The following is a 272,269-nucleotide window of genomic DNA, read 5'->3' on the forward strand; positions in this document are numbered from 1 at the left end:
CTTTGGTTATTGTTACCACAAGATATTTTGCGTTATTTTTGTATATTGTGAAGGATAATATTTCTCTGATTTATTTCTGAGCTTTTTATCATTTGCATATTAGAGGGCTACTTTTTTATTGATCTTGTATCTTGCCACATTATTAAAGATATTTATCAGCTGCAGGAATTCCCTGGTAGAGTTTTTGGGCTCACTTATGTATACTATCATATCATCTTCAAGTAGCGATAGTTTAACTTCTTCCTTTCCAATTTGTATTCCCTTGATCTCCTTTTGTTGTCTTACTGCTCAAGCTAGAACTTCAAGCACTATGTTGAAGAGATATGGAGAGAGTGGACAGCCTTGTCTTGTTCCTGATTTTAGTGGAATCACTTTGAGTTTCTCTCCATTTAATTTGATGTTGGCTGTCAGCTTGCCATATATTGCTTTTATTATGTTTAGATATATTCATTGTATCCCTGATTTCGCCAAGACCTTTATCATGTAGGGGTGTTGGATTTTGTTGAATACTTTCTCAGCATCTAATGAGATGATCATATGGTTTTGTTCTATCAGTTTATTTATATGGTGTATCACATTGATAGATTTTGTGTGTGTGTGTGTGTGTGTGTGTGTGTGTGTGTGTGTGTGTGTGTGTGTGTGTGTGTGTTGAACCATCCCTGCATCTCTAGGATAAAGCCAACTTGATCATGGTGGATAATTTTTTTGATGTGCTCTTGGATTCGGTTTCCCAGTATTTTATTGAGTATTTTTGTTCATGAGTGAGTATCTATGTTCATGAGTAAGATTGTTCTGTAATTCTCTTTCTTGGTTAAGTCTTTGTGTCATTTTGGTATCAGGGTAACTGTAGCACCATAAAAAGAATTTGGCAATGTTTCTTCTGTTTCTATTATGTGGAACAATTTGAGGAGTATAGATATTAGCTCTTCTTAGAAGTTATGGTAGAATTCTGCCCTGAACCATCTGGTGCTGGGCTTTTTTTCATTGGGAGGCTTTTGATGACTGCTTCTAATTCCTTGCAGGTAATAATAGGTCTATTTAAATTGTTCGCCTGGTCTGGATTTAATTTTTTGTATGTCGTACCTATCCAGAAAATTATCCATTTCTTTTACATTTTCCAATTTTGTGGAGTACAGGTAATTTTGTAATATGCCTTAATGGTTCTCTGGATTTCCTCTTTGTCTTTTGTTATGTCCCCTTTTTATTTCTGATTTTGTTAATTTGGACATTCTCTCTCTGCCTTTTGATTAGTTTGAATAAGGGTTTGTTTATCTTGTTGATTTTTCTCAAAGAACCAGCTCTTTGTTTCATTGATTCTTTGTATTGTTTTCTTGGTTCCTATTTTATTAATTTCAGCCCTCAATTTGATTGTTTCCTGTAATCTTCTCCTCCTGGGTGAGTCTGCTTCTTTTTGTTCTAGAGCTTTCAGGTGTGATATTAAGTCACTAGTTTGAGACTTCTTCACTTTTTTTGAATTGTTTTTATTGAGCTATATATTTTTCTGCACTACCCTCCCTTCCTATCCTCTTACCCTCCCGCAAGGTCCCCATGCTCCTAATTTACTCAGGAGATCTTGTCTTTTTCTACTTCCCATGTACTTAGATCAATGTATGTCTCTCTTAAGGTCCTCATTGTTGTCTAGGTTCTCTGGGATTGTGAATTGTAGGCTGGTTTCCTTTGCGTAATGTCTAAAAGCCACTTATGTGAGTGAGTACATATGATACTTATCTTTCTGGGTCTGGGTTACCTCACTCAATATGATGTTTTCTAGATCAATCCGTTTACCCACAAATTTCAAGATGTCATTTTTTTCTGCTGTATAATACTCCATTGTGTAAATGTACCATATTTTCCTTATCCATTCTTCGGTTGAGCGTCATTTAGGTTGTTTTCAGTTTCTGGCTATGACAAACAATGCTGCTATGAACATAGTTGAGCACATGTCCTTGAGGTATGATTGAGCATCCTTTGGGTATATACCCCAAAGTGGTATTGCTGGGTCTTGAGGAAGGTTGTTTCCTAATTTTCTGACAAATCACCACACTGACATCCAAAGGGGTTGTACCAGTTTGCATTCCCACCAGCAATGCAGAAGTGTTCCCTTTTCCCCACAACCTCTCCAGCATAAGTTGTCATCAGTGTTTTTGATCTTGGCCATTCTTACAGGTATAAGATGGAATCTCAGAGTTGTTTTGATTTGCACTTCTTTGATGGCTAAGGATGTTGAACATTTCCTTAAGTGTCTTTCAGCCATTTTAGATTCCTCTGTTGGGAGTTCTCTGTTTAGGTCTGTACCCCATTTTTTATTGGATTATGTGTTCTTTTGATGACCAATTTCTTAAGTTCTTTATATATTTTGGAGATCAGACCTCTGTCTGATGTGGGGTTGGTGAAGATCTTTTCTCATTCTGTAGGCTGTCGCTTTGTTTTGTTGACTGTGTCCTTTGCTTTACATAAGCTTTTTAGTTTCGGGAGGTCCCATTTATTAGTTGTTTCTCTCAATGTCTATGTTTGTATTTAGGAAGTGATTCCTTGTGCCAATGCGTTCAAGTGTACTTCCCACTTTCTCGTCTATGAGGTTCAGTGTGGCTGGCTTTATGTTGAGGTCTTTGATCCATTTGGACTTGAGGTTTGTGCATGGTGATAGATATGGTTCTATTTTCATTCTTCTACTTGTTGATATCCAGTTATGCCAGCACCATTCTCCACTTTCTTTATGCATTTAGTACTATGAGCATTCCTCTTAGCACTGCTTTCATAGAGTCCATAGGTTTGGGTACTCTGTGCCTTCAGTTTCGTTAATTTAAATTTAGAAGTCTTTAATTTTTTTATTTCTTTCCTTTCCTGCCTAAGGCACCTGATAGGTCTAGTAAAAAAGCTGAATGGCCAATACCAATAGAGGAGGAGGTATTGACAGGATTTCTGGGCAGAGAGAGTAAGTAGGAGAAAGAATTTGAGACTCAGGGGACGAAACAGAAAAAAAAGACACCAGGGAGATTCCAAGGTCCAGCCAGCCAGACAAGAATGAAGCAGGAAAGTAGGACATACAGAATGAAAGAAAGGTAAAAAGTCCCAAGACAAAACATAGATGAAGAGAAACAGGTTAAGTTAAAAGAGGTAGTGTGGCAAGCCCTAGCTAAGGCCAACCAAGCTTAATTAATAATAAATTGTGTCTATGTCTTCATTTGGGAGCTGATTGGCAGCCCAAAGAAAATTCCAACTACAGACTTTGTCATGAAATATTTTTTTTCCTCCATCTATGATGATTGACACTTTTGCTGGGTATAGTAGTCTGGGCTGGTATCTGTGGTCTCTTGGAGTCTGCAAGAGATCAGTCCAGGACCTTCTGGCTTTCAGAGTCTCTGTTGAGAAGTCAGGTGCAATTCTAATATGTCTGTCTTTATATGTTACTAAGCCTTCTTTCCTTGCAGCTTTTCATATTCTTTCTTTGTTTTGCATCTTTAGTGTTTTGATTAAGTTACTTGGGAATTTTCTTTTCTGATCCAATGTGACTTCGTCAAGGAACAAAGCCTGAGAACAACATGAACAAGCTCTCTTTATGGCAAGACCCTGGAGTCACCCTGACCCAATTGGCAAAGCCTATGGACAGTTCACTGCATAATTCTGTTAATGACCCCAGGAGCATATTGCTATGTGCTCTCCTTTTGCTATCAAAGTCATATTGCTGGCTCCCTCTAATTTCAGTTTCTCAGAATTATAGATGAAATAACTATTGCAAAAGGAACACTATCCCCTGAAGACTCTCCTCTGGGTGTGCCAGAGGGAAGGCTGTTAAAAATAAAGAGTGGGCCTGATTCAGCCCCTAAAGCCTTTGATGTGTCAGGTGTGACCATGAATTCAGGCTTCTCAAGAACAGGATGTTGCCTTTCCAACATAGCCTGTGACTAACTGGAAGAGTCACAAATGTTCATTGCATGTTTGCATAACTGTTTTGGATAAAAAGATTTTAACCACAAGAGTCTTGGAGAAATGCTAATAAATAGATGATATCAGAAGTTAATGGGAACAGTCTAGAGGCAGGGAATGAAGTAGAATCATAGAAACACACAGTTCTCTCATAGCTGTGCCAGTGCCCCCTAGAACTTAAGAGAGATGAACATGAGAACAAGGGATAAACAGTTGTATCGGCGTAAATAAATGCAATGCAGATACTAAAGAATATTCACACTTTAATGATAAACTTACAGAACCGAAGTTCCTGCGTGGCACAGGAGGTAGGAAGGAAAAAGGGCGAGCCGCCTCCCCGTGCGCCCGTTTATTGGCAGGCATTCGCCCGAGGCAAACCCCACCCCCTAAAGGGGCTGTCTTAACCCTACATCTCCCCCTTTTGTCGAAATAAGACAGAACTAAACCAAATATAACTATAAACAATAATAACAAATGATAAATATAACAAACAGTATTGAGAACAAAAGTTTTGCTAGAGAGTAACTACAATTAAATAATCTTCAACTCCATCAAAGATCTGAGAAGGGAGTAAATATTACTTAACAAATGAGAGATATTCAAAATGTGCAACAAATGACAGAGACAACTGACTACCTGGGCAATCACCCAAAGTCTCGTTTGCAATGTTGAGTCAACCAACTTTGGCTAAGGCCTAACATAACTGACATACCATTATCAAATGCAAGGAACTTTCTTAGAATTATCCTACCCTGTCTTGGCAAGATAAGACAATCCTGTTTCATATCTTAGTCAGTAGTTGAGGTATGGGTTTTTCTTAATCCAAAGGCCAGTTCTGCCAAGAAGACAAGCTCCCAGTAGAGTGTCATTGGTGCTCAACGTTCTCTCGGGAGTAGAGTGGTGTTGCCAGGAGTAATTGTGTCTCCATGGCACAGAATTCTAGGTTAGATTAAAGGCCATTTTCTACAGCACTCCAAACAGGCTGAAGATTATACTATCTATACTAAAAAGAATCTCTATGTATCTAAAAGACCTGATTAACCTAAAAATAAATATGACAAACATATAATTCTCAATACCTATCTAATTTGAAACTAAGAGAATAAACAACTGTGCAATATATGAAGACAATGATCTTCCCCTGTAAACAATGTCATTACTTATCAAATGTAAACAATGTTATTACATAAATAGTACCAGAGGTGGAAATGTACATTGTGATATGATAGATGTATCCATACAATATAAGCATACTCTTATACAAAAATAGAGGTAGGAACACTCACATTCAATATTCAATATATCAATATACAAGAAACAGTACCAATATAATTTTCTAAAAACAGTAAGTCACAAATACCAATCATCCCATCAAACCAGTTAATCCCCCCCTTTTTTTGAATATACCCCTAATTCCATACAATATCTCCCCACCCCTCAACCCTAAACCAACCACTAAAAGATGTCCCTAACCCTGTGGGCAAACTCTGTTGGGAGAGGGGACGTCGTCCTCTTAAATTGCTTCTAGCTGACATGGGGGCGACGTTCTTCTTAGGGGCCCCTGTGAAAGCAAATGATGCTAAAATTCCAAATTAACCTTTGACTTAAGAAAATTATAACTAGTCTCTGAGTGTTTTGAGAAGGTCCGGCCAGAGCATTGTCAAAAATGTGCATCATACGAAATTGTCTCTTGCAGTTGGTACCAAAAAACAGGTCTAAAATTAGCGCTTAAAAAAAAAGAAAAGAAAAATTCATGATGTCATAAAAGCCAGAATGAGTTGATGTTGTGGGGCCCCATATTCATCCTTGAAACTTCAAAGATTACTGTAGGAAAATATGTTGCTTGTTATGGGAAATTTAAACATTAACAACAAGGACATATACTGACATATAAAGAAAGACACAGATATGAGGAAAGGCAAAGAAAGTTTATCAAATATAAAATTATTCTTATTCTGTCCCATTTCATGGCTCCTGACCTGAGACACAAACTCTGAAATATCTCTTATCAACAGGCTTGGAATTGAAGAGGGACTGAGCCATAGTCCAACTCCAAAACCAGCCCTACACATTAATAAAGAAGTGTTCAATAAAACATATAAATATATATAAAAAAATCAATACTTACAATATGTATAGAATTTTATTGTTGATGTTTAGTGGGTCATAACTATTTTCCATCCATCAGTAATTAAATATTCAGGGTCCCTTAAATTCTTCGGAGATGAATATTTTCCTGTGGAGATAAGAAAAGAACCCTGCCCCCATCCTATCTGTAATCCTTACCATCTGAATGCCGGTCATCCTTGTGAATGAATTATTATTTATCTTTTCCAAGTGACTTCTCTTCCTCAAACCGAACCATTATTAATTTTGACGGTATCCATAATATTTCCTCACCTGTGGAGATAAGAGCAAAACCCCTTCCCCAATGCAGCACATCTCCTGGCTTCCATTGTGAGGTCAGCACATCCTTGAAATAAACTGGTTGATTTAGTTCAGCAGACTTTTCCATTATCCAATGTCTTTCTGCAGCCGTCGTTCCCTTCTCATTAGCGTTGAGAAAATTCAAGGTTAACAAAGCATTATGTAACCTATTTCTGGGGGTGTTTTCCACCCCTTTCTGTTTGTTCAACATATCCTTTATAGTTCGATTTGATCTTTCTATGACTGCTTGACCTGTAGGATTGTATGGTATACCTGTAACATGCTTGATATTGTAATAATCAAAAAACCGTTTCATTTTCCTAGAGACATGAACAGGACCATTATCTGTCTTTATTTGTGTAGGTATACCCATGATAGCCATGACTTCTAATAAATGAGTGATTACTGAATCAGCTTTTTCTGAACTTAAAGCAGTTGCCCACTGAAAGCCTGAATAAGTGTCGATGGTGTGATGAACATACTTCAATTTGCCAAATTCTGCAAAGTGGAACACATCCATCTGCCAGATTTCATTTCTATGGGTGCCCTTTGAATTAGCCCCTGCTGGCAGTGGCGTTTGGTTATAGAAAGAGCAGGTAGGGCATTTCTTCACAATCTCCTTAGCTTGTTGCCATGTAATAGAAAACTCTTTCTTCAAACCTTTGCTATTAACATGATGTTTTTTTATGAAATTCAGAAGCTTGTAGCACACTACCAATCAATAATTGATCGATTTCTGCATTACCTTGTGCTAGAGGACCTGGCAGACCCGTATGGGATCGGATGTGTGTTATGTACATAGGGCAAAGCCTGTTCCTGATCAAATCTTGAACCTGGATAAACAATGAGGTTAGTTCTGTATCATCAGGTATAAATTCAGCAGTTTCAATATGTAAAATAACTCTTTCTGCGTATTGTGAATCTGTAACTATATTAATAGGTTCTTTAAAATCTCTTAGTACCATAAGAATGGCATATAATTCTGCCTTCTGGACAGAATCATAAGGACTTTGTTCCACCTTACCCAAGTCTTCTGATTTGTAACCTGCCTTCCCTGATTTATTGGCATCAGTATAGAATGTACGGGCTCCAGTTTTTGGAGCATCATGGACGATTCGAGGAAGGATCCAAGAAGTTCTCTTTATGAAGTTAAGCCTCTTGCTTTTTGGATAGTTGTTATTAATTTCTCCCAAAAAATTAGCACAAGCTCTTTGCCATGGTTCATTATCTTCCCATAATTTCTTTAGTTCATCAGCAGTGAAAGGCACTATAATTTCTGCTGGGTCTATGCCTGCTAGTTGACGAAGTCTCAGCTTGCCTTTTATATTTAACTCAGAGACCTTTTCCACATAAGTTTTCAGTTTCTTACTTGGTTTATGTGATAAAAAGATCCATTCCCAGATAATATCATCTCTCTGCGTTAAAATTCCTGTAGGAGAAATTTTTGATGGTAGTATGACGAGAATACAATCGAGCTCTGGATTCACCCTGTCCACATGTGCCTGTTGTAATTTTTCCTCAATCTTTGTCAGTTCCTTTTCTGCTTCAGCTGTTAATTCTCTGGGACTGTTTAAATCTTTATCACCATCCAAGGTTTTGTTCAAATGAATTATTAGATCAGGTGTTATTCCAATAGCTGGTCGTAGACTGGAAATGTCTCCTAACAGTCTTTGAAAGTCATTAAGAGTCCGTAACCGATCTCTCCTAATTTGTGCTTTTTGTGTCTTATTTTTTTGCAAACCTATTTTATAACCTAAATAATTAACAGAATCTCCCTTCTGAATCTTTTCAGGAGCGATTTGCAATCCCCATTTAGGTAAAAGTATCTTTATTTCTTCAAACAGTCTGTTCAAGGTATCCATGTTTGAATCGGATAACAAGATGTCATCCATGTAATGGTATACTATAGATTTGGGAAATTGCTTGCGTATTATTTGCAATGGTTGGTTCACAAAATATTGGCACAGGGAGGGGCTATTTAACATACCCTGGGGGAGGATGGTCCAGTGGTACCTCCTCGAAGGTTGAGAATTGTTATAAGTAGGCACTGTGAAGGCAAATTTTTCTCTATCTTCTTTTTGCAAAGGTATAGTGAAAAAACAATCCTTTAAATCAATAACTATGAGAGGCCATCCTTTTGGTAATAAAGAGGGCAAAGGAATTCCAGATTGCAGAGGGCCCATATGTTGAATAACCTTGTTGATGGCCCTGAGATCTGTCACCATTCTCCATTTACCTGATTTTTTCTTAACCACAAATACAGGAGAATTCCAAGGGCTGGTAGATTCTTCTATATGTCCAGCATCTAGTTGTTCTTGTACCAGCTGTTCTAAAGCCTGTAACTTTTCCTCAGCTAAAGGTCATTGCTTTGTCCATATTGGTTTCTCAGTCAACCATTTTAGAGGCAAGGCTGTTGGTATCTCTGAAGGGACATCAATTGCTTGTTCTTGCACAGCCCTAATGGCTGGTTTTCTCCGTTTGTAATAACTTTTAATATTATTCTCAGAAATATAGGCTCTAGAAGTAGCAAGAATGTTAATTTCGGTATTCCATTGTTGTAATAGGTCACGACCCCATAAATTCATTGCGATATTGGCTACATATTGCCTTAATTTTCCTATTTGTCCCTCTGGCCCTATACATTCAACCCATCTCGTGCTCTGCCTTACTCGAGATAGGGTTCCAGTTCCCAGGAGCTGAACATTTACATTCTGAAGAGGCCAATATGGATGCCAAGATTCTGGGGTAATGATACTTACATCAGCACCTGTGTCCAGCAGGCCAGTAATAAAAATGCCATTTACACGCACTCTCAGCTTAGGTCTTTGATCATTTATAGAAGTTTGCCAAAACACACCTAACTCATCTTTCTGATTACTAGTGCTTGTAACAGTAGGCATGTGGCTTTCTAATTGTCCTGACGAGGCATGTTCTCTGCAGAAACTGGAAATGACTGAACCATGTTTGCCATGGGGGCCTGTGAGGCCCCCCCTCTCACGTTTCCCGTCTGTATCAGATTGCCTTGTCTATCCCTTGTAGACCTGCATTCATTCGTCCAATGCCTGCCGTTTCCACATCTTCTACATAAACCTGAAGGCTGAGTCCTTCTATTTCTGTTATTTCTAGAAGATGCATTATTATTATTTCTGAAAATCCGTTGTTTACAATTCCTTTTCATATGACCCATTTTGCCACAATTAAAACATTTGGTATTCTGGTGTCTCCTTTTACCATTGGAAATTGCTTCTTCTACCCATGCTTCAGTGCCATAGTCAAATGTGTCAACATTTAGTGTATGCAAGACCCATTCTTCCAAGGATGCTGATCTGAACTTTAAAGGCCCCAAGATCTTTTTGCATTCCACATTTGCATTTTCGTAAGCCAAAGACTCAATTATTATACGTCTTGCTTCTGGGTCAGATATCCCTATTTGTACAGCCTTAGTTAACCTTTGTAAAAAGTCACTAAAGGGTTCTCTCTGACCCTGTTTCACTGTGACAAATGATTCCATTCTCTGTCCTGGGTCTTGTACTCTGTCCCAAGCCCTTAAGGCTGCTGTAGTACACATGGAGAGTATGTTTTCCTCCAAATTAGCTTGTTCCTGAGGGTCGGAAAAGAGCCCTTCACCTAGAATTTTGTCTAGGGAAATGTCAATTCCCTTCACCTTTTCCTGCTGCTCTAAAAGTCTAGCCTCTTGCCTGAATAAGCATTTCCATTTTAATTGTGGTCCACTCTCAAGGACCACGGACCTCAGCTGGAGCCAGTCCGAGGGGGTTGCTCTGCTTTTCGTGGCCCAAGATCTTAGCATCTCTTTAACAAAAGAGGCTTGCATCCCAAAAGTCATGACAGCCTGTTTTATTTCCTTGAGGTCATTCATACGGACAGGCTCCCATGTATCTTCCTTGATGACCCTAGGGTTTCTGGAACCAATCACCCTCTCTGTTGTTATTACTGGAAAGGCAGGTAGAGCTGTAGGTAGAGCTTTGTGGAAATTGTCCCTAAGGGATTTATCCACAGATGTAGTTAAAATTTGCCTTTCTACCCTTTGCTCTTCTTCATCAGAATTTAGAAATTCCTCAATCTTTTCAATTCTATTCACCATTGCTTTTTGTAATGTCTGAATCTCCTGTCCAGAATTATGTTCCAAAGCCTTCATTGAGGATTCTAAAGTATGAAATTTGTCCATTAGAGATAACTTGTCATCTTTGGACATAATTTTTATGGCATAAACCGTGCCTTTTTGTATTGATAATCTTTCCGCCAATCTATCATAAGCTTTAGACAAAATCCGATTGTCACATTCAGCAGTTTTGATTCTCTCAGTTAATGTTTCAGTTCCTACAGAAAGGGACTGCTGGAACTTACGATCTAATTCAGCTGTTCCTTCTTCCATAGTAATGAATTTCTCCTTACCATCAGCCTGTACCTTTTCTAGATTTTGCTCAGTTAACCGAGTCATGTTAAACAAAGATCTGTTTTCTTCCTGGAGAACTTCAAACTGATTCTTGAGAAGATTGTTGTCATTCTCAATAGTTTTTAAACGTTCAACCTCTGCCTTAAGAGATTTGATCATTTTCCTATTATCAAACCAAATAGTGCTAAGGAAAATTAAGAATCCCAGAAATATTCATAGATGTGGGTTGATAGACACCTCTTGTAAGATCTCCCAAATGGTGCACTCAAAAAAGCTGTTGAAATCTGAAATTGTCATGTTCTCAGACATTATTTATAAAAGAAAAAATTCTCTTACCTGTAATGACTGGTTCCTGCCAGTGGTGGCGAAAGAGTCCAGTTGAGTCCACGTGCCCTAAATCTGAAATAAATGACTCAAAAACAAAATTGAAACAGACACCAGACTGATAAGTAGCAATTGGGACAGAAAGGGAATAGAGAAAAGCCAGCAAAGTGAACAAATCAAAGGGATGCCTGCGTTTTTGTGCCGGGGCTCACAGGGCAGCTGTCATGTGACCCGAGTGCCGGCGGAGGTGGGAGGGGAACAGAGAGTGATCCCGCTGTTACAGAGGTGCTGCTGATTTCAAAACGCCAGGAGTGCTAGCTCTCCCGTCCCGCTTGATTCTCTAGCAAGCAGCAGGGAAAATCAAGTCACTCAGAATCTCACCTGCTTCTGCGCGCCCAGGGAGACCACCGCCAGGAGCAGTGGCTCCGATTTGGGCCGGGTCTCGGCAAAGCCCCACGGGGAGGGTGCCAAATGTATCGGCGTAAATAAATGCAATGCAGATACTAAAGAATATTCACACTTTAATGATAAACTTACAGAACCGAAGTTCCCACGTGGCACAGGAGGTAGGAAGGAAAAAGGGCGAGCTGCCTCCCTGTGCGCCCATTTATTGGCAGGCATTCGCCTGAGGCAAACCCCGCCCCCTAAAGGGGCTGTCTTAACCCTACAAACAGTGCCAACTTTTAAGAGTAAATTTCCATGTTGCCTTTGGATAAATGGAAAAACCTGGTATGTCTCCATTAGAGCTATGGATCAAATAGGTAATGGTTACAGGTGGGAAAGTTGGAAGACAGGAGGAGAAAAAAACAGAGATACAAACTGGAAATTATTGTAGCCATTTTTAGAAACTTAAAGGAACAAATCTGAATGCAAAACTGTTCCTGCAAAGCATTGAAATTGTACAAATAAATATAAGCCAAGCTATCCAGGGACACTTGTTTAAAACAGGTAGTCACAGTTTCTTTGTTGTACTGACTTCATCCATCTATCCCAGGTCAATGGACCTGTCTGGATATGGGCCTCCAGCACAATCTATCAGGTGTTCTGTAAACTTTTTGTACCATTCTTTAAGGTTAGGAAAATTTTCTTCTGTGATTTTTTTTTAGTATATTTTCGGCGTTTTTGTGCTGAGATTCTTCTCTTTCTGTTCCTATTATGCTTAGGTTTGGTCTTTTCATGGTATTCCAGATTTTCTGGATGTTTTGTGTTTGGAGCTTTTCGGGTTTTAATATTTTCTTTGATGAATCTGTTTCTTCTATTGTATCTTCAACACCTAAGATTCTCTCTTCCATCCCTTCCTGTTCACTTACCCAGATTTTTCATTTCCTGAATTCCTTCAGTTTGTGTTTTATTTATTTCTTCTTTTTCAATTTTCATGTCATGAATAGTTTCCTTCACCTGTGTGTTTGGTTTGTTCTTGGCTTTTTGGCATTCTTTGATGGCTTTGTTGATATCCTCTAATTTTTTGTCTTTTCCTCGATTTCTTTAAGAGAGTCTTTCATTTCCTCTTTAAGAAAGTCATAAAGTTGGTTTTAAAGTCATTTTCTTGTGTTTCAGCTGCATTGGAATGTTCAGGTTTTGCTGTTGTAGGATAGCTGGACTCTGGTGATGCCATTTTGCCCTGGCTGTTGTTGATTGTATATTATACTGATTTCTGAGTTTGCCTTTGTTGGGTTGGTGTTTTTTTCCTTGGCTTCTGTTTTCTCTTTGGTTTTCTCATCTTTGTGGACTGGATTTCTGGTGTCCAGCCTGATTCTGGTCTAGTTGGGAGTCTCTGTCCAAGTTGTCTGTTGTCCCTCTTGTGCTTAGTTTGTCCTTTGGCACAGGGAGTCTCTGTTCTCCTGATTAGTGTAGCCTACACCTAACAGCTGTGGCCTGATCAAGTTGGTGTGGTTTATACCTGTTCTGACTGGTACAACTTGTACTTGAGTAGCAGATATTCCCTTGGGATTGAGGGCAGAGACCAGCAGGCGGGGGGAGGGGGGCAGCGTTGAGAGGGGATGAAGTAGACTGTGGGAAAGGCCTTGGGATACAGGATCTAGGGAATAGAGTAGTTTTGCCAGGTCACTCACCAGTTCTGTTCTGACTGGTGTGGCCTACCCCTGAGTGGCAGAAGACCACTGGGTTGGGGTAAGGGCCCAGCAGTGGGGCCAGTGACAAACTGGGATGGGATGGGCCTTGGGAAGTAGTCTTGGGGGACAGAATCCAGGGAATGTATGTAGTCTTGCTTGGCCTGAAACTTGCTGTGTAAACAGGGCTAGCTTCGAAGTCATGGAGAGCCATTTGCCTCTGCCTCTGCCTCCCAAATGTTGAATTAAAGGTATGTGTCACCACACCCAGCTTAATCTGTCTATTTTCATGACAATTAGAAATTATAAAAGCATGGGATAAATCCGGACTAGCTGAACATAGCGGACAATGAGGAATACTGAGAACTCAAGAACAATCGCAGTGGGTTTTTGATCCTACTGCACATACTGGCTTTGTGGAAGCCTAGGCAGTTTGGATGCTCATCTTACGAGACCTGGATAGAGGTGGGCGGTCCTTGGGCTTCCCACAGGTCAGGGAACCCTGATTGCTCTTCGAGCAGATGAGGGAGGGGGACTTGATCAGGGGAGGGGGAGGGAAATGGGAAGCGGTTGCAGGGAGGAGGCAGAAATCCTTAATAAATAAATAATAAAAAAAAGAAATTATGAAAACAGTCTATAATCCAATAAAAGTTACTGAACACTTAATAAAGCTAAGACTCCAAGGGCAACACAATGTACAGAGACCCTGATATTCTGATTGGATAAATAACATTAAATACTACTTCACAGTGTAGGAGTCCCAAAGAACATGGAACATCACAGTACCCACATTAGATTTAGATTTTGGAAAAATCCCTTGCCAATCTTATGGAATTTTATGTAGATATTGTTACTTATTCTTTTTTAAAAAAAACTTTAAAGTTTTTTTTAACATTTATTTATTATGTATACAATATTCTGTTTGCATGTATGCCTGTCGTCCAGAAGAGGGCACCAGACCTCATTACAGATGGTTGTGAGCCACCATGTGGTTGCTGGGAATTGAACTCAGGACCTTTGGAAGAGCAGGCAATGCTCTTAACCACTGAGCCATCTCTCCAGCCCCCTTGTTACTTCTTTTTATTACTATGATATAGCATACATAAGTAAAACTTTTGCCATTTTAGCCACTTTGATATGTGCATTGCAGCTGTTGTAGCCATCCAGACCATCTCCCAACTGAAAATGTATACCCCTAAGTTGATAGTTCCCCAATCTCTGGCAGCCACCTTTGTACTTTCTGACTGTGTGCAGATGACCACTGCACACCCCTTCCTCTTGTCTATGGAATCAGATGGTATTTCCCCTCAACACAATGCTTTCAAGGCTCAGCCATATAGCATGCTCAGAATTGCTTTTCTTTTTGTCCCCTTTTACCTCTACAAATTTTGAATTTTAACACATTGATGTTCTTGTTTATTTTTTCTTTATTTTTTTAGACAAGATGGCTGTCCTCTTTCCTGAACCTCCTAAGTGCTAGTATTCCAATAGCATGACATATACATGGAGTGACTTTTCGAATTAGGGAAGGTCTCTCTACTGCTGCTTCTCTGATGATCAGTACTGGAAACCAGGCTGCCATTGCTCAATGTTATGCCTGCTGGCATTCCTGGGGCGAAATGGACAAAACTGAGTTGAAAGGCATACAAAACTTTCTCTCTGTTTGAAGACTCCTTTTTCTTCATTGCTTGATTGCTGCATAACATACACACATTGTTTTCCAGAGATCCCACAGAGTTGCTTTAAACAGTTTTTCTGGTGAACAAAAACTTAGAGGTCTGCTGTTTTGCTGTCACTCCTTCCTGCTCTTTTTTTCAGATTGATTTATTTTCTATGTATGGGTTTTGACCTCTGTGTCTGTATGTGTGCACCATGTACATGCCTCGTGTGGTGGATGTCAGGAGAAGAACGTGGATCCCTTAGAACTGGAATTATATCTATCCTATGAGTACTGGGAACCAAACTCGATCCGCTATAAGAACAACAAATGCTCTTAAATGCTAAACCATTTTTCATCCCCCTCCTCCCCCCAGTGTATGTGTGTTTACATTCCTCTGTAGAGTCAGAGAGAGGATTTGTTTTATATATCTCCTTTGAGGGATGACGGCTTGCATCACATTTCCTCACAAAAGATATGTCACTTAGCTAGTTGGAATGACTCACTTTGTCCCCTCTGTGCTCTAGGTAGGCTTATAGAAAACAACTTATAAAACAATATATAAATCTATACACAGATGCAGCTTTCTTGAGTCATCGCGTATGTTGGAGTGGGCTTTTCAATGATGTAGCAGCCTTTGAGTCATCCCTTCTATGGTTAGTGTGGTGGTTTGAATATAATTGGTCCCCATAAACTCATAGGGAGTGGCACTATTAGGAGGTGTCACCTTGTTGGAGTGGATGTGGCCTTTTGGAGGAAGTGTGTCACTGTGGAAGCAGTCTTTGGGGTCTCCTTTACCTAAGTTGTGCTCAGTGTGACACTCAGTTCATTTCCTGTTTTGCTTTGAAGCAAGATGTAGGACACACAAATTGTATTCTTTTAAACACTGCTTGGCCCATTAGCTCTAGCCTCTTACTGGCTAACTGTCACATCTTGATTAACCCATATTTAGTAATCTGTATAGCACCACAAGGTTGACTTACCAGGAAAGATCTTAACCTGTGTCTGTCTTGGAGAAGAGAATCATGGCGACTGACTGACTTGGCTTCTTTCTCCCAGCATTCTGTTCTGTCTACTCCACCCACCTAAGGACTGGCCTATCAAAGGCCAAGCAGTTTCTTTATTAATTAACCAATGAAAGCAACAGATAGATAGATGACACTCCCACATCATGTCATAGGCTCCCTTTCTGAGGGGAGTAAACCTGTTTGTGTGTCATCTTCCCAAGAAAAGTCTCTCACACAGCATGTAGCATCAAACTTATGTATCATAATTTATTATAGACTAAATAGTCAGATGGATCTCTATGAGTTTGAGGCCAACATGGTCCACATATCCAGTCCCATGACTGTCATAACTGCATAGTGAGACACTTCCTGTCATCCTAATGAAGAGGTAGCATGCAGAATGGGAAAAATGCTTACCAATTATATGTCTGTCAGAAAGTTAGTGTCTAGAATATACGAAGGACTCAAACAACAACCCAATTTCAAAATGGGGCATGAAACTAGAGTTCTCAAAAGATGAAATACAAGTAGGTGTATTTCAAAAATGTCCAATGCCCTTAACCATTAGGGAAATGTACTTAAAACTATTTTGAGATTTCATCTTACTCAAATTAGCATTGTTAATTTTTTATTTACAGTAAATGTTATATGGGTATGAGAAAGGGGAAAATACTTATTCGTTGCTGGTGGGAATGCAAACTTGTACAGTCACTATGGAAATCAGTGTGGAGGCTCTCCCAAAAGATAGAAATAGATCGGCCACATTATCCAGCTGTGCCACTCTTGGTCACATATCCAGAGGACTGTTCTGCCACAGAGACACTTCCTCATTCATGTTCATTGCCGCTCTAGTCACAAGAGTCAGGATATGGAAACAGCCTTGGTAGCTATCAATCGGTGAGCAGATAATGAAAATAGGGTACTTTTACATAATGGACTCTTACTCAACTGTTTAAAGAAATCATGAAATCTGCAGGTGAATGGATGGAGCTGGAAACAATCATTCTTAGTTAGGTATCCCAGCCCCAGAAAGACAAATACTGCATTTTCTCTCCTTTGTAGATGTTAGTATTGAATCTTTTGATATGTGTTCCTCATTTGCAATACCCGTAAAGATTAGAAAATTAGTAATGGGACATAAGTTGGGAGCAGTGGCTTTCAAGGGAGATGAGCTCAATGATGTAAGTGGTTAAGTGGGAATAAACAAACAGGAATGATTAAAGTGGGTTTGGGGAAGGCAGAGTAGAGGAAGAAATATGGGTAGAGATAAATAATGTAAAGAGCCTTGGAAAAGGTCATATGAAAAACCACTGCTGTAGAAGGTATCACATATATATGTGTGTATGTATGCATATACATACATATATGTGTGTATATATGCTTAAAACAGAGTTATCTTGTAACGGGGTGATAACCCCCTTTCTAAACACTACAAGGCTAACAAATAAAAACGCCAGTTACTTCTTTTAGAGTTGCTGTCCAATGAGGTCCCATAGACTCCCAAACATGTCAGAATATTGCCAATTCTCTTGGTTACCTTCCAGGACTGGATGATAAGTCCCTATTGATGAAGATGCCATAGACTTGAGTCAAAGAACATGGAGAAATCAATTTGCTAGTCTTCTCTTGGAAGCTTTAACTATACTGCCTAGCTTTCATAGTGCTGGAAGATGCCATGCTTCCTATTGGAGGAGAAAAATAATCAGCAAACTTCACAAAGCTATGAACCCTGCAAGTTATTGTATAATTCCTTACCTAGCAAGACATCCTTACCAGCTCAAGAGAGGCACAAGTATTGTAGTAATAATCAACCACTTCCTAATTGGATTTGAGGTCTGCTCCACAAGTTGAAGCCCATACCTGGCACCATTATCAAGGCCAAGAACCTGTGACTATACAGGTCTCAGGCCCAGGGGAGAACCTACTAGTGTTATTCCACTAATGAGAAATAGTATTAAACAGATTCCTAATGATTTATTGGAAGGCCCATACATCAGTTCATCTCTCAACCCTCATCCGAGAAATTTACTTGTAGAAGATATACAACTGGTCACAGTGCAGAAAATAAGAGACTGCAGAATGTTCAGCTCTAAATGAAACCTAAGTACCACCAACCTCCTCCCAAGGCGAGGGGATCACTGCAGAAGGGAGAAATACTGTAAAACCAGAGGTGGTGAATAACTACAAGGAAATTGTGATTCATGGACACAGTGAGACAGTTATACACAAGAATTCTGCAAGCGCAATTCAGCCCTGCTGGCTGAGAAGCTATTGGCAATTGATAGCACCTGCGAGAGAAAGAGACAGAGACAGAGACAGTTTTCTTTACTGGTATGGCCTCTGGTAGGTCAACCAGGCTCCAATGGAAGGCCACACATCTAAGAATATATGTACAACATAAATTGGACTTGGTGGCTGTGGTGGTTTGAAAGAAAATAGTCCCTACTATTAGGATGCAGGGCTTTGTTGGAGTAGGTGTGGCCTTAGAGGAGAAAGGGTGTTGCTGTGGGATGGATGGGCTTTGAGGTCTCCTTTGCTCAAGCTACGCCCAGTGTGGTAGACAGTTCATTTCCTGTTGCCTGCAGATCGAGATGTAGACCTCTCAGCACCATGCCTGACTGCATGCCACCATGTTTGCCACCTCATGATGATACTGTAAGCTGGCCTTAATTAAATGTTTTCCTTCATAAAAAGTTGCTGTGGTCATGGTGTCTCTTCACAGCACTAGAAACCCTAACTAAGGCAATGGGTTTTAAAGCAGGAGGACATAAAGTTGGATGGGTAGGGAAATGGAGAGGATCTGGGAGGAGTTAGGGGAGTAGAAGTGGTTATTATCAAAATACGTGGTACAGAATTTTCAAAGAATTTACAAAAAGAATAAAATTTAAAAAGTAAGACTTATTTGTTGTATAGTTTTTATACATTTATTTGTGTGTGTACATGCACACTTATGTGCATGCACATGTATGTTATGATACATGTATGTGGATGCCCAAGGACAACTTTTGGGAGTTGGTTTTCTCTTCAGCTACATGGATACCAGCTATCAAATTCAGGTTTTCAGGCCTGGAGTCAAGTGCATTCAGCCATCTCCCTGGCCCTCGTATTGCTATACAATACTGAAAATGCAGTTTATTTTAACTTTTTTTATTATTTAAAGAAATTACTGAGGGTGTAAATTAAGCTGAGTATAGACTCAAATGCTTTATTTAATTCTGCATGTTGTTGTTTGGGTTTTTTCATTGACACTGATTCAAATTAGTACAATTTTAAAATTTCATGTTTGGGAATGGTGAGGTGGCTGAGTGGATAAAGGCACTTGCTACCAAGTCTGAGGACCTGAATGTGGTCCCTAGGACACGCATGGAGAGTGATTCTTGAAATTTGTCCTACACACACACACACACACACACACACACACACACACACACCAGGTTCCTGCATACATGCATGCACTAAATAAATTTAAATGTAATATTAAAAAGCTTGTCATGTTTGTCCCAAGATACTGTATGGAAAGTTGGTTGTTATTGTCTGTGAGTATGGATGGAGGTGGCTGATGTGGAGTACACTCTAGGGTCTCAGCATCAGAATAGGAATATGGAAATTGGGTCCCCTGAAAAGCAAAGTAGGGATACGTTTGGATTAGTATAGATGCCTGGGTCATTTGGAATTCTGGAGTGGGGAGGAAATTAGGGACACATTGTCAAGCTTTACCCTCACCCAAGCTTTCTTCTTTAAATCACTTTCTACAGGGTGGATATCAGTAATGTTATCTTTATCCTGCCTCTCCTCTGAGTCCTTATAGATTCTGAAACTAGGAGAACTTGGGGAGGGAAAGTACATACAAGAGAGGTGACAGAAGATGTGGAAATTCTGAAATCTAGGTCCCTCCAGGAATGAGACAGGAGAGACAGGTTTTCTTTACAGGTATGGTCTCAGGCCACCCAGGAAAGAAAGAACATTTTCATAGTAGTAATTTATACCAATAAATAGAGGACCTGAGTGCTTCCTATGGCAGCTAAAGATTAGATCCCAGAGACATAGAGCCATGAGAACAACATAGTTGGGGCTTGCTAGCATTGAGGCATATCCTAATAAGTTGAATTTGTTTTGTGTGTTTTGCTGAGACAGAATTTTGCTGTGTATCACGAATAGACCTGAAGTCATAATCCCCCCTTCTTCTTCCCAATTTCTACCTCCAAACATTTCCTGAGATGATAGTTGTGTACCATCATACCAAGATTTTAATTTTGTGTGTGGAGGTGGTGAGGGTGGTGGCAAGGTCTCACTATGTAGTCCAGGCTGTTCTTGAACTTGCATTCCTCATGCTTCCATCTCTCCAGTGCTGGGATTACAGTGATACACCGTTATACCCAGCTAGAAAGTTGGATTTCTATGAAACCCTGTATGGATGTCATAAACACTGCAGAGAGGTCACTTGTGGAAGGGTTGGTGATGGACCTAAAGGATTAGAAGGGTAGGGTGGGTTGTTTTCAAGTGAGATTGCATGCAAGGTTAGAGAAGATGGGGGCAGGGCTCCAGCATGAAGCTTCACTTCAGAGAACAAGGTTGTTTGATACAGCCTCAAATCATAAGATTTTATAATTACCTAAAATGCACAAGAATATATGTAAGTGTGTGTATGTGTGTGTGTGTGTGTGTGTGTGTGTGTGTGTGTTAGAGAAAGTTAAGCTATTTTGCTCTCCACAAGAACCACAGACTAACAAATACCCCAGTGCCAAGCATAAGAAACCTCCTTTCAATTGGTTGACCAGAGTAGTCCAAGGGACTCCCAAAATAATGTAGATTATCAATGTAGCCCTTGGTTGCCTCTCAGGGTTTTAGGGTAGGCTCCTATTGCTGAAGACACGTAGGATACATGACTCAGGTGACTTGAGTTGATTGTGACCTGAAAGCCTCTTTCCTGAGGTCTGGCTTCTACTGTTCCAGAAATTACTATGCAAGCTGCCAAGGGAGGGAAACAATTAAAGACACCCCTCACCCGGCTGCAACACCTAAGAACCAGGGCAGTTACTGGCATGGAAGGAGATGCATGAAGGTGTAATAAGTGCAACCCACACTTCATTGGTAACCAACAACTCTCTCACTGACTTAAGGGTCAGTCAACAGGAGAGAAACCATGCCTGGTACTGGAAACCTAGCCAACCTCCTAGGGCTAGTGAGGACATAGATCTTAAAAGAGAATCTATTACCACCACTTTGCTAGAACAGCATAATTCTTACTACATCTCAAATCTTATCCTGAAGCCACAGTAAGTGTAGCCACCACCCCTCATCAAAGAAGTCTCTCTCTATAGCAAATGGAGACCATCATAGAAAACCAGAACTAGACACAACGTGATGAGCTCAGCCCCAATGGATACATCTCAGTGGGCCAAGCAGTATTTAAAAGAATACAGTTTCCGTGTAATTATTTCAGGTAAAGCTAGGTGTGCGGAGCTGGGCGGGAACGCAGCCCACCGCAGCTCCTACAACACATCTCCATCATAGCTCCTGCATTTATGGATCGGGGAACATTAAGGAAGAGGGGCTAGAAAGATTCCAAGAGCCAGAATACTAGGAAGTCTGCTGTCAACCTCCTCTAGAAATGGCCACAAAACTGGAACAATGGTATTATCAGTGGCCATGTTATCATTCAAGGGGAAATTCGCAGGCTCCCACCCCTAGACAAAGAACTGCAAACAGCTAATGACTGCTTAGTGAAGGAGAATTAGCCTCGTAGGCATGAGCCCTCTTATTTATTAGTTGTCCTAATGCAGCATGATCAGCCTTGGAGACATAAGCAACAACGAAAACAGACTCAGAAGGCTGTGTGTGTGTGTGTGTGTGTGTGTGTGTGTGTGTGTGTGTGTGTGTGTTTGTGTGTAAAACAAATATAATCAACAGAAAAGAGGCTATCAACTTGAGAATAGGAGTATGGAAAGGACTGGAGTGAGGAATGGGAGGGGGAAGGGATGTAATTCTATTTCAATTAAAACATTTTTTAAAAGAAATTAAGTTAAATTTTTTTAATCTTTGTATATTTTAAAGTATCTAAGCATTTCAATTATGTTTGCATAGGACTCTACTAGCTGACGAAATACAAATACCCATTAGTTAGACATTAGAAAGATCAATAATTTGATTATATTTTCTCATTTTAAGAGGATTTCTTGGGGAAGGTTTTGGTACCAGGGTTCATATTTTTGTTGTTTTTAAAGCTAAAAGAAATTATGGTTCCATTCTTAACTCTTTCTCCTCTGGCTGACTCCATGATGTGACCGTTCTAGTAGGTTTTCATCAGACATATGGTGTGTGTGTGTGTGTGTGTGTGTGTGTGTGTGTGTGTGTGTGTGTGTGTGTGTACCCTTCAGAGTTCAATGAAGATGCAGTAGTGGGATTCCCCAAGGCATGGTTTTAAAAAGCCACCACCCGGGGATTCCATGAGTCCTACCTGCCTCTGTCTCTTCTGTGGATCATTCTCGCCAACACTTATTTCAGTAAGATAGAAAGGGAAGATGCAGGAGAGCAAATTCAGGTGGTGGATCATGCTGATGACTAATCATAAGAAAAATATATTCCACCTTGTCTGTTTGGATGCTCACCTTCCTAGACCTGGGGTGGAGTGGGGAGAACCTCGGACTTCCCACGGGGCAGGGAACCCTGACTGCTCTTTGGACTGGAGAGGGAGGGGAAATGGGGGGAGGGGAGGGAAATGGGAGGAGGGGGGAGGTGGAAATTTGTAATAATAATATAAAAATAAAAAAAATAAGAAAAGAAAAGAAAAAGAAAAATATATTTCAGAAATAGAGGTGGAGTGGCGTACAAGGGAAGACATCTGTTTTGCTGAGGATTTTACTAGTTAGGACCAAACTGATGCAGAGATGAAGGCAAAGATACATACAGGTGGACGTCAGCTCACTGGACCTCACCAGCCTTTGCTGATTTTTTTTTTTTTGATGGCGGGGGTTGGGGATGACAATGACAGAGAAATAGACTGCAGTAAGAAGTGGGGGAGGGAGCACAGAAGAGATGACATTTTCTAGCCTGCTTTTTCTAGTCCTGTATTTTTTCTTTTCTCTCTTATGACCAGAAGTCTAGATAGGAAGCAGAGGTCGGTTACCAAGGAAACTGAAGCTCAGTGTGTTTGATTGGTTAACTTTGAGATAACAACAAAATTGCTATTCAGAATGCAAGCTCTTATGGGGGATGGGCATTACGTATGTAGGCATCTATTAATCCTTGCAATTATTTTTCATGCGCGTGCGAGCACACACACACCCCACACACATGCAGTCACACACACAGTCACAAATGCATAAACAATAAGACCAGATTTTCCTCCAGGGTTAGTTGGGACTCTTCAGAAAGACCTTGAATTCTACCCCTGGTGCCTTCTATTCTTCCTGCTGGCCCCACACCATTACCCGCTCATTGTGCTGCACACCTGATCCTGATGAAATCCTACTAGGACTGTCTCATCATGGAGTCAGCTAGAGGGGAAGGAGCTAAGGGCGGGAACATAATTTCTTTTAGCTTTAAAAACAAAGATATGAACCCCAGCACTAAACCCTTCCCCAAGAAATCCTCTTAAAATGAGAAAATGTAACCAAAATATTGATCTTTCAGACGTCTAATTAATAGGTATTGGTATTTGGTCAGCTAGCAGAGTTCTATGCAAATGCTTTGAAATGTTTAAATACTTTACCATTCCTTATACACTGCTACTGGGAAATTAGTTTTCATGTATCAGGGTCAATTACCGTGCAGTACTTTCCCTACCAATCATCTGATATAGGCATTTGTCTTCCTCTGTTTACAAAAGCGGTATCACTTGAAAATAAGAAAGTCTTCCCATTCTGAAGTTTGCTTTGAAACCACACCTTCCCATGTCTGCCTGTCCAGCTCCTTCACATTCCTCTTGTAGTAGAATGTTAGTTTTTCCAAGACAGGGTTTTTCTATATAAAAAGTCCTGGCTGTCCTGGAACTTGCTCTTGTAGACCAGGCTGGCATGGTCACAGAGATCCGCCTGCACCTGCCACCAGAGTGCTGGGATTAAAGGTGTGCACCACTACCACCTGGCATCATATCATAGTCCTATCATATCATCACAGTCCTATCATATCACTATCCTATCATCATAGTCCTATCATCATAGTCCTATCATATCACTATCCTATCAATCATCATAGTCCTATCATCATAGTCCTATCATATCACTAGATGTTGTATTCTTATGGAACTACCATCACATATGTGGTCTGCTGTTGAAAGAGATGTCCTTATGCAGTACATGAAATACAGATGTAAATTAACTGACCTGGGCCCAGCGGTTACATGCTCACTTCTTCATTCAGCTCTTTCATCACTGGTGGGGGACGGGGAGTAGGTACTGAATGCCTAGAGGATTCATAAGTTAATTCAGATGAAAATCTAGGATACTGGTGTAGTGTCTTAGCCCACTGAGGATGCTGTAACAAAATAGCACACAACAGATGTGGGTTAGACTTTTCATCACTGACAAGTAGCAGAGAGCAACAGTTCGAAGCGAGATTTAGTTTGGCTCCCAGTTTGAGTCCGTGGCTTGTTCTGCGCTGTCGTGAGGCTGTGATCATCGAAAGTACTGTAGCGGAGGAGCATGGTAGAGCAGAGCATCTCCTTGCATGGGAAGACATAGCCCTCAGAAACATTCCCCTTAGAGCATGCTTCTGGGTGGATACATCCACAGCTATGCATTGAACTTAAGGCCTCACGTGGTAGGTAAGTATTCAACCCAGAGCTATGTCCTCAGACCATTTTGTTGTCATTTTTGAGACAGTGTCCAGGATGGCCTTGAACTTGTGGTCTTTCTGCCTTAGCCTCCCCATGTTTAGGATGACAGGCCTGAACTATGGGGTCCAGCTACTTCAAAACGTTTGAGGAAACCCCATACTGTTTCCCCTAATGACTATGCTAATTGACGGTCCCAGAATTTCTGTGCAAGACTTCAACTTTTTCGAATCCTCCTCAGCACTTGTTCTATCTTCTGTCTTTTGACCATGGCCTTTCTAACAAATAGGAATCTGTATCTCATGGCTTTAATTTGCTCCCCCTGATGATGCCCAGCACATTTTTATCCACATTAACAATCTATAGGTCTTTGTTTTACTTTTCTCCTCACTGTCAGCAAATCCCTGAGAAGATGTGAGCTGTGGGAAGAAGCATCTCCTTAGCCTCAGTTTATGACTCCTGTTACTGAGGGAAGATGTGAGTGCAGGATTGGTTTTGTGGCTGTCGTGGCAAGGTTGCCAGACTGTGTGCCTACAGCCCAGTGCATCGGGAAGGGAGGGGAGGAGGGGAGAGGGACATGAGAGAGAGGGGAGGCAGGCAGGCAGACAGACAGACAGACAGACAGACAGAGAGGTGCTTAGGACTGGGCTTATAATACTGAAGACCTGATCTCCAGTGAACCACTTCCTCCAGCAAGGCTCTGCCTTCTAAAGGCTCTACACCACAAATATCACCACCAGTTGGGGATTAATTGTGCAGACATGAGTCTGTAAGGTATATTTCAAAATCAAACCCTAACAGTCTTCTCTGGAAAAATAATGATTTAAATCCTTTACCTTCATTTTTTTTTCTGCACTGGGAATTGAACCTAGGCTTCACACATGCTAAGTAAGTGATCTATCACTGAGCAATTAATGTGCCCTCAGGCCCCTTGGCTCACTTTTACTGGGTTCTTTTTATTGTTATTGGATTGTCTAAATCCCTTAGATCTTTAGGATATTGATGCTGTCTATGGTATGGTATATGACAAATGTTCTCTATGAACATTGCTAATGGCAGTGATTGGGTTCTGAATGCTCTAATCTAGTCAATAAATAATTGATCGGGTTCATACTATGATGATATTAAGAGATGGGCATATTTGGAGGAGGTCGGATTCTTCACTGCCCCTGTCCTGCCCTTGCCCTGCCCTGCCAGCCACCCCTACTACTTGGTTGCTGTGAGGTAAGCAACTTTGCTCTGCCATATGCTCCCTGATAGTGTAGCCTGTTTTCACACCGTGTTGATTGTTCATTTTTCAGAAACTCTTTGGTTTGGTGCAATTTCTTTTTTTTTAAATTTATTTATTTATTAAGGATTTCTGCCTCCTCCCCGCCACCGCCTCCCATTTTTCTCCCCCTCCCCCGATCAAGTCCCTCTCCCTCATCAGCTCGAAGAGCAATCAAGGTTCCCTGACCTGTGGGAAGTCCAAGGACCGCCCACCTCCATCCAGGTTTAGTAAGGTGAGCATCCAAACTGCCTAGGCTCCCACAAAGCCAGTATGTGCAGTAGGATCAAAAACCCCTTGCCATTGTTCTTGAGTTCTCAGTAGTCCTCATTGTCTGCTATGTTCAGAAAGTCCGGTTTTATACCATGCTTTTTCAGAACCAGGCCAGCTGGCCTTGGTGAATTCCCGATAGAACATCCCCATTGTCTCAGTGTGTGGGTGTACCCCTCGCAGTCCTGAGTTCCTTGCTCGTGCTCCCTCTCCTTCTGCTCCTGATTTGGACCTTGAGATTTCTGTCCGGTGCTCCAATGTGGGTCTCTCTCTCTGTCTCCTTTCATCGCCTGATGAAGGTTAATATTCAGGAGGATGCCTATATGTTTGTCTTTGGATACACCTTCTTATTTAGCTTCTCTAGGATCATGAATTATAAGCTCAATGTCCTTTATTTATGGCTAGAAACCAAATATGAGTGAGTACATCCCATGTTCCTCTTTTTGGTTCTGGCTTACCTCACTCAGGATAGTGTTTTCTATTTCCATCCATTTGTACGCAAAATTCAAGAAGTCCTTGTTTTTTACTGCTAATACTCTAATATGTATATATTCCATACTTTCTTCATCCATTCTTCCATTGAAGGGCATCTAGGTTGTTTCCAGGTTCTGGCTATTACAAACAATGCTGCTATGAACATAGTTGAGCATATACTTTTGTTGTATGATAGGGCCTCTCTTGGGTATATTCCCAAGAGTGGTATTGCTGGGTCCAGGGGTAGGTTGATCCCGAATTTCCTGAGAAACCGCCACACTGCTTTCCAGAGTGGTTGCACAAGTTTGCATTCCCACCAGCAATGCATGAGTGTACCCCTTTCTCCACAACCTCTCCAGCAAAGGCTATCATTGGTGTTTTTTATTTTAGCCATTCTGACAGGTGTAAGATGGTATCTTAAAGTTGTCTTGATTTGCATTTCCCTGATTGCTAAGGAAGTTGAGCATGCCCTTAAGTGTGTTTTGGCCATTTGAACTTCTTCTGTTGAGAATTCTCTGTTCAGCTCAGTGCCCCATTTTATAATTGGGTTGATTAGCCTATTGCGGTCTAGTTTCTTGAGTTCTTTTTTTTTTTTTGAAAGTGTTAGCATTTAATTGGCCTCCCTGAGTGGCTTCAAGCCACCAGAACACAGGCACCTCCAACACCCTTTATCTTCTCTTCTTTATGTATTTTGGAGATCAGACCTTTGTCAGTTGCGGGGTTGGTGAAGATCTTCTCCCAGTCAGTGGGTTGCCTTTTTGTCTTAGTGACAGTGTCCTTTGCTTTACAGAAGCTTCTCAGTCTTAGGAGGTCCCATTTATTCAATGAGGCCCTTAATGTCTGTGCTGCTGGGGTTATATGTAGGAAGTGATCTCCTGTGCCCACTTGTTGTAGAGTACTTCCCACTTTCTCTTCTATCAGGTTCAGTGTGTTCATACTGATATTGAGGTCTTTAATCCATTTGGACTTGAGTTTTGTGCATGGTGATAGATATGGATCTATTTTCATTCTTCTACAGGTTGACATCCAGTTTTGCCAGCACAATTTGTTGAAGATGCTCTCTTTTTTCCATTGTATACTTTTAGCTCCTTTATCGAAAATCAGGTGTTCATTGGTTTGTGGGTTAAAGTCAGGGTCTTCTATTCGATTCCATTGGTCGACTTCTCTATTTTTATGCCAATACCAAGCTGTTTTCAATACTGTAGCTCTGTAATAGAGTTTGAAGTCAGGGATGGTAATGCCTCCAGACAATCCTTTATTGTATAATATTGTTTTGGCTATCCTGGGTTTTTTGTTTTTCCATATAAAGTTGATTATTGTCTTCTCCAGATCTGTGAAGAATTTTGATGGGATTTTGATGGGGATTGCATTGAATCTATAGATTGCATTTGGGAGAATTGCCATTTTTACTATGTTGATCCTCCCAATCCAAGAGCAAGGGAGATCCTTCCATTTTCTGGTGTCCTCTTCAAATTCTTTCTTCAAAGCCTTAAAGTTCTTTTTTTTTAAGATTTTGGAAATTTAATATTTATTTGTACAAGTTCTTGCACACAGTGAATATTATAGGAATATAATAGACATATAATCCGATGGAAGAAAGTTGGGGTTGTAGCTCAGTTGGCAGAGTGATGCCTAGCGTACACAAAGCCCTGAGTTTGTTTCCTAAAAGTGAATAAATCCAGAGTAGTGATAGGGTATTTAGGATCATGGTCACCCTCAGTATAAAACCTTTCTTGATACTAGTAACAACTTCAATGACAGAAATGCCAAAATGATACTAGTAACAACTTCAATGACAGAAATGCCAAAATGTTTCCGTAGCCCTATTCCAGGCTTTCTCGCTCTTTCAATCATCACAAACAATCATGTGAGAAAGAAACTGCTATCAGAGTTGAAAAGGTTTCAGCATAGCGAATATTGCACACTTAAATGCATGATGGAGATAAAGTTCTTGTCAAATAGATCTTTCACTTCCTTGGTCAGAGTTACCCCAAGATATTTTATGCTATTTGTGGCTATCGTGAAAGCTGATGCTTCTCTGATTTCCCTCTCTGCTTCCTTATCCTTAGTGTATAGGAAGGCAACTGATTTTTTGGAGTTGATCTTATATCCTGCCACATTACTAAAGGTGTTTATCAGCTGTAAAAGTTCTTTGGTGGAGTTTTGGGGGTCGCTTATGTACACTATCATATCGTCTGCAAATAATGAAAGCTTAATTTCTTTTTTTCCAATTCGAATCCCCTTGATCCCCTTATGTTGTCTTATTGCTATTGGTAGAACTTCAAGCACTATATTGAAGAGGTATGGAGAGAGTGGACATCCTTGTCATATTCCTGATTTTAGTGGGATGGCTTTGAGTATATCTCCATTTAATTTGATATTAGCTGTCGGCTTGCTGTAAATAGCTTTTATTATAGTTAGGTATAGTTAGTGTAGCCTGTTTTCACACCGTGTTGATTGTTCATTTTTCAGAAACTCTTTGGTTTGGTGCAATTTCATTTGTATATTTTTTGCTCCTGTTGCCAGTGACTTGGAGAACAAATCAAGACATCTGCCAAACCAATGTCCAGAAGATTTTCTATGTTTTCTTTTATTAGTTCAAGGTTCTAAGTGTGTTTAATTGATTTTGAGTTGATTTTTGTAAATAGGGTGAGAAGGTACTTTAATTTCATTTTTCTTCATGCTTTCCCAATTTATGGTAGAGACTCTCCCTTTCTCATCTGTTCTGAGATGTGCAGATTTATTTCTGTATATGACACATACATATGGGGTATTGGGATTGAACCCAGTACCTTGTGTAACACTCTCCCACTAAATATTCAGCCCACTTTTTACTTTTTTTTTAACATGTACGTGTGTGTGTGTGTGTGTGTGTGTGTGTGTGTGTGTGTGTGTGTGTGTAGATGGTAGCTGCCATTTTGGCTTTGCAAACACAGAATTTTAGGCTGGAACTGGCTTCATCCCATACAGGAGTTGCCATTTTGCCATGGAATAAAGGCAGAAAAGCATCCTAGATTCCCAGGACTCAGGTATGTCCCCATGGGAATTGTTAATAAACAACAAAAAAAAGAAGCTGGATTTTCTTTCAGGCAAGGCTTGCTTGTTAATTCTATATAAATGTAGGTTAAAGTATAACATGGATATCAAAATGAGTCTTAAAATTATACATAATTTTTAAAAATTATGTTTCTCCCATTTACTGTCTGGGTTCTCTGCTTTCCTGTGCCACATTCTCTGACCCTTCATTATGTCTTCGTAATTATTTGTGCAGGAAGAATCACTTGTGTGTACACAACAAAGCCCTTCTAATGAACACATAAGAGTCTCAATGCATGATTGTGGGTAGATGAAAATTGATCTGCCATTCAGTTTGTATTATACTTGACATTTTCTCCCTCATGGCTTTGATAGATTCAGCTTCGGTTTCCCTGACAACAATCATTATCTTTTTATTTCAGCCTCTTAGCACTGAACAACAAAGAGGAAGGTAGGCTGTTACCTGATCCTGGTTGCCAAGCAAAGTGCCCCTGCCTGGCTGAATCACTCACTAGAGATGAGAAGCAGAGCTGTTACTAAGACAACAGAATCATGGATCCATCCCCTCTGTGAGGCACCCTTTCTTTGTCTTCTTCCTCTCATATCAAGTAAGAAAGGGAGAACTCTGGGATAAAAGTACTGGTAGTGAACAATGAAACCATGAAATGATGCTTTTCTACATTTCAGTAATGGAGCAATTACTTTAGAATAACATTTAAATAGCAAAAAGTAATTTTCAAATGAAAAGTTCTTTATAAAACATACGATGACTAATGTATACTTGAATGATAACAAGATATAATATAAAATCAGACTTTGTTAAAAAAAATGGTGACAACAGAAATGGAGAGACTGCTTTGACTTATCAAAATCTCCAATGAAGAGATGACGCCTGAGCCCCATCCTCCGAGATACTAATTAAGTACATATGGGATGTGGCCGTGGAATAAGTGCCAGCTGAAAATTCTGTGTGTAAAAGCCAAAATGACAGCTACTATCCAGAAGAAAAACCAGCCTTTAAGAGTGCTTTGGGGTAGACAGGCATTGGTGGCACATACCTTTAATCCCAGCACTCGGGAGGCAGAGGCAGTTGGATCTCTGAGTGTGAGGCCAGCCTGGTGTACAAGAGCTAGTTACAGGGCATGCACAAAAAAAAAAAATAAAAATGAATAAAATAAAAATAAATTTAAAAACCAACAGCAAAGAATTCTGTGGGGGTATCCACCAGAGAAGACTGCTTAGACATGGGTTTAAGCCAATAGAAAACCTATTAGCTAGCCTGTGATTACACTGAGTGTTTAGGATCCTAGTGTAGCCCTGACCCTGAGAATTTACAAATAAGACGACATCCTGGGTTGACATACTTCAGCTAACAAGAACAGTTAGCCAGAAGCAGAACTACAGAAGCCAAAAAGCAAGTTAGTACATTCAGAGACTTTCCCAGAACTATGGACTTTGATGGATTGGGTCTTTGTTTTAGGTTTGGCAGGTGATTCTGTCTATGTTCTGAGTTTTACAGCCTGAATGGTACTTTCATCATGGAGTCAGTTGTGCTAAGGTCCCTGGGCCTTCTAAGTCTGGGGTCCTGTAACATTCCCCACTGATCTTAGTGAATGAGTCAAATCATGGACTCATCCTGCTTGAAAGTGGTGGAGTTGGTCCTGAGGTCAATTAATTTTATTGAATATATAATTGATCATATAGTTTAAAATGCAGCCCCTGCTGTTAATCCAATAAAAATGAGAATTAAAGGCCCAGCCAGTGCTGAAAGTAGAGTAGTTAGGCAGGGAACTAAGAGAACAGACTGGTACCAATCTGTGGTGGATTGAAGGATGTCCCCCAAAGAGAGTGGCACTACCAGGAGATGTGGCCTTGTTGGAGGAAGTGTGTGGAGGAATATGTGTTGCTGGTCTGTAGTCACACTAGCTAAAACCTTCCCTGTATCTGTTTTCCTGAGTTCCCAAGTTTCCAGTCCAGTCCTGGGGACTGTGAGGGTTGGACCATGACCCTGTATTCATACCCATAGTGCAAAGCACAAGACTCAGGAGAAGGTAGAGGGGCAGGGAGTGGAAGGGCCTGGCCCCCATGAAACCTTAATTCTTCTGCTTTCTTGACCTGGGTGTGGTGGAACCGTGGTGCGATGCCAGCTCCCTTCACTGCAGTGGAGTGGAGGGAGTCACTGTGTAGAGTCCTTTCCAGGATAGTTTCCCTGCCCCTTTGGCTACTCGCTTGGCCCACATGGTATCACTGGACTCCAACAAGGGGAAAGTGGTGGTGCACTCGGAGGTCAGCTGGACTTTTCATACAGTCCAGTGAATAGCTTTCGTGGAGGACTGGAGGTCCTGTAGTGACTTGAGAAAGGAATGGTTAGAGAGTTCTACCAACTGCCGGTCTCTGAGCCTGGGAAGCAGTGGGGAAGTCTTCCAAACATAGTGGGTAAATTCCTCCCTATATAGGGTGCCGAAGACCAAAGCAAAGGAAGGAGGCCTATCCATCCTTTGCTGGACTCTAAGGAGAGTTTTATTAGGGTTTCTTTTAATGCCCTGTTTATTTTTGTTAACCTGCCCAGAACTCTCAAGTTTATATGCACAATGAAGTTTTTAATCGACGTCTAAAGCTTTAGCTATTAATTGGGAGGTTTTGGCTATGAAAGCTACTCCACTGTCAGTCCCCATTGCGAGGGGGGGCCAAATCAAGGACCGGTTCCTGGAAGAGCTTTTTAGCTACTATTTGGGCAGTTTCAGTCTGGGTGAGGAACACTTCTGTCTACCTGGAAAAAGTATAAAAAGATAAATAAAAGATAAAAACTAACAAGTACTTTTATCCTCCTGCAGCTGGCCCGATCTTGGTGAAGTCAGTTTCCCAGAGTTCTCTGGGGTGTTGCTCTCTCAGTTAGACCCTTCCTGGGTAGGGGCTCTCTGTTTTGCATTCACTTGAGCGCAAAGCTGGCATCTGGCTGAGATGTCCCACACTAGGCTGTCCATAATAACACACTAACACACCTTGGTCTGAGCAACTCAGAAAGTTTTGTGGGTCCCGGATGAGTAGCCTGGTGGAGGTCAGTTACCAGAGTCCTGCCAGTTGTTTCTGGGAGAATGTTCTTTCTCTTTGGCTTCCTCCATCAACCTGTGGGTTTGAACTGTCCATTTTTTTTCTTAACCACAGTCTCAGGTAGCACTGAGTCAGGTGTTTGTCATCAGAATATCAATAGTTTGTTAGACAGCTAGGCCTGGCAGTGGAGGACAGCAATTCATAGGGCAAACCAAAGAGCCTGTAGGAAGGCCAAGATTTTCTAGTGTTCTTTTTTTCCAGAAGTGAGAAGCCCTTGTTCTCCAAAGATCATTAAAGCATAGTAACAGTCTGCGTATGTGGTGGTGACCTTTTTTTTTTCCCATCTGAGAGCCTGGGTCAAATCAATCAGTTTTCTCTGTACTGTGATACCTGGCTTGGGCCCAAATCAATTCAATTAAAGTAACTACTGTAGCTCCCACGTTCCTGCTTTCATCCTTCATCTCTTGGCAGTCATGGATGAGCACTTGGATCATCAGGAAGAGGATAACCCCATTCAGACTCGAGGGTGGTTCTGGAGTATGATCTGGTACTGGGTCGCATGGTCATTAGACAGGCAGTGTTCTGGTGCTCCTCAGAGGAGGGCCTCAACCGTGTCATGGGAAACTGCAACAGAGGCACTCTGCGAGGCTGGATAACCCGGACCACTCATTTTCATTGATGTCTGGCCTCCTTGTTCTGAAAACGCATGAACTTTCAAAGGTAGCATACATATCTGCATTAACACAAGTATGTACAGTGTGTTGCACACAGGCAGCCAAAGATGATTTTTTTGTTTTATATTTGAGCAAGTAAAATATATGTCACCTGCCACAAGGGGTTTGGGGGTTATTTCTCTATGGCTGCAGCCAGGATTTTCAGGGGGTTTTCCCCAATCAAATGTGATCTCTGTCAACCTTGAATGAGTCCACAGCTTTTGGTTTTGTGTGGAAACAAACCATAACCTTTTCCCCAACACAACATAGTTTTTACTTCGATTTTGAAGTCAAGACATTTTAAAAACATACAGGTTGGTCTAACTTAGTCGTTTTTCTAATCCAATGTCTCTCAGCAGCTGTTATTCACTCATCAGCATTGAAAAAATTTAAAGTCAATACAATACCGTGCAGGATCCAGACTACCGGTGCATTTCCCATCTCTACATGGCTTTTTTATTATTTATAAATGATTTACATTTTCTATGACTGTCTTTACTCCTCTTCTTTTCGTTCTTAAGCCTATGAACATTTTTAGACCTGTTTAGTGTTTTTTACCTGTCTGGATCTGTCTTCCCTGAGCACTTGGAGTGTCCTAGGATCACATGAGACACACTGTAAACTGCTATATCAACCATCTGTGCAGCTCAACTTGGCGCACAGCACCGGCACGCGGTGCTGATGCCAGGCTCCAGCCCACAGGGAGCAGCTGCTAGATGCACCTCTGTGTCCAGAACTTCTCTTAACTTTCTCAGGTCCTATGTAGATATACATGGCCCGACATTGGGCATCATTCGTAGTCAATCTTTCTTTGTCCCAGCTGCCAGCTCCCAAAGCATGATGTTGAAACTCATTAATTATGAAAGCTCATCCTTAGCTAGGCTTCTTTCTAACTAGCTTTTATAACTTCAATTAGCCCATTTTTATTTATTTGTTTTCTACCTCATGACTTTATTATCTCATCTCTGTAGTGCCCATCCTGTTTGCTCTGCACCTCCCTGGTGTTCCCACCTTCTTCCTAGCCTCCTCTCTTCCCCCGAAAATCTTGTCTAGCTATTGGCTGTTCAGCGTTTTATTAAACCAATCAAAGTGACACATCTTGACAATGTATAAAAAGATTATTCTACAACAGATATTCTTCTGACAGAAGGTAAGACACCAAAATTTTGCTGGCTATCTGTAAGTCTAACTGCACCTCATAATCAGAAGGTGATGGTGACTCTCGATTTGTACAAAAGGCCTCATCCCAATCTGTTGTTAAATATCTTTTGAGCTACCTCAAGTAACTGGGATCTACTTATACCTTTAAAGTTTTCATCTTTTATAACGTTTTTAATATCTGGGATCCAACTGGCTGACAAAGGACATTTTTAGCAGCTGTCTTTAATCCTTCTAAAAAGGACCCTATCTGTATTGGACAGAAGGGTATTCTATCCAGACTGCATTGTCTGGCAGTGATCCCCTTGCCCGGCCTAGGGGTGATTTCTGCCCCCCCCCCTTTTTTTAGAGAATGGTGAGTTTTAAGTTTTTCAATGATCCAGATTACTGGTTCAAATGGAGACATCAAACATGAAAGAGGAAGGAGTGAAACTTTCTTTTGTCCTTTGGGCTCAGCCCAGGGGAACTGTTCCCCTTCCTTGGGACTTCTTAGGAGGGAATGTGTGCCTTGGGGATCTATTTCCCTCTCCTTGTGTACATTCTGCTTAGATGGCAGGGTACCCTCAGAATGACAGGCCTGTTCCTCCTGGGGGTCAGAACCAACCCTGACCCTGAGCAAGAGAGTCAAGTGATGAAACAAGTGAGCACTCCGTAAGCAGAGCACACAGAACACGCAGAGCTTTGTTTTATTTTGTTCTCTCTGGGCAACCTAGCAGAGCCAAAAGGATTTGGCTTCCCAACAGGAGGGAGCACAGGTCTTACACTGGGGAGAAGGAGTGTCTCACAGTAGAGAAAGCCACTGGATACAGGGAAGCAGAATTGACAGAAACACACACACGTGTGTGTGTGTGTATATATATATATATATATATATATTATATATAATATATATATGGAGAGAGAGAGAGAGAGAGAGAGAGAGAGAGAGAGAGAGAGAGAGTAAACACAAGCAGAGGTAGCCACAGTACGTTCATACACCTGAACAGACAGAGGGATACAATGATGTGTTGTGGTATATTCCTTTACACTGTGTGAAGATACATCACTGTGATTGGTTTAATAAAGAGCTGAATGGCCAATAGCTAGACAGGAAGAGGTTAGGTGGGATGTCTGAGGACAGATAGGTCTCAGAGAAGAAAAAAGGAGAGTCAGCAGCTAGATGCAGAGGGAGCAAAACATGCAGGAGGAGAGGAAAAAGCTGCACGTCACGTGGCAACACACAGATGAATAGAGATGGGTTAATTTAAGTTATAAGAGTTAGTGAGACAAACCTGAGGTATAGATTATACATTCATATATAATAATAAGTCTCTGTGTCACTATTTGTTGACAGTCCCAATGAGAAAGTTCATCTACAGTGACATCTCACGTGGAACTCAGACACTGGATCAGTAGCTGTGTTGGACCTCTCTTATGTGTCCCAACAGAAGACACCTTAGCCAGATTCAGCTCCAGAGGTGACAGACCAGGTAACTTTCTAATTTATTTGGGGGGGGGGGGTGTTAGACTCCTCTAAAGTATTAGACAGCAATTGATCAAAGTGAATCTTGGGGATGTGGAACTTAGGTTGTCTAACACCTAGGAGTCCCTAGACCAAAGCACTTTTCCCTGCTCTAAGGGGCTCTGAGATTCCTCCCTCGTGTCTCAAGTTTTCGTCTCTAGAGATCTCAGTTGAATCTCCAGAAAATGTTATAGGGTATCTACATACTGTGGAATAATCCTTTTGTACATTGTGAAGATTTGTCACTGTGATTGGTTTAATAAAGAAGGTGACTGACCAATAGATGAGCAGGATAAAGTTAAGCAGGAGAGCCAGACTAGGAGAATGCTGGGAGGAAGAAGGGTGTAGTCAGAGGAGTTGCCAGCTAGGCACAGAGGGAACAGGAGATGAACATGCCATGCTAATAAAGGTACTGCCACGTGGCAGAGCATAAATAAGGAATATAGGTTAACTAAAAATGTAAGAGCTAATTAGTAGTAAATCTTAGCTATTGGCCAAGCATTTATAATTCATATTCAGCCTCTGAATAATTATTTGGGAACAGGTGGTCAGGACAAGAAAACTCCACCAGAGAAGACTGCTTGGACATGGATTTAAGCTAACAGAAAGTTTTTAGTAGCTGTCCAATGACTACATTGGGTGTTCAGGATCACAGTGTAGCCCCGAGCCTTTCTCAGGGTGAACTTTTAAGCATAAAACCATATTTCAAGTTGACATACTTTAGTGAACAAGAACAGTTAGCTAGAAGCAGAGCTACAGACGCCAAAAAGCAAGGTTAGTACATTTAGCGACTTTCACAGAACTATGAACTTTAATGGATTAGACCTTAGTTTTAATTTTGACAGGTGGTACTGTCTATGTGCTGAGTTTTAAAGCCTCAATGACACTTCCATAATGGAGTCAGTTGTGCTAAGGTCTGGGGCCTACTAAGGTCTGGGGACCAGTTACAGCCCTTAGTATATGTCAGAATCCCAAAGAAGTAGGCTCTAATGCCAGTGGGGAAATAAACTTGCCAGTGAGAGTGAGGGCAAGCTGACAAAGAGGAAATGCTTCTTCTACGTCCTTTATATAGGCTACTACCCGAAGGTGTGGCCCAGATTTAAGATGGGTTTTCATATCCCCAATGATACAATCAAGAAAAATTCCTTACAGGTTTACTTATCAGCTTAGGGTTTTAGTTTATTCTAAATATAGTCAAGAACAGCCATCACAAATTCTCCCCTTGTCAACTTGACACACAATCATATCTTCTTATGCTGTGCTTAATTTCTAAATGAAAATAATAACCAGGTCATAAGTATATCTGGTATGCTGTAACTGTCCCATGTACAACTCTAAACACATTTTATATTTTAGAGTAGTGTCTCAAAGCCTAAATATGTGTATGAACCACTGATACTCTCTTAACTGATGTTACATCAAATGATAAAGAAATCAAGGAAAGAAAACACAAATATCTGTACCACACATCCTTAGCAAAACATGACAGAAATGCTCGTGACAGTTATAATCCTAGTTCCTGGCCCTAGCTGGTATTGATAGCTACCTTTCTTTACTATGCATTCTGTATTTCCTCCACCCTCAGCAAGTACCTCAGAAGCTCTTGGCTCTTTTCCTGGATGACTGACCCATACCTTCATTCCTGACATGTCTGTACCCTTTGTCTCCCTGCCTGGATTAAGCTGTTGTAGTTTCCCATTGAATTTAATCACAGGATGTGGTAGCACCAACAGATACCCTAAAGGATCTCCTGCACTGCAGACATCATCTTCCTTACCTCAATTGTAGAGAAACAATCTAATATCCCCTTGGTAATCTGGATCAATCACCCCTCCTAACATTGTTATTCCTTTTTTAACTGGTTGGCTTAAGGGCATCAGAAGTCTAAAGTGGCCAGGGGGACGTCTGAACATCCACTTCATTGGAATGTTTGTTGTGGCTCCTGACAAGGACACACCCCCTCAACAAAAACTTCTAAGCTAACAGAATTTAAGGTCATGAGAATAGGGAGCAAAAATTTTTCTAGTGGGTTACTAAGGGTAATAATGAGTAGAACCATTCTTTTTTCCATCCCTTGGTTCCTAGATCCTGGCTATGGGAGAAAGTGTATCCTGTATTGGATGCTGATTCAAAGCATATACTGCCTTCTTAAGATGCTGCCTTGGCCCTCCAGGCTGCTGATACTTAACTGGCATGGAAACTGTGACCATTCCATCTTTCTATTAGGCCAGTTGATTCAGGACTATATAGTAAACTCCAGGTTAGCCAGGGCTGCATAGTAAGATCCTATCTCAAATAAATAAATACATGAATATATATCATGTTAGACATTTTCCCCCCAATTATATTGACCTTAATGTCTACTAAGTTCCTAAAACCCAAGGTCTGTAAAATAAAAATTATTAACTTTAGGAAGGAAAGTGACATTTTCCTTTTTTTATGTAGGCTCCTAGTATGTGGGTAGCTGTCAAGGTTTAACACACATTGAATATACAGTTGCATTTGACTTAAAACATAAATTAGCCTATAAGTTAAAGATGAATTATATGGTAAAGATAAATTAGTATTTATGCTAATTATTACTAATTCTCTTCTGTTTTGTTTTGAGATGGATGTCTGGTTTTACAACCCAAGTGGCCCAAGTTCTTTGAGTGACTAAAATTCTAGGTATGTGCCACTATACTGGGATTAATTCTTATTGACATTAAGTTATATTGTGGATTATTGATTAAAGATGTGTTACATTTATTTATACTCTGGAACATGTGTTTAATAATGCAAAAATGTGTTGCATTCTTTTATGTTGCATTTGTTTAACTCTGTGAAGCTGTGTTACCTTACTTGTCTAAAATGCCTGATTGGTTTAATAAATAGCTGAACAGCTAATACCAAGGCAGGAGGAAGGATAGGTGGGGCTGGCAGGCAGAGAGAACAAATAGGATGAGAAATCTGGGAGGATCAAGGAATGAGAAAAGGAGGAAAGGAGGATGCAAGGGGTCAGCTACCCAGCTACACAGTCAGAAGGAAGAAGGAAAGAAAGGCATATAAAATAGAGAAAGATAAAAGTCCAGAGGCAAAAGGTAGATGGAATAACTTAAGAAAAGCTGTCTAGAAACAAGCCAAGCTAAGGCTGGGCATTCATAAGAAAGAAGTCTAGATGTATTTTTTTGGGGGTGGGGGTGGGGGCTGGGTGGCAGCGCCTCAAAGAGCCAAAGATCCAAGAACCAACTGAAAAAAAAACCTTCATTTTAGCATATAAATGTGAAACTCGAATATTCTTAGGGTTTGAGAGAGCTAAAAAAATAAGGAAGAAAAAAGATACGTCTCCTTTAAGAAAGTCTGCCATACAACAGATCCACCATGCAAGGCACTAGCATTCTACAGTTGGGGGGTTGGATGCAGTTCCTTGGTCAAATGCCCCTCTGACTTGCTTCCCTCTCACCTAAAAATGGGCAGAGCCAGCCAGCTGATAGAGCCTTTCATGGGACCCACTGTAGCTTAGTAGTTTAAAATTTGCTCATATGGCCAAAAAGGCTAAAAGATACATAGTAAAAAGAGGTTCAGATGGAAAAAAAACCCTCTAAGCAGGTTCCAGTGTCTTTCACAATGTGTGTAGGCTTAAGAAAGAAAAAAAGGGCATAGACAGCCTCAGAAAGAAAGAAATAGTTTTAAAATAATAAAGTCTATAAAGAAGTAAAGGTAATATAAAAGAAAAAAGCCACGTAACAATGGGAATTATACAGGGAGTCTGGATCCTATATAGTATTGTGTTGATTTTGAATTTTTTGATTGTTGGTAAGCAAACAACAACTGCTAAAAGAAATGTGATTGAAAAGACTGCTGAAATAAACCAGCCTGGATATTTTAAGAATGCTTCAACTGATGGGGAACCTCCTTCAGCCAATAACCTTTAAGATGCTGGACCAGGTTAGGGCGTGAACTTTTGGGTATCCAGAGAAAAACCGCCAGCCCACCCAGGGCTCTCTCTCTCTCCCCCTGGTTCCTTCATTAAACACATGAGGTTGGACTTCTTGTTCCTTTTCCATGAGTTTGCCCCTTATACTAAAGAAATATAATTGGAATCTTTTGGACTTAGCTTGGGATTCTTTGACTCGCGTCCTCATCTCCCATTTCCAGTAACATCTGACACCCAAATCGTGAGTCGTGAAGACCAGTACACCCCCTTTTCAGGACCCCCGCAGCAGAACGGCAGCCACGTGGTGCATTTTGGCACTGACCCTCCCTGCCTGCAGCTGCAGCCGGCAGCTTTTGATTCACAGCCACAGTGTGGCCCTCTATAGGCCACTTCCTCTCCATCCAGGCTACAACTGTGACACCTGCTGGCTATTAACGGTTATTGCACCTACTCCAACTCACTATAATCACCTTACAACAGGTGAGATTTATAAGGTTAAAATGACTGATTATTTAACGATCCAAGAATTCCATAGCTTTTTAAACTTATACTATGGATAGTATCCTGCAAGGCTTCTGTGATTTTCCTCCTACATCCCTTTATTTGATTCTAGGGATTAGCTTTGCTTTTCATATGGTCTCATTAAAAATGGTTTAATAATAGAGACAAGAATGAGGCACTTGCCGGGTGATGGTGGCGCATGCCTTTAATCCCAGTACTCGGGAGGCAGAGGCAGGCGGATCTCTGTGAGTTCGAGGCCAGCCTGGTCTACAATAGCTAGTTCCAGGACAGGAACCAAAAGCTACAGAGAAACCCTGTCTCAAAAATCAAAAAAAAAAAAAAAAAAGAATGAGGTACTTTTAGAAATGATACGGTCTTTACAGACTGATAACAATCAGATAAAAGGGAATATCAGCACTCTGGAGAAGGATACAACCAATTTGATGAACAAAACTCAGTCAATGATGGAGGGTGCTGAGACATTGTCTGAGAGAATTCATGCTGTTGAATATAATAATCAGAATCTGTTGAACAGTTATAATAGATTGGCAGATAGGGTGTCTTTCCAGGAAGGTAATATGTACACCATCAAAATTATGTCCAAGGATGAGACGTTATCTTTACTGGACAAACTTCATACCTTGGAATCCTCAGTGAGAACATTCGAACAGAATACCAGACAGGAGATCCAGACTTTATAGAAGGCAATGATAAAAAGATTTGAAAAATTGAGGAATTTATCAAAATTGATGAGCAGAGACAGAAAGTACCAGGATAGGATTTAGCCTCATCAGTGCATGCCAAACTCCGGGATGACTTATCCAGAATTCTAACTGTCTATCTAGTTAAAACTTGGAAAGATCATCTGGCACAAAGTACCCCAAGATAGTCAAAGAATATACATGGAAACCTATATGTGTGAGTGATCTAAAAGAAATTAAACAAGCAATAGTGGCTTATGTATTGCATTCATCATTTGTTAGGGAAATGGTGAAAATGTGGGCCCCAGGCAATAAAGCTACCTCACACAATTGGCTTCAATTAATCTCAGCAGTCCTAGAAGACAGACATCATCTGTTTTGGAAATGTTATTGGAGAGAAGAGGCAAAAATTATTGGAGAGAAGCAGCAAAAATTTTCAAGCAACAGGGAAAAGCAAAAGGACTTGAGGTTTCCCTAAGATCAAATTCTTGGCAAGGGACATTACTCTGATCCTCAGGACCAGAATCTACGTCGAATGCACCTTGTCCCTATGTAGCACAGCAACTTTAAATGCTTGAGATAGGATTTAGGAATATTTGGGTTAAACAGAGAGAACCCTTCAGTGACTTTTTACAAAGATAAACTAAGACTTAGTAACAGATCCAGAAGCTAGACATGCACATATTGAATCTTTGACTTTTGAAAATGCCAACTTAAAATACAAAAAGATCCTTGGGGGGGGGGGGCTGGAGAGATGGCTCAGTGGTTAAGAGCATTGCCTGCTCTTCCAAAGGTCCTGAGTTCAATTCCCAGCAACCACATGGTGGCTCAAAACCATCTGTAAAGAGGTCTGGCGCCCTCTTCTGGCCTTCAGGCATATACACAGACAGAATATTATATATACATAATAAATAAATAAATAAATATTTAAAAAAAAGATCCTTGGGTCTTTAAAGGTTATATTAGCACCAATAGATGAATTATCTTGCATGCAATGAATGTTGAGACATTTGACTGTAGTGCTGAAACTTAGGTAGGAGAAGTGATTTCCGATGGTATGAGGAGACACCAAAATGCCAAATGTTTTAATTCTGATAAAATAGGACATATGAGAAGGGATTGTAGACAATGGTTTCCTAGGAATAATGTCTCATCAGGAATGGCAAGAATAGGAGGACTCAGGCTTCAGGTGTATGTAGAAGGTGTGGCAAAGACTGACATTGGACCAATGAATATAGGTTGACAAAAGACAGATAAGGCAACCCGATACCATCAGGAAACTCCTTGGTGGGCCTCTAGCAGGCCCACAAGTCAAACATGGTCTAATCATTCTCAGTCACTGTGGAGAACATGTCTCACCAGGAAAATTTAAAAATCCAGTGCCTACTGTAAAAACCATCCGGGTCTCGATAATGGAATAGACATGGAGGATGAATCAAAAACTCCAGTAGGAAATAGGAAACACATATTTGACAGACTTTTATAAATGATCAAAGACCAAAACTAAGGTTACATATAAATGGCATTGTAATTGTGGGATTGATAGATACAGGTGTGGACATGAGTATCATTACTCCAGAATCTTGGCATCCAAATTGGCCTCTTCAAGAGGCAGATGTTCAATTCATAGGAATTGGAACACTATCTCAAGTAAAACAAAGCACAAGATGGGTTTAATGCATAGGGCCAGAAGGATAGAAAGGAAGGCTGAGGTCATATGTAGCAAATATTGCAGCGAATTTATGGGGTCATTGTAACACCTGTGCCTGAGTTACTCTTGGTACAGTTCATGCACCACTATACCATATGCGAGCTGGGCAAGGGCCTGGAGATTGAAAGAACACACAAGAGACCTGGGTCATTCAAAAGGAGATCAGCCAAATGATGTTTATTCAAGATTAGGAAAACCATTATATACCTAGATGCTGCACAAAGAATTCCCCCTAGGCAGGAGGAAAATTGCCACACCCAAGATGTAGTAAACAATGACCTATAGCTAATCACCAGGTGGGGCAGAGGGAGCACAGGAACAAACAGGATGTTTTAGCTGGCTGGCCAGAAACTGTCCTCAAGATGAACCCCAGGAGCAGGGGTAGACCCATGGGCCCTACAGGTCCCCCTTTAATATAAATTATATGACTAGGCCTGTCTTAGGTGGCATTGGAGGTCAGGCAATACCCCTTACCAATCATGGGAAAGCGTCCAGGTCAAAACACATTTTCTGTCTTAGGTTGGGGCAGCCCCCCAAATACCTTATCCGTCATTGGCTCACTAGTCACCACCGAGTTCAGCCAGATTTGTGCTGAAAGGTCCTCCGGGGCAATAGCTAAGAGGACTTGCCAAGTGGCGACATTGACCTGAGCTTGCTTTTGGCTCTGGCACCATGAAAACATGAAGATGATGCTTCAGCACATATAAGCACTGTATTTAGCCTATATGTAGCCTCCATAAGGAGGCTATGCCTGCTCAATCCTTAATGAGTCTGTCTGCAAATTGGAGCCCTTTAAGTAAGGTCTCAGTGCTGGTGGGAGGAGCCCTGGTATAGTTAACTAGAAGAATATTAAGAGCCAGTTTGTAAATTGTTTATTCCAGGGTCCGTGAATAACAGCAGTAAGCCTATAACTGTACAACCTAGCAGTGGTCTTTAACCAAAATCAATTGCATAGTTACCTGCAATATTCATTTATAAATATAGCTCAATTTGAGTGGCCAAGGCATTTGCAACCTTCCCTGATAAGGTATCCATTGTGCTAGCAGAAGCAACCGACTGACTAATGGTAAATCCAGCAGCAATATCCACTCTAGCAGCCACAACAATGACTGCCATTATCATGGGATGGGTTGATAGGTAGAGGAACAATCCTTGGCACTCAGACCACCACAGCCAGCTCCTCAGGATACCAGTAACTCTTCAGTTAACAAGCCAGTGTCTATTGATCTCTTGGCTCTGTCCTGTCTTTAGACTTTTGGACAGGAAAATCCACAGCATGCACCAGGCACTCAGGTATCCATATTGGACTGTCAGCATCCTGTGGGAAAACACAAACAGCCCCTCTTTCCCACACCACTACAGGATCCAGACCACACCAAGTGCCATCTGCTAGATTCTTCCATTTGACATGAGGCATCCCAGAAGAAACTGACTGCCAATGCTGGTCAGCAGCCGTATGAGATTGAACATCAACAGTGCTTATGTAGGCTGGCCCATTGTCAGTGGTTTTTTTATGCAAAGTAATGGTGAAAAAACAATCTTTTAGGTCAATAACTAAAAGATAGCATCCTGCAGGAATACCCACAGGCTGAGGCAACCAAGGTTATGTTGCCCCCATTATTTCCATATAATCATTTACTGCTCTAAGATCTTGCAGCAGCCTCCATTTACCAGAATTTTTTTAATAACAAAGATAGGAGTATTCCAGGGAGAAGTGGATGGCACCATGCATCCTGCCTCTAGCTATTTCTGGAACTTATTTTGTAGATCAGGCTGGCCTTGAACTCACAGAGATTTGCCAGCCTCTGTCTCCTCAAGTGCTGGGATTAAAGGCATGTACCACCACGCCTGGCTTTTTTCCTGGGCTAATTAACCATCCCTTTATCCACATGGCAATTCCTTTTTATGTATCCCTATCTTCCACATTGAAAACAATTCCTTGATCTAGCTCCACCTTGACTCTCCCTAAGGGCAGAAACAATTACTTGACCCATCCTGTGAGTGCCATCAATATCCCTGTATAACCAGATAAAGTTATTTAAGCTCTTATTTCTATGGGGGCATAGAGCCTCTTGACAGTATTTGTTAGCATTTTCATAAGCCAATTGTTTTATCACAGGCATAGCTGAGTCCACATCCCCCAAATTGCAACTTCCCAGCTGTAATAGGCAGTGAACAAATTCAGAATAAGATTCTGGAAGTCCTTGAAGGACCTTAGACAGTTGTTCCCCTGCTCCTTTGTTAGGTAAAGTTTTCCAAGCTTTAACATCCATGGCAGCTATCTGAGCCTAAACAGCAGGGTCATAAGCAATCTGTGCTGCTAAGCTAGCAGACCGTCCTGCACCAGTTAACATGTCAAAGGTATGCTGGGGGAAACCAGCAGTGACGTTACACAGTGTGGTATTTTTGCAATTTTTCTGCATTTCGCCTCTCCATAACAAATAATCTCCCCCAGAAAGACAAGACCTGCAAAGCTGTATCCAGTGACTGGGAATAAGGTTGAATTCTGCAAAGGATTCCATTAAAGCCACAGTAAAGGGAGCATGAGTTTTATAGGCCATAACTGCTTCTTTTAGTTGCTTAATGTCCTTAAAGGCCAGGGGGTTATGCAGCCTGATCCTCTGTCTTTGCTGATCAATAACTTTCACAACAGGATACGTTTGCCTTTCTCTACTTAGATTATTTAGTCCATTTAGGATCTCTCAGATTTCCACCTCTAAGTCTATAGGGGTGGAAGCAGCAGCAAAAGGATCTGAAGTGGCAAGGAATTGATTTTGTGCTGTAGGTCTCATGGAGACATCTTTGTTTGTTCCCTTCCATTCTCCTTTTCCTAACTTCTTTTTTATCAGTGCAATGTTTTCTAAAATTTCTTCTTCCTCTTCTGTATCCCTTTTAGTAATCTTCCTACTCCTCAAAACTTTTAATAGAACTCTCACATTCTACATCCTGAATCTCCTCAAAGGTTTTGGTCAAATACTCTAATTTCTCTTTTACTTTTACTTGTTCCCAATCATAAATATTAAAGCCTCCTGCTTGTAGAAACCAGAGACTAAACTTTCTCAAAAAATTAGGCAATAAACTACCCTACACTGTTGGACCCTAGTGTCCAATCACCGAAGAGGAGGAGTCACCCCAAGAGACCATCTCTCATATCACAGCTGATGTAAAAGCATGAGGATTTTATTAATTCTGTCATGACAGGGTCCTCCAGCAGTCGGGAGGCTACAAGCCCCGATGTCTGGTACAGGATATTTTTAAAGGGAAAAACCACAGAAGGAAGAGGTGTCTGGGGGTTGTTCTTTAACTATTATGATTGGCTTATTCAAAAAGGCTATTAACAATAATTGGCTGGAGAGTGGTTGCCAGATCATATGAGGTAAGGGGAAACTTCTGGGGGGTTGTTCTTTAACTATTATGATTGGCTTATTCAAAAAGGCTATTAACAATAATTGGCTGGAGAGTGGTTGCCAGATCATATGAGGTAAGGGGAAACTTCTGGGGGTCACTTTGCCCCTTCCCAGGGACTAAGTGAAAACATCCGTAACTGAGTCAACACCGAAGGGTTATCTTGTCCCTATTCAGGGGAATGGAAAGTTCCCAACATCTCAGTACGTGCATGCATAGCTTTTATGTCCTTGGTTCCCAGGGGAGGAGGGGAAGTACTGAGAATTGTCAGAAATGGCTTCAGAATTGTCTTAAAGTTCTACAACACAAAAGAAAACTGTCTTAAAGATCTCTTATACTGTCTAGTTTTAATACCGGTCGGTGCCTTCCTTGCCTTGCTTCTCTAAAAGAACTATCAATTGGCCCATCATTGAATGATTAGCACCCATTTTAAATTCACTCTCACCAATTTCTTACCTGTTGGCCAGCATCTGAGGGTGATCTCTCAGGGGTCCCCTACTTCCCAAACTTGCTGAATGGCCTCCAACTGTAACTCCTGATCACGCTGGTGGTTCTCCAACTGTAACACCTGCATTACTTTCTCAGTACAGTTCACATGCCATTGTACCATACATGAGCTGGGTAAGGGCCTGGAGATTGAAAGAATACACAAGAGACCTGGGTCATTCGAAAGGAGATCAGCCAAATGCCGTTTATTCAAGCTTAAGAAAATCCTTGTATATGTAGATGCTGCATAAGGAATTCCCCCCCAGGCATATGAAAAATTGCTACACCCAAGATGGACTAAACAGTGTCCTATAGCTAATCACCAGGTGGGGCAGAGGGAGCACAGGAGCAAACAGGATGTTTTAGCTGGCTAAAACTGTCCTCAAGATGAACCCCAGGATCAGGGGTAGACCTATGGGCTCTACAGGTCATGACTAATTACATCAAGGAATATCCAGGTTAACATTCCTGCAGTCCCAAACACTTATGTTTCTGGGGAAGATATTGTAAGGTATTACAGACAAAGGTCATCAGCCATTCAGGCTGTACAAGAACACAAAGCAACTAGCAAACTTTCAGAGCTACTAATGGCCCTGCCTTTATAATGGTTAACTGAGAAACCAATATGGGTTAAACAATGGCCTTTAACAGAAGAGAAACTGCAGGCTTTAGAACAGCTGGTACAGGAGCAACTAGATGCTCACCATATTGAAGAATCAACCAGCCCTTGGAATTCTCCTGTATTTGTTGTTAAATAGAAATCTGGAAAATGGAGAATGGTGACAGATCTAAGAGCTGTTAACAAGGTAATTCAACCTATGGACCCTCTACAATCGGGAATTCCTCTGCCTTCTCTGTTACCAAATGAATGGTCTCTCATAGATAAAGGATTGTTTCTTCACTATACCTTTACAAGAAAAGGACAGAGAAAAACTTTCCTTCACATAATTCTCAGCCAACTAGGAGATACCAGTGGACCGTCCTCCCACAGGGATTGCTCAATTGCCCCACCCTGTGCCAGTTCTTTGTCAGTCGGCCATTGGAAATAATACATAAGCAATTTCCTAAGTCTATAATTTACCATTACATGGATGACATTTTGTTATCTGATTCAAATGCAGATATTTAGAAAGAATGTTTCAAGAAGTAAAGAAAGTTTCACCTAAATGGGGATTACAAATTGCTCCTGAAAAAATCAAAGAAGAATTTCTGTCAATTACCTAGGTTACAAAATGTGTTTACAGAAAATTAGAACACAAAAGGCACAAATTAGGAAAGACCAATTACGGACACTTAATGACTTTCAAAGATTATTAGGAGACATTCCCAGTCTATGCCCAGCTGTTGTGATAATACCTGATCTAATAATTCATATATATATATATATATGTGTGTGTGTGTGTGTGTGTGTGTGTGTGTGTGTGTGTGTGTGTGATAATAAACAAAACCTTAGGTGGTGAAAAAGACTTAAAGTGTCCCAGAGAATTAACAGTTGATGCAGAAAATAATTGAAGATCATTGTGGAGAAATTACAGGAGGCACATGTGGATAGAATGAATCCAAATCTTGATTGTATTCTAGTCATATTACCTTCCAGAATTTCCCCTACAGGAATTTTAATGCAGAGGAAAGATATTGTTTTAGAATTATATGTGACACACCAATAACAGGAGCCTTGACATTCTATAATGGTGCAAATAAATCAGGAAAGGCAGGGTACAAATCAGAAGAATTAAGTGAGGTGGAACAAAGCCCTTATAATTCTGTCCAGAATTCAGAATTATATGCTATTTTCATGGTACTAAGGGATTTTAAAGAACTTCTCAATATAGTTATTGATTCACAATGTGCAGAAAGAGTTGTTTTGCATATTGAAACCACTGAATTTATACCAGATGATACAGAATTGACTTCATTATTTATTCAGGTTCAAGACATAATCAAGAATAGGCTTTATCCTATATACATAACATACATCCGAACCCTTATGGGTCTTCCAGGTCCTCTAGCACAAGATAATGCAGAAATTGATCTATTATTGATTGGAAGTATGCTGAAGGTCTCAGAATTTCATGAAAAACATCATTTCAATGACAAAGGTTTAAAAGTTTCTTACATAGCAACAAGCTAAGGAAATTATAAAGAGGTGCCATTCTTGCTCTGTCTATAACCAAATACTGTTACTTGCAGGGAGTAACCCAAGGGATATTCAAAGGAATTAGATCTGGCAGATGGATGTGTTCCACTTTACAGAATTTGGAAAATTAAAATATGTGTACAACACCATTGACACGTATTCAGGCTTTCAATGTGCAACTGCATTGAGCTCAGAAAAAGCTGATTCAGTAATCACCCATTTATTAGAAGTTATGGGTATACCTGCACAAAAAAAGGCAGACAATGGTCCAGCATATGTATCTAAGAAAATGAAATGCTTTTTTGCTTATTATAATATAAAGCATATTGCAGGTATACCAAGCAATCCTATAGTTCAGGCAGTTATAGAAAGGTCAAATCGAACTATAAAGAATATGCTGAACAAACAGAAAGGGATGCAAAATACCCCAAGAATTAGATTGCATAATGCTTTATTAACCTTGAATTTTCTTAATACTAATGAGAAAGGAACAATGGCAGCAGAGAGACATTAGATAATAGAAAAAACTTCTGAATTAAATCAGCCCATGTATTTTAAGGATGCGTTGACCTCACAAATGGAAACCAGGAGATATACTACATTGGGAAGGGGTTTAGCTCTTGTTTTCACAGAAGAAAAACTATGAATACCATCAAAATTAATAAAGATTTGCTTTGAAACAGAGAAACATCTTGAGAAAGAGAAATGAGAGCTCATTCACAAAGGTGACAACCATACAGGTTGTAAGGAAACCTCATATAGGGTTGGGACAGGGTTCTGTTCTTGCCTTTACAAGAAAATAGACATCTTCAAAATGTCAAAAGATCCTGGACGTTTGGATGCTCTATATATTTGTAAATATATACAGCTGGCTTTGGAGTTGGACAATGTCTATCCTTCCTTCTCTAAATCCAAGCATGTTGTTTAAAGAAAATTCAAAGTTTCTGTCTCATGTAAGGAACCATCTGGTATGGGATAGAAATAATAAAGAATTTAGGGAAAAAATTTACTTTCTCCGTGCCTATTTTGTCTCTATCATATTTTTCATTGACTATATGTCTATATGAATATGTTAAAGTTTTTTACAATCAACAGTAGATGTTCCTACAGATCTTTTTTCCTGCGTAATCCTTGAAGTTTCCAGGAAGAAGATGGGGTCCCACAACAACCATGTCCACCTGGTTGAGATGACATAATGATGCCAGTTTTTGGTTACCAGCTGCACCTTCTCAAAATGATCTGGCCAAGAACTCCAAATAAGAACTTGAGAATAACCCTATCAACGACTCAGAAATCATTTGCAATTATATTAGACAGTAATCTTGAAACTTAACCATCACTGTGTTTTTACAGGATACCATAGAAAGAACATCGCCCCCATGACAGCTGGAAGCAATTCTAGAAGACGATGTCTCCTCTCCCACAAAGTTTGTCCTCGGGGTTGGGAACACCATTTAGAGGTTGATTATTACTTGTATAAGGTACAGGGTTGGGGGGGGGGATTATGTAGGCCCAGAGATTGCCTTGAAAAAAAGATAGGGAAAATTGAATGGGATAATAGGTTATTTAGTGGGAACTTATTCATACTACTAATAATAATAGTGAGTAATGGAGTGAATACTTCTGAGTTATTATTTATGGACAATTTACATTGGTATAAATTCTTGTATATTGACACAAGTTCAAATTATATTTGTTATTTTTGTTTACAGTATCTGTACAGTTATGCAAAGTAATGTCAGATTGTATGCATGCATGCATGTGTCTAGTTCTGTTTAAGTCATTTTGTACATTGATACAGTTTAGGATATATTTATCAGGTTACATTATATATTGCTACCTCTGGTTAAGATATTTATACATTGTTTATATTTTGAGGTCATTGTCCTTATTTGCTGCACAGTTATTTGCAGAATATTCAATATTCTGATATGAAGTCTTAGTCTTTATATAGATATTAAGTATTATAGGTCAATAGTTATTCATGTTTGTTATACATATAGTCAGATTAATTAGGTTCTTTAGAGACATAGAGATTGTATTCTGCATAGATAGGTAATATTCAACCACTTCAAAGATCTGTAGAACATGGCATTTAAATAATTTAGGGTTCTGCTGATGTGAAACATTATTGCTCCTAACAACACCAATCTATTCCTGAGAGAATAGCACTGAAGACATTCCACTTGGAGTTTGCTTTCTTGGCACAACTGGACTTTGGGCAAGGAAGTGCTCATCCCTCTACCACTGACAAAGTGTATGGTGTCTAGACTGGATAAGCAGGACACAAAGGAAAAGGCTGTCAAACCTTGCAAACAGAGGGTTGGGTGGTTCTGAAAATTTTCCTGCCTCTGAAAATGGTCTGTCAATTACTCTAGGCTTTAGCCACAGTTGGTTGCTTCAACGTTGCAGATGAGATTTTTTTATACATTTTTATTGATATTTATTGAGCTCTACGTTTTTTCTGCTCCCCTCCCTGCCTCTCTCCTCCATCTGAATCCTCCCCCAAGGTCCCCATGCTCCCAATTTACTCAGGAGATCTTGTCTTTTTCTACTTTCTACTTCCCATGTAGATTAGATCTATGTCTGTCTTAGTGTCTGCATTGTTGTCTAAGTTCTCTGGGATTGTGATTTGTAGGCTGGCTTTCTTTGCTTTATGTTTAAAAACCACCTATGAGTGAGCACATGTGATAATTGTCTTTCTGTGTCTGGGTTACCTCACTCAGAATTATGTTTTATATTTCCATCAATTTTCCTGAAAAATTCAAGCTGTTGTTATTTTTTCTGCTGTGTGGTATTCCATTGTGTAAATATACCACATTTTCCTTATCCATTCTTCAATCGAAAGGCATTTAGGTTGTTTCCAGGTTCTGGCTATGACAAACAAAGCTGCTATGAACATAGTTGAGCACATGTCCTTGTGGCACGATTGAGCATCCTTTGGATATATACTCCAAAGTGGTATTACTGGGTCTTGAGGAAAGTGGTTTCCTAATTTTCTGAGAAATCGCCACACTGACATCCAAAGGGTCTGTACCAGCTTGCACTCCCACCAGCAATGCAGGAGTGTTCCCTTTACCCAACAGCCTCTCCAGCATAAGTTTGCGTGGTTTTTGATCTTGGCCATTCTTTCAGGTGTAAGATGAAATCTCAGAGTTGTTTTGATTTGCATTTCTCTGATGACTAAGGATGTTGAACATTTCCTTAAGTGTCTTTCAGCCATTTTAGATTCCTCTGTTGAGAGTTCTCTGTTTAGGTCTATATTCGATTTTCTTTTAATTGGGTTCTGTGTTCTTTTGATGGCCAATTTCTTGAGTTCTTTGTATATTTTGGAGATCTGATATGGGATTGGTGAAGATCTTTTCCCATTCTGTAGGCTGTCATTTTGTCTTGTTGACCATGTCCCTTGCTTTACAGAAGCTTTTCAGTTTCAGGAGGTCCCATTTATTAATTATTTCTCTCAGTGTCTGTGCTGCTGGGGTTATATTTAGGAAGTAGTTCCCTGTGCCAATTCGTTCAAGTGTACTTCTCACTTTCTGTTCTATAAGGTTCAGTGTGGCTGGATTTATGTTGAGCTCTTTGATTCTTTTGGACTTGAGTTTTGTGCATGGTGATAGATATGGGTCTATTTTCATTCTTCTACATGTTGATATCCAGTTATGCCAGCACCACTTGTTAAATATGCTTTTTTTTCCATTTGATATTTTTTGCTTCCTTGTCAAAGATCAGGTGTTCGAAGATGTGTGGATTGATATCCGGATCTTCTATTCGGTTCCATTGGTCCTCCTGTCCTTATACCAATACCAGGCTGTTTTTAGTACTGTAGCTGTGTAGTAGAGTTTGAAGACAGGGGTATTGTGATGCCTCTAGAAGTGGAGATGAGACTTTGGGTGATAGCCCAGGTATCCAGTTGTCTCTGTCATATACTGCACATTTTGAAAGCTGCTTGGTTGCATTTTCTGTTGAGCTCGTTGATTCTTTTGGACTTGAGTTTTGTGCATGATGATAGATATGGATCTATTTTCATTCTTCTACATGCTGATATCCAGTTATGCCAGCACCACTTGTTAAATATGCTTTCTTTTTTTCCTTTTGATATATTTTTCTTCTTTGTCAAAAAATCCGGTGATCAAATATGTGTGGATTAATATCCATGTCTTTGATTTGGTTCCATAGGAAGTCCTATTTGTTAATAGTTTATCTTAGCTCCTACACTAATGGTTTTCTGCCCAGAAAGTCTTTTCCTGTGTGAATAAGTTCAAGGCTATTCCCCACTTTCTCTTCTGTCAGGTTCAGCATATGTGGTTTTATGTTGAGGTCTTTACAAACATTTGGACTTGAGTTTTGTGCAAGGCGGTTAAGTGTGGCTCTATTTGGATTCTTCTACATTCAGTGATACAAGTTCATATGTAGAAGATGCTGGCATTTTTCAAGTATATATTTCTGGTTTCTTATTAAAAATCTAATGTCTGAAGGTATGTGAATTTATGTCTGGCTCTTCAATTCCTTTGACAAATGTGTCTGTTTCTGTGCCAATATCATGCTGTTTTTATTACCACAACTCTGAAATACAACCAGATATTGGGGATGGTGAGACCTCCAGCAGTTCTTTTATTGTTCAAGATTATTTTAGCTATCCTGTGTTTTTGTGTTTCCATTTGAAACTGAAAATTTTCCCTCAAGATCTGTGAATAATTATGTAGTAATTTTGATGGAAATTTTGGTAGGATCACCAATTTTACTTATATCCTACCAATCCATGAACATTGGAGATCTTTATATCTTATGTTACCTTCAATTATTTCAATGACTGGAAGTATTTATCATATAAATATTTTACTTGCTAATATCCCAAGATATTTTGATATTATTTGAAGCTAATATGAAAATTGTTACTCTTCTGTTATCATCCCCAGTGTGTTTGTCATTTGTGTATTTTGGAGGGCTAATCATTTTCTTTATTGATTTTGTATACGGCTACTTTGCTGAAAGTGTTTATCAGCTGTAGGAGTTTTTTGTGAAATTGTTTAGCTCATTTGTGTCATGCCATCTGCAACGAAAGATACTTGACTTCTTGCTTTCCTATTTGTTTCCCTTTTATCTCTGTAAGTTGTCATGTTTCTCTCCTAAGACTTCAACTGCTATATTGTATAGATATGGAGAAGGTGGAAAACCTTGTCTTGTTCCTGATTTCAGTGGGATCACTTTGAGTTTTTCTTCATTTAATTTGATGTTGGCTGTAGGCCTGCTGTAAATAGTCTATTATATTTATGTATCTCTCTTGTATCCTTAATCTCTTTATTCCCATGACTTTTATTATTAAAGTGTGTTGATTTTGTCAAAGGCTTTTCCTGAATCTAATGAGATGACCATGTGGGGTTTTTTTTGTTTTTATTTTAATTAATTTTTTTTAATTAAAAATTTCTGCCTCCTCCCCGCCTCGCTTTTCCCTCCCCCTCCCCCCACTCCCACACCCCACTCCCCTATCCCCCTCTCAAGTCCAGAGAACAGTCAGGGTTCCCTGCCCTGTGGGCAGTCCAAGGTCCTCCCCATCCATCCAGGTCTAGGAAGGTGAGCATCCAAACCGGCTAGGCTCCCACAAAGCCAGTACACGCAGTAGAATCAAAACCCGGTGCCATTGTCCTTGGCTTCTCAGCAGCCCTCATTGTCCACCATATTCAGTGAGTCCGGTATTGTCCCATGCATTTTCAGTCCCAGTCCAGCAGGCCTTGGTGATCTCCTAATAGATCAGCCCCAATGTCTCAGTGGATGGGTGCCCCCCTTGTAGTCTTGACTTCCTTGCTCATGTTCTCCCTCCTTCTGTTCCTCATTTGGACCTTGGGAGCTCAGTCCATTGCTCCACTGTGGGTCTCTGTCTCTATCTCCATCCATCGCCAGATGAAGGTTCTATGGTGATATGCAAGATATTCGTTAGTATGGCTATAGGATCGGGCCATTTCAGGCTCTCTCTCCTCAGCTGCCCAAGGACCTAGTTGGGTACATCTCTCTGAACCCCTGGGAACGCCTCTAGAGTCAAGTGTTTTGCCAACCCTAAAATGGCTCCCTTAATTAAGATATCTACTTCCCTGCTCCCATATCCAACCTTCCACTATCCCAACCATCTCATTCTCCCAAGTTCTCCCTCTCCTCCTCTTCTCACTTTTCTCTCCCCATCTCCCCTTTCCCCCATCCCACCCCACCCCCAAGTTCCCAAATTTTTGCCCAGCAATCTTGACTACTTCCAATATCCAGGGGAAAACTATATGTTTTTCTTTGTGTTCACCTTCTTATTTAGCTTCTCTAGGATGGCGAATTATAGGCTCACTGTCCTATATTTATGGCTAAAAGCCAATTATGAGTGAGTACATCCCATGTTCATCTTTTTGGGTCTGGGTTACCTCACTCAGAATAATGTTTTCTATTTCCATGCATTTGCATGCAAAATTCAAGAAGTCATTGTTTTTTACCGCTGAGTAGTACTCTAATGTGTATATATTCCACACTTTCTTCATCCAATCTTCCGTGGAAGGGCATCTAGGTTGTTTCCAGGTTCTAGCTATTACAAATAATGCTGCTATGAACATAGTTGAACAAATACTTTTATAGTATGATAGTGCATATCTTGGGTATATTCCCAAGAGTGGTATTGCTGGGTCTTGGGGTAGGTTCATCCCAAATTTCCTTAGAAACCACCACACTGCTTTCCATAGTGGTTTCACAAGTTTGCATTCCCACCAGCAATGGATGGTGGGAATGCAAACCTTTCTCCACAACCTCTCGAGCAAAGCCTATCATTGGTGTTTTTTATTTTAGCCATTTTGACAGGTGTAAGATGGTATCTCAAAGTTGTTTTTATTTGTATTTCCCTGATTGCTAAGGAGGTTGAGCATGACCTTAAGTGTGTTTTGGCCATTTGAACTTCTTCTGTTGAGAATTCTCTGTTCAGTTCAGTGCCCCATTTTTTTAATTGGGTTAATTAGCATTTTAACGACTAGTTTCTTTTTTTAAGTTTTATTTATTTATTATATACTCAATATTCAGTCTGTGTGTACGCCTACAGGCCAGAAGAAGACACCCGAATCCATTACAGATGGTTGTGAGCCACCATGTGGTTGCTGGGAATTGAACTCAGGACCTTTGGAAGAGTAGGCAATGCTCTTAACCTCTGAGCCATCTTTCCAACCCCTAATGTCTAGTTTCTTGAGTTCTTATATATTTTGGAGATTAGACCTTTGTCAGTTGCGGGGTTGGTGAAGATCTTCTCCCAGTCAGTGGGTTGCCTTTTTGTCTTAGTGACAGTGTCCTTTGCTTTAGAGAAGCTTCTCCATTTCAGGAGGTTCCATTTATTCAATATTGCCCTTAATGTCTGTGCTGCTGGGGTTATATGTAGGAAGTGGACTCCTGTGCCCATATGTTGTAGAGTAGTTCCCACTTTCTCTTCTATCAGGTTCAGTGTGTTCAGACTGATACTGAGGTCTTTAATCCATTTGGACTTGAGTTTTGTGCATGGTGATAGATATGGATCTATTTTCATTTTTCTACAGGTTGACAACCAGTTCAGCCAGCACCATTTGTTGAAGATGCCCTCTTTCTTCCATTGTATACTTTTAGCTCCTTTATCGAAAATGAGGTGTTCATAGGTTTGTGGGTTAAAATCTGGGTCTTCTACTCGATTGCATTGATGCACTTCTCTGTTTTTATGCCAATACCAAGCTGTTTTCAATACTGAAGCTCTGTAATAGAGTTTGAAATCAGGGATGGTAATGCCTCCAGGTGTTCCTTTATTGTATAAGATTGTTCTGGCTATCCTGGGTTTTTGTTTTTCCATATAAAGTTGATTAATGTCCTCTCAAGGTCTGTGAAGAATTTTGATGGGGATTGCATTGAATCTATAGCTTGCATTTGGGAGAATTGCCATTTTTACTATGTTGATCCTCCCAATCCAAGAGCAAGGGAGATCCTTCCATTTTCTGGTATCCTCTTCAATTTCTTTCTTCAAAGCCTTAAATTTCTTGTCAAATAGATCTTTCATTTCCTTGGTCAGAGTTACCTCAAGATATTTTGTGCTATTTGTGGCTATTGTGAAAGTTGATGCTTCTCTGATTTCCCTCTCTGCATCCTAATCCTTAGTGTATAGGAAGGCAACTGATTTTGTAGCGTTGATCTTGTATCCTGCCACATCACTAAAGGAACTTATCAGCTGTAGGAGTTCTTTGGTAGAGTTTTAGGGGTCGCTTATGTACCCTATCATATCATCTGCAAATAACGAAAGTTTAACTTCTTTTTTTCCAATTCGAATCCCCTTGATCCCCTTATGTTGTCTTATTGCTATTGCTAGAACTTCAAGCACTATATTGAAGAGGTATGGAGAGAGTAGACAGCTTTGTCATGTTCCTGATTTTAGTGTGATGGCTTTGAGTATCTCTCCATTTAATTTGATGTTAGCTGTCGGCTTGCTGTAAATAGCTTTTATTGTATTTAGATATGACCCTTGTATCCCTACTCTCTCCAAGACCTTTATCATAAAAGGATGTTGAATTTTGTCAAATGCCTTTTCAGCATCTAATGAAATGATCATATGTTTTCTTCTTTCAGTTTATTTATATGCTGGATTACATTGATAGATTTTCATATGTTAAACCAGCCCTGCATTTCTGGGATGAAGCCTACTTGATCATAATGGATAATTTTTCTAATGTGTTCTTGGATTCGGTTTGCCAGTATTTTGTTGAAGATTTTTGAATGGATGTTCATGAGTGAGATTAGTCTATAATTTTCTTTCTTGGTTGAGTCTTTGTGCGGTTTTGGTATGAGTGTAACTGTAGCTTCATAAAAGGAATTTGGCAATGCCTCTTCTGTTTCTATATTGTGAAATACATTAAGGAGTATCGGTATTAGGTCTTCTTGGAAGTTCTGGTAGAATTCTGCATTGAAACCATCTGGTCCTGGGCTTTTTTTGGTAGGGAGGTTTTTGATAACCTCTTCTAATTCTTTGCGACTAACAGGTCTATTCAGATTGTTCACATGGTCCTGGTTTAACTTTGGCATATGGTATTTATCTAAAAAAGTGTCCATTTCCTTTACATTTTCCAGTTTTGTGGCATATAGGCTTTTGTAGTAAGATCTAATGATTCTCTGAATTACCTCTGTGTCTGTGGTTATGTCCCCCTTTTCATTTCTGATCTTATTAATTTGCAAATTCTCTCTCTGCCGTTTGATTAGTTTGGATAGGGGTTTATCAATCTTGTTGATTTTCTCCAGGAACCAGCTTTTTGTTTCATTGATTCTTTGTACTGTTTTCTGTGTTTCTATTTTGTTGATTTCAGCCCTCAGTTTGATTATTTCCAGTCTTCTACTCCTCCTTGGTGAGTCTGCTTCTTTTTTTTCTAGAGCTTTCAGGTGGGCTGTTAAGTCTCCAATGTGAGCTTTCTCTGTTTTCTTTAAGTGGGCACTTAGTGCTATGAACTTTCCTGTCAGGACTGCTTTCATAGTGTCCCATAAGTTTAAGTATGTTGTTTCTTTATTTTCATTGAATTCCAGGAAGACTTTAATTTCTTTCTTAATTTCTTCCTTAATCCAGGTATGGTTCAGTAGTTGACTGTTCAGTTTCCATGAATTTGTAGGCTTTCTGAGGGTAGCATTGTTGTTGAATTCTAACTTTAATCCGTGGTGATCTGATAAGACACAGGTGGTTACTAATATTTTTTTGTAACTGTGGATGTTTGCTTTGTTACCGACTATGTGGTCGATTTTTGAGAAGGTTCCATGAGCTGCAGAGAAGAAGGTATATTCTTTCCTATTTGGGTGGAGTGTTCTATAGATGTCTGTTAAGTCCATTTGATTCATTACCTCTATTAATTCTCTTATTTCTCTGTTAGGTTTCTGTCTGATTGACCTGTCCATTGGTGAGAGAGGAGTGTTGAAGTCTCCTACTATTAGTGTGTGCGGTTTGATGGCTGCCTTGAGTTTTAGCAATGTTTCTTTTATGTACGTGGGTGCTTTTATATTAGGGGCATAGATGTTCAGGATTGAGACTTCATCCTGATGAACTGTTCCTGTTATGAGTATAAAATGCCCCGCTCCGTCTCTTCTGATTGATTTAAGTTTGAAGTCTACTTTGTTAGAGATTAGTATGGCCACACCTGCTTGTTTCTTAGGTCCATTTGCTTGATAAGCCTTTTCCCAGCCCTTTACTCTGAGTAGGTGCCTGTCTTTGTGGTTGAGGTGTGTTTCTTGTAAACAGCAGAATGTTGGATCCTGTTTTTGTATCCAATCTCTTAGCCTGTGCCTTTTAATAGGTGAGTTGAGTCCATTGTCATTAAGTGATATTAATGACCAGTGGTTGTTAACTCCGGTCATTTTTTTAGTCGTAGAGTTTGTGTGTTTCCCTTCTTTGATTTGTGTTGGTGAAGGGTCTCTAGATGTCTAAGTTATTGTGGTCATTGTTAGACTCCTTGGTTAGTGATTTTCCTTCTATTACTTTCTGTAAGGCTGGATTTGTGGCTGCGTATTGTTTTAATTTGTTTTTATCCTGGAAAATTTTATTTTCTCCATTTATAGTGAACGAAAGCTTGGCTGGGTATAGTAATCTGGGCTTGCATCCATGATCTCTCAGTTTCTGCATTACATCTATCCAGGACCTTCTCCCTTTCATGGTTTCCATGGAGAAGTCAGGTGTAAGTCTGATAGGTTTACCTTTATAAGTAATTTGGCCTTTTTCCTTTGCAGCTCTTAATATTCTTTCCTTATTCTGTATGCTTTGTGTTTTGATAATTATATGGCGAGGGGATGTTTTTTTTTTATCCAGCCTATTCGGTGTTCTGTATGCTTCTTGAACCTTCATAGGTATATCGTTCTTTAGGTTGGGAAAGTTTTCTTCTATAATTTTATTAAATATATTTTCTGGACCATTAAGCTGCACTTCTTCTCCTTCTTCTACTCCTATTATTCTTCGGTTTGGTCTTTTTATTGTGTCCCAGATTTCCTGAATATTTTGTGATGAGAGTTTCTTGGACTTGCTGTTTTCTTTGATCAGTGTGTTTATTTTCTCTATGGTATCTTCAGAATCTGAGATTCTTTCTTCTAATTCTTGTATTCTGTTGGTTATGCTTGTTTCTGTAGACTCTGTTTGTTTACTTAAATTTTCCATGTCCAACCGGCCCTGTGTTTGTGTTTTCTTCTTTGCCTCCATTTCAGTTTTCAAGTCTTGCACTGTTTCCATTATCTGTTTGATTGTTTTTCCTTGGTTTTCTAGGGTATCATTCACTGATTTATTCAATTCTTCAAACTTTCTGTTATATTTCTCATCCATTTCTATATGGGCATTTTTTACATGCTGTTTAAGGGTGTCAATCACTTTCATGAAGTCAATATTTTCTACTTCTTCTTGATTAAGTTGTTCATGTCCTCCCGTTGTGAGGTCGCTGGTTTCTGGTGGCTTCATGTTGCTTTTCAGCTTGTTGGGCGAATTCTTGCCTTGGCGTCTGCCCATCTCTTCTTCCAAATGATCCCTTATGGATCTTCTTTACCGGATCAGGTCTCCTTGCCTACCCAATGCTGGCTCTCCCCAACATTGTCTCTCCTGGTGCCGAGAGATCAGGTCTCCGTGCTGGTTGGGCAGCTTGCAAACAAAGCGCCTACCCTGCTTGGTGCAGGCAGGCCATAGAAACAAAGGACTCCCGCCCGCTTGGGTGCCCCGAGCATTCGGACCCAGTGCCCAGAAAGGCTGGGCTGGGTGATGTTATGTGCCGAAAGAGGGCAGTGGGGCCGAAGTGGGAAGGGTTCTGGATGGAAGCTGGGTCCCCTGTTTTTTTATTTTAATGTGGGCACTTAGTGCTATGAACTTTCCTCTTAGCACTGCTTTAATCGTGTCCCATAGGTTTGAGTGTGTTGAGTCTTTATTTTCATTAAATTCAAGGAAGACTTTAATTTCTTTCTTAATTTCTTCCTTGACCCAGGTATGGTTCAGTAGTTGACTGTTCAGTTGCCATGAGTTTGTCGGCTTTTCGCGGGTAACTTTGTTGTTGCCTTCTAACTTTAATCCATGGTGATCTGATAAGACACAGGTGGATACTGATATTATTTTGTGTCTGTGGAGGTTTCCTTTGTTTCCGAGTATGTGGTCAATTTTCGAGGTTCCTTGAGCTGCAGAGAAGAAGGTATATTCTTTCCTATTTGGGTGGAGTGTTCTATAGATGTCTGTTAAGTCCATTTGTTTCATTACCTCCAATAATTCCCTTAATTCTCTATTAGGTTTCTGTCTGATTGACCTGTCCATTGGTGAGAGAGGTGTGTTGAAGTCTCCTACTACTAGTGTGTGTGGTTTGATATCTGCCTTGAGTTCTAGTAATATTTCTTTTATATTAGTGGTGCTTTTATGTTAGGGGCATAGATATTCAGGATTGAGACGTCATCTTGATGAATTGTTCCTGTTATGAGTATATAGTGTCCATGTCGATCTCTTCTGATTGATTTTAGTTTAAAGTCAGTTTTGTAAGAAATTAGTATGGCCACACCTGCTTTTTTCTTGGGGCCATTTGCTTGAAACACGTTTTCCCAACCCTTTACTCTGAGTAGATGCCTGTCTTTGTGGTTGAGATGTGTTTCTTGCAAACAGCAGAATGTTGGATCCTGTTTTTGTATCCAATCTCTTAGCCTGTGCCTTTTTATAGGTGAGTTGAGACCATTAATATTAAGTGATATTAGTGACCAGTGGTTGTTTACTCCAGTTATTCTTATTGTTTTTGGTAGCAGAGTTTGTGTGTCTCCCTTCTCTGAGTTGTCTTGTTGAAGGGTCGCTAGATGCCTGAGTTATTGTAGGCAGTGTTGGCAATGTTGGATTCCTTGGGTTGCGATTTTCCTTCTATTACTTTCTGTAGGACTGGGTTTGTGGCTACGTATTGTTTAAATTTGTTCTTATCCTGGAATGTCTTGTTTTCTCCATTGATAGTGAACAATAGCTTTGCTGGGTATAGTAGTCTGGGCTTGCATCCATGGTCTCTTAGTTTCTGCAGTACCTCTATCTAGGACCTGCTAGCTTTCATGATTTCCATAGAGAAGTCAGGTGTAAATCTGATAGGTTTACCTTTATAAGTTACTTGACCTTTTTCCTTTGCAGCTCATAATATTCTTTCTTTAATCTGTATGTTTTGTGTTTTGATTATTATATGGCGAGAGGATGGTTTTTTTTTGATCCAGTCTATTTTGTGTTTTGTATGCTTCTTGAATATTCATAGGAATATCTTTTTTATGTCGGGAAAGTTTTCTTCCATAATTTTTTTAAATAAATTTTCTGGGCCTTTGAGCTGTAATTCTTCTCCTTCTTCTATCCCTATTATTCTTAGGTTTGGTCTTTTTATGGTGTGCCATACTTCCTGAATTTTTTGTGATGGGAATTTGTTGGATTTGCTGTTTTCTTTGATCATTGCGTTTATTTTCTCTATGGTGTCTTCAGAGTCTGACATTCTTTCTTCTATCTCTTGTATTCTATTAGTTATGCTTGTTTCTATAGTTTCTGCCCTAGATTTTTCATATCCAGTCAGCCCTCGGTTTGTGTTTTCTTCTTTGCCTCCATTTCAGTTTTTAATTCTTGAACTGTTTGCATTACCTTTTTGATTGTTTTTTTCTTGGTTTCCCAGGGTATCATTTACATATTTATTCATTTCTTCAAACTTTTTGTTATACTTCTCATCCATTTCTATAAGGGCGTTTTTTACATGCTGTTTGAGGGACTCTATCGCTTTCATAATGTCCATTTTTTTCCCCTTCTTCTGGATTAGGGTGTTCAAGACCTTCTGTTGTCTGATCACTGGATTCTGGTGTTTTCATGTTGTTTTTCAGATTGGTGGAGGAATTCGTGCCTTGGCGCCTGCCCATCTCTTCCTTCAAATGCTATCCTATGGATCTTATGGAACAGGATCAGGTTCCCTTGCTGACCAGGAACCTCGCTAAGATAGGGCCTACCTTGCTGTGGATAGGCTATTGAAGCAAAGCAATTCCCGCTGCCCCCTTTGCCCTCAGCACCCCGTCCCAGCACCCAAACAGGCTGCGCTGGCAGATCCCGTGGCCCCGCAGAAGGGGATCATGTGGTTTTTGTATTTTTGTTTGTTTTTATGATATACAGCCTCTACGGTGATGATGTGTGATCCTTCTTGATGTGTTCTTGGATTCTATTTGCAAGTATTGTTTTTAGTATTATCACATCTATGCTCATAAGTGAAAATGTTTTGCAATTCTCTTTCTATTGGGGGTCTTTATGTGGTTTAGGCATCTGACTAACCATGGCCTCATAAAATTAATTAGGAAATTTCCCTTCTGTTAATATCTTGTGTAATAATCTGATGAGTATTAGCATCAACTCTTCTTTGACATTCTAGTAGCATTCTAATCTAAAACCATCTGGCCCAGGGCTTTTTTTGGTTGGGAGACTTCATGACTGCATCTATTTTATTAGGGGTTATAGGTCTGCTTAAATTGATCATCTGATCTTGATTTAACTTTGGTAATGGCATGTATCAAAAAAATCCATTTCTTTTAGAGTTTCCAATTTTGTGAGTACAGGTTTTGAAAGTATGTCTTTATGATTCTCTTGGTTTCTTCAATATCTCTTGTTCTTTCACTCTTTTTATTTCTAATTGTGTTGAGTTAGATATTTACTCTTCACTTGTTAAGTGGGATAAACGTTCATCAGTGTTATTTATTTTCTCAAAGAGCCAACTCCTTCCTTCACCGATTCTTTATATTGTTTTTGTATGTTTCTGTGCTATTGATTTCAACCCCACGTTTGATTAATTCTTGCCATCTGTTTATTCTGCCTGTGTGCGCTTCTTTTTGTTATACAGCTATGTATGCTGCTAAGTTATTAGTATGAGATCACTCCGGGTTTTTTTTTTTTAATGTACACACATAGTGCTATGAACTTGCCTCTTAGAACTGCCCTCATTGTGTCCCATAAATTTGGGTATGCTCTATATTCATTTTCATTGGATTCTATAAAGTCTTCAGTTTCTTTCTTAATCTGTCTTGATACATTTTTTTTCATTCAGAGAGAGTTGTTCAGTTTGCATGAGTTTGTAAGCTTTTTGTTGTTTCTGCTTTTGATATCCCGCTTTAATTTACTGTAGTCTGTCTTAGTTAGGGTCTCTATTGCTGTGAAGAGGAACCATGTTCGTGGTAACTCTTATAAAGGAAAACATTTAATTGGGGTGGCTTACATTTTCAGAAGTTTAATCCATTATCATCATGGTGGGACATGGCAGTGTGCAGGTAGACATGGTGCTGGAGAAGAAGCTAGAGTCTTACATTTTTTAGGCAACCGGAAGTGGTCTATATATTATACTGAGTGAAGCTTGAGCAAAGGAGACCTCAAAACCTGCCCCACAGTGACACACTTCCTCCACAAGACCACGCCAACTCCAACAAAACCACCCCTCCTACTAGTGCTGTTCCCATTTGTAGTTGAATTTCTTTGTGCCATCAGTTCCCAAATAATGACATAGAGATCTATTATTAATTATGAAAGCTTGTCCTTAGCTTAGGTTTATTCCCAACTAGGTCTCATAATTTAATTTAACCTTTTTCTATTAATCTCTGTTCTGCCGCATGGCTCTTTACCTCTCCTCCATTCTGTACACCGACTCCCTCCATGTCTGGCTGGTGAAATCCATGCACCTCAGATTATCCCCACAAATTCCTGTCTCTGCCTGGAAATCCTGCCTATTCCCTCCTGCATAGGTACTGGCCATTTAGCTCCTTATTAAACCAGTCAGAAGGTGTCTTGGCAGAGGCCCATCTTCACAATATCCAAAAGGATTATTCTACAACACCCTTTAGGGACCATTTTCTTTCAAAATACCACACAGTCTGATGCGATGCAGAGTGTTCTTGAGACTTGCTTTGTGTTGGAATATGTGGTCAATTTGGAGAGAGTTCCATGAGGTCCTAAGAAGAAGGTATGTTCTTTTGTGTTTGGGTAAAATGTTGTGCAAGTATCTGCTAGGTCTATTTGGTGTGTAAGTCTGGTAGCTTTAGTCTTTCTCTGTTTAGTTTTTGTCTGGATGGTGTGTCTATTGGTGAGAGTCTGGTGTTTAAGCCTCCCACTATCCACGTGTGAGGGTCAATGTGTCCTTTAAGCTATAGTTGGGTTTCTTTTACAAGCTTGTTTGCCCATGTGTTTGTGACACAGATGTTAAGAATTACATTGCCTTTTTGGCAAGATTTTTCCTTTGAGGAGTGTGGTATCCTTCCCTATCCTTTCTGATTAATTTTGGTTTGAAGTCTATTTTGTCAGATATTAAAATGACTACACGAGTTTATACTTAAGGTCCACTTCCTTGGCATATTTCTAACCCTTTATCCTGAGGTGATATCTACCCTTAATGTTAAGGTGTGTTTCTTGGATGTAGCAGAAGGATGGATCAGTCCTGTTTTCAATTCCATTTGTTAGTGTCATGTTATTACGGAATGGAGACAATTGTTTCTGACAGATATCAATGGCCAACGATTTCTTAATTTCTGTTATTTTGGTGGTGGTGGTGGTGGTGGTGGTAGTGGTGGTGGGACGTGTGTGTGTGTGTGTGTGTGTGTGTGTGTGTGTGTGTGTTTGTGTGTGTGTGTGCTTGCCTGATTTTGACTTTGCTGATCTGGGTTTATTCATTTCCTGTGTTTTCTTGGATGTAGTTAACTCCTTTAGGCTGGAGTTTTCCTTCTAGCACCTTTGTAGGGCTGGATTTCTAGACAGAAATTCCTTAAATTTGGTTTTATCATGCATGGAACATCTTATTTTCTCTATGTACGGTGGTTGAAAGTTTTTCTGCATATAGTATCTGGGCTGGCATCTATGGTCTCTTAGAGTCTGCCAGTGATCAGTCCAGGACCTTCTGGCTTTCAGAGTCTCTGTTGAGAAGTCAGGTGTAGTTTTAATAGGTCTGCCAAATATGTTATTTGGCATTTTTCTCTTGCAGATTTTAATATTCTTTCTTTTGTTCTGTACGTTTAGTGTTTTGAGTGTTATGTGTTGGGGGGCCTTTCTTTTCTGGTCCAGTGTATTTGGTGTTCTGCAAGCTTCTTGTGCTTTGATAGGCATCTCCTTCTTTAGGTTAGGGAAATTTTCTTCTATGATTTTGTTGAAAATATTTCCGTGAAAGAACAATGATCAACTTCTCATGGAAAAACAAAAAACCCAGGATAGCTAAAAACAATCCTGTACAAGAAAGGAATTTCTAGATGCATAATCATCCACGAATTCAAGCTCTACTATACACCTATAATAATGAAAACAGCTTGGTATTGGCATAAAAAAAGACAGGAGGACCAATGGAATCGAATCTAAGACCCTGATATTAGTCCACACACCTATGAACACCTGGTTTTTGACAAAGCAGCCATAATTATACAATGGAACAAAGAAAGCATCTTCAACAAATGGTGCTGGCATAACTGGATGTCAGCATGTAGAACAATGCAAATAGATCCATATCTTTCCCCATGCACAAAACTCAAGTCCAAATAGATCAAAGACCTCAACCTAAATTCAGCTATACCGAACTTCATACAAGAGGAACTGGGAAGTAACCTTGAGTGTATTGGCACAGGAGACCACTTCCTACATATGACACCATTAGTATAGACCCTAAGAGCAGCATTTAATAAATGGGACCTCCTGAGACTGCTAAGCTTCTATAAGGCAAAGGACACAGTTAACAAGACAAAACAGCATCCTGATAATTGGGAATCAATCTACCTCAAGACCCAACAATACCATTCTTGGGCATATACCCAAAAGATGCTCAATCATAGCACAAGGACATGTGCTCAACTATGTCCATAGCAGCATTATTCATAATAACTGGAATGTGGAAACAACCTAGATGCTCCTCAACCAAAGAATGGATAAAGAAAATGTGGCACATTTGCACAATGGAGTATTACTCAGTGGTAAAAATACAATGACGTCATGAAATTTGTAGGCAAATGAATGGAACTAGGAAAAAAAATATCCTGCGTGAGGTAACCCAGACCCAGAGAGCCAAACATGGTATGTATCACTCACAAGTGGATATTAGATGCAAAGCAAAGGATAACCAGCCTATAGTCCATGACCACAGAGCATATAGGAAACACGGATCCCCACCACCCAAGGGGAATTAGATAAGATCTCCTTAGTAAATTGATAGTGTTGGGGGAGGAGGCAGTGGTATGGGAGTAGAGAGGGGAAAGGGGAGCCAGGAGGAGAACATGAGGAATTGTGAAGAAAGAGTTGGGTAAAGGACAGAGAGGGAGAGCAGGGAAAGAAATACCTTAAAAGAGGGAGCCATTGTGGAGTGAGCAGGAAACCTGCACTAGGGCAAGTCCCAGGAATGAACAAGGATGACCGCAGGTAAGAATCCAAGCAATCGTGGAGAGGATGCCTGAACTGGCCGTCCCTGTAATCAGATTGATGACTACCTTAATTGTCATCATAGAACCTTCATCCAGTAACTGATGGAAGCAGATGCAGAGATCCATAGCTAAGCACTGGACCGAGCTCCTGGAGTCCTGTCATAGAGAAGGAGGAGGGATATTATGAGCAAAGAGCCCAAGACCATGATGGAAAAACCCACAGACACAGTTGACTTAACCTAGTGGGAGCTGACTAACTCTGGACTGACAGCTGTGGAACCAGCATAAGACAGAACTAGGCCCTATGAATATGGGTGACAGTTGTATGGCTTGGGCAGCTTGTAGGGATACTGGCAGTGGGGTCAGGATTTATCCCTAGTGCATAAACTGGCTCTTTGGAATCCTTTCCCTTTGGAAGGATACCTTGGTCAGCCTAGATACAGAGGGGAAGGCCTTGGTCCTGCCTCAAGTGATATGACAGACTCTGTTGACCACCAATGGGAGGCCTCACCCTCTCTGAGGAGTGGATGGGGGTAGGGTGGGGAGAAGGTTGTGTGAGTGGAAGGAAGATGGGAGGGAGAGGGAACTGGATGGGTAGGTAAAATAAGATTGTTTTAAAAACTAAAACCAAAAAGAAAATATTCTCTGTGCTTTTGGCCTGCGTTTCTTCTCTTTTCTCTATTTCAATTATTTTTAGATCTATTCTTTTCATAGTGCCCGATTTCCTGTAGATCTTGTGTCAGGAATCTTCATTTTCTTTGATTGTCTCACCCATTTCTTTTACAGTATCTCCAGAGCCTGAGATTCTCTTCCATCTCTTGCATAGTGTTGGTGAAGCCTACCTGTGTAGTTGCTGTTTGAATTCTTAAATTTTTAGTTTCCACATTTCCTTCAGTTTTAGTTTTCTTTATTGATTCTATTTCCACTTTCGATCTTGAACGGTTTTATTCATTTCCTTCCATCGTTTGTTTTCCTGGATTTCCTTAAGGAATTTATTCATTTCCTCCTTAAGTCTCTCTATCATATACCTAAATACTCTGTTTAGGTCTTTTTTGTGCTTCAGCTATGTTGGAATATTCAGGGCCTGCTGTGGCGGGGTTGCTCAGCTCTGCTGAAGGTGTATTATCCTGGTATTGGTTGTATTTTTTGATTATCTTGGCATCTAGGTTTGGGAAAGTTGTAATTTTAGGTGCTGATATCGGGTCTTTGTTGGCTGGTGTTTTGTTCCTTAGTTTCTGTTTCTCTCTCTGGTTTTTAGGAGAGTGTGGTAGCTGTGTTGCTTGTAGGAACGTTTTCCTGGGGTCCTGATAGGTGTGGCCACTGGGGTTCCAGGTGAAGCATGTTTCTGGGTATTGGTACTCAAGACGTAGGAATGGGCTGAGGTGGTGGAGTGTCTTCTAAATAGAGAGGAAAGCAGGGTGCTCCACTAGGATCTGCTTAGTAAGTCCCCTGGGAATGAGTGTAGAGAGGCCCCAGCAGAGGATCTGCTCTAGAGCTGGGGATGAGACTGGGGATTTGGAGGAATGGAGGGAGAGGTGAAGATCTGCCATCTGTGTACTGCTCCCATGGTCAGTCAGGGTGACCTGTGGGTTCCCAGGGGGTGCCTGCTGGAGTTGGGGGCTGGGATCAAGCAATGAGTGGTGGGAGGGAAGTTATGAGGGGAAGATCTGTGTCACCCAGCGGATATGGGGGGCAGCAGATGTTTTGCTGCAGAACTGGAGGATTACAGAGGAAGATATATGGTGTGTGAGAATTGCCTGTATTCTGTCAATCATGTTTTTTAATAAAACGCTGATTGGCCAGGCAGGAAGTATAGGTGGGTCAACCAGACAGGAAGTAGAGGCGTTGCGATTAGAACAGGAGAATGCTGGAAAGGAGAAAGTCCATTCCTCCCACTCCTGCCCAGACTCTGAAGAAACAAGATGTAAGCTGCCCCACTGAGAAAGGTACTGAGTCATGTGGATAACATAGATAAGAATCATGGGTTAATATACGCTACAAGAGCTAATAAGTAGCCTGAGCTAATGGGCCAATCAGTTTTATAACTTATGGAGATCTCTGTGCGATTTTCTTTGGGACTTGACAACTGTGGGGTACTGGGCAGGACAGAAACCCCACAAGCCGGCTCTCAGTTACAGACAGGAAGCTTTGCAGTCGACCTAACTGACTCGCTTACAAGAGTTAAATTGTTTTAAAATAGCTTGTTGAATTCACCAAGTATACATTTGTACATAATTTAAAAATAAAATATTCCTGCATCTTTGCCTAGCAGGGAAGACACCATCATCAAGAAAGTGGGGAGACTTTCCATCTCCCTCTGCTGACCTTGCAATTTCTCTAAGTTCCGGAAACTCAACTACACATTCACACTCTTCCTCCAGAACCGAATTATGAAAAGATCATTTTCCTCCTCCTCCTGAGTTGTGGGTCGGGGAAGTCCAAGTGACAATTTCCTCCAAATCCTATAAAATATTGCCGCTTTTTTTCTTTTTTTTTTTTTTGGTAGGCTTTCAGGATCTGAAGGTAAGTTCCTATTGCTGAAGAAAATGCAAATTTGAGATTCAGGACTTTGAGGAAAGGAGCTTGATGACCTGAAAATCTCCTCCCTGGAGCTGGCTCCCACAGTACCAGAAAGAGCTGCCATGGGAGAAAAGGAACGAACAGTCCTCCCCAGGTGTAACGCCCACAAAGTACAATAACCAGCGTGGCAAGATATGCCCGAAGATGCAATAATGGTGCTTACATCTTTGGGGTAACCAGATGCCACCGAATTGGATTTAAGGCCGACTCAATAGGAGGGATTTTATGCCCTCTGCTATAGACTTAGCCAACTACCCATGGCTGATGAAGAAGCTGAAGCCAGAGGAGAACTCCCTACCTGCTGCTTTCCTAAACTAGTAAAATATTTAGCTGTATACCCACAGAAAAACGTAGACCTCACTCCTCATCCAAAATGCCTTTTTAAAATAGCGGATGAAAACTATTACAAAGATCTATAGCTAGTCAAAATGCAGATAAGAAATGGCACTGGGGTGCCCAGCCCCAACTGATGCATCTACAACAAAACCCCTACACCTACTCAGGAAACGTCTTGGAAGAGGGGGCAAATAGAGTATAAGAGCCAGAACAGGAAGTCTGCTGGGAAATAGTCCCTTCTATATATGACAGGAAGGCTGCACCCACAAAATCTCAACAATTAGATCACCCAAACAAGACCGCGACGAGGACAGCCCCACTTGGAATGCCAATATGGAGGGGGGGGGGAAGTCTCACAAGGCTACAAATTTAGATGGAGAGCTACAAGCAATTTAATGGCTGCTGAGAGGAAAAACCAGTCTTTCTGACTGATATGAACCCGCACCCCAATTCTCTACACAATACCAAATGGTCATTCTTAAAAACATACATTTGAGCAACACTGAACTCAGCAGGCTGTATTGATATATGTGTATTTATAAGTGTGTGTGTGCGTGGGTGTGCAACAGTAATAAAAAAAAAGGTCATGAATTTAAGGGGGCACAGGCAGGGTTGGAGGGAGAATACAAAATCCTCAACTTAAAAAAAATAAGGTACAAAAAATTAAACTCCTCCGTTCACTGGTATCCTTCACCCTTAAGTTTTATGTGTTTCTTTGCTTCTCCCACTGCCCTCCCCCATCTTCACCCCCTCCTTGCTGATTCGATTTCTCCAAACAGTATTCTTTCTGTTTTCTTGTGTGTGTGTGTGCGTGTTTCATTAACCACTCTTACACCCTCCCCTCACCCCTTTACACCTACCTATTCCTGGTCATTCATAGACCCCCCCCCATACTTCCATGCCATGCACACAAGTGTGTAAGAATGTATATGTAAGTATATTTAAATCTAATTTCCACACAGGACAGAGGTCGGCCCATAGGAAAAATTGCCATTTTGACAATCAGTTATTAAACGATTTTATCACATTAGAAGAAACAAATTGTCCACTCTTTCAAAGTGATAAAGTCCGTGTATTTTCAATGTACCGGTATAAATGTAAAAAAAAAAGGAATTGTAATGAAATCTAATCAGTGGCGACCATGCAGTAATGGCACTGTAGGGATATTCATCCATATGCTTCTGTAGAAATGGGAAGCAGTCAAGTGAAGCCAAGGGTGAAATAACGTGGTAATAGCTGTCCCTGGTGTTATGGTTTTGGTCCCTTTAAGAGACAAGCCACACCCACTCCCCTCCCCATCCGCTGAGGCAGGCTGATCTTCAGCTTCTGGCCTGAGCTCACTCTCTTTTCCATCTTCCTCTCAGGGAGGCAGCTTCGCTTCTGCCTCTCTCCCCACTTCTCTGCCTCCCCCTTCTCTGTCTCTTTCTCCTCTTCTCTCTCTCTCTCTCTCTCTCTCTCTCTCTCTCTCTCTGTCCCCTCCTTCACCCTTCCTCCTCCAAAACCCCCTGAATAAACATTCAACCTCACCCAGCATGTCGTGTCTATCCATGTTTCTGTCTTCTGTCCGCCCGCCATGTGTCTCCCTGCCTGGGACCAGCCATTGCTCAGGGACCAGCAGCCGTCTCTGCCTGGGGCCCACTGCCTGCTGCCACATGGCCCGCCACTGCTCTGGGACCAGCAGCTGTCTCTGCCTGGGACTGGCTGCTCCCAGGGCCCGCTATCTGCCGCTACATGGCCCGCCGCCACCGCTCAGGCCACCACTCTGGGACCGGCAGCCATTTCTGCCTGGGACTGGCTGCTCCCAGGGCCCGCTGCCTGCCACCACATGGCCCGCTGCCACCATTTGGGACCTACAGTATTTCTGCTGCCTACTGCCACCGGGGATCTTGTAGCATTTTTTTTAAAAAGAATAACAAATGGTGCCGCGTGACTCAGATGATTTGTGTGCCCCGGACTTCTACCTGGGGCCAGAGTTCTGCTGGGACTCTGAGCTCCCTCCCGGGGCAGAATCAGGATCTGAGTATCTTCTCTTCATCGACCACGTGTTCCATCTGCCTGGATGCAGCTCCTCCAAACAACAAATCAACTAATCGTGAGTGTCCCCATTTCAGCCAGCTTAACCATCTCTTTTAATCCAAGGGATTGACCGTTGAGCTCCCGGCAACCCTTCATGGTTTTTAGGGATGGGGGGACCTCCAACCGTGGGCTTTCAGGGCCTCGGTTGTTCCCTTCGCTGTCATTCAATCTGGCTTGTCTCCTGTGCTAAGCCTGTGCCTGAGACGGCTGGCCTTAGTCAGCCCCTCAGCCCACCTGTGCCTGGAGGCCCGGGTCCTCCAGTCTTCCTCTTTTTCTTTTTTCATTCTTTTTCTTCCTTCTTTTCATCGTAACTGCTGCTACGGTGCAGCACACCGCTACAGTGCGGCCTGACCTAGGCTGAATCCCTCCTGCCCGCGAGTTGATTCAGCTAGGTCATACAACCCCCCTTGTGAGCTCGGACGCCTGTTCATAGGGCCTGGGTGTTCGTGCCATCTGCATCTCGCCTTAACGGGGAGCTGTTCTCGTTGTAGGCTTGAGGTGCCACAGTTTTTGCGGGTGTTTGAACGGCCTTGACCATGGGAGCCAAGCCATCCAGACCTATCACTCCGGCCTCATGCTTTAATGCCTTACACTTATCCGTCTCTGTCTAAATAAATGGCCCCATTAAAACTATACACAGCCGGTTTTTGGTTCCAGCCTTTTGCCCCTTCCCTGTGCGGCTTTTGTTGTGGCATGGCGGGCTCTCTAACGGAGTAGACTACACGTGGCGGTCGCCATCTTGGCTGAGAGCCAGGTCGCGTGACCACACTCTCCAGGTTTTACTCCCAGTTTTACCCTGCCTCTTCACTCAGTTTTCACTAAACTCCTCACGCTAACGCTGTTAAATGTGTTTTGAGCAATGGTTAAATGCCTTTGACAGGGCCCGTCAGAGGCGTCCACGTTGCCCAATTCTTGTTCACTCTTTCTACGTATAATAATTATTTATTACATGTCATTTCAGACTACAAAACGTGAGGCTTATATTTTAAACTGGTATGTACCTTTAAGTCTCTTAAGCTGTTCTCTACCATTGTCAGTTCTGCCACTAACCTTATATTACAAGCAGTTTTTTTCCCTCTCTCTGCCTTTTTACAAATGTAAATCTCACCTGCTGAGAGCCAGTGTGGTCAAGCTCAGACCCAACTCTCCAAACAAATTCTATACTATAGTTATACCTGATAAACAGCCCTCAACTGCTCAGAGATCTGGGGAATGTGATATTTAAGTATTTAATTATTAAAAACTGTTCACAATAACAAAAAAGAGACAGGTTGGCTCCTAGCAGCAGCTCTCTGCTCCCTCCAAAGAAGACAGAAGACAGAAGCGCGCAGAACAACGTCCTTCTGCATTTCGCTTCAACTGCAGAGCACTGACCATTGGGCAACCTGCCTTTCGTCTAAAGTAAAGACCTCTCTAGACGTGGACGGAATCGCTGGAATCGACAGCCTAGCTGCTCACGTCAAGGTAGGCCTGTCTTCCTACAGATTTCTTAGCCCACAGGATCTTCTGGAGCCAACACCCCACCAAAAATCCGACATTTTCTTCAGTTCTTCCAGTCACAGCCAGAAAAAACGAGAACTCGGAGACCCAGAAGGTATAAAGAGAGAGGCCAAAAATCACACGCTTATCGACTCTGAGCGTGACCAGGGAAACTGCCCTAGGAAAGCCGCCTTGCTTAGTTCTTCCCTCATCTTCTCTTCCCCTTGCTCCCCTCTCAGCAGCCAGAAGCGGGACACAAAGGGCAGGCACAGCTAACATGTCCCTACAGTTCCGCAGTGAGATCGTGGGCATTTTCCTGCCTTTTGCTTGCGCCTTTGTCCTCTCTTACGAGATTTTACAGGTAGACAGGGGGTGGGGAAGGTGACACGCTAACCTACTGGCCGCGCTGCCGCACTTTCGATCCGTTCCCTAAATGTTCTGGAGGCTTCTAATCATTGAGTCCCCTAAGCCAATGCCCTCTTCCCAGTCCCAGCCTCCTGAAGTGTTTCTTCTTTGGTGTCGGGATACCCTAAATAGCATATGACCGTGTCACGGTTCCATACCGTTGGCTGAAAAACAAGCTCTTATTTGCTTTGAGGTGAGAATTGTGTTTTGTTTGGGCACTTTATGGACTTAAAGAGCGCGTGAGAAAATCACTAAAAGACACACCAAATGAATGGTGGGAGTGTGGCGCGATTCCCGTTTTTCTTTCGGAGCTACATACCCTTCACCAGGATCCAAGTGTCTTCCATTCTGCTTAGTTGCTGGGCTTCCTAAAAGCCATCGAGGCAGTTTTGTCAGCCTGTAAACGATTTTCAGTTTCTCTGACCACTAGATGGCAGTAGAGGACAGAGTAACTATGCACACTCCACTTCCCCCGCCCTTTGTGTTTGCAAAAACTGTGTACCTGGTTTCTCTTAGCCAGCCTGAAACTGAGGCTAGAATAAACCAACTGCTGCTCAGTTTGTACAAACTTTTTGATTGTCAAAATGGCAATTTTTCCTATGGGCCGACCTCTGCACCTTAGCTATACATTTTCTGTCCTGTGTGGAAATTAGATTTAAATATACTTACATATACATTCTTACACACTTGTGTGCATGGCATGGAAGTATGGGGGGGGGGGGTCTATGAATGACCAGGAATAGGTAGGTGTAAAGGGGTGAGGGGAGGGTGTAAGAGTGGTTAATGAAACACGCACACACACACACAAGAAAACAGAAAGAATACTGTTTGGAGAAATCGAATCAGCAAGGAGGGGGTGAAGATGGGGGAGGGCAGTGGGAGAAGCAAAGAAACACATAAAACTTAAGGGTGAAGGATACCAGTGAACGGAGTAGTTTAATTTTTTGTACCTTATTTTTTTTAAGTTGAGGATTTTGTATTCTCCCTCCAACCCTGCCTGTGCCCCCTTAAATTCATGACCTTTTTTTTTATTACTGTTGCACACCCACGCACACACACACTTATAAATACACATATATCAATACAGCCTGCTGAGTTCAGTGTTGCTCAAATGTATGTTTTTAAGAATGACCATTTGGTATTGTGTAGAGAATTGGGGTGCGGGTTCATATCAGTCAGAAAGACTGGTTTTTCCTCTCAGCAGCCATTAAATTGCTTGTAGCTCTCCATCTAAATTTGTAGCCTTGTGAGACTTCCCCCCCCCCCTCCATATTGGCATTCCAAGTGGGGCTGTCCTCGTCGCGGTCTTGTTTGGGTGATCTAATTGTTGAGATTTTGTGGGTGCAGCCTTCCTGTCATATATAGAAGGGACTATTTCCCAGCAGACTTCCTGTTCTGGCTCTTATACTCTATTTGCCCCCTCTTCCAAGACGTTTCCTGAGTAGGTGTAGGGGTTTTGTTGTAGATGCATCAGTTGGGGCTGGGCACCCCAGTGCCATTTCTTATCTGCATTTTGACTAGCTATAGATCTTTGTAATAGTTTTCATCCGCTATTTTAAAAAGGCATTTTGGATGAGGAGTGAGGTCTACGTTTTTCTGTGGGTATACAGCTAAATATTTTACTAGTTTAGGAAAGCAGCAGGTAGGGAGTTCTCCTCTGGCTTCAGCTTCTTCATCAGCCATGGGTAGTTGGCTAAGTCTATAGCAGAGGGCATAAAATCCCTCCTATTGAGTCGGCCTTAAATCCAATTCGGTGGCATCTGGTTACCCCAAAGATGTAAGCACCATTATTGCATCTTCGGGCATATCTTGCCACGCTGGTTATTGTACTTTGTGGGCGTTACACCTGGGGAGGACTGTTCGTTCCTTTTCTCCCATGGCAGCTCTTTCTGGTACTGTGGGAGCCAGCTCCAGGGAGGAGATTTTCAGGTCATCAAGCTCCTTTCCTCAAAGTCCTGAATCTCAAATTTGCATTTTCTTCAGCAATAGGAACTTACCTTCAGATCCTGAAAGCCTACCAAAAAAAAAAAAAAGAAAAAAAGCGGCAATATTTTATAGGATTTGGAGGAAATTGTCACTTGGACTTCCCCGACCCACAACTCAGGAGGAGGAGGAAAATGATCTTTTCATAATTCGGTTCTGGAGGAAGAGTGTGAATGTGTAGTTGAGTTTCCGGAACTTAGAGAAATTGCAAGGTCAGCAGAGGGAGATGGAAAGTCTCCCCACTTTCTTGATGATGGTGTCTTCCCTGCTAGGCAAAGATGCAGGAATATTTTATTTTTAAATTATGTACAAATGTATACTTGGTGAATTCAACAAGCTATTTTAAAACAATTTAACTCTTGTAAGCGAGTCAGTTAGGTCGACTGCAAAGCTTCCTGTCTGTAACTGAGAGCCGGCTTGTGGGGTTTCTGTCCTGCCCAGTACCCCACAGTTGTCAAGTCCCAAAGAAAATCGCACAGAGATCTCCATAAGTTATAAAACTGATTGGCCCATTAGCTCAGGCTACTTATTAGCTCTTGTAGCGTATATTAACCCATGATTCTTATCTATGTTATCCACATGACTCAGTACCTTTCTCAGTGGGGCAGCTTACATCTTGTTTCTTCAGAGTCTGGGCAGGAGTGGGAGGAATGGACTTTCTCCTTTCCAGCATTCTCCTGTTCTAATCGCAACGCCTCTACTTCCTGTCTGGTTGACCCACCTATACTTCCTGCCTGGCCAATCAGCGTTTTATTAAAAAACATGATTGACAGAATACAGGCAATTCTCACACACCATATATCTTCCTCTGTAATCCTCCAGTTCTGCAGCAAAACATCTGCTGCCCCCCATATCCGCTGGGTGACACAGATCTTCCCCTCATAACTTCCCTCCCACCACTCATTGCTTGATCCCAGCCCCCAACTCCAGCAGGCACCCCCTGGGAACCCACAGGTCACCCTGACTGACCATGGGAGCAGTACACAGATGGCAGATCTTCACCTCTCCCTCCATTCCTCCAAATCCCCAGTCTCATCCCCAGCTCTAGAGCAGATCCTCTGCTGGGGCCTCTCTACACTCATTCCCAGGGGACTTACTAAGCAGATCCTAGTGGAGCACCCTGCTTTCCTCTCTATTTAGAAGACACTCCACCACCTCAGCCCATTCCTACGTCTTGAGTACCAATACCCAGAAACATGCTTCACCTGGAACCCCAGTGGCCACACCTATCAGGACCCCAGGAAAACGTTCCTACAAGCAACACAGCTACCACACTCTCCTAAAAACCAGAGAGAGAAACAGAAACTAAGGAACAAAACACCAGCCAACAAAGACCCGATATCAGCACCTAAAATTACAACTTTCCCAAACCTAGATGCCAAGATAATCAAAAAATACAACCAATACCAGGATAATACACCTTCAGCAGAGCTGAGCAACCCCGCCACAGCAGGCCCTGAATATTCCAACATAGCTGAAGCACAAAAAAGACCTAAACAGAGTATTTAGGTATATGATAGAGAGACTTAAGGAGGAAATGAATAAATTCCTTAAGGAAATCCAGGAAAACAAACGATGGAAGGAAATGAATAAAACCGTTCAGGATCGAAAGTGGAAATAGAATCAATAAAGAAAACTAAAACTGAAGGAAATGTGGAAACTAAAAATTTAAGAATTCAAACAGCAACTACACAGGTAGGCTTCACCAACACTATGCAAGAGATGGAAGAGAATCTCAGGCTCTGGAGATACTGTAAAAGAAATGGGTGAGACAATCAAAGAAAATGAAGATTCCTGACACAAGATCTACAGGAAATCGGGCACTATGAAAAGAATAGATCTAAAAATAATTGAAATAGAGAAAAGAGAAGAAACGCAGGCCAAAAGCACAGAGAATATTTTCTTTTTGGTTTTAGTTTTTAAAACAATCTTATTTTACCTACCCATCCAGTTCCCTCTCCCTCCCATCTTCCTTCCACTCACACAACCTTCTCCCCACCCTACCCCCATCCACTCCTCAGAGAGGGTGAGGCCTCCCATTGGTGGTCAACAGAGTCTGTCATATCACTTGAGGCAGGACCAAGGCCTTCCCCTCTGTATCTAGGCTGACCAAGGTATCCTTCCAAAGGGAAAGGATTCCAAAGAGCCAGTTTATGCACTAGGGATAAATCCTGACCCCACTGCCAGTATCCCTACAAGCTGCCCAAGCCATACAACTGTCACCCATATTCATAGGGCCTAGTTCTGTCTTATGCTGGTTCCACAGCTGTCAGTCCAGAGTTAGTCAGCTCCCACTAGGTTAAGTCAACTGTGTCTGTGGGTTTTTCCATCATGGTCTTGGGCTCTTTGCTCATAATATCCCTCCTCCTTCTCTATGACAGGACTCCAGGAGCTCGGTCCAGTGCTTAGCTATGGATCTCTGCATCTGCTTCCATCAGTTACTGGATGAAGGTTCTATGATGACAATTAAGGTAGTCATCAATCTGATTACAGGGACGGCCAGTTCAGGCATCCTCTCCACGATTGCTTGGATTCTTACCTGCGGTCATCCTTGTTCATTCCTGGGACTTGCCCTAGTGCAGGTTTCCTGCTCACTCCACAATGGCTCCCTCTTTTAAGGTATTTCTTTCCCTGCTCTCCCTCTCTGTCCTTTACCCAACTCTTTCTTCACAATTCCTCATGTTCTCCTCCTGGCTCCCCTTTCCCCTCTCTACTCCCATACCACTGCCTCCTCCCCCAACACTATCAATTTACTAAGGAGATCTTATCTAATTCCCCTTGGGTGGTGGGGATCCGTGTTTCCTATATGCTCTGTGGTCATGGACTATAGGCTGGTTATCCTTTGCTTTGCATCTAATATCCACTTGTGAGTGATACATACCATGTTTGGCTCTCTGGGTCTGGGTTACCTCACGCAGGATATTTTTTTTCCTAGTTCCATTCATTTGCCTACAAATTTCATGACGTCATTGTATTTTTACCACTGAGTAATACTCCATTGTGCAAATGTGCCACATTTTCTTTATCCATTCTTTGGTTGAGGAGCATCTAGGTTGTTTCCACATTCCAGTTATTATGAATAATGCTGCTATGGACATAGTTGAGCACATGTCCTTGTGCTATGATTGAGCATCTTTTGGGTATATGCCCAAGAATGGTATTGTTGGGTCTTGAGGTAGATTGATTCCCAATTATCAGGATGCTGTTTTGTCTTGTTAACTGTGTCCTTTGCCTTATAGAAGCTTAGCAGTCTCAGGAGGTCCCATTTATTAAATGCTGCTCTTAGGGTCTATACTAATGGTGTCATATGTAGGAAGTGGTCTCCTGTGCCAATACACTCAAGGTTACTTCCCAGTTCCTCTTGTATGAAGTTCGGTATAGCTGAATTTAGGTTGAGGTCTTTGATCTATTTGGACTTGAGTTTTGTGCATGGGGAAAGATATGGATCTATTTGCATTGTTCTACATGCTGACATCCAGTTATGCCAGCACCATTTGTTGAAGATGCTTTCTTTGTTCCATTGTATAATTATGGCTGCTTTGTCAAAAACCAGGTGTTCATAGGTGTGTGGACTAATATCAGGGTCTTAGATTCGATTCCATTGGTCCTCCTGTCTTTTTTTATGCCAATACCAAGCTGTTTTCATTATTATAGGTGTATAGTAGAGCTTGAATTCGTGGATGATTATGCATCTAGAAATTCCTTTCTTGTACAGGATTGTTTTTAGCTATCCTGGGTTTTTTGTTTTTCCATGAGAAGTTGATCATTGTTCTTTCACGGAAATATTTTCAACAAAATCATAGAAGAAAATTTCCCTAACCTAAAGAAGGAGATGCCTATCAAAGCACAAGAAGCTTGCAGAACACCAAATACACTGGACCAGAAAAGAAAGGCCCCCCAACACATAACACTCAAAACACTAAACGTACAGAACAAAAGAAAGAATATTAAAATCTGCAAGAGAAAAATGCCAAATAACATATTTGGCAGACCTATTAAAACTACACCTGACTTCTCAACAGAGACTCTGAAAGCCAGAAGGTCCTGGACTGATCACTGGCAGACTCTAAGAGACCATAGATGCCAGCCCAGATACTATATGCAGAAAAACTTTCAACCACCGTACATAGAGAAAATAAGATGTTCCATGCATGATAAAACCAAATTTAAGGAATTTCTGTCTAGAAATCCAGCCCTACAAAGGTGCTAGAAGGAAAACTCCAGCCTAAAGGAGTTAACTACATCCAAGAAAACACAGGAAATGAATAAACCCAGATCAGCAAAGTCAAAATCAGGCAAGCACACACACACACAAACACACACACACACACACACACACACACACACACACACACGTCCCACCACCACTACCACCACCACCACCACCACCACCAAAATAACAGAAATTAAGAAATCGTTGGCCATTGATATCTGTCAGAAACAATTGTCTCCATTCCGTAATAACATGACACTAACAAATGGAATTGAAAACAGGACTGATCCATCCTTCTGCTACATCCAAGAAACACACCTTAACATTAAGGGTAGATATCACCTCAGGATAAAGGGTTAGAAATATGCCAAGGAAGTGGACCTTAAGTATAAACTCGTGTAGTCATTTTAATATCTGACAAAATAGACTTCAAACCAAAATTAATCAGAAAGGATAGGGAAGGATACCACACTCCTCAAAGGAAAAATCTTGCCAAAAAGGCAATGTAATTCTTAACATCTGTGTCACAAACACATGGGCAAACAAGCTTGTAAAAGAAACCCAACTATAGCTTAAAGGACACATTGACCCTCACACGTGGATAGTGGGAGGCTTAAACACCAGACTCTCACCAATAGACACACCATCCAGACAAAAACTAAACAGAGAAAGACTAAAGCTACCAGACTTACACACCAAATAGACCTAGCAGATACTTGCACAACATTTTACCCAAACACAAAAGAACATACCTTCTTCTTAGGACCTCATGGAACTCTCTCCAAATTGACCACATATTCCAACACAAAGCAAGTCTCAAGAACACTCTGCATCGCATCAGACTGTGTGGTATTTTGAAAGAAAATGGTCCCTAAAGGGTGTTGTAGAATAATCCTTTTGGATATTGTGAAGATGGGCCTCTGCCAAGACACCTTCTGACTGGTTTAATAAGGAGCTAAATGGCCAGTACCTATGCAGGAGGGAATAGGCAGGATTTCCAGGCAGAGACAGGAATTTGTGGGGATAATCTGAGGTGCATGGATTTCACCAGCCAGACATGGAGGGAGTCGGTGTACAGAATGGAGGAGAGGTAAAGAGCCATGCGGCAGAACAGAGATTAATAGAAAAAGGTTAAATTAAATTATGAGACCTAGTTGGGAATAAACCTAAGCTAAGGACAAGCTTTCATAATTAATAATAGATCTCTATGTCATTATTTGGGAACTGATGGCACAAAGAAATTCAACTACAAATGGGAACAGCACTAGTAGGAGGGGTGGTTTTGTTGGAGTTGGCGTGGTCTTGTGGAGGAAGTGTGTCACTGTGGGGCAGGTTTTGAGGTCTCCTTTGCTCAAGCTTCACTCAGTATAATATATAGACCACTTCCGGTTGCCTAAAAAATGTAAGACTCTAGCTTCTTCTCCAGCACCATGTCTACCTGCACACTGCCATGTCCCACCATGATGATAATGGATTAAACTTCTGAAAATGTAAGCCACCCCAATTAAATGTTTTCCTTTATAAGAGTTACCACGAACATGGTTCCTCTTCACAGCAATAGAGACCCTAACTAAGACAGACTACCGTAAATTAAAGCGGGATATCAAAAGCAGAAACAACAAAAAGCTTACAAACTCATGCAAACTGAACAACTCTCTCTGAATGAAAAAAAAATGTATCAAGACAGATTAAGAAAGAAACTGAAGACTTTATAGAATCCAATGAAAATGAATATAGAGCATACCCAAATTTATGGGACACAATGAGGGCAGTTCTAAGAGGCAAGTTCATAGCACTATGTGTGTACATTAAAAAAAAAAAACCCGGAGTGATCTCATACTAATAACTTAGCAGCATACATAGCTGTATAACAAAAAGAAGCGCACACAGGCAGAATAAACAGATGGCAAGAATTAATCAAACGTGGGGTTGAAATCAATAGCACAGAAACATACAAAAACAATATAAAGAATCGGTGAAGGAAGGAGTTGGCTCTTTGAGAAAATAAATAACACTGATGAACGTTTATCCCACTTAACAAGTGAAGAGTAAATATCTAACTCAACACAATTAGAAATAAAAAGAGTGAAAGAACAAGAGATATTGAAGAAACCAAGAGAATCATAAAGACATACTTTCAAAACCTGTACTCACAAAATTGGAAACTCTAAAAGAAATGGATTTTTTTGATACATGCCACTACCAAAGTTAAATCAAGATCAGATGATCAATTTAAGCAGACCTATAACCCCTAATAAAATAGATGCAGTCATGAAGTCTCCCAACCAAAAAAAGCCCTGGGCCAGATGGTTTTAGATTAGAATGCTACTAGAATGTCAAAGAAGAGTTGATGCTAATACTCATCAGATTATTACACAAGATATTAACAGAAGGGAAATTTCCTAATTAATTTTATGAGGCCATGGTTAGTCAGATGCCTAAACCACATAAAGACCCCCAATAGAAAGAGAATTGCAAAACATTTTCACTTATGAGCATAGATGTGATAATACTAAAAACAATACTTGCAAATAGAATCCAAGAACACATCAAGAAGGATCACACATCATCACCGTAGAGGCTGTATATCATAAAAACAAACAAAAATACAAAAACCACATGATCCCCTTCTGCGGGGCCACGGGATCTGCCAGCGCAGCCTGTTTGGGTGCTGGGACGGGGTGCTGAGGGCAAAGGGGGCAGCGGGAATTGCTTTGCTTCAATAGCCTATCCACAGCAAGGTAGGCCCTATCTTAGCGAGGTTCCTGGTCAGCAAGGGAACCTGATCCTGTTCCATAAGATCCATAGGATAGCATTTGAAGGAAGAGATGGGCAGGCGCCAAGGCACGAATTCCTCCACCAATCTGAAAAACAACATGAAAACACCAGAATCCAGTGATCAGACAACAGAAGGTCTTGAACACCCTAATCCAGAAGAAGGAAAAAAAATTGACATTATGAAAGCGATAGAGTCCCTCAAACAGCATGTAAAAAATGCCCTTAAAGAAATGGATGAGAAGTATAACAAAAAGTTTGAAGAAATAAATAAATATGTAAATGATACCCTGGGAAACCAAGAAAAAACAATCAAAAAGGTAATGCAAACAGATCAAGAATTAAAAACTGAAATGGAGGCAAAGAAGAAAACACAAACTGAGGTGAGGGCTGACTGGATATGGAAAATCTAGGGCAATGAACAGAAACTATAGAAACAAGCATAACTAATAGAATACAAGAGATAGAAGAAAGAATGTCAGACTCTGAAGACACCATAGAGAAAATAAACGCAATGATCAAAGAAAACAGCAAATCCAACAAATTCCCATCACAAAAAATTCAGGAAGTATGGCACACCATAAAAAGACCAAACCTAAGAATAATAGGGATAGAAGAAGGAGAAGAATTACAGCTCAAAGGCCCAGAAAATTTATTTAAAAAAATTATGGAAGAAAACTTTCCCAACATAAAAAAGATATTCCTATGAATATTCAAGAAGCATACAAAACACAAAATAGACTGGATCAAAAAAACCATCCCCTCGCCATATAATAATCAAAACACAAAACATACAGATTAAAGAAAGAATATTATGAGCTGCAAAGGAAAAAGGTCAAGTAACTTATAAAGGTAAACCTATCAGATTTACACCTGACTTCTCTATGGAAATCATGAAAGCCAGAAGGTCCTAGATAGAGGTACTGCAGAAACTAAGAGACCATGGATGCAAGCCCAGACTACTATACCCAGCAAAGCTATTGTTCACTATCAATGGAGAAAACAAGACATTCCAGGATAAGAACAAATTTAAACAATACGTAGCCACAAATCCAGTCCTACAGAAAGAAATAGAAGGAAAATCGCAACCCAAGGAATCCAACATTGCCAACACTGCCTACAATAACTCAGGCATCTAGCGACCATTCACCAGCACAACTCAGAGAAGGGAGACACACAAACTCTGCTACCAAAAACAATAAGAATAACTGGAGTACTCTTTCGGCAAATAACATCACCCAGCCCAGCCTGTCTAGGCACTGGGTCCGATTCCTCGGGGCACCCAAGCGGGCGAGAGTCCCTTTGTTTCTATGGCCTGCCTGCACCAAGCAGGGTAGGCGCTTTGTTTGTGACCTGCCCACCAGCACGGAGGCCTGATCTCTTGGCGCCAGGAGAGACAGCGTTGGGGTGAGTTTGTGGCCCTGCGGCGCCAGCCTGGGAAAGGGAGCTCAGAGGTTCCTTGGCCCCTATCCTTCTTGGGCTCTCTGCAGGGCCTCCACTCCCTGCATATGGCCTCTTTCTTCCTAGCCCACCCAGCTCCCATCCAGAACCCTCCCCAATTCGGCCCCACCGCCCTCTTTCAGCACATAACATCAACCAGCCCAGCCTGTCTGGGCACTGGGTCCGAATCCTCGGGGCACCCAAGTGGGCAGGGGTCCCTTTGTTTCCTGTTACCCAAGCAGGGTAGGCGCTTTCTTTGTGACCTGCCCAACCAGCACGGAGACCTGATCTCTCGGCACCAGGAGAGACAACGTTGGGGAGAGCCAGCGTTGGGTAGGCAAGGAGACCTGATCCGGTAAAAGAAGATCCATAAGGGAGCATTTGGAAGAAGAGATGGTCAGACGCCAAGGCAAGAATTCGCCCAACAAGCAGAAAAGCAACATGAACCCACCAGAAACCAGCGACCTCACAATGGGAGGACATGAACACCTTAATCAAGAAGAAGTAGAAAAGATTGACTTCATGAAAGTGACTGACACCCTTAAACAGCATATAAAAAATGCCCTTATAGAAATGGATGAGAAATATAACAGAAAGTTTGAAGAATTGAATAAATCAGTGAATGATACCCTAGAAAACCAAGGAAAAACAATCAAACAGATAATGGAAACAGTGCAAGACTTGAAAACTGAAATGGAGGCAAAGAAGAAAACACAAACAGAGGGCCGGCTGGACACGGAAAATTTAAGTAAACAAACAGAGTCTACAGAAACAAGCATAACCAACAGAATACAAGAGTTAGAAGAAAGAAACTCAGATTCTGAAGATACCATAGAGAAAATAAACACAATGATCAAAGAAAACAGCAAGTCCAAAAAACTCTCATCACAAAATATTCAGGAAATCTGGGACACAATAAAAAGACCAAACCGAAGAATAATAGGAGTAAAAGAAGGAGAAGAAGTGCAGCTCAATGGTCCAGAAAATATATTTAATAAAATTATAGAAGAAAACTTTCCCAACCTAAAGAAAGATATACCTATGAAGGTTCAAGAAGCATACAGAACACCGAATAGGCTGGATCAAAAAAAACATCCCCTCGCCATATAATTATCAAAACACAAAGCATACAGAATAAGGAAAGAATATTAAGAGCTGCAAAAGAAAAAGGCCAAATTACTTATAAAGGTAAACCTATCAGACTTACACCTGACTTCTCTATGGAAAACATGAAAGCCAGAAGGTCCTGGATAGATGTACTGCAGAAACTAAGAGACCATGGATGCAAGCCCAGATTCCTATACCCAGCCAAGCTTTCATTCATTATCAATGGAGAAAATAAAATTTTCCAGGATAAAAACAAATTTAAACAATACGGAGCCACAAATCCAGCCTTACAGAAAGTAATAGAAGGAAAATCACTAACCAAGGAGTCCAACAATGACCACAATAACTCAGACATCTAGAGACCCTTCACCAACACATATCAAAGAAGGGAAACACACAAACTCTACGACTAAAAAAATGACCGGCGTTAACAACCACTGGTCATTAATATCACTTAATGTCAATGGACTCAACTCACCTATTAAAAGGCACAGGCTAAGAGATTGGATACGAAAACAGGATCCAACATTCTGCTGTTTACAAGAAACACACCTCAACCACAAAGACAGGCACCTACTCAGAGTAAAGGGCTTATCAAGCAAATGGACCTAAGAAACAAGCAGGTGTGGCCATACTAATCTCTAACAAAGTAGACTTCAAACTTAAATCAATCAGAAGAGACGGAGAGGGGTATTTTATACACATAACAGGAACAGTTCATCAGGATGAAGTCTCAATCCTGAACATCTATGCCCCTAATATAAAAGCACCCACGTACATAAAAGAAACATTGCTAAAACTCAAGGCAGCCATCAAACCGCACACACTAATAGTAGGAGACTTCAACACTCCTCTCTCACCAATGGACAGGTCAATCAGACAGAAACCTAACAGAGAAATTAGAGAATTAATGGAGGTAATGAATCAAATGGACTTAACAGACATCTATAGAACATTCCACCCAAATAGGAAAGAATATACCTTCTTCTCTGCAGCTCATGGAACCTTCACAAAAATCGACCACATAGTCGGTAACAAAGCAAACATCCACAGTTACAAAAAAATATTAGTAACCACCTGTGTCTTATCAGATCACCATGGATTAAAGTTAGAATTCAACAACAATCCTACCCCCAGAAAGTCTACAAATTCATGGAAACTGAACAGTCAACTACTAAACCATACCTCGATTAAGGAAGAAATTAGGAAAGAAATTAAAGTCTTCTTGGAATTCAATGAAAATAAAGAAACAATATACTTAAACTTATGGGACACTATGAAAGCAGTCCTAAGAGGAAAGTTCATAGTACTAAGTGCCCACTTAAAGAAAACAGAGAAAGCTCTCATTGGAGACTTAACAGCCCACCCGAAAGCTCTAGAAAAAAAAGAAGTAGACTCACCTAGGAGGAGTAGAAGACTGGAAATAATCAAACTGAGGGCTGAAATCAACAAAATAGAAGCACAGAAAACAATCCAAAGAATCAATGAAACAAAAAGCTGGTTCCGGGAGAAAATCAACAAGATTGACAAACCCCTATCCAAACTAATCAAACGGCAGAGAGAGAATTTGCAAATTAATAAGATCAGAAAGGAAAAGGGGGACATAACCACAGACACAGAGGAAATTCAGAGAATTATGAGATCTTACTACAAAAGCCTATATGCCACAAAACTGGAAAATGTAAAGGAAATGGACACTTTTTTAGATAAATACCATATACCAAAGTTAAACCAGGACCAGGTGAACAACCTAAATAGACCTGTTAGTCGCGAAGAATTAGAAGAGGTTATCAAAACCCTCCCCACCAAAAAAAGCCCAGGACCAGATGGCTTCAATGCGGAATTCTTCCAGAACTTCCAAGAAGAACTAATACCTATACTCCTTAATGTATTTCACAATATAGAAACAGAAGAGGCATTGCCAAATTCCTTTTATGAAGCTACAGTTACCCTGATACCAAAACCACACAAAGACTCAACCAAGAAAGAAAATTATAGACCAATCTCACTCATGAACATCGACGCAAAAATCCTCAACAAAATACTGGCAAACCGTATCCAAGAACACATTAGAAAAATTATCCATTATGATCAAGTAGGCTTCATCCCAGGGGTGCAGGGCTGGTTCAACATACGAAAATCTATCAATGTAATCCATCATATAAATAAACTGAAAGAAAAAAACCATATGATCATTTCATTAGATGCTGAAAAAGCATTTGGCAAAATTCAACATCCCTTAATGATAAAAGTATTGGAGAGATTAGGGATACAAGGGTCATACCTAAATATAATAAAAGCTATATACAGGAAGCCGACAGCTAACATCAAATTAAATGGAGAGAAACTTAAAGCCATCCCACTAAACTCAGGAACACGACAAGGCTGTCCACTCTCGCCATACCTCCTCAATATAGTGCTTGAAGTTCTAGCAATAGCAATAAGACAACATAAGGGGATCAAGGGGATTCGAATTGGAAAGGAAGAAGTGAAACTTTCGTTATTTGCAGATGATATGATAGTGTACATAAGCGACCCCCAAAACTCCACCAAAGAACTTTTACAGCTGATAAACACCTTTAGTAATGTGGCAGGATACAAGATCAACTCCAAAAAATCAGTCACCCTCTTATACACAAAGGATATGGAAGCAGAGAGGGAAATCAGAGAAGCTTCATCTTTCACGATAGCCACAAACAGCATAAAATATCTTGGGGTAACTCTAACCAAGGAAGTGAAAGATCTATTTGACAAGAACTTCAAGGCATTGAAGAAAGAAACTGAGGAGTATACCAGAAAATGGAAGGACCTCCTTTGCTCTTGGATTGGGAGGATCAACATAGTAAAAATGGCAATTCTACCAAAGGCAATTTATAGATTCAATGCAATCCCCATCAAGGTCCCTTCAAAATTCTTCACAGATCTTGAGAGGACAATAATCAACATTATATGGAAAAACAAAAAACCCAGGATAGCCAAAACAATCCTATACAATAAAGGATTGTCTGGAGGCATTACCATCCCTGACTTCAAACTCTATTACAGAGCTACAGTGATGAAAACAGTGTGGTACTGGCATAAAAACAGAGAAGTCGACCAATGGAATCATATAGAAGACCCAAATTTTGACCCACAAACCTATGAACACCTCATTTTTGATAAAGGAGCCAAAAGTATACAATGGAAGAAAGAAAGCATCTTCAACAAATGGTGCTGGCATAACTGGATGTCAACCTGTAGAAGAATGAAAATAGACCCATATCTATCACCATGCACAAAACTCAAGTCCAAATGGCTTAAAGACCTCACTATCAGTCAGAACACATTGAACCTGATAGAAGAGAAAGTGGGAAGTACCCCACAGGAGATGGGCACAGGAGATCGCTTCCTATGTGTAACCCCAACAGCACAGACATTAAGGGCAACATTTAATAAATGGGACCTACTAAAACTGAGAAGCTTCTGTAAAGCAAAGGACACTGTCACCAAGACAAAAAGGCAACCTACTGACTGGGAGAAGATCTTCACCAACCCCGCAACAGACAAAGGTCTGATCTCCAAAATATATAGAGAACTCGGGAAACTAGACTTTAAAATGCTAATTAACCCAATTAAAAAATGGGGCACTGAACTGAATAGAGAATTCTCAGCAGAGGAAGTTCAAATGGCCAAAAGACACTTAAGGTCATGCTCAACCTCCTTAGCGAACAGGGAAATGCAAATCAAAACAACTTTGAGATATCATCTTACACCTGTCAGAATGGCTAAAAAAAAAAAAAACTCCAATGATAGCCTTTGCTGGAGAGGCTGTGGAGGAAGGGGTACCCTCATCCATTGCTGGTGGGAATGCAATCTTGTGCAACCACTTTGGAAATCGGTATTTCGGTTTCTCAGGAAATTCAGGATCAACCTACCCCTGGACCCAGCAATACCACTCTTGGGAATATACCCAAGAGATGCCCTATCATATGACAAGAGCATTTGTTCAACTATGTTCATAGCAGCATTGTTTGTAATAGCCAGAACCTGGAAACAACCTAGATGCCCTTCAATGGAAGAATGGATGAAGAAAGTGTGGAATATCTATACATTAGAGTACTACGCTGCGGCAAAAAACAATGACTTCTCAAATTTTGCATGCAAATGGATGGAAATAGAAAACACTGGGAAGTAACCCAGACCCAAAAAGATGAATATGGGATGTACTCACTCATCATTGGTTTCTAGCCATAAACAAGGGTCATGGAGTCTACAATAGGTGAACCTAAAGAAGCTAAGTAAGAAGGTGAACCAAAGGAAAAACATATAGTTGTCCTCTTGGCTATGGGAAGTAGACAAAATTGCCGGGGAGAAATTTGAGATCTTGGGGGTGGGGTGGGATGGGGGTAAGGGGAGATGGGGAAAGAAAAGGTAGAAGGGGAGAATGGTGGGAACTTGGGGAAAAAGGTGGATTGGGATAAAGTAAGGTTTGATAGGGGAGCACGGAAGCATGATTCTTAGTTAAGGGAGCCACCTTAGAGTTGGCAAGAGACTTGAACCTAGAGTGGCTCCCAGATGCCCAAGCCGAGGTCCCCAGTTAGTTCCTTGGGCAGCTGAGGATAGGGAACCTGAAATGACCCTATCCTATAGCAATACTGACGAATATCTTGCATATCATCATAGAACCTTCATCTGGTGATGGATGGAGATAGAGACAGAGACCCACACTGGAGCACTGGACTGAGCTTCCAAGGTCCCAATGAGGAGCAGAAGGAGGGAGAACATGAGCAAAGAAGTCAGGACCACGAGGGGAGCACCCACCCACTGAGACAGTGGAGCTGATCTATTGGGAGCTCACCAAGGCCAGATGGACTGTGACTGAATAAGCATGGGATAAAACTGGACTCTCTGAGCATGGCGAAAAATGAGGGCTGATGAGAAGCCAAGGCCAATGGCATGGGGTTTTGAACCTACGTAATGTGCTGGCTTTGTGGGAGCCTAGCCAGATTGGTTGTTCACCTTCCTAGGAATGGACGGAGGGGGTAGGACATAGGACTTACCACAGGGCAGGGAACTCTGACTGCTCTTTGGACTGTAGAGGGAGGGGGAGAGTAGTGGGGGGAGGGGGAGAAGGGCGGGAGGAGGGGGAGAAGGGTGGCAGGGAGGAGGAGGAAACTTGTTTGTTTTTTTTTCCTTTTCTCAATAAAAAAAAAGTTAAAAAAAATAAAAGCTTTTTGGGTAAAAAGAAGTTTAAAAAAAAAACAGGGAAAGCACACATCGTAGAATTAACAGCACCCAGAAAGCTCCAAAAAAAAAAAAATAAATAAATAAAAGAAGAAGAAGCAGACTCACCCAGGAGGAGTAGAAGACTGGAAATAATCAAACTGAGGGCTGAAATCAACAAAATAGAAACACAGAAAATAATCCAAAGAATCAATGAAACAAAGAGTTAGTTTTTGGAGAAAATCAACAAGATTGACAGACCCCTATCCAAACTTATCAAACGGCAGAGAGAGAACACGCTAATTAATAAGAACAGAAATGAAAAGGTGGATATAACTACAGACACAGAGGAAATTCAGAGAATCATTAGATCTTACTACAAAAGCCTGTGTGTCACAAAACTGAAATATGCAAAAGAAATGGACACCTTTTTAGATAAGTACCATATACCAAAGTTAAACCAAGACCAGGTGAACAATCTAAATAGACCTGTTAGTCGCGAAGAATTAGAAGTTGTTATAAAAAAAACATCCCTTCCAAAAAAAGCCCAGGACCAGATGGTTTCAATGCAGAATTCTACCAGAACATCCAAGAAGAACTAATACCTATACTCCTTAATGTATTTCACAATATAGAAACAGAAGTGGCATTGCCAAATTCTTTCATGAAGCTAAAGTTACCCTGATACCTAAACCACACAAAGACTCAACCAAGAAAGAGAATTACAGGTCTGTCTCACTCATGAACATCAACGGAAAAATTCTCAATAAAATACTGGCAAACCGAATCCAAGATCACATTAGAAAAATTATCCATTATGATCAAGTAGGCTTCATCCCAGAAATGCAGGGCTGGTTTAACAAAGGAAAATCTATCAATGTAATCCATCATATAAATAAACTGAAAGAAGAAAACATATGATCATTTCATTAGATGCTGAAAAGGCATTTGACAAAATTCAACATCCTTTTATGATTAAGGTCTTGGAGAGAGTAGGGATAGAAGGGTCATATCTAAATATAATAAAAGCTATATACAGCAAGCTGACAGCTAAAATCAAATTAAATGGAGAGAAACTTAAAGCCATCCCACTAAAATCAGGAACATGACAAGGCTGTCTACTTTCTCCATACCTCTTCAATATAGTGCTTGAAGTTCTAGCAAGAGCAATAAGACAACATAAGGGGATCAAGGGGATTCGAATTGGAAAAAAAAAGAAGTTAAGCTTTCGTTATTTGTAGATGATATGATAGTGTACATAAGCGACCCCTAAAACTCTACCAAAGAACTCCTACAGCTGATAAACTCCTTTAGTGATGTGGCAGGATACAAGATCAACGCCAAAAAATCAGTTGCCTTCCTATACACTAAGGATTAGGATGCAGAGAGGGAATTCAGAGAAGCATCACCTTTCACAATTGCCACAAATAGCATAAAATATCTTGGGGTAACTCTGACCAAGGAAGTGAAAGATCTATTTGACAAGAAATTTAAGGCTTTGAAGAAAGAAACTGAAGAAGACACCAGAAAATGGAAGGATCTCCCTTGCTCTTGGATTGGGAGGATCAGCATAGTAAAAATGGCAATTCTACCAAAGGCAATTTATAGATTCAATGCAATCCCCATCAAAATTCCTCACAGACCTTGAGAGGACAATAATCAACTTTATATGGAAAAACAAAAACCCAGGATAGCCAGAACAATCTTATACAATAAAGGAACACCTGGAGGCATTACCATCCCCGATTTCAAACTCTATTACAGAGCGTCAGTATTGAAAACAGCTTGGTACTGGCATAAAAACAGAGAAGTACATCAATGGAATCGAGTAGAAGACCCAGATTTTAACCCACAAACCTATGAACACATCATTTTCGATAAAGGAGCTAAAAGTATACAATGGAAGAAAGAGGGCATCTTCAACAAATGGTGCTGGCTGAACTGGTTGTCAACCTGTAGAAAAATGAAAATATATCCATATCTATCACCATGCACAAAACTCAAGTCCAAATGGATTAAAGACCTCAGTATCAGTCTGAACACACTGAACCTGATAGAAGAGAAAGTGGGAACTACTCTACAACATATGGGCACAGGAGTCCACTTTCTACATATAACCCCAGCAGCACAGACATTAAGGGCAATATTGAATACATGGAACCTCCTGAAATGGAGAAGCTTCTCTAAAGCAAAGGACACTGTCACTAAGACAAAAAGGCAACCCACTGACTAGGAGAAGATCTTCACCAACCCCGCAACTGACAAAGGTCTAATCTCCAAAATATATAAGTACTCAAGAAACTAGACATTAGGGGCTGGAGAGATGGCTCAGAGGTTAAGAGCATTGCCTAGTCTTCCAAAGGTCCTGAGTTCAATTCCCAGCAACCACATGGTGGCTCACAACCATCTGTAATGGATTCTGGTGTCCTCTTCTGGCCTGTAGGCGTACACACAGACTGAATATTGAGTATATAATAAATAAATAAAACTTAAAAAAAGAAACTAGTCGTTAAAATGCTAATTAACCCAATTAAAAAAATGGGGCACTGAACTGAACAGAGAATTCTCAACAGAAGAAGTTCAAATGGCCAAAAGACACTTAAGGTCATACTTAACCTCCTTAGCGATCAGGGAAATTGTAGTAATTGGGGCATCGGGCTGCGTTGCCAGTACCCAGGCTGCCTGCTCGGGTAGCTTATCTTATGCTCCGAAATAACAACACACAAACTGTATTCATTTAAACACTGCTTGGCCCATCCTCTTCTAGGCTAATTCTCACATATTAATTTAGCCCATTTCTAATCATCTGTGTATGGCACCCCAAGGTGCGCTTACCAGGAAGATTCTAGCCTATGTCCATCCTGGGTTGGAGCTTCATCCCGGGAGCGGGGCATGGCATCTCTCTCAGGCATCTGCTCCCTAGAGGAGAGTTGTCGAGACTCTGACCTCACTTCCTCTTCCTCCCAGCGTCCTGTTCTGCCTACTCCTCCCACCTATCTTTCAACCAATAAAATGGGCCAGGGCAGTTCCTTTATTAGCCAATGACCTTCCTCCATCATTTCCCATTTTTCGATTTAAACAAAAAAAAAAAGGCTTTAACATAGCAAAATTACATATAACAAAACAGTTATCAAGTAAAAGTTACAACAATCTTTATCATAACTAAGGAAAACTATAACTATAACTAACTATCCTTAACTCCATCAAAGACTCCAGAAAGATATATTATTACCTAAGTAAACAAGAACTAAGAAACTTCAAACTCTAGAAATGACAAAGACATCTCGCTGCCTGGACAGTCACCCAAAGTTCTTTTGTACCATTGGGGCATCCATCTTCAGCCTTCAGGCCCATGGTATCCAGCAGACATTTCCATAAAGCAGGAAAATTCAAAGTCAGTTCAGTCACTACCTGTTGTGTCCTGCAGAATGTCTCGCAGACTCTTTCATGAATCAGGAACCCCGAAAGATCATCTCACCTTAGGCAAGTTCAGTAGTCCTCTCTCTGTGGGTTCTCTGTGTCCAGTTTATGCAATAGTCCAGGCAAGAGCAGTTTCTTGCCCAAATGCCTATCAAACTCCATAAGGATTCTCTTCGATGCCCATCTTCCTCTTGAAGTAGATTGGTGCTGCCAGGAGCAGAGTGTCTCATTGTCATGAAAAGTCCTCAGTTATTAAAACATTAAATGTCCTATTCTGTAATCTTTGAAAGACATGAAGAATGTCTATCTAAAATATATCTCTATATATCTAGAAAATCTAACTAACATGACTACAAGCTTTACTATTATCGATGATTAACCATTAACAACCTATATTTCTTAATTATACAGTACATATTTAAATGAACTACACAATCACAATACCTTAATCAAAATCAGAAACACACACACACACACACACATATATATATATATATATATATATAACAAAATTGACCTTAAATCTCTATCAATAAAGCAAAATCTATACTAATGCAAATTATTCATACCTATATCATATCCCCCTTTAAATGTAAAAGAACGTTTATAAACCATATTTGGGAACATGGGCACAGTTTTTTCTCTCCAAACTGCTTCCTGCTGAATGGGGGCGTCGTTAATTAGGTCTTTCATGGTATAACCTGTGTGCTAGTTTCATCTCAGTTGGCAGTTGAGCGAAGCAATTTTCTGAAGATGTTCACTGCAACCCTTCAGGAGGGCGTGGTCCATCATACCAAATCAGAATAGAAGAAATGAACAGCATCTCATCCTCTGTGAAAACAAAATAAGAAACTCCTTTCCAAAGCATCATGTCCTTAGATCCAAATTTCAAATTCAAGGCATTTTCAAAATATCTATGTCGGATTAGTTCAGCAGCATTTATAAATAAATATCTTTTAGCATCTGTTGCTCCTTCCTCAGCATTTAAATAATTTAAGGAGAGCATAATTGCATACAGTATCAAGATTCTCTGTGTATTTTCCATCTTTGTGCAGCTTTGTTTTAACCTCTATTTCGTTTATTTTTACTTTTAACTCTTTGCTTTTTGAGACAGGTTCTCTGTATCTTTGACCTGAAGTAACTCTGTAGACCAGGCTGTCTTTGAACTCTCAGAGATCCGCCTGTCTCTGCCTCCCAGGCATTCGGGATTAAAGGTGTACACTACTACACCTTGAACTCATAGAGATCTGTTTGTCTCTGCCTTCTAGGCACTGGGATTAAAGGCGTGTGCTACCACACACAACAACTCTCTTCCTTTTTTTGTTTTTTACTTTAAGAACTTCAACTTTTAGTCTGCATATATTTTTAACACACTTCAAACCATTTAGAAATTTTCTTTGTCTTTGAATCTCTCTTTACTGTATATCTCTCTTTTTCTGACCACACGAGCCTTTAAATTACTGAGCAATATGGGTAGGATTAAAGGCGTGGCTTTGCCAGCTAGATCCAGTCCATTCCTTAGCTTTCCAGCCTCATGGCTGATATACAGGCTAGAGCCGCATTCAGTGACACAAGTCTACAGTGTTTCAAGGTCCCTGCCAGCAAGCGAGCTTCAGCAGCCTGTGCATGCAAACCGCACAAACCGCCTGCGTAAAAGAGTCAGAGTTTGCCCTGGCAGGACAGCCCAGAAAGCCAGCATTTTTAAACGGCACAGCTTTTTTCCTGCTATGGCTGAAAACCGAAAAGCATGTGTTCAGCTTTTCGTCAACACCGTTTAAGTGTTTCATGGCAGGACCTCTTAATGAGCTGCAGGCTTTGCAGCTAAAGCTGAGTCAGGAAGCCTCTCTTTGATGAGGCGCTTGCTTGCCTCTAGCATGCAGAGTAGAACCGAGAAATTGCTGCTACCAAGAAACCAGGCACAATGCTTTCATTTTGTTCTAGAATTACTTCCCAAGCTGTCTCAGGCTTTATGTGGAAGCAGTTGTCCACGTTGGGCGCCATATGTAATAATAGGAGCGGCGGCGGGGCTGCGTCCCCAACACCCCAGCCACCTGCCTGGCTAGCTTATGCCCCAAAATAATTACACGGACACTGTATTCTTTTAATTACTGCTTGGCCCATCCTCTTCTAGGCTAATTCTCACATATTAATTTAGCCCATTTCTAATCATCTGTGTATGGCACCCCAAGGTGCGCTTACCAGGAAGATTCTAGCCTATGTCCATCCTGGGTTGGAGCTTCATCCCGGGAGCGGTGCATGGCATCTCTCTCAGGCGTCTGCTCCCTAGAGGAGAGCTGTCGAGACTCTGACCTCACTTCCTCTTCCTCCCAGCGTCCTGTTCTGCCTACTCCTCCCACCTATCTTTCAACCAATAAAATGGGCCAGGGCAGTTCCTTTATTAACCAATGACCTTCCTCCATCAGGAAATGCAAATCAAAACAACTTTGAGATAAGAACTTACACCTGTCAGAATGGCTAAAATCAAAAATACCAATGATAGGCTTTGCTCGAGAGGATGTGGAGTAAGGGGTACACTCATCCATTGCTGGTTATAATGCAATCTTGTGAAACCACTATGAAAAGCAGTGTGGTGGTTTCTCAGGAAATTTGGGATGATCCTACCTCAGGACCCAGCAATACCACTCTTGGGAATATACCCAAGATATGCACTATCATACTATAAAAGTATTTGTTCAACTATGTTCATAGCAGCATTATTTGTAATAGCTAGAACCTGGAAACAACCTAGATGCCCTTCCACGGAAGATTGGATGAAGAAAGTGTGGAATATATACACATTAGAGTACTACTCAGCGGTAAAAAACAATGACTTCTTGAATTTTGCATGCAAATGCATGGAAATAGAAAACATTATTCTGAGTGAGGTAACCCAGACCCAAAAAGATGAACATGGGATGTACTCACTCATAATTGGTTTTTAGCCATAAATATAGGACAGTGAGCTTATAATTCGCCATCCTAGAGAAGCTAAATAAGAAGGTGAACCCAAAGAAAAACATATAGTTATTCCCCTGGATATTGGAAGTAGTCAAGATTGCTGGGCAAAAATTTGGGAACTTGGGGGTGGGGTGGGATGGTGGAAAGGGGAGATGGGGAGAGAAAAGTGAGAAGGGGAAGATAGGGAGAACTTGGGAGAATGAGATGGTTGGGATAGTGGAAGGTTGGATATGGGAGCATGGAAGTAGATAACTTAATTAAGGGAGCCATTTTAGGGTTGGCAAGAGATTTGACTCTAGAGGCGTTCCCAGGGGTTCAGAGAGATGTACCCAACTACGTCCTTGGGCAGCTGAGGAGAGAGAGCCTGAAATGGCCCGATCCTATAGCCATACTAACGAATATCTTGCATATCACCATAGAACCTTCATCTGGCGATGGATGAAGCTAGAGACAGAGACCCACACTGGAGCAATGGACTGAGCTCCCAAGGTCCAAATGAGGAACAGAAGGAGGGAGAACATGAGCAAGGAAGTCAAGACTACAAGGGGGGCACCCACCCACTGAGACATTGGGGCTGATCTATTAGGAGATCACCAAGGCCTGCTGGACTGGTACTGAAAATGCATGGGACAATACCCGACTCACTGAATATGGTGGACAATGAGGGCTGCTGAGAAGCCAAGGACAATGTCACGGGGTTTTGATTCTACTGCATGAACTGGCTTTGTGGGAGCCTAGCTGGTTTGGATGCTCACCTTCCTAGACCTGGATAGATGGGGAGGACCTTGGACTGCCCACAGGGCAGGGAACCCTGACTGTTCTCTGGACTTGAGAGGGGGGTAGGGGAGTGCGGTGTGGGAGTGGGGGCAGGGGGAGGGAAAAGCGAGGCGGGGAGGAGGCAGAAATTTTTAATTAAAAAAATTAATTAAAAAAAAACCCTTATGGTCATCTCATTAGATTCAGAAAGAGCCTTTGACAAAATCAACACACTTTAATAATAAAAGTCATGGGAATAAAGCGATTAAGGATACAAGAGAGATACATAAATATAATAAAGACTATTTACAGCAGGCCTACAGCCAACATCAAATTAAATGAAGAGAAACTCAAAGTGATCCCACTGAAATCAGGAACAAGACAAGGTTTTCCACCTTCTCCATATCTATACAATATAGCAGTTGAAGTCTTAGGAGAGAAACATGACAACTTACAGAGATAAAAGGGAAACAAATAGGAAAGCAAGAAGTCAAGTATCTTTCGTTGCAGATGGCATGACACAAATGAGCTAAACAATTTCACAAAAAACTCCTACAGCTGATAAACACTTTCAGCAAAGTAGCCGTATACAAAATCAATAAAGAAAATGATTAGCCCTCCAAAATACACAAATGACAAACACACTGGGGATGATAACAGAAGAGTAACAATTTTCATATTAGCTTCAAATAATATCAAAATATCTTGGGATATTAGCAAGTAAAATATTTATATGATAAATACTTCCAGTCATTGAAATAATTGAAGGTAACATAAGATATAAAGATCTCCAATGTTCATGGATTGGTAGGATATAAGTAAAATTGGTGATCCTACCAAAATTTCCATCAAAATTACTACATAATTATTCACAGATCTTGAGGGAAAATTTTCAGTTTCAAATGGAAACACAAAAACACAGGATAGCTAAAATAATCTTGAACAATAAAAGAACTGCTGGAGGTCTCACCATCCCCAATATCTGGTTGTATTTCAGAGTTGTGGTAATAAAAACAGCATGATATTGGCACAGAAACAGACACATTTGTCAAAGGAATTGAAGAGCCAGACATAAATTCACACACCTTCAGACATTAGATTTTTAATAAGAAACCAGAAATATATACTTGAAAAATGCCAGCATCTTCTACATATGAACTTGTATCACTGAATGTAGAAGAATCCAAATAGATCCACACTTAACCGCCTTGCACAAAACTCCAGTGGTGTGGGAGATTCGTCTGTATTCTGTCAATCATTCTTTGAATAAATGTTGATTGGCCAGGCAGGAAGTATATGTGCGTCAACCAAACTGGAAGTAGAGGCGGTGCGATGAGAACAGGAATATTCTGGGCAGCAGGAAGCACCCTCCGCCAGTTCTTCCCAGGCCACCTAAAGGCAAGATGTAGCCTGCCCAGCTGAGAAAGGTACTGAGCCAATGTGGCTAGCATAGAGAAGAACAATGGGTTAATATAAGCTACAAAAGCTAATAAGTAGCCTGAGCTAATGGGCCAATCAGTTTTATAACTTATGGAGATCTCTGTGCGATTTTCTTTGGGACTTGCCAGCTGTGGGGTACCTGGTGGGACCGAAATCTTTACAAGCAGACCCTTCATGTTACACTCAAGTACTAATGTTTGTAAAGACCTCAACATAAAACCGCATATACTGAACCTAATAGAAGAGAAATTGGAGAATAGCCTTGAACTTATTCACACAGGAAATGACTTTCTGAGCAGAAAACCATTAGTGTAGGAGCTAAGATAAACTATTAACAAATAGGACTTCCTATGGAACCAAATCAAAGACATGGATATTAATCCACACACATTTGAGCACTAGATTTTTGACAAAGAATCAAAAAATTTCAAATGGAAAAAATAAAGCATATTTAACAAATGGTACTGGCATAACTGGATATCAACATGTAGAAGAATGAAAAAAGAGTCATATCTATCATCATGCACAAAACTCAAGTCCAAATGGTTCAAAGGCCTCAACATAAAGCTAGCCACACTGAACCTTAGAGAAGAGAAAATAGGAAGTACACTTGAACGAATTGGGACTGCAGGAATGTTAACCTCGATATTCCATTGCTGTAATAAATCACGACCTGTAGGACCCATGGGTCTACCTCTGTTCCTGGGCTTCATCTTGAGAACAGTTTCTGGCCAACCAGCTAAAACATATTGTTTGTTCCTGTGCTCCCTCTGCCCCACCTGGTGATTAGCTATAGGGCAAGTTTAGTCCATCTTGGGTGTGGCAATTTTCTACCTCCCTGGGGAGAGTTTCTTGTGCAGCATCTAGGTATATAAGTAGTTCCCTAAGCTTGAATAATTGGCAATCAGCTGATTTCCTTTGAAATGACCCAGGTCTCTTATGTATTCTTTCAATCTCCAGGCCTTTGCCCAGCTCACATATGGTACAATGTACTGTACTGAGAGAGTAATGCAGGTCTTACAGTTGGAGTCCCACCAGCGAGATCAGGAGTTACAGTTGGAAACCCATCAGTGAGTTCAGGGAGTAGGGGACCCCTGAGAGATCACCCTCAGATGCTAGCCAGCACATAAGAAATTGATTGTTGGGGGTGAATTGAAAATGGGTGCTAATAATTCAATAATGATGGACCAATTGATTGACGGGCCAATTGATAGTTCTTGTAGAGAAGCAAGGCAAGGAAGGAAATGACCGGTATTAAAACTAGACAGTATTAAAGATCTTTAAGACAGTTTTTTTTTGTGTAAAGTAGTTTATTGCCTAATTTTTTGAGAAAGTTTAGTCTCTGGTTTCTACAAGCAGGGGGCTTTAATATTTCTGATTGGGAGCAAGTGAAAGTAAAAGAGCAATTAGAGTATCTGATCAAAACCTTTGAGGAGATTCAGGATATAGAATCCGTGAGTTCTATTAAAAGTTTTGAGGAGCAGAAAGTTAAGAGTAATAAAAGGGATATATAAGAAAAGAAATTTTATTTCCTTTTGTCTCCAGCTCATTGGGCTACCAGGCGTCCCTGCTTAGGTGCTGAGGAGTTCCATCTGGACGGGTGAGTATGTGTAATCCGGGGGCAGATTGTCCCAGAAGAGAGCACAACCCCCCTCCCCCAGCTCCTGCTGCAGGGCCTTTTTTCTTACACACGACCCAGTCCCCCAGCCCCCCTCCCAAGCCTGCTCTGCTGTCTGCTAGGTCCTTTGCTCAAGAACAGTTTTCTGCTCCTACACTAAGTCTACCCACCAAGAGCAGTGAGTGCCTGCCTATCGGGCAGGCCTCAAGGTGCCCCCCCAAGGGAGCTCGGGCACCTTTAGCTTGTGCTGCAGGGTCTCCTGTGTTCTACTGAATCCCGCCCTGCCTGCAACGTTCTTCCTTTTGTCCCCAGCTCATTGGGCTACCAGGCAGCCCTGTTTAGGTGCTGAGGAATTCCATCTGGATGGGTGAGTGTGTGCTATCCGGGGCCAGATTGTCCCGGAAGAGAGCACAAACCCCACTCCCCACCAAGCCTGCCTTGTCTGCAAGGTCCTTTGCTCAGAAACAGTTTTCCACCCAGAGCGGTGAGTGCCTGTCTATCGTGCAGGCCTCAAGGATCCCTGAAAGGGAACGCGGGCAACTTCACCTTGCGCTGCAGGGTCTCCTATGTTCTACTTGACCCCGCCCTGCCCCAGAAGTTTGCCCTTTTGTCCGATGGTCATTGGACTACCAGGCATAAATCTTTCGGTGCTAAGGAGTTCCATCTGGACGGGAATGGTTTCTGCTTCTACACTGAGGAGACACACTCAGAGAGTCAGTCACAGCAAAGACTGGACCAAGACACCAGGCATCTCCTGGGTCCATTTGAAGGAAGAGATGGGAAGGCGCCAATGCGAGAATTTCTCCAACAACCTGAAAGGCAACATGACATCACCAGAATCCAGGGATCCCGAAATAAGAAAAATTGTACACTCTACTCTAGAGGATTTAGAAGAATTCGACTCAAAAGTGAATTATATGAAAATAATAGAGGGCCTTAAACAGGAGGTGAAAACTGCCATAAACAATTAGAGATCACAAACAAAAAGGTAGAGGAAATGAATAAATCTCTCAAAGTTACCCAAGAAAACCAAGATAAACAAGAAATAGCAATCAAACAGGTAAGGGAAATGGTTCAAGACTTGAAGAATGAAATGGAAGTAATGAAGAAAACACAAACCGAGGGAAGGATGAAAATGGAAAATCTGGGTAAACAAACAGGAACTACAGGGACAAGTAGTACCAACAGATTACAAGAGATAGAAGAAAGAATATCAGACACTGAAGATACCATAGAGAAAATAAACACACTGATCAAAGAAAACAGCAAAACCAACAAATTCTCATCACAAAACATTCAGAAAATCTGAGACACAATAAAAAGACCAAACCTAAGAATAATAGGGGTAGAAGAAGGAGAAGTACAGCTCAAAGGTCCAGAAAATATATTTAATAAGATTATAGAAGAAAACTTTTCCAACCTAAAGAAAGATATTCCTTCGAAGGTTCAAGAAGCATACAGAACATCAAATATACTGAATCAAAAAAAAATCTCCTCGCCATATAATAATCAAAATACAAAACATACAGAATAAAGAGAGAATATTAAGAGCTGCAAAGGAAAGAGGTCAAGTTACTTATAAAGGTAAACCTATCAGACTTACACCTGACTTCTCTATGGAAACCATGAAAGCCAGAAGGTCCTGCATAGATGTACTGCAGAAACTACGAGACCATGGATGCAAGCCCAGACTACTATATCCAGCAAAGCTTTCATTCACTATAAGAGGAGAAAACAAAATTTTCCAGGATAAAAACAAATTTAAACAATACATAACCACAAATCCAGCCTTACAGAAAGTAATAGAAGGAAAATCACTAACCAAGGAGTCCAACAATGCTCAGAATAACTCAGACATCTAATGACCCTTCATCAGCACAACTAGAAGAAGGGAAACACATAAACTCTACTAACAAATGAAAAAAAAAAAGGAAAAAAATGACCGGAGTTAACAATCACTGGTCATTAATATCACTTAATATCAATGGACTCAACTCACCTATAAAGAGGCACAGGCTAAGAGATTGGATATGAAAACAGGATCCAACATTCTGCTGTTTACAAGAAACACACCTCAACCACAAAGACAGACATCTATTCAGAGTAAAGGACTGGAAAAAGGTTTATCAAGCAAATGGACCTAAGAAACAAGCAGGTGTCGCCATACTAATTTCTAACAAAGTTGACTTCAAACTAAAATCAATCAGAAGAGAAGGAGAGGGACATTTTTTACTCATAACAGGAACAATTCATCAAGATGAAGTCTCAATCCTGAATATCTATGCCCTTAATATAAAAACACACACTTATGTAAAAGAAACATTACTAAAACTCAAGGCAGTCTTCAAACCACACACACTAATAGTTGGTGATTTCAACACTCCTATCTCACCAATGGACAGGTCAATCAGACAGAAAACTAATAGAGAAAAAGGAGGATTAAGGAAAGTAATGAATCAAATGGACTCAACAGACATCTATAGAACATTCCACACAAATAGGAAAGATTACACCTTCTTCTCTGCAGCTCATGGAACCTTCTCGAAAATTGACCACATACTCGGTAACAAAGTAAACTTACAAAAAATATTAGTAACCACCTGTGTCTTATCAGATCACCATGGATTAAAGTTAGAATTCAATAACAATGCTACCTCCAGAAAGCCTACGAACTCATGGAAACTGGACAGTCAACTACTGAACCATACCTGGATCAAGGAAGAAATAAAGAAAGAAATTAAAGTCTTTCTTGAATTCAATGAAAAAAAAGACTCAACATATTCAAACCTATGGGACACTATGAAAGCAGTGCTAAGAGGAAAGTTCATAGCACTAAGTGCCCACTTAAAGAAAACGGAGAAAGCACACATTGGAGACTTAACATCCCACCTGAAAGCTCTAGAAAAAAAAGGAGCAGACTCACCTAGGAGGAGTAGAAGACTGGACATAATCAAACTGAGGGCTGAAATCAACAAAATAAAAACACAGAAAACAATCCAAAGAATCAATGAAACAAAAAGCTGGTTCTTGGAGAAAATCAACAAAATTGATAAACCCCTATCCAAACTAATCAAACGGCAGAGAGAGAATTTGCAAATTAATAAGATCAGAAAGGAAAAGGGGGACATAACCACAGACACAGAGGAAATTCAGAGAATCATTAGATCTTACTAGAAAAGCCTGTATGCCACAAAAATTGGAAAATTTAAAAGAAATGGACACTTTTTTTAGATAAGTACCATATACCAAATTTAAACCAGGACCAGGTGAACAATCTAAATAGACTTGTTAGTCGCGAAGAATTAGAAGTTGTTATAAAAAACATCCCTACCAAAAAAAAACCCCAGATCCAAATGGTTTCAATGAGGAATTCTACCAGAACTTCCAAGAAGACCTAATACCTATATTCCTTAATGTATTTCACAATATAGAAACAGAAGAGTTATTGCCAAATTCCTTCTATGAAGCTACAGTTACCCTGATACCTAAACCACACAAAGACTCAACCAAGAAAGAGAATTACAGGCCAATCTCACTCATGAACATCAACGGAAAAATTCTCAATAAAATACTGGCAAACCGAATCCAAGATCACATTAGAAAAATTATCCATTATGATCAAGTAGGCTTCATCCCCGGGGTGCAGGGCTGGTTCAACATATGAAAATCTATCAATGTAATCCATCATATATATAAACTGAATGAAAAAATATGATCATTTCATTAGATGCTGAAAAAGCATTTGACAAAATTCAACATCCCTTAATGATAAAGGTCTTGGAGAGATTAGGGATACAAGGTTCATGACTAAATATAATAAAAGCAATATGCAACAAGCCAATAGCTAACATCAAATTAAATGGAGAGAAACTCAAAGCCATTCTACTAAAATCAGGAACACGACAAGGCTGTCCACTCTCTCCATACCTTTTCAATATAGTGGTTGAAGTTCTAGCAATAGCAGTAAGACAACATAAGGGGATCAAGGGGATTCAAATTTCAAAGGAAGAAGTTAAACTTTCATTATTTGCAGATGACATGATAGTGTATATAAGCGACCCCCAAAACTCCACCAAAGAATTCCTACAGCTGATAAACACCTTTAGTAATGTGGCAGGATACAAGATCAACTCCAAAAAATCAGTTGCCCTCCTATACACAAAGGATAAGGAAGCAGAGAAGGAAATCAGAGAAGCATCACCATTCACGATAGCCACAAATAGCATAAAGTATCTTGGGGTAACTCTAACCAAGGAAATGAAAGATCTATTTTACAAGAACTTTAAGTCTTTGAAGAAAGAAGTTGAGGAGGATAAAAGAAAATGGAAGGACCTCCCTTGCTCTTGGATTGGGGGGATCAACATAGTAAAAATGGCAATTCTACCAAGGGCAATTTATAGATTCAATGCAATCCCCATTAAAATCCCATCAAAATTCTTCACAGATCTTGATAGGACATTAATCAACTTTATATGGAAAAACAAAAAACCCAGGATAGCCGGAACAATCTTATACAATAGAGGATCTTCTGGAGGCATTACCATCCCTGACTTCAAACTCTATTACAGAGCTTCAGTATTGAAAAAAGCTTGGCATTGGCATAAAAACAGAGAAGTCGATCAATGGAATTGAGTAGAAGACCTGGATTTTAACCCACAAACCTATGAACACCTGATTTTTGATAAAAGAGCTAAACGTATTCAATGGAAGAAAGAAAGCATCTTCAACAAATGGTGCTGGCTGAACTGCTTGTCATCCTGTGGAAGATTGAAAATAAATCCATATCTATCGCCATGCACAAAAATCAAGTCCAAATGGACTAAAGACCTCAATATCAGTCCGAACACACTGAACCTGACAGAAGAGAAAGTGTGAAGCACTCTACAACATATGGGCACAGGAGACCACTTCCTACATATAACCCCAGCAGCATAGACATTAAGGACAACATTGAATAAATGGGACTTCCTGAAACTGAGAAGATTCTGTAAGACAAAGGACACTGTCACTAAGACAAAAAGGCAACCCACTGACTGGGAGAAGATCTTCACCAACTCTTCAACAGACAACGGTCTGATCTCCAAAATATATAAAGAACTCAAGAAAATGGACTTTAAAATGCTAATTAACCCAATTAAAAAATGGGGCACTGAGCTGAAAAGAGAATTCTCAACAGAAGAAGTTCAAATGTCCAAAAGACACTTAAGCTCATGCTCAACCTCCTTAGCGTTCAGGGAAATGCAAATTAAAACAACTTTGAGATGTCATCTTACACCTCTCAGAATGGCTAAAATCAAAACACCAATGATAGGCTTTGCTGGAGAGGTTGTGGAGTAAGGGGCACACTCATCCATTGCTGGTGGGAATGCAAACTTGTGCAACCACTTTGGGAATCAGTGTGGTTATTTCTCAGGAAATTTGGGATCAACCTACCCCAAGACCCAGTAATACCACTCTTGCAAATATACCCAAGAGATGCCCTATCATATGACAAAAGCATTTGTTCAACTATGTTCATAGCAGCATTATTTGTAATAGCCAGAACCTGGAAACAACCTAGATGCCCTTCAATGGAAGAATGGATGAAGAAAGTGTGGAATATTTACACATTAGTGTACTACTCAGCGGTAAAAACAATGACATCAGAATTTTGCATGCAAATGGGTGGAAATAGAAAACACTATCCTGAGTGAGGTATCCCAGACCCCAAAAGATGAACATGGGATATACTCACTCATAATTGGTTTGTAGCCATAAATAAAGGACATTGAGCCTATAATTATTGATCCCAGAGAAGCTAAATAAGAAGGAGAACCCAAAGAAAAACATATAGTCATCTGCCTGGATATGTGAAGTAGACAAGATTGCTGGGCTAAAACTGGGATCTTGGGGGTGAGGTGTCATGGGGCTAAGGGGAAATGGGGTGAGAAACATGAGAAGGGGAGGATGGGGGGGAGCTTGGGGGAATGGGATGTTTGGGATAAAGGAAGGGTGGATACGGGAGCAGAGAAATATATATCCTAATTAAGGGAGCCATCTTAGGGTTGGCAAGAGACTTGACTCTAGAGGGGCTCGCAGGTGTCCAGGGAGATGTCCCCAGCTAGTACCTTGGGCAACTGAGGAGAGGGAACCTGAAATGACCCTATCCTATAGCCATACTGATGGATATCTTGCATATCACCTTAGAACCTTCATCTGGCGATGGATGGAGATAGAGACAGAGACCCAAATTGGAGCACCAGACTGAGCTCTTAAGGTCCATATGAGGAGCAGAAGGAGGGAGAACATGAGCAAGGAAGTCAGGACCACGAGGGATGCTCCCACCCACTGGGACAGTGGAACTGATCTATTGGAAGCTCACCAAGGCCAGCTGGACTGGAACTGAATAAGCATGGGATAAAACCGGACTCTTTGAACATGGCGAACAATGAGGGCTGATGAGAAGCCAAGGACAATGTCACTGGGTTTTGATCCTACTGCATGAACTGGCTTTGTGGGAGCCTAGCCTGTTTGGATGCTCACCTACCTGGACCTGGATAGAAGTGGGAGGACCTTGGACTTTCTGCAGGGCAGGGAATCTGGATTGCTCTTCAGTCTTGAGAGGGAGGGGGAATGGAGTAGGGGGAGGGGGAGAGGAGTGGGGAGAGGGGGAGGGTAGTGGTAAGAGGGGGTGATGTGTGGGAGAAGGGGGAGGGAAATGGGAAACGGGGAGGAGACGGAAATTATTTTTTTGAACAACTAAAAGAAAAATAATAAAAAAGAACATTCAGCTAGTATTTAAGTATTATTGAGTACTATTAAAGATATTTGTACTACTGATGAGTATTTATTGCAATAATCCTTTAAAGTTCATTTTCCTTCAAATAAGCTAAATTATTAGAATTTAGCAAGTTTGTTACTTAGATGGGCAGATTGGCCCTTCCTATGTGACTTGCTACTTTTGTGTGAGAGATGTTAATGAAGCGTATCTCTTTTAATGACTCAACAGAGTGTCATCAATGGCACGGAAGACACTTGACAGATACTTAGAAGGAAAATAATCATTCAAAGGTACTAGTGGTTGAGTAGTTGGATTTAAAAGAGAACTGGACTTTGTATATCTTCTCTTTCTGTGCCAAGATAGTGAGACACTCTCTCAGCCAAGTATTTATGCCACTTTCGCTTGTTATTGATACTGACTCTATAGGGCTGAAAATATAGTATGGCTCTGTGGTTGATTCATCACAATCATTCATTCATATATATATATATATATGAGTCATCAGATGAAATATAATTATGTATTTTTTACACCTGAATTATACAGATAAATGTACAAAAACTGATTATCAAAAATTGATTTCCAGTCGTTGTAGTCTTGCTAGTAGCAGTACAAATCTTGTCACTTGAACCTTCTTCATTATTTTAAATTGTCTCAATCAAACATTATCTTTTGTCTAAAAATAAATCCTCCATTTAAAAAAAAAGAAATTTTAGAAAAGGAGATTGCACTGGTAAAAAGAAGTTAGGAAAAAGAGAAAGGAAGGGAACAAACAAAGATGTCTCCATGAGACCTACAGCACAAAATCAATTCCTTCAAATCCTTTTGCTGCTGCTTCCACCCCTATAGACTTAGAGGTAGAAATTCAAGAGATTCAACACGAACTAAATAATCTAAGTAGAGAAAGGCAAATTTATCTTGCTGTGTAAGTTCTTGATCTGCAAGGACAGAGGATCAGGCTGCACAACCCTCTGGCCTTTAAGGACATTAAGCAACTAAAAGAAGCAGTTATGGCCTATGAAACTCAGGCCCCCTTTACTGTGGCTTTAATGGAATCCTTTGCAGAACTCAACCTCATACCCAGTGACTGGATGCAGCTTTTCAGGTCTTGTCTTTCTGGGTGAGATTATTTGTTATGGAGAGGCGAAATGCAGAAAAATTGCAAAAATACCGCAATGAGTAATACCACTGCGGGTTTTCCCCAGCACAGCCTTATGTGTTAACTGGTGCAGGGCAGTCTGCTGGCTTAGCAGCACAGATTGCTTATGATCCTGCTGTTTATTCTCAGATAGCTGCCATGGACATTAAAGCTTGGAAAACTTTACCTAACAAAGGAGCAGGGGAAGAACTGTCTAAGGCCCTTCAAGGACTTCCAGAACCTTATTCTGAGTTTTTTGACCTCCTGTTACAGCTGGGAAGTTGCAATTTGGGGGACGTGGACTCAGCTTTGCCTGTCATAAAGCAATTGGCCTATGAAATGCTAACAAGTACTGTCAAGAGGCTCTATGCCCCCATAGAAATAAGAGCTTCAATAACTGACTTTATTCGGTTATACAGATAGAGCTAGGTCAAGATGGAGCTAGGTCAGGAATTTTTTCATTGTGGAAGATGGGGACACATCAAAAAGAATTGCCCTGTGGTGAAAGGGATGGTTAATTAGCCCAGGGAATAAAAAGCCAGGTGCGGTGGCACAAGCCTTTAATCCCAGCACTTGGGGAGACAGAGATTGGCAAATCTCTATGAGTTCAAATCCACCCTGATCTACAAAATAAGTTCCAGAAATAGCTAGAGACAGGATGCATGGTGCCATCCACTTCTTCCTGGAATACTCCTATCTTTTTTTGTTTAAAAAAAAAAAGTCTGTTGAATGGAGGCTGCTGCAAGATCTTAGAGCATTAATTGTTTGTATGGAAATAATGGGGGCAACTCAATGTGGGTTGCCTCAGCCTGTGGGTATTCCTGCAGGATACCACCTTTTAGTTATTGACCGAAAGGATTGTTTTTTTCACCATTCCTTTACCCCAGCAATACATCAGTAGTCCCTTCCCCACTGGAAACAACCTGCCGGGTGCGGTCTAGGACTGGCTGATTCTGCACTTGTACAGCGATGGCAGTGAGGTCACTGCCAGTCTTTTTAATGGTTTCCTGGATGTTGCTTCCATATCGTTTACCTATAGGCCAAGACATAGAGCTGAAGCCCCTGTCACTCAATGTTCAAGCCTAGAGCCAAGTCTCCAGGCTCCTCCTACTCAGTCCAGCCTTGAATAACTGTCTTCCTCAAAGCCCTTACCCCTCTGATCATGAAGTCTTTTGGGATGATTTTACCTGTACCCTAAAAACACTGGGGGAAACACCACATCATTTACCAAAAGAAGGTATATTTTGAACAATATTGCACACAAATAATCTGATTTTTTTCTTTTTCTTTCCTTTTTGTATGCTTTGTATGTGCTTGAGCCAGGGTCTTCTGTAATCTAAGCTCATCCAGAATTTGCAATTTCAGCTCTTTAGTAAACCAATCAGGTGTCTTAGGCAGACAAGGGAAAACAGTGACACACCTTTACATAGTTACTCAAATATCCCACAACTGTCAGAACACAAGCATTAATACACATCCATTTCAAAGTAATATGACTACCATTATTTTTCATATTTGAGATAGTGTGTTGTCCAACAATGAATTCTGAAATTATGTTGTGTGACATTAGGTATTTAACATTTTTTGGAAATTCAAATTTGCCAGTTGTCCAGAATATATATTGCGGTGGTTTGACTAAGAATGGCCCCCCACAGGCTCATATACTTGAATGCTTAGTCACGGGAGGTGGCACTACTTGAGAGGGATCAGGAGTTGTGTAGGCCCATATTTCGGTATATGGCACAAAGGCCATTAGCCCGGTCTGAGCTGATCCTGTAGCTCTGCAGACAAACTGTCTCTACCTTAACAATACCCAGGATGTGCTGCTCCTAGCTTCTTTTGTTAGAAATGTAGATCTCCTGAGGAGAGGTGTTGACTGAAACTGGTCAGGATGTTTGGTGCTTCCCTTCCTTTGTAATTTGGAGGATGTCTTATAGAGATGCTTATTCTTGGCCTATCTGACTGCTAGATGCAGTCGTGACTTGAGCCAAGCCACCTGGTTGCCTAGGTAATGCCCTAATGTGTCGTCCCTGTCCCGCCCTCCCCCCCCCCTCAATTGATGTGGATATATAAGATGTTTAGAGAATGAAGAGAAATCGGGCCTTTCCATGATGACCGTGTAAGCTGTGTCTGATTATTCCTTATTCCTTGCGGCGACTCTGTTCCAGCCGAGTTAGGGAATCTGTGTTGGACCCACACGGGCTACAACAGAGGTGTGGCCTTGTTGAAGGAAGTGTCACTAGGGTGGGCCATGCTAGGCCCAGTGTCTCTCTGTCTCTTTGCCTGTGGATCAGGATGCAGCTAGTGCTGCAGCTCCATGCCTGCAGCCAGGCTTCCTGCTATGATGACAATGGACTGATCCTCTGAAACTGTAAGCCAACCTCAATTAAATGCTTGCTTTTTAGCCCATTGTGTTTCTTCACAGCAATATAACAGTGACTATGCCATATATCTTCTGCATCATGTTTAAGTATTCTTACATTTCTAAAATGTAAAAAAAGCAATTCTGCAACTCCTTTTTCTTTCTTTCCTTTTGTTTAGACAAAATCTCTATATGTAGTCCTGCCTATCCTGGAACTCGCCATGCACACTAGGCTGGCCTCTGTCTCTTGAGTGCTGGGATTAAAGGCTGGTCACCATGCCCAGTACTCAATAACACTTCCAGCAGACCATTCCCATACTTTGGATACCCTGCCTTATGTAGAGACGTTAGGCTGTGGACCCTCTAGCTGCTCTCTCCTCTAACCCAGGCCACACTTGCCATAGCCTTTCTCCCAGCACAGCTACAGAGAGTGGCTGTGACCTTGCACCTCTGATGGGACAATTTCCCTCCCCCAGACAGCTGCAAACTAAGCAGAAAACAAGGCCTCTGTGGATTCTTTCCTGTGGATTATTTCCCCAATAATACCCAGGCTCAAAGTGGCCTTGAATTAAAGCCCTACTTATCAGGTGCCTTGCTTATTGTCATAACTTACGGCACGCGTGTTAGGTCATATGGCATAAAATATTCTCTCCCCAACCCAAAACCAACAGGAGGAAGACCATCTCACAGATGCAAGCTTTGCTGTGCCCTTGGCACTGTGGTGCCTTGTCTTGGATAGGTCTCAACAAACCATCACCTCTAAGATTTCAAGAACGTGCTGAGCAGATGGATCTCCCTTTGGAAAGCACCAAGAGGTGGAAACGTGAGTCCTCCTCTTGTACATGCGTCCGGCTGTTTCTTTCACTTCAGAAGCTCCTCAGCTTTGATGCTTTGAAGCACATACTCAGTCGTAGCCGTGTGACTTTTTAGTAGACAAGGATGAGAACTCTGGAATCCTAATTTTAAAGTGAGTTTAGGAGTTCTAATGCTACAATAAAGTAATATAACCTACAATGCCAGTAGGAATTATATATAGACAAAAGCCTGGTATGCTATCTGGTAAAGTTATATCGTTAAAAAAATTCATTCACACGAAAGTGAATACAAGTGAATACAAGGACTCAAATGTTCCCAGCGGTTAGTTTTCAGCGACTCTGCATGTAGTCCAAATGCTTCTTAGGTGGTTCAGATCAGACACAGGCCACGCCATGTAATAAGGTGGCAGCAATGGCTTACCTTTATCTTTTATTCACTCATTTAGTTCCAGGTTTGAGACAAGGTTCTGGCTGGCTTGGAACTTGCCATGTAGACCTAGTTGGCCTCATATTCCCAGAAATCCACCTGCCTCTGCTTTCCGACAGGTTAAAGGCATATGCCACCACACTCAGTTAAGAAATTAGTTTTAAAAAGATGGAATTTTTGTTTACAAATAATCTCTTAAGTTTTGCTTTAGTAACTCACACGACAGCAGACCTGTCTATGCTTAGATATTTTCCTTCTGGGCGTGCAACTCTTCTAAGGAAGGACAGGTTTACTAATTCCTTTTAATTGTGTTTTCCTTTCCTATCTGGGACAGTCAGTAGAGGAGACTCAAGGGAGCATGTAGGCCAGAGGATTTCATACAGTTGACATAAAACCACAGCTCCCATTCTAAAGCGAACAGGAGACAGTTTCTTCTGGAGCCATTCTGCTATCTGATGACATTCTTAGCTCTGGGATTGGCAGAAGGCTGTGCTCTGCTAACTCAATAGCTTCTAAGAGGTTTTTATTTATTATTGTAAGGTACTAGTTCTTAGTTAATAGCTTCTAAGAGGTTTTTTATCTATTATTACAGAATATTAGTGCCAAATTAATAGCTTCTAAGAGATTTTTATTCATTATCATGAGGTGTTCATTCAGATACAGAGTGGGGAGAGGAAGCCTAAAACTAGGCCATGATAAAGCTACTAGCCTCTGACCCTGCTAAATTCTAATCTCTTCATAATAGTAAAATTCTAAGTGGTCCACCAGTCTCTGCAGACATAAATACAACTAGACATAGCTTCTTTTTATGAATTTTCACCACGATACTCTTTGTTTAAATAAAAGAAACTTTGGAGAAAAATGTGCAGTGTAAGCCGAGTTACTAGGCCTGACACAGGGATCTCTGCCCTCTGGATGCTACTTCGTCTGGCTTCTAGCATTGCAGTTCAGGAAACAGCCTGCCCAGAGAACAAAGGGATTCCAGGGAAATAACAAAGGCTGCAATAGCTATGACTGGTAGAAAAGTTCCCTCGAGCCCTGACCTCAAGATTGGCGTCTCCATTATGAAACCCTATGAGAAGTAAACACTAATAAACTGCACATCCAAATAAAAGTCCTGATGCTAAATCAACTGTCAGGAAGAATTCGTTGCGAATGCCAAACTTGGTGCTACACGGCCTGTAATCCCAGCAGCCTGGAGGTGGAGGCATAAGGATCAGGAGTTGGATTTGGTTTTGGAGAAATTGCAAATTCGGGAAGAGCTTACATTACAGGAGACCCTGGCTCAATCACACAAAACATACAAAAAGGAAAGAAAAAGAAAAAAATCAGATTATTTGTGTACAATATTGTTCAAAATATACTTTCTTTTGGTAAATGATGTGGTGTTTTCCCCCCAGTGTTTTTAGGGTACAGGTAAAATCATACCAAAAGACTTCATGATCAGAGGGGTAAGGGCTTTGAGGAAGACAGTTATTCAAGGCTGGGCTGAGTAGGAGGAGCGCGTCCTGGAGACTTGGCTCTAGGCTTGAACATTGGGCGACAGGGGCTATCTGGCGGCTCCAGCTCTATGCATTAGCCTATAGGTAAACGACGCGTAAGCAGCATCCAAGAAACCATTAAAGAGACTGGCAGCGACCTCATTGTCATAACTGCGCAAGCGCAGAATCAGCCAATCCTAGGCTATGCCCGGCAGCTTCCTTCCGGTGGGGAAGGGACTGCTGATGTATTGCTAGGGCAAGGATGGGTGTCCAGGCTTTCGTCGCGGAGAGGCTTCGCCGCGCTCTCCTAGGCAAGTACGTGTGACTTCGGCGGTCTTTCCATTCCGCCTACGTTTCCCCAGCTTCATTTCTACAGCTGTTCACCAAAAAGCAGCAGAAAATATTTCCGTCCTGTATGGTGAGTCTCAGTTTCTGTGGCCGCTAGATGGCAGTGTTATCGTGCTATTGTTACCCTTACTGCTCTACTCCGCCCTTTGTGCTTAAAAAAAGGTTTTCTAAATTATGCTTCTTCCACTCGGCCCTCTTTTGCTTGCCAATGGATGAATCTTTGCTATTCCAGTAAGAGCTCCCCCCCCCCAGCCCAGTAATGAATCTTTGCTGTTAGAGTAAGCGCTTTTTTTTTTTTTTTTTTTTTTTTTTTTCTGTTGGGCAGCCTAGAAACTCCAGCTATTTGTATTTTGGCTTCTCCTAAAGTCATTCTTCCCTTTAACTTGCCGTTGGATTTAAGGATCTTCATAAACATCCTTGTTCTTTCATTTACCTGATTACAGGGGGTAGTAGGAAAAACAATTCTTACCCACCATCACCCAGTGCTCACTATTTATAGTTTATGATACCTGATTGAGGATTTTTTTTCTTTCCATCCTTACGGGTCTATCTTAAACAAGCAGAGATAAGTATTTGCGTTATTGCTTTTAACAACTTAAAAAAAAATGAAATCACATTGAACCCCCACCCTCCACCCCATATGTAATCACTGTGTGTTACGGAATGATTTGATAAAGACTCGGGCTGGAGAGATGGCTCAGCAGTTAAGAGCTGGTAGAAGACCTTTTTAGCACCCACCTTGGCTCCTGGGGTTCAGTTGCCTCTGGTCTCCCTGAGCACCTGCACCCGCGCATGCACGCACAGACATAATTAAAAAGAGATAAAAATGGATCTTAAAATGAAAAAAAGACTTGAACATTTTTTTTTTTTTTTTTTTTACAAACGAGACAAATCATAGGCAAGTTTCCCCCTATGGCGGTGTCACATATCATAAAGTTTTGTACCTAAGGGTTGTACCATGATTTGCTTTCTGCTTGCTCACCATTGTATTTCAGCTCATCATCAGAGCCGTGGCTAGCTGTGTGTCCTCAACATTGGTATCTGTTGAACAGGTGACCAAGTGCCTGATTTCTTCAGGGTACATACAACACAACTGAGTAAGAGTGGGCCTGGTGGTTCAGGCCTGTAATCTAGCTACTGGGAAGACTGAGGTAGGACGGGTTGCAGCTCAAGGTCTGTCTGTGCTACAGAATGAGTTGAAGGCCACCTAGGACTCTGTCTTGAAATTAAAAAAAAAAAAAGAATTCGGAGAGCCAGAGATATTGTTCCATAGTAGGCAACTTGCCTAGCATGTTTATCATCTTTGTATTGGATGCAGCAAAGCATTTTACAAAGGAAGCTGGTGATTAGACAGTGATGGATCAGGGATGTTGGCAAATATTTGTACTCTTTCCTCATCTTGGTTACCCTTGGCTACTGTCTCTGTATCGACATACCATCATAAACTGAGAGTGGCCCAGAGCCTGTGCCAGGGGCTGGCTGTCAGCCTTTAGCTTATCTTCTAGAACTGCTGGATACTTTTTTGATTTTTACATCTTTTTGAGCAGGCTCTCCTTTAGCCGAGGGTAGCCTTGAAGTGGCTATTTAGTCCAACTGAGGATAACCATAGTTCCTGGTCCTCCTGTCTCCACATCCTCAAGTGCCATGATTACAGGTGTAATGTCAGCAAAAAGCAGGTCAGTATATTTCTTAAAAGATAATCACTCCATGAAGCCAAAAGAATATTTTTATACTGACACACAGTTAGACCATCTCCAGTTTGCACTTTGGGAAGTGATTTATTAGTTCATGCATTCTTGCAAAAAAGCTTCAGAACTCAGTCTTATGAGGAGTCTTGTTTACCATGCCTTTACTATGATTTATAAGAATACATTATTATGAATATTATAAACTAACATTTCATATAAATAATAGCCATTATCACATATAATTACATTATATGTTTATTAAATAGTTTTAACTTCAAAATATTTAGTATTTATGTTTATATGTGACTAATAAAATTTAATTTAGTAGCATTCAATTATTAAATATTAATATTACACATTAACATTTATTATTATTGTTGTACTGGGAATTGAACCTAAGACCTCATACACGCTAGGCAAATCCTCTACCGCTAATCTATAACCCAAGCCCTAATTTTTAAAAGTAGTTATATCATTGATTTTAATAGTTGCAGGTACAGAAATTAGCTACTGTCTCTCATCTGCATTGCAAATTCTTTTTCCTTTTTTTTTTGAAAGTGAACATGTCAGTTTATTTGTGTAGTCAGTTTATTAGCATGCTTTTTCCACACAAGGTAAGGTTGACTTAAAAAAATACAGACCATTTCGCACATTCGGGTGTGATCCTTGGGCACAGAGAGCTTCTCCAGGTGTGTGTTACTCCAGTTTTGAAATCTGTGCTGCCAAAGCAAGCCTTGTACTGCAAACCCTGTGCAGTTACATTTGTCATTTGCAGATGGATAATTTTCTTTTTCTGTCACCATATGTATTGATCTTTGTCCCGGTGCGAGGATGAATCCAGTGCTTCAACTTTGCAAGCAGAGTGCTGCTTAATGCTCATTTAGCCCCTTTTTTTTAGGGCTGTAGGCTTTGCTGGAGAGCTGAACGCATCCCCTCTGATTACCTCTCTTGTCATCTCTTTTTATCTTTATCAATTGAGTTTCTGCTCACCCTGCCTAAACTCCTCACTGCCAGGAAAACTCATAGTAAGTGTATAGGAATGCCCACCCTTAAGTACTCGTCGGCTTTTGAGAGCATGTCCCAATTAGATGTTCTTAAATAATTGCCTTACTTTCACCCCCTTTCTCTTCTCAGAAGTATCAGCCTGTTCAATTCTGGTTCAGTAAGTTGCCCAAGCATGCACATTGTTGTCAGCCAGCAGGGGTGGCCACTGTGGAAATAGGCGTCTTCCTCAGACTAGATGGAAGGGCTGAAGTAGCGGGTGGAGAGGCCCGTGGGAGAAGAGTGGGGGATGCTTCCCTAGGAAAGGGCGATCTGAGAGGATATGCAGCTGAAGAGTTGTGACTTCCCTAGTTGGGGTCCTTCTGCCATTCCCCAGAGCTTCGGAGCTCTTTCTGCTTTCTGTCCTTTTACAACGGGACTTCATTGCTTCCTCAAAAACCCTTACTGAAAGCAACTTAGGGAAGAAGAGATTTCTATGGCTTACAATTTGAGGTTACAGTTGATTATTATAGGGAAGTCTAGGCAGAAAGGTAAAGCATCACATCCACAGTCCAATCTAGAGTGGATAAACGTCGGTCCTTGCTTGCTCTGGCTAGGGAATGGCGCTGCTCACAGTGGGCTGGGTCTTCCCATGCCTTTTAACAGTCAAGACATTTTCCTATAGACATGCTCATAGACCAGCCTGATCTAGGGACTCCCTCACTGAGAGTCTCTTCCCAGGTTGATTGATTGTAGGTTGTGGCAAATTGGCAGTTAACTAACTATCACAGTACTATAAACTGAGTTTAAATCTTTACATTTTTTAGAAAAATGTTTATATGCATTGGTGTTTGACCTGCATGTCTTTGTGTGGGAGTCGGATCCACTGGAACTAGAGTTACAGACATACTGGAGTGAGCTGCCATGTGGGTGCTGGGAATTGAACCCTGGTCCTCTGGAAGAGAAGCCAATGCTCTTAACTGTGAGCCATCTCTCCAGCCCCCGAGTTTAAAGTTTGAATTTTCTTGTTTGTTACTAATATATAAAAGCAGTTGAGTGTTCTGCATTGGCCTCATACTATTCAACTTGTTTAAATCTGCTTAAGTTCTAGTATTTTCTTCTTAGATTTTTAAAAATTTATTTTATATGCATTGGTGTCTTGCCTGCATGTGCATCTGTGTGAGAATGCCTGATTTTCCAGAGCTCGAGTCACAGCCAGCTGTAAGCTGCCATGTGGGTGCTGGGGATTGAACTCCAGTCCTCTTGAAGAGCAGCAGTGCTCTTTCAGCACTCCTGCTTCAGCAGCGGAGTCTGCAGGCTCACCATTGTCCTTGTGCGCTCCAGCTGAATAGACTAAGTAGAAATTCATTCTTCTTTTTTCCCATTGATATGGACAAATTAAACAACGCCTCCAAACTAAGATTTCAGACAATACAGAGCGCACAAGGTCTTGAGCACCACCGTGAAAAGGCAAGTTCAGCCATGTGGCGTGATGGTCTTGTATCCTGAATTTGAAGGCTTTGATTCCTCAAAGGAAGTGCTCAGGCTTAGCCACGTGATTTTATCATTTATAAGACCATCAATTCTGGAATCATGGATTGTTTGCAGCCCCTTGATTGAGTTCCTTATGTCTTCAAAATGGAAACCAAGGGTTGTCAGTTTTTAAAGTGAGTGGGTTTTATTGTGATATTTTATGCTACTGTGTGTTGACCCTTGGCCCACTCCCCTTCACCATCCCTTCCTCCTTCAGCAGGTCTGTCTTCACCCTAGCCAGCACCAGCCTTCTGCTCTCAAGAAGGGTTCTGTAACAAACAACCAAACCTATTAGTCAGTAAGTGTAGGAGGTGTGGTGGACTGTTTGGTAAGGTTTTGGGATGAAAATCTCACCGATTTGAAATAAAAGAAGTCAAGTTTCTATAGTTTTTTTTTTTTTTTTTTCGAGATAGGGTTTCTCTGTAGCTCTGGAGCCTGTCTTGGAACTAGCTCTTGTAGACCAGGCTGGCCTCGAATTTACAGAGATCCACCTGTCTCTGCCTCCCACGTTCTGAGATTAAAGGCTTGCACCACCACCGCCCAGCACAGAGCTGGGGTTGGAAAGGCCCTGCAGCCAGGGAGAAACTGCCTGTTAAGGTCAGCTTCCTTTGAGATGCAGGCAGCTTCAGTCCTGGTTTGTAGTACCAGATCTCCCCCTGCAGGCTGCTTAGTGCTTAGTTCAGTCTGTCTTTTTTTTTTTTTTTTTAAACTGGCTTAGGGAAAGCCAGACAGATGGGATGGAAAGGAAGCTCTCTTCAGTCCAAAAACCTGCCTTTCAGAAAACCGTGTCTGCCTGTGATAGTGCTTAAAATGAAAGCGTGTTCTGGTACAGCATGCCCCCCACCCCCGGTATGTGGAAATAGAGGTAAATAATTCAAAACGACTGGTTTTCCTATCTTCCTCCGAGAGCTCAGGTCCGTTACTGACAAAGGCTTTCCTGCTACCTAGGGCGGGACGAAGGAAAGGGCCGGTATACTAAGAGAAGCCAGAAGGTTGGTGAGCAGGAGGCTCCAGTGGCCGCCTGCTGTGTGTCCTTGGCTCTGCGTGGGTACAGTGAGGACTGAGAAAGACAGCCAGTGCTCTTCCAGAGGAGTGGGTTTCAAGGCTGGCTGGAGTGGGAGGAGCGTCCAAAGGACAGGTCTTTGAGGGCGGGTGGGGCAGCTGGGAAGGTGTGTCTTGGCGAACCCCAAGAGGGGAGGGAGACTTGAGGAGACCTCACTGGCTATCTCCGCACAGGCTCAGAGTCTGCTAATTCTTGGATAGCGACTGCTGAATTTTAGGGAGGTGAATCAAGAACTTTCTGTATCTTTGGTTCCGAAGTCCGCAGCAGAGAAGGCTTGCGCGGTGGGGTTCATTTTGGGGGTTCACCTGGCAAAATAAGAGTTCTTTTTTGTAAAGATTTCGGTCATTCCGCCATTTCCTTACCACGTCATTTCCAGCCGGAAGCCAGTTTAAAGAAAGCATTTCTCCTGAAGCCTGCGAGTCTGTTTCTCTGGCCATTAGGTGGCAGTTTTGCTTTAAGATGCAATCGTGTGCATTGCTTCACCCGCCCTTTGTGTTTGAAAAAAAAAGTAAAAAAGTTGGAGTTTTTTTTGTTTTTTGTTTTTTGTTTTGCCTGCTGGGATTATGGGATTGATTTGCTGCATTCTGTAGGTTCCCTCCCAACAATCCTGGGTGTGTGAATTGGGAATGCTTTGATTTTTAAGTTGCTATTTCACCTGTGGGGCATCCTAGGCACCCAGTGTCTCATCTAAACTCTCTGGTCATTATCCCTCTTATTGGTCCGGGGCTCATGGACCTTTGTGGGTACATTTTTGCAATAAAGACTAAATTTAATTTTGATGTAGAAATTTGTGTAATGAAAACAATTCACACCACAGTCTTATCACTCTGTGGTCATCATTACTTATATTTTTATGATAATTGTCTTGTAGGTTTTCTCCTCCATAAAGGTACATTTTTAAACATCCTGCAATCCATTTCTGCCTTGGTACTTTTAACATCTCTTTACATACATACATGCCAACTCCAAAACCACAGCTCTCCATCTTAAAGAAAATAAGTGATAGTTTGTTTCAGAGCCATTTTGAGTGACCATGGGCAAGGAACACAGACTTAGGTTAACTAAAATTCCATGTTCCAGATTGGAAGCAGTTTCATGGAGTTTTAGAGTTTTAGAGAATAAAGAAAGTCATGAATCAAGGCAAAGTTAAACTACGTTGACAGATGCATCAAAGAGGTTGGTACGCTGAGAGGAGGGGAGTTCTTATGGCCCAGGATGCCTTTTGACCTTTGGGTTGGTGGAAGCTGGTGCTCCGCTCAGTTAATAGATTCCAGAAGGTTTCTGTTAGAAAAAGATGTCCAACATAGAGGTGGGCAAGAAAGGGCTGTTCCTCCTTAGGGCTAGAACTAGCTGAAGAGAAGCTAATTAGCCTATGGACCAGCAATATCCCACGCAGTTCTCTACCCCGGAGTCTCTGCAGACACAGCTCCTATTCAGTTTCTTTCCTCTACACACATGTATACTCATTGCAGTAACCCTCATTTACATGTTGTAAGTTAGGCCTCAGTAATGAAACCACCAGCCGGCTGCTCCATGCTTAGTGGGGGAGGGTTATCTTAGGTCAGAGAGACCAGCCAAAGTCATCTGGGGGAATCTGCCATGGCTTCCTCTCCTGCTGAGAGATATGAGCAGATTGACAATTGCCAGGGCTATGGGAGCAGAGCAGATAGCAAGGCCAGTGGGCGAGTACTGCAGATCATAAGGGGTCATGTTGTTGGGAGCGCAGCAGCTTAGCTGACACAGTTTGGGGACTCGCTTGGGGCTCTGGTGTGTTGGAGGCTTGTTTGAGTTAATAGAGAACTAGATGCCCTTTGCAGAGGTTGGGAAGCTGTAGGAGCAGAAAAGAAAGTAATGGTTTTCCTGGTAATCAGAAAGCCGGTTGACACAGTTTCTGAAGAATGCTGAGTGTCCTCTGAGTCAGAATCCAGCCTGCGCTGAGCCCACACTGCCATTTTGGGGATTGAGACCTGACACATGTATTAACCAGTCTCATATGTAACATGAATCACCTTGATCAAATAATCATTTAAAAAGGTATGAACATTTTTCTACATAAAGCATTGTTCCAGCCAGGCGTGGTGTCGCACACATTTAATCAAAACACTCTGTGAGTCAAGGCCAGCCTGGTCTACAGAATGAGTTCCAGGACAACCAAGGCTGTTTATTATAAAGAGAAACCCTGTCTCAGAAAACCAACCAGCCAACAAACCAAGCAAACAAAACCCCCCAAAAACTATTGTTCCTATTCTATTAGTTTGCTTTCTTTTTGCTCGCCATTGTTTTCTTAGCATACTAAAATGTGCCCAGAAGTGTGCTCTCAATATGTAGATTTTGTTCAATATGTATATAAGTGATGGTTTCTTCAGGGTAACTTTTAGAAGATGACATTTTAAAGATTTCTTTTTAATTGTGTGTATGTGTGTATGCACGAGTACATGTGTATGTTTGTGTGTGTGCAAATGAATGCAGGTGTCCACAGAGGGAAGAGGCATCTAGGCTGTTGTGAGCCATCAAATAGGGGCGTTAGGAACCGAACTCAGGGCCTCTGTAAGAACATTACTTGCTCTTCACTGCTAATCTGTCATGCCAGCTTTTTATTTGGTAATTTTGTTTATAAAGATAACATTTCATAGTACTCTCTAGCGTTTGAACGTTTACCTAACATGACTTTTCTTTCCACTTAACACTTTATTCTAAGTCATGAATATGTTATTATAATTAAAATAAATCTTTTGTGACTAGAGAGATGACTCAGTGTTTAAGAGCATTTGTTACTCTTGTAGAGGATTCAGGTTCAAGTTCTAGTACCTACACCGTGGCTCGTGACCATCCATAACTCTAATTTCAGGGGATCCAATTCCCTTGCCTTTTTCTGCCCTCCATGGGCACCAGGCACGCACATGGTACATAGATATACATTCAGGCAAAATGTTCATACACATACTAGTAAATCATTTAATTTTAAAAGTAAAATTCTTCACTTATGTATTAGCAATAGGAAAGCATGTTGCAAAGCCATATACAGTGTAGAGTGTGAGAGATCAGGGGCATTGGTGAACATTCTTGTTATCCTTGCCATGTCCTGAGACTCTTGATGCTTAGCTTCACATCTGTATGGCATGTTTATCACAAATAGAATTCATTATTAAATGGTATCAGTACCTGCTTCAGACAGTGATGCCTTACCTAGTAGCCTTGCCAATGTTCCATGTCATGTTGTTATTATTTCTCATATTTGTTAAAATGTGGAATAGATACTTCTTAGAAAACTGAGACTATGATAAAATGTACCTTTAAAAAAGATAGCCAGGCAGTGGTGGCACACGCCTTTAATCTCAGTACTCAGGAGCCAGAGGCAGATGGATCTCTGTGAGTTGGAGGCCAGCCTGCTCTACAGAGTGAGTTCCGGGACATCTAGGGCTACACAGAGAAATCCCGCCTGAAAAACCAAAACAGAATGAGGGAATGGGATGCTCAGGAAGAGGGAAGGACAGTGAGGGAGAGAAAACAGAAGAGAGATCTTGATTGAGGGAGCCATTAAAGGGCTATTGAGAATCAGCACTAGGGAAATCCCCAGGAATCCACAAGGATGACCCTAGCTAAGACTCTAAGCAGCAGTGGAGAGAACACCTAAACTGGTCTCCCCCTGTAATCAGATTGATGACTACCTTAATTGTCATCATAGAACCTTCAACCAGCAACTTCTGGAAGTAGATACAGAGATCTACAGTGAATCACTGGGCTGAACTACCTGAGACTACCTGAGTGGGAGCAAAAGGGTCCTCCTTGAACAAAGGGGTCAAGACCATGATGGTGATACCCACAGAAACAGCTGACCTGAGCTACTGAGAGCTCACTGACTCTGGACTAACAGTGGGGGAACCTGCATAGAACCAAACTAGGCCCACTGAATGTGGGGGTCAGATGTGAGGCTTGGGTAGTCTGAGGGGCCCCTGGCAGTGGGACAAGGATTTATTCCTAGTGCATGAACTGGCGTCTAGGAGCACATTTTTTTTTTTTGGAAGGATACTTTGCTCAGCTTAGATATAATGGGGAGGACCTTGGTCATGCCTTAAACTGAAGTGTCAGACTTTGTTGACTCCCCATGGGAAGCCTTACCCTTTCTGAGGAGTGGATGTGGGGGTGGGGTGGGAGAAGGAGGGGGAAGCAGAAGAAGGGGAGGGAGTGGGAATGGGGATACCTATGTAAAATGAGAAAAGATTATATTAAAGATTCTCAATAAAAAATTAAAAAGAAGGGTCAGGGCTCATGGAGCCCAGGCTAGCTGCAGCTGGGAATGATCTGATCTTCCTGTCTCTGTGTCTTAAGTGCTTGACTACAGCTATGAACTTCCATACTCAGTTTACTTATGGTTTGGAATCAAGCCTAGAGCTTTGTGTGTGCCAGGCAAGCATCCTCCCAACTCAGCTCAGTGATCCTCAGTCCCAAATACACTAAATGTCACAGCTCATGTGTAGTAATAAGGAGCGGCGGGGCTGCGTTCCCAGCACCCCAGCCGCCTGCTCGGCTAGCTTATGCCCCGAAATAACAACACACAAACTGTATTCATTTAATCACTGTTTGGCCCATTTCTCTTCTAGGCTAATTCTCACATATTAATTTAGCCCATTTCTAATCATCTGTGTGTAGCACCCCAAGGTGCGCTTACCGGGAAGATTCTAGCCTAGTCCATCCTGGGTCGGAGCTTCATCCCCGGAGCAGGGCATGGGGTCTCTCTCAGGCGTCTGCTCCCGAGAGGAGAGCTGCTGAGTCTGACCTCACTTCCTCTTCCTCCCAGCGTTCTGTTCTGTTTACTCCTCCCACCTATCCTCTAACCAATAAAATGGGCCAGGGCAGTGCCTTTATTAGCCAATGACCTTCCTCCATCATTTCCCCTTTTTCGTTTTAAACAAAAAAAAGGCTTTAACATAGCAAAATTACATATAACAAAACAGTTATCAAGTAAAAGTTACAATAATCTTTATCATAACTAAGGAAAACTATAACTATAACTAACTATTCTTAACTCCATCAAAGACTCCAGAAAGATATATTACCTAAGTAAACAAGAACTAAGAAACTTCAAACTCTAGAAATGACAAAGACATCTCGCTGCCTGGACAGTCACCCAAAGTTCTTTTGTACCGTTGGGGCATCCATCTTCAGCCTTCAGGCCCATGGTATCCAGCAGACATTTCCATAAAGCAGGAAAATTCAAAGTCAGTTCAGTCACTATCTGTTGTGTCCTGCAGAATGTCTCGCAGACTCTTTCAAAATGAATCAGGAACCCCGAAAGATCATCTCACCTAAGGCAAGTTCAGTAGTCCTCTCTCTGCGGGTTCTCTGCGTCCAGTTTATGCAATAGTCCAGACAAGAGCAGTTTCTTGCCCAAATGGCTATCAATCTCCATAATGAGCCTCTTCGATGCCCATCATCCTCTTGAAGTAGATTGGTGCTGCCAGGAGCAGAGTTTCTCATTGTCATGAAAAGTCCTAAGTTATTAAAATATTTTAAATGCCATATTCTGTAGCCTTTGAGAGATATGAAGAATGCCTATCTGAAATATATCTCTATATGTCTATAAAAATCTAACTAACATGACTACAAACTTTACTATTATCGATGATTAACCATTAACAACCTATATTTCTTAATTATACAGTACATATTTAAATGAACTACACAATCACAATACCTTAATCAAAATCAGAAACACTTATACATATAACAAAATTGACCTTAAATCTCTATCAATAAAGCAAAATCTATACTAATGCAAATTATTCATATCTATATCATATCCCCCTTTAAATGTAAAAGGACGTTTATAAACCATATTTGGGAACATGGGCGCAGTTTTTTCTCTCCAAACTGCTTCCTGCTGAATGGGGGCATTGTTAATTAGGTCTTTCATGGTATAACCTGTGTGCTAGTTTCATCTCAGTTGGCAGTTGAGCGAAGCAATTTTTTGAAGGCGTTCACACCAACCCTGCAGGAGGGCGTGGTCAATCATACCAAATCGGAATAGAAGAAATGAACAGCGTCTCATCCCCTGTGAAAACAAAATAAGAAACTCCTTTCCAAAGCATCATGTCCTTAGATCCAAATTTCAAAGTCAAGGCATCAAGATATCTATGTTGGATTAGTTCAGCAGCATTTATAAATAAATATCTGTTAGCAGCTGTTGCTCCTTCCTCAGCATTCTAACAATTCAAAGAGAGCATAATAGCATACAGTATCAAGATTCTCTGTGTATTTTCCATCTTTGTTCGTTTTATTTTAACCTCTATTTTGTTTATTTTTACTTTTAACTCTTTGCTTTTTGAGATAGGTTCTCTATATCTTTGACCTGAAGTAACTCTGTAGACCAGGCTGTCTTTGAACTCTCAGAGATCCGCCTGTCTCTGCCTCCCAGGCATTCGGGATTAAAGTTGTATGCTACTACACCTTGAACTCACAGAAATCTGTTTGCCTCTGCCTTCTCGGCACTGGGATTAAAGGCGTGTGCTACCACACACAACAACTCTCTTCCTTTTTTTTTTTTTTTGGTTTTTACTTTAAGAACTTTAACTTTTAGTCTGCATATATTTTTAACACACAGTAAACCATTCAGAAATTTTCTCTGTCTTTGGATCTCTCTTTACTGTATATCTCTCTTTTCCTGACCACATGAATCTTTAATTTACCAAGCAATCTCAGTAGGACTAAAGGTGTGGCTTTGCCAGCTAGATCCAGTCCATTCCTTAGCTTTCCAGCCTCATGGCAGATATACAGGCTGTAGCCAAGTTTACTGCAACAACTGTATGGCATTTCAAGGTCCCTGCCAGCAAGTGAGCTACAACAGACAACACTCAAGTCCTCTCTCAGTAGCCGGCCCTCCTGCCTCAAACTGTCAGAGTTTGCCCTGGCAGGATGGCCCAGAAAGCCGGCATTTTTAAACGGCACAGCTTTTTTCCTGCTACGGCTGAAAACCGAAAAGCATGCGTTCAGCTTTTCATCAACACCATTTAAGTGTTTCGTGGCAGGACCTCTCAATGAGCTGCAGGGTTCTGCAGCTAAAGCTGAGTCAGGAAGCCTCTCTTAGATGAGGCGCTTGCTTGCCTCTAGCAAGCAGAGTATAACCGAGAAATTGCTGCTACCAAGAAACCAGGCACAATGCTTTCATTTTGTTCTAGAATTACTTCCCAAGCTGTCTCAGGCTTTATGTGGAAGCAGTTGTCCACGTGGGCGCCATATGTAGTAATAAGAGCGGCGGCGGGGCTGCGTCCCCAACACCCCAGCCGCCTGCCCGGCTAGCTTATGCCCTGAAATAATTACACGGACACTGTATTCTTTTAATCACTGCTTGGCCCATTCCTCTTCTAGGCTAATTCTCACATATTAATTTAGCCCATTTCTAATCATCTGTATGTAGCACCCCAAGGTGCGCTTACCGGGAAGATTCTAGCCTAGTCCATCCTGGGTCGGAGCTTCATCCCCGGAGCAGGGCATGGGGTCTCTCTCAGGCGTCTGCTCCCGAGAGGAGAGCTGCTGAGTCTGACCTCACTTCCTCTTCCTCCCAGCGTTCTGTTCTGTTTACTCCTCCCACCTATCCTCTAACCAATAAAATGGGCCAGGGCAGTGCCTTTATTAGCCAATGACCTTCCTCCATCACTCATGTATGTCTATATTGAGCTTCCCATTTCTGTGTTCTAATCAAAACAGAATAGTGTTATTTGTGGGGCAATCCCTGAAAGAAATATGAATCAGGAAAGCACATTCATACGTTTCTCAAAGATGTCCTTTCTATAAAAGGAAGAGTATTTTGTGTGGATAGGCTTTTACTATCTTGAATTGTTTACAGTATGTTTCTTGAAACAGACTTATTTTATTAAAAACCTAGACTCTATACTTTGGGCATATACCAAAGGAAAGTTAATACCCAGTATATGAAAATTCTTGTATTTTATGCCCTCACTAGCACTTGCTAATTTTAAAATATCATATTAGATAATTAATAGCTGCAGGTATATAAATGAATCCCAGTCCCCTGTCAGACTATAGCAAGTTGTTGTCAGGAATCATGGCAGCTGCAACAGGGCCTCAATGGCAGTGTGGGTCCTGAGTGTCTGGATGCAGCCCAGTGTCCAAGTGTCCCACAGGACATAATGGTGCCAGCAGGCCGGCTATGTGTGTCCTAAGCTTGGTCCTGATGATCAGGTACCCCTTTCCATGGGGGTGGGGAAGGCAGGACCACGGGTTCTCATTCCAACTCCTCTGTGGGGGCATTAGCAGCTACGATGTTATCAGGACTGGTACCCTTCTGCTGAACGTATCAAACCAGATGTTCTGGAAGCCATCTTCCTTGATCCTAATCCTGTGAAAAAACACCGACATGCCATCGACTTCATATTAATACAGGATTGGGTCCTTTCCATAATATAAGGGTCTCTCCACCTTGCTTTAGCAAAGGTCGCCTTGGTGCAAAATCTGTCTGCTGCAGATTGCTCATGAACATCCATATTCAAGAAATTTAGTGTAAAAAGTGCATGACTCAAAGCATTGTGTGGCGATTTTAATTTTCTTGTTTTTATCCTTTTAAGTTGTTTTCAAGAAGCTCCACAATTCCTTTTCACCATTAACAATATATGCAGCTCTTTCATTGGAAGAATCATCTGTAAAATTTAGCATAACATTCTTTAAGGGATCTTTCGCTACAACATTAGGAAAAATAAAGGAATATAGTTGTGAGAATTGCAGCATTGATCAGCTGGGAGAAGATTATTAATCTGACCTTGAAATTGAGCAAATGCAATTACCCAAGAATCACTATTTTAAAATAACCAATCAGTCTGTTGCTTAGTATAAGGAACATTGATCATAGCTGGTTATCTGCTAAAAATACCTCCTAGATTCCATACTGCTCTTCTATGCTAAGCAAGCTAGTGCTCCAGTAAGGGTTTAAAACCATAACTGGTGACATGGAAAGGTACAGCCATGAAAGCGGACTGTTTCGCCATAAAACTGCTATAGGCATAAAATTTGTAGGTAATATACAAGCTGGCCAAAGCTGATCATAATTAATATATTATACTCAGTGTTTCTGTATAGCATACTCTACCTGCTTGAGTACCTGTCTCGCAGCTTCTGTAAGCTTTCTTCTGGAATTTGGGTCACTCACTGCTCCCTTTAAAAATTTTACTTAGTAGCTCAAGGTCTCCCATAAGAGTATTATAATTAAGGTTTTAGCTCTTTTGTGTCTTATTAAAAATTTGTAAACTACCTTTCTAATCCAAGTTGCAAGTCTGCCTAACTGACAGAAAAATGGAAGAAAAAAAGTGTATTCAACAAAATGGTGCTGGTGTAACTGGACATCAACATGCAGAAGAAGGAAAACAGATCCATAGCCATTGCTATGCACAAAACTGAAGTCCAAATGGATCAAAGACCTCAAAAATAAACCAACCATACTGAACCTCATAGAACAGAAAGTAGGAAGTACACTTGAACACATTGGTACTTCCCAAATACCACCCCAGTGGCACAGACACTGAGAGAAACAACTAATAAATGGGATCTCCTATAACTTAGATGCTTCTATAAAGCAAAGGACACAGTCAGCAAGACAAAACAGCAGCCTACAGAATGGGAAAAGATCTTCACGAACTCCATACTGGACAGAGGACTGAATTCCAATATATATATATTTAGAAAGAACTCAAGAAACTAGACATCAAAAGGACAAATAATTCAATAAAAAATGGGGTCCAGACCCAAACAGAGAACCCTCAACAAATGAACCCAAAATGACTGAAAGACACTCAAGAAATGCTCAACATCCATAGCCATCAGAGAAATTCAAATCGAAATAACTCTGAGATTCCATCTTACACCTGTAAGAATGGCCAAGATCAAAAACACTGCTGACAACTTATGCTAGAGAGGTTGTGTGGTAAAGGGAACACTCCTGCATTGCTGGTGGGAGTGCAAGCTGGTACAACCCCTTTGGAGGTCAGTTTGGCAATTTCTCAGAAATCTAGGTAACAACCTACCTCAAGACTCAGCAATATTACTTTTGGGTGCTAAGAAAAATCTTCTCCATTGGCGCACAGAAATCCAGTTAAGCCATATTAAACTGAATTAAAATGTCCATGTTTTTAATAAATGCAGCACTCTTGGGTGACCAAGAGCATGGCAGGGGAGACAAAATTGGGGAGCACATGCAAAACCCGGGACCACGTATTCTTCCTCTGAGTGCCTACTTAAATACCCTGTGGGAGTGGTCCTGGACTTGGCATGATGGGATTTGGAGTCAAGACCAATGCAACTCCCAGGCCAGGGTGCTGGGATGGATGCCAGGGGCTAGGGTGACACTCCCAACTTAACATCACATTCCTGACTCTTTGGATATAGGGGTGACACCCAAACAGGAAAGAATATACCTTCTTCTCAGCACCTCATGGAACCTTGAAAATTGATCACATACTCGGTAACAAAACAACCATCCACAGATACAAAAACATTGTAGTAACCATCTGTGTCTTATCGGATCACCATGAAGTAAAGCTAGAACTTAACAAAAATACTACCCCCAGAAAGTCTACAAACTCATGGAAACTGAGCAGTCAACTACTGAAGCACACCTAGGTCAAGGAAGAAATAAAGAAAGAAGTTAAAGTCTTCCTAGAAGTCAATGAAAATAAAGACGCAACATACCCAAACCTATGGGACACTATGAAAGCAGTGCTAAGAGGAAAGTTCATAGCACTAAGTGCCCACATAAAGAAAATGGAGAAAGCACACATTACAGACTTAACAGCACACCTGAAAATTCTAGAAAAAAAGAAGCAGACTCACCCAGGAGGAGTAGAAGACTGGAAATAATGCTGGTGCTGGGATGGATGCCAGGGGCAAGGGTGATACTCCCAACTTAACATCACATTCCTGACTCTGGATATAGGGGTGGCAGGAAGCTCTCTTTGGAAAAAGGGGCGTAGACTCAAGTCTGGCTACTTCTTGCAGGCATGGGACGACATGGGGGAGGGGAGAGGGGAGAGCTGAAAGTTGGCCTGCTCATGCTCAGCAAAAGGTGTGGATGGAGTGGCATCCAGTTTGCTGTAGTCCTCAGGCAGCTGCTTTATGAGGAGATGCGAAGGCAGGTGGCTAGGAGAAAAAAAATCTTGTTATTATTGGCCCTATGAAATGGGGTTAGCCATGGGATGAGACACAATAGCAGATGAAACCAGATTTTAGTTGCCAAGTGTCCTTGATCCAGAAGGGTTGGCAGGTGTCCTTGAAGTCCCAGGTGAAGTCCCAGGAGCTGGTGCAGGTGCTTTTGATGTTGTTCTGGGAGTACTTTGTAGGTTGGTCTTGGCTTAGGCAGCAGGAGTGACCTGTAAAGTATGCTTGAAACTACTTGGGGTTAGTGTAGCAGTAAAACAATTAAAGGAATTGGGAACCTTGGATTTTACCAGACCTGATTTTGATGTAGCAATGGAACTATTTAGGAACCTGTAAGAGAACTGGATCAGATTTTATGGCAAAAGGCTATTGCTTTAGGTTAAAAGGCATGAACATTTTAGAAGGCAATTAAAGAAAATTGGGAACTCTGAACCTCCGAAGATTGAAACCTGTTCATCCTGTTAAAGAACAGTACCTTGAGTTGTCAAATGCCTTTAGAGAGATATGGGAGGAATAAATGAGCCAAAAATGTGACAGCTTTTTGCTATGCCGGCAATTCCAAATCCTTTCCTTAGTCCTTAGAGAATACCACTTTTATGTATTTATTTTTTACTTTATAAATAATACCATTCAAAATATTCACTTCCTTCACTCTTCCCCCTTCTTTCCTGCTCCCTTACTTACCCTTCCTCCTCCCCTCCATGCCTAAGAGAGGTCAGGGTACCCTGCCCTGTGGGAAGTCCAAGGCCCTCCTCCCTCCATCCAGGCTTAGGAAAGTATGCATCCAAATAGACTAGGATCCCAAAAGGCCAGTACATGCAGTACAGACAAATCCCAGTGCCATTATCATTAGCTTCTCAGTCTACCCCAGTTGTCAGCCACATTCAGAGGGTCCAGTTTGATCCCATGCTTGTTCAGTCCCAGTCCAGCTAGATTTGGAGAGCTCCCATTAGATCAGGCACACTGTCTCAGTGGGTGGACCAACCCCTTGCGGTCCTGACTTCCTTGCTCCTCTTCTCCCTCCTTCGGCTCTTCAACTGGACCTTGGGAGCTCAGTCCAGTACTCCAATGTGGGTCTCTGTCTCAGTTTCCATCCATCGCTGGATGAAGGTTCTATGGTGATATTCAAGATAGTCATAAGTCTGATTACGGGACAAGACCAGTTCAGGCACCCTGTCCTCCACTGCTCAGGGTCCTAGCTGGGGACATCCCCGTGGACACCTGGGAACCCCTCTAGAGTTAAGCTTTTTCCCAACCACAAAATGGCTCCCTTAATTAAGATATCTTCTTTCCTGCTCCCATATCCATCCTTCCTCCCTCTCAACCATCCCACACCCCCAAGCTCTCCCAACACTCCCCTTCTCCCTTCTCTCTATCCCTCTCCCCTTCCCCTTCCCCGACCCTCACCCCCATGCTCCTAACTTTTGCCTTGGAGCTTCTCTGCTTCCAATTTCCAGGAGGATCTATATATGTTTTTCTTTGGGTTCACCTTATTACTTAACTTCTCTAGGATTGCGAACTATAGGCTCAATGTCCTTTGTTTATGGTTAGAATCCGCTAATGAGTGAGTACATACCATATTCATATTTTTGGGTCTGGGTTATTATCTCACTCAGGATAGGAAAATACCAGTTTTAGAAGCAGTGTTTGCCATTAGCTGCTGAGTACGAGAGGCCCAGAGATTTTTCTGTGTGGAAAAGATTTTGTCTACTTGTCTTGGCAGGATGAGCAGATCAGTTCCCCCGGTGAAGCATCCAGAATGTTGGATGGGTAAAAGGCCCCTTTTTTTGCTTCTGTGTGAGTGGCTTTTCTAAACCCAGAGGCAAGGTAAAAGGTCTTCTGTCTTCTTGGAGGAGCCAAAGGGTGCTGCAAAAGCTGGCATGTCTCTGTTAGAAGCTCTATTACTGTTAAAATGCCATAATCTCAGATCTATAAAGGCATTTGAGAACTAGGTATAATTACCTTGTTATTTTATTTTATTTTTTTACTTTATAAATAATACCAATTAAAATTTCCACTTCTTCCCCTCCTCCTACTTCCCTCCCTCTTCCCTATACATGCTCCCCCACCCCCTCCAGCCCTAAGAGAGGGCAAGGCACCCTGCCCTGTGGAACATCCAACGTCCTCCCTGCCTAAACCCAGGCTTAGGAAGGTAGGCATCCAAATAGAATAGGATTCCAAAAAGCCAGTACATACATGATGTAGGTGTGTCTTCTATCTATCTGTTTAATTAATAAAGAAAACTGCTTGGCCTGATAGGTAATAACATAGGTGGGTGGAATAGACAGAACAGAGTGCTGGGAAGAAGGGAAGTAAGGCAGACACGATAAAGATATGACCCAAGATGGATGTAGGCTAGAATCTTCCCAGTAAGCCACCACCTCGTGGTGCTACACACACTAGTAGAAATGGGTTAATCAAGATGTGAGAATTAGCCAATAAGAGACTAGAACTAACGGGCCAGGCAGTGTTTAAAATAATACAATTTGTTTGTTATTTCGGGGATAAAGCTAGCCATGTGGGAGCCGGGCAGGATGAAAATCAGGCCTGCCTGCAGCTCCTTCTACACATACAGTAGAGACGAGTCCCAGTGCCATTATCATTGGCCCCTCAGTCTGCCCCAACTGTCAAACACATTCAGAGGGTCCAGTTTGATCCCATGCTCATTCGTTCCCAGTCCAGCTGGAATTGGTGAGCTCCCATTAGCTCAGGAACACTGTCTCAGTGGGTGGACCAACCCATCGTGGTCCTGACTTCCTTGCTTATCTTCTTCCTCCTTCGGCTCTTCAGCTGGACCTTGGGAGCTCAGTCCAGTGCTCCAATGTGGGTCTCTGTCTCAGTTTCTTGGTAGCAGCAATTTCTTGGGTCTGCTCTGCTTGCTAGAGGCAAGCAAGTGCTCTCATCTAAGAGAGGCTTCCTGACTCAGCTTTAGCTGAAAAACCCTGCAGCTATTTTATTTTTTATTTATTTTTTTTAGTTTTTTTTATTGTGAAAAGAAGAAAAAAAACATAAACAAAAAACAAGTTTCCACCTCCTCCCAGCCTCCCATTTCCCTTCCCCTCCTCCCACCCTTCTCCCCCTCCTCCCACCCTTCTCCCCCTCCTCCCACCCTTCTCCCCCTCCCCCCACTCCTCTCCCCCTCCCTCTCCAGTCCACAGAGCAGTCCGGGTTCCCTGCCCTGTGTTAAGTCCTAGGTCCTCTCCGTCCATATCTAGGAAGGTGAACATGGCTAGGCTCCCACAAAGCCGGCACATTAAGTAGGATCAAAACCCCCTGCCATTGTCCTTGGTGTTTCATCAGCCCTCATTGTTCGCCATGTTCAGAGAGTCCGGTTTTATCCCATGCTTTTTCGGTCACAGTCCAGCTGGCCTTGGTGAGCTCCCCGTAGATCAGCTCCTCTGTCTCAGTGGGTGGATGCACGCCTCATGGTCCCGAATTCTTTGCTCATGTTCTCCCTCCTTCTGCTCCTCCTTGGGACCTTGGGAGCTCAATCCAGTGCTCCTGTGTGGGTCTCTGTCTCTATCTCTATCCATCACCAGATGAAGATTCTATGATGATATGCAAGATATTCGTCAGTATTGCTCTATGATACGGTCATTTCAGGTTCCCAATCCTCAGCTGCTCAAGGAACTAACTGGGAACCTCATCTTGGGCACTAGGGAGCCCCTCTAGGGTCAAGTCGCTTACCCACCCTAAAGTGGCTCCCTTAACTAAGAATTGTGGTTCCGTGCTCCCCTATCCACCTTTCCTTTATCCCAATTCTCCCGTTTCCCAGGTCCCCCCTCCTTCCCTTCTACCTTTTCTCTCCCTATCTCCCCTTACCCCCATCCCACCCCCCCCCAAGATCCCATTTTCTCCCCGGAAATTTGGTCTACTTCCCTTAGCGAAGAGGACAACTATATGTTTTTCCTTCGGTTCACCTTCTTCCTTAGCTTCTTTAGGTTCACCTATTGTAGACTCCGTGGTCCTTATTTATGGCTAGAAACCAATTATGAGTGAGTACATCCCATATTCATCTTTTTGGGTCTGGGACACCTCACTCAGGATAGTGTTTTCTATTTCCATCCATTTGCATGCAAAATTCGAGAAGTCATTGTTTTTTACCGCAGCGTAGTACTCTACTGTGTATATATTCCATACTTTCTTCATCCATTCTTCCATTGAAGGGCATCTAGGTTGTTTCCAGGTTCTGGCTATTACAAATAATACTGCTATGAACATAGTTGAACAAATGCTTTTGTCATTTGATAGAGCATCTCTTGGGTATATTCCCAAGAGTGGTATTGCTGGGTCCAGGGGTAAGTTGATCCCGAATTTCCTGAGAAACTGAAACACTGACTTCCACAGTGGTTGCACAAGATTGCATTCCCACCAGCAATGGATGAGGGTACCCGTTCTTCCACAGCCTCTCCAGCAAAGGTTATCCTTGGTGTTTTTGAGTTTAGCCATTCTGACAGGTGTAAGATGATATCTCAAAGTTGTTTTGATTTGCATTTCCCTGATTGCTAAGGAAGTTGAGCACGACCTTAAGTGTCTTTTGGCCATTTGAACTTCTTCTGTTGAGAATTCTCTGTTCAGTTCAGTGCCCCATTTTTTAATTGGGTTAATTAGCATTTTAAAGTCTAGTTTCTTGAGTTCTCTCTATATTTTGGAGATCAGACCTTTGTCTGTTGCGGGGTTGGTGAAGATCTTCTCCCAGTCAGTAGGTTGCCTTTGTGTCTTAGTGACAGTGTCCTTTGCTTTAGAAGCTTCTCAGTTTAAGTAGGTCCCATTTATTCAGTGTTGCCCTTAATGTCTGTGCCTGCAGCTATTTTAAGAGGTCTTGCCACGAAACACTTAAACGGTATTGATGAAAAGCTGAATGCATACCTTTTGGTTTTCAGTCATAGCAGGAAAAAAGCTGCGCTGTTTTAAAATGCCAGGTTTCTGGCCTGTCCTGCCAGGGCAAACTCTGACTCTTTCAGGCAGTCGATCTGACTACAGAGCTTTTGAGTGTGGTTTCTGAGTACAATGCTGCAGCTTGCTTGCTGGCAGGGACCTTGAAACACTATAGATTGTGGCAATACAAATGGCTCCAGCAAGTACCTCTGCCCTGAGGCTGGAAAGCTGGGGCATGGGCTGGATTCAGCCATCAAAGCCATGGCTTTAATCCTCTCCTTAGTCTCATGTAGTTAGAGAAAGAGAGATATAGAGTAAAGAGAGATTCAAAGGCTAAGACAACCTCTAAATGGTTTATAGTGTGTTAAAAATATATGCAGCCTAAAAGTTAAAGTTCTTAAAGTAAAAAACAACAAAAAAAAAGAGAGTAGTTGGGTGTGGTAGTACACACCTTTAATCCCAACACTTGGGAGGGAGAGGTAGATTGACCTATGTGACTTCAAGGGGCAGAGGTAGATTGACCTCTGTGACTTCAAGGTGTGGTAGCACACACTTTTAATCCCAGCACTGAGGAGGCAGAGACAGATGGACCTCTGTGAGTTCAAGGACAGCCTGATCTACAGAGTTATTCAAGGGCAAAGATGTACAGAGAACCTGTCTCAAAAAATAAAAGTAAAAATAAACGAAATAGAGGTTAAAATAAAGCTGCACAAAGATGGAAAATACACAGAGAATCTTGATACTGTATGGTATTATGGTCTCTTTGAATTGTTTGAATGCTGAGGAAGGAGCAACAACTGCTAAAAGATATTTGTTTATAAATGCTACTGAACTAATCCCAGAAAATAGGTTGACTTCAAAATTTGGATCTAAGGTTATGATGCTTTGGAAAAGTTCTTCTTTTGTTTCCACAGGGGATGAGAACCTGTGGATTGCCTCTATCACAATATGGTATGATAGACCACGTCCTCCTGAAAGGTTGCTGTGAACATCCTTAGAAAATTACTTCACCCAACAGGTTAGACCATGAAAGACCTAATTAACAGCACTCCTATACACCAGGAAGAAGCTTGGAGAGAAATAACTATGTCCATATTCCCAGATATTGTTTATAAATATTCTTTTACATTTAAAGGGGGATATTATATAGATATGAATAATTTGCATTGGTATGGATTTTAAGGTCAATTTTGTTACATGTATGTGTATTTCTGATCTTGATTAAGGTATTGTGATTATGTAGTTCATTTAAAAATTTAATGTATAATTAGGAAATATAAGTTGTTAATGTATAATCATCAATATTGTCAAGCTTGTAGTTATGTTAGATTTTCTAGATATGTAGATATATATTTCAGTTAGATAGGCATTCTTCATATCTTTCAAAGACTACAGAATATGGCATTTAATGTTTTAATAACTTAGGGCTTTTCATGACAGTGAGACACATCTGCTCCTGGCAACACCAATCTACTTCAAGAGGAAGATGGGCATTGAAGAGGCTCCTGTGGAGTTGGTTAGCCATTTGGGCAAGAAGCTGCACTTGCCTGGATTGTTGCGTAAACTGGACACAGAGAACACTCAGAGAGAGGACTGCTGAACTTGCCTAAAGTTGAGATGGTCTTTCGGGGTTCCTGATTCATGGAAGAGTCAGCGAGACATTCTGTAGGACACAACTGTCTTTGGAATTTCCTGCTTCATGGAAATGTCTGCTGGATACTATGGGCCTGTAGGCCAAAGATGGATGCCCCAACAGTACAGAGGAACTTTGGGTGATTGTCGAGGCAGCGAGATATCTCTGTCATTTCTAGAGTTTTGGAAGTTGCTTACTTCTTGTTTACTTAGATAACATTTTATCCTTCTGGAGTCTTTGATGGAGTTGAAGAATGCTTAGTTATAGTTATAGTTTTCTATTATTATGATAAAAATAAAATAGATAAAAATATTGTAACTGTAATTATTGATTGATAACTGTTTTCTTATATGTAATTTTACTGTGTTAAAGTGAAAGCCTTTCTTTTTTTATTTTTTGTTAACTTTATTTATTTATTTGTTTGTTTTTGTTGAAAAAAATTGCTGCCTCTTCTCCTCCTCCATTTCCCTCCCCATTCTCCCACTCCTCTCCCCCTCCCCCCACACCATTCCCCCTCCCTCTCCAGTGTGAAGAGCAGTCCGGATTCCCTACCCTGTGGGAAGTCCAAGGTCCTCCCCCCCCCTCCGTTCAGGTCCAGGAAGGTGAGCATCCAAACAGGCCAGGCTCCCACAAAGCCAGTTCATGCAGTAGGATCGAAACCATAGTGCCATTGTCCTTGGCTTCTCATCAGCCTTCATTTTCCGCCATGTTCAGAGAGTCCGGTTTGATCTCATGCTCCATTATCCAGCTGGCCTTGGTGCGCTCCCATTATATCAGAGGGTGGGCGCACCCCTCGCGGTCCTGACTTCCTTGCTCATGTTCTCCCTCCTTCTGCTCTTCATTGGGACCTTGGGAGCTCAGTCCAATGCTCCAGTGTGGGTCTCTGTCTCTATCTCCATCCATCGCCAGATGAAGGTTCGAAGGTGATATGTAAGATATTCATATCCTATATGGCTATAGGATAGGGTCATTTCAGGTTCCCTCTCCTCAGTTGCCCAAGGTACTAGCTGGGGACATCTCCCTGGACACCTGCGAGCCCCTCTAGAGTCAAGTCTCTTGCCAATCCTAAGATGGCTCCCTTAATTTGGATATATACTTCCCTGCTCCCATATCCTCCCTTCCTTTATCCCAACCATCCCATTCCCCCAAGCTCTCCCCATCCTCCCCTTCTCACTCTTATCACCCCATTTTCCCTTACCCCCATCCTACCTCACCCCCAAGTTTCCAGTATTTGCCCGGCAATCTTGTCTACTTCCCATATCCAGGCTGATGACTATATGTTTTTCTTTGGGTTCACCTTCTTATTTGATTTCTCTAGGATCACGAATTATAGGCTCAATATCCTTTATTTATGGCTAGAAACCAATTATGAGTGAGTACATCCCATGTTTATCTTTTTGGGTCTGGGTTACCTCACTCAGGATAATGTTTTCTATTTCCATCCATTTGCATGCAAAATTCACAATGTCATTGTTTTTTACCCTTGAGTAGTACTCTATCTTAATCCATTCTTCCATTGAAGGGCATCTAGGTTGTTTCCAGGTTCTGGCTATTACAAATAGTGCTGCTATGAACATAGTTGAACAAATGCTTTTGTCATATGATAGGGCATCTCTTGGATATATTCCCAAGAGTGGTATTACTGGGTGTTGGGGTAGGTTGATCCCGAATTTCCTGCGAAAGTGCCACACTGCTTTCCATAGTGGTTGCACAAGTTTGCATTCCCACCAGCAATGGATGAGGGTACCCTTTACTCCACAACCTCTCCAGAAAAAGCTATCATTGGTGTTTTTGATTTTAGCCATTCTGACAGTTGTAAGATGATATCTCAAAGTTGTTTTGATTTGCATTTCCCTGATCGCTAAGGAGGTTGAGCATGAGCTTAAGTGTCTTTTGGTCATTTTAATTTCCTCTGTTTAGAATTCTCTGTTCAGTTCAGTGCCCCATTTTTTAATTGGGTTAATTAGCATTTTAAAGTCTAGTTTCTTGAGTTCTTTATATATTTTGGAGATCAGACCTTTGTCTGTTGCAGAATTGGTGAAGATCTTCTCGCAGTCAGTGGGTTGCCTTTTTGTTTTAGTGACAGTGTCCTTTGCTTTACAGAAGCTTCTCAGTTTCAGGAGGTCCCATTTATTCAATGTTGTCCTTAATGTCTATGCTGCTGGGGTTATATGTAGGAAGTGGTCTCCTGTGCCCATATGTTGTAGAGTGCTTCACACTTTCTCTTCTGTCAGGTTCAGTGTATTCACACTGATATTGAGGTCTTTAATCCATTTGGACTTGAGTTTTGTGCATTGTCATAGATATGGATCTATTTTCATTCTTCTACAGGTTGACAACCAGTTCTGCTAGCGCCATTTGTTTAAGATGCTTTCTTTCTTCCATTGTATACTTTTAGCTCCTTTATCAAAAATCAGGTGTTCATAGGTGTGTGGGTTAAAATCCAGGTCTTCTACTCAATTCCATTGGTCGACTTCTCTGTTTTTATGCCAATACCAAGCTGTTTTCAATACTAAAGCTCTGTAATAGAGTTTGAAGTAAGGGATAGTAATGCCTCCAGAAGTTCCTTTATTGTATAAGATTGTTTTGGCTATCCTGGGTTTTTTGTTTTTCCATATAAAGTTGATTATTGTCCTCTCAAGATCTGTGAATTATTTTGATGGGATTTTAATTAGGATTGCATTGAATGTATAAATATTTTTCCATAAAATTGCCATTTTTCCTATGTTGATCCTCCCAATCCAAGAGCAAGGGAGATCCTTCCATTTTCTGGTATCCTCCTCAATTTCTTTCTTCAAAGACTTAAAGTTCTTGTCAAGTAGATCCTCACTTCCTTGATTAGTGTCACCTCAAGATACTTTATGTTATTTGTGGCTATCGTGAAAGGTGATCCTTCTTTTATTTCCCTCTCTGCTTCCTTATCCTTTGTGTATAGGAGGGCAACTGATTTTTTGGAGTTGATCTTGTATCCTGCCACATTACTAAAGGTGTTTATCAGCTGCAGGAGTTCTTTGGTGGAATTTTTGGGGCCGCTTATGTACACTATCATATCATCTGCAAATAACGGAAGTTTAACTTCTTCCTTTCCAATTCGAATCACCTTGATCCCCTTATGTTGTCTTTTTGCTATTGCTAGAACTTCAAGCATTACATTGAAGAGGTATGGAGAGAGTGGACAACTTTGTTGTGTTACTGGTTTTAATGGGATGGCTGTGAGTTTCTCTCCATTTAATTTGATGTTAGCTGTCGGCTTGCTGTAAATAGCTTTTATTATATTTAGGTATGACCTTCGTATTTCTAATCTTTCCAAGACCTCTATCATAAAGGGATGTTGAATTTTGTCAAATGCTTTTTCAGCATCTAATGAAATGATCTTATGGTTTTTCTCTTTCAGTTTATTCATATGATGGATTACATTGATAGATCTTCAGATGTTGAACCAGCCCTGCATCCCTGGGATGATGCCTACTTGATCATAATGGATAATTTTTCTAATGTGTTCTTTGATTCAGTTTGCCAGTAGTTTATTGAGGATTTTCTTCATTACCTCCATTTCATTCTTCACGTCTTTAACTGTTTCCTTTACCTGTTTGATTGCCTTTTATTGTTTCTCTTGTTTTTTTTTTTTGGTATCTTTTGGAGATTTATTCATTTCCTCTATCTTTTTGTTTGTCATCTCTATTTCTTTATGGCAGTTTTTCACCTCCTGTTTAATGTCCTCTATTATTTCCATATAATTCAGTTTAGAGTCGATTTCTTCTATTTCTTCTGGAGTAGGGTGTACAATTCTTCTTATTTCGGGATCCCTGGATTCTGGTGATGTCATGTTGCCTTTCAGGTTGTTGGAAGAGTTCTTGCATTGGTGCCTGCCCATCTCTTCCTTCAAATGGAGGCAGGAGAGTGATGGAGGAAGGTCATTGGTTAAGTAATAAATAAACTGCTTAGCCCTCATAGGTTAAAACATAGGTGGGTGGAGTAAACAGAACAAAATGCTGGGTGGAAAAGGAAGTAAGCTCAGAGAGACGCCATGCTCCCCCTCTGCCGGGTAGACGCAATAGCTCTGCTCCCGTGCACACGCGATGAAGCTCCGACCCAGGATGGACATAGGCTAGAATCTTCCCGGTACGCGTACCTAGCGGTGCTACACAAATGATTAAAAATGGGCTGAATTAATATGTGAGAATTAGCCTGAAAGGGCTTGAGCTAAAGGGCCAAGCAGTGTTTAAATGAATACAATTTGTGTGTTGTTATTTCAGGCATAAGCTAGCCAGGCGATGGGGGTGCTGGGGACGCAGCCCCGCCGCTCTTACTACAACAGGAGAGGCCTGGTGTCTTTGTCCAGTCGTTGCTGTGACTGACTCTGGGTGGATCTCCTCAGTGTAGAAGCAGGAACCGTTCCCATCCAGATGGAACCGTTCCCATCCAGATGGAACTCTTCAACACTGAAAAAGGGATGCCTTTATCCCAATGAGCCAAGGACAAAAGGAAGAACATTGGGGGCAGGGCGGGGTCGAGTAGCACACAGGAGACCCTGCAGCAGAAGCTGAAGGTGCCTGTGCTCTCTTGCAGCGGACCTTGAGGCCTGCCTGGTAGGCAGGCACTCACCGCTCTGGGTGGGTAGCCTTAGTGTAGGCGCGGGAAACTGTTCTTTAGCAAAGGACCTAGCAGACAGCAGGGCAGGCTTGGGGGGGGGCTGGGGGCTGGGTCGTGTGTAAGAAAGACAGCCCTGCAGCAGGAGCTGGAGGAGGGCGGTTTGTGGTCTCTTCCTAGACAGTCCGCCCCTGGATAGCACACACTTACCCATCCAAATGGAACTCCTCAGCATCGAAACAGGGATGCCTGGTAGCCCAATCATTTCTTTTTTTTTTTTAAACAGGAAAAGTGGAAATGATGTAGGTGGGTCTTCTTTCTATGTGTTGCTTTCATTGGTTAATTAATAAAGAAATTGCTTGACCTGATAGGTCAGAACATAGGTGGGTGGAAAAGACAGAACAGAATGCTGGGAGAAAGAAGGCAGTGAGACTGATGCCATGATTCTTCGACCCGAGACAGATGTAGGCTAGTATCTTTCTGGTAAGCCATCACCTTGTGGTGCTACACAGATTATTAGAAATGAGTTAACAAGATGTGAGAGTTAGCCAATAAGAGGTTAGATATAATGGGCCAGGCAGTGTTTAAACGAATACAGTTTGTGTGTTGTTATTTCGGGTGTAAAGCTAGCTGTGCAGGAGCCAGGCAGGACAAAAAGCAGGCCTGTTCACTCCTCACTACACCCTGTCTTCTGGGAAGTCCAAGGCCCCCCCCCCCCCCCCCGTCCATCCAGGTCTAGGAAGATTTACATCCAAACAGATCAGGCTCCCCAAAAGCCAGTATATGCAGTAGAATCAAAATCCAATATCATTATCATAGGCTTCTCAGTCTGTCCTCATTGTTAGACACATTCAGAGAGTCCAGTTTGATCACATGCTCATTCACACCCAGTCTAACTATATTTGGTGAGCTCCCATTAGATCTGTTCCACTGTCTCTGTGGGTGGACGCACCCCTCACAGTTCTGACTTCCTCATTTTTTCCCTCCTTCTGCTCTTCATCTGGGCTTTGGGAGCTCAGTCCAGTGCTCCAGTGTGGGTCTCTGTCTCTATATCCACCCCTTGCCAGATGAAGCTTCTATAGTGATATGCAAGGTAATCGTCAGTGTGGCTATGGGACAAGGCCAGTTCAGGTGCCCTCTCCTCTGCTGCCCAAGGACCTAGCTGAGGAAATCCCCTTGGACACCTGGTAACCCCTCTAGAACCAAGACTCTTGCCAACCCTAAAATGGCTCCCTCAGTTAAGATATCTTCTTCCCTTCTCCCATATCGACCCTTCCTCCATGTCAATCATCCCATTCCCCCAAGCTCTCCCCAATCTTCTCCTTTGTCCTCTCTTCCCATCTCCCTTTCCACCCAACCCACACTTATCCCCCTGCTCCCAACTTTTGCCCGGCGATCTTGTCTACTTCCAATATCCATGAGTATAAATATATGTGTTTCTTTGGGTTCACCTTCTTATTTAGCTTCTCTAGGATCATGAACTATAGGTTCAATGTCCTTTGTTTATATCTAGAATCCACTTATAAGTGAGTACATACCATATTCCACCTTTTGGGTCTGGGTTATTTCACTCAGTAAAGTGTTTTCTATTTTTATCCATTTGCCCACAAAATTCAAGATGTCGTTGTTTTTTTACCGCTGAGTAGAACTCTAAAGTTTATATGTGCCACACCTTCTTCATTAATTCTTCTGTTGAGTGGCACCTAGGTTTTTTTCCATGTTCTGGCTATTACAAATAGTGCTGCTATGAACATAGTTGAACAAATGCTCTTGTAGTATGATAGGGCATCTCTTGGGTATATTCCCAAGAGTAGAATTGCTGGATCCTGACTCCCATTTCCCGAGAAAATGCCACCCTGATTACCAAAGTGTTTGCACAAGGTTGCATTCCCACCAATGGATGAGTGTTCCCCTTACTCCGCATCCTTTCCAGCATAGGCTATCATTGGTGTTTTTGATTGTAGTCATTCTGACAGGTGTAATATGGTATCTCAAAGTTGTTTTTATTTGCATTTTCCTGATCGCTAAGGAGGTTGAGCATGACCTTAAGTGTCTTTTGGCCATTTGAACTTCTTCTGTTGAGAATTCTCTGTTCAGTGCAGTACCCCATTTTTTAATTGGGTTAATTAGAGTTTTAATGTCTAGTTTCTTGAGTTCTTTATATATTTCGGAGATCAGACCTTTATCTGATGTGGGGTTTATGAAGATCTCCCATTCAGTAGGTTTCCTTTTTTGTCTTAGTGACAGTGTCCTTTGCCTTACAGAAGCTCTCAGTTTCTGGAGGTCCCATTTATTCATTGTTGCTCTTATTGTCTATGCTACTGGGATTATACATAGGAAGTGGTCTCCTGCGCCCATATGTTGCAGACTACTTCCCACTTTCTCTTTTATCAGGTTCAGTGTGGTCAGATTTATATTGAGGTCTTTAATCCATTTGGACTTGAATTTTGTGCGTGGTGATAGATATGGATCTATTTTCATTCTTCTACAGGTTGACATCTAGTTATGCCAGCATCATTTCTTAAAGATTCTTTCTTCCATTGCATAATTTTAGCTCCTTTGTCGAAAATCAGGTGTTCATAGGTTTCTGGTTTAATATCCGGGTCTTAGATTCGATTCCATTGGTCAACATCTCGGTTTTTATGCCAATACCAAGCTGTTTTCACTATTGTAGCTCTGTAATAGAGTTTGAAGTCAGAGATGGCAATGACTCTGGAAGTACTTGTATTGTATTGTATTGTATAGGTTTTTTTTTTTTTTGCTATTCTTGGTTTTCTGTTTTTCCATATAAAGTTCATTATTGTTCTTTCAAGCTCTGTGAAGAATTTTATTGGGATTTTGATGGGGACTGTATTGAATATATAGATTGCTTTTGGTAGAATTGCTGTTTTTACTATGTTGATCTTCCCAATCCAAGAGCATGGGAGGTCCTTCCATTTTCTGGTGTCCTCTTCAATTTCTTTCTTCAAAGACTTAAAGTTCTTGTCAAATAGATCCTTCACTTCCTTGATTAGTGTCACCTCAAGATACTTTATGTTATTTGTGGCTATCGTGAAAGGTGATGCTTCTCTGATTTCCCTCTCTGCTTCCATATCCTTTGTGTATAAGACGGCGGCGACTGATTTTTTGGAGTTGATCTTGTATCCTGCCACATTACTAAAGGTGTTTATCAGCTGTAGGAGTTCTTTGGTAGAGTTTTTGTGGTCGCTTATGTACACTATCATATCATCTGCAAATAATGAAAGTTTGATATCTTTCTTTCCAATTCGAATCCCCTTGATCTTCTTATGTTGTCTTATTCTTCTTGCTAAAACTTCAAGCACTATATTGAAGAGGTATCAAGAGAGTGGACAGCCTTGTCATGTTCCTGATTTTAGTGGAATGGCTTTGAGTTTCTCTCCATTTAATTTAATGTTAGCTGTCAACTTGCTGTATATTGCTTTTTATTATATTTAGTCATGAACCTTGTATCCCTAATCTCTCCAAGACCTTTATCATAAAGGGGTGTCAATTTTGTCAAATGCTTTTTCAGCATCTAATGAAATGATCATATGGTTTTTTTTCTTTCAGTTTATGTGATGGATTACATTGATAGATTTGCATATTTTGAACCAGCCCTGCATCTCTGGGATAAAGCCTACATGATCGTAATGTATAATTTTTTTTGATGTGTTCTTGGATTCTGTTTGCCAGTATTTTATTGAGAATTTTTGCGTCGAAGTTCATGAGTGAAATTGGCCTGTAATTTTCTTTTTTGGTTGAGTCTTTGTGTGGTTTTGGTATTCGGGTAACTGTAGCTCCCTAAAAGGAGTTTGTCATTGATTCTTCTGTTTTCATTTTGTGAAATACATTAAGGAGTATAGGTATTAGCTCTTCTTGGAAGTTCTGGTAGAATTCTGCATTGAAACCATCTCGTCCTGGTTTTTTTTGGTAGGGAGGTTTTTGACGACAGCTTCTAATTCCTCACGACTTACAGGTCTATTTAGATTATTCACCTGTTCTTGATTTAATTTTAGTATATGTTACTATCTAAAAAATGTCCATTTCTTTTACATTTTCCAATTTTGTGGCATACAGGCTTTTGTAGTAAGACCTAATTATTTTCTGAAGTTCCTCTGTGTCTATGTATGTCCCCCGTTTCATTTCTGATCTTCAATCTTGTTGATTTTCTCCAAGAACCAGATTTATGTTTCATTGATTCTTTGGATTGTTTTCTGTGTTTCTGTTTTGTTGATTTCAGCCTCAGTTTGATTATTTACAGTCTTCTACTCCTCCTGGGTTTGTCTGCTTCTTTTTTTTCCCTAGAGCTTTCAGGTGTGCTCTTGAGTCTCTTATGTGTGCTTTCTCCATTTTCTTTATGTGGGTACTTAGTGCTTTGAACTTTTCTCTTAGCACTGCTTTCATAGTTTCCCATAGGTTTGGGTATGTTGTGTCTTTATTTTCATTGAATTCCAGGAAGACTTTAATTTCTTTTTTTCTTTCTTCCTTGACCAAGGGGTGATTCAGTATTTGACTGTTCAGTTTCCATGAGTTTTTATGCTTTATGGGGTTAGAAGTGTTGTTGAATTCTAACTGTATTCCATGGTGACCTGATAGTACACAGGTGGTTACTACAATTTCTTTGTATCTATGGATGTTTGCTTTGTTACCAATTATGTGATTAATTTTTGAGAAGGTTCCATGGGATGCTGAGAAGAAGGTATATTCTTTTCTGTTTGGCTAGAATGTTTGGCTGTTAAGTTCATTTGGTTCATTACATCTGCTAATTCTCTTATTTCTCTGTTAAGTTTCTGTTTGGTTGACCTGTCCATTGGTGAGAGAGGACTGTTAAAATCTCCTACTATTAGAGTATGGGGTTTGATGTATGCTTTGAGTTCTAGTAATGTTTCTTTTACATTTGTGCGTGCTTTTATATTAGCGGCATAGATATTCAGGGTTGAGACTTCCTCCTGATGAATTGTTCCTGTTATGAGAATAAAGTGTCCTTCATCTCTTTTGATTGATATTAGGTTGAAATTAATTTTCTTAGATATTAATATAGTCACACCCACTTTTTTCTTTGGTCCATTTGATTGGAAAATCTTTTCCTAACCCTTTACTCTGAGGTAGTGTCTGTCTTTGAGGTTGAGGTGTGTTTATTGTAAACAGCATATTGTTGGATCCTGTTTTCATATCCATTCTCTTTGTGCCTTTTCAAAAGGTGAATTGAGTACATTGATTTTAAGTGATATTATTGACCAGTGGTTGCTAACTCTGGTTATTTTTTCTGGTGGTATTGTGTGTGTTTTTCCCTTCTTTGAGTTGTGCTGGTGGAGGGTTCTTAGATGCTTGTGTTATTATGGGTGTTATTAGCTTCCTTATTTTGTGGTTTTCCTTCCAGTGTTTTCTCTCAGTCTGCGTTTGTGGCTATGTATTTTTCAAATCTGTTTTTGTCCTGGTATATCTTGTTTTTTCATCGACGGTGAATGCAGGCTTTGCTGTATATAGTAGTCTGGGCTTGCATCCATGGTCTCCTAATTTCTGCAGCACATCTATCCAAGACCTTCTGGCTTTCATGGTTTCCATAGAGAAGTCAGGTGTAAGTCTGATAGGTTTACCTTTATATGTTACCCAGATTTTTCATCTACAGTCTTCCCTTCGGTTCTGTTTCTTTCATTTCCTCCATTTCATTCTTCAAGTCTTGAACTGTTTCCATTACCTGTTTGGTTGCTTTATCTTTGTTTTCTTGGGTATCTGTTATTCTTAAAATATGGGGGTTCCCCCCGCCCGGTGGGCTCACAGAGCAGCAGCAAGCTCTGGCGGGTCCCCAGCTGTGCCGGGTGCTGGCTCCAGGGTCCGGCACCCTAGTGGTGGCAAAGTTCCCATCAGTGGGAGGCCACCTGGCAGAATTCCCAATGCACAGTGGTTGTGAGCAGACCCATGAACACAGAAAGTCGCCATAAAAGCATTTATTGAGGAAGAGAGGGAAAGAGAGAAAGAGAGAGAGAAGAGATGAAAGGAGAGAAAAGAGATAAAAGGAGAGAGAGAGAGAGAGAGAGAGAGAGAGAGAGAGAGAGAGAGAGAGAGAGAGAATGTGTGCGCACGCCAAGGAAGCAGAAAAGGAAGGGGCAAGATGGCAGAGGGCAGGTCCGAGGTAATGGGAGTGGGCGTTGGTTTTCCCTTAAAGCGACAGGAAAGCACAACAGTATCTTTGAGAGATTTGCTCATTTCTTCTACCTTTTTGTTTGTCTTCTCCATTTCTTTACAGAAGTTTTTCGCATCCTGTTTAAAGCCTCTATTATTTGTATAATGTTATGTTTAAAGTAGATTTCTTCTACTTCTTCTGGAATGGGGTTTTCAAGTCTTTTTGTTGCGTGATCCCTGGATTCTGGTGTTGTCATGTTGCCTTTCAAGTTGTTGGAAGAATTCTTGCATTGGCGCCTTCCCATCTTTTCCTTCAAATGCAGCCAGGAGAGTCTTGGCATCTTGGTCCAATTTATGCTGTGACTGACTCTGGGTGGATCTCCTCAGTGCAGGAGGAGAAACTCTTTCTGGGCCAAGGACCAGTCTGGATGGTTGTCTTCATCACAGGGACAGGGATTCCTGGAGGTCCAAGGACCCCACAGGCAAAAGGGCGAACTTGAAGGGAGCGGAGGGTCCTGTGAAATCAAGAAGCCCCTGCAGCAGGAGCTGGAGGTGCCCTGCACTCCCCTCCGGCCGGGTGGACACACACTCACCCCTCTGGGTGGATAGCCTCAGTGCAGGAGCAGGAACTGTTTGTGGGTGCTTTTATATTAGGGACATAGATATTCAGGATTGAGACTTCAACTTGATGAATTCTTCCTATTATTTGTATAAAGTGTCCTTCTCTATCTCTTTTGATTGATTTTAGTTTGAAATCAATTTTTGTAGATATTAGGATAGCCACACCTGTTTGTTTCTTAGGTTTGTTTTATTGGAAAACCTTTTCTCAACCCTTTTCTCTGAGGTAGTGTCTTCCTTTGAGGTTAAGTTGTGTTTCTTGTAAACAGCAGAATGATGGATTCTATTTTTGTATCTATTCTCTTAACCTGTGTTTTTTTTTTTATAGGTGAATTGAGTCCATTGATTTTAAGTGATATTATTGACCAGTGGTTGTTAACTCTGGTTATTCTTGGTGGTAGCTTTTGTGTGTTTCTTTTCTTTGAGCTGTCTTGGTGGAGGGTTATTAGATGTTGTGCTATTGTGAGTATTGTTGGCTTCCTTGGTTTGAGGTTTTCCTTCTAGGACTTTCTGTGAGGCTGTTGTGTGGATATGTATTGTTTAAATCTGTTTTTCATGGAATATCTTGTTTTCTTCTTCAATGGTGAAAGAAACCTTTGCTGTGTATCGTAGTCTGGACTTGTTTGCATTGTCTCTTATTGTCTGCAGCACATCTATCTAAGACCCTCTGGCTTTCATGGTTTCCCATTGAAAAGTCAGGTATAATTCCGATAGGTTTACTTGACCTATTTCTTTTGCAGTTCTTCAAATTCTTTATTCTGTATGTTTGTATTTTGATTATTATATGGTGAGGGAATTTTTTTTTTGATCCAGTCTATTTGGTGTTCTGTAAGCGTCTTGTACCTTCATAGGAATAGCCTTCCTTAGTTTGGGAAAGTTTTCTTCTATAATTTTGTTGAATATATTTTTGGGGCCTTTGAGCTATAATTCTTCTCCTTCTACCCCTGTTATTCTTTTTTTAAATTTTTTTTTCTTTTCAAGATTTATTTATTTATTATGTATACAGTATTCTCAGTACTCTGCCTGCAGGCCAGAAGAGGGCACCAGATCTCATTACAGATGGTTGTGAGTCACAATGTGGTTGCTGGGAATTGAACTCAGGACTTTTGGAAGAGTAGGCGGTGCTCTTAACCACTGAGCCATCTCTCCAGCCCCTATCCCTGTTACTCTTACGTTTGGGCTTTTCATGCTGTCCCTGATTTCCTGGATGTTTTGTGTTATGAATTTGTTTGATTTGATGTTTTCTTTGATTAGTGCATGTATTTTTTCTATAGTATCTTCAGAACCTGAGAGTCTTTCTTCTATCTTTTGTGTTCTGTTGGTTATACTTGTCTCTGTAATTTCTGTTAGTTTACCCAGATTTTCCATATCCAGCCTTCCCTCGGTTTGTGTTTTCTTTATTACCTCCATTTCTGTCTTTATGTCTTGAGCTGTTTCCTTTACCCGTTTGATTGATTTTTCTTGGTTTTCTTGGGTATCTTTGGGGGATTTATTAATTTATTCTTTTTGTGTGTCTTCTCTTCCATTTCTAAGGGAGTTTTTCACTTCCTGTTTAAAGGTCTCCATCATTTTCATAAGGTTATGTTTAAAGTCCTTTTCTTCTACTTCTTCAGTATTAGAATGTTCAAGTCTTCTTCTTGCATGTTCGCTGGATTCTGGAGTTATCATGTTGCTTTTCAGGATGTTGGAGGAATTCTTGCATTGTCACCTACCCATGTCTTCCTTCAAATGTGGCCAGCAGAGCCTAGCGTCTTGACCAATCTGTGCTGTGGCTGACTGAGTACTTCGGAGTTTTTCTTGGTCTGCCTTTTCATAGGTCCCCTCAGCACTGGAGCAGGCTGTGTTTGAGGATTCCAAGAACCTCACAGGTGAAAGCTGGCTTGGGGACACTGTGGGTTGGCTGAAACCCCACCAGCGGGGCACTCCCTAGAAAAGCTAGGGAGTTATGGAGTGGCCCCTATGTTCCGGCCTACTGATAAGGTCATGGAGAGTGGGGTGTCTGCTGTCCAGGCTTGTTGCACTGAGTCACCTCTCAGATCCTCTCAGCACTGATGCAGGCTGTGTTTCAGGGTTCTAAGGACTCTGCAGACAAAAGGGCGGGCTTGGGGGCAGGGTGAGATGGGGTAAAGAAAGCCAGTAGCAGGAACACACCTCGCTGGATGGCCAGAGAAGCTTAGAGAATTAGGGGGAGGGCTGGAATCTTTTCCCCTGGGAAGGTCCCAGAGAGTGGGACTTCCAGCTGTCTAGCTGTGTGGCCACTGACTCATCTCTCTGCTCCCCTCAGCATGGGAGCAGGGTCTCTTGGAGAGTTCCAAGGACCTTACAGATGCAAAGGTGGGCTTGGGGTTCAGGGTGGGATGGGAGAAAGAAGGCCCAGAGGCAGGAAAACTCCCCGTTGGCTCTTTGGTCCCCTCAGCCTTGAAGCAGGCTGTGATGGGGGTTCCAAGAACCTCACAGACGGGCAGGGTGGGATGGGGTAATGAAAGCGAACAGCAGGAACACACCCTGCTGGATGGCCAGAAAAGCTTAGGGAATTGGGGGGGAGGGGCTGGATCCTGTCCCCCCCCTCCCGGAAGATTCCAGAGAGTGGGACTTCCAGCTGTCTAGCCCTGTGGCCACCGACTCGTACCTTGTAATTTTAAACTGGGAGTATAAGCTAAATTTAGATTTATCCAATTAATTATAATTTATTTATTAATGCTAGTAGATACAAGAATATTAAAAGGAGTATTTTAGTAAATCAAAGAATCTTAAAATGAACACACATCACATAGAAACATTTATAACGTTACACACATAGGCAGGGGGCAAAAGCAGAAAAGCACAGAGGCGATCCCATTGAGGATCAGACCAGCAGATTCTGCAAGAGGGAACAGAAACATAAGGACGAACCATTTATACAGTTTTAAAGTGGAAGGACAAGGGAAAAAAGAAAAATGGATCCTTTGTAGAGAGAATCAAAACAGCTAGACGGGGAGGGGCCCAGATAAGGACCTGTGTTGATGCAGGCTAGTGAAACTGATGGGCAAGTGCAGCTCCATGAACCTGCCTTAGCCAATGAAAAAGGAGGCAGGTTTAGATCCCCACATCCAGAATGGGAGCTGGCTGCTCTTTTGAGCGTGCTGTGGTGCTGGAGTGATGTGGATGGGAAGTAGGGTCAGGAGAAGGCGCTAATAGGGGATTGGCCATTTTTCTGGGCATGTGGCGTTAGAGCCTCATAGGCTACAGAGGGGCGGAAGTGGAGGGGGTTAGGACAAAGCGCTTGTGGGGAACTGGCTGCTCCTTTTGGCCTCGCAGTGGTGGAGCCCTGCAAGCTTTAGATCTTCAAACCTGCTGTGCTTTTGGGTGCATGGCATTGGAGCCCTGCAGGCTGTAGATCTTCCGGGTGCACAGTGGCAGAGTGCTTCGGAGGCTTCAGAGGGGCAGAAGTGTGTGTGTGTGTGGCAGGGGAGTAAAATGCTGACAATGAATCAACAGAGAGAGGCGGATATAGGGGGACCAGAGCGTGCATTTTTTAAAAAACGGGCTTTTGGAGCATTGGCAAAATGCTCCAAATTTTAGGTTTGGGTTAGGTAGTCCCAATTTTAAAGGATTTTTTGTAAAAAAGGCTGCCAAAGGGCGCTTAGAATCAGCTTGAAATTGCAAGAAACTCTTTGAAGTACATGCCTGAGTGACTCAAGTGTGTCACAGCGTGTCCACCAAAACAATTCTTGAGCCAAAGACAGGGCTGTTAAAATTGAATGACCAGTGTCCTGGATCAATCATAATTCACCTCAGCGAAAGTGTCTGACTTTTGCCACATGTTAAGGTTTCTGGCGCGGGGCAGCGGCTTCATCAGAGAACCCGAAAAATGAACTTACCTGGAGCCGATCCTGCAATCTTGCCTGGTGGTATCCTGGCCAGTGGGATACGAACAGGGGTCCCCGATAAACCTAGGGGAGAGGAATGGAAGAGCAAGAGACACGAGAAACTACAGCAAGACAGTATTTCTGATCAGCCGCCGTTTATTATTTTCTCTGAAGCTGTTGCATAGCAAACGGGCAAGCGGGGGGGGGGGGGGGGGGGGGGAGGGGGACACGTGTCAGGTCTGCTGGAATTCAGACCTGGAGTCGTCCCTAGCTGATAAGTAAATACTGAGGGTCTGTGATTGTCTCCACTGGCACACAGAAATTCAATCAAGCCAAATTAAACTGAATTAAAATGCCCATGAATTAAATGCAGCACTCTGGGGTGGTCGAGAGCATGGCAGGGGAGACAGAATACCTAGGAGCACATGCAAAACCCGGGACCACGTATTCCTCCTCTGGGTGCCCACTTAAATACCCCGTGGGGGAGGGGTCCTGTCCCTTGACATGCTGGGATTTGGAGTCCAGACCAATGCAACTCCCAGGCCAGGGTGCTGGGATGAATGCCAGGGGCTGGGGTAAGGCCCCCAACTTAAACATTGGGTATATACACAATGGAACTGATATCAATCCATACATTTATGAACACCAGATTTTTTACAAACAAGCAAAAAATGTACAACAGAAAAAAGAAAGCATATTTAACTTGCTTATTTATATTTTCACAACCACTTGACTGGCCTGAAGCTGCAGTTCCCTGAGGCTACTTTTTTTGTAACTTGACTGTAAGGTCAGGCTAGGCTTGCTAGTTGAAGCTGGGCCTCAAGCTGCAGGTGTGTGTGTGGGAAGCCATGCTCCGTCTGCTGCTTGGCTGTCCCGCCTGGGTACTTGGATCTACTCATTGGTTCCCTCATTGCCTGCTCTGCCTGGGCAGGGCCCATTTAAAAGTGCCAACAGAGGCCATTGTTATAGGCAGCTAATAAATTTACAGGCGCTCAGGTGTCCCCATTGCAGCGGCTCCGAGACTGCAGTGTGATATCACAAGCTCAGGTGGGTATAGCAGTGCCGATTCTTACTATCCTTGCTTTTTTATTTTAAATCTTGTGATCATGAAATTAGGAGAATTCCTGAATCCTTTCCTCTGTTTAAAGCCATAGATTTATCCATAAAGGCTCCTTGGCTCATGGTTCATATAGCTTCTGAGCATTTCTATTGACTGACCCTGGGTGCTGGAGGTAAAGGTAGCCTTTAAACTTTTCTGTCTGTCTTTCCTGACCCCACTGCACAGCCCAGGCCAGACTCGGCTGGCTACAGCGCACTTGTGTGGACTATCCCAGTCTCAGCGGTAACCCAGGCCATTTTTGTGTCCCACATTCCCTTTGCTCTTCTACTTGTTTAGCTGCTACAGAGGCTGTTGCTCAGTGAACAAATCTTGCAGGGGAAGGTGGGACCTCACTTTGGCCTCCTTGACACCTGGAGCCACCCGAAGGCTGCAGCTGATACGCTGCCAGGCGAACTCTCAATATCTCTGCCTTTGTTTCTGCTCCACTTCAGCTCCTCTAGCTATCAAAATACATCCAAGCAACTGTATAGATAGTTGAATACTATTTCCTTGTCCCATATTTACAACTATTTTCAGTTTTACTCCCGATTTTCCCCCTGCCTTTCTCATTCCTTTTTTATTATCTTCTATTTATTTGAGTGCTCATTACTCACCTTGCCACCTGTGGTCAATTTTTTCACAGGGTTCCTCACCACCTCCCTTGTACGCCTGGCCACACTTCTGTGCATTTGGGGCTTTGCCAGTCAACGGCGCCATATGTAGAGGACTGGCCTTGACAAAATCACCTTGAGTAGGGGCGTGGGAATAGAAAAATTATATGAAGACACATAAAAATAATAAGACAGAAAACACGAGACAATATTGGGAAGGTATTTCAGGAATCAATTAGACCCAGGATTCACCGGGGTTTATTTTTCTGCAGCTTTTATACCCAATGTAAACTGTGGGAGAAGGTAACAAAAGACTTCATTATTATGACACAAAAGATTTAACTCATACATTCAACTCTGAGAGAGCCAATCAACAGCATTCTGTTGACTAGGTTATACAAGGTACCCCAAGTTATGCTTACTGAGTCAAGTACACTAAAGACAGCTCTTCCCCAGGTGACCTCATAGTTACAATGGAAGGAGCTGAAGTACATTTGCATATCCTGAACACCCACCATCAGGATGGCACAGAGCTATCTTAACTTCAAAAGGGCTAGGCAGTCACCTCCTGAGTTAGAAGGTTCCATTAAGCCTGTTAGTCCCCAGACTCTCTGGCAGTCAGTCAAGGTGAAAATGGGCCTGCATTTTTCGGCCTCCATACAGCTCCCAGTTCTCTTTTTTCTTCTCTTTTCTTTTTTTTTTTCAAGGCAGGGTTTCTCTGTGTTATAGCCCTGACTGTCCTGGAAATTGTTCTATAGACCAGACTGGCCTCGACCTCACAGAGATCCACCTGCCTCTGCCTCCTGAGTGCTGGAATTACAGGCTCTTGCCACCATTGCCCAGCCCATCTATTTTTCTAAACTAACTGTGAAGGTGAATACTTCTGGGACTCTTAAAAATGTGTATTATTTATGTGTAAATGTGTGTGCCTGAATGTATGTGAACCATGTGCATGCAGTTCCTCTAGAAGCAAGAAGAGGGTATTGAATCTCATAGAACTGGCGTTATGAACAACTGTGGGGCACTTCCTATGGGTACTAGGTACTGAAACTGAGTCCTTTGGAAGACCAACAAGTGCTTTTAACACTGAGCTATCTCTCTAGCCCTGGACTCTTAATATTTATTTTCCTTATAATCATTGAATTTATGGTAATATAGCCCAGTTAGACCTTGTCCTATAATCTCAATTGATAAATAAGCTCCTTGAACATGTAAATTATTTTAAATCCTCCCCCATGAGGAAAGCAGAGTGACAGCTGTAGAAATTGTCCTCTTTATCAGAGTAGGTGGAAAGTCCAAGAGTTGCTGGGGGTGGGATGCTGAGAGCAAGGAAGAGATTCTGCTACTGTCCAAGATAGAGGTGGGTGTGAGAGGGAGGAAGAGAAAAAGCTGATGCTTTAGCCTCCAAGTGAGGCTGGCACCTTTCGGGGCAGACTTCTGTAGTAATGTTCTTTCAAGGTGTTCTTTCATTTGTTTTCAGCTAGAACGTTATGATATAAGCTGAGCCTGCCCAGAGAGAAGCATTCCTGCTCATCTCTTTAATCTCTTTTAGATATGTGCTCTATGACTTTAAGCTGAACATTCTTAGGAATGGGTCCAACCCTATAGGAACATGTATAGAATCCCTGAATAAAGTTACCATGCTTCTTTGTTCCCAGGAGAGCAATGCTCTGAAAATAGCCCTTGTGCTCCCACTGCATGTTGCAGGTAATAAGTCTTTCTTCACTCTTACGTTTTGGTTTTGCTTATTTTAACCATTGGGAATCCTTTTGTATTCGTTAACAATGGAATTCTTGGCTGGCTCCATTCACCAGTTGTCCTATCATTTCCACATTAAAGGGGTTATCAGTTTTGCAGAGACCAGCATAAATTCTACCTCTTTTTTATGTCCATTGACTTCATTGTTATCATGAAGAGGCCTAACTGCCCCCTTGAGTCTGTAGGAGTTTACAAAATTTGCTGAAACCATTTTCTTATACCTGTACTCCATCATTAATCTCTTGCTCTAAAATGGCATTTTATCTCTTTTGGTATATTATTTTGAAAGGTCTGACTATGCAGGCAAGTTGGACTGGAAGTCTGATTACCCTGATAGTTTCTCTAGAGCTGTAATTTTGAGCTTTTGCCATCGAGTCCAGTCCAATAGTTAATTTCTTTTGTAGTAATTTTGGAATACATAGACAAGAAAGAAAGGAAAAAATAACTGTGGCTCAGCTACTCACACATCTCTTTTAAGAGGTCCCCACTTACATCACATTAATTTTTCTGTATTTGAGATAATATATTGCCCCATGCTGAATTCTGAAGTTGTTTAGTTTATTTTTAGGTAATTCAGTATATTTTGTTTAAACCCAGAATCCCAATAGTTCAACATATCTGTATCTACCATAAAATGCTTAAAATTTCCTCCATTGTTTCTAAAATAGAAAAATTTATGCTACTGGTGTAGCAGAAACTTGAAGTAGTAAAATTGATGCTATATAATTTATTTATTTTATATCCCTCCCTTCTTTATTCCCATTCCCTCCCACCACCTCCCTTCTACCCCCTCCATGCATTCCTCCATTTCTGTTCAGAAAAGGGCAGGCCTCCCGTGAGTATCAACAAAGCATGACATATCAAGTTGCAGTAAGACTAAGCACCTCCCCATGTATTAAGTCCTGGCAAGGTGACCCAATGTGAGGAGTAGGGTCTTAAGAGCCAGCAAAAGAGTTAGAGACAGCCCCTGCTCTCACTGTTAGGAATCCCACAAGTAGATGAATCTACACAGCTGCCACATATATGTAGAGGGTTTAGATTGGTCCCACGTAGCCTCGTTGGTTATTGGTTCAGACTTCTGTTAGCTTCTATGAACCCAAGTTAGTTGTTTCTGTGGGTTTCTTGTGGTATCCTTGACCCCTCTGGCTCATACAATCCTTCCTCTCCCTCTTCCGTAGGATTCTTTGAGTTCAGCCTAATGTTTGACTGTGGGTCTCTGCATCTATTTTTATCAGTTGCTGTGTGAAGCCTCTCTGAAAACAATTGGGCTACGCACCAATCTATGAGTATAGCAGAATACTGTTAGGCATCACTGTGTTGATTTTTTTCCCCAATCGTGTTTAGTTTTATCCTAGGTCTCTGGGACACTCAGTCTCTGGGTCCTGGCACTCCAGGCAGTGTCAGGGGTGGGCTAACTCTTGTGGCATGGGTCTGAGACTGGACCAGTCATTGGTTGGGCATTCCCATAATCTCTGTGTCACCCTTACCCCAGCACATCCTGTAGGCAGGACAAACTATAGGTTGCAGGTTGTGTGTCTGGCTTGGTGTCCCAGTCTCTCCACTGGAAGTCTTGCCTGGTCACAGGAGATGGCCAGTTCAGGCTACCTATCCACTATTTCTAGGAGTCTTAGCTGAGGTTAACCTTGTAAATTCCTGGGTGTTTCCCTTGCATCAGGTTTCTGTCTGACCCTGAAATACACCCCCTTTGCAGTCATTTCTTTCAATACTTTCCCCTCCATCCATGCCCCCAATCTGATTCCCCGTGTTCCCACCCCACGCACCCCAAGTATACCCATGAGATCTCTTCTATTTCCTTTTCTGAGGGATTTCCTGAGTTCCTCTTTGAGCCCTCCTTGTTCCCTAGCCTCTCTGGGTCTGTGAATTGTAGCATGGTTATCCTCTATTTTAGAGCTAATAGCCATTTTATAAGTGAGTACATACCATGTTTAGCTCTCCTGGTCTGAGTTACCTCATTTAGGATAATTTTTTTCTAGTTCCATCTCTTTGCCTGCAAATTTCATGATGTTGTTGTCTTTAACAGCTGAGTAACACTCAATTGTGTAAATGTACTGCATTTTCTTTATCCATTCTTTGGTTGAAGTACATCTAGGTTGTTTCCAGGTTCTGGCTATTTCAAATAAAACTGCTGTGAACATAGTTGAGTAAGTGTCCCTGTGGTATGACTGAGCATCCTTCGGGTATATGCTCAAGAGAGGCATAGCTGGGTCTTGAGGTAGATAGATTTCCAATTTTCTAAGAAACTGCCATACTGATTTCCACAGTGGTTGTACAAGTTTGCACTCCTACCATGGAATGCAATGGAAGAGTGTTCCCCATACTACACATCCTTTCTAGCATAAGCTATCATTAGTGTTTTTGATCTTAGTCATTCTAACAGGTGCAAGATGGAATCTCAGAGTCATTTTGGATTGCATTTGCTCACCAAGATTGACCTTCAATTAGGCTTCATTTCTGTAACAAAATGAAACAACCCTGACTTAAAACCAGCTATTTATCAAAGAATATGCCTCTAAGGGACAACTCTAGGTGGCAGTGCAGGATCACAAACACCACTAAGTCCTCTGTGCACTTTTCAGGAAAAGCATAATTCTACCAGGTGGGCAAGATGAACTCATTAACAACTAAGCAAAAAGAACAACACAGGTGTACTTAAGAAAGAATTCTGGCAATATATCTGATAGGTAACACTCCCAACTGCCCAAGTGGTCAGGCTTGGTCAGTCTCCTGTCTCTTTTTAAATATCTGGGCTGGGATCTAAAAGTGATTTAAGGATGACAGCATGTGTATGTACATGTGACAGCATGGGAAGTGGACATAAGCTAGTGAAATTTTCTGGTTTTGGCTGTGTCCTCTTTGAACATTACCTAGAGCTGGATAAGTACTAGAAAGAACATTCTTCTTCATTAATCTTTTAATTATGCAATTTGCATAATTAAAATGTTCAGTGTGCAGAGTGATTTCTCACTCAGAAGACATATTATTTCTAGTACAACAAATATTGTTAATAAATCCTTGTCGACATTTGATATGATAATTCTCATGTTGATTTCTACAAATTGACATGTTTCTTGAGTTGCTGGGTTTCAGCAGCTGGGTCCCAGCAGCTCTGAAAAGATAGGCTCTGCCATCCAGTCATCATCAATAAGCCAGTTAGAGAGATGGGTAATAGCTAAGAGCAGAAAAAGGAGATTTCAGTGTGGCCCCACTGGGAAGAAGAACAAATAAGGAGGTCCGGCTACCCCCATTTCAGGGGTCCTAATATCCGGTTTAGGATTCAGTAGAGGGTGAGACTTAGCTACGCCTAAGCAGTGCTGGTCAGGCTGTGATCCTGCCTATCAACTGACACATTATAGTCAGCCCTGCAAAATCAGCCATGTAGTTGTCAGCAGTGTGTGAAATCTTTTCCCAGGAGACAAGCTCCTCTCTGGCTGGCACCTGAGTCCAGCCTTTTCCTTCCCAGAATGGGACTCTTAGGGTAAAGTTTTATTTCTTTGGGTCCGTTGTGTCGGTAGTTTGATAGCCCAAGGCAGGAGCATGGATGTCTCTCTTTAGAATATCCTGGTTCCTACTGCGACTGCTAGAGATATATTTTGCAAAACTCATTTGAGAACATTTATCAGGTGTCTGCATTACTGTACCTTGAGATTATTGCTGACCTTTTTGTTATTAAATTCAGATTCTGTTATATTATTTTTGCTTTAAAATAAATTCTCTTAAATTACATCAAAGGTCTATATTTTCATTTAAGACCCATGCATTTATTTTTCATACTTTTTATATAAAATTGAGCTTATGAGATTTCATATAAGATACTAATAAGTTAAAATGAGTACTTTGGGGCTGGAGAAATGACTCAGGGGCTGAGAGCACTGACTGTTCTTTCAGAGGTCCTGAGTTCAATTTTCAGTACCCACATGGTGGCTCATAACCATCTATAATAGGACCTGATGCCCTCTTCTGGTGGAATGTAGGTGTACATGCAGATCACTCCGACATGAAATATAAGTAAATAAAAATTAAACAAATAAAAGAGTACTTTGTGGTCAGAACTATATATTCAGTATTGGAGCATATACTTATCACTTGCAAGGCTCTGAGTTCAATCCTCAGTTCAGCAAAAAGTAAAAACAAAGGAGTAAAAACAAAAAAGAAAAATAACCCCATAAGTAAATATTTAAAAGTTAGTGGAAAACAGTTCATAGAAACCAGGAGTTTTGGAACCTGGGGTGGAATACAGTCACAAACTCTATTCCCGGTCCTAGATACACTACCATCTTGGCTCAGCTTTGAAGTTGTCTAACCCCCTTGTTGTCTTTGTGTATATCAGTTGAATAGGCAATTTACATTTGAGTCAGAGCTGGGCATGGGGGTATATATCTGTAATCCTAGCATTTAGGATTTATTTAGGATTTAGAGGCAGGAGGATCAGGGGTTCAAGGTAGTCTTATTTATGTAGCTAGTTGGAGGTCAGCATGATCTACTTGAGACCCTGGTTCACAAAAATTGTCCGATTTGAGTCACTTGTTTGTTATTTACCTTGTGATGCCTTGCTTAGGATACATGTGAAAAATCCCTTTACACTAAGATTACAGGCAAGGATAGAGTACATATGCTTTCTTTCTTGGAAATAGCAAGTCCTGTTCTTGACCATACAATCTGGTATTTCCTTGTGTCCAGGCAGGAGTGAAGGTATCCTAAAGAGATACTTAAATTTCCTCTGTTGGCTATCTGTTTAACAATGGACTTCAAGGAACTGGAAGTTTCCCCAGGAATTTCATCTTGAGGGAATACTGAAACCTTATACCAGTCAGAGGGAGATGCTTTCTCTTGAAGAGATTGCACACAGTTCTAATACCTTGTCAAACTACCTTGTAAGATACTAGAGTCTAAAATACAATGATGGCTGGGACCACACCTTGACCAGAAACAGCTTAGTTCTGCATACTTTTGGCTCTTTGTTTAAACCCAATTGCCACTTCTGTGCACTAGAAAATGGACTTGGGGACAGATCACTGGAGTTCTGTGCTCCTCTGCCCACTATGGCTATATACAGTAAACAAATCTGTAGACAGAGGCTGCTTGTTCGTTCCTGGCTGCCCTGACCTGAAATAGTCACACAGAAACTGTATTAATTAAAACACTGTTCGACCTATTAGCTCAGGCTCCTTATTAACTAACTCTTTATATCTTACATTAACCCATTCCTATTAATTTGTATTTTACCATGAGGCTTGTGATTTACCTGTAAGGTTCTAGGTTGTCTGTCTCCTTTGGCAGCTACATGGTGTCTCCCTGATTCCACCATCTTTTCTCCTCTATCTCTGCTTGGAATTTTTGCCTTGCTCTATTCTGTGCTGCCATAGGCCCAAAGCAGCTTCTTTATTAACCAATGCTAATAAAACATACTCACCAGCACACAGAGAGGAATTCCACATCACAAATCTTTCCACTTTGTACTGTTACTTTATTTAATTGGCTTATTGAGGGTAGGTGGTCTGCTGTGGCCTAGGTTCTAACTAACACTTGCAACTGGAACTTTTTAGACTTTGATTCTTAGAAGTGTATACTCAAATCTTACATGATTAGCTCTAACAGACCACAAGTTTTGGGGTCATGGTTTTAGAAGTAAAGTGTTTCTCATGCACCTTGAAATCAGAAAGGGTGATATAACAAAATAACACAACTTACATTGCCATTGGGAACTACATCCTGGGAAAAATATGATGAGCTTATTATTTGAAAAAGTTAGCTTGTAAAAAAGTAAACCAACCTCACTTGAACTAGGACTCAAATGTCTATGGGATAGTAGTTTTCCATGCTGTTGTTGTCCATGCAACTCCATACTGTTTAGGTAGGACACAGTAGGGCACTAAAAATATCTTCAAAGTGAAAATTTCTCTTAATTCAAAAGCTTGTCATTGATGTAGCCCTAAACTTGGAGGTTATTTTTGGGTGTCTGGTACATGTCAGGATGACAAGGTTTACTCATTTTTGTAATTTCCTATTTCTCATCTTATTTTTCTGTCTGTCTGGGATACTAAATAGAAAGGAAAACTCAGAGATCATGTAGACCAATGGATTTTAAATTCTAAGAGTTAGAAACTCCCAGGAGAGGGGAAAGTGCTGTGCATGGCAGAACTATAGCAGAAGCAGGGCCTTTCTTATCACCTCTTTGCCTGAATGCTGGCTTCTCTGGCTTCTCATTCTTACACTTGAGGAAACAGCATGCCCAGAAAATAAAGGGACAGTACTTTAAGGAAATGGTAAAACTCAGGTGGAAGCAAAATTCTTTTAGGTCCTGGCCCATCAGGAGACCCTATGAAAAATAAAGAACTGCCAATCTGTCTTTATGGCAAACCTACTGTCATTAAAAGATGGGGTACAGCCTACAGTTCACATCCCCTGATAAGCTAAGTAGCAAGGAGGACCAAAGAGAGACATGCATGGATTCCCCCTAGAAAGGGGAAATAGATAAAATCTGAGTAAATTGGGAGCATGGGGGGGGGGGGGGGGAAGGGAGGGGGCGGAGAGCATGGAGGACCAGGATGGGATTGTCCAGTTGCAAGAGGGACAGAGAGGGAGAGCAAGGAAAGAGATATCTTGATAGAGGGATTCAGTATGGGGTTAGGGAAAAACCTGGCACTAGGGAAATTCCCAGGAATCCATAAGGATGACCCCAGCTAAGACACCAAGCAATAGTGGAGAGGGTGCCTGAGCTGGCCTTCCCCTGTAATCAGATTGATGACTACCTTAATTGTCACCATAGAACCTTCATTCAGTAACTGATGGAAGCAGATGCAGAGATCCACAGCTAAGCACTGGGCCTAACTCCCAGGGTTCAGTCAAAGAGAGGGAGGGGCGATAATATGAGCTAAGGGGTCAAGATCATGATGGGGGAAACCCACAGAAACAGTGGGCACTCACTGACTCTAGACTGATAGCTGGGGAGCCTGCATAGGACTGAACTAGGCCCTCTGAGTGTGCATGACAGTTGTGTGACTTGGGCAGTGTGTGGGGACACTGGCAGCGGTTCCAGGGTTTATCCCTAGTGCAACAACTGGCTTTTTGGAGCCCATTCTCTGTGGAGGGATACCTTGCTCAGCCTAGATACAGGGAGGAGGGCCTTGGTCCTGCCTCAAGGGACGTGACAGACTTTGTTGGGAGGCCTCACCCTCTCTGAGGATTGGCTGGGGTGGGGGTGAGAAGAGGGTGAGGGGAGGGGGGAGGGGAGTGGAGCGGGAGGAAGGGAAGGAGGGGGTACTGGGCTTGGTATGTAAAACAAAAAGATTATTTTTAAATAAAAGTAAATTTAAAAAGATGGGATACAGTTCCATTAAAAATGAAACCTCTTTTTGTTACAAAATGTGATTTTTTTTTTTGTTAGGATAGAGCTAAAATAATTCAGAAGGCTTTTAAGATTTTTTTCTTGTCACTGCCTGGGAGCGCAGCAGGGCGCCTATCCTTCATTGGACCTACAGGCACGCTGTTGCCTGATGCTCAAATGTGACCTAAGAGGGAAAGAAGGCCCCAAAGGATGAGAGGCCCCTCTTAAAGAGACAGATCATGCAGCCCCAGTGGTGGATCGCTTGGCGGATCGCTTAGGCGCTGCTGTGGGCAGTTAGATTCAGATAGGTGAGGGCCTGGAGGACAGTGAGTGCGTCAGAAATGGGTTCGAGGCTGGGGTGAGTGGGAGGAGCATGTTCTTGTGTACGTCCTGAGCGTGAGGCGCAGGGGGCTGTCGGGAACAGGTTCTGGACATCACCAACCACGTCTCTTAGGCAACAGGCAACTACAGCGTTGGAAGGAAAGTGCAGGAGACTCGGAGCCAGACTGGCAGCAACCTCCCCAGCATATGCTTGCAGCCTCTGAACCAGCCAATCCTACCCTAAGAAGAGCTCATCTTTCCAATGTGGTAGGGACTTCCTGTTGCTGTTGCCATGGTTCCGCGGGCGGGACTTAAGAGAGGCTTCCTTTGTTTGAATGGTTCTCCAGTCCCCTTGCTCAGGTTTGAGTGCGTTGTGTGTTGTTCATCCCACCTGTCTTTCCCAGCCTTCATCTTATGGGCTGTGGGCAGAAAAGCAGCGGAAAAGATGGATGATCCTCCGAAGATGGACGATCCTCCGATGTGGGTGCCTGTCTGTTTCTTTAAAGTCTTAGATGGCAGTGTTGCGCCATACAGCCCTTTCTCCTCTGCCCTGTGTGTTTGAAAAAATACTGTGAGTCTTTTTAAACTAAGAAGGCTTTTTTCCCCTTCCCTTCTTCCCTTCTCGTCTTCCCTTTCTCCTCCCCTCCCCTTCCTTTCCCCGTAGTAGGATTTGTGCCTGCCTGGAACTGGCAATTGAGTTAATAAATTCTAGACTTTACCTTGTTGATATTCACAGCCTTAGAACAAATCCCTTTATTTTTCAAGTTGGCTTTACTGTTGTGGGGCAGCCTAGACACTACAGCGACTTGTGTTTTGGCTTCTTTGAAAGGCTTTATTCTGTCCCCAGCTTGTCCTGGGTTTGTGGACCTTTATCCGTGTGTTCTTTCAGTGGAGACTTGGTTTCACTTCCATCTGGAAAATTTCTGTAAAGTGTTAATGAAAACAAGTTTTTTTCTTACAGTCCTATCACCTAGTGATCACCATTAATTGTATTTCATGGTGATTGTCTTAGAGCTTTCTAATGCGTACGGCTCTTTTAAAGATACTAGGCTGCATATTTGTGCCTTTGCTTTAGCGTCTTAAAAACTTAGAAAATCAGACCAAATTCCATTGATATGTAATTATTGTATGTCACATTAAAATCTCATATTTAGCATAAGCCATTTGTCACATGAACATTTTCCTCAGTGTGACGAAATTATTTAATAACTGATATGAATTATACAAACAACCCATAGCCCCATCTCATTACCAAATATTTTAAAAGTATATTGTTGCTAAGTACAAGATCTGTACTAGTTTGTTTCTTTTTTGCTCACCATCAGTTTTTAAGCACATAAAAAAAGTGGCTAGCAGTGTGTTCTGAATAGATATGTTGTGTGTTTGAATTAGTGTTTGATTTCTGCAGGGTAATTTTGTTACAAATACAGTGTGACATTTCATAATATCCTGTGGTGTTTAAACAAGTTTCCTACATGCTTTTTCTTTCTATTTAAACTATGTGAGTAATAAGTACAATATTAGAATTTAAAACTACGTTTGTTTCCAGGTTTACATTCCTTCCCAGAGTGTCTTGTCTTTTCTTGTATTTAGCACAAAAAGGTGTTCTACAAGAGTGTATAATATAGAATGTGATTCCAGATCTGTGTGCCACAGTCACCGTAAATATAAAGGGTAGTGACTGCAGTGTCTGCTTCAGTGTTGATAACCTGTATAAATAGCTCAACAGGTTCTTAACTTGGGTCCTCACTACTAGATGTCACATTATTATTGTCTCTGCTGTTTGCCATGACATATGTAGTAGGGAATTTTAAACCAGGTCTTTATTTATTTATTTCTGTCTGGGTGTGATAAGATCTCCTTAAATGTATAATCTCTTGAGATTCCCATTTCTACCTTCTAGTAGGAAATCATTGTGTAATTTTGAGTGAACTGAATTAAGAGGATGTATTAATACATTACTCAAAGATATTGCTTCTTTAACTTACAAAGAATATTTTCATACATTCTTATATTTCTAGAAGTATATTCATTGACTTTACAAGTTCAAACTTTTTATATTAATTAAATTTGTTTTTAACAATATTTTTTTTTCTATGGGCATCTGCTGCATGAAAGTTAATTCCCATTCTCTGTGAACTTTGGCTTTTGTGTACTCATCATCATTTATAAATTTTGAAAAATAATATTGATTTTGGTGCAAATGTAAAAATTAGCCCCACTGTAACAATATTATATATATATGTTTTCCTTTTAAAATTATATTTTTGGTCTTTAGATATATAATTATTAGTACTAATCCCACCCCCACCTCTCTGCTGGGGATGGAACTTAGAGCTTGGAGCTCTGAATGAACACACTACCACTGAACTACTGCTCTGCCTTCCTCAGAGTACTGAATCTATTTTCCACTGCTTTATTCTTTGGTATAGAGCTGAAAGTCCCATCTGCTCTTACCTCCCCTGCCACTTATTTTTAGCCTAATCTGTTAATTTTTCCACTGTCCCGATGAAGTCCCCATTAGAATGCTTTAAAAACTCCAAATAAATAAAAATTCTAAGTGACTGCACATTTAAGATTTTTCATAACTACTTGCTACAATCGCTACCCTCCAGGACTCCAACATATGTCTATTCCTCATATTCCCTGAACTTGTAATTTAGCACTATTACATGCTTTTTATACTCTGTCTAGATCCTCCAGATTTTGAGTCATTAAAACTACCCATGCATGCACATAAATTTAACTTTTACCTATCAGGGCAGAGCTGGTAGTTGTGCAAATGGTTGTCTCTTTCAGTGTAGCTGAAGGGGCAAAGAATTCCTGGCAGTTTACATAAGCAGTGATGATTTTATCAAAGGAAGAGAGGAGTATAAGATGTGGCGTGGAGTGGTAGATTCACTAACCATGACTCTTCTACCATTTCAAATCTCAAAAGGAATGTCAGTGTTGAGAGAGGACCTACATGAACTCCACTGACTTTCTCTGTCCTGTGGCAGTCTTACTTGTTTCCATGGAGAAGGGTGACTGCTCCTCTGATCCTGTCCAGTGGGTGTGGGAGCTTACAAAAGTGATGAAGAAATTGTTTTGCATATTCACTGTTAATTTATCATGGCAATCTCTTTTGTTTACTTGTTTTGCTGGTTATTTCTTAGATAAGGTATGTCTGTGGAGCTCAATCTGTTTTTATTCTTTTGCCTCAGCCTTCTGTGTTCTGGGATAACAGAAGTATATTGCAAGCCGGGCTTTCTGATTCATTTCTATTATAGTCACCTTGGAATATATGGAAGAAAATAAATGAAAAAGTGTAATCCTTTTTTAATGTGTTTTGCATATTGCATTCATTTTTCCATAATTGTGGTAATATATCGTTCACTATTAGATTATGAAGTTGTTTTTTCCTACTAGGTAATAAGTATATTTTCTTAAAAGTCAATTTCCAGTAGTCTGCCATATATATCATCTACAACATGATTCACAGTTCCTTAATTGTTTCTGAAAAAGAAAAAAATAACGCTACAATAAACACTTCCAGTACATCATTGCCCTTGTTTAAACAATGTTCCTACTGTGGTTTCTGCCAAGTGGACACATACTGCAAGACTCCTCTGACCAAGAAAACTTGCCAATATCTGCAACATTGTGTTTTGAGATTACTGCTAACCTTCAAAATTTTACTGTGCTGAGATTTGAATTTATCGTCTTAGTTTTTAAAAATGTCTTTCACATTATTTGTGATTCAGTGCTGTTTCATACATTTTAGCCATATACATTTTTATATACTCTGAAAATGAATTTTTAAAATTTCATATGTGATATTGGTTTTAAAGGGAATGCATCATGACTTGGGAGTACCTCTCGGTGGCAGTGCAAGTGGGCAAGTAAATCCGTGGGATGAGTATCCACTTACACCAAAAAAACCCCAAACAACAAACAATAAATAAATGAACATTAAAATAAAAATATTAAAATAATTCTCAAGGAACACTCCAAAAATTTCCATATACAGATTTATAATCTGAGAAAGATCATAGTCACAGACTGCCTGCCCTATATAAACTGCCATCAAGGTTCATCTCTAGAGTTGGCCCATTTTAGGTTTCTCCTTGATGTCTGTGGTTAAAGAGACAGGGTAAAATGTTTGGGACACTAGGAGGAAAGCTTAGAGATCTTGAAACCAGTAGATTTCCAAATGTTTAAGTGCAAGAAACTTTCTTGGGGGAGGGGTGTAGGTGGAAGGGGTTCTTCTCTTACACTCTCTTGCCTAGTTGCTGCTACTTTTCCAAATGTTTAAGTGCAAGAAACTTTCTTGGGGGAGGGGTGTAGGTGGAAGGGGTTCTTCTCTTACACTCTCTTGCCTAGTTGCTGCTACTCTCAGCTTCTGGTTCTCAGGGTTGAAGAAACAACCTGCCCAGAGAACAGCAAGTTTTGCTTGTTTGGGTTATTTGTTTTTTCAGGAAAGCAGGAGAGGATCATGGAGCTTGGACTGGAAGGGGTGATCTCTTGAGCCCTGGTCAAGGCCTACCTGTTTGCTCACAGGACTGTTTAGTCCCCCTCCCTTTTAAGTAAATATGCGCTCCCCCCACCGTTGACTTCTGTGAGGATTGAGTTAAAATTAAGACAGGAGCAGAGAGATGCAAGCAGGGTACCTGTCTTGTACTGAAGGGCACAGTCTTCTGTGTTGCCCAGGGCATGTCCCTGAGGAGACTTTAGAGGGGAAGAGAAGGATCCCCAGCAGGCAAGGCTCCATTGCTTGCCTGAGCGGTGTCAAGGGGCCATGTGGTGGGCAGTTAGGATTAACGGGATGAGCGGGATGAGTGCTGCAAGGAAGACAGTGAGTACAGCCACGTGAAAAGCAGGATCAAAGGCTGGGCGGAATGGGAGGAGTGTGTCCAGGGACTGGCATGCATCTCACGTGGTGCGCAGGGCAATAGGTCCTACTTATCAGCAGTCCCATTCTACAGCAGCGGTTGCATCCCTTGGTCAGCAGAGAACTACAGCACTGGAAGGAAGGCGCAGTCCTGCTTCTGGAGGGAGACTAACAAGGCCTTTCAGGACACTTGTGCTCAGGCTTCCGATTCAGCAGTACTACTACAAAGAACAGCATCTTCCGATGTGGTAGGGATTTCCTCTTGCTGTTGCTATGGTTTCACGAGCAGAACTAAGGGAGGTTTCCTTTGTTGGCGTAGACTGTTTAGCTACTTGGGCAGGTGTGAGTTGTGAGTTCGCTGTGTGGTCTGTCTGGTTAGCCACCTCAGTAGGTTGGCTTTTCTCATCTTTATTTAATAGGTTGGGGGCAGAAAATTCCCCAGAAAAGATGGACTCTCTCTGATGTTGGTGTCTTTCTGACCCTTAGATGGCAGCATTTCTTAATGCAGTGGGCCTCTTTGCTTCTTCTCCCTCCCTTTGCCTGTGGAAAAAAAAAATCCCCTGCTGTGGAGTCTTTTTTTTTTTTTTTTCCTCTTAGAGCGGCTTTAGAGAAAAAAAAAAGTCTTGGAGCCTGAGATTAAGTTACCAACTTCCGAGATTCCCTCCCAACTCCCTACCTCTTGGACAAAGAGCTTTTCTTTTCCAGTTAGCCTTGGTTTAGTGGGGCGGCCTAGGAACTCATTTTTTCCCCTTCTGGCCTTGGAGTTTATGCACCTTTGCAAATAATTTCTTCCAGTATAGATTTTATTTCACTGTATTCTGGACATTTTCTGGGGATTTAATGAAAACAGTTTTTACTCACAGACCTATCACTCAGTGATCACCATTAATTCCATTTGTGATCCTTGCTTAAGACATTTTCTCACCCATACAGGTACGTTTAAAGCATACTGAGATCCATATTTGCACATGAAAAAAACCTGTGGAATTATTGCTGTGAATCTCATTAACTTTACAATTACTGTAAGCTTCCTTAAAGTGCCACATATCTAGCTAGGCTGTGTTACCTTTATCCTAGTTTATCTAGCTACAACTATGACAGAGTTCTTTCTGAGATGATGGGAAAACAAAAGGAACCCTTGGATTCCTATAGAAATGTTAAACAACAAACGATTTTCCCCTAGGAGCTTTACAAGTTCTACCCACCCCCACTGCCATCCCCCAACCAGGACACCAACAGAACAGTGTCTAGTAGCCTGTCCTCCACACCACAGCTGTTGAACACAGGAACATTTCTTCTGGTTAATTTATTTTGTTTATGTATGTTTCATTTCATAAAACTCAGTAGTATCTACAGTTTCTTTTTCTTCTTTTTTTGGTGGGGGTAAGAAACAGGGTTTCTCTATGTAATAACTCTGGCCTGGAACTCACTTTGTAGACCAGTCTAACATGGAACTCACAGAGATCCGCTTCCCTCTGCCTCCTTAGTGCTGGAATTAAAGGTGTGCTCCACCCATGCTTGGCATATTGCAGTTTCTTAAATGGACTTTCTTTTCACTTTCTTGTGGGCATGTGCGTTATTACAATTTACCAAGAAAGTCTTCTCCAGTGTGTCTTTTACTCATTTTTTGATTCCAGGACAGCAAAAGCATCCTCAAAAGCGCTGTGTTTTCTTTTTTTCTTTTTTAATTATATTTTATTTTTTTTTTTTACTTAAAAATTTCTACCTCCTCCCCTCCTCCCATTTTCCTCCCCCTCCCCCTCCCTCGTCAGCCCCAAGAGCAGTCAGGGTACCCTGCCCTGTGGGAAGTCCAAGGTCCTCCCCCCTCCATCCAGGTCTAGAAAGGTGAGCATCCAAACTGACTAGGTTCCCACAAAGCCAGTACATGCAGTAGGATCAAAACCCAGTGCCATTGTCCTTGACTTCTCAGTCAGCCCTCCTTGTCCAACACGTTCAGAGAGTCTGGTTTGATTATATGCTCCATCAGTCCCAGTTCAGCTTGCTTTGGTGAGCTCCTATTAGATCAGCCCCACCGTCTCCGTGGGTGGGCGCACCCCTTGAGGTCCTGACTTCCTTGCTCATGTTCTCCCTCCTTCTGCTCCTCATTTGGACCTTGGGAGCTCAGTGCAGACCTCCAATGTGGGTCTCTGTCTCTAGCTTCATCCATCGCCAGATGAAGGTTCTATGGTGATATACAAGATATTCATCAGTATGGCTATAGGATAAGGCTATTTCAGGCTCCCTCTCCTCATCTGCCCAAAGATCTAGCTGGGGACATCTCTATGGACACCTGGGGACACCTCTAGAATCAAGTCTCTTGCCAACCCTAAAATGGCTCTCTTAATTAAGATATATACTTCCCTGCTCCTATATCCACCCTTCCTCCATCCCAACCATCCCATTCCCCCAAGCTAAGTGCTGTGTTTTCTAAGAACTTGATAGACAAGGGCCATTGGTAAACTCTTTCTTGATGCTATTGATAACTGACTCCACATGTGTATTGTGTTGTCTCCAGAAGCATACATTAAAGGTGGTAAATCAATATCTGTTTCAGGGAGATGATGCTTTACATAAACAGTCAAGAGATTATTTTTTTTTTTAGCTTGTCTCCTGGCAAGGGTAGGTTCACTATTATTCTTATTGTGATCTACAGTATTTGCTACAGTGTATAGCACCTTCCCTTTAGTTTTGATGAGGCATGCCTTGCTACGCATATATAGCCTTGGCTAGCCTGATGTTTTCTATATAATCCAGGCTAACCTTGAACTCCTAGGAATCCTCAGTCTCCCCAGTGCTGAGATTACAGGCACCTGTGATATCAGCGGATGTTAGAGTTTTGTAGACATCTATTGAGATTTCTGGGTATTTATGTCCCAGAACAAGGAGCTAGACAAAGAAATGTAGATAATAGCAGAAACAAGACACAAGTTATCAGAAATAAATATACTTCCAACGGAGGAAGTGGGCTGGAGTTGGGAGGAAGATTAGAAGCATGGAGTACTGGGACATTTATAGGTCATCTGCATAGTACAGGCTTTTGCTCACACTAGTTTTTAACATTTAGGCCTTGGTAGTATGTGTAGGGCATACTGTTCTAGTCTTCCTCTCTGCCAGCTCATTTATTCTGGATGAGAGAGAGGGATGGATTCACTAATCACAGTTGTTCTACCATTTCCACATTTAAAGAGGGCATCCATTTTTGCATGGTAACACTGTTTTAAGTCTGCTTACTTCTGTGACGTATGGCAACCTGACTTCATTGTTTAGATGGAGAGGGCTGGATACTCTCTCCTTAATCTGCCAACGAGATCTTTGCATGCATTCACTCTTACTTTAAAAATGAAATTCATTTCCATAAATAAATTTTAAGGGGACTGGAGAGATGGCTCATTGGTTAACAGCACTGGCTGCTCTCCCAAAGGACCCGGGTTTGATTCCCAGCATCCACAGGGTAGCTTACAACTGTCTGTAACTCCAGTTCCAGGATGTCCAGTGCCCTCTTCTGACCTCCATTGGAACCAGGAATGCATACAGTGCACAAACTACATGATGGGAAAGCATCCATATGCATAAAATAATTTTTTAAAAAAGTTTAAAAATTAAAATATGTGCACACACATAAGCCATGGCATGCATATGGAATTCAGAAGACAGCTTTTGGGAGTTGGTTCTTACCTTTCATCATGTGGGTCTTGGGAATTGAACTCAGGTCCATAGGCTTGGAGGCAGACAGCTTTACCTGCTGATTGCTGCCTGACAATTCATTTCTACTGTAGTTTTGGAACACACAGAAAACAATAAGGGAAATAATCATTACTGAAGTGCTCATAAACATCTCATTTCAATGTATTTTCCCCCACATTTTCAAATGCTATCAATATACTCTCTCAAAGTATATTATCCAATACTGACTTCTGAAATTTTCATATTAAATAGTACATTTTTGGAAATTTAAATTTCTCAGCATTCTAATGTATTTTAAAATTCCTATATTTTCCTGCATTAGAATAATTGTACAACAAATACCATTAATATATCATTTCTCTAATTTTAGACAATATTCCACTTGTGGATTGCTAAAGTAGAGATGAAAATAATATTTTTTAAATTATTTTTGATATCTGGTATCTTTTCATGCCTTTAATATACATGCATGTGGATTTTTTGTTTTTTTGTTTTACTTTTTACTTTTTTTTCAGATCTGGGGAGTGATCCAGAGATTTATACATACTAGGCAAGCACCTAGCCATGGAACCCAGGCCCTCTTTTGAAAATACTTGTATACTTGATGTAATGGATGGTTGTCTTGAAGATATCTTCTCAGTATCTGAGAAATAAAACATTTATTAATTTCAATGAGTACCTGACAGACACAGTGCATTTAAACATTCAGAACATCTCTCTGAGTCATGTGTCTTTGGGAGCCTTATACACAAATTGCTTTGTATCAGGTGCTTCATGTTACTTAGGTTTGTGCCACTCCACTACATAAGGAATCTCTCCAGGTTTGTGACATTGTTACAAATGATAGATTTATCTTGCACATTTATGTGGTTTTGATCTATTGTGTTTTCATTCTCTGTTGGTAAACTAATGATTTTTGTGTATCTCTTCTAATCAAGATTTCTTACCAGAGCGTTATTTTATATTTGACCTGATACGACCGAAGATGATTCCAGGTGTTAGAAAGCTCTTCTTGTATTCTGTCTTTGTCTCTCTTCTTGGAACTTCCATATTTTTTTTTTTACAGCGAATCAAAAAACTGAAAGCTTTTCCATTTTGTGTATTTTCTATCCCATGTGAATCCTTACATACTTCAGAAATCATTGAGGAGAGCCGAAGGCATGTCTACATTCTCTGCATTCACCTTATTTCCTTTTCTGTTCCTAATACTAGTTTATTTCCTTGCTGAGATGTGATGTGAGCATTTAGGAATGAAGAACATGAAGGATTTCTCCATCTCCACACACCTGTCTTTCATATGATTTTACTCTACAAGGGTTTTCTTAATAATAGGAACTAGAATCCAACTGAAGTTTTTGTCACATTGATTGTCTTTATTATGTTCAAAGTATCTATGACCTGACGCCTTAGATTTTTCCTGGAATTTCTTTTTTTAATATTTATTTATTTATTATTATTTATTACTTATTTATTTTAATATATATTTTATATTTATATTAATATATATTTTAAAAAATATATAATTATTTATTATGTATACAATATTCTGTCTGTCTGTACGTCTGCAGGCCAGAAGAGGGCACCAGACCTCATTACAGATGGTTGTGAGCCACCATGTGGTTGCCGGGAATTGAACTCAGGACTTTTGGAAGAGCAGGCAATGCTCTTAACCTCTGAGCCATCTCTCCAGCTCCTTTCCTGGAATTTCTGTAGTCATCTTTGAAGTTCTGGTCTTTCTGTTGTCACCAGGTTCCTGAAGGTTTCCTGTATCACATATCCATGGAGCTTATGAGGGGGAAAATCCTGCAAATCCCACTCCTCCACAGTGAAGTTCACAGCCACATCTTCACAGGTCACAGACTTCATTTCTGCTTCCCAGTTCTCCTGCTCCCTTCACAACTGTTTCTGGGGTCAGTTGTCACAAAGTGACAGAAATTGGGTTACCTGAATCCTCTCTCAACTTGAATCAAGATAATGCCCTTTCAGACTACTTTTTTCTTCTTTTCAGATACTTCCTTCTTCTTTTCCTGCTGCCCAGGTTCTCACTAGTCTGGCCAGGCTAAACTAGAACTCTGTAGCCCAGGCAGGCCTTGACCTTGGAATTTATTGCCTCCTACTTGCTCTCTACCCTATGTATGTATGTATGTATGTGTGTGTGTATGTACGTATGTATATATGTATTCTTTTTGAGATAGTCTCCCTCAGTGTACCTGGACCTGAATATCTATTAAGCTAAACTGACTGGCCAGTGAGTTCCAGGAATCTGCCTCTCTCCCCATTATCCTTTCTGCCACCCTAGCGCTGGGATTACAAGTATGCTTACTGAGTGCTAGGGATACAGACCCAGGTCCTTGTGCTTGCAGGAGCAAGCACTTTACCAACGGAACCATTTAGCCAACCGCTATTTAAGGAATGATTAGTGAATGGCACAAGAAGAGTTGGTATTGGTGCTCTTGGCTACTGTAAGCCAAAGAGTGAGAACATAGACATTGTCTGGTATTGGAACACTTACAGATTAGGGAGGAGGGGAAAAGGAGCAGCACAAATGGTTTTGAGAGGAGCTCAGAGCTACAGGTCTGGTAATGGTAAGAAACAGTGACCAGTAACGTGGAGGATCACAAGAGGTCGACGGCTGTGGCTGTAATATGGAAGCATTAGGGATTTGGAAGGTCAAGAGATGGTACTGCTGGTGATGAGAGAGGAGGATGAAAGAAAAAGACACCAGGAAAAAGCATAGTCTTTCCTGCTGCACAGGGCAGGGCCACAGGCAGGGAGACTTAGCAAGAGAAAATGAGAATGCCCCTGGGCAGAGGACCCTCTGGTGGCCTTCTCAGTGTTGAGGACCCCGAGATGGCCAGTTACTTTTAAAGGTAAAGAAGACAGTGCAAGCACCGGAATGGGAGGAGTATGTCCAGGGAATTGACACGTGTTTCAGTTCTGGCACAGCAGGAATAATTAGGCAACGTGTTTCTTTTATCAGTACTGTAAACCCTTAGCCTGCAATTCACAGCAGCTTTAGAAGGGGTGTTTAGGCAGATCCCAGGGTGGAGACTGGAGGTGACCTCTCTGGGTTCCTGTACGTCCTAGAACCTGCCAATCTTAGAGTAGACTTTCTCTCCAGTCTCTCCCCCTTCATTCATGCTTCCTGTGGCATATGTATGCACTCCCTGTTGCTGTTGCCATGGTTCCGAAGGCAGGACTTACGTTTCTGTGCCGGAGTCTTTGCTATTACCACTTGATTTATTATCTTCCCTTTCATCCTACTCTCTCAGCCAGGTCTCTGAGTTTTCCATAGAAAAGTAGCTGGAAAGATCCCCTGATTTACAGATGCCAGTGACGCATCCTGCCGCGCACTTGCTTCACCTTTTGCCCTGCCCTTCACCTTGGAAAAGGCCACGCAGAGCCTTTTGCTGGAGAAGACCTTTCTTCTGGTTTTAGTGACACAGATTCCTGTGGTGGGGCTGCTGCCTTCTGGGCAAAAAGTCATCATTTAGGGATACAACCCTTTAGAGTTCAGATATTCAATTCACCCATGGGATTGCCTAGGTACCTTATCAACTTGGCATTTCACCTTCTCTGATTTCATGGACACATTGATGTCCTTTATCAACATATTCATCCTTTATAATAACAATTCTTTCTCACTGTAGAAAATTCAGAAGACAGATATACAATACAGAAAGCCAATCGTATCCACAGTCCTATTGCTGAGAAGTTAATCTTTTTTTTTTTTTTTTTTTTTTTTTTTTTTTTTTTTTTTTTTGGTTTTTCGAGACAGGGTTTCTCTGTGGTTTTGGAGCCTGTCCTGGAACTAGCTCTTGTAGACCAGGCTGGTCTCGAACTCACAGAGATCCCCCTGCTTCTGCCTCCCAAGTGCTGGGATTAAAGGCGTGCACCACCACCGCCCGGCAAGAAGTTAATCTTTTATAATTAACTGCAATAATTTTCCTAAATATTTTCATTCATGAAGTGTATTTAACTAAAATGGGGATTAGGTTCCGTTATAACTTAAACATATTGCTTTAGAGCTCTGTTTTCTTTTTTTGAAAAGTAACTTTTTTCCACTATACACATTTTTGTTTTATAACTAAAACATAAAGTATTGAAAACTTTAGTAAAACAGAAGATCAAAACACAGTAAATCATGGTTCAAGGACAGCCATCAGTGTGCAGTCTTGTGAAGGCAGTAGCTGAGATTTATACTTAATCATAACCAGCACCTGGAGGAATATTTTTACTGTAGTCTCTGCTCAGTGAGTGCTCTGAAATGAAATGTTTGCATTTTCATTATGTGTATATGTATCAGTGTTCCCATAGCATTGTGTTGTAAGAGTTTTCTACATAATCTTTTCTATTTTACTATTCTGTTTTGAAAATAAATTTTATTACCTTAGGTCTGGTTAGTTCACTCAAGAAGAAATCATTTAGCTACCTGGTAATAAACAGAGCTCTGATCTTTACAAGTTCAAAGAACTTTGCCTCATTCTATGAGGTTTAACTAAATGCTATATATCACAGAATTTCTTTGGGTAACGTGATGGACCTGTTATTGATGCTCCATGTGTTGTTTTGATTGGCTCTCACTATATTTCCTATGTTTCTTCAAGGACTGTCCTGGATCATAGGCAATTCATAGCATCTAGGATTTTGGAAAGTATCTCAAGGTTAACTGATAAAGTATTAAAAATCTGGATTCAGATTAAATTGTTACATTGGATTTTTAATTTGGATCATGTATGAGGTGGGGGCTCAGAAGAATATACAATTTAGAAATACACATTTAAGTGCCAAATTACTGAAATACTCTTATAATTAAGAACACAATTATTTGACAGGAAGCAATGTGTTTGAAGGAAAGTTAGTTTTATTGAAATATTCCTTAATCTCTAAGGCCAGCTACTAGTTTTGATGTTTCTTTCCCATGTCTGACATACCTGGAAAAACAGTCTTGTATTTGCTACTGAGAATTTTCTTTATAAAGACCAGTGTATACAAATAATATAACTTTATCTATACTGTCAACTTTTTTGCTGTAAAGAAGTTGTTTGAATAGCTATCCAATTATGCACTAATTTTTCCGTTTCTGTAGAAGAGGGGATAGATTTAATACTCAAGAGAACTCCCCCCTGTCACTTTTGCCATTCCTACTTATTATCTAGTCCCTTCATTTCTCTGGGCATTTTTCCTAATTTTAAGAGGTTAGCACTTGAGACAGGAAAATAGATCCAGGGAAGGAAATGCTTAAACATCCCTTGTTCTCAGAATTCTCATTTTTCTATTAAACAGTGCTTATAGAAACAGGAAAGAGGCACTGGGGAAGGTGTTTTGAAAAGAGCTGATAGCAGTTTGAGTCTCTCAGACATGAACATAAGATTGAAGACTAAAGAAAAAATGTACATAACTAGAATCAACAATATTAAGGAATGCCAACACGTTAAACCTAGTTTCTAATTAAGTGGTTAAGAAGAGTGTCTGTCTAATCAATTATAGGATTTCTGCAAGGATTTTAAGATCAGGCAAGTCTTCCAGTACTCTTGCAGCTGAAGCAGGAGAATTACAGCAAGTTCAAGACCAGCCAATCCACAATAGTGAGTTTGATGACAGATTGAGCTACAGAGTGAGACTCTGAAAAAAAAAGATGTGGATTATAATGGCAAACACCACAACAAAATTGGTGATTAAGTAGTGTGGCAGGTACTTTTATTATTCCCTGAAATGGTGTCTTCCTATATAACAGCTCAGGCTGGCTTGGGACTCATAATGTAGCCCAAGTAGCAATGGAGCTAGAGATGTTTATACCTCAGCCTTCTTGGAGCTCGGAATACAGGAATGCATCACTATATCTGGTTTCATCAAAAACACTTTTAGACAGTTTCAGGGAAGTCATCAGCCAGAGTGTCATGGTGGCAATCAAGTCAGGTAGCTACAATGACATCATACTTGTTGGTATAGCAACAGGACTGATCTGACAGTACACAGGACATGTCTGTTCCTAGCCACAGGCGTAAAAGACACAAGAATAAATAGGCAAAGAAGGCTCGCGTATTTTGAGTTGCCCTATGGCAGGGCTTAAAACCATCTAACTTGGAGCGATTATTTCAGAGAATGAAGAAAATGAGCCTGGACAGGTAGAGTCCTAACATTTGGCCATAAAATTCTTTGTTTTGGGTCCTAAGCAGTGCATCAAATTAAGATTCTGATTTAGAGAACTTGAACTTGGGTTTCAGGAACACCTAGGATTCCTAGGATTCCTGTTTGACATGTTTGCTCCACTGCCTAGTGCCATCTACCTGCAGACCCTGAACCCATCAGAGCAGCTCTGACTGTTCTAATCCTAGACAAGGCTGCAGATTTGGGTATTGGCACAGGGCTGAAAGTTAAGCACCCAAAAGATCAATCCTGAATGACAACAGGTTTTCCTCTCCTTTTGAAAACTATTTTCAGGAAAAGGAGAAGAGATGACAACGAGGAGGACAACCAAGATGACCCTCATTCAAAGAGGAATAAGAAGGACCAGGCCTTCCAGGACCCTCACGCTATAGAGGTAGGAGCGATGGCCACACAGCTTCTCCATTTGACTCATTGCCCACTCTGTGGCATTCATTTCCATCTCCACTTTGGCAAGAGAATCCTCCCAGATACACTCATGAAAGTCTTCTTTGTGGCTGCAATGGTTTTGAGGCAGAGCAGGATTTTAAGTATTGACACAAACATAGCTTTACCGTGCAGCAGGACAGAGACAGGACCCACAGAGATATTTTCCCAAGCCCAGCCAGGAGGAATGGGGTTCCAGAAATTCCCTCACCTTGCAAATAGGGAGGGAGAATTGAACCCCACCTTCTGTGGTTAGGAAAGACATAAACTTGAAGAATAGAGTGGCGGGCTACTAGCTGCAATGCTCTTCTTGCTTTCTCCCTGAAAAAACAAAAAGCAAAGTGGGGTTGTGTGAAGGGACGTGGGAGAGCTTTAGGGATGCTTATGTCAAAGAGCTGGCATTACAACTTCCACAGTCTTAACTTTAACAGCCAGTAAGGTGTAACACAACATGGTTTGAATGGAAGCATAAGAGAGGAGGGAGCATTGTAAAGGTTTTCTGGGCAGCTCTCATCAGGCAATGAGTAAGTATGGCTGACTTTTACCTTTCTCAAGCAAGAGATGAAAGGCTTGTCAAAGCATGCCATTCCCTTGGGACAGACACAGGTAGGTTTTGGATAAAATGTACCTAGATCTACCCGAGTTTAGCAAGTAGAGTTCTTGACCCATTGAAGTTTCTGCTGCATATGGTCACCTAAATGTGAACACTGCCTTTGTTCCCAAGGTTAGCATCTTTAGATGTGTGCATGTAAATCTGCTCCCTGATTCTAAGGTATGAGATACGGTAGAGCAAACATAAAGACGAAAGCTTCTGTACATGTCTGTCTTCCTGATAGAGAACAATGGCTTCACAGTGTTCTCTGATGAGTGAGTGAAATAAGAAATGGAGACTCAAGGAGAGCATGTGGATTACTAGTGCAGGTCCCAGGCCTTTACTCTGCTATTGATCACATGGACTTGATGCTCACGTTCCAAGAAAACAGCAGACAGACAATCGAGAAAAGTGCATTATGTGCCTCACACCTACTTAGGTTAGGCTTCTGTGCACCCTTCACGTGTCCAACTCGGGATTATAGCTCTTTGTGACACCAGTGTTGTAGGCAGGGTAAGGGAAGCTGTCTGCTGGAATGTTTAGTAATTGGTTATATTTCTTTCTGGTGCTAGCAGTTTGTGGGCTGTGGTGGTTGATTTACCTGACAGCCTGACAGGACTTGCAAGCACCCGAGAAAGAGATCTCTTTTTAATACTCTTTTGAATTCTTTGAAATTTCTTGGTTACCTTCATGTGCACAGTACGATATTTCTTCATCATCTTCATCTGCAATCTCTCCTGGCACCTCGTGGATGTAGATGTCCTGTCTGTGGCTGAGCACTCACTGTTGCTCAAGGCCAGCCCTTCCAAACATAACGTGTCTCTGCATTGATGACTACTCATTGCAACTAGAAGCTTCTCAAACCAGTGTTGAGAGCAGTGGAGACTTAGGCAAGCAAACATGAATATTTAAAAGGCAGTTTAACAACATGTTCATTTAGCAGACTGACAGTAAGTCCTCCCCCAGCACTTTGAAGGAAGTATCGGTTCACTAATAATATGTCTTGACAATGTTTATAGCACCAGGCATACCCTCATTCACGTGGAGCAGGCTTCAGATTCAATCAGGACAAGAATTGGTTAGGTGCAGGAACAGAACTGCAGTCATTACACGAGTGGGCTCATCATGCCTTGCAAGCCAGTATTGTATTGTTCTGGGTCCAGCAATGGGTAAGATCACTTACATCCTTTCCCTCATGACAGCCATCATAACACCTTCACGGTACTGTGAACAATAGCCAGCTGGGAGATTTCCAGGTGAGTTTAAGACTGACTTCCCTACAACCTGTAACAAAAGTGTATAGTATCTCAGCCACAGGTGCCTATTGGCTTGTTCTGTTGGGCAACCAATAGCAGTGGCAATTGCCTTTACAGTTTGGTCACCTCTGAGGCCTGCTGGACAATAAGGAGGTAATCTGTGTGCAGGGCTGAGATTTTTACTTAATGACCTATGGCTTCAGGGAATAACATTGTTCACCTCCAAGCAGTATCCTTGTTAAAAATAGTGTGTATGGGGTCTGAAGAGATGGCTCAGATGTTAAGAGTACTGTCTGCTTTTCCAGGAGACCTGGGTTCAATTCCCAGCACCACATGGCAGCTCACACCTGTCTGTAACTCCGGATTCAAGGCATCTGATGCATTCACACAGACGTACTTACTACTACTACTTTCTACTCACTACTTATGTTCTGGCAATGCTTATGCATTTAGGAGCACCCCATTTATGGGCCCTCTCTGGTTGTTCCTATCCTGGGAAGGCCCAGATGCTTGAATTATTGTCAAACCCAAAGTTCCACAGTCTTCCTTTATGCTGTCTATTTACACAGACATACATGGAGGCAAAACTCCAAAGAATATAGGATGACACAGACAAAGGTGCAGGTAAAACACCAATGTACATAGGATGAACGAAACATTGAAAATTGCATGTACGCTATGTGCTTGGTTCAGCACATGTCCTTGTGGTGCCTCGTTTATCATCTAGTGCATTTCACAAAGCTTCTTCATACACCCCGAGTTTCCCTTAGCTGTCCACATCCTGTCCTGTCCAATCCCTTCCCCTATTCTCACTTCACTTCTCCACCCACAGTCTGCCCCTCACATTCTCTCATATCATGTCTTCCACCACCTCCTCTTACTTATTGTTCTCGGGGTCTAAGGTCATCGGTCCTCATGTAGCATCTTTCTGGTTAACCCTTACAACAATTCCTCCTTTTCCCATTCCCATTATTCCACAAGATGCTTGAGCTCTACTGACACCATGATTTCTGCTCTCCACTTTAGTGTTACCAGTATTGTGCTCTTTTCCGTCCTTCGTGCAATCTTCTCCCAACTCAAGGGCCTGTTTCTAGTTTCTTGGGTCCCAAAGGGACTTCAGGGTAAGCACACAAAACAAAATGGTCCCACATAGGAGTGAAATAGGACCCACATAGGAGGGAAAAAATGTGGTGTTTGTCCTTTTGAAGGTGGGGTGACCTTACTCAGTATAATTTTTTTCCAGTTCAATTCATTGACTTTCAAATAGTCTTATTGAAGAATGATTTAATGAGGTTGGGGTATGACTGTGGCGTTATCTTAATTGTTAGTGAATGCAGTAAGCCCCAACCCATTGTGAGTCGTGCCACTCCCTAGGCGAGGCATCTAGAATGTATACGTGAAGAGGAAAGCCAGCTGTAAGCAAGAGATCAAGCAAGCAGGGATTCCTGTGCTTAGTCTTTCTCTGCTCTTGACTCATGTGAGATGCTTTTCAAGTTCCTGCATTGATTTCTTGCAATAAGGGATGAAACCCTGGATCTGTAAGCCAAAGCAAACATTCATCTCTGAGTAGCTTTTGGTCAGGGTGTTTTATCACAGCAACAGAAATGAAATAGGGACCCATGTACCTCAGTCTTGACTCCCTTGTACAATGTGGAAGACTGAACACCATGAGGGAGACATGAGAGGGCTCTGAGTCTTTCACTGAGGTGAAGAAATGTCCTTAGTTGTGCTGTGAAACCTAAGCAAAGGGGGTGCCTTCTGAAGTGATCTTAGAAGATACATTCATTGGAAGGGTGTGTATGGGGGTGAGGGAGCTGTGCTAAAGTGGCCTTATAGCTTGTAGACGTTTTAAGAACCCTTGACCATGGAGTATGCCAAGTATGGCGAGCATTCTCATATGCAAGTTCACCTTAGACTCTGGAGTTGTCGATTGACGATAAGCATGCGTTCTACAGATGAGGCTTCCTAGTCATCTTTGTTTGCCTTGTTCAAACTCCACTCACTCCTTTCACACAGAAGAGGTCATATCAGAGGTGGAATTTTTCAGTTACATTGCAGATTAGAACTCCAGATATGGCCCAATTTTACCTTCTGGTCTTCAGATTGCCTGAATTAGGCCCCTTCCCTGCACAAAGAATTTCCCATATGATGTCATTCATTCCCTTGTTCATTTGCAAAGTGGTAGTAATCCAACAGCCTGCTTTCTTGGGTGCCCTCTGACTCAAGAGTGTGCAGTGTTTGGTGGGATCAGTAGAGCAGGGTCTGCCCTTGTAAATGTGAGGAGCTTTTGGGAGTTCATAGTCTAAAGTCTTCAGTGGGCTTTTTAGGGCTTGTCAGTTTTGGTTAGTAAACAACATCATTTAATTCCTGGGGTGCAATGGGTATTAAGGGTGAATTTCATTACACTGTTGGGGTTTCAGAAACGAGTATCTCTGAGGTATATAGGAACGGAATTGAATGAAAAGCCAGCGCTGAAGATCAGAAATGCTGAATTCACTTGCTTTTTACCTTAGGAAGCATTATCCAGTTCTATAGCATGCATATTCATGAATTTTCATTCAGTATTTGGGGTGATACTTCAGGATAACTTTCTTCCTTATCACTTCTGTTTCCATTTCCCCAGGATTTGTGTCACTACCAATGAAGGCTCTCTCTCCACCCCTGGAGACTTGCCATACTTCTTCCAGGTGCTGCCTTCCTCCTCACCTTTGATTTGAAGCTGCTGTCTGCATTCCAACCACCTCCTGTTTGCCAGTTCCTTTCCTAAAGCTGCCCACTGCACCTTTCTGTCTGCAGCTGCCCCTTCCTTTGCCTTAGCTTACACTAGAACTCAATCTGGGGAGCATGCTAAGCTAAAATGCTGGAATATAGAAATTGCCAGGTGATGTCTGCAGTGGTCAGTATGTTTTTGTGTGTGTTTGTGTATGTGCACTGTTCTCAGCGACTGTCTCCCCTTCACTCTCTGGGTGTCACCGGACATTGCTTTGTGTTTCTGTCAATATCACCAAGACCTGTGTGGCCTGTTTCTGGATACTTAAAAAACTTTGTGGGTGTCCTCTGTCATATTTGTCCTCCTTTCCCATTCATCCATGTGAGCATCTGTCTGTGCAGCTCAATAGAGGTCTCAGTGGGACACTGAAGGTCTCCACATGTTCCTGCCATGTCTGCTCCTGCACATTTCATGGCTGGAGATTCTCCTAGGGACTACAAACCCACATCTTATCAGCATCTGTCTGTCCTCCAAATCATCCTCACCAGTCTTGAGCTCTGTTTCTCCCCAGTGGTTACACTCCATCTGTGAGGATTCCTCCCACACTGCTCTGCCTAGAGCAGGTGGCTTTCATCTTCCAGTCATTTTATTTTTATGATTTGAATATACTTACCTCCTTTCAACCTTCCCTTTATCCTTGGAAATCTTTTTTCATATACTGCTCTTTTTTGCTCAATATCAAATTTGGACCTTTATTTTCTTTTATTGAAAACACACACACGTGCACATACACACATAGAGACACACACAGAGACTCCTATAATATTATTTTTTGCATATCCTATGGAGTGGCCATTTGGTATTGGATAATCAAATTGTGGGCTTTTTTCTCCCACTATCAGTCCCTTTGTTGCCTATAGGTTTGTTTTCATTTTTGTTTTTCGTAGCACTGAGGTGTGCCGGGCATTCCCTGGCCACTTTGGCATGTCTGTGGTGGCTGTTCTTCAGTTCACTCTTGGTGAGACCATGATGTAGCTTCTGACATTCCCAGGAGACACTGGCTCACAGGAAACTTCATGATCCTCTGGTTCAAGCAATCTTTCCCTCTTCCACTCTCTTCCTTGTGTCTGTTGGGACTGAGATCCACGGTGCTGCATTTTTATTAGTTGTGGCTTTCTTCAATGATCTCTGTTGGAAGAAGATGTTTCCATGATGCTGCATGAGGACTGCACTTCTGTCTAGGTATAAGGCTAGATATTTGCTGTGTAGTCAGGGATTATGTTGTCTTCTTAAAGGGGCAGTTACTGCTTCTGGAGACTGCTATACTATATCTACCCCTAGGTGTCCTGTATTAGGTATGATTTCCCTCCTCCTGAGCAGGACTGAAGATTGAGGATTTGTAGGTCACCAATAGTGCATGTGCCACTACCACACCCTTAAGGTTATCTTACCATGCTGGTTGTTGTGGTTCACAGGCATCATGGCTGGGTAGGACTGCTGGCTGCTTCCCTCTTTTGGAAGTTTGTCCCCATGAAGTACAGACCTCATGTAAGAGACTTTCAGGTCAGTTTCAGCTCAGGGAACTCTGGGGACAAGATGAGATTCCCGTTCTAGTAGTAAATCCACAAGCATGTGTTTCGATAGATTGGGCATTGCAAAGGCCCGTGTCTTCCCAGCATTCTCTCCCAAATACAGCCCAGTTGAGTAGGCATCTGAGCTACCTGGTAAATAAGAAACCCACACAGGCAATTCTCTGCCCTGTCCTCAAACAGAACTGTACCAGATCTCAGCTGACCACACTGCTTCCTTGACTCTAAGGAAAACATTCAGATTTTATTAAGGTCTTCAAAAAAGTATAACATTGCCTGTGCCCATTTGTCTAGAACCTTTGGAAAATTTAAATGGTGAGATGTTCTTCCCCTGATTTTTCATAAGTATCCTTTCTGTTATTCAGTTTCTGACAAAGTGAATCTTTGTTTTGCCTATGAATCACTTGATGTAGATTACATGGAAAGTGAAGATATCATAAAAGTAGAAACCATCGTTTCCCATCTCAAACTGTATGAGTATGTGGCAGTTTGAGTAAGAATGGCATGAATTAGCTCATATATTTACGTGCTCAATCTTCAGTTCTAAATCCACTTGGGAATGATTAGGAGGTATGTCACTATGTGGATGGGCTTTGAGCTTTCAAGCCCCATGACATGGCCTTCCTATTTCTCTGTCTGTCTTCTCTTTCCCTACCTCCTTACTTTCTTCCCACCCTCTCCTCTTCCCTTCCTCCTGGTTGTTTGTAAAACTCTAAGCACTTGTTCCCAGCACCATGTTCGCCTTCCTGTTGCCATGTACCCCACCCCCATGGCGGTTATGGATGCTGACTGACCTCTGAAACTGTATGCTTTTCTTTTGTAAGTTGTCTTGGTCATGGTTTCTTCATAATAATAGAAAACTAAGACAACATGAGTATTTTTCCAACCAATACGTAGTATTGACATTTATTAATTACACTTTAAGGTTTTCAAAGGACTTGGGAAATGTAGACGTCCTATAAGATATCAAGAATATCATTCTTTTTAGCAAAAGCACAACTGATATTGTCTGAAGACTATTAATAGATGATGTGTCACTTAGATTAGTTGAAGTTTCTTCTGCATTCTTTTTTTCATTCTTTCTTTGTTCTTGTGTGTTTGCCTGTCCATCTGTCTGGGTTTTTGTTTTGGCAGCTTCTTGATAGATACCTGGGGCTGTCCTGGAGCTCCTATGTAGCCCAGACTGTCCTCTAGATCCTCCTTCTTCACCCTCAGAAGTCCTGGTATTACAGGTATGTGCTCATCTGACCTGGCAGTTACTTCCCTTATAAAAACTCTTTACTGGTTTTTGGTTGTTAATATCCCAGATGCTTAAGTTGTACAATGAGCATTACTGTAATAGTGATGCCACTACACAACTGAAGTAAAAATTTTATACACCAGCTAGAAATTAGAAACCGAGAGGTTTCCTGTGAGTTTTCACAGGCAGGGTCTCAGGTAACTAAGGTAAACCACAACTTGCCCATGTTACTATAGATCATCATAGCCTTAGCATTCTAATCCTCCACAGTCCTCCTGGTTCTACAGAAGTACTGCTCAGCACATGTAATGCTGAACTGGGCTCAAAGCCAGTGCATTCTGTGTGCTAGGCAAGCTCTCCACTGTTGTCACCATATCCCCAGAGCCCCTCGGTGTAATATATCCAGCCTTTTTATGATACTATCATCTTCCTGACACAGAGTGCAAAGTAAAATGCCTCCATTTGTGATGATTCCCCTGCTTGTCATTAAAAAAAAAAAGGAAACCACATGAAACAACCAACAAAGGAAATCTACCTCAGAGAAACCAGAGTGTGTACTGGGTGTTTTTATCCAAAGATATTTGATGGTTACTCACCCACAGATGCATCTGACTTCTGTGTCTCTCATGTACAGTCTTTGAGTGCATGAATCTCATTGCATAAATACTCATTGGATACCTGTAGGTGATGTAGTGGCTGAGCAGTTCCACATGACCAGAGAATGATGGCACATGTTGTTTTCTGTCATTATTACAGCTATCATCAGGAAAGATGACCTTATAGACATAGGATACCAATAGTATTCAACATTTCTGATCACATTGGGGTCACTGTGATAATCTCCTCTTCCTTTGATGGTCTTAAGATTAGAGGCAAGAACTTCATGAGTGTGTGCAAAATGTTTGTTCCTGTACCCAAGAAGATCAACCCCAAGGTCCCATGCATGTGAGAAAAGTACTCTACCACTGAGTTGTATCCCTCATTTACAGAACCCCAGAATATGGCTCTTTGGGTGGGATCCCACATGATATCACCAATATGACAGAGTGCAGCTACATCAGGAAAGACAATATTGAGATCACCCTTACCATATGCAAACTGTACTAAACCCAGTGTGTTAATCATCAGAAATGCTGACTGATGGCCTACAGTTGTCACTAACAAATATCAAAATAATTTCAAAATACAAGTGGAGCCTATTTGAAGTTATAGGACATGCACATATGTCCACTCTCGGGGATATGTATGGAAAGATCCTGTTATTGGTATGTATATACATGTGCACATGTGCATGTCTGTGTAAGTAGAGCTTTCCCCGTCATTTCTCTGCCACATTGGGTCTTGGGCTTGCATTCCATTTTACTCATTCATCCCTATCATACTCTGCAGCATTGAATGCTTCTTTGTCCTGGCTGTTGGGAGCTTCTTCCCTGGTTCAGGTAATTCAAATGCATGGTGCTATAGGGTCAGTGGATATATGAAGGATTTTAGAGGGAGAAAACCTGTGTTTGAACCCTCTCCACAACATTCCCAAAGACTTGCCTTTGGGTTGTAAAACATCTCTTTCCTGTTCTGTCAAATGGGTGCCATTAACCCCGGTTTGTGTGATAGCGCTGCTGTCAGGAGGGAAGGAGCTACCCAAGTGTTTGCACTTCATAGACTGTGGAGCCTTTTGTAAAGCGTGATGCCAGTATTCTTCAAGCTGAACAGGAAATGATGACAGTATCATAATAGCCATCCTCCTTCTGTCTTTCTCCTTCCAGTCGTCAAGCAGTGATAATGAAAGAAACCACAGCAGCATCAATATCCCAGTACGAGGAAGTGTACCAGAAAGCAGCTTAAACCAGAACATTGCTGAACTATACTCCAATATCCCCGAGTTCTCACACGAGGACTATGCACTGTGCCAAGGCCAAGGTCCTTACTCCCACATTAACCAGATCTTGAAGGAGGCCCATTTCTACAGCCTACAGCAGAGAGGACAGTCACCGACGTGATGACCTGGGTGCTCCTCCTCCCTTGTTTATAAAAAGCAATGACATTCCCACAAAGCAGTCTTGGCTTTTGTCTGTATTTTCAGTAAGAGTCAATGGGCATTTGTACTCTTGCTGTTTTGCTCCACCGCTACGATTTCAGAGGGTCATTCGTGACAGTTTGATATGTTTTCTGTCAAGTCTGGTGTCCAATTCATGTTTAAATAGCAGCATGAGGATTTCTCCTGATACTGAATGGCTTGTTTATCCCATTCAAGTTGGGTTCCAAGTCACTCATTTAGCGTCTCCAGGTTAAATGTCCTTGTACAATGGGACCCCTCCTTCTGAGAAGCTAAGGCCCATAAAAGAATGTGTACTTCCCCTTAAAACATGAAAGAACAAACAACAGCAGCAAATAAGCCAACACCATAGCGGTAATGAGCATTGATTAGAGGGAGAATGGGGCTTGTTCTCATTCTGAAATGATTGGCAGGGCAGCTCCTCAGAAGGGAGATTTTCTACCTATCATGGTGCAAATGCCAGCCTCTGCAGTTGTGAACGTGAAGCCTGGCTCTGGTAAATGCACTCCACATTCCGAGTGAGAAGACTTCTTCCCTTAATGCCCCTTTGTGTGCCCGTCAGACTTTGTGGAGAGCACTTGTAATTCTGTCAGAGATTAAGTGCAAACTCTAGATATGAACGGCTTGTGTATTGTTTCTTACAGTTCCATCCATGATGTGTAATGTTGATAAAGTCTAAGCTACTGCACACAATATCTGACTAAAGAGCTGTTGGAAAACTGGGTGGGATGATGTTCCTTGTATAAAACGTCTTTCACGCAGATGAGGGCATCTCACACCATCAATATCAGTGCAGTTGTTTGGGGCAGGGTGGGCCAGTGGAACAGTGCCTGCTCAGCCTATGGCAGACCCCAGGAATGCTAAAACCATCAGCACAATTAATACACTTATGATGAGTGAACTGAGGTGCCATTACAAGAATCAGACAATGCCATTTAGTGATGGACCTGTCCCCATGAATAGTCATATCAAGCAGCCAACCAGCCTGCAAAGGAACTCCCTTCCTAAATGTCCATGCTTTCTCAATGATCAGGTCAGTGATCAAGGAACCAGAAGGCATCAATTCCATCTGCCCTGTAGCTGTGAGGGTTACATAGTTTTCACATTTACAGAGGAGATGCTTGGTCTATTTGCTACGCAAGCTCTCTATGAAGGGAACCACATGCCACACAAAGGACTTGTGTTATGGCTAATGTTTCCCAAGTGGGGGAAGCAGGTCTTCAGGAGAAGATGTTAGTGTTCTTGGCAGGGAGCAGTGAATAGAGACTCAGTTAGCAATTTCTCTTTAAGAGTGAGGCACAAAAGCCAAATAATAAAGCGGAGAAGGAATCTGCATTTTGAAACTGCATGCATGCAGCACAATTCAGGAGCACCTAAGGAGAGCAGTGCAGGGTGAGATCTATGGAGGGCTGCCCACCTGGGTTTGGACCACTATCAGTCATGCAGGCGAGATACCTTGGGGGAAGGTGCTTGTCATCTAGCTTAACAATCTGGGTACCATCCCTTGCAGTCCAGTGATGGAAAGAGAACAGACTCCAGGAAGTAGTCCTCTGCCCTCTTGAAAAACTCTCTCATTTCACATTTGACCAGAGCTAGGCCAGAACCCTATGTATAACAGGCTTGCCTGGAACACAAGCAGGTCAACTTGCTTCTGCCTCCTGTTTGCTAGGTTGGATTGCTTGTGCCATCACTTCTGGCCTTTCTTAAACATTTGTATTTGTTTGTAAAGTCAGGCTCTCCATATGTGACCTAGCCTTAACTGGAATGACTGTGTACCTCCAGCTGGACCCTAACTCCTGCAAATCTGCCTCCTCCAAGAGTCTGAATCTCTTGTCCTAGTAAATACATTTTGCCATCCCCTTACTGTCTTTTGCAAGTCATTTAGCTGTTTATCACCAGCCTATGTCCTAACAGCTCCCAAGTCTTTATTGAAACGGTGTAAGCCTGCCCTTCATAAGCATCCCTCCTGCAATGTAAAGTATTTTCTAAGACTGGCAATGGAGAGAAGCGACTCTTTTCTATTGAAGTCTTGTACCTACAAAAGGGAAGAATGTATCACCAGGGGATATATGGATGTGTTCAGAGAGTAAGGACATAACTGACCTTTGGAACAACCTAGTATAGGCTGCAACTCCAGTGAGGTCCTGGAAACAGATGTAGGTTGAGGCCGCAAGTCACAGGCAGGGAGGGAAATTGCTGCCAAGTCATCCACCTGTGCAATCAGATCCTGAAGAATGTGACAGGAGTCCATGAGCAGCATAAGACACACAACTGGAGAGAAAACTCCAGCATTGAAAACCAGGTCTCTTCAACTTAGTACAAGCTCCCTTTGCGCTAATGCAAGTGGGCTGTTTTAGGAAAGGCTGGTTAATTCTAGAAGTTTCTGGTGCTGTCCACTCATTGCATTGTGCCACTCGACAGTATTTAAGCCTGCTGAGGCCATGATGACCATATTCAGTGGACCTGAGACCAAGGAACAGTATCTCTCTCTCTTCCTCCCTTCCACCTCTCTGCTTCTCTGTCTCCTCCTCACTCTCTGCTCTCTCTCTCTCTCTCTCTCTCTCTCTCTCTCTCTCTCTCTCTCTCTCTCTCTCTCCCTGACTTTACTCTCTCCATCTCCACATTAAAAGCTTTGTCCTGAAACCCACATTTTCCTGATGGATTTTCATTTGTGTCTACTGCTCCATGCATGGATCCTTTCATCATCTCTTATAGTAGGAGCTGCGGGCTGCCTTACTGCCACCCGGCTCCCGGCTGCCTGGCTAGCTTATGCCCCGAAATAACAACACACAAACTGTATTCTTTTAAACACTGCTTGGCCCATTATCTCTAGCTCTTCCTGGCTAATTCTCATATCCCGATCAACCCATCTCTAATAATCTGTGTAGCACCAGTCTTACCGGGAAAGATTCAGCATGTCTGACCTGTTGGCTTGCTTCATCGAGTCTGCCCTGGAGAGAAGAAACATGGCATCTTTCTGAGGCGTCTTACCCCACTTCCTCTTCCTCCCAGCATTCTGTTCTGTTTACTCCACCCACCCATGTTCTAACCTATCAGGGTCAAGCAGTTTCTTTATTAATTAACCAATGACCTTCCTTCATCAATCTCTAGCCACGATGACCTTGGGTATTCATGGCCATAGACCAGAAAGACATTTTTCTGAAGTTAAACCAGAAGGAGTTCAAGGGATAAAACTGTCTGGTGGCCATGTTTGTACCCATGGAATGACCTCTGGGCAATTCCTTATGATCAGAGGATTTGCTTATTTATCCCCCCCCCATATTTCATATCGCCTCCATAATTGTGAGGTTCCTCGGTTGGGCCACTGTCAGAAGACCCTGGTTTCCCTTTGTTGTTCTGTACTTGAGACACATAACAGTCACCTGCGTGATATCACAGTCCTGTTGTCCTTCCTTGCTTGCTCGTGGTCCCTGCTGCAGATCAACACAACCAGTAGATCATTCCCTCTGGAGAGTCCCTTTCTGTCTACTTGACCACAGCACTGGACAGACTGATGCAAGGTCACTTTGAGGTCTCCAGAAAACCCTAACTTTTGAAGGATTTGGTGAACTCCTGTGCCATTTTCTGCATCATTATCATTTTCCCCATATCCTGTGAGGGATGTGTCCTGAGATCTCTTGAGTTCCCACCAAGTGAGGGAAATTTCAGAACTTACTTTTATTAATGACTATTTCTCATCCTGTTCTGCTTGGGACCAATCTTGGGGATTATGGTCAGGTTGATTTCTCAAAAGAATAAATAGTTAACCTTGTTAACCATGACTAGAGAGGGAACAGTCAGAATTCTTCCCAAGATGGATGTCTCAGTCGGGTTTTAGTTCCTCATTTGTTCTTTTGGCTTTTCTTCAAGTTTTCTTAAGAGGTTTGATGTGGACCAGGTGCAGAAAGCCTTCTTGACTTGTGTGAGAGTTCCTTACTGTTACAATCCTGAGGATCTGCCCTCTCCTGCACCGTGGTCAGTGCATTTTCATACCCTGAGACTTCCTATTGCAGACAAAAAAACTTAGTTGTCGATTTTCAAGACACCATGAAGCATACAGGCTAAATGAAGCTAAAAAGCCAGTGCAGATAAGTAATGGCCCTTGGGGAGAAACTGTACTGTTCAATTCTTCTCTTGGGAGAAGAAATTTGCCCAAGTCCTTGTCTTCAAATACAAATGAATACAAAGGCCTTTTGGTGGAGGCCTGTAATCCCAGCTAGTGGGAGTCTGAGGCAGGAGGATCACCTGCTGTAAGGTAGAGCTACAGACTGAGTTCAAGGAGAGCCTGTATAGGGTCCTGAGACTTTGAGTCAAAAGAAAATATCAATGGAGAAGGCAGGAAATATAGCCGAGTGGTAACATATATCTACCATGTAGCAGGCCCTACATTCAATACCCTGTATTGACAGACAAAAGTAAACATACACAAATAAATATAAACCCAGCCAAAGTCCATAAATGGAATAGAAGATATTTCCTATGTAGACATCTCTCAGGAGTCACTGTAAGTATGAGATCAGACCGGGTCTTCTTTCTTGCTAGTGTCAAGGTACAAGGCAGTAATGTCACATTCAGGGACAACATGCTGGTAAGTTACTCACCAAATAAGACTGAATAGTTGCAACCATAACCTTCATTGCCACTCTCTTTAACAACGCTTGATCTAGTAGTATCCCTGTTTTTCAGGACTGGGGACATAAGCTTCCTACAGCTTATCTTCAGTCTTGAGTCTCCTTCATGTTCTGAGAGTTCTCATATTGATATTGACTTGAGACACATCCTTGTGATTTCAGAGCTCTCTGTGTGGCCTTGTTTGCACTTCAGCAAATGCACACCAGTCTTTCATTGCCTGGCGATATCCAGTTATGAAAGGACTGTCTTTTCTTTGAAACTGTTGTGGGCACGTGGTGGTCCCTGGCTATTCTCTGCAGCACTCTGCGATTGGCCCAAGTATAAAAGATGTGTTTGTGTAATGCTGCAGACTGATTACAGGGCTTTTTTTTTTTTTCAGATCTATGCATGTATACGTGTCAAAGACAGAGAGTGAAATTCCACAATGAGAACCTCTTTGGGCCTGAGGGCCTCATCACAGGGAAGATGAAGCAGAATGGCATTAGTCCAATTTAACCTCCAACTTGAATTCAATTCATAATGCAGTTCTCCCCACAAAGTCTGAAGCTGGAACACTGCCAGAGCAGCCAGCTTTTGCAAATGGACTGTGGTGCATTCCATTGATGCTGGCAGTGATAGGAGATAAGTGCTGAGCATTCTCAAACTGGAGAGTAACATGGCTAGGACCGGGTCATTTTCAGTGGGCTGACTGGCACCAAGATCCTCCAAGGGGAAAATCTGTCAGTGCATTGTGTGGAAATCCTGGAGATCAATCTTTGAAATCTTTGATAAGAGTTTGAAGAAGAGTGCTCAAGTCAAGTGTACTATGGGCAGGATTTCTCCCTTCAGGCAGAATACCCCCATCCCCTTTGAGAAACACATTATTTAGGGAAAAACCAACCCATTAGGGAATAATGTGGGTTTATTTCCCAACGTTGCGAAAACCATGTTCTCAGTTTTCAGCTTAAAAACCCTGACGCCTTGGTAAGTTTTAAAGATAAGTGGATTGGGGTCAGCAAGTCTCTTTTCCAGGAACTTAGGAGGCAGAAGGATGAGGAGCTGGAGGCCAGCCTTAGCAGCATAATCAGATGCAGTCCAACTGGCGAGCACTGTATATATGTGGCTCGTATGTGAGTACAGGTGTACGTGTGTGAAAGACAGACATTCACACATGTTTAATAGGCTTAGTGTTCATTCCTTTAATTCCAAGCGTGGCAGAGCAGGAAGATGACCATAAATTTGAGACTCTTCTGTTCTACATGGTGAGTTTTTGGCCAAGCTAAACCACAATTGATACCTGAAATAAAAATTTAAAATAAAGAGAATAAATTTCTAAAATGGGTTAAATGATTGCTTGAATCTATGTTCTGAATACACAAGTTTAGTAAACTAGTTACCTGAGGACATAGGATGCTTTAAGAATGAGGCACGTACATTGGGTGCAGGGGCAGTTATCCTGCTCTCCTTTGCTTTCATGTGAAGGATACCCACATACACCACAGGGCCACCACAATCCTCTTATCTCACTCAGTGCTTGCTCTGCCAGCACTGAGCTTCCAGGACAGGGGAGCTACTGTTCGATGGTAGAGTGCTGGGGTGACTCTGGCATCAGGACATGATTCCTGAACTGAGGGCACAACAGGAATGACGTAAGAAAATGCTGCCACATTGCTCTCCTAAAACCATGGTGTGGCTATGCCACCAGTTGTATTTATTTTCCTTTTGCCTTTTTCTTCTTGGTTTAGCCAAACACTCAAACCTGACATTCACTGAGGCAGGCATTCCTCAAGGCCTAGGTTTCTGTGATCCCTTCTTCTCAGTAGTGATATTCAATGCCTTGGCCCTGACTGATATGTCCATGCCAAGAGGCTACATGTGCCTATGCCTGGCTGGCCTAGAACTTCCCTCTTCCACATCGATAATACCCCCTCCCACCAGATCTCTGCCATCTCCAACTTGCCAGTTTCAACCATGATCTTCCTGTCCCAGAGTGATACAGCTCTGGCGTGCTCTGGTTTCATTCATCCAACCTCAACCCCAGGATCCCACAAGTCCTCTCTTCAATCCTCAGCTCTGAATTTGTCCACCAAGCTGCAGCTCCACTGCTGTCCCATGGTTCTGTTGTACCTCTACTGTCATCCAATTTCCACCTGGGCCTTTGCCATCACTTCTAACACCACCATGGGGGTACTGAGGTGCCATCGAGTTCTTAACAGAATATTTTGTGGGCATCATTCCCCCATTCCAAGGTCTGGAATGCTCTGTAGGATCGAGGATATCCACAGAAATATTTCTTTGAATGCAATTGTGATGACTCGTACAAAGTATCATTGCAAGTGCAGGGATCTAGGGAGGGAACTGGCGAGCTCTCGGCAGCCACAGCGACCTAGCCACTGCTATAAAGCTAAGTGCTCAAACCCTTGTCCTTGTCCCACAATGTCTGCTTTATGGATCAGTGTGAGTGGCTACCACTTTAGACTGATCTTGTAACACCCTGCTCCCCACTTCAAATTCCTCAACCACACTGTCCTTGTACTGGAATATTATCCAGACACAACCCCTGCGCTCCACATTACCCCAGAGGATTTCTAGTCCTCCTGTGAGTGGCAATGCAAAGGTTGTTACCTTCTTGGGAATCTTGACCTGGGTAGGTTTGGCTCCTGTGCGATGTGATCTTAAGACAGATCTTCATTTGACTATGCATCAAGACCAACACCAAACTGTTATTTTTGACTGTAATACCTGCCCTTTCCCAAATAATTTGCCCTACCAGAAATAAAGGATCCATATATCTTCACATACACCTCCAAATATGTTGCTGTCCTTGAAAAATAAATATCCATATGAGTTCACAGCTCAGACCCTAAAGTACTTGTAAGGTCCCTGTGAGTATCAGTTACCGAGCAGAAGACAAAATGTGAGCACCCTCCACCGAAATTTGGTCTCCAGTATGACTTGCAGCTGGTCACACAGCAGGGATGGAGACATCTGCAGCCTCTGGCAAGATGAGCTTTCACCTGGGAACCCTCACAGAAATGGCTTTCCTCCTCCAATTTCTTGTGTTAAAGCTAAGGATCCATGCATTGGTTATTACAAGGAGTAACTTGGTTTCCTATGAAACCATTGTCTCCAGGAAGTACCCAGGAAAAGATATGGTGGATGAGAAAGGTATGCATAGCATTCTGAATATCTTGAGAGGAGGGTATTGGTCATCGAGAGGGAAGACATATTCCTGAAAACCATTGTGCTGACAATGGTTTGGCGTGAGGTATCATTACGCTAAACATGCTTCTGGTGATATTGACTGCTGTCTGTATTTGGATGAGCAGAGGAACGTGGAGTGGAAAGAACAATGATTGCAGCTGTGCAGGGACCTTCATCAATGACTGCATGGAAGAGCAAAAACCAAGTCCAGAGGAGGTGAAAACAGCTGTGGCATATTTCCTTATGACACTGATGAAGAATCGGGACTAGTTCTCTTTCGTACATATGGTCCCTCCCTCAGTCTCTCATCCCCGTCTCCCTCTCTTCCCTTCACCCCTCTCTCTGCCTTTGAATTTCAGGAATCTCGTCCTCAGAAGGCTGGAAGATTCAATGGCAGTAGACAAGCAGTGCTGCCAAGTGACATAATTTAGTATCCACTTCTTGGAAGCAGTTTCTTCATTCCTATTCAGTAGCAAGCTTAACTTGATCACCTCCCAGTCAGGTTAACAAGTATGGAGAATGTCTTTGCTCTGTTGTCTCCTCATGCCTGAGGATAGGAGCATAGTGAACCTTCCTGAAGGCTGCCTATGTGAGCCTCCACTGTTCTCTGATTGTATCTCAAGAGTCCAGGACATGCAATCACGGGGCACACAGCACGGTCAACTCTACCTGCAGGCAGAGTTGTGACTCCCATGTCCTCCCTTAGGAATGGCCCACCAGAACTTTCCTTCTTTCATTGATGCTACACTTGCCCAGACTCTTCCAGTACCCCTTTTGCTTTACTTCCTTTATTTCATGTCCTTGCTTTTCCTTGGGTGAGGAGACTCTTTTGTGTAACTCTACAGTTTGCAGCAATCAGATATGCTTATGGGAAGCAGTTTGCACGCACAAATTAAAGGACAGAACTTGTGGAATTGCAGAGTGCAAGAATCCAGGTTGACCATGGTCAGCAGAGGTCATTTGAAGTGTACGACTAGGAACACAGAAGGTAACGGAAAGATCACATTCAAATCACTGAGCTGAAGTAGACCCCGAGTGGTACATCAGGACACCTGAGGTCGAAAGTCAATGGTGGGCCAGGTTGACTTTTAGGCAGTTGTCTAATGTCTAACTGTCAGATGTTGGTACGCAGGAAAGAGCCACCTCAGAGTCCATGAAATCCCCATGCCAAGATTCTTTCATTGTCTTCATAAGCAGGGCAATTTGGTCATGATCTCAGTGCATGTTATGGAACTGAGTGGGTTCTAGGACAGCATGGTAAGACAGTGATTAGTGGGGTGAAGATGAGATAGTGTGAGTGAGGTCTTAGGGTTGAAATCCTTGTAAGTAGAGAAAAAATTTTGCCTTTTAAATTAATGTAAACACCTCTATGAAGTATGGCTATCATTGTCTATTCATTGCAGTAGAGTTGCCTTGTAGTTTTGTCAGAAGTGAGGCAGAAATCAATGTGGTTGTCCATACCTTCCACATGAGCTCTCAGGTGATAGAAAGAGTACCAGCTGCCATGCCAGGATTGCTGTTGATGTGCTATGCCCTGTGCTTAGCTCTTTGAACATGTATCATCTCATGTAACCCCCAGAAGAAGCCTGGGAGGTGGCCCCATGTCGAAGATGAGGGACAGACAAAATAGAATGAATAATCACGGGCTCTCTTTCTTCTCTTCTCACCTCTTGTTACAGTCTGGATTTTCCTGGCTGCACACATTCCTCCTGGCTATCGCCTAGTTATTCCACAAGCCTCCACCTTCACTTTTCCTCCTGGACCCAGGGCTCACTGTGGCCTCCGACTCTAGACACCCATGGATCCGCTGCAGAAATGGGATCCAATGTCGATTTCCATGCCCTCCAGCATGGCCACTGTGACAAGCTCCCAAGAGGCCTCAGCAGGCTCTCAGCCTTCCTCCTCAGAAAAGCTAAGTGTGGGCCTCAATGGCTTGAGCCTCTGCCGTAGCCCTGGCTCTGTTGTCCCTGCTCCTCTGTCAGAGGGGCTGCTCCAACAGCAGGCCCGCGAGAAGAAGGCCTTGTGGCAGCAATACTGGGAAAAGCAGGGCTTTCCTCATAGGAAGAAAGTCTTCCTGAGGCACTCAAGACGCTGGCACCGGGATCACATGGCACCTTACCTGCTTGAAAGGGCTGTCAAAGGCTCTCCCTCAAGCGAAAAAGCTCAGAATCAGCTCCCATGCCAGGACCATGTTCCAAATGTTGCTGGGATGAGTGGAGAGAGGAACACGCCCCACAACCCTCACTCCTGGGAAACGCTGGTGCAGGGCCTCAATGGCCTCACCCTCAGCCTGGGAGCCAGCAGACCCAGCCCCCTGCCAGAGGGGACTGGGGGGCAGCTGGAGCCAGAGCAGATGCTCCCGGTGGACAGGCAGCAGGAAAGCATGAGGATGTTCCAGAGGATGCTCAAGTAGAGGATGGAAGAAGGCTGAGGAGCTGGCTCCCAGAGGATGGAGATGAAAACTGATGCACAGAGTGCAGACGGCCAGCTCAGGGGCCGGGACTCTTCTGCGGTCTAGGCAATCAGTTGCCTTGGATGAGTCCAAACACTTGTGCTATGACCGAATTTGTCCTAGGAAAGGCTTCAACTTTCCTCCTTATGTCTTTTAGCATGCCTTTTTGGGTGTGGTAGTGTGTGTTAGCCTTTACAAAAGAAAAGTGGGAACCAGAGATCCCTGAACGTCCATGTTGTAATTCATACACAAAGAGTTTTCACTCATTTTCCTGGGAATAGAATGCCCCCCACCTTCCTGTTAAAAAAAAACCAACATCATGTGTGTGTATATAGCTCTCTATATATATGTACATATGTATATATAAGACAGATGCATATCTTCTGTATGCCTTCTTAATGTCAGTTTATTGAGTGGCCCACAAAAGGAATTACAGGTATGATAGGTATGATGAGATCCGTGCTCTGGATAGGAGAGACTCATTGACTTGTAGCATTCAAAATTTGGCGTAAAAGAATGCAAGCTTAAAGCAGGTACCAAATGCATTATATTGGGTAGAACATCCAGTAGTGTGAACCTACATAGAAGAAGAGAAGATTCCCTCTTAGCCATACCAAATGCTGGATCGCTGGAAGAATTTCCAATGTGTTCACTCAATTATATTTCTAGCAATGTTGATTTGGAATTACACACCTGTGTATCACACCCCCACCCCACACATGTCTCTTCATCTGATTAATACATAATTGAAGGACACCCAGGCAGGTCAGCAAAGGCATAGTTTCATGTAGAAGAGAAAGCAAAGAGGCAAGCTTGACTATGGAAAGGCTCAGGAGGGGGTATGGACTATACTGCAGGAGGGTCCGCGTGGAATCGTCATAGTGCCTGACATTGCTGGTCAATATTGTTATCACCAGATTTGGTGATCATGGTGAATTTGTGTGGGGACTGTCTTCATGACTTTTCCAGTAATGCCACTATAAATATCCATGACCTGGGTATGCCCATGTTATAGACTGGAAGCTGGGGAGGCCACTTTGCCCTCAAGTTTGCTGTTACTGGTCAAGATCCAGCAGTCGCAAGTTTCTATGTGTTTATTAGTTATCAGCTTATTATTGGGAGTCTGTACACTCTGTTCTTCTTAGCTGCTAAAAGCCTCTGATGATGATGGCGAGGGCAGAATGTACCCCTTGTTGAACTGATCAGAGGACCAGCCTTTCAGCTGCCTATATGCCACACAAGTGGGGTTGGGTGGATGTGGCCTTATTCAAATGAGGATGTGGCTCATTGCTCCAGGCTGCTGCCTAGCAACCACTCTGCAGCAGCCAGTGTGTAGCTTTGGAATGATAGAGGAAGCTATTGAAGGTCTGAAAACACATCCCTGCCAGCCATTATGGGGTGCCCTGGCAGTTTTGAGGGCAAAGGCATCCTGGCAGGGTAAAACTTGTTCCTGGCCATTTAACCATGAGAGGCAGAGCCTGCTGTGTACTGGGAAACAAGGAGAGAATCTTTGAGATGTGTTACTTGCTTTACTGTTTGTCCTTCCTTCTCACATGCCCTGTGACCTGCAGTCCCTGGACAGTGCACCTGTATCTCTGTCTGATCAGAGGGATGTGTCAGGGTGTACAAGTTATTTTCACTTGCCTGACATTGAACTGATTTGCTCTACTCAAGTCTGTGGCGTCCTGTTCTGCTTGAACCAGACAGCTTGAAATGCCCTGTTCCAAATGTGTAAACATGTTCTCTTCTATGATCACCTGCCTCCTGTTGTTAATGTGGACTGGGATGTCACCATGTGGTTTTGTCTGAGACTTTGAGAGATGAAGAAAATGTGTAGTGGTCTCCACCCTAACTCAGGGGGCAACTTTTTTTTTCTTCACATTCTGGGTTTTGTAACACATCTTCTCAGTCCCCCGACTGACTAGGTGATGACCCAAATTGTCAATATAGTTCAGTTTGCATGCTTTCTTTTCAATGATTTCTCCCCTTGGCACAGCAATGGCCATGTTTTTCCTTTTCCACAGTGGATCTCCTGTAGTAGGTGCTGTGTTTTCTTCTGGTCACATTTACCCCTCCCTGATTCCTCACCTACCTGTAGGTCTTCCTGTTATCCCCTCTGCATCCAGCATCAGCACATGCTGCCCTTTAGAATACACAATGGTAAAGTTTCAAAGTCAGTGACAGAGCAGGATGGAGGTCATTGAACCATTCGCTCTAAGATCCACCTCCCTGGAGATTCCAGTGACTCACTTCAATCAACTACAGGATGTGCTGTGACTCTCTTGGCATGCTGGATACAGGACCTTCTGACAAGAGGGCCCAGGCTCAGCTGCCAGCCCCACTGCCCCATACCCTGTAAAAGTTCATGCCCTATATGGATAACAACACTGTGTTCTTGGCCAAGGACTCTCAGAGTCATCTAAGTGGTCACTGGAGTCGGCACCCATGATCCTTGCTTCCCCTAGAGGTGGTCTTTTGTGGGGACCCTTTACTTTGCCCTCAGTTATTCAAGTCCTGCTGGTGCCCTCAGTTGACCATGACTACTGATTCATCGCCTTTATCTCCTTCATACAATTATACGTGTGCAGTGGATGACTGAGTGTCTGTGTGTGTGTGTGTGACTGTGGGCCCTCATGCCTGTGTGGGTGGAGGTCCGAGGTTGGCTCTGGGCGTGTTACTCTATTGCTCTCCATCATTGTAGTGAGCCAGACAGGATCGCCATTACAAGATGGCGCCGACATCCTGTCTTGTTGGAAATAAACAACTCCATATTTGGCTATGCCTTTGAGAGCTGCGTGTCCCCCGCTTCCTGCATGCGTGGTGGATGAGGATCCTTGAGCCTATCCCAATGCGGTCTGGTGTCAGCTGTTGGTGGCAGCCAATCACAGGGCGACCCGTGTGCCAATTCCCTATTTAAGCAGCTGCCTCAGTGCCCTTCGCCCCTTTGCTTCATGCTCTCCCTGCCCTTCCCTTCCTGCCCCTCATTTCCTGCCCCTTTCGTTTCCTGCTCCCCATCAATCAAGGGCACTCCAGTAAAGCGTGATCTGAGTGTGGTGCTTGTTCTTTCTCGCCGGTCGAGAAGTCCGCCACACATCATGTGTTCTGAGACAGTTGTATTGTAGGATCCTAGAACTCACCAGTGTGTCTCAATCAGGCCAATAGCCAGCCCCAGGAATCCTCTTCTCTCTGTCTATCAGCCTTAGGATTGTGGGAGTGCCCCGCCAGGCTACCTTTTGAGTGTGTGCTCAGGGATCCAACCTCAGAAGTTCTTGCCCTTGCGCCAGACACTTTACCAGCCCCTTGGCTCCCCAGCCCGAAGCCATAAACTTTTTATTAATTGCATTCTACCTCACATAATAGTAGCCCTTTCCCGAGTAATGGCACCCTGAACCACAGTGTACTCCCCCTGCCTGCCTCACCCTCTCTGGTGGGCAGTTTCCTGGATGATCAGATCAGGATGTGTTTCTCACACTCACAAGGTAGCAGGCAGCATCTTCATGAGCACTTTCGAGCATCTTAGGTGTGTGGTGCTTCTGCTGTCAAACCCTCACGCATGTTTTAAACTCTGGTGCTACAAGAGAGACTCTAATTATGCCTTGATTGCAGTTGTCATGGTGATGCGATTGGAATACCTTTCATCAATGCATCATGATTTACCTCTAGGTCTGTGTCGTGCCACCCTCTCCCATCCCTTGTGAAATAGACAGACATTTTCCCCCACCCCACCATTTTCATTTTCTCTCAAGAGAGGTTGGGGGACATGTTCTCAAATGTCATGACTCAGCTTGAGGCCCTGTGAGGACTCTGGACAGGAGGTGGTGGCAGAGGTGTTTTTAAATCTCATCCTGAAACGACTGTGCCAGAAGAAATCAATAACCTGTGAGAAAAAGTGATTTTTCTGACAGGGCGGAGTGTGTGGTTGCCTAGGTTACCTGGTGAGAGAGAAAGAGCCAGGGCAGAGGGAGATTGTCACATGAGCAGCCTCATTCTACAGGATGCAGCCCTAAAGCCAGAGTGTCGAGGGACATGCTCAGTATTTCAGTGCCTTCTCAACATTAGCAGCTTCCTGAAGGGTTCTGAGCCTGTTTGTGAGATGCAAAGACAAGGAGGACAAGGACACAGGCTCTGGCCACAAGCTACAGGAACATTGGATTTTCAGCGAGGGTGTGCAGATGGGGCAGTCCCTCTCCTTCTGGTGGTAACAAGGAGAAGGGGCTGTGAACACCTATGTGGCCATTTAACCATTAGACAGATGCTATGATTTCTATATCAGCCATCTTGTTAATGTTGCATGTTCTGGGTACATTCACACAAGCAGTGAAATGTAACATCACTTAGAACCCATGGAATTCTCAATACTGCATACAGCACCTGTCTTGTCTATCTGTCTATCTATCTATCTATCTATCTATCTATCTATCTATCTATCTATCTATCTATCCATCTATCTATCTATCTATCTGTCATCTATCTATTTGTAGGGTACAGGACAGAGGGAATTGTGACATTTCACACACCACATATTTACTTGGATAATGTCATTCTAAGTGAGTTTTACTATATATAAATACATATGTGCATACACACATGAACACATATATGCATGTAAATATTGTCTTCAGTGTTCATAGCTGCATTCCATGTAAAATCACTAACAGATGTGCCCTGAGATTTGACCCCAAAAGCCTGAACAATGGATTCCAAACAGAATCCCAACATGGAGCTTGAGAATTACAATGCCTGCTGAAGGTATGTCCCCAAATCCAGATAAAACAGGAAAAGAGAAATGGGCTGCCATTCCCATAGTTAACTGACTTAGGTGGAAGTTATGACAAGGATGAAGAGGCACCATGCAGCTGCCTGTCAAGGAATGGATCAAGAACATGGTGAATGCCCCTGATCTGTAGCATTCCATCCTGCCTGATCAGCATCATGGGCCAAATCCTGCCCCATTCATAAGTCTGAGCTAGTCAAACCTACAGGAGCACACTTCATGTGGCAACCAACACAGTGTACACGGGACCAAATGTGAATATCAAGCTCTGAGAGAAGAGAAGTCGGAACAAGCTTAAAGGGTGTGAAATTTAGTCGGTTGTGTAGGGGAACCCAGACATTCTGCCTTCAGTTTCCATTATGTTTTGTTTTTGTTTTGAGCTAAACAGTGTAGTTATGGCTGTCTCAGCATTCATAAGTAGACCAGAGTGAAAGAAATTTCACAGAGATTTCTCTGCCTCCATGTCTTGTATGCTGGGATTACAGGTGAGATCTACCACGCCCAGCCCTGTCTCCCATTCTCCATGTCTACCTTGTTGGTTGAGAGGAAACAGCCATGAGTAAGACTTTTCGATGGGTTCTGTAACTACTATCGTGGTCTGAATGAGAATGCCCCCATTACCTCATAGAGAGTGGTATTTTTGGATGTGTGGCCTTGTTGGAAGATGCATTTCACTTGGTGTTGGGCTTTGAGATCTGAGAATCTCAAGCCAGGCCTAGTGGCTTACCTCTTCCTGACAATAATGGACTTAACCTCTGACATGTAAGGCTGCCAAATTAATGTTTTGTTTTCTTTTTTTTTTTTTTATTTTTTTGGTAAGGGTTGCCATGGTTCTGGTGTCTCTTCACAGCTATAAAATCCTAGCTGACACACTTAGAGACACTAATCTTTCCATGCAACTATCTCCATTTCTAGTGAGTTCTCATGGTAGGCCCTATGTTGCTGTGTACCTGCAGCACAGGACACATCCCAAATACCCACTGGGCAGATGGGGCTCCATAGGTGTTGGTGATGTCATTCGAAAGAGTTTCCTCATGGGGATACAGATTTTCTTACTTTCTCAGTGGTGGCCTTCCACATGTCTGTGCACTGCTGGTTTACTGACACTAGTCTGTAAATCAAGTCAAAATGTTGATGTTAGGGGAGGCTGGTCAGAATGCTCCACAAACTGCAGACCTCATGGGGTTTCCTTGCTTTGGGATGATTGTGAATGTAATACAGATGAAATTGTTGGAGGGAAAAGACTCTCCTTCCTGAAGACATTCATCAGTTTTCAGGGCCATGTGGGCATTATGGACCAAAAACACAGATCCCAGGAGAAAGGACCAAGAAAGAAATGCTGATTTGAGTCCTTCAAAGCAGCTATTCTGCTGCTATAAAAGGCACCCTTCTAGCCAGACAGTGAATTCCCATACCCACGCACCTCTAGTAATATGGTTGGCTTTCTGAGCTCATATCCTCACTGTCCAAATGTCACTGCTGCTGGCCTGATTGGCATCTTTTTCTAGCAGCGATGAAGGGAGTCCTCTGAAAGAGTTAGCCACATGCTCATCTGTGGGCAGACTTGTCCCCATAGGCCACAGAATGTGTAGCTGCCTCCAGATAGTTTGAAGAATGAGGAATGATAGGTTTACAGCAAGGGACCTCAACATCTCTTGTCTTGCCTAGCTCTCTTGCTTGTGAGGGACATGGAATGCATTTTCATTCAGTCTAGTCAGCTGAAGGGATACAAGAAAGAACATCACATTTTAAAGTTCCTATGCACAGCATAGGAAGAGGTGGCTCACCAACATGTGGATCTTGGGGTTTCTCTCAGGCTTTGGGCCCATTTTCTTCTTTCTTGCCTCAGTACTTGACTGAGGAAAGGCATTGGGTGGAGCAAGCGACACTGTCCAAGCTGGGTTACTCCCATACCTAGGCTCCTGGACACCTGGTTATGGTGTCTCTCCTGGGTTTTCTGAACCCATGTGCTTTCCATAATATAATTTCCAATTTTCATGAGTTTATTCTTGCATTTCAAAAGTGTGCCTGTGTTTGTGCGTGTTCACACATGCACAAGCCATGGCATACATGTGGGAATATTAGAGAATTTCACGGGTTTCTCTAATCATCCGTCTATCACATGGCTTCATGGAACTGTACTCATGTCAAAGGGCTTGGGCACACATTGCTTTATCCTCTGCTGTTTTATGTTCTCAGATTTTCATGTGTTTTCTTTTCTAGAATTCCTCTGCTCAGTGAGCATCACAGGAAAGCTTTGTCCTGTGGACTTGAGAAATATCTTGTGACTGGTAATGCACTGTCATTAATATCGCTTGATGAAGAGACTCGCTCCTAGTGATACTTTAATACTGAATGACTACACTGCATACCTCATTCAAATGTTTATTTCAGTCACGATTTTGGTGTCTGAGAGCCCAAGCAGCAAAGCTTCAGTGCTTTGTAGGCGTACATATGACAGGGTGACAGCAGACTTAGTTGAGAAAGGAAATGAGAGAGACGCCGAGAAAAAAGCCTATCAAAAACCTATAAAATTTTCATCATTACTTCTTTGAGATTTTCATACAATTGATTTCATCATATTCCCCTCACTTACCCCCACCCAGCCTTCCACATTCCCCTACATTTATTGCATTTTTTTTTTCCTTTTTAAGCCATTACAGATCACTTTGTGCTGCCTGAATTTATTTGGGTGCATGATCATCCAAGAGCATCTGCATATATGAACTCCCAGCAGTTCAGACAGCAAACACAAGACCTGGGCAGGCTCAGGCCAATTCTGTGAAATGGCCTTTAGAAGAGTCTGGGGAGTTATCTCATTAACCATTGGTGCTGTGGCACAAACATGAATGCCTGAGTTTAGTGTGAAAAGCCAGGCATGGCGACTTGCCCCCAGGACCCTAGCTCTGCTGAGGTGCAGAGTGGTGGGAGCGTCGATTGGGATCACTGTTCAACAAATCCAGGCTCATCTTGAGCTTCAGTCCAACAGAAAGGCTCCCCAAGAACAAGGTGGCCAATTCCTGAAGTGTGTGTGGAAGTCAAATCAATACACACTTCATTATGGGCATGAAAAGAAACATATCTGCTCACATAGGACATCCACAGGAAGAACACAGACATACATTAAGCACCTTCTGAAGGTATACGATAATCAACTTCCCATCTTCCCCCACAGCCCCACCTCTATGCATTGCACCAAGTTTTTTGCTGTTTCTCAGAGAACAACACTTCTGTTCTATGAGCATTAGTTGACACCCTCATCCATAGCCACCACTTCTGTATGATATATGGGATTCATGGAGAACATACATGTCAATGAGACAGAGAAAGACCAGATCCAAATAAAAGGGAAAGCCTGTTCCTCTCCAGTCCTTCAGCTCTTCTTTGAGGTGACCCAGTGTTTTGTAGCATCTTATTTAAACAACTAAGAGACTAATCCCTAATGACTCCTGGACTCTCTTATCAAATGGTCAGTCTCAGGAGGGGCATATAATCTTTTAAGTCCAATAATCCAGATTACAGCAGTGTACCTCAAGTCAGAGCTCAGGAGTTCCCTTTGCCTCTTTGTGCAAAAAACAACTTCCCATTTGCAGTGGACAGCCCCTGGCCATGCTGACCATTGCTGGGACCTGAAGGCAAAGGTCAAGGAGGATCATTAGAGTCCCCAGGGTACTGAGCTCGTTTTCTTCTTGCTGGGACCTGCCCATATATTACAGTGTGTTGTGGGGACATTGACAACTCATCCAGGGCAAAGGGACATGTATCCTCAGACTCCCCCTCTCTGCTCTTGCCTCACTCCTTTTCCCAGGCTAGCTAGCCCTTGCTGTCTGTCTTCAGAAGAGGAGGGAGCAGAATGCATGGCTAGCATGCTGGTTCCCCTGCCATTTTCCCTTCCCAGCCAAGCTTCCTGATCCAAGAGACCCAGAATTAGCCACCAGGATTTTGTCCTTCCCTAGGCCATTGGGTACACATTTTTTTCATATCTAATCTGTGACTGAAGAAGTCCTACTTTTCCTGGGTTCCTTAGAAAATGTACTCTTCCAGGAACCTGTGTGGTGAGACTGGTTATCACTACTACCAAATAGAAACATCTTGTTTTTATCCTGATGGCCCCCCTCAGTAAGAGTATATTGTACTTCTGTTAGGAGCCAGTTTTTTTTTTTTTTTTTTTTGTTCTAGAAACCTCTACAGCACTACTCCACTCCAAGTTATATTTTACAAATCTGGTCCCATTTTGATGTCCAGAGTCTGAGAAAAGAAAGAAATAAGTACTTTCCTTTGGGCCAAAGTTTGTCCAAAATTTGTCCCAGCCTTCTAGTAACAGGCCTCAACTGCGCTTCAGTTCCACTTCATCTGTTGTAATTGCGACGTGTCTCTGAGTTTTCCCATATTCACATATCCGTAGTCTAGGAACAGGATTCTCAGGAATGAGAAATGCCATATATATGTCATCAGGTTGCCCACAGTCCCCCTTTTTCCAACAGGTAGCCCTACACGATGTCTATATAATGACACATTTGTTGTGCTCCCATGATTCCCTGCTCACCTTTTTTTTTTTTTTTGGCAGACCTCCCTATTGCCCAGCAAGTCTTTTGTCCATCTGTCCCTGGGCTTCCTCCACTTTCTCACCTCCCTCAGAACAGAGCTCACTTAGTGTTCCCCCTTCCTACAATGATGAACTCCTTCCTTCACAAATTTGCTGAGAAACATGCAGAAGTCAGGGCATATGTAAATCCCCCCATGAATACAGCCTTACGTTTGCTGGGTGCCTAAATGGGTTTTTGGTATACTCTAGGTACAGGATGCTGTGACTGACCTGTTCTGAAGAGCATCCATACTAGGATCTCTCCACCTTCCCCAGTACATCCTTGGAGCTCAATGTGGCCTTTAAGTAAATACAAGATGTCTACAGCATCCTGAGTATTTGCTGCACACATTAGGAAGGGTCCCTTTTCTTACCTTTATCATGCACCTGGGCTGGTGAGAGTCATACTACCACTGGTCCAGGCTCTAGCACTGTGCTTGAGAGAATGTCCCATGAGTGACATCTGGACAATGAAGTAGAAGAGAATGGAGAAGTGACTCCTTGACAGGATCTGGATATTTGTCCAGCAGGTTGCACATTTGTGGTCCAAAGCCTTTCAAACTCATACTGAGCCTGATTTCACAGTCATGATTCCTTCAGCCTTCTGTATGTTCCATTCACAAAGCTCATCCCACTTGTTTTCAGGCTAATTCTGAGGATGTACAGTGTGGCTTGTGTAACTGTAACAAAACCCAAAAATAGCCCAGGAAGTGCTGTGAGCATAGTAAAATGCAGATGGCCTGGCACTTGGCAGCAGCATGTACCACTCTTGCACAGGACTGGGGATTAATTGCAGAAGGCCTCTTGGAGCACCCCACAAATGCAAAAAACCTATGACCTCCAGACAATCACATGCCCTTTTATGGCCTCCAGTCCCTTACAAGAAGACACACACACACACACACACACACACACACACACACACACACACACATTGAAATACAGCTTTTTAAAAAAATCTTTTTGAGGGGGCTGGAGAGATGGCTCAGTGGTTAAGAGCATTGCCTGCTCTTCCAAAGGTCCTGAGTTCAATTCCCAGCAACCACATGGTGGCTCACAACCATCTGTAATGAGGTCTGGTATCCTCTTCGGCCTGCAGGCATACACACAAACAGAATATTGTATACACAATAAGTAAATAAATAAATATTTAAAAAAATCTTTTTGATTCAGTAAGTGTCTAATTATCCACCGTCCTTATCTACACAGTTTTTTTGTTCTGTGGAAAATAAATTCCTTTCTCATATAATATATATTGATTATGGTTTTCCCTCCTTCTGCTCCTACCATTTCCTCCAATGCTTCCCTCCCCTTCAGACCCACTCTTTTTTGTCTCTCATTAGAAAAGATCAGCCTATAAACAGATAAAAAGAAAGCAACAAAGAAACTAGGATAGAGACAAATCTATTATGTCCAAGATGGACATGGCAGTCCAACATGAGAAGAGTCCCGACAGCAAGCACAATGTTCAGAGACCCCCTTGTTCTCACAGTCAGAAGTCCCACATAAATACTAAGCCTTCTGGATATCTGTAACATATATTCAACAGACCTAGTATAGATTCCGGTCGGACTTGTGCAGGCTCACTAGTCTCCGTGAGCTCATATGCACCTTGCTTAATTTTCTGCTAGTGTCTCCCATTCCCTCTGGTTCTACGCTCTTTAACCTCCTCATCCATGGGATTTCCTGGGCTCTGGTGGAAGAGTTTTGGTGGAGACCTCTAATTTAGGCTCTCTCTCTCTCCATATAACATCTCGCTGTGGAACTCTGCATCTGTTCCCATGTGCTGTTGGAAGAAGCCTCTAGTGACTGGATAAGGCACTGATTAGTGAGCAGAGCAGAATATCATTAAGGAATATTTCAATGATTTTCCTTAAGAGTAGTGGTGTTTGGTCTCCCCTAGGTCTCTGGACTATCTCATCTCTCGTTCTTGGTTAGCCATGTAGTGTCAGCTATGGATTATTTCTCGTGTAGTGGGCCTTAGGACCATAAATCAGACATTGATTGGCTACTTGGCCATTTTCTGTTCCACCATTGGATATTTGGCAGGCAGGACGGATTGTAGGTCAGAGGTTTTGTGCATGCCTTGTGTCTACATTTCTCTTTCCTTAGCCTGCAGGGTACTTTCCCACACCAAAGACACTAGCACACAGTGGCATCAGTTTCTTATAGGCAGCATTTCAGATTCTCCAGGTTCATTGAGTTGTGTGGGTATTATCCTCAGCAATGGGGCCCCACTGTCAGTTTTCAGAGCGCAACCCTTTGTCTTAGAAACAGTCTAGGTTGAGGATTTCCATCATGCCCTCTTTGCCAAGGACTGAACTGAATGCAAAGCAGTCCCACCACTGGAAGCCTTGGCTGGCTTCAAAAATGGCCAGTAAGACTCAATATCCATCTGCCATTGCTAGGAGTCACTATTAGAAAGACCTTCATAGATTCCAAGAAGTTTTCAGTGCACTAGATTTCCACACCAATCCCCAAATGCCATCAATTTCAACCTTCTCTCTTCACAATCTCTCCCTCCTCCACATCACCCCCACCTAATTCTCCACCCCATTACCATCCCCATCTTCTCCCAGTCTGTCCTTAACATCTATATTTCACTTTTTCCCAGAGCTTCATGCAACCCCACCAACCCTTGGTTCTAAGGATTGTTGCTTGGTTATCATTTGCCTTTCTCTCTCTCTCTCTCTTTCTCTTTCTCTCTTTCTCTCTCTCTCTCTCTCTCTCTCTCTCTCTCTCTCTCCCTCCCTCCCTCCCTCCCTCCCTCCCTCCCCCCCCCCCCTCTCTCTCTCTCTCTCTCTCTCTCTCTCTCTCTCTCTCTCTTTCTACTTTTTTTTTTCTGAGAGAAGATCTCATCATGTAGCTCTGACTGTCCTTGAACTCATTATGCAGGCTAGGCTGGCCTGGAATGCACAGAGATCTGTCTGTCTCCCTCATGGTGGCAATGAAAACTTTTTCAACCATCCTCCACAGGTTATCATTTACTTAAAGGATAATTTACACCTTTACGTGTGCACCTACTATATTTCTTTTTCTGGGTGTGGGTTTCCACACTCGGGTGATTTTTCTTCTATATCTACCCATTTGTCGGTCAATTTCATGTCTCTAAAAAGCTGAGTAATGTGCCATTGTGTAATTGTATCTTGTTATTATTATCCATTCTTCTTTTAACAGACATATACCTTGGTTCCAGTTTCTGGCTATTATGAATAGAATAGCAATGAACATGTTTGAGGAAGTCTCCCTGAGGCAGAAAGAAGAATCCTTTGGGTATATGTTCAAGAGTGTTATAACGAGTTCTTGATGTAGGTTGAGTTCCAATTTTCTGATGAACTGGCATATTGATTTCCATAGTGATAGTGGAAGTGTGCACTCCCACCAGCAATGGAGGAGAGTTCCGCTTGCTCCATATTCTTCACAGCATGAGTTGTTATTTGCGGGGATTTCATTAATTTTTTTCATTTATTTGACATAAGAACCACATTTTCTGCTCCTTCCTCTCCTCTTTTCCCTTCTCCCACTTCCTACCCACCCCATCCACTTCTCTCATATGGTGGACAACCTTGAGAGATTTTTTATCTGTGAAACCATCCCTTCATCTCTGGGATGAAGCCCTTTGATCATAGTGAATGTGGTTTTTTTCAGATGTTCTTGGATTCTGCTTGCCAATATTTTATTATATTTGCATCAAAGTTCATGAGGGACATTGGTGTATAATTCTCTTTCTTTGTTTCATCTTTGTGTGGTTTGGGTATCAGGGTAGCTGTAGCTTCATAAAAAGAATTTGACAATGTTCCTTCTCTTTCTATTATGTGGAACTAATTATGGAGTATTGTTATTAGTTCTTCTTTGAAATTCTGGTAGATTTCTTTGCTGAAACCATCTAGCCCTATTTTTCTCTTTTTTTTTGGGGGGGGGGGGGCTTCAACGGCTGATTCTCTTTCTTTAGGGGCTGTAGATATCCTTAAATTGTTTATCTGGTCTTATTTAATTTTGGTATGTGGTACTTATCCTGAAAATTGTCCTTTTCTTTCAGATTTTACAATTTTATAAAGTACAGGTTTTTTTTTAAAGAACTCACTCTTCATTTCATTGATTCTTTGTAGTGTTCTTTTTCTTTCTACTTGCTTGATTTCAGCCCTCAATTTGATTATTTCCTGCCATCTATTCCTCATGGGTGACTTTGATTCTTTTTTTTTTTTCTAGAGCTTTCAGGTGTTTTGTTAAATCATTAGTGTGAAATTTTTCCAAATTCCCTTTGAAAAAAAATCCATTTTTAAATTTATTTTTCCATTAAAAATTACACTTCCTCCCCCCCTTTCATTCCCCTCCGGCTCCCCCAGTTACCCTCCTCCCTCCACCTCTCTCCTTAAGAGAGAACAGGCTACCCTGCCCTGTGGGACTTCCACGACCCTCCCTGCTCCATCCAGGCCTAGGAAGATGTGCATCCAAATAGACTAGGGTCCCAAAAAGCCAGAACATGCAGTAGAAACAGGTCCTAGTGCTGTTATCATGGCTTCTCAGTCTGCCCCCCCCCCCTTGGCAGCCACATCCAGAGAGTACGGTTTGATCACAGGCTCATTTAGCTGGCCTTGGTGAGCTCCCATTAGATCAGGCACGCTGTCTCATTGGGTGGACCAACCCCTCCTGGTCCTGACTTCCTTGCTCATCTTCTCCCTACTTCTGCTCTTCAACTCGATTTTGGCAGCTCAGTTTGTTGCTCTGATGAGGGTCTCTGTCTCTATCTCCATCTGTTGCAGGACAAAGATTATATGGTGGTATTGGAGATAATCATCAGTGTGATAGTGGGGCGAGGCCAGTTCAGGCACCCTCTTTTCTGCCGCCCAAGGACCTAGCTGGGGACATCCCTGTGGACACCTGGGATCCCCTCTAGAGCCAAGTCTCTTGCCAACCCTAAAAAGGCTCCCTTAATGTAGATATCTTCTTCCCTGCTCCTATATCCACCCTTTTTCCATCTCCACCCTCCCACTCCCCCAAGCTCTCCCCAGTCACAGTGGTGAGTGCAAGGGAGAAGGAAAAAAATCCATTTTTTTAAAAAAATTTCATTTTACATTCCAACCAAATTTCTCCCTTCCACCCCTCCTCTTACTCCCTTAATTACCCCGCATCCGTGCCCCATTCACACCTAGCAACAGGTAAGGACTCCCATGGGGAATCAACATAGTCTGGAATGTTATGTTGGGGCAGCACAAAGTCCTTCCCATCTGCATTAAGATTTTAAACTTTTTATTCATTTTATATACCCACCACAGTTCCCCCTCCCTAACCTCCTCCTATTCCCTCCCACTTCCCACCCCCAACCCCCAATAGGCATCCCAGAAAATGTAAGGCTTCCTATGCGAAGTCAAGGAAGCCTGGCATATGAAGTTGAGGCAGGACCAAGGCCCTTCCCCTACATCAAGCCTGAACAAGGCATTTCCCCATAGGGAGTGGGCTCCAAAAAAGCTAGCTCATGCACCAGGGATAGATCCTGGTCTCAATGCCAGGGATCTTACAATCAGACAAAGTCATACAACTGTTGTTCACTTATAGAGGGTGTAGCTCTGTCCCATTCAGGCTCCCTGGTAGTGATATTTTGCTTGTGTCTTAACAAATAAAGCCTGAACATCAGAGTACAGAGCTAAGCCACTAGAGGCCAAGGAGTGGTGGCATACCCTTTAATCCCAGGATTTGGGAGAGAGAGGCAGAAGGATCTCTATTAGTTGAAGGCCACCCTGTCCTAGAAGAGACTGAATTTCTCTAAAAGAGAAACAGAGCTCACACAAAGGTGATCTCAGCACTTGGGATCCCACCTTTTCAGCCCCAGCACTAGGGAGGTGGAGACAGGAGTGACATGACTGGGTGGAGAGAGGAATATAAGGCAGGAGGAGACAGGAATTCAGGGCAGTCTGAAGCAGTCTGAGTTCAGTCTGAGGATTGTCCTTTTGGTCTGAGCATTGGTAGAGGTAACAACTCTGCTGTGACTGCCCATTCTGCTTCTCTGACCCTTCAGCTTTCATCCCTCATAGCTGACTCTGTGTTTTCATTATTAATACCAATTAGAATCCATACTACACTTCCCATATGTTGATCCAGAGTCCATGAGGTCCCAGGAGATTGGGTCTGCTGTCTGTGGGATTCCCTGTCTCGATCTCGACCTTGCCTTGCACATAAAACCCTCGTCCCTTTCTTCGATTGGACTTCCTGAACTTGGCCCAGTGGCTTGTCTGTGGATCTCTGCATCTGCTTCCATCAGTTACTGGATGACGGTTCTATAGTGATAATTGTGGTAGTCACCAATCTGTTTACAGGAAAAGACCAGTTTAGGCATTCACTCCACTGCTGGCAGGAGTCTTAGCTGGGGTCACCCTGTGGATTCCTGGGGATTTCCCTAGCACCAGGTTTCTCTCTAACCCCATAATGGCTTCATCTATTGAGATGTCTCTTTCATTGCTCTTCAAGTAGTCCATCCCTCCCACTACTTGCCCATCTGGTTCCCTCCTGTTCTCATCCCCCATACCCTCCACTCTACCACTGGCCACCGGTTTACCCAGGAGATCTCATCTATTTCCCAGTCCTACTCAATCCATTTTTCTCTATTAGGGTCCTGCTTGCATCCTACCTTCTCTGAGGCTGAGGATTGTAGCCTTATTATTCTTTGCATTACATCTCTAATATCCACTTGTGAGTTAGTATATACACTGTTTGTATTTCTGGGCCGGGTTACCTCACTCAGGAAGATTTTTTTCAAGTTCTATCCGTTTGCCTGTCAATTTCATGATGTGATTGTTTTCAACAACTTAGTAATACTCCATGGTATAAATGTGTCCCATTTTCTTTATCCATTCTTCTTTTGAGGGACATCTAGGTTGTTTCTAGCTTCTGTCTATTGTGCCACAATTACAATAAGCATTGCTGAGCAAATATCCATGTGGTATGGTTGAGCATCCTTTGGGTAAATGCCCAAGTGTGGTATTGCTGAGTCTTGAGGTAGACTGACTCCAATTTTTTCTGAGAAACTTCCATAGCGATTTCTAAAGTGGGTGCACAAGTTTGCAGCCCCCAGAGGCTCAAGTATCACCAGCACCTATTGGAGGAAGTGATGAGGGACTAATCTCCTGCCTGGATATCCCCACTCTCTAGGCCCTAGGCCCCAGGGTACAGCCCATCATCATTCCTCTCCCCTTGTAGCCCCATTAACCTGTCAGCACTTAATACTCCTGCAGGCAGTGTGCACTGCCTCCCCTGCCACACTTTGTACTCTGCATCCTGTAAATCCCAGTGTGCTCCCCCCAAGACATGGAACTAAGCATCTGCCTCCCAGCCATCCACCAGGGCATCAGCAAACCGCAGATACACAGACACAATTTGCATTTATTAAGGGGGTGTGGCTACCAGGACACAGGATCTACCTGCACAGATTGGTGAAAGAGCCACATGCAATGCCTGCTGGTGTTGGAGGCTGGGATATGGGGATGAATTTAGGGAGGGAGCCTTGGAGAAGGAGGTCTTTAAGATGCTTTGGGTATAAGGTCAGAGAGGAGAGGGGAGCACAGCAGGTGTCCAGCTACAGATCTGGGGATGAGCCTGGTGGAATCAGATCCCAGGAGCAGGAGTAGAGGTGTGTGTCTGCCTTCATTGTACTTGTTGGCCTGGGAGGAGATGTCCTTGGGTTATCAGCAGTGTGTGTTGGAGATGGGCTGTAGACCAAAGGATCAAGTGTAGGGATTGAGGTTAGAAGTGTAAGAGTTGAAGGCAACACAGTAGATGGGTCAGGGAGCAGGGAAGGTAGTGATGGGTGTTCTGATGTAGAGCTGGGAATGAAACTAGGGATTAGGTGTGGGGAAGTGGCTGGGGAGGGTGAGAGGAGAAGGCCTGCAGGTAGTTTTGCTGGTTGTCTCATATGTCCCTCTTGTATGCCTGGAACACAAAATTTGTGCCAAGCACTTGAAACATTCTTCTAGCCTTCCCAGTCCAAAGAGCTTTGGGTTAGGTGTCATCTCTTAATGGACAGTTTGAGAAGACATTCTTGGTATTGGCCTGTGTTTCCCATACTCTGCAATCCATGTGTTAGGACACATTCAGACTCTGAGAGCTAATTTCAGTCTTCACCTTCTCTCTGCCAGTGGAAAGGCATGGAGATAAAAAAACCTCCGTGCTCTAATCAGAGCTCAAATTAACTTTCCCAGCCATAACTACTTCAAAATTCTATGTTCAGTTACCCAGCCCAGGACCAATTAAGAGATGAGAGGTGATCTAGCCTATGCAGGGCAGAGGGATAGATAACAGGGTTTGGTGACCACAAGGTCATTCTGCTAATGCTGGCATAAGCTTTCAGCTTAAAGAGAGGAAAATACAAAACAAACCAAAAAAAAAAAAAAAAAAAAAAGGAAAAAACCTGGACGAGGACCAATAAAAACCGTGATGGCCGATTATGATGTGGTATCCTGAATAGAGTATTTCTTGGGTCATTTGAATCACAGCTGGTGCTATTCTTCCCTCTTTGCCCATTCCCCTACCCCCTTGTTCATGAAGAGCAATGGAAAGTGGAAAACATGATATGGCCGACATGCAGCTGATTCTTCACTGTGCATTCCTCACTGAGAGCAAGGGATGCCTTCCCAGAAGCCAGCAGGCTCTGTTTGTACAGAGCTGCTTCTGAGACAGACTCCTGTCTTCAGTCCAATGGAGAGAAAGCAGAGCCTCCCTCGCAGTTCACTCTGGAAAGGTCTCGTATCCTTTCCCTTTGTCCTCCATCTAGTTCTGACCACCTTTGTGCAAGGTATGAAACTGGGTTTTCTTTTTCTGTCTCCACACAATGCCACTGCTTCTCAGCACCTGATTTTCAACCCAGATACAGCTCATTCAACATCCCACATACTGCTGCACTCTGGGGATTCCAGGCTACTGTGTACCTGCCGCTCTTGGGCTCTTGCAGACTACACACCAACATATATGTGTATATATATATATATATATATATATATATATATATATATATATATATATATATATATATATATATATACCCATGCACACCTGCACAGGCACCAGACATGCTTACATACTCACCACACACGCTTCCATATTGTGTACAAGTAGCAATGCCATGACAACCTGTGGGGAAGTCTATGTGTCTCAGGAACCCTCTGTGTGTTGCTGTATGGTTCCTGCATCAATTTGAGTGAGGCGGGGGTGGGGAGAAGAGGCAGAGAGTGTGAAAGAGGAATTGGCACCAACATATATATACTCATGCACACCTGCACAGTCACCAGACATGCTTACATACTCACCACACACGCTTCCATACTGTGTACAAGTAGCAATGCCATGACAACCTGTGGGGAAGTCTATGTGTCTCAGGAACCCTCTGCATGTCACTGCATGTCTTCTTGTAACAATAAGAGTGAAGGAGAAGTGGGGAGAAGAGGCAGAGAGGGTGAGAGAGGAATTGGCATGTCATCTAGACAGTATGCATGTCTTAGCGATGGTGGGTGCAGAGGAGGATTCTGAGGCACTGGTCCAGTCCAGTAGATGTTAGAGCCTTTCAAAGACTCCCAAGACTAGAGGAGGCATACATTTGCAAATGGTCAACGAGTGTGTGTTCATGTTGGTGCACAGGGTCCCTGAGAATATCCAGGAAGAGTGGTCTGGGAGGAGACTAGAAACTGAGGCCCATCACCAAGATGGAGGCACAAATGTTGAGCTGGGAGTCATCAGTAGATGGCGACACAGCACAGCAATTAAATAATACCCAACATGCCTAGATTTGCATGGAGTTTCCAGGACCTGTTAATCCTTCCCTGGGTACAGCATGCCAAAGCCTACTGTGCTCCTCCCTTTCATAATATCAGAGAGAGAGAGAGATGGGGACAAAAAGGTGACCATAATACCCTAATTCTTTGGCCATCACTAATGAAGGATAATGTTGCCCTTGTAGATGATGATTGGTTCTCCAGAGATCCTGTTTTGGCGAGGAAGGGGCTAAGCAGAAGGTCAGAGGGGGACAAGTGAGGACAATGGAACTTGTGAGTATGGACTAAGTACAATGGTATTCGTGTGTGCACTGCTGTGAAGAACCCATTATTTCTGTTCTTACCATCCCCTTTAGTGGGGCTGGGACTGTACTTCTATTGATAAAAATGGCTATGATGCAGAATGCTTTTGGTTTGATGCCAAGCCTCACATAAAGCAGGTTTGGTTGCTCAGGCCTCGAATCCTGGCATTTGGGAATTGGAGGTTGGAGGATCAAAATCTGAAGATTATTATTGTTAGAAAACAAATTTGTGGCCAGACTGAGCTGTATGAGACCCGACCTCCAATCCCGATAAATATACAAATTCAGTACATTTTAATGAATACATAGATGTTCACATTGACATTTCCTTGAGCAGCAGGCTACTGCTTGCATCTGCTTGATGAGTCATGTAAGACACACTGAGCAGTTTCAGCGTGTGCCTCTAGGAAGCAGACATAGACGAACAAATGGAAACTTGTAGTCTTGCATGGACTCTAAGAGAAAGGCAATCCCAGCCTGTCAAAGGAGGGAGGGGAAGGGTTCTCACTCCTTTAAAATGGGCCTAACCATAAACATCCCTCTTCTTCAGGAACGCCCTGAGGATAGAATTTGGGACCAGTTTTTTAATCCCTCCACTGTTTGGTCACTCACAGCACCTTGGAAATGCTGCTTTGGTCACAATGAGTCCCAGCAAGGCCACAGAGCCTCTGGCATGTCCCCTCCAGTGTTTCCACACTGTTCACTGGGGGTGGAGGCCAGTCCTGGGTGGCTGATAGCCCGAGGGTCCTCAAGCAAGGAGTGGAACTTGATTTCACATGAAAAGAAAAAAGAAATCTAGCTGGCTCCTCAAGATAAGTAGCTGCTAGCCAATTTGACCTACTCCTGTCTCCTCTTCCTCACTTACCTATATTCGCGCTGCAGGTAATGAGCCAATCTGCCTGAAAAAGAATCCTGCTGACAGACACGTCCAGATTCCAGTGCCCGAGAAACCACTACAAGGATGTTCCACCTTCCTTCCACCTCATTTAAGCCTTCATCTCTGGGAGATCAGCTGTCTGTCTTCCCTCAAGGCCACTCTCCATCCTTCACCATCCCGTAGCAGTTAGTCCTGAATCAGAGTTTGACATCCAGGCAACTTGGACTTGTTCCAGAGACAATGAGACATGGTCTCCTACAATCAGGTGAGGTGGAAATTGGTATTTCAGATGATTAGGTACAAATTTGATCTTTGTTTTTCTGCTGCACATTGACTTCCCAAATGAGGTATTGTATCCTGTTCCTAGGTTCATGGCTATGATCTAATGATCGAAATCCGTGTCTAGAAAATGTGGCCTTTTTTTTTGTTGTTGTTGTTGAAGAAACTGTATCTCCATGGGTTGTATGCATTCACGAGCCAATTAGACTTGAATGCATGTCAGAAGACTCTATTTCCAGGCTTTGGGCCACATGACTTACACACAACCCCCCAACTCTAAGTATATTCTCCACAATTGACAGGGCATGATAGGCCATCCCAGGTATCAAGATGCAGCAGAAGACATATCTATATTATTGCTTGGATGGTATGGTCCATACACTGAGTTTTGGGCCAGCTATAGTTACATAATTAGACCCTCTTTCAATACATAACCTGAACTAAATATAAGCAAAGCAAAATGAAATGCCCACTGAAGATGACCAGGACTGCCACTGTATATACCAAAGAAACCACTTAAGATGTACATGAAGGTTGATACAAAATAATGTGTATTGAGTATTCTGCAATAGTCAGGGCTGGAAATGTCTTAGGTGCCCGATGATAGGGCCAAGAACAATATGATCTATCACATGCCTGGAGTTTTGGATGACATGAAAGTCTGTGACAGTATCCATACTCTCTATGTATTTACCAGTTTTACATGGCTTTTTAAAAACTGTATTTCTTTTATTATATATTTTTTCTGTTTTGAGGCAGGGTTTTTCTGTTTCTTTGGCAGTCCTAGATATAACTCTATAGACCAGGCTGGCCTGAAACTCAGACATCCATCTGCCTTTGTCCCCCAAGTGGTATTAAAGGTGTGCACCACTATACCTGTGCTTCAACCTCACAGAAAACCACCTGCCTTTGCCTTGTTCTCTAGGTCTTTGAAGTGTTGACTACTATCTAACTGAAATCTATCTCTGTATGTCTAGAAAAACCTAAACTACATAATTAAAATTCTGATTATTATAGATGACTCTATTAATCTATATTTCTTAACTATACATTACACTTTTAAATGAGATGTACAAACACAATATCTTAAAGAAGTGTAGAAATACTTATACACAGTGTAACAAAATCAACCTTAAATTTTTATCAATAGACCAATATCCATACCAATTTAAAGTATTCATCTCTAATCATATCCCCCTATTTTTAAAAGTAATTTATTTTGACTATTAATCACTCATAATCAACTCCCCTTAAATGAAAACAAACATTTATAAACAATCATTTTTGCAAGTTGGGCATTGTTTTCTTCAAATTGCTTTCTCCTGTTTGTTGGGTGAAGTATTTTTAGGGTTCATGGAGACCTTTCATCAAACCACATTATCCTGGAAGGAATCCATAGCTTCTTATCCTTTTGGAAACAAGAGCAGAACCTCTTTTCCAGAGTAACATATACTTAGACTCAAATTTTGAAGACTATATATATATATATATATATATATATATATATATATATATATATATATATATATATGTTTAGCTTAGCATTCCCCACAATCAAATGTCTCTCTGTAGTTAGCTCTTTAACAGCCAAAAACTTTAAAGAAAACACAATCCAAACTGTCTGTGTATTTTCTATCTTTATGTGGCTTTTTAGAATTCCTTTAATCTATGTCTGCCTGTACTCTTTCATATTACTTTATTGTATCTTTAATCTCTCTCTCTCTCTCTCTCTCTCTCTCTCTCTCTCTCTCTCTCTCTCTCTCTCTCTCTCCCCTCTCTCGCCTATGTACAATTTGAAAACACACTGTGTCTTGTTTAGAGGTCTTTTATGTCTGAATCTGTCTTCTTGTATATTTGGAATCCTTTTTTGATTAGGACCATTTTCAAATAGTAAACAGTGTGGTCTCAGCAGCCCTGGATGCTGGCTTCATCTCTCTTTGACTTTCAATATGGCAGAGGTTTGTTTACTACCAGCTCTGGGACTGCTGGGTGGGAAACGTGCTTACTTCTCAGTTCTGGGAAGCACCGTGCAGCACATAAATCTTTTTTTTTTTTCTGATTAAAGCTAAATGTGCCATGCAGCATGCTGTGTGCCCTGGAAATATATCTGTGCATGGCGGCAGGAATTTGCCATGTTCTCCTGCCTGTGCACACCTAGAAGACCCGGTCCACTGATTGCCCAGGGAGGGAGTGCTAATCTGCTGACCTTCTCTCGACTATTTTGTGCCTAACCCTGAGCAAGCATACAAGCCCCCAGATGGGAAGTGGGTGGCAATCTATGCTGGCTAGCCCCAATTGTTTGGGCACCAGTATGTAAATGCAATCTGTGCTTTTGTTTCCTGACTGCCCATACCAGAATAATGATATAGAGACTACATTAATTATAACACTGTTTGGCTGATGGCTCAGGCATATTTATAGGTAGCTCTTACATCTTAAATTACCCCATTTCTATTAATCTGTGTTTTGCCATGCGGCTGTGGCTTACCAACAAGGTTCTGGTGCTTTTCTCCTTCAGCAGCTAAATGGCATCTGCTGGTATCCATTTTTTTTTCCTGCATTCAGTTTAGTTTTTCTGCCTACTAATATTCTGCCCTGCCATAGGCCAAAGCAGCTTCTTTATTAACCAATAAAACATATTCATAGCATACAGAGAGGAATCCCATGTCAGGCAACTGTTCTCACCTAGTCAGTCCATTTATTGGAAATACTAGTATGTAAATGAGTCTGCAGAGAAAATGTTTGAAATGATTTCTCTACCAAAGTCCTCTGAAACATGGCCACTGGTCCTTCTAACCATCACCCAGTCAGAGTACAAGAAACTCTCTGAGGAAATCTTTGTTCCTAGGCACACCCAGAGCCCTGTTTCAGTCAAAATCCTGAAGGTTTTAAGTCTGAAAGGGAATACTGAGGAGGCAGGTCTCACCTTGCATGGAGAGTGTTGGAACAAAGGTGTTTCTGAACTGACCTTTGGTGACCTTGGGGGAGAGCAGGAAGGGGGTGATACCTTCTCCCCACTTCTGTTTCATAGGCCTGAGTTTGAACAGAGGACTCTCTTGGTCAGTGTGACTGTCCTGGGCAGACATTTTTAACCATGATGACTTGCTAGGAGATGAGGAATAACTCCTGTTTGCTGTGTGTGTCAGGCTCTCTTCCAAGTGCCTCTTGAAAAAATTCATCCAACCATCCCAAATAACTTTACCAACGTGGGACCAACTGGTACCTCCTATTCATAAAAGAGGGTCATGCCAGCATACAAATGCTGGAGTAGGGACATAGGCACAAGATCACAAATGGTGGGGCAGGATATAGACACAAGATTACAAATGGTCCCCTGGACCCAGCAATACCACTCTTGGGAATATACATAAGAGATGCCCGATCATATGACAAAAGCATTTGTTCAACTATGTTCATAGCAGTATTATTTGTAATAGCCAGAACCTGGAAACAACCTAGATGTCCTTCAATGGAAGAATGGATGAAGAAAGTGTGGAATATCTACACATTAGAGTACCACGCTGCGGTAAAAAACAATGACTTCTTGAATTTTGCATGCAAATGGGTGGAAATAGAAAACACTATCCTGAGTGAGGTAACCCAGACCCAAAAAGATGAACATGGGATGTACTCACTCATAATTGGTTTCTAGCCATAAATAAGGGTCACGGAGTCTACAATTGGTGAACCTAAAAAAGCTAAGTAAGAAGATGAACCCAAGGAAAAACATATAGTTATCCTCTTGCCTATGGGAAGCAGACAAAATTGCCGAGGAGAAAAGTGGGATCTTGGGGGTGGGGTGGGTTGGGGGTAAGGGGAGATGGGGAGAGAAAAGTGAGAAGGGGAGGATGGGGGGAATTTGGGGAAACAGGATGATTGGGATAAAGGAAGGCTGGATAGGGGAGCACGGAAGCACAATTCTTAGTTAAGGGAGCCACCTTAGGGCTGGCAAGAGACTTGAACCTAGAGTGGCTCCCAGGAGCCCAAGGCGATGTCCCCAGTTAGTTCCTTGGGCAGATGAGGATAGGGAACCTGAAATGACCCTATCCTATAGCAATACTGACGAATATCTTGTATATCACCATAGAACCTTCATCTGGTGATTGATGGAGATAGAGACAGAGACACACACTGGAGCACTGGACTGAGCTCCCAAGGTCCCAATGAGGAGCGGAAGGAGGGAGAAGATGAGCAAGGAAGTCAGGATCACAAGGGGTGCACCCACCCACTGAGACAGTGGGGCTGATCTGTTGGGAGCTCACCAAGGCCAGCCTGACTATGACTGAAAAAGCATGGGATAAAACCAGACTCTCTGAACATGGCGAACAATGAGGGCTGATGAGAAGCCAAGGACAATGACACGGGGTTTTGATCCTACTTCATGTTCTGGCTTTGTGGGTGCCTAGCCAGTTTGGATGTTCACCTTCCTAGACGAAGGAGGGGGGAGGACCTTGGACTTTCCACAGGGCAGGGAACCCTGACTGCTCTCTGGACTGGAGAGGGAGGGGGAGAGGAGTGGGGGGAGGGGGAGAAGGGTGGGAGGAGGGGGAGGGGAATGGGAGGCTGGGAGGAGGGGGAAACTTTTTTTTCCTTTTCTCAAAAAAAATAAAATGAAACACACACACACACACACACACACACACACACACACACACACAAAAGATTACAAATGGTGGGGTGAGACATGGACATGAGGAATGTGAATCCTGAGCTAGCAGTCCTCTTGAAGGAATGGTCTTCAGGTCTATTACTCAGGTTCTAGATGTGAGCACCTTCATTTGTGGTTTTTGCCTTATATTTCGTTGGCTTTGACTTTTTTCTGGTTTCTAAGAGTAGTCCCAGAATAGACTTTTGCGTGAACTCTGGGTGAGGCTACCCACTATCAGGCAAACTTTTCAGTTACTGAGCCATTTCAGAAGTCCCAGCACGTCAGAAATCAACATTTTCACCTGTGATCACAAAATCGTCTGTGCAGCCATTCCACCAGATATCTGTCAGGACGAAAGCAGAACCAGAGACAGCACTGTCTCTGGCCCTGGGGCATGTTCCTTTAGCATAGAGGCAGAGAACTAACACACGTGAAAGAATTATGGGATCTTTTGTTGGTCTTTCCTGGGTCATATTCCCCTGGGTAAGAGAAGACATGTGAAGGGCTCAGAGCAGTTCACAGCCTGAACTGTGTTATTCCACTTGTAAACGTGCCCGATGACAGCACTTGGAGGTAATTGCCTTTGTTATAATTTCCCACATTGTTCTGCCATCATCCCTGTCTCTACTAACAAAGGATGGAAGTACTTGTTTAAGCTCATATCTCCAGTACTAGCGTTCTTGGAAATGCTCTTGGATCATACTTTTCTGAAGTGGATGTGCGTGGTCTTTCTACTTCATTCCATGAGATGATTTTCCCTAGAAAATGTCCAAGGACAGCTGGAGATGTAGCTCTGTGGTTAGGGTGCTTGGCTCTAATGCAGACAGCTCTGGATTTAGCACAAGCAATGCATAAATGATGGCCTGGGGGTGTAGGCCTGTAATCCTAGGATTGGGCAGTTTGAGGCAGGAAGGTCAGGAGCTGAAGACCATTCAGGTTAGTGCTTCACTAGGTCACCACACAAACTGTCTTACAGCAGAGGCTGTATTATTCCAGCTCTTACATTCTTTCTGAGCCTTCTTCCACAATGATCCCTGAGTCATAGCAGCAGGACATTTGTTGTAGATGTATCTGTTGGGACCTGACTTCTCTCCTTTTTGATCAGTGTGTTTTTTGCATTGATTTGTGTCTGTCACAAAGTGACATTTCCTTAGTGAGAGTTGAGGACAACACTTATCTATGGGTATGAGGGAAAACACTTCGAATGTAGTCAGGAATTATGCTGGTTTAGTAAAAGAGCAGTTGTAGAATCTCCTCCAAGATTCATGACTCCAGCAGGCTGTGCGTTCTAGTACCGGACAGGATTTCTCCCTCCTGAGCAGGCTCGAAATCCAAACTGGGAACTGTTGGTTACAGCTAAGGTATGTGTGTCAGTGCTGCACTATTTGGACTGTCATGCCAGGGCAGAAACTTTTGTTGTTGTTGTGCTCTCATTTTCTTTTGTTTTGGAGACAGGGTATTCTGTCTATATAGCGTTGACTGTCCTGGATTTCACTCAGTAGACCAGGCTAGGCTGGAACTCAGAGTTCACCAGCCTCTGCCTCCAGCGTGCACTGTTAAGTGAAGTGCTCAGGGCTAGCCTCACTATGAATATTCTACCTCAGCAGATAGTTGAAAGAAGAGAGGGGTCAGGTGTAAAGGTGACTGGATGATTAGCAAGATCAGGAGGAATGAGTACAGGAGTGGTAGGAGAGGTTCAGAGTCTGGGGCAGGGCATTCACACACTGTGCTAGGCAGTGGGAGACATTGATATGGTGGGAGGGCAGCTAACTACAGAAGTGGTTACAACCAGATAGCAAATGCTGTTGGATATAGGAAAGACTTTATTTTAGGTGGGATCAGGAAGAGCTGGTCACTCTGTGAATGGAGACCTAATGCTTTGAGCAGCGGGTGTGTGGGAAATGTCTCCCAAGGACCCACAAAGCAGCATGTGCTAGGTACTGGGAGTCCAAGGCAATAAAGCTTATTGTTCTGATCCTTGGTATTCAGGAGTCAAACATCACTTGCTACATTTGATAACCCGAAAAGGACACAGTGCCCAGCCACCCATCAAAAGCGGCTTTGTCTTTTCCAGTTTTTATCAGTGTATATTAGTCATTAAAAGGGAGGCTTTCATTGTGATAATTACATATATACACATAAGATAATTGAGCTGTATTCACCCCTGTTACTACTCTCTGTTATCCCTTCTCCCCTCCCTTTCCCAATCCCCACCTACAGCCCCAGTGTTGCTTAATTTAATTTCATGTCCTTTTGTGTTGTCTTTTGAAGACAGACACTAAAACAAAATCCCACACTAACTCAGAATTGAGTATAATAAAGGGCTATTTATTTAGGGGTTGACTCACAGATCACAGTCTTCTCCTCGAACAGGGAACAGCAAACAAATTCTGCAATGCAAATAATAGCTCACAAGTATTCACTCCATTACTCACTATTATTATTAATTGAGTAAGCTCATACTAATCTATTATCCAATCCAATTTCTCCCTTTTTTCAAAGAGATCCCTGAGCTTACATAATTTCCCCCATTTCCCAATCCTATAACAGTTATAATCAACCACCAAATAATGTCCCTAACTCTGAGGACAAACTTTGTTGGAGAGGGGGCATTGTCTTCTAGAATTACTTCCAGCTGTCATGAGGGTGATGTTCTTTCTATGGGATCCTGTGAAAATAAAATGATGATTAAGGTTCAAGATTACTGTCTGGTATAATTGCAAATAGTCTGAGTATTCAGTAGGGTTTTTCTAAGGTTCCTATTTGGAGTTCTGTCCAGAACTTTGTAAAAAAGTGCATCATTTCACCTAACCAAGTTTGAACCATCTTGATCAGCTGGTACACAAATTAGGACTTAAAGTAGCGCTATCAGCTTCATGATGTCATATCAACCAGGTGGAGTTGTAGTTGTAGGGCCTCATCTTCTTCCTGGAAAGTTCAACGATTACTTCAGGAAAATTAATTGCTCATTGTTTATACAGACATATATTCAATAAAATGTGTGATAGAGACAAAAATATGTATGAAGAAAAGTACATTTTTTTCTAAATTATTTCTTCTTTCTGTCCCAGACCAGATGGTTCCTGACCTGAGACAGAAACTCTGAATTTTCCTTTTAAGAACACGCTTGGATTTAGAGAAGGATAGAGCCATTGTCCAACTCCAAAGCCAGCTTTGATTTTTAAGTGAATCATGACTACTATTCCAATTCATATTCAGAGATTCTTAACCTCAGATGACCCATCCTCATAAGTGATAATTTTCTTTGCTTGGTGATTCTATCTGGATAATTATCTTTTCCTCTTGAGGCATCTAGCTGTCCAGGATCTCTTGACTTTTTGAAGATGAATATTTTCCTGCAAAGACAAGAACATACTCTGCCCCAACCCTTATAAGGTTTCCTTACCACCTGATTGGTTGTCACCTCTGTGGATGAGCTGTCATTTCTCTTTCTCAAGAAATTTCTCTTCTTCAAACTGAATCTTTATTAATTTTGACGGTATGCATAACTTTTCTTCTCCTGTTGAAACAAGAGCAAAACTCTTCCCCAACATAGCACATCTCCTGGCTTCTATTGTGAGGTCAACACATCCTTGAAATGCACCAGCTGATTTAATTCAGAAGACTTTTTTATTATCCAGTGTTTCTCTGCTGCTGCTGTTCCTTTTTCATTAGCGTTAAGAAAATTTAAGGTTAATAAAGCATTTTGTAATCTATTTCTGGGGGTATTTTCCATTCCTTTCTGTTTTTTTTTATAAAAAAACATATCCTTCGATTTGATCTTTCTATAACTGCCTGACCTGTAGGATTGTTTGGTATACCTGTAATATGCTTTATATTATAACACTTAAAAAACTGTTTCATTTTCTTAGAGATATATGCTGAACCATTATCTGTCTTTATTTGTGCAGGTTTACCCATAATGGCCATAACTTCTAATAAATGTATGATTACTGAATCAGCCTTTTCTGAGCTTAAAGCAGTTGCCCATTGAAAACCTGAATGCGTTTCTATGGTGTGGTGTACATATTTTAATTTTCCAAATTCTGTAAAGTGGAACACATCCATCTGCCAGATTTCATTCCTTTGAGTACCCTTTGGGTTAATCCCTGCAGGTATCAGTATTTGGTTATAGAAAGAGCAAGTAGGACATCTCTTTATAATTTCCTTAGCTTGTTGACATGTAATAGAAAACTCTTTCTTTAAACCTTTGCTATTGACATGATGTTTCTTATGGAATTCTGAGGCCTTCAACACACTTCCTAAAAAGAGCACAAGCTCTTTGCCAAGGTTCATTGTCTTCCCATACATTTTAAATTTCCTCAGTAGTAAAAGGCACTATAATCTCTGCTGGGTCTATTCCTGCTAGTTGAAGAAGTCTCAATTTTCCTTTTAAAATTAATCCAGAGACTTTTCCACATAAGTTTTTAATTTTTTACTTGGTTTATGTGGTAAAAATATCCATTCTAAGATAATATCTTCCCTTTGCATTAAAGTTACTTTGGGGGAAATTCTGGAAGGCAATATGACTAAAATGCAATTAAGATTTGGATTCACCCTATCCACATGTGCATCCTGTAATTTTTATTCAATGACAATCAATTCCTTTTCCACCTCAGCTGTTAATTCTCTGGGACTATTTAAGTCTTTGTCATCTAAGGTTTTGTTTAAATGAATTAATAGATCAGGTGTTATCCCAACAGCCAGTCATAGATTGAAAATATTTCCTAACAATCTTTGAAAGTCATTCAGAGTCTGCAATCAGTCTCTTCTAATTTGTGCCTTTTGTGTTTAATTTTGTGTAAACCTATTTTATCACCTAGGTAACTGACAGAATCTCCTCTCTGTTTTTTTTTCAGGAGTAATTTGTAATCCCCATTTTGGAAAACTTTCTTTAAGTCTTCAAACATTCTTTTTAAAGTGTCTATGTTTGAATCAGATAGCAACATGTCATCCATGTAATGGTAAATTATAGATTTAGGATTTTTTTAATGTATTATTTTCAATGACTGACTTACAAAGTATTGGAATAGGGTGAGGATATTGAACATTCCCTGTGGAAGGATGGTCCACGGGTATCTCCTAGTAGGTTGAGAATTATTATAAGTAGGCATTATGAAGGCAAATTTTTCTCTGTCCTTTTCTTGTAAAGGTATAGTGAAAAAACAATCTTTCAAATCAATAAGAGGTACCATTTTCATAATAAAGAATACAGAGGAACTCCAGATTGTAGAGGCCCTATAAGTTGAGTTACCTTTTTGACAGCTCTTAGATCTGTCACCATTCTCCATTTACCAGATTTCTTTTTAACAAGAAATACAGGAGAATTTTAAGAGCTGGTTGTTCTTTAATATGGTAAGCATCTAGTTGCTCCTGTACCAGCTGTTTTAAAGCCTGCAGTTTGTCTTCTGTTAATGGCCACTTTTAACCCATATTAGTTTCTCAGTTTAACCATTTTAAAGGTATGGCTGTTGGTACCTCTAAAGGTTTGCCAGTTGCCTTGTGTTATTATACTGTATAAATGGCTGGTGAACTTTGTGTATAGTACCTTGTAATATCCTGCCCAGAATTATGAGATTCTGGGACTGCAGGAATGTTAATCTGGATATTCCATTGCTGCAGCAGGTCACAACCCCATAAATTATTAGCCACATACAGCCTTAGCCTTCCTCTCTGTCCTTCTGACCCTATTCATTTACCCATCTCGTACTTTGTTTCACTTGAGATAGGGTTCTAATTCCTAGGTATTGAACATCTGTCTCTTGAATTTCGATGCCAAGATTCTGGAGTAATGATACCCACATCTGCACCCCTGTCTATCAAACCCAAAATTAAAATGCGATTTATACACACTCTTAGCTTTGATCTTTGATCATTTATAGAAGTCAGCCAGAATATATGTTTTCTATTTCCTACTGGAATTTTTTATTCATCCTCCATGTTTATTCTTTAATCTAGAACAGTATGGTTTTCTATAGAAGGCTTTGGATTTTTTAATTTTCCTAGTGAGACATGTCCTCCACAGTGAATGGGAATGATTATACCACTTTTGACTTGGGGCCTGAGAGAAGCACCTCAAGGAGTTTCCCAATGGTATTGGGTTACCTTGTCTGTTTTTTGTTGATCTGCATTCAGTGGTCCAATGTTAGCCTTTGCCGTACCTTCTGCATAATCTAGGAGGTTGTTAACTTCTACTTTTGCCATTCCCAGAGAAGACATTATTTCTAGGTGTTCCTTCTCTACAGCCCCTTCTCTGATGTCCTATTTTACTACAGTTAAAACATTTGGCATTTTGATGTCTCCTCATACCTTGGGAAATTGCTTCTCCTTCCGAAGATTCAGTATGATAGTCAAATGTCTCAATGTTCATTGTATGCAGGATCCATTCATCCATTGGTGCTGATTTAACCCTAAAGGCCCAAGTATCTTTTTGCATTCTAAGTTGGCATTTTCAAAAGCCAGAGATTCAATATGTACTCGTCTAGCATCTGGGTCTGTTACTCCTATTTGTACAGCCTTAGTTAATCTATGTAAAAAGTCACTAAAGGGTTCTCTCTAGCCCTGTTTAACACTAGTATATGATTCAATTCGTTTTCTGATATCTTGAATACTTTTCCAAACATTTAAGGCTGCTTTGTGGCATAGGGACAAGAATTGTTCATCATAAAGTGCTTGAGCCTCTGGGTCAACATAAGTGCCCTCACCAAGAATTTGATCTGGTGAAATCTCAAGTTCTTTGCTTTTCCCTGTTGTTCTAAAATTTTAGCTTCTTCCCTGAAATAACATTTTTATATTAGTTGAGGCCTGTCATCCAGGACTGCTAAAACTAACGGAAGCTAGTCATGTGGCCTTGCTTTAATGCTGGAAGACCATGACTTTATCATCTCCTTAGCAGATGAAGAATGCAAGCCATAAGTTACAACACTTTGCTTAATTTCTTTTAGATCATTCATTCCTAAAGGTATCCATCTACCTTCTTTGGATCCTTGGGGCCTTTAGAACTTGATGCTTTGTCAGAGTAGATTACAGGGCAGGAAGCTAAAACCCTGAGTCAATCATCTCTGACAGATACTGGCGATGTTGAATTCTGTCCTTGTGCCTTCTTTCCCTGTTCATCAGCTCCAATAATTTCCTCAATTATTTCAAATCTTTTTACTTCTGCCTTTTGTAATGCCTGAATCTCCTGGCCTGTACATATTTCTAGTGATTTCATTGAGGCACCTGGTCCTCATTCTGCACATGTGATTCCAAGGTCTAAAGTTTTTTCTTTAAAGATAAAATCTCATCCTTAGACATTATTTGGATAGTGTGCAGATTGCCTTCCTGGAGAGATACTTGATCTGCTAAACGGTCATAACTTTTTTAACAAATTTTGATCGCTAAATTTAACAATATGAATTTTCAGATAATTTTTCAGTATACTTTGACAAGGATTAAATTTTGTCTGTCAAATTAATGTTACCCTTTTCAATAGTATTATTTTTTAAGTAACTTTTTATATTGGATAGTATTAATCCTGTCAGCTAGTTGTTCATTATTAGGCTGTAAAAACTGTATTATTTTTAAAAGTGCCTTATTCTTGGCTCTTTTGTAAAACCATTATATGAAGAAAAAAACCTGACCCCCAATATCCAATAAATGTATATATCGCAACAAACATACAAGCCTTGCAGAATATAATCCAAAGTATTAGCAAAAAAATTACTAAAATTCTCAATGATAATGTTGTCTGCCATTATATAACTTTCAATTTCATTGATTTAGTAATTAATAAAATGTTTATTTGTTTTGAGGCCCGGTAATTGTTTTAGTTGTAATAATACTTATTGTTGTGGTTACAGAATTAAATCAATTCCATAAAAGAGCAACAATAAGCCCAGAAATCATGAGCAGGGATCACAAACTGGAAGCTGCGCACATTGCTATGTGGCCGGGAATGCAGCAGTGGCGGGGGGGGGGGGGGGGGGGGGGGGGGATGTGTGCTAGCTTGGGAAATTTCCACATCGCCGCAGGCATTTAGCCCCACTGTGGTGGGAGTTAAAAAAAAAAACTGCTTGGTACATAAATGCAAGTCAAGCAGACAGGGGTAGGAGACTCTGGGCTGTGGACAGCTTATGCCTTTAAGCCAGTCCAACCAGTAGGTGTGGAGTTCAGATCCATGTGGGTGCCAGATGAAGACGGATGCTAAAAAGAAATTCCACACTTGCTCAGAATTGAATATAATAGAGGGTTATTTATTTAGGGGTAGACTCACAGATCACAGTCCTCTGATACAACAGGGAACAGCAAACAAATACCGCAGCCGGAAAAGAGAGCAACCACATACGTTACATAAGCATATATGGTGTAAGAGGCCACACCTAAGTGGGCAGGTAACTTAAAGGCTACGAGAGGTAGGAATTCCTACAGCAGGCTTTTAGCTTATTTTTGATCCTTGTGGTTTTCATAAGGGATCTTTGTCTTTCCAGACCTGGCTTGTTTTCCATAAGATCCATCGTCTTCCCTCAAGCACTGCAGTATGTTCTTCTTTGCAGCCACGTGAAACCACCTTTTGTACTGGCATCATATTTCCCTTATCAATTTTTCCATGAACTGGCACCTAGGCTGAATCCATGATTTGGGTTCTGTTAGTAGTATGGATAGTCATGCATCTCTGTAGTAAGGTGCTTTTGGTTCCATTGCTTTAAGTCCATGAGTTAAGTTAGGGCTAGACTATGTGGAAGTCCTATAGTAAATGTTTTGAGACACCACCATAACTATCTCTGTGATTGTCAGACTGATTTACATATCCTGGTGTGAAGCCTTCCTAACTCCTTCAACCAAGCTCTGTATGTGGCCTTTGTGTTCTTTTTTCCTCTATGAGTGTGTGTGTGTGCGCACGTGTGAGTTTTGATGGGGTAGCATAAGCATCTTTGATCACAAGTCTTCATATACTAGTCTAGTTATTTCCTTGGTTTCAAAGGGAAGCTGCTGTCATTCCTAATAAGCTCCAGTAGTGCCCAAGCCCTGTGTGATCACTCATAGGCACTATACCAGGGAATGGTAGGCTGTATAACCTTTAATACAGCTGACAAACAAGTTCATAGAGGTAAGAGATCATGCCAGGAGACAAATTTTCCTCTGCTAAAATGCTCTCAGCTTTTCGCCGGGCATCAACATTTTCATGCCTAGATCCCAAGCATGCACCTATTAATGCACCCGTAGCTAGGAATTATAATTATATAAACCTTTACAGCCCCTGCAATCATTGAATTCACTCAACTATACCCACTCCTCTCTTCCTGTTCTGTCCACTGAAATGTTGCAGCTATTAGGTACATGGATAGGCTTTCCAGAAGTGAAAACCACCTATGTCTCTATCGCTAGCCAACCAGGGCATTCTGTGCTCTCCAAAGAATGGAGAGCACAAGTCTATTGTGCTACTAAAAAACTGTAAGACATGGAACTTGCCGGCCAACCTCAATCTGTGTCCAGTGGTTTTCTCCTAGGGTTCATTTTGCTTTTCTCTGGTTTTCTCTTGTCTCAGCAAGGGATGCGAGATAACCAAGTATGGCCTGAGCTGCAGGTTATGTAGAGCACATATTGTGCCCAGGAATCTCGCACATTGATCCTCTCTGGTTGATGTGGCCATGGCTGATGGAGAGAGGGGTCCTTTGGAGTTGGGTGAGGGGAGGTCTCTTTGATCGGTTCTGTTCTCCTGCCCAAGGAAGTGGGACTGCAAATGTATCACTGTTCTTAAGGCCTTAAGTGCTAGTGTTAGGAGCCAGTGTGTTTGTAGTCCCTGGAACCTCAAAGATGTCCTCTGAGACAGGACTCTTTCGAATCACATTTATGTGGAGGGACTGAGAGCTTATAGGAAATGTTAAAGAAGAGGCTAAGTGTGAAGCATTGCTTCCAGAGGCATCAGCATCTTACATTAAGAAATAGTGATCTGTGGGCTCCATGTGAAGGAATTCTGCCCTGCGGTTTTTTGTGGCACACATAAACAAGTACAAGGAAAACTGGGCTGAAACCAATGTTGCAAAGTCAAAGAGCACACTGTTTGCTTGTTGGTAGGTTGGTACCCATAAACAAAACAAAAGAAAAATGACTGCACAAAGTAGTTAGAACCTAAGGTTTCTATTGCTGAAACAAACCATCAAGGCCTCTTTTGAGATGTGATCTGTGAGTGCTGGTAGGTGCTCCAGGACTGTGTACAGAAAGAGCTGTTTTAAACAGGCCCTCTGTGTTTCTAATATGTGCTTTTTTTTTCTCTGAAAGAATGGACAAAGAGCAGCAGTCAGAGAATTCGAGATCACCCCTGAAGAAAACAAAACTAGTTAAAATCGAGAAAAAGAAACGTATTGGGTCTCCCTTGCCTCAGCAAGCTGAAAAGAAAAGAAAATCATCTTCCCCTAGAGTTGCTGAAGAGGAGATGTTCAAATGTGAATGCCGCTACTGCCAAGCTTGTATGGGGACTACGTCCGGAGTCTCTGTGGGGACCAGGACAGAAGCAACCTCTCATTCACCCTTCTCAGAAAAACTGATACAAGACTTCCATAACCTGACACTCAACCCTCGTTCCACCCAGCCCCCTGTTCTGCCAGAAGCAATGCAGACAAGTGAAAACAAATTGAATTTTCAGCGGAAAAACAAAAAGGGGTTTCAAAAGGTTCTCCCCAAATGGACAGAATAACTTTGGCATTGTCATCCTCATGTGAAGAAGATCAGAACCTACACTATCGTGCGTTTCAACATCACCAATCCCTAGGGTGATATGGTTTTGGTTGCATGGTCAGTAGGAGTATCAGCATCCAGCCTGGTGACAATAATACTTTCAGATGACAAGTTTCAAGTCTATCCCACAAATATAGCTGCCTTTTTCTTAGTAGTTTTGACATCCTCCCTGGGGCATTCTGGGAAGAGATACTCTTTGGCAAGGGCCACCACACAGCAGTAGTTCTATACTCCCAATGATGCTGTTTCCAAAACTTGAACAGGTTTTGACTCCTCCTTCCTTATGTTGTTGCCAATAAAGGTAGAACATTGATGTAGAGTGTATGTCTTTCTGTTTTCAAAACTGTGTCCATTCCATTTTATCGTTTGGAACCCAGAAGAATCACCAGGACTGACTGAGGTTTGCGTTCGTGCATGCGTGTGTGTATGAAATTTTTGTTTCAAATCCATTTTATCAATATGATGAAATATAATTCTTGTTTATCTAAAAATAATCAGAACATATTCTTTATGTAATTAGTCCCCCAGTTGTTTACCATACATGCTACACAACTTGAATACATGTTATAGACTGGAAGCAGGGCACTGGCACTGATACACAGGGTGTTTATACCTCTCTGTCACTGTATCATGCATGTAAATTCATGCAGTGATCACTGCACTCAGGTTTCATCTCTTCTGTCAGAAAAATTTTACTCATGTGAAGGCGTAAGTCACAAACAATGCCACACCAGTTTGGAATTATGATTAATAGGGTGGTATTTATTTAAAGGGGAAAAAACTTACAGATCTCTGTCCCAGACAACAGCCCTCTATGCAACCAGGAAGGGAGTCTAGTCACCAGTGGAGCAGGAAGTGAAGAGAGCAAGGAGAGGGAAGTGGCTGCTTTTTTAAAGGGAGAGAGACCACGCCCCAATGGGCTGGTATCTCAGCGGCTATAGGCTGGAGGAGTGGGAGGACCTCCCGCAACACTCATGCTGGTTTTTTATGATGACACCCAGCAGCGTGCTTCAACTGGGACAGCCATTGCATTGTTTGCTAGTTCCATTATCATTTCATTTCAGCAATGTCATAAAAAAATGGTCGGGGCTGGCCTTTTCCACTCACCACCATACTCTTAATTCTATACACTTGATTGCATATATCAAGATTCCATTTTGTGGGAATATCGCTTATGAGCACGCTGCTTGCCCAACATGTGTGGGCACCTAGATTTTATTCTCCAGCACCACACACACACACACACACACACACACACACACACACACACACTCTCAGTTGCTACTACTTTTCATTGCTGTGTACCATACCATGATATGCGTGTGCTTTCAATTCTTTTTTCCACTCACTTGTTGGGGATTTTGGTTTCCATATTTTGGCTAGCTACTACAAGTAAAGCTTCTATAAGCAGGGAATGCAAAGCTTTGTGTGGAGAGAAGTTTTCTTTAGGGCAAAGATCCCAAAGCACAGTCTCTGGGGGACAGAGGCATTCACTAGGACAAAGACCCTAAACTACAAACCCTGGGTGACATGACAATTATAGATTTTCCTTAGTTTCATTTAAACATCCATCAAAACCACTTGTAAAACTCTGGAGGCCTGATCTGGGTGGTGATGGCATATGTCTTTAATCTCAGCACTCAGGAGGCAGAGGCAAGAGGATCTCTGATTTCGAGGCCAACTTGGTCTACAAAGTGAGTTTTAGGATAGCCAAGGCTGTTACAGAGAGTTACCCTGTCTTCAGAAAAGAAAAAGTAAGAGAAAAAGAAAAAGAAGAAAGGATCTCAGGGGTCCTTCTGTGACCTATATATTAAATATAGGATATAGAATATGAACTGTGGGAACAACACCTGCTATATATATCCAATATGCAAATGTTTTACTAGCCAAATAAAAATACTGCCCCCTTTTCCTTCAGTAACTGTGGGAGACTGAACAAACATGGCAGCATATGCTATACGCTATAAGTTTAGAATATTGGAAGTGCAAGAAAATAAAAAGCTTGATCTAGAGACAAATCAATTTTGTAGTGTTCACATGACATCAGAGGGCTCTGAGTTCAGTCTCTATTAAGTCAATGAAACAAATAAAGAATCCCAAAATTTTATGAAGTTATATACAATCAAAATTAAACCATTAGAAGTTATTCATGTTTGATATATGTAGAACAAACACACACACACACACACACACACACACACACACTCACATTTCACTGGGGCAATGCATACCCCTAATCTGGTTCCATATACTTGCTGTGCTATTGTAAATTTCACGTCCCCCTTTACTGGACTCTGCTGAGTGACAATTACAGAGAGAGACAATTTAAAATGCATCCTATCAAGGAAGATATATTATTCACTGCTGCAACATTTTTGCCATTGTTTTTTATTTAATTTATTTAATTTATTTATTTCTGTCTCTTCCCCACCACCGCCTCCCATATCCCACCCCCTCCCCCAATCAACTCCCCCTCTTTCATCAGCCAGAAGTGCAATGTACACACATGCAAGTGTTGGCATGTGTGTGCTCATGTGATTTCGTTTTAGGTATAGGGCCCGGTGAGATTTCCACCATCCATGCTGGCATGTCAACTGATGTTGTCATTGTGTAGGTCTTGTTTAGGTGACCACAGTGTTAAGATTTTTATGGGTTCAGCTTCCCTGGCACATATAGAAGACACTTTTTCTTCGCAGATGTCCTGGTCCTCTGGACCTTACAATCTTTCTTCCCCATGTTTCAGAATATTCCCTAAGCCTTTGGCATAGGGGTTGTGTTGTTGATGTATTTGTTGGGGATGTGCCCCCACAATCATTCTCCCTGTTTTCCCAAGTGTGCATTCCTGTAATAGCCTCCCTCTGCTGCAAAGCGAAGCCCCTTCGATGAAGGGTGAGATGTACTATGCTCATCTATACACATAAGGATAAGTGTTTAGAATGCGCTTGGAAAGTGTCCTGGTCTAGGAAGTGGCAGTAGTGGGCTGCCCTCTAGTACCCATGCCCTCACTATATTCTAACACTTTGCTGGTTTGTTTTGTCTTTCATGTTTTTTTTTTGTTTTTATTCTTCTCATTGTATATTGTTGTACTAGGTTTTAGGACTCTTTGTTTCCTTGTTTTTTGAAAAAGGGTTTCTCTGTAGTTTTGGAGCTTGTCCTGGAACTAGCTCTTATAGACCAAGTTGGCCTTGCACTCACAGAGATCTGACTGCCTCTGTCAGATCAGGCTAGATCTAGACCTAGATAGAGGTGGGCGGTCCTTGGGCTTCCCACAGGTCAGGGAACCCTGATTGCTCTTTGAGCAGATGAGGGAGGGGGACTTGATCGGGGGAGGGGGAGGGAAATGGGAAGTGGTTGTGGGGAGGAGGCAGAAATCCTGAATAAATAAATAAATTAAAAAAAACTAAAATCAATCAAAAGAAATGGAGAAGGACCCTTTATACTCATAACAGGAGCAATACACCAGGATGAAGTCTCAATCCTTAATATCTGTGCCCCTAATATAACAGCACCCACATATGTAAAAGAAACATTACTAGAACTCAAATCACACATCAAAACCCACACTGTAATAGCAGGAGATTTCAACACTCCTCTCTCACCAATGTACAGGTCAAACAGACAGAAACTTAACAGAGATATAAGAGAACTAACAGATGTAATGAAGACATTAGACTTAACAGACATCTATAGAACATTCCACCCAAACAGAAAAGAATATACCTTCTCCGCATCTCATGGAACCTTCTCGAAAATTGATCACATACTCGGTAATAAAGCAAACATTCACAGATACAAAAACATTGGAGTAACTACCTGTGTCTTATTGGATTACCATGGAGGAAAGTTAGAATTTAATGACAATTCCATCCCCAGAAAGCCTACAAACTCATGGAAACTGAATAGTCAACTACTGAACCACCTTTTAGTCAAGGAAGAAATAAAGAATGAAATTAAATTAAATTGAATTCCTTGAATTCAATGAAAATAAAGACACAACATGCTATAACCTGTGGAACACTGTGAAAGCATTGCTAAGAGGAAAGTTCACAGCACTAAGTGCCCACATAAAGAAAATGGAGAAAGCTCACATTAGAAACTTAATAGCACACCTAAAAGCTCTAGAAAAAAAGCAGACTCACACAGGAGGAGTAAAAGACCGGAAATAATCAAACTTAGGGCTGATATCAACAAACTAGAAACACAGAAAACAATCCAAAGAATCAATGAAACAAAGAGCTGGTTGTTTGAGAAAATGAGCAAGATTGACAAACCCTTATACACACTAATCAAAAGGTGGAGAGAGAACACTCAAATTAACAAAATCAGAATTGAAAAGGGGGACATAACAACGGACACTGAGGAAATACAGAGAATCATTAGGTCTTATTACAAAAGGCTGTATGCCACAAAATTGGAAAATGTAAGAGAAATTGACATTTTTTAGATAAGTACCATATACTAAACTTAAATCAAGACCAGGTGAACAATTTAAATAGACGTATAAGTCACAAGGAAATATAAGCTGTCATCAAAAACCTCTCCCCCCCCCAAAAAAAAGCCTAGGACCAGATGGTTTGAATGCAGAATCCTACCAAAACTTCCAAGAAGACCTATGTGTTCTACAAAATAGAAACAGAAGAGTCATTGCCAAACTCTTTTTATGTAGCTACAGTCACCCCGATACCAAAACCACACAAAGACTCAACCAAGAAAGAGAATTACAGACCAATCTCACTCATGAACATTGACACAAAAATTCTAAATAAAATACTGGCAAACTGAATCCAAGAACAAATCAAAAAAATCATACATCATGATCAAATAGGCTTCATCCCAGAGATGCAGGGCTGCTTCAAAATATGCAAATCTATTGATGTAATCCATCATATAAATAAACTGAAAGAAAAAAACCATATCATCATATCATTCCATGCTGAAAAAGCATTTGACAAAATTCAGCACCCCTTTATGATAAAGGTCTTGGAGAGATTAGGGATACAAGTATCATATCTAAATATAATAAAAGCAATATACAGCAATCTGAGAGCTAACATCAAATTAAAAGGAGAGAAACTCAAAATCATTCCACTAAAATCAGGAACAATACAAGGTCTACAGAGCTAGTTCCAGGACAGACTCCAAAGCCACAGAGAAACCCTGTCTCGAAAAACCAATAAATAAATAAATAAATAAATAAATAAATAAATAAATAAATAAATAAAAAGAATCAATAGACCTTCTATACACAAAGGATAAAGAAGCAGAGAGGGAAATCAGAGAAATTTCTTTCATAATAGTCACAAACAGTATAAAGTATCTTGTGGTAACAATAACGAAGAAAGTGAAAGATCTATTTGACAAGAACTTTTAGTGTTTGAAGAAGGAAATTGAAGAGAATACCAAAAAATGGCAGGATCTTTAAATGATAATCAACTTTATATGAAAAAACAAAAAACCTAGGATAGCCAAAACAATCTTATATAATAAAGGAACTTCCAGAGGCATTACCATCCCTGCCTTCAAGCTATTACAGAGCTTCAGTAATGAAAACAGTTTGGTATTGGCATAAGAAAAAGAGACGCTGACCAATGGAATCTAATTGAAGACCGGGTATTAATAAACACACCATTGAACACGTGATTTTGACAAAGAAGCTAAAATTATACAATGGAAGAAAGAAATCATCTTTAACAAATGTTGCTGGCACAACTGGATGTCAACCTGTAGAAGGATAAAAATAGATCCATATCTATCACCATGCAGAAACGTCAAGTCCAAATGGATTAAAGATCTCAATATAAATCTGACCACACTGAACCTGATAGAAGAGAAACTGGGACATAACTTGCAATACATGGGCACTGGAGATGACTTCCTATGTATAATCCCAGTAGCACAGACAATAAGAGCAACAATAAATAAATGGGACCTCCTGAAACCGAGAAGCTTCGGTGAAGCAAAGGACACTGTCATTAAGACAAAAAGGAAACCTACTGAATGGTAGAAGATCTTCACCATCCCCCCATCAGATAAAGGTCTGATCTCCAAAATATATAAAGAACTCAAGAAACTAGATATTACAATTCTAAATAACCCAATTCACAAGTGGCGTACTGAACTGAACAGAGAATTCTCAACAGAAGAAATTCAAATGGAAAAAGATACATAAGGGCATGTTCAACTTCCTTTGCTATCAGGGAAATGCAAATAAAAACTAATTTGAGATACCATCTTACACCTGTCGGAATGGCTAAAATCAAAACCATAAATGATAACCTATGCTGACACTCATCCATTGTTGGTGGGAATGTAAACCTGTGTCACCTCTTTGGAAATCAGTGTGACAGTTTCTCATTAAATTTGGAGTCAAACTACCTTAGGATCCAGCAATTACACTCTTGGGAATACACCCAAGAAATGCCCAATCATACTATAAAAGCATTTGTTCAACTATGTTCATAGCAGCATTATTTGTAATAGCCAGAACCTGGAAACACACTAGTTGCCCTTCAGTGAAAGAATGGATAAAGAAAGTGTCACATCAACACATTAGTACACTAATCAGTGATAATAAAAATGACATCTTGAATTTTGCATGCAAATGGATGGAAATAGAAAACACTGTCCCAAGTGAGATAACCCAGACCCAAAAATACAAATGCGGTATGTACCCACTCATTAGTGGATTCTAGCCATAAACAAAGGACATTGAGCCTCTAGTTTGTGATCCTAGGAAAGCTAAGCAATAAGGTGAAACCAAAGAACAACATACATAGGTTCTCCTGGAAATTGCAAGCAGAGATGATCGTCAGGCAAAAGTTGGGAGCATGGGCTCACACTCTGCCACTGGTTTGTGCTGTGTCTTTCTGCTGCTCTTTCTCTTTGGCCTTCGCTGATCGCAATGGAAGAAGAAATTGCCGTGCTCCTCATTGACAATGACTCTGGCATGTACAAAGCTGGCTTTGCTGGCGACGATGCCCCCAGGGCCATGTTCCCATCCATTGTCAGGCGCCCCCGACACCAGGGCATCATGGTGGGCATGGGCCAGAAAAAGTCGTATGTGGGAGACGAGGCCCAGAGAAAGAGAGGTATCTTTTTTTTTTTTTTTTGAGTGAAAGCTCATGATTTTATTGTCTTCATAACAAGGTCAGCTTAAAACTGAATCATTTGGCCCTTTCTCTTCTTATCACCACCCAGTTCAAAATGCTTGCATCTCTTAATAGCCAGCATCCTCTTCGATCACTGGAAGAGAGGTACCTTGACCCTGAATTACCCCATCGAGCACGGCATCATCACCATTTGGGAAGACATGGAGAAGATCTGGCATCACACCTTCTACAACAAGCTGCGTGTGGCCCCTGAGGAGCACCCGGTGATTCTAACTGAGGCCCACCTGAACCCCAAAGCGAACAGAGAGAAGATGATGCAGATAATGTTTGAAACCTTCAACACCCCAGCAATGTACGTGGTCATTCAGGAGGTGCTGTCCCTGTAAGCATCTGGGCGCACCACTGGCATTGTTATGGACTCTTGTGACGGGGCCACACATACAGTGCCCATCTATGAGGGTTTAGCCCTTCACCACGCCATCTTGTGTCTGGACCTGGCTGGCCAGGACCTGACTACCTCATGAAGATCCTGACTGAGAGGGGCTACAGCTTAACCACCATGGCTGAGCAGGAAATCATGCATGACATTAAGGAGAAGCTGTGCTATGTTGCCCTGGATTTTGAGCAGGAAATGGCCACTGCTGCATCATCCTCTTCCTTGGAGAAGAGCTATAAGCTCCCTGTTGGCCAGGTGGTCACCATCAGCAATGAGTGGTGCTGGTGTCCAGAAGCTCTCTTCCAGCCTTCTTTCCTGGGCATTAAGTCCTGTGGCATCCACATGACTACCTTCAACTCCATCATGAAGTGCAACATGGACATCTGTAAGGACTTTTGTTGTAGGAGCTGCGGGGCTGCATTCCACCACCCAGCTCCCGCCACCGGCTAGCTTTACCTGAAATAACAACACACAAATTGTATTCTTTTAAACACTGCTTGGCCCATTATATCTAGCCTCTTCTCGGCTAACTCTCGCACCTGGACTAGCCCATTTCTAATAATGTGTGTAGCACCCCAAGGTGCGCTTACCAGGAAGACTCTAGCCTACGTCCATCCTGGGTTGGAGTTCATTGCGTCTGCCCTGGAGAGGGGAGCATGGCCTCTGAGCTCACTTCCTCTTCCTCCCAGCATTCTGTTCTGTTTACTCCACCCACCTATGTTTTAACCTATGAGGGCCAAGCAGTTTATTTATTAATTAACCAATGACCTTCCTCCATCTTTCAACTCCATGATGAAGTGCGACGTGGACATCTGTAAGGACCTGTACGCCAACACAGTGTTGTCTGGTGGTACCACCATGTACCCAGGCATTGCCGACAGGATGCAGAAGGAGATCACAGCCCTAGTGCCCAGCACGATGAAGATCAAGATCATTGCTCCCCCTGAGAGCAAGTGCTCAGTCTGGATCTGCAGCTCCATCCTGGCCTCACTGTCCACCTTCCAGCAGTTGTGGATCAGCAAGCAGGAATACGAAGAGTCGGCCCCTCCATCGTCCACTGCAAATGCTTCTAGATGGACTGAGCAGGTGCCAGGCATCTGCTGCATGAGCTGATCCTGAAGTATCAGTTTGCCCCGGCAAAGGTACATACCTCATGCTAGCCTCATGAAAGTGGAATAAGCCTTTGAAAAGAAATTTGTCCTTGAAGCCTGTATCCAATATTAGCACTGGATTGTATAACTTGTTGCTGATCTTTGGCCTTGTATTCAAGTTAACTGTTCCATTGGTACATGTTTAATGCCCTGTATAAATCTTGATTTAGTCCTTAATCATGTGGTTTGGTCACTTGGTGGCTGGGGAGAGTGAGAGCATGCTGTGGAAGAGAAATTCCCCGCCTGGTGGATATGTGAACACCATGCAGTGATCTGTGCAGGGTATTAACTGACTGCTGACTTCCAGGATTTCTTGAGGCTAGTTACCACTTCCGTCTTGCCAGTTAACAGCATGGGAAAGTCCTAGCCTTAGGACCCAGTTCTGGTGTTTTCCCTCCTGACCGCTGTGGGTTGTTACTTGCCTTGAGTTGGGAATGTTTGCATTGACACCTGTAGTTAGGTACCAATTTGATTTTAATTTTAGAGTTTGTATCTGTCAAGCAAGAGCCCTGATTTAACTCTCCAGAAAGAACAAGCAAAAGCAAAAATAAAAACAGGGCTCAGGTTCCCCTAGTGTCACCTGTTAGCCCTTGAAGCCTTTCTTTATAGCCCATTTCCATTCCTTTCTGATGTTTGCCAATGCGAAGAATGTTTCTCTGCAAGGCACTTACTTCACCACCACCACATGTGGATAAGATCCAGAGTGAGAAATAGGAACCAATGAACAGAGCACCTACAGAGCAAGACCAGAAAACTGCCAGGAAACATTTCAAGCATTATGACTCCAGAGGCCTGGGTCCACCTGCAATATCACAAAGATTAAAAGACAAGACAATATGCCTCCTCCAGAGGCCAGCCACTGTGTTGCAATAGGCCCCAAGGAAAGCAATTTAGTTGAAACAGAAGACAAGGACTGGAAAGCAGAAGCTATAATATCTTCATAAATCTTAAAGAGGATGCAAATAAATGTATTAATAAAGACCATAAAATACAAATGGTTGAATAAAATATTAAAAATATTTCAAGACAATGAAGTAGAACTTAACAAAGAAGTAGAATAGCTAAGAAAACCCAAACTGAAATAATACTGAAAATGAAACCTCAGAATCAAACAAAAACTTCAGAGGCAACACAAACTGATTAAAAGACAAAGAAGGAAACCAATTTCCACCAAGAGCATTGATCCAAAAATATTCAATAAAATACTCAAAAACCAAATCCAAGAACATATCAAGAACACCATTCAACATGATAAAGAGGGCTCCATAACAGAGAAACAGGGACGGTTCAACATATGAAATTCCATCAATGTAAACAACCACTAAAAGAAAAATCCACATTATTATCTCAATAAATGCTGTAAAAGCCTTTGACAAAATCAAACACCAACACCCTTACATGACAAAAGCTTTAGAGAGATCAGTGATACAAGGGACATATCTAAACCTAGTAAATGCAATATACACCAAGTCAATAGCCAACATCAAATTAAATGGAGAGAAATTCAAAGCAATTTCACTAAAATTAGAGACAGACAAGGCTGTCCACTCTTCATATCTATCCAATATAATACTTGATGTTCTAGCTAGAACAATAAGAGAACAAAATGAGATCAATGGGATTCAAATTTGAAAGAAAGAAGTCAAAGTATCATTACTTATAGATGATAAGATGGTATACATAAGTCACCTAAAAAATTGTACCAGAGAAACCCTACATCTGATAAAGAACTTCAGTGAAGTGACTGCATGCAAAATTAACTTTAAAAAAGTAGCCCTCATATGTACAAACAATAAACAGTCTGAGAAAGAAATCAGGGAAACAATACCCTTCACAATAGCCACAGACAATATAAAGTAACTTTCTGAAAAGAGCACCAATAGTGTAGAGCACCAACAGCGTAGGCACTAAGATATACAATAAATGGGACCTCATGAAACTGAAACGCTTCTGTAAGACAAAGGATATAGTCAATAGTATAAAATATCAGCCTATAGAATGTGAAACAATCTTCACCAACCCCACATCTGACAGAAAACTGATATTCAAAATACAAAAAGAAATCAAGAACTAGACATTAAAAAATAACTCAATTAAAAATGGTGTACAGATCGAAACAGAGAATTCTCAATGGAGGAATATGAAATGGCAAAGAAACAAAGAATTTTTCAACACCTTTAGCTATCCGTGATTTAAAAATTAATGTATTTGAGATTCCATCTTATACTTGTTAGAATGGCTAAGATCAAAAACACTAATGCGAGTCTACACTGAAGATGATGAGGCAGAAGGGGAAAACTCTTCCTCTGCTGGTGGGATTGTCATCTTTTACAGCCACTTTGGAAAATTGAGACTTGATCTTGATCTATCTCAAGACTTCCTGGGCATGTACCCAAATGATGCCTAAGCATACCACAACAACACTTGCTCAACTATGTTCATAGCAGCTTGTACATGGATGCTTCTCTCCCACTCACCAGTGATGTGAGCCCACAGGTAAGAGACCATTGGATAGACTCATGGGAATTTGTACACTCCATATGAGAAACTCCACTTGGACAACATAGGGAAGACTTGTATTTTGCATAGTCATTGTCAATTAAGTAGAAATCTTGTGAAATCGTGACATTTCTCCCTTCCATAATATTCCAACAGTGTATAAATCATTCTTGAAACCTGACTTTTCCTGTATGAGCAACCTTTTTCCACACTGTGAAGCCCTGGTGGGAAAGTATTCACTCAGCCAAACCTTTGTTCTAATGGTCAAATCTTTTTGTTTATCTCCCACAACTATCCTTACTGACAGGATTTATTGACAAGAAAGGAGTCCTAAGCAGGAGGCACTGGACAGAGACAATTTGTCTGTTCTTTTTGATAAACAAGTCTGCATAGCCCTAAATTCTCTAGCATCAGACTCAGGAAGATGTAATCTACTGGCCTTTTGCTCTAAGGTAACAAGCTATTAATATTCTATATTTACTCCTCACCTTGGTTTCAATTAACATAAGATCATAGCCCCAGGAAATTAACTGTTTATGCCCTTACCCCTAGAGATAATGGAATAAGGCTTGAGTCACTAAGCCAGTCCCAGAGGAAAAATTCCCTTCTCACCTGGGTGCAGTAGGCACCCCATTAGATCTGAAAGCAAAGTCTCCAAAGAGATTTGCATTAATACAGCCAGCTAGATTCTGATGCAAATGAAGCACTTTTGTCTTTGTCCCAGGCCCACAGGTTACTAAGGTTACCAAGGCTGTGTTCCCAGGCACCCAGCAAGGGAGCAGAAATGCTCAGAAAGTGCAAGAGCACTGCTGTGTTTTTCTACAATTATTAATCACAAACTTCTAGTTTAACTAGTTATGCTTAAGAAATGTAGTCAGCACACAAAAACTTCCTTTCAAAATTTTGTATTGAATCAAAGTCCCATTCTTAACTAATCCTCCCAGTAACTACTGAGGAGCTCTACACCCATGTGTCTTCTTAGAAGAAAGGCACCTCCTTGCCAGGTTCAACTGGTCATTGCGGTTATGTGAAATGCATGCTTATTAACTGTTTGTATACAAACTGAAAACCATGTGGGATGATTAAAACTATGAAGTAAAAGCCCTATCACCGACTCCATCCAGTCTCTTCTGAAAACCCGTCATTTGTGAAAGTTCGTGTCTGGCCTTCCAAAAGAAAATGCCTCTGAGTTCAATATTAAAGCTTGCTTTGGCAGATAGATTCCATATCAGGCAGCCCTTTAGGAAAATGCCAGCAGAGAGGGTGAAAGCTCTAGTTGGGTATATGATGTCACCACCACTAACTAGATTCATTTGCCTCCAAATGTGGTCGATTGAGTCCCATATCCCCAATCCTGCATTTACTAGTTGGTGTCTTCTGTTGAACTTTCTGGAAAGTCCAAGGCAGAGGTAAGAAGCTGAGAGGCAGAGGGACCCTTTGCTCCTCAGGGGCCTCTACAGGTCTCAGGTACACAGGTCACCCTATTCATACCAGCTCCCTGATGATAGGTCTTTTCTTCCCCTCCTGTGTGTCCCATTGCAGGCCTTCCCACCTCCTCCTTGCTTGCAATGAAGACTAAGGACTCTGTCCTCTGGGACCTGTTAGGAACCTCCAAGATTTATTGAGTGCTTCCAAAGAACCTCCTGACACCTCACACTAAAGCTTCCTCTGTCATACTCCCTGCACAGCCTGAGAGGGCACTCACAATGACTTTGAGGCCTTTGCTGTAGTCATGAAACCTACTGCCAGACCCACCCACAAGCCATCTGAATCTCAAAAGTCTCACTGTTAAAGTGGGTGATCTTAAGGATTTCAGTTTGAATGTTTGTTTGCTTGTTTTCTTTCTGAGTGTTTGTTGTTTTGAGACAGGGTCTCATTATGTAGCTTTGGCTGTCCTGAAACTCGCTCTGTAGATCATGCTGGCCTCAAACTTACAGATAAGTACCTGCCTCTGTCTCCTGGGTGCTGGAATTAAATGTGTGTACCACCATACCTGGCTTCAATGTGAATCTTTGTATGTGCACTAAGCCTTCATTGCTACCCTGCCTTCTGGTAAGTTTTGGTGTGGTATAAAGACTTGCCCAGTGACATAGAACAAAATAATCCCTGCTTGATTTCTACAGCACCTCTCTGCTTGCATTAATCTGTTATCTAACTAGGCAAAGCAGAGCAGTAAGGGGACACAGTGGTTACTGCATTTCCCATTGCTCTTTAGATGTCCTTTCACACCTTGGGTCACTTTTAGACCTACTTTACCCCACTTATTGTCTTCTGTTAAAATGTCTGCCCTTTTGCGCTACCATCCCACACCAATTACTTTCAGAAAATTGTGTTTAAAATGCCAAGTAATGCTTGTCCTTCTGCGACAGATCACAGGAAGCTGTCTCTCCCTCCAGCCCTGGGATATAAAGCCCCATTTATCACTGTTCAATAATTTTAAGTGCTGTTAAATTCTGAAACTGTTAGTGCAATCTGGAGATTTCCTTGACTCTACTGTAAATGTCCTTTGAATGTTCTCTTCATGTGATTCAGACTCCCAATCCCGGACTTCTGCCTGTCAGCCTTATGCGGTTCCCATTCAGAAGCCTACCATAATGCCTTGGTTGTACCCTGGTGTCTTGGAACAGTGCACAGATGCCTTGTGTAGACTGCAATGCACAAACATATATGTGCCAGCTCCAGTTCCAGAAGGTGCTCTACCTGCCAGGGTATTTTCAAATATCTTTAAGATATTTATGTCAGGGTTTGTATTTTGCCATTGCAGCCCTGGATATACACCTCAGAAGGCTCTACAGCCATTTCTTCCATGTCAGAGGGCAACACTTGCCCTGGTGGCCCAGCGGGATGGCTGTCATTGGTACACTCCACAACATTCCATTAGCATGAAAGGTTTGAAGTCACTGATGCAAAGACATTTGCTGCATCCCCATTCCTGCTGTATGAGCTGGCAGCTTGCTTCTCTTTCTGGGTCGGCTTGCCCTCTGCTGTTGTAATGTTAGGTCCATTAGAAGAACATCCATTGTGGTTTGTTCTTGCCAGTTTGGGGTCTGGGATTTTGTTTTTTCGTGACACCCTGGGCTAAGCTGGTAGTTTGAAGAGGAGATGGCACCTGAGACAGCAGCTCATGGAGCAGCATCTGCTGTCCCTGCAGAGGCAGCAGCCCTTGTTGTAGCACCAGTGACAGCAAGGGGCAGTGGAAGAGTTCTTGGACCACACAGGCTGAGGCAGAAATGATGGGGAACAGGAGGAGAGGATGGAACAAGGAACAACAGAAAGGCAGAGGACGCAGAGCACTGATGCTGAAGAAAGACAGAAGGCTGAGAAAAGCCAGGGGTAGAAAAGGGTGGTATCTACCTCCCTGAAAGTGTTTGAGGACTCTGGAAGGGCATTCTGGAAAGGCCAAAGGTCTTGGCATTCTAGGTCTTGCACCTGTGACAAGAACTTCTCTCAGGGGACAAGGGTCCCAACACTGAAGACCCTAGAGCCTGGATGTTCGGCTCAAGTACCTGAGCATTCTAAGGAAGAAATGTAAAACTTGGGAGGGCTCCCTACTTCTGCTCCACACTGCTGCTGGAAATCAGGGATTGTAAAGGCTCAAATGTCCCACAGACACCGGACATTAAATCCTTGAGGAATAAGTCTCCAGCAAAAGTGTTGGCAGTCAAGAGTCTCTGGATTTTTAAGCATTAAAGAGAATTTAGTACTATTATTCTGTTTAATGGAAACTATATTAAACTTCACACTAACATTTCTTTATATCCATATATTAGTTCTTATCTCAACACTCACAAAGAAAGCCACCATTTGAAGTAGATGGCAATTAACACCGGAACCTCTAATGGTCAGAGAATAAGAGACTTGGAGGCCCCCAAGACCGCAGAATGGGTCATCTAAAGCATGAATCTGTCCATTCCAAGTCTCAGGGACCAACAGGGAAGAAAGGAAGGAACAATTGTACAAGTCAGGAGCGGGCCTTGTTGAGTTCCTGAAAGAACATCCCCATTGTCTCAGTGTGTGGGTGCACCCCTCATGGCCCTGAGTTCCTTGCTCGTGCTCTCTCTCCTTCTGCTCCTGATTTGGACCTTTGGGTTGTAGTCTGGTGCTCCAATGTGGGTCTCTGTCTCTGTCTCCTTTCATCGCCTGATGAAGGTTAATATCCAGGAGGCCAGCTGGACTGGGTCTGAATAAGCATGTGATAAAACCGGACTCACTGAACATAGTGGACAATGAGGACTGCTGAGAAGTCAAGATCAATGGCACTGGGTTTTGATCCTACTGCACGTACTGGCTTTGTGGGAGCCTAGGCTGTTTGGATGTTCACCTTACTAGATCTGGAAGGAGGTCGGAGGTTTTTGGACTCCCCACAGGGCAGGGAACCTGGTTTCCTCTTTGGGCTGATGAGAGAGGGGCAGTTGATTGGGGGAGGGATATGGGAGGCGGTGGTGGGGAAGAGACAGAAATCTTTAATAAATAAATAAATTAATTAAATTAAATTAAAAAAAAGAAAAAAAAAGTCAGGAGCGGTGGATGTTTGTCAAGAAATTCCATTTGCGGGACATGACAGCACTGTTGCCCATATGAATTCCATGGCAGCTGTGCCCACATGCACAACACATACACAAGATCAAACCAGGAAAAGCTTAGCATGGATTAGGAAGCAGCTCATGAATTTACAAGCCTAGCTGAGGAGCTCTTAGCAAGTGATTGTTATTGGGGAAGAACACACCTTTGTAAGGGTTTTGGCTCCTGAGAAGTGACCCATGCGCCAATAGACATTCTTAAAGCCATGCAAACACAGGCAGCATTACATGGTCTTACGAGGATGTTAAAAATTACGTGTAGTTGGGAGGGAAATATGGCAGGAAGGGAAGAACAGCAATTTCATGATGGGATTGATCAGGGAAAATTCTATACACGTGTGAAATTATTGAATGATAAAAGTGGTTAAAGGCCATTGACACTGAGCCTAATGATGCGTTCTCAATCAGATTCCGTGTGGAATCAGGAACGAGGAAGCTACAATGAGTTGTCTTCCAGCCACTGCACATAGGCCATAACATTTACCTGAACACTGACACACAGAAAAATAAATAAATGTAATTTCAATTTCTTAAAAATATATTGAACATTACACTAATTTAGGAATATATTCTTGTATTTGTGGACAAGATTACTTCACAGGAAAGCTTATGCTTGGAGAAATTAACAGATTTCAAAATTCTTTCATTTTCTTTTTTTCCCCCCAATTTCATTTTTTATTTTTTAATTAATTAATTTATTTATTAAAGATTTCTGCCTCCTCCTCGCCACCACCTCCCATTTCCCTCCCCCTCCCTCATCAGCCTGAAGAGCAGTCAGGGTTCCCTGCCCTGTGGGAAGTCCAAGGACCTCCCACCTCCTTCCAGGTCTAGTAAGGTGAGCATCCAAACTGCCTAGGCTCCCACAAAGCCAGTACGTGCAGTAGGATCAAAACCCAGTGCCATCGTTCTTGACTTCTCAGCAGTCCTCATTGTCCGCCATGTTCAGAGAGTCCAGTTTTATCCCATGCTTTTTCAGACCCAGGCCAGCTGGCCTTGGTGAGCTCCCAATAGATCAGCCCCACTGTCTCAGTGGATGGGTGTACCTCTTGCGGTCCTGAGTTCCTTGCTCGTGCTCTCTCTCCTTCTGTTCCTGATTTGGACCTTGGGATTTCATTCCAGTGCTCCAATGTGGGTCTCTGTCTCCTTTCATCGCCTGATGAAGGTTAATATTCAGGAGGATGCCTATATGTTTTGCTTTGGGTTCATCTTCTTATTTAGCTTCTTTAGGATCACGAATAGGAGACCACTTCCTACGTATAACCCCAGCAGCACAGACATTAAGGGCATCATAGAATAAATGGGACCTCCTGAGACTGAGAAGCTTCTGTAAAGCAAAGGACACTGTCACTAAGACAAAAAGGCAACCCACTGACTGGGAGAAGATCTTCACCAACCCCGCAACTGACGAAGGTCTGATCTCCAAAATATATAGAGAACTCAAGAAACTAGACCATTAAAGGCTAATCAACCCAATTATAAAATGGGGCACTGAGCTGAACAGAGAATTCTCAACAGAAGAAATTCAAATGGCCAAAAGACACTTAAGGTCATGCTCAACTTCCTTAGTGATCAGGGAAATGCAAATCAAGACAACTTTAAGATACCATCTTACACCTGTCAGAATGGCTAAAATCAAAAACACCAATGATAGCCTTTGCTGGAGAGGTTGTGGAGCAAAGGGTACACTCATGCATTGCTGGTGGGAATGCAAACTTGTGCAACCACTTTGGAAATTCTTTCATTTTCGACATGTGGCTAAAGCTATGTCAAATGGGTCTGCTTTGTGCAAATAACTGAGGAAAGTCACACACAGGCTAAGTATTTTTCTTTTTACAAAATAACATAGTATACGAATCTCTTGAATAATTTTACTCATATAGCATCTGTATCATGATGATATTATTTGATTTAGACATGAAATATTTCATTATTTTTTCACTTCTAGAGTATTTCTCCGTTAAAGAAAAACTTTACATTAAATATTAAGTGCAACATCTTGGGCATTGCCTCTGATGCAGTTAATTTTCCACTTTAACTTATTATAACGAGATAAGTCAGGAAACATTTGCAAGAGTCACCGGAAATAGATCCAGCCAGTGATGTGTGTTAACACTTCTTTGTCTGGGCGTGCCCTTTGCTTGCTATATCCAGCTACATTTTTGTAGACAGTTTAATTGAAAAGTGTTTAAAGAAAGTACTATATCTGACCATGAAGAATTCTCTTAGACAATAAAGCAATACTGAAAACTAGGAAAAAATAATTGAACTCTGACAAATATATGTCTAAAATCCTACCAACCATCTTTAATATAGTAAATGGTCAAGATGATCTCTATAATAGTATATGAAGAATATTCAGGAATAATACTATCAAATATAACAAACTAATTATTTGTGGAAAGAGTGCATGGGGGAAGATATAAGGAAATGAAGCAAGAAAACACTTTTAGACAGTTTCTGCACACTTCTTTTTGGTTAACCCTTACACCAACCCCTCCTTTTCCCATTCCCATTATTCCACAAGATGCTTGAGCCGTTCTGACACCATGATTTCTGCTCTCCACTTTGGTGTTATCAGTATTGTGCTCTTTTCTGTCCTTCGTGCAATCTTCTCCAAACTCAAGGTTGTGTTTCTAGTTTCTTGGGTCCCAAATGGACTCTAAGATAAGCACACAAAGCAAAATAGTCAAAGCTAGGACCCACATAGGAGGGAAAAAATGTCCTTTTGGAGGTGGGGTGACCTTACTCAGTATAATTTGTTTCCAGTTCAATTCATTGACTTTCAAATAGTCTTATTGAGGAATGATTTAAATCATGTTAAGGTATGTCTGTGGGGTTATCTCAATTGTTAGTGAATGCAGTAAGCTCCAACCCATTGTCACTCCCTGGGCTAGGCGTCTAGAATGCATATGTGAAGTGGAAAGCCAGCTGTAAGCAAGAGATCAAGCAAGAAGGATATCTGTGTTTATTCTCTCTCTGTTCTTGACTGTAGGTGAGATGATGATCAATTTCCTGTATTGATTTCCCACAATAGGGGATGAATCCCCGGATCTGTAAACCAAAGCAAACTTTCATTCCTGAGTGCTTTTGGTCAGGGTGTTTTATCACAGCAACAGAAATGAAATAGGGGCCCATGTACCTCAGTCTTGACTCCCTTGTACAATGTGGAAGACAGAACTTCGTGAGGGAGACATGAGAGGGCTCTGAGTCTTTCACTGAGGTGAAGAAATGTCCTTAGTTGTGCTGTGAAACCTAAGCAAAGGGGGTGCCTTCTGAAGTGATCTTAGAAGATACATTCATTGGAAGGGTGTGTATGGGGGTGAGGGAGCTGTGCTAAAGTGGCCTCATTGCTTGCAGACGTTTTAAGAACCCTTGACCATCGAGCATGCCAAAGTATGGCTAGCATTCTCATATGCAAGTTCACCTTAGACTCTGGAGTTGTCGATTGACGATAAGCATGTGTTCTACATATGAGGCTTCCTAGTCATCTTTGTTTGCCTTGTTCAAACTCCACTCACTCCTTTCACACAGAAGAGGTCATATGACTTGTATCAGAGGTGGAATTTTTCAGTTACAATGCAGATTAGAACTCAATGTCTGGCTCAATTTTATCTTCTGGTCTTCAGATTGCCTGAATTAGGTCCCTTCCCTGCACACAGAATTTTCCATATGAATGTCATTCATTCCCTTGTTCATTTGCAAAGTGGTAGTAATCCAACAGCCTGCTTTCTTGGGTGACTTCTGACTCAAGAGTGTGCAGTGTTTGGTGGGATCAGTAGAGCAGGGTCTGCCCTTGTAAATGTGAGGAGCTTTTGGGAGTTCAAAGTCTAAAGTCTTCAGTGGGCTTTTTAGGGCTTGTCAGTTTTGGTTAGTAAACAACATCATTTAATTCCTGGGGTGCAATGGGTATTAAGGGTGAATTTCATTACATTGTTGGGGATTCAGAAACGAGTATCTCTGAGGTATATAGGAACAGAATTGGATGAAAAGCCAGCGTTGAAGATCAAAAAATGCTGAATTCACTAGCTTTTTACCTTGGGAAGCATTATCGAGTTCTATAGCATGCATATTGCTCATCTCTGTTGACCACACTGCTTCCTTGACTCTGAGGAAAACATGCAGATTTTATTAAGGTCTTCAACAAAGTATAACCTTGCTTTTGCCCATGCGTCTAGGCCACATCATTGTTTAGAACCTTTGGAAACGTTAAATGGTGAGATTTTCTTCCCCAGATTCTTCTGAAATATCCTTTTATTTTATGGAGTGCATGGACCTGCAGGGGTGGGCCCAAAACAAGTGCTTGAGTGTGTTGAGAGTGCAGAGAAACATGCGTGGGCTTTGTGTGGCTGGAGAGACGGGTCATCAGTTGGGATCAGTAGCTTCTCTCTCAGAATTTGGACATACATATTGTGGTGTTTTTCTCCACCTGTAACTCCAGTTGAAGAGCATGAATTCCCTTGTTGTGACCTGCACAGGCACCTAAGTACTCCTGGTGCACATAAACTACACTCAGGGACACATAAATCATCCATCTCTTTTGTTCCCTGGTTTGTTTGTTTTCAGTGCAGTGTTTCACTGTGTAGCCCTGCTTATCCTGGATCTCAGTGTGTAGACCAGGTTGGCATCAGATTCACAGAGATGCAAGTCCCTCTCATTTCCTTGTGCTGGGATTAAAGATATGTGCCACCTTCTGAGCCAAAAAAATCTTTTTTTTTTTCCCGTAATGCATTGTTCTTCATATAAGGTTTGGCATTCTGAAAATACTTGTCTGGGAGCAGTCAGAACATGCTAAGGGTCATTCATGTGTCAGTTAAATTTTGGAGATCTTGAAATATTTCAGGCATTCCATGTTCTGAGAAATTAACTCACTCTGAAACTGAATTATAGGAAGGTGTAACTATCTCTGCTAGGAATGCTGTTTGGGCTGTCAAAAGGGCAAGCCGATCACACAATAGACAAATTCCCCATTGGTCCTGCATTATAAACATTTCCAAATAAAAAAATTTACCTCAAGGCCATTCTCACAGCAAGAACATTACAAAGTCCAGGCTTTGTAAGTGGGAGGACAGTTTATTTGATGAATAGCCATTGTGGATGGTGGAAGACCTGCCTAGGGAGCTGAAGGTAGTCTGTCTTTGCCACTTGGTAGCATAAGAGCACTCTTCCCAAGGTCTCTTTTCTAGCATTGCAGTTTATTTCTCTAATCTTTGTTTTGAAGCCAGGAGGATCTAAACCTCATAATAATTTTCATTGCATTGTGGTAGCACTCTGTTTTTCAGTTACTGACAAAGTGAATCTTTGTTTTGCCTATGAATCACTTGATGTAGATTAGATGGAAAGTGAAGATATCACAAAAGTAGAAACAATGGCTTCCCATCTCAAACTGTACAAGTATGTGATGTTTTGAGTAAGAATAGCTCCAATGGGCTCATATACTTACATGCCCAGAATTTAATTCCTAAATCCACTTGGGAAGGATTAGGGGGTATGTACTATATGTGTGGACTTTGAGGTTTCAAGTCCCATGACATGCCCATCCTACCTCTCTGTCTGTCTCTGTCCCTCCCTCCCTCCATTCCTCCCTCCTTCCCTTTCTCCCTCCCTCCGTCCTGGTTGTATGTCAAGCTCTCAGAACTTGTTCCAGTACCATGTTTACCTTCCTGCTGCCACGTAGCCCCCATGGTGGTCTTGGTCGCTGACTGACCTCTGAAGCTTTGCATTTCACTTTTGTAAGTTGCCTTGGTCATGGTTTCATCACAACAATGGAAAAATCTAAGACAACATTAGTATTTTTCCAAACAATACATAATGTTGACATTTATTAACTACACTTTAAGGTTTTCAAAGTACTTGGGAAATATAGGTATTCCATAAGAATCAAGAATGTCATTTTTAGCCAGGAGGTGGTGGCACACACCTTTAATCCCAGCACTCTGGAGGCAGAGACAGGCGGATCTTTGTGAGTTCAAGGCCAGCCTGGTCTACAAGAGATAGTTCTAGGACAGGCTCCATAGCTACAGAGAAACCCTGTCTTGAACCCCCCCCCCCCCAAAAAAAAAGAATATCATTCTTTTTTAGGAAAAGCACAACTGATATAGTCTGAAGACTATTAATAGATGACATATCATTTAGATTAGTTGAATTTCCGTCTGCATTCTTTTTTTCATTCTCACTTTGTTCTTGTGTGGTTGCCTGTCCATCTGTTGATGGAGGAAGGTCATTGGCTAATAAAGGCACTGCCCTGGCCCATTTTATTGGTTAGAGGATAGGTGGGAGGAGTAAACAGAACAAAATGCCGGGAGGAAGAGGAAGTGAGCTCAGACTCCACAGCTCTGCTCTCCTCCTGGGAGCAGACCCCTGAGAGAGACACCATGCCCCCGGCTCCTGGGCAGACACACGCCATGAAGCAAGCCGCCAGGTTAGACATGCTGAACCTTTCCCGGTAAGACCGGTGCTCACCGATTATTAGAGATGGGTTGATCGGGATATCAGAATTAGCCAGTAAGGGCTAGGGCAGAAGGGCCAAGCAGTGATTAAATGAATACAGTTTGTGTGTTGTTATTTCGGGGCATAAGCTAGCTGAGCGGGCGGCTGGGGTGCTGGGGGAGCGGCCCCGCCGCCCTTATTACTTCATATGGCTCCCCACGTGAGGGACTAAATCCACTTAAAAAACCTGAGAAGGCTTAAAAATAAGGGAGAGAGAGTTTAACACAGATTTTTGCTGTTTGTTGGTGGCGTGCTGTAGAGAGATTTCCTGATTCGGCAACAATAGCAGAAAAAATGCTGTGTCATTTTAAAGCGCGACTTCCTGGGGCTGTGCTGCCATTGCGATCTCTGTCTGGCTCCTACAGGAGACAGAGCTTTTGAATAGAGCATTTGGAGTAAAGTGCTACGATTTGTTTGATGACAACTAGACTCGCTGTGTTCTCGGGTCTGCTCTGCCTGTTAGAGGCAAGCATGCGCTTTCTTCTAAGAGAAGCTTCCTGACTCAGCTTTAGCTGCAAAGCCTGCAGCTCATTAAGAGGTCCTGCCACGAAACACTTAAATGGTGTTGACGAAAAGCTGAACACATGCTTTTCGGTTTTCAGCAGCAGCAGGAAAAAACCTGTTGTTTAAAAATGCCGGCTTTCTGGGCCATCCTGCCAGGGCAAACTCTGACTGTTTGAGGCAGGAGGGCCGGCTACCTAGAGAGGACTTGAGTGTTGTCTGTTGTAGCTCACTTGCTGGCAGGGACCTTGAAATGCCATACAGTTGTGGCAGTAAACATGGCTACAGCCTATATATCCGCCATGAGGCTGGAAAGCTAAGGAACGGACTGGATCTAGCTGGCAAAGCCACGCCTTTAGTCCTACTGAGATTGCTTGGTAAATTAAAGATTCATGTGGTCAGAAAAAGAGAGATATACAGTAAAGAGAGATTCAAAGACAAAAAAAAATTTTTAAATGGTTTACAGTGTGTTAAAAATATATGCAGACTAAAAGTTGAAGTTCTTAAAGTAAAAAACAAAAAAAAAAAAGGAAGAGAGTTGTTATGTGTGGTAGCACACGCCTTTAATCCCAGTGCCTAGAAGGCAGAGACAAAGAGATCTCTGTGAGTTCAAGGTGTAATAGTGTACACCTTTAATCCTGAATGCCTGGGAGGCAGAGACAGGCGGATCTCTGAGAGTTCAAAGACAGCCTGGTTTACAGAGTTACTTCAGGTCAAAGATACAGAGAACCTGTCTCAAAAAGCAAAGAGTTAAAAGTAAAAATAAACAAAATAGAGGTTAAAACAAAGCTGCACAAAGATGGAAAATACACAGAGAATCTTGATACTGTATGCTATTATGCTCTCTTTGAATTGTTTGAATGCTGAGGAAGAAGCAACAGCTGCTAAAAGATATTTATTGATAAATGCTGCTGAACTAATCCGACATAGATATTTTGATGCCTTAACTTTGAAATTTGGATCTAAGGACATGATGCTTTGGAAAGGAGTTTCTTATTTTGTTTTCACAGAGGATGAGACGCTGTTCATTTCTTCTATTCCGATTTGGTATGATGGACCACGCCCTCCTGAAGGGTTGCAGTGAACATCTTCAGAAAATTGCTTCGCTCAACTGCCAACTGAGATGAAACTAGCACACAGGTTATACCATGAAAGACCTAATTAACGACGCCCCCATTCAGCAGGAAGCAGTTTGGAGAGAAAAAACTGCGCCCATGTTCCCAAATACGGTTTATAAACGTCCTTTTACATTTAAAGGGGGATATGATATAGATACGAATAATTTACATTAGTATAGATTTTGCTTTATAGATTGAGATTTACGGTCAATTTTGTTATATGTATATGTATTTCTGATTTTGATTAAGGTATTGTGATTGTGTAGTTCATTTAAATATGTACTGTATAATTAAGAAATATAGGTTGTTAATGGATAATCATCGATAATAGTAAAGGTTGTAGTCATGTTAGTTAGATTTTCTAGATATATAGAGATATATTTTAGATAGACATTCTTCATGTCTTTCAAAGATTACAGAATAGGACATTTAATGTTTTAATAACTGAGGACTTTTCATGACAATGAGACACTCTGCTCCTGGCAGCACCAATCTACTTCAAGAGGAAGATGGGCATCGAAGAGGCTCGTTATGGAGTTTTGATAGCCATTTGGGCAAGAAACTGCTCTTGCCTGGACTATTGCATAAACTGGACACAGAGAACCCGCAGAGAGAGGACTACTGAACTTGCCTAAGGTGAGATGATCTTTCGGGGTTCCTGATTCATTTTGAAAGAGTCTGCGAGACATTCTGCAGGACACAACAGATAGTGACTGAACTGACTTTGAATTTTCCTGCTTTATGGAAATGTCTGCTGGATACCATGGGCCTGAAGGCTGAAGATGGATGCCCCAACGGTACAAAAGAACTTTGGGTGACTGTCCAGGCAGCGAGATGTCTTTGTCATTTCTAGAGTTTGAAGTTTCTTAGTTCTTGTTTACTTAGGTAATATTATATCTTTCTGGTGTCTTTGATGGAGTTAAGAATAGTTAGTTATAGTTTTCCTTAGTTATGATAAAGATTATTGTAACTTTTACTTGATAACTGTTTTGTTATATGTAATTTTGCTATGTTAAAGCCTTTTTTTGTTTAAACCGAAAAAGGGGAAATGATGGAGGAAGGTCATTGGCTAATAAAGGCACTGCCCTGGCCCATTTTATTGGTTAGAGGATAGGTGGGAGGAGTAAACAGAACAAAATGCCGGGAGGAAGAGGAAGTGAGCTCAGACTCCACAGCTCTGCTCTCCTCCTGGGAGCAGACGCCTGAGAGAGACACCATGCTCCCGGCTCCTGGGCAGACACACGCCATGAAGCAAGCCGCCAGGTTAGACATGCTGAACCTTTCCCGGTAAGACCGGTGCTCACCGATTATTAGAGATGGGTTGATCGGGATATCAGAATTAGCCAGTAAGGGCTAGGGCAGAAGGGCCAAGCAGTGATTAAATGAATACAGTTTGTGTGTTGTTATTTCGGGGCATAAGCTAGCTGAGCGGGTGGCTGGGGTGCTGGGGGAGCGGCCCCGCCGCCCTTATTACTTCAATCTGTCAAGGTTTTTAGTTTGGCAGCTTCTTGATAGATAGCAGGGGTTGTCCTGGAGCTCATATGTAGTCCAGACTGTCCTCTAGATCCTCCTTATTCAGCCTCCCGAGTGCTCGTATTACAGGTGTGTGCTCATGCGCCCAGGCAGTTAGTTACTTTCCTTATAAAAACTCTTTTTATTAAAACAATTTTTACTTAAAAATTTCCACCTCCTCCCTTCCTCCCATTTCTCTACCCCTCACCACCCTCTCCCCCCATCTCCTTTCCCCTCCCTCTCCAGTCCAAAGAGCAGTCAGGAATCCCTGCCCTGTGAGAAGTCCAAGGACTTCCCCCCTCCATCCAGGTCTAGGAATGTGAGCATCCAAACTGCCTAGGCTCCCACAAAGCCAGTACATGCAGTAGGATCAAAACCCAGAGCCAATTTCCTTGGCTTCTCAGTCAGCCCTCCTTGTCCAACACATTCAGAGAGTCTGGTTTGATCACATGCTCTATCAGTCCCAGTCCATCTTGCTTTGGTGAGCTCCCATTTGCTCAGCTCCAACGTCTCACTGGGTGGGTGCACCCATTGAGGTCCTGACTTCCTTGCTCATGTTCTCCCTCCTTCTGCTCCTCATTTGGACCTTGGGAGCTCAGTCCAGTGCTCCTATGTGGGTCTCTGTCTCTAGCTTCATCCTTCGCCAGAGGAAGGTTCTATGGTGATATGCAAGATATTGATCAGTATGGGTATAGGATAGGGCCATTTCAGGCTCCCTCTCCTCAGCTGTCCAAGGATCTAGCTGGGGACATCTCCATGCACACCTGGGGACACCTCTAGAGTCAAGTCTCTTTCCAACCCTATAATGGCTCCCTTATTTAGGATATATACTTCCCTGCTCCTATATCCATCCTTCCTCCATCCCAACTGTCCCTGTTGAAATAGGAGCAGCTGGGCTGTGTCCCGGGCACCTGGCTGCCCACATGGCTAGATCTAGCTTATGCCCCGAAATAATTACACGGAAACTGTATTATTTTAAACACCGCTTGGGCCATTAGTTCCAGCCTTTTCTCGGCTATCTCTCGCACCTGGACTAGCCCATTTCTAATAATCTGTGTAGCCCACAAGCTGGCTTACCAGGAATGATCTTAACCTGCGTCTGCCTGGAGTGGGAGAATCATGGCGACTCCTTGACTCAGTTTCTTTCTCCCAGCCTCCTGTTCTGTTTACTCCACCTACCTATGTTTTAACCTATGAGGGCCAGCCAAGCAGTTTCTTCATCAAGTAACCAATGAAATCAACAGATTGATATATGACACTCCCACATCATGTCCTTTTCCTCCAAGCTCTCCCCATCCCCCCTTCTCACTTTTTTCTCCCCATATCCCCTTACTTCCCCCACTCCCACCCCCAAATTTCCAATTTTTGCCTGGCAATCTTGTCTCCTTCCAATATCCAAGAGGATTACTAAATGTTTTTCTTTGGGTTAACCTTCTTATTTAGCTTCTCTAGGATCACTAATTATAGGCTTAATGTATTTTATTTATGGCTAGAATCCACTTATGTTTGAGTTCATACCATATTCACCTTTTTGGGTCTAGGTTACCTCACTCAGGATAGTGTTTTCTATTTCCATCCATTTGCATGCAAAATTCAAGATGTTATTGTTTTTTACCTCTGAGTAATACTCTAATGAGTACATATTCCACATTTTCTTATCCATTTAGAAAATATTGAGAGCAAACTCACCATATGCAAACTATAGTAAACCTACTATTAGCATACCAGTCTGTGTTAATCATCAGAAATGCTTGCTGATGGCCTACAGTTGTCATTAACAAACATCAAAATAATTTCAAAATACAAGTGGAGCCTACTTGAAGTTATAGGACATGCACATATGTCCACTCTCGGGGATATGTATGGAAATATCATGTTATTGGTATGTATATACATGTGCACATGTGCATGTCTGTGTAAGTAGAGCTTTCCCCATCATTTCTCTGCCACATTGGGACTTGGGCTTGCATTCCATTTTACGCATTCATCCCTATCATACTCTGCAGCATTGAATGCTTCTTTGTCCTGGCTGTTGGGAGCTTCTTCCCTGGTTCAGGTAATTCAAATGCATGGTGCCACAGGGTCAGAGAAAATGTGAAGGGTTTAGGAGGGAGAAAACCTGTGTTTGAACCCTCTCCACAACATTCCCAAAGACTTGCCTTTGGGTTGTAAAACATCTCTTTCCTGTTCTGTCAAATGGGTGCCATTAACCCCGGTTTGTGTGATAGCGCTGCTGTCAGGAGGGAAGGAGCTACCCAAGTGTTTGCACTTCATAGACTGTGGAGCCTTTTGTAAAGCGTGATGCCAGTATTCTTCAAGCTGAACAGGAAATGATGACAGTATCATAATAGCCATCCTCCTTCTGTCTTTCTCCTTCCAGTCGTCAAGCAGTGATAATGAAAGAAACCACAGCAGCATCAATATCCCAGTACGAGGAAGTGTACCAGAAAGCAGCTTAAACCAGAACATTGCTGAACTATACTCCAATATCCCCGAGTTCTCACACGAGGACTATGCACTGTGCCAAGGCCAAGGTCCTTACTCCCACATTAACCAGATCTTGAAGGAGGCCCATTTCTACAGCCTACAGCAGAGAGGACAGTCACCGACGTGATGACCTGGGTGCTCCTCCTCCCTTGTTTATAAAAAGCAATGACATTCCCACAAAGCAGTCTTGGCTTTTGTCTGTATTTTCAGTAAGAGTCAATGGGCATTTGTACTCTTGCTGTTTTGCTCCACCGCTACGATTTCAGAGGGTCATTCGTGACAGTTTGATATGTTTTCTGTCAAGTCTGGTGTCCAATTCATGTTTAAATAGCAGCATGAGGATTTCTCCTGATACTGAATGGCTTGTTTATCCCATTCAAGTTGGGTTCCAAGTCACTCATTTAGGGTCTCCATGTTATATTTTTTTAACACAATTGTGATGACTCGTACAAAGTATCATTGCAAGTGCAGGGATCTAGTGAGGGAACTGGGGAGCTCTCGGCAGCCACAGCGACCTAGCCACTGCTATAAAGTTAAGCGCCCAAACCCTTGACCTTGTCCCACAATGACTGCTTTATGGATCAGTATGAGTGGCTACCACTTTAGACTGATCTTGTAACACCCTGCTCCCCACTTCAAATTCCTCAACCACATTGTTCTTGTACCGGAATATTATCCAGACACAACCCCTGCGCTCCACATTACCCCAGAGGATTTCTAGTCCTCCTGTGAGTGGCAATGCAAAGGTTGTTACCTTCTTGGGAATCTTGACCTGGGTAGGTTAGGCTCCTGTGTGATGTGATCCTGAGACAGATCATCATTTGACTATGCATCAACATCAACACCATACAAATAGTTATTTTTGACTATAATACCTGCTCTCTTTCAAGTAATTTACCTACCATAAATAAATGATCCATAGTTGTTCACATACCCCTCCAAATATGTTGCTATCCTGGAAAAATAAAGATCCATATGTTTTCACAGATCAGATTGTAAAGTACATGTAAGGTCCCTGTGAGTATCACTTACTGAAGAAAAAAAAATGTGTGCATCCTAATAGATATCACACCCCCGCTGCACACCCTGTCTCTTTATCTGATTAATACATAATTGAAGGACACCCTGGCCATTCAGGAAAGGTATAGTTTCATGTAGATGAGGAGGGAAAGAGACAAGAAACTCAACTATGCATGCTGGGGTCGACATGGGCAGGCTCGGGAGTCAGTATGGACTATACTGCAGGAGTGTCTGGGTGCAATTGTCATAGTGCTAGACATTGCTGATCAATATTGTTATCAGCAGATTTGGTGATCACTGGTGAATTTGTGTGGGGACTGACTTCATGAATTTTGTAGTAATGCCACAATAAATATGTATGGCTTGGGTATGTTCATGTTATAGACTGAAAGCTGGGGAGGCCACTTTGCCCTCAAGTTTGCTGTTACTAGTCAAGATCCAGCAGTCGCAAGTTTCTATGTGTTTATTAGTTATCAGCTTATGGTTGGGAGTCTGTACATCCTGTTTTTCTTAGTTGCTAAAAGCCTCTGATGATCCAAGCGAACATCTAGGAGGGCAGAATGTACCCCTCCTTGCTGAAGAGACAAGAGGACCAGCCTTTCAGCTGCCTTTATGCCACACAGGTGGGTGGGGTGGATGTGGCCTTATTCAAATGAGGATGTGGCTCATTGCTCCAGGCTGCTGCCTAGCAACCACTCTGCAGCAGCCAGTGTGTAGCTTTGGAATGATAGAGGAAGCTATTGAAGGCCTGAAAACACATCCCTACCAGCCATTATGGGGTGCCCTGGCAGTTTTGAGGGCAAAGGCATCCTGGCAGGGTAAAACTTGTTCCTGGCCATTTAACCATGAGAGGCAGAGCCTGCTGTGTACTGGGAAACAAGGAGAGAATCTTTGAGATGTGTTACTTGCTTTACTGTTTGTCCTTCCTTCTCACATGCCCTGTGACCTGCAGTCCCTGGACAGTGCACCTGTATCTCTGTCTGATCAGAGGGATGTGTCAGGGTGTACAAGTTATTTTCACTTGCCTGACATTGAACTGATTTGCTCTACTCAAGTCTGTGGCGTCCTGTTCTGCTTGAACCAGACAGCTTGAAATGCCCTGTTCCAAATGTGTAAACATGTTCTCTTCTATGATCACCTGCCTCCTGTTGTTAATGTGGACTGGGATGTCATCATGTGGTTTTGTCTGAGACTTTGAGAGGTGAAGAAAATGTGTAGTGGTCTCCATCCTAATCCAGGGGGCAACTTGTTTGTTCTGCACATTTTGAGTTTTGTAACACATCTTCTCAGTCCCCCGACTGACTAGGTGATGACCCAAATTGTCATTATAGTTCAGTTTGCGTGCTTTCTTTTCAATGATTTCTCCCCTTGGCACAGCAATGGTCATGTTTTTCCTTTTCCACAGTGCATGTCCTGTAGTAGGTGCTGTGTTTTCTTCTGGTCACATTTACCCCTCCCTGATTCCTCACCTACCTGTAGGTCTTCCTGTTATCCCCTCTGCATCCAGCATCAGCACATGCTGCCCTTTAGAATACACAATGGTAAAGTTTCAAAGTCAGTGATAGAGCAGGATGGGGGTCATTGAACCATTCGCTCTAAGATCCACCTCCCTGGAGATTCCAGTGACTCACTTCAACCAACTACAGGATGTGCTGTGACTCTCTTGGCATGCTGGATACAGGACCTTCTGACAAGAGGGCCCAGGCTCAGCTGTCAGCCCCACTGCCCCATACCCTGCAAAAGATCATGCCCTATATAGATAACAACACTGTGTTTTTGGCCAAGGACTCTCAGAGTCATCTAAGTGGTCACTGGAGTCGGCACCAATGATCCTTGCTTCCCCTAGAGGTGGTCTTCTGTGGGGACCCTTTACTTTGCCCTCAGTTATTCGAGTCCTGCTGGAGCCCTCACTTGACCATGACTACTGACTCATCGCCTTTATCTCCTTCATACAATTATATATGTGCACTGGATGACTGAGTGTCTGTGCGTGTGTGTGACTGTGGGCCCTCATGCCTGTGTGGGTGGAGGTCCGAGGTTGGCTCTGGGCGTGTTACTCTATTGCTCTCCATCATGTGTTCTGAGACAGTTTTATTGTAGGATCCTAGAGCTTACCAGTGTGTCTCGATCAGGTAGATAGCCAGCCCCAGAAATCCTGTTCTCTCTGTCTATCAGCCCTAGGATTGTGGGAGTGCCCCACCAAGCTACCTTTTGAGTGAGTGCTCAGGGATCCAACCTCAGAAGTTCTTGCCCTTGCGCCAGACAGTTTACCAGCCCCTTGGCTCCCCAGCCCGAAGCCATAAAGTTTTGATTAATTGCATTCTACCTCACAAAATACTAGCCCTTTCCCGAGTAATGGCGCCCCGAACCACAGTGTGCTCCCCCTTCCTGCCTCACCCTCTCTGGTGGGCAATTTCTAGGATGATCAGATCAGGATGTGTTTCTCACACTCACAAGGTAGCAGGCAGCATCTTCATGAGCACTTTCGAGCATCTTAGGTGTGTGGTGCTTCTGCTGTCAAACCCTCACACATGTTTTAAACGCTGGTGCTAAAAGAGAGACTCCAATTATGCCTTGATTGCAGTTGTCATGGTGATGTGATTGGAATACCTTTCATCAATGCAACATGATTTACCTCTAGGTCTGTGTCGTGCCACCCTCTCCCATCCCTTGTGAAATAGACAGAAATTTTTCCCTACCCCACCATTTTCATTTTCTCTCAAGAGAGGTTGGGGGACATGTTCTCAAATGTCATGACTCAGCTTGAGGCTCTGTGAGGACTCTGGACAGGAGGTGGTGGCAGAGGTGTTTTAAAATCTCATCCTGAAACCACTGTGCCAGAGGAAATCAATAACCTGCGAGAAAAAGGGATTTTTCTGACAGGATGGAGTGTGTGGTTGCCTAGGTTACCTGGAGAGAGAGAAAGAGCCAGGGCAGAGGGAGACTGTCACATGAACAGCCTCATTATACAGGATGCAGCCCTAAAGTCAGAGTGTGGAGGAGTATGCTCAGTATTTCAGTGCCTTCTCAACATTAGCAGCTTCCTGAAGGGGTCTGAGCCTGTTTGTGAGATGCAAAGACAAGAAGGACAAGGACACAGGCTCTGGCCACAAGCTACAGGGACCGTTGGATTTTTAGTGAAGGTGTGCAAATGGGGCAGTCCCTCTCCTTCTGGTGGTAACAAGGAGAAGGGGCTGTGAACTCCTGTGGAACCACCTTCCCATTAGACAGACGCTATTCTTTCTGTGTTGGCCATCCTGTTAATGTTGCATGTGCTGGGTACATTCATAGATGTGGTGAAATGGAACATTGCTTAGAATCCATGGAATTCTCAAGACTGTGTACCGCACATGTCTTATCTATCTATCTATCTATCTATCTATCTATCTATCTATCTATCTATCTATCTATCTTTCTATCTCCTATTGCACAGAACAGAGGGAATTGTGACATGTTGGAGAGACATGTTCTCAAATGTCATGACTCATCTTGAGGCCCTGTGAGGACTCTGGACAGGAGATTGTGGCAGAGGTGTAGTTTTAATTTTTTATTTTATTTTATTTTTTTACGCTCACAACAAAAATCATTTATTTACAAGTTCATTGTAGGTGATGGGAGTAAGAGAGCAAAAGGGCAGCCATGTCTGAACTGCTGGGACCCTTCCCCAACTGGAGCAGAATTCCTTTCTTTCTTTACCTCTCAGCCAGAGCTCCTCCAATTAGCCAAACCACAAGGCAGAGAGAACGTGCTGAGAGCCTTCTCAGTACTCCAGCTGAGCTAAGCCGAGTTCCATCATCATTCCCATCCCTTCCTCAGATAGAACTTTCTGGCCTAGAGGGAAACAGCAAGGAATTGGAAAGCACAAGCTCTGGAAGAGAAACCTCACTGTTTTTTTTTCCAGCAAAAGAATAATAGTGGCAAGGGTCTCAGTCAGAGCCACTGTCTTTAGGAGAAACACCCAGGAACCCAGGAGATTCAGCTCTCCCAATGCTGTATTTCTCCAGTAGGCTGGCCCTTGTTATCCCCTCATCTCTGTTGACAAAGCTGTGAACCAGAAACCAACAAAGAACACATTTTCCTCATCCTGGGTGAACACACATGTATGCACAGATACAAATTCTTCACACTGCTAAGAAAGATCCAATCCCCATATCTTCTAGGAGTGGGGCTAGAAGTAATGGAGCCTTAGGATTTAGGTAGGTCCTGGGCACATGGAAACGTGTGTGTGCATAAACACATATGTCGGAGACAATAGAACCAACCTGGCTCCTTGTGGGCCACACTGCTCAGCTCTGTTGAGCTCTTCAATTGAAATTCCATCAGTCCCTCTCTCTCCTGACAGGCCTGGGTCTGGTTCTCCAACCTGAAATCTATTCGTGTTTCTAGACCCCAACTCTCAATCTGAACTTCCCAGCCTCCAGCTCAGGCTGTCTCCCCAAGTCCCTGTCTCCAGGAACTGCCCAGCATCAGCCTCTGCTGGTCTTGCCTGTTATTGGCAATCCTGCCCAGAGTGGTGGCTCATGGCTCCCTTTGGGCAAGAGGACAGGAATCTTTCTCCCTGCCTGAGAGTCCCAAAGGAGCCCATCAGAAAATGCTGGGTGAATGTGCAAGAGGTGTAGAGAAAGAAAACTACAGCAGTTCATCAGCTCCTCTCCAGAGAGTAAAATCCACACCCTGGCTGGGCTGAGGTGCAGAAGGAGAAGAGGAGAGCTAGAGCAAATGTAGGGCAAGCTAAAGCCTAGTGGTGTTGAGGGAGCTGCGGGCCTCTTTCCACAGCCCGGCTCCCGGCTGCCTGGCTAGCTTATGACCCAAAATAACACACAAACTGTATTCTTTTAAACACTGCCTGGCCCATTATATCTCGGCTCTTCTAGGCTAATTCTCATGTATTAATTTAGCCCATTTCTAATAATCTGTGTACTAGGTGTGCTTACCTGGAAAGATTCAGCATGTCTGACCTGGCGGCTTGCTTAATCGTGTCTGACTCTGAGAGGAGCTGCACGATTTCTGAGCTCACTGCCTCTTCTTCCCAGCATTCTGTTCTGTTTACTCTGCCTATCTAGATTCTGCCCTATCAGATGGGCCAAGGCAGTTTATTAGCCAATGACCTTCCTCCATCATTTCTTCTTTTTCTTTTTAAACAAAAAGGAAAGGCTTTAACTTTAACATAGCAAAATTACATATAACAGAATAGTTATCAAGTAAGAATTACAGTTACAATATTTACATCTACTTTATCTTTTATCATAACTAAGGAAAACTATAACTATGTATATATTCTTTAACTCCATCAAAGACTCCAGAAGGATATAATATTACCTAAGTAAATGAGAAGTAAACAACTTACAAAACTCTAGAAATCCCAGAGACATCTCGCTGCCTGGACAGTCACCCAAAGTTCCTCTGCACCATTGGGGCATCCATCTTCAGCCTACAGGCCCATAGTATCCAGCAGACATTTCCATGAAGCAGGAAATTTCAAAGGCAGTTCAGTCACTATCTGCTGTGTCCTGCAGAATGTCTCTCAGACTCTTTCATGAATCAGGAACGCTGAAAGATCATCTCACCTTTAGGCAAGTTCAGCAGTACTCTCTCTGCAGGTTCTCTGTGTCCAGTTTATGCAATAATCCAGGCAAGAGCAGTTTCTTGCCCAAATGGCTATCAAACTCCATAAGGTGCCTCTTCGATGCCCATCTTCCTTTTGAAGTATATTGGTGCTGCCAGGAGCAGACGTTTCTCATTGTCATGAAAACCCTAAGTTATTAAAAGATTAAATGCCATATTCTACAGTCTTTGAAAGATATGAAGGATGTCTATCTAACTGAAATATATCTCTATATATCTAGAAAATCTAACAGGACTACAAGCCTAACTATTATCAATGATTATCCATTAACAACCTATATTTCCTAATTATACATTACATTTTTAAATGACTACACAATCAAAATACCTTAATCAAGATCAAAAATAGACATACATATAATAAAATTGACCTTAAATTTCTATCAATAAGGGAAAATTTATACAAGTGCAAATTATTTATATCTATACCATATCCCCCTTTAAATGTAAAAGAACATTTATAAACATTTTTTTGGGAATATGGGCGCAGTTATTTCTCTCCAAACTGCTTCCTGCTGAATGGGGGCGCTGTTATTTAGGTTTTTTTTTATGGGATAACCTGTGTGCTAGATTCATCTCAGTCAGCAGTCAAGTGAAGTAATTTTTTAAAGGTGTTCACAGCAACCCTTCAGGAGTGCGTGGTCTGTCATACCATATTGGAATAGAAGAAATCCACAGGGTCTCATCCTCTGTGAAAACAAAAGAAGAAACTCCTTTCCAAAACATCATGTCCTTAGATCCCAATTCCAAAGTCAAGGGATTTTCAAATTATCTATGTTGGATTAGTTCAGCAGCATTTATAATCAAATATCTTTTAGCAGCTGTTGCTCCTTCCTCAGCATTCAAACAATTCAAAGAGAGCATAATAGCATACAGTATCAAGATTCTCTGTGTATTTTCCATCTTTGCGCAGCTTTGTTTTAACCTCTATTTCATTTATTTCTACTTTTATTTTATATTCTCTGTGTATCTTTGTCCTGGAATAACTCTGTAAACCAGGCTGTCCTTGAACTCTCAGAGATCCCTTTGTCTCTGCCTCCCAGGCATTGGGATTAAAGGCGTGTGCTACCACACCTTTAAGTCACAGAGGTCAAACTACCTCTGCCTCCCAAGTGTTGGGATTAAAGGTGTGTACTAACACACCCAACTACTCTCGTTCTTCCTTTTTTTGTTTTTTACTTTAAGAACTTTAACTTTTACCCTGCATATATTTTTAACACACTGTAAATCATTTAAAGTTTTTTTTGTTTTGTTTTTGAATCTCTCTTTACTGTATCTCTCTCTCTCATTCTGACCACATGAGCCTTTAAATTACTGACCAATATGGGTAGGATTAAAGCCGTGGCTTTTTCTGGCTAGATCCAGCCCATTTTTTAGCTTTCCAGCCTCATGGCAGAGGTACTGCTGGAGCCATTTTTATCGCCACAACTCTGTGGTGTTTCAAAGTCTCTGCTAGCAAGCCAGTTGCAGCATTCTTCTCACAGATCACACTCATTTGGACTGACTGCCTGAAAGAGTCAGAGTTTGCCCTGGCAGGACAGACCAGAAAGCCAGCATTTTCAATAAAACAGCACAACTTTTTCCCTGCTATGGCTGAAAACAAACAAGCATGCAGTCAGCTTTAGCAATACCATTTAAGTGTTTCATGGCAGGACCTCTTAATGAGCTGCAGGGTTTTGCAGCTAAAGCTGAGTCAGAAAAAAAAAAGAAAAAAAGCTGAGTCAGGAAGCCTCTCTTAGATGAGAGCACTTGCTTGCCTCTAGCAAGCAGAGCAGACCCGAGAAATTGCTGCTACCAAGAAAACATGCTTTACTCTATTCTTTCCCAATGTTTCTCAGGCTTTCTGTGGACTAAGTTATCCATGTTGGGTGCCATTCTGTTGAGAGGGCTGTGGGCCTCTTTTCACAGCCTGGCTGCTTGGCTAGCTTATGCCCCAAAATAACAGCACACAAACTGTATTCTTTTAAACACTGCCTGGCCCATTATATCTTGCCTCTTCTAGGCTAATTCTCATGTATTAATTTAGCCCATTTCTAATAATCTGTGTAGCACCACTAGGTGCACTTACCGGGAAAGATTCAGCATGTCTGACTTGGCGGCTTGCTTCATCGCATCTGGCTCTGGGAGGAGCTGCATGATTTCTGAGCTCACTTCCTCTTCTTCCCAGCATTCTGTTCTGTTTACTCCGTCTATTTAAATTCTGCCCTATCAGATGGGCAAAGGCAGTTTCTTTATTAGCCAATGACCTTCCTCCATCGTAGTGGTGCCTACGGAAGACTCTGGGGAGCCAGAGGGGTCCTCTCTCAGACCCTGGGAGAAGACTGCACATTGCCAAAGTACTGTGGGCAAGGAGGTAGGGCCAAATGACCCAACTGTACAAACTAAATAGTTCTGCTCGGAGGTCCAGGAGGAAGGATTTCATAAGACAGCAACAAAATCAAAACACTTGAACAGAGCTATGGGGCTGGGCCCAGGCCTCCAGATCCACCCTGTTGTTTGTAGAGGTCAAAGAAGGCTACAGAAGGTAGGGTTTGACAGAGGAGCCAAAGGCTGGCACTGGGAGCTGGGGAAGGCAGGAGGCAAGGGCCAAGGGATCAGGAGAGCTGGAACCCCAGGAGTCTCTTAATAGCGGCATTGATGTCCCCGCCTGTGGCAATCAGGGCCTGTAGGTTAGCTTCACGGTTGACAAAGCCCATGGAATTGAGCTGCTCCAGCTGCTGCCGAAATCTCACTTCTGGTATCGGCACCTGTGAATTTCCACTTCCAGCCAGAAGCTGGATCATCTGCTGCTGGGCACTGGAACCTGCCGTGGGAGGAGGCGTGCCTGGTAGGCCTGGGGAGGGCGTGGGGGCCTCGGCTGCAGACCCAGAGTTGCCTGCCAGGGGTACAGGCATCCGGGATGTCCCAAAGGAGCCAAGGCTTGGTACCAGCCCAGGGGCTTCAGTTTGTAGGATCTGCAGGCCCTGCTGGATCTGAAGCAAGGCCTGAATGGCCCGGGGATTGGTGAGGGTGGAGAGCGACTCTGAGTTCTGCATCTGCTGCAGGAACACAGGGAGCTGCAGGCGTAGCTGCTCCTGAAGCTGTGGATTCCTCGCAAACAGCGGGACATTCACCATTATCTGAGCAGCAAAGTCAGGGTCCTGGGCGAGTGTCTGCATCATGCTGCGCATGTAAGGGGCTGAGATCACATTCTGCATCAGCTGGGGGTTTTCAGAGATCTGCTGGAGGAGCGCCTGCATTTCTGGGCTGTTGAACACGCCTGACCCCAGGCTAGCCGCAT

The 272,269-nt window shown here is 42.0% G+C and overlaps 2 protein-coding genes, 1 long non-coding RNA gene and 1 pseudogene across 24 annotated transcripts; all 4 read left to right on the forward strand.

Moving 5' to 3' along the window:
• Positions 1-114,301: 114,301 nt before the first annotated feature.
• Positions 114,302-234,736, forward strand: LOC121445005 (protein FAM104A-like). Of its 17 annotated transcripts, XR_005973849.1 has the most exons (6): positions 114,375-114,492; positions 178,670-178,769; positions 216,424-216,670; positions 217,829-217,916; positions 218,828-219,087; positions 234,010-234,736. XR_005973849.1 is itself a non-coding variant. In XM_041646978.1 (4 exons), the coding sequence occupies exons 2-4, from the start codon at positions 116,067-116,069 to the stop codon at positions 188,201-188,203; spliced, it is 366 nt and encodes a 121-aa protein (XP_041502912.1). In that variant the 5' UTR covers positions 114,400-114,492; positions 115,970-116,066; the 3' UTR covers positions 188,204-188,257. The 17 variants fall into 17 exon arrangements, 7 of the variants coding, with proteins under 7 accessions (XP_041502908.1, XP_041502912.1, XP_041502913.1 ...); XR_005973850.1 differs by lacking the exon at positions 216,424-216,670; XR_005973854.1 differs by lacking the exons at positions 216,424-216,670; positions 217,829-217,916; positions 218,828-219,087; positions 234,010-234,736 and adding exons at positions 183,291-183,354; positions 186,101-186,198; positions 187,970-188,076.
• On the forward strand, positions 114,347-200,280 carry LOC121445004 (protein FAM156A/FAM156B-like). 6 transcript variants are annotated; one of them, XM_041646970.1, is made up of 4 exons: positions 114,347-114,389; positions 173,975-174,077; positions 178,670-178,769; positions 197,754-200,280. In XM_041646970.1, the coding sequence occupies exon 4, from the start codon at positions 197,873-197,875 to the stop codon at positions 198,485-198,487; it is 615 nt and encodes a 204-aa protein (XP_041502904.1). In that variant the 5' UTR covers positions 114,347-114,389; positions 173,975-174,077; positions 178,670-178,769; positions 197,754-197,872; the 3' UTR covers positions 198,488-200,280. The 6 variants fall into 6 exon arrangements, with proteins under 6 accessions (XP_041502904.1, XP_041502905.1, XP_041502901.1 ...); XM_041646971.1 differs by lacking the exon at positions 173,975-174,077 and having other exon boundaries at positions 114,371-114,389; XM_041646967.1 differs by lacking the exons at positions 114,347-114,389; positions 173,975-174,077 and adding an exon at positions 114,455-114,492.
• Positions 234,737-238,780: 4,044 nt separating the features above from the next.
• Positions 238,781-243,083, forward strand: LOC121445003 (annotated as a pseudogene).
• An 18,780-nt stretch (positions 243,084-261,863) lies between these two features.
• On the forward strand, positions 261,864-262,525 carry LOC121445015. Its single transcript, XR_005973861.1, has 2 exons — positions 261,864-261,913; positions 262,238-262,525. It is a non-coding gene; the product is annotated as an uncharacterized LOC121445015 (long non-coding RNA).
• Positions 262,526-272,269: the final 9,744 nt, after the last annotated feature.

Source organism: Microtus oregoni, unplaced genomic scaffold (genome assembly GCF_018167655.1).
Source record: "Microtus oregoni isolate MIOR12 unplaced genomic scaffold, Mior012 000153F_000, whole genome shotgun sequence".
NCBI lineage: Eukaryota > Metazoa > Chordata > Mammalia > Rodentia > Cricetidae > Microtus > Microtus oregoni.

Coding starts and splice junctions, on each gene's coding strand:
- LOC121445005 (XM_041646973.1), top strand. CDS start 164,184: ATGGCAGTGTTGCGCCATACAGCCCTTTCTCCTCTGCCCTGTGTGTTT. Junction 164,243..178,669: donor TGTGTGTTTGAAAAAATACT/GTGAGTCTTTTT, acceptor AACTATTTTCAG/GAAAAGGAGAAGAGATGACA. Junction 178,770..187,969: donor AGGACCCTCACGCTATAGAG/GTAGGAGCGATG, acceptor TTCTCCTTCCAG/TCGTCAAGCAGTGATAATGA.
- LOC121445004 (XM_041646970.1), top strand. CDS start 197,873: ATGGATCCGCTGCAGAAATGGGATCCAATGTCGATTTCCATGCCCTCC.